This window comes from Anolis carolinensis, chromosome 3 (genome assembly GCF_035594765.1).
Source record: "Anolis carolinensis isolate JA03-04 chromosome 3, rAnoCar3.1.pri, whole genome shotgun sequence".
In the NCBI taxonomy this organism is placed as follows: Eukaryota; Metazoa; Chordata; class Lepidosauria; order Squamata; family Dactyloidae; genus Anolis; species Anolis carolinensis.
The window spans coordinates 233,201,927-233,452,600 of NC_085843.1; the positions used below are offsets into that span (position 1 = coordinate 233,201,927).

Consider the following 250,674-nt stretch of genomic DNA (forward strand, 5'->3'; position numbering starts at 1 on the left):
TTCAGGTGCTGGGGCTATGCTCCAGATTAGAATTGGAGGTGGGGATAAGAGAAGCTTGTTGTACTTGGTTCCCTTCACCATAGTCTCAATCTAGTTTGGGGATCTCCATGACAACAATTCTCAGAAGAAGAAAAATCCTTCCCAGTACAGCAAATATGTTTTTTGGTTTTTTTTGTTAATACAAACTGCAACAGCTATGGTTCCAATCTTGGCTGGAACCCTGGTGTGGGGAACAGAAGGGCTTTTAACTTCTCTCCCTCTAAATCTCTAGCACCCAAAGCACCCGCAATGTGCATTATGGGAGGAAAACAATTTTGCCCCAATTGAACTGTTTTTCCTAATGCAAATTTCTTTGTTTACAGCTTTTATAACCTCACCTAGAGCCAAAGAGGCTCCCAGAGGCTTCCAATTTGTTAATTTGAAAGATCCTTGCTTCCTTTTGCAAACTGGGTCAGGGATAGAGGTGGGCGGGAAGAGAGTTAGCCCATCCCTGCTGTCTTTCCAGTGTAGACCAAGACATTCCCCTTCTTTGCCACAAGCATTATTTAACTGGAAAACACAATGAAACACATTCTTATACTGAACACAGCAGCTGCCACAGGAAGAGTAATAATAATTTATTACCCCTCCCAAAGAGAACACAAAAAAGTACACTGCACACAAAAGAGTGATTAGAGGCACACTCCTCCTCCCCTTTTGATTGATCTCTACAGGAACTCTATATACATCCGCTTACAGGTGTTTCGGCAGCAGGGAGCACACAGTGTTCCTTCTAGGAAACAAAAGTTCTTCCACAATCTCCTGGTGCTAGAATTCATTACTAGGCATCAAAGATACTGATGCATAAACTAGCAGTTATTTTTGAAACCAAATCTGTCTGCATATTAATCTGCTAAACTAGTATAAGCAGTAAGGTGCATGTATGCCTGCTTTCCCAACACCTGCTTGTATCCAGTGGAAGGGATTCTGGATAAAAAATTACATGGTATTCCCTTTCCCCTCATCTCAAATGGGCAGAGCATCAAATTCTATTAACATCCTTTACTAAAATCTGTTGGTGGGCTGAGATAGTCATTCCAAGCACAATTCCAGATGAAGAATCAACTTGGCTTTCCCAGCAAAGCGCTGTATTTATTTTATATGTATAAAGAAAAATACTGTTATGTAGTGTGTTTACCATTTTTGTTTTTAAGAAGCTGGGAAAATAGAAAGTTTGAGACAACACAAGCAACATGTCCTGTAATCAGCAGTTCCACTACTTGGTGGACAGAAGTGTTCAGCTGAGTATTACAGATGTAAAGCACTTGATCCCCTCTACCAAGCTCTCCTTTACTTAAAATGCTGTAACAACTGTTACATCCAGCAAATTAATTTCCTAAAGCTACGTATCTAATAAAACACTCCATTGGAACGAAGAGAAAATGCTGTGTTATAATGTTCCTTCTTCTGTTCGGTCATGGAGCTTGGTTTGGGCAGTTTGAAAGAGAAGATATTGACAATGTGGCCCAGAGCAGTTGATCACACCATCATCACTAGGGTAGGAGTCCATGCACATTAAGCCAGTTGAAAATACCAAGGAATCTAATGCAGAAGACCTACCAGAATTCTGGAAACAAGATGAAATGGCTCATATTGACACACTCAAGTTGTATGAGCAGTAGAAGCATAGGAACCCTTCCCTTATTGCTCCTTTGAAAATAAATGACTAGTACATAATATTCAACTCTGGAGTCTTCAAACAGGGCAGTAGAAAGAGTAAGAAGGGATTGGTAGAGGTAGCCTCTTACTTAAGGAATTCCAGAGACCAAGTATTTTAGACTGGGCACTGGGAAAATCCTCCAGAAGCACCATTCAAAACAAGAGGCACTAACACAGAGGGAAGGGTAGAGCCCTCAGCTGTTCAATTTCAACACCAGCTGGAGAAGGAGCTAATAATACACAAGGACAGCTAATTCAAAGCACCCAAGCCAAGCTAATGACTAGGGTCTTATTGTACATGTGTGCATATGGCAGGAATTCATTAATCTGCCCCATATTATTAAAAAGGCTTGGCTCCTGCACCACGAGCTCTCTTCAGGTAACTGCCCAGCAACAGACAACTTCAAAAGAATTGGAAGGATGAGCCCTTTGAGCAACATTGTTCTGTTCTGATTTTGCTCATCTGGGGAGCAAACTCTTATCACTGCCCAAGAGTTACCACAAACAAAAGTGAGGAAGAACAATAACTCTTTCTCACACCAACTCTCCAGTGCAGTCCACATTGTCGGTTCTCTAGTCCCAAGCATATGAGACAAGTTCAAATCTCTTCTTCCTTTTTCCTGGAAAAACACACACACACACACGCTAGGGTTAGGCCTTGCCACAACCAGGAGCTATCGTCAATGCTGGGGAAGGGGGTGCAATAACACCAGGGCTGGTCAGGAAGCAGGCAAGTGTTCCACTTCAGGAAATGGTTGAAAACTCTTTAAGCAAAGCCTCCTGGCTGATGGTGTTGAAAGCCAAATTGCGCCGTACATTGATGCTGATGGATCGAACCTGTGGGAAAAGAAAGAACATTCACTATAAGTCACATGGACTATAGATGACATGTCTAGCACTGAAGGAAAGTCTGCCTAGCATTGCTTTTTGGACTGGTCTCAGGAATAAAGCATACAAACAGCAGTTGTTTGCAGACTTAAAATCAAGTCGGGGGTGCTGTGGTTTTAGCTATGAATAGGCTTTCAATTGGTTATAAGGGTTTTAACTGTTTATTTTTAATACTGTTTTAATATTTAATGCGATTTCAATGTTTGTATTTTTTTTAGGTTTTACAGATATTCATTGTATTGGTTTTACGGTAAGCTTTTTTGAGCTACATTTAGAGAGAAAAATTGGGGCATAAATAATAACAATAATAATAAAAACAACAACAACAACCACCTAAGAGTCCTCCCAAATGTGTTATCTTTCTAGTTCTCTACTCTACCTTGCCACTGCTGTTGAGCTGCTACTCATTTTAACCCAAATGTTTGGGTCTGAATTTGCCACTCTAAATTTTCCTTTGCATGAATTTGATGAATACCAAAAGGTTTTGTCTTGTTACAAAGGTTTTGAGCAATCCAGAAAGTTCAAAGTTTTACTGTATAATAAACTAATGTAGAATACGGTTAGGGATTTACTATCTAAAGCAGATTAAGTAAGGAAATGTTTACATCCATGTACTGTCTTACATCACTCCAAAAACACCTGGCTAAGTTGGAAGCAGTGCCAGAGATAGCTATATAACTTCCCTTGATTTAGCTAAGTATTCTTTGTTGCACAGCATTGTATTTTGGTATGACGTGAAGAAGGGATATAACTTTCCTGAATTTAAAAGGGAAAATATTCTAATGGTAGAATAGGATTTTTTTTATCAAAGTACTTAAACAGATCAACTTGATTCTTGTCCCTGCTTTGTTAGTGAACTCAGGAGACACACTATACATTTATTGTAGCTCTCAATAGTGGAATGGTTTGATGCAGCCTCATTAAGTCTCTAGAAAAAGGGATTACAGTGGTTGCATTTATTTAATCATGGCATGAGGAATAATAAGGAAATTTTTCTGATCGCTAGTTGATTGGGAAGCGATGTACTTGGTTATATCTCATAAAAATGGGGCAAGGGAGAGCACTGGTATATATGTTAACCATACTCAATGACACTGAGCCTAAATTACCAGATCTAAGGAGGATGAATTCCAAAAAGGATGCTTAATGTCAGCAAATTAGAAAACACGAATCTTTAGTTTAATCAGGACAAATGAAAAGTTCTTCAAATAGTAATCACGAGAGCAAAGAAAGAACAGCATGAGAAGCTAAGGCAAAATACAAAAAGAACCTAACTGATGAACAAAACAAAACCATGGATATGGTAACAGGGAAGAACATGTTTCACCTGCACAGGCTATTTCTGCTTCTGTATTCAGCTATCACCCTCTTAAACACAAATTGATTTAAGAAGAAAGTTTTCACACTCCCCATGTTCGTGCTCAAACACTTGCAGTACAGAATGTGGAGATACCTGGCAATTACCGAAGGAAGTTATAGCTTCAGGCTGATAAGGAGAAAACTGAAGGCGGCTGCTTGGTACAGTTGGGACATGTGCCGTCTGTGTAGACATTTGCAGAAAGATTTGTCTTCTGTGAAAGTACAGGCAGCTCCCGAGTTATGAACAAGATAAGTTCTGTAGGCTTGTCAGAACAGGCATTTTGGATAGCATAGGAAAGAGTTTTGTTTTGCTGTCTGCACTCCTGATCAGAAGATTTCATTTCACTTTCTGTCCTTGTGAGAATTGGATTTTGAACAATGTGGCTTGTTGAGGAAACAAGGATTGGTGATAAAGCTTCAGTAGAGACACCTTTCCCCCCAGGAGTGAATTTCCCCTTATAGGGGTAGAATTCTCTCTCTTCTTGCTGTCTCATCCCCATTATTAACTAGGAGTCATTTGTAAGTCAGATGTTTGTAACTCGGTGACTGCCTGTATACTGATTCCCGTTCAATCAAAGGAACTAATGGAAACTTCCACCCAGTAAGATTCCAAAAGGCTTAATTATCATGAGATTTCCCTTATTCTCATCATGGGCATGTAAAAAAACCTTCAAAACATATAATTTTATAAACTTTGGGGAAATAATACAAAAAGTTAAAGAAACCTCAGATAAGCATAGACATTGCTCTAGAAGCCAAACACTAAAGCATGTGCTTTGATATTCCTAACAGACATGTGTTTGGCAGATAGGAGACTAGTTCAGAAGTCCTAAACTTTGTGGTGCCTATCTGAAAACTCACCAGTTCTTTAAAGAAGGCAGCTTCTTTGTGTTGCTCCGAGTAGCGTTCATATTGGTCCAGCCCATCCTGCAGCTTCAGGGTAAGTGTGTCATAGTTGGAGCGCACCACTTCCAAAACCTACATCACAAACACACAATGAAAAGAAGCATCACTATGTTGAACATAATATCATCTGGAGTCAATAAGGTTCCACTATCTCACTGGGAAGTCCAGGGCTACCTTTTCAAAGCTACTAGAGAGATCTGATATTCCTAAAACAACCCAGAGAATAAAAGAATCTTAATGGACTCAATACCACAGGTGTGTGCACACATGCATAAGTATAAAACAAGATTTGTGTATATTAAACATCAGAAAGTAAAAGAATCACTATCCCAGCCACCCTTATGGAAAATTCAGGATTTTGGAGCATTTCGGATTTTGGATTTGACTACATAAGCAATATTCAACCAATATCCCTACCCAAGAACTGCAGAAATAACCAGTAACTTTTGGTTGGAGTAGAAATCTTGTGGACCTCCAACTGTAGAACTCCAGCTTCCAGGATTACTCTACTCTGCTGGTTAGAACTACCAGGACTTGCAATTCTGCATCCTCTGGAAGCCTACAATCATCCCAACCCTTCCTAAGTGTGGCTGCAGGTACCTTAGCAAGGAACATGCCTCAATGAACACCAGTGCTAAGCTATCTTGAAATTACATCTCCTATATTTATTCAGATGCACGTTCAGGACTATATAAACAACTCACTGAATGCCATTCCCCATTCCAGAAAACAGGAAGTAACACCTTCTGTAAACTGTGGAACATGCTCACTTTGAGCATGAAAAATCTTCATTTGTTCTTACGGAAGTCTCACAAACCCCCAGTGCTTGACACCATAATTTAAAACATATGAGCTGAGCACCCAGGAAAGTCACATCTGTCTGAAAAGCAGAAAAACCTTCACAATTTGGACAGGCTCTTTTTTCTGCTGTATCATTCTCTGAATAATTAAACCATGTAACAAAATTTGAATTAAAATGTTCCTGGTTTGAAAGTCTTATTTCCTATTTAATTGCATGGTATTTATCTTGAGAAAGTAATTGTTATACTCTAGAAACTTTCATTTTTGTGGCTTCCACAAGCTATGTTGAATTGGTTGAGACTCTATCAGATATTTATTGAAAAAACAATAGCAAAATGTACTTCAGGATGTCCAGCAAAAACAACATTTTTTCCAGTTTAATAAACTTTTTCCATGTTTTTATTATAGAACCAATTACAAAATGATATTTATAAGCCAGGAACAAAAATTGTGTTACATATTCTTATTATCCAACAGCGGATATTAATGTGTTGGCTATGAAACTTGGAGTAGAAACACGCTTACAGACACATCAAGCTTTCCATCTTCTTGCTAGAAAACTCAAGAGGAGCTTTGCCAAGAAAGAATTTTAGAACATGCTGCCTAGCACCTAGCAGATGCTCTCCACAGGTGCAATCCATGCACCGCAGCAGAAAAATAGGAGGTACAGGGAAGGAAGGAATGTTGACACCTTGCAAGGTCACATCTGGATAGTTTGTCAGTTATCCTACCGCTGCTAAAGCATGCAGTCTGCAAACAAACTTCATCCTTAATTTTGTTTCTCAGATTTACTGGCAGCAAAGGGGAAAAAAATCCTCAGCAATAACAATGATCTACAAATTCAGTTGTTCATTTTCTCGCACATGTGCTAAAGCTGTGATGGGAATAATAAGTGTAGAAGTGCAGAGACTTCCGCTATAGAGCGCAGACCTTGAAGGAGGAATAATTCACTCCTGAATGCAACTAGCCACTTGGGAATGGGCATAATAGAATAATACACCCCCCCCCCACCAGACAGGGAACCAAAGGGCTACACCACAGCATCCATGAATCAGAATTCTGTCTTCTTGCCAGATCAAAATATTCAAGTCACCTGCAATTAGCCACAGATAGGAAGCCAAGTGTGCTCAAAAAAGGAGGAAGAGGCTATGAGTAAAATTGCCACCTGAACAGGTTCTTCAAAGTTGTCATGTGCAGTATTCTTACCACCTTGAAAAGTAGAAAAAGTGCATGTGATCCAATTTTTTAAGGTATTAAGCTGAATCCAAGAGACAGTGTTGATGTGCGAATTTACACATACACACAGTATCTCAACTTGCGTATATTATTGTGGATATCATAGTTACACGTTAGATATCCCCATTTTTAAATATTTCTCCACTGCTCATCTGAAGTCCCTGACCCCGTATATCTAGGCAGTTATACTTGCTCTTGAGAGGCACATGCTCCATGACAGTGCGCTCCTGCCACACAGGGAGCTCGTTCCCTCTCTTCCAACAGCAGAGTTAATGCCATCTTCACCAGCTAGAAGGTGAGGTGGGAAAGGTGAGTGGGTGGGACTGTGAGCAACATAACACCTTACTCAGAACATAAAGAAAGAGCACATAATGATCTCTTTTAGATCAGTGCAGATTTAATAACCACTCGCCTCTCACCTCTCTATCTGAAAATCCAAAAAGAAATAAAAAAACCTCCATTTGTGAGCACAGATGGCAGACAAAAAGACCTGCTGGAGGTTTGGCAATAGAGTCCCAGCAGGAAAGTGAATAGCTGCAAAGGTTTAGGCCAAGATCTTAGTAGGGAGCATATCTTCAAAAGATCTGGGTTCCTCATTTTTACCCTGAGTTAAAGACCATGATTTATATCTCTTTCACCTTCCATGACATTTGCTGTTGTTCCAACGAACCTCTCCCCTCTCCATAGTAATAAATGCAGTTCAGAATTTCTGAAGCTGTAAGCTGAAAAGTCCACTTGCAGCACGAATAGGGCAAACTTCTTTGCGAAATCCCACGATGTTATTCACACAGACACAGCTTGCTCTAGATTCCTTTTCAAGAACATTTTTCAAAATCATCAACTCCTCTCCTTCCCCTAATTCAGATCTCTAGCACATAAGTGGTGGTAAGGTGAACCTCAGCCTGCCCCTGTCACCATGCACCTTTGGGAAGGAGGTAAGGAAAGAAGAAAGGCAGAAAAGAAAAAGGAGGGAAGGGAAATAAGAAGAAAGGGCAGAAGGAAAAAAGAAGGCACAAGGGAGGGAGGGGAAAAAGAAGAAAGGAAGAAAGAAAGGGAGGGAGGGAGGGAGGGAGGGAGGGAGGGAGGGGAAAATAAATAAAGAGAGGTCGGAAAAGGGGGAAGGAAGGATGAAGGGAGAAAAGGAAGGATGGGAGGGAGGTAGGTAGAAAGAGAGAGGGAAAGAAGAAGAAGAAAGAGAGAGGGGAGGGGAGAGGGAGAGAGGGAGAGAAAGGCAAAATTGGAGAGAAAGTGCTATAAGACATCCATACCTGAACACCTTACTGAATTGTTGAGGGAAAAGGTCATCATTAATGGATTATTTCCAGGGTGAATTCCCCCCACAATATTTTCACAAGCCTGCAATGCAACAGTGCCTGGAATGCAACAGCATTGTGCAATAATGCTGAAGCCCAGGCAGGACTAATGCATTACTAGGATAATATAACAGAATAGTGTGATAATGTCCTAAGTAAAAGTAATCATTTAAAAAAATGAAACAGTTCTGTAGTGCATAACTCTACGATCTCCTTAGCATTCATGCCAGGTTTGTGGAGCCAAGTCTTCATAGTCTTAAAGGTATGACAGTGCCTGACACAGAAACACACACTTTTTCTTTTATTACTAAAAGTTATACAACTTATCACAGCAATCTCAACACAAGACTGTTAATATAACAAGTAATTTGTAGCCGCTAACAGGTGGATCAAGAATTTGCAAGGAAAGATGCTCACTGTCTTTCACCACGATACCACTAAACTAAGCTTTACTCTTTGAACTGTCTTATAGACCTAGTGACAGGTGAAAATAAATACCCCATAGCAAGGAAATAATTGTAGCTCTAGGGATTGCAGAACTACATATACAGAAAAAGAAGAAATGTGTTAAGACTTTAGAAGCTGTCTTGGGAACAAGTGAGGTTGTGCAATTAGTTTGTCCCAATTTGGTTTTCCTCACATCTTCCACTTTCAACACATACAGAAGGTCAAGCAAACCTACAGTTACCTTCCAGAATTTCTAAGGGACCTTGGTTTTCCTCTCATTGTATCTGCTGTGAGGTTATCTCTTAATGAGCTAAGAAGGAGATAGGCCAAAGCAGCAATTATTTGAGTTTCTTCTCAAAGGGCAACACACACCGACTCCTATAACAGCACGTTTCACAGCACAGGCTGGCTACCAAGGACCATTTTCTTGGGTAAGTATTAGTTTGAGGTCCTTAGTAGCTAAGGATCTTGGAACAGATTACCGATAGGAGGATGGGACAGTGTCAAAGGATGGACAGTGGTTCTCCTGAAGGCAGTATAAAATATTTGTGATAAAGAAAAATATTCTTAAATCTAATGAAAGAATTCGAAAAAGTTTGTTCCTTGAAAAACAAAGGCTGCCAATGGATGCTGAAATGTAAGACACAAATTAGACTTACCATGCATACCTTAAAGCATATAGTTAAAAATAAAAGGTCAGTCTTAAACTACATCTCTGCATAGTTATTTTAAATTTGTTCCTTCAAGTCAATAAAGCACAGCAAGTCGCAAAATGGAGAAGTAGCTAGACACTTAACATGACAATTTACTACCCAAAAGGATGTCTCTAAAAGCATTTTGCTGCTAATAGAATTTCTTCTTGTAATTGAAAGACTTATCACTTTTAACTGGGGAGCAATGACTGCATCTTTACATAAAGCAACAGATAATTGACAGATTTTACAAGAGCATGCTCTAATTAATGTAAAAAAGGGTAAAAAATGTATTGTATTCTGCAGGCAACATCATAAGGATTTGCTGATGCTGCTGGAATCTGTGCTGGAATGAATTCCCTGCATCAGCAAAGACAAATCAAAATAATTAAATTTACACAAAAACAAAACCCTCAGCATATTTTTATAACTATTTGTAGACTTCTGTGTGGAACAGAATCAGGACACCCAGAAAATTAATCTTAATAAATCCACCAGCTCAGCCCATTTGTACCAGAATCAGAATTTCACACACAGAATCAAAATAATTTTATTTGTGTGTTTCAAATTTTGTGTGGCTAACTGCAGAAACACTGCAGTTGCGTGTGCTAAAATTCTAGACAGAGTCTGGAAGGAAAAAAGAAAAGGTAAAGAAGAAATCTTTACGAATTTTAAGCTACAATTACAAATCTTAAATAAGAGTAGGGAACTATGCACATTCCCTAAATTTTACTCCTAACCACCAAAAACAGTGATCAAATCAAAACTGGTGATCAGGGCATCACATCACAAATAAATAAGCTTTTTGTAGATCTAGTTATCTCTTCCCTCCCACCCCCAAACCCAGCAAGATGCAGCAAATTTATCCAACCAACCATGTATTTTATGAGCTGTATTAATCTGAGAACCCCTATATTATTTTTGGTAAGCTGAGGCTAGCTAGATATTGCAAACTGAAGCAAGATTGTGATGCATCAAGGCACAGCGTCAAAGAAAATCTGCTGTTTCCTGGGGCCTAGAGAAGCAGCCATTTAAAAATACCTTTCCCGGTATTTTTGCGCTAATTTAAGGATGTGAATGCATCAATCTGAGGAAGGAAAGCCACAACAAAGGAACCTGGAACTGCATAGTGGCCTGTGCACCTAAGGCCCTTGGTTAAGCACCATGAAAATGGACTGAGATAATTGTATTCAAAGTCTGAAAAACCTTGGATATTGGGCTATAACTCTCACCATCCATCAACTTTGGCAGCATTGGTTAGACATGTTAGAAGAGTCAGTGTAGAGACATTTAGAACATCATACATTCCCTACCAAGATTTTGCCTCACTTTCTTAGACCATTCATCATGGGTATGATATACGTTGACTCTGACCTGGAGATCCTCAGTAAGTTATCTGCAGTGACTTTTTGTTGTCATTGTATGCCTTCATGTCTTTTCCAAATTGTGGCAACTCTATCACGGGGTTTACTTGGCAGGATTTGGGGGGCACTTGCCATGGTCTTCCTCTGAGATGAGAGTATGTGACTTCTTCAGGGTCACCTAGTAGGTTTATATGGCTAAACAGGGGTTTAAGCTCTGGTTTTCCAGAATTCTAGTCCAATGCTCAAACCCTGACCTCTCGCCCCTAGTCTACAGACATTCAAATTAAAGACTAACAGGTTGCAGCTGGAGCTGCTGTTAGGAGTACATTGAACACGAAAAAAGAGAAAGAAATGTTTGACTCCCCCTCTCCTCCAGCCTTTGAAAATATAAAATCTAGCTCTTACTCAGAGCTGTCACCTCCCTGAATGAGACATACGGGCTGTTTTATGAGCGAAGAACAAAAAGAAACTATTCAGTCTTTATAGTAACAAAGCTATGGATAATTTTAGATGCTGTACTAGGTTTTAAAAAACTCAACAAAAGCCAAATAGGATAGTTTTATAAAAGACACACATATGAATAGTTCTGCACACCTGAGGCTAGTGCACTAAATATGTTCATTCCCAAAATATCAGATCTGACCAGCTAAAATGACACACACCTTAGTTACATCTCACTTGGAGGACTGTAATGCATTATACCTGGGATTGTCTCTGAAACGTGTTCAGAAACTCCACCTGGCTCAGAATTGCTGGATTCAAGATGTTCACCAGACTACTGTTCTGTTTCCAGGCACAATTCAAAGTACTGTTGGTGGCATATAAAGCCCCAAACAGTTTAGATTCTTATCTCTTCCCCGGGAAATGTTTGCAAACAAGTAATTATCTTTTTATTCATACAAAATTTTGGCCTGCTATTACCAGTGATATTAGCAAAGTTAGTGATCTCATACACAATAAGAGAGTGGATGATGGATCTTTCGTTAACACTGATTTTGCATTCAACATCTTGGGAGATAGATTGTGGCTTTAATGTTGTGAGCCCAGGAAAGTACAAAATAACAGAGCAGGCAGAATAGGCTTAATCCCAGTGATCAACTGAATATTCTCTAATTTCCATTCTCTTTCTTCATGTACAATCACATGAAGTCCTTTACAAGTCAAATAAACACTTCTGTCCCCATTAACTCAAAAGAAACAACTGAACCCTAAACTTCAGGAATAGTTGTGGGGGGATATTTTGCAAAAGTGAACAATTTCCACAAAAATATTTTTCCACAATATTTTTTTTCTCATTTAAAAATGCACTGATTTATAACAGTACTTCCACAATAATGCATTAAAGCAACATAGTCAAATTTGGGAATTGGAATGAAAAGAACATGGTGAATAAATACAATTAGCATAAATGCATATTTTGTGTACACTGCTCTCCATTATTCTAAAATTATAATGTGGATGTTTGTAACTTAGGATGCCTGTAATCAAGTCTAGTGGTCACAGAATTCTGTAGGGAGCAGTCAGCATTTAAGATTCCAGAAACCTAATGGTTGTCAAGAGAAAATTGGTGAATTCCAATAATTAATGAGATTCAGGAGGATATGATTTGGGATCAGCCTTTCTCCTAGTTACCACGCTCTTCAAACATTTACCACCTGTGCCAATGAGAATGAATTGCTCCTCCCTTGCTTATCATCTTAAATCAGGGGTTTCAAATTCATTTTCACTGAGGACCAAATCAGCCTTATGATTTTCTTCAGAAAGCCATTTGTAATTGTTTTGCTGTTGTTTATTCGTTCCATTGCTTCCGACTGTTCGTGACCTCATGGACCAGCCCAAGCCAGAGCTCCTTGTTGGCTGTCGCCACCCACAATTCCTTCAAGATCAAACCAGTCACTTCAAGGATACCATCAATCCATCTTGTCCTCGGTTGGCCCCACTTCCTTTAGCCTTCCATTTTCCCCAGCATCATGATCTTCTCCAAGCTGTCCTGTCTTCTCATTATGTGGCCAAAGTACTTCACCTTTGCCTCTAATATCCTTCCTCCAGTGAGCAGTCGGGCATTATTTGCTGGAGTATAGACTGGCTTGATCTTCTTGCAGTCCAAGGCACTCTCAGAATTCTCCTCCAACACCACAGTTCACAAGCGTCTATCTTCCTTCGCTCAGCCTTCCTTATGGTCCAGCTCTTGCATCCATAGGTTACTATGGGGAATACCACTGCTTTAACTATGAGGACCTTCATTGCCAGTGTAATGTCTCTACTCTTCACTATTTTATTGAAATTGGTCATTGCTCTCCTACCAAGAAGCAAACATCTTCTGATTTCCTGACTGCAGTCTGCATCTGCAGTAATCCTTGTGCCTAGAAATACAAAGTCAGTCACTGCCACCATGTTTCCCCCCTCTAATTGCCAGATATCAATCAGTATGGTTGCCATAATCTTGTTTTTTTTTATGTTTAATTGCAACCCAGCTTTTGCACTTTCTTCTTTTACCCTGGTGATAAGGCTCCTTGCTTTCAGCCATCAAAGTGGTATCATCTGCATATCTAAAGTTGTTAATATTCCTTCCAGCAATTTTAACTCCAGCCTTGGATTCATCAAGCCTGCACGTCGCATAATGTATAATTGTAAGACTGTATAAATGTAACTATGTTGCCTTGGCATTGAACGTTTTGCGAGTCACATAAAATGATATGCCTGTTTGGATTCAGTCTTGCATTCTACACATGTGTCTTAAACCCTCTTTCAAATAAAAGTCCTATCACTCATTACCTACCTACACACATACAAGTAAAAGTCTTGAGCAAAACCTCCTTGCCAACATATTGATCCCCACTGAAAGGCATGTCCTTTAGTTTAGAAGGCTTTTTACTGTGTGCACCATTTTCAATGCTGACAATCTCCTTTTATAGAGTATTCAAGGATGTAAAAAGCTGTCCTATATGCTGTCCTAGTTCCTTACACCTACCCACCCACCTCACACCATCATAAGTGGCAAGGACACTGTTACTTCACTTAAAATTAAGATATTGCCTCCTGCAATATGAGCAGCTCTGCAATGGGATCAGGTCAGAGGAAACGCTGTGGCATATTCCACTACCCCAACAGGCTTTTTCTGTCAGGCCACTTGGCTTTAAAAAGAAACGAATTATTTTTAAAGCATGTACATTGTTTTGGGTTCTATGGTGGACAGAAACGCAATTTTGTACTGTATTTACTAAAAGTATAAGTGATGGTCTCAACTGCAGTTTGTACATACTTGGGCGAGGTTGTTCACATAGCAAGATAGTCAAAGTCCTTCAAAGAGGATACAAAACTCAGTGATAGCACTAGAGCTGGGCAGGATATTCTCTTCCTGGATACAATTCTCTCTCTTTCTCTCTTCTGGTCATGCACCCTATTGTTTACTATTCATATTCATTAGTTCAGCTGGACAGAATGCATATAAATTAAGAGTTTGTTCCTTTTAAAAACATCCCTCAGTAGCCAAAGTCAGTGATTTGCATTAACCAAGGGCACTCTCTCCAAAATAAACCCATCATCTGCCAACTTCCATTGCTCAAAACAGAACTGCACTGACACCTGGCCTTGGTTTGCATTTTTAGAACAGCAAAGGGGTTTTGAAGACTGATAAAAGTACATAAGGGGGATTTTCATGCCCTTTTCTAGCTTCCTCAAACCAAAACAAGGTGACATACAGCTGTCAAATGCTTCACAGGGATCTCTGAACTCTAAAGTAGCTAGATTTCCACTGATAAAAGAAGACAAAGCATTCACAAAGATTTGTATTTCTCCAGATAACGAGGTCTGAATACCACAGTGGGAATGCCTCCCATCTTACAAGTATTAATCAGCAATTAATTTTGGTTCTAAGAAATGATGGAGCTTCTTCACACCTTTTAGTGAAAACTAGAGCTGGAGAAAATGCAGCCCATCAGTTATGTGCAGCTACAACTCCTTTTACCACCTTGAGCCCCCCTTCCCCAGCTCTACCCTATTCATTCATTCTAATTAGGAACGACCTATAAAGTGCTTCAAAATGCTGGCAAGAGTGGTAAAAGGTAAAGGTAAAGGTTTTCCCTTAACATTAAGTCTAGTTGTGTCTGACTCTGGGGTTGGTGCTTATATCCATTTCTAAGCCGAAGAGCTGGTGTTCTTAGACACCTCCAAGGTCATGTGGCCAGCATGACTGTATTGAGTGCTGTTACCTTCCCGCTGGAGCTGTACCTATTGAACTACTAACAATTGCATGTTTTCAAACTGCTAGGTTGGTAGAAGCTGGGGCGAATAGCGGGAGCCCACTCCACTCACCGGATTCGAACCACCAAGCTTTCGGTCAGCAAGCTCAGCGGTTTAACCTACTGCACCACCAGCGGCTCCGGGCAAGAGTGGTATTTGCCTTTTGATACACACAGCACCGTGTCCACCACAGGAATGTATTTTAACTGCCCGAAATCCATGGAAAAGAACAGGAACAGGATCTAAGGTATTCACATCATACCGTATTTTTATATAAAATAAGGATTTCTGAAGCTTGCTGACTGGGCATGGAGTAACACCCAACCCCTGCCCCCATCATAGTTGCTCACTTCTGGTGTGAACTGAGAAAAACTTTTTCTTAGGTAGCTGTGTTTGACTGTGATTCCCTGACCTCTGTGGCATATGTAGATTTTTTCATACTCAGTGTATAAACAGAACCAAAGCCCTATTATACAAAAAAGGAGGAAGAGGAAGGGTGTTCCTTGGTATGCTATTCTGCTGTTTATGTTTGACTTTAAAACACATATATTTTAATTAGTTTTTATTTCATTGACAGTTTTATCCCATTTTGTGTATATTTTTACCTATATTTCTTTTAGTTTGTAAACTGACCTGAGAGAAGTGCAGAGTATAAATAAATGCATTACAGTACAGGACAATGCAAATGCTGTTTTATAGGTCAGAATTATTTGAAGCACGTGGTCCTCCCCAATCTTTAGCCAATTTGTCTTGAAATGCACCCTGTGTAAAAACCATTTAAAAACTAATTTCAGTGAGTAATATTAATTAACATAGTGTGAACTCAGCCAGTATCATCTAAAATCCAGGCTTTGACATGGAATCCTTGGGTAGCTTTGGATGACACACTTTGTCAAATTTCAATTCCTCCTTAGTCAAATTAGGATGGCATTACTCCTAAGTGTGATCTACTTTAAAAATACAGAGTGTAAAAAACCCTCTACAATCTTAGTTTCATTGTAGAAGGACATTACCACTGTCTAGCTATACTCACAGTTTGCAAAACAACAAGTGTATTAGTAAGAGCCTGTAATCCCCTTGCTAGGTCCTAGCCTAGCTATTACATTGACTACATTTTAAAGTGTTTTAGCAGCATGGCACCCATTCAAGTCAATGAGGCTCACATGGTTAAAATTTCGTAGGGAAAACACCTTTCAGATGCTATCAAATTCTTCACTCTCATTCCCATATCCAACTGCAGTAGCATTCACATCTCTGGCACAATTCTTAGTAGCCTTTTTGATATATAATGAAAAGAAAGACTGGGTCCCAAGAAGTCAAACCCTGTAGACAGCATTGTTACTGGATTATTTTCTAGCATTGATACTGAGCTGAAGACCACCAAAATTACTGAAAAGGCAAAGTCTATGTTTAGTAAGGTGGGCCTCTTGATGAAATATTTTTCCGCTATTATTCTAATACTTTTGTTTTTTCATTCATTCATTCAAAATATCTAGCTCTATAGCATCGAATCTCTGAAGTACTGAATAACCAAACAATTTTAAAACAATTTAAGGCAATGGAAATAATGGAAACAGACTAAAAGGACATTAAACACTCCATCAAGTTAAAATAATGTTCAAATGTGGATGGACTTAATTAGGCACCAAAGGCTTGAGTAAAAAAAAAACCATGTTTTTGCTTCAGACTGACACCAATGTTGGCACCAACTGGCTCTCTATGGAGAGGGTATAATTTCAATCAAAGATTATTCAAGAATGGCCAAGTTAAAATTAAAGTGTTCTCCAACTGGTTTTTAAATACCTGCACTGTATTTCTAAAGACAGATTTGTTTCAATGTACAGTAGAATCTTGCTTAACCAACATAAACGGGCTGGCAGAATGTTGGATAAGCAAAAATGCTGGATAATAAGGAGGGATTAAGGAAACGCTATTAAATGTTAAATTATGTTATGATTTTACAAATTAAGCACCAAAAGTCATGTTTTACCACAACTAACAGAAAAAGCAGTTCAATACACGGTAACGTTATGTAGTATTTACAAATTTAGCACGAAAACATCGCAATGTATTAAAAACATTGACTACAAAAACATTTACTAAAAAAATGACTACAAATAAAGATAGAATTGCATGAAATGAATTTACAGGAACAACATTACAGGAACTTAAATCTGTAAAAAGTTCAGTAGTGTGAAGATTTTAAAAAATCTGTGATCCTTGCCTGCCTAGAGAAATAGCTGTGGATCCAGGCAGGAGGCAGACTGTATTGGATAATACAGAATGTTGGATGAGCGAAGGTTGGATAAGCGAGACTCTACTGTATTATTTCCCAAGAAGTGATAGACCCATTTGGTAGAATGCAACAATGTATTGTCTGGTTACTGTGTCTGCTTCTTTATTTTCCATTTCTGTAGGCTGACTCGGGTATTAGTTATCACAATTTCAACTCATTAGAACTGGCAGGATTCCTATTCTAGTCAAGGTATTCTGTAAGAACATATTTTCACTAAACTAATGCTTAGCTCTTTTTTGTTGTCTTTGGTGAAAACAACATCAAAATAAAATGGAGGTATTTTGTATAAGGACCCACAATAGTTGCTACTTCTCTCTTTTCTGTTTGACGCAGAAAATATCTAACAGTTTGTTTTTTTGCTAATCATACCTGGCTTTTGGACAACTCCTAGCTCGAGTAATTTGACCTCAAATCCCTAAAGCATCCCTTGCAGATTCAATCAGGGGAGCAAATCTTTGCTATACCCATTATTATCCTGTTGCAAATACAGAACATCTGCCAATTTCTACTTTAAAAGCTGCCGCAGGCCCAGGCAGGACTACTGATCTTTTCTGTGTGCACACACACCAAGTCCAATGCATTCTTTCTTCAGGAAATATTCTTTATAGAACAAAGACCTATTATCAACCTTTGATTCTCCACAGTGCAATCAAAAGCACTGTTAAAGACCTGGAAGCTACAGATCTTCCTCTGCAGCTGGTAGCATTTACTGGGCTATTTTGCTTTGCCTGTCAGGACTAAAAAAGCACATGGCCACCTTGGATTAGACTATTTTAAAAAATTGTATGACTTGCAATTAAACTAAGAGCAGAACTTGACAAGCTTTCCCAACAGTGATTTGAACTTCCAGTTGTGCAGTTGAACACTTCAGTAAATCAATGGCACTGACAAATTGTCAGGCTAGAGAATACAGCAAACCCTATACTCACTGCAGATATTCAAGAAGAGATTAAAATATAATCTAGGTGCTTAGATCAAACATCTAGGAATTCAGACCAAGGATTGGATGAGGGTGGGGAAAAATAAGTTAGAATTAACATTGAAACAAATAATGGGTACAGGCCATGAATTAAGTAATAGTATGGCCAACATCATCATTACAGCCTTTAGTCTTGTTAGCCTAGGAGATATGAGGAGGAAAATGAAGCAAAGATTTCTGAACCACAAATGAAGTGAGATAAGTTATCATGCCATGGTTAAAAGAAAATTTAGTAGAACAAAATGCAAAATTAAAAGCTACTAAATAGGGCATTCACAGCTAACATTCCAAAAATGTATTTCTCCATTATTCCTCGGAAGACCAAGTACCCACTATGAATAAGACTATAGAAAATAGGTACATCCGTGGTCTAGACCCTTTCAGGTGCAAGAAAATTCTGTGCAGTCTTCCTTTCTTCACAAAGGCAGTCTCAAAGATATAATTAAAATCACAAAACAGAAGGAAGGACTTTTCCCTACTAAGTTACAGTACCCAAATATCTGCTTTCAAGATTTCAGCATTTTCTAAGCTGTGGATCACTGCAGAGAACATGGTGGTGTTACAGTATTTACATCCTCCTAAATCAGAGATGGGAGTTGTGTGGCAACTAACTGAAGAAAAGATCTATTTTAAGACTGCATGGTAACTGTGGAATTCAAATTTCCTAAAAACCACATATAAAGATTAAGCCTTTGAAGCCTCAGGAAGGCTTGCTGGCATGGGTTTGGGATAACAGGGATTAATTCCTTTTAAATAGTTGGATTTTGCTACTAGTCATATTTTGTTCTAATTTTAAATGATTATTTGATATGCTTTTGCTTCTATTTATCCAAGCCTACTGAACTTTGGCAAACTAAAATTTAAATACACAAAATGGTGCCAAAAAGAAACACCACAAGGAAAAGAAACACAGCAGGAGATTCTTGGTTTCAATTCCGTTCAATTCATCTCTTCCCATAAAAATGTTTACAGTAAGCACTTGGGAACCCAACTTCTACTATGTTCCAAGTGAGCTTGAAAATGCCCATAATTCGTTTTGTCAAAAGAGTGTCATGGAGGATTTAAAGCTCTAGAAAGACACTAGGAATCATAGAAGCCATTAGCATAGATCAACGGTTTTCAACCTATGGGGGTCCCCAGGTGTTTTGGCCTACAACTCCCAGAAATCCCAGCCAGTTTACCCACTGTTAGGATTTCTGGGAGTTGAAGGCCAAAACACCTGAAGACCCACAGGTTGAGAACCACTGGCTTAGATGGATTAAAAAAAAAAAAAAGCTTAGAGAAGTGTGTAAGCACTCAGAATTGATCATTAAAAGAAAATGTAATTTTTGGCCTGCCAGTGTGAAAACACTGCAATCTAAAAGTTGTTGGAAAGACAAAGAGGGAGGACAAAAGCCTACTCTCTATAACTCCTTTCCACCAAAAGCCAAGGGTGCCATTCTGGTCCTGAATCAATGTCTGTCAACAGTAATGGACAGGATGAGAGCGAATAGACTGAAATTAAATCCTGACAAGACAGAGGTGCTTCTGGTCAATTGGAAGGCAGATCAGGGTAAGGGGATACAACCTGTGCTATATAGGGTTACACTTCCCCTGAAAACACAGGTACGCAGCCTGGGGGTGATCCTGGATTCATCGCTGATCCTGGAGCCTCAGGTGTCAGCAGTAGCTTGTTTTTAACCTTGTTTTTATTAATACTGTGTAACTTGTCATTATTGTTTTTATGTGATTTTTTGTCAAATGTTCTGTACTATTTGAATTGTTTGGTTTATTGTTGTTTTTTTAAGACATTTAATATTTGCCTTTTATGTTGTGAGCCGCCCTGAGTCCTCATGGGGAGATAGGTGGGATAGAAATAAAGTTTTACTTACTTACTAATTATATAGTGGGAAATGAGAACTGATTCATTCCATCACTCTGTTCTGAATTTCTATTGCATAAATTCAACTTAGTTGCAAAAAGTCTCAAGCTAGAAGCTGTCCAGAGCAACTGAAGCTGATGCACACTGAAACCACTGAAACACTGAAGGGATTGGGTTTGACCATTTTTAACACTATGTTCTTTGTTGTATAGTATGCTGTAAACCACTTTGCGTCCCCTAGGGGAGGAAGGCAGTATATAAATGATGTAAATAAATAAATAAATTTCCAGTCATGTAGTCAGCACCCCAATATTTCAGAGGAAGTTATTCATTAATTTACAAAAATACAATTAGATGCAGTGCACACACTGCTCTTCACTATCCATGATTTATCTATTTAATTATGTTTCCTTCACATCATGTGGTTAATTTCCACTGATTACAGAGCACAAGGTCTGCGACAGGTCTGGATTCCCTAAGTTTCAGGATTAGATGGCATTACAAAATCAGTTGAAAAAACACAGAGGCTTCACAGAAGAGATTAATGTCAGTAGCATCTCCCAGTTTTAAATGACTAATTAGTACTGTGGCAAATAGCAGTCTTCATATAATTATTTTTGCCTTTATGGTCTTATAGCCTTGTTTTGCTTTCTTTCATGCCCTGCTCCATTACTTCATCTCATTACAATTAAGACTGCTTCTTAAATAACATTTTACTGTATGGCGATAGAGTTCATGAAGAAAAAGAGGAGCTCATCATGATCACTTATATTTAAACTATGACCCAATTATTTATTTTGGAGTGTGTATAATATTTGGGAAGTTATCATGCATAAAGGACAAAAGTATATATTATAATTGACTTGTAATTTAAAACCACTATCGGTGGAATATCCCATGGTACAATTTAACAAGAACCGGAACTCTAACAGCTGTGATGTTCTCAACAATTCGAAGTCAATTAAGAGGAGTTTGAGCTTTGTTGATCAACTGATACCACTATGTTTTTTTTTATAGTTATATAATGTTAGTTTAATTCTTGAGCTACCAAGCTTGAGTCCGCCCAGCAATGTATTGTTAAGTAAACTGCTGAGTTCAATCTACTATCACATTCCATTCATGAATCCTCCATATGCGCTGACAGATTTTAGTTAGATACAGAGTAGACTCTGCTTGGAGAAGTTCTACTGGTGTTATGCCACCAAATCCTGGTGATTTATTTATCTCAAGTACCCGCCTTGAGTCCCTTCGGGTGAGAAAGGCAGGCTGAAAATGTTGTAAATAAATAAATAAATACCCGAATACAGCCTCCATTTCATTTTCTAAAATTGGAAATTAATCTTAAAATTGGTCTTCCTTGAATTAATATGTCATCCTTTCATTTCTTGTATATATAGTTCTTCATTATGTTCTTTCCATCAACTTTTTATTTGTGTTTGGTCATGTAATCAATTCCTCTGTGGGTTGCATAAAGAGAATGGAGCTTTTTTATCTTATGCTTCCAATTATGTAGTCTATTTGATTTCTATATTGGGCATCAAGTGATGTCCATATATACAGTCACACCTTTGGTTGCTTACAGAATATGTTTCCAATTAACAATATATCAACCTTGCAAAACTGAACCAGAACAATCATGCTGTGTAACTCTTGCGTTTTCCTTTCCCTGCCCTGCTCTAAAATATGTTTCTAAAACATATGCACATAGAAAAATGTTCCAAAGCAAAAATCAGATAGATTAAATGTTACCCTTAAAGGTACAAAAGCTCTTCGCTTTCTCACAGAGATAAGTACATTTCCGTTCACCAGCATGAATTGGAAATGTAGAAAACCTGGCAGGATAAATGTTAATATAAAGCTATATCAACTACAACATGCCCTGATGCTTTTTGTGTCTCCAATTATTGAATGGTTAGTCAAAACGAAAACTTTGCTGAGAAATTAAACAGTTCCAAGAAGGCCTCTAGATCTGGAATCTTCTAACATAGAAGAATCTGTTACTAACAATTAGTAACAGATTCTGTTGTCCTACACCAGATTCCTGTTAAAAAGAAAATAAAAGCTCTGATTATCTTGGGAAAGGGCACTACTTGTCTGTGGGACCATCTGCCTTGTCAAGAAGATAAACTATCGTCTTGCTTATGGGAGGGATTTTTGTTTTATTTTGATTATTTGCTTGCCTCACTGGAGCAAAGCACTCACAAGCTGCTACTAGTGGCACCCAGTGAAGGAGGATGAGCACTGCCAAGCAACCATATGGTACTTTCAACATGGACCCTTTCCTGCCCAGTAGTCAGCAGAGGCACAAAACTGTTCTGATTATCATCTTTTAAGTTCCTGATACTAAATGTGTTGTGAGAAACAGATACATAGTTTTATAACCCTGCTTTTCTTATGTGTAAAGATATATTTTAAAACAGAAGCATAGGAAACATTGTCTTTTCAAGAAGACTTTAATCAGATGTACAAATGAGCTTGTCTTACGTACCAGCACTCCTGTGGTTTTTAATTTTTTAAAATTACTATCTCTCTTCAGTGATCCCTGTTTTTTAGCTGCATCACAAATTCACATATATCCAGAGCCATCCCGAGGTAATTTTCAGGAGTAGGTGACTGGAATGTTGGCGCCCCCCCCCCCCCCCAAACAAATTGCTGATAAATACCGGCGGAGGCAGAGGAAGGCCCAGCCACCCGTCCGTGCGGCCGCCCTCCTGCTCTCCCTTGCTATCGGAGGACTCCTCGCCCGCTGCCTGTCCACCTGATGGGCCTGCGCACACACACAAGCCCATCGACCAAAAAGCATGGTCAATGGGCATGTGCAAGTGCGCAGGTCTTCCAATTGACTGCATGGTCGATTGGAAGGCCTGCGCACACACACAGGCCCATTGACGGGTGGGCGGCGGGCGAGGAGTCCTCGGACAGTGAGGGAGAGCAGGAGGGCGGCCGTGCGGACAGGTGGCTGGGCCTTCTTCCACCACTGCCTTGACAGCGCCCCCGCATAGTCTGCGTCACAGGCAACCGCCTAATTCGCCTCATTCTTGGACCACCTGCCATGTTGTCCCAGGAGACAGGACTGCAAATAGCTGCCTGGTCTGAGAACTGTCTGAAGATGATTTGTTGAACACCTAGTCTGCCTTCTTAAATGAGAATTGTGGGTTCTTAAGCTTAGATTTTTCCTCTAGGTAGACAATCACAATCTTGAATTTTGCCTATAGAACACAGACCATATTCTGTAAGCTGTACTTTAATTTACACTTCTTTCCAACCAATAAACTATTAAGAAAAGAGGGACGATAAAATGTGGAGGCTAGGAGCCCTTGAGGACTGTATTGCATTTTCTAAGCAAGGAAACAAGAAAGCAGCTTATTTGAGTATCTCTCTCCAGCCTCCCTACCCAACAGCAAGGCAAGACACAGAGGTCCACAACTTGCTCTGGAAACCAAGCCCTATGATGAATGTTTGAGAGAGTTGCAGATCAGGCTAGTCCCTAGCTGATCTACGAAATTATTATGCAGCCTTGCACTTCATCTCATGTCCTTGTCTTCTGGTTATAGTTTTACACTTATTCCCATTCCCTTGCCCTATTGTTTACAGCCTGGCCATGTTTACATTAACCACAATTGATGGATGAAGCTGTTTAATCTGAGTTTTATACTTATACATTTTATTAAGTTGTATTTCATATTATGTCTATTTTATGTTCTGTTTTTTAGGTACCTTGTGCCTTGTGTAAGCTACCCCAAGTCTCTTCGGGGAGATGGTGGCATGATATAAGAATAAAGTTATTATTGTATTTTTAGTATTAATATCTAAAGTATTAATATATGTAGCAGATGAGGTGAACTTGTTTTCTGTACTCCAGAAAATCAAACGGATTTAAACTGAAAGAAGGAGCTGTAAAATTGAACCTTAGGAATAACCTCCTAACTGTAAAGGAGAACAGCTCCCTTGGAGATTAATGGGCTCATCACCGATAGAGGATTGTAAGCAGAGGTTGAATGGCCACATCTTGAGACAGTGTTTACTACAAATTCTTACTTTTGGTCCTTCAAACCCTATTATACTATCTATCTATCTATCTATCTATCTATCTATCTATCTATCTAAATGTAATGTGCATAATTAGGACCGAGTTAACAACAAAACCACTGGGCCAAATCAAACCAAATATAGCCACAGTACACCAACAGATCCAAAGTATGTCCTCGATTCAACTCCCTCCCCCGCAAAAAAACAAACAAACAAACAAAACAGATTGGCCCATATCTATTTGTCACTTTTCCTCCCTCTCCTTTTGGCCGGAATGGTATGCTCCCCTCTTTACTCTTCACTCCCTGCACTTGCTCTGAGGAGAGTGACTGTGTTTACAGCTGACAGGGGAGCCTGGCAGGTGGAGAAAAGCAGGTAGAGAGAGAGAGAGAGAGAACTAGCTGCCAGGGCTGTTCTTCTTGGAGGGGCTTCCCTCCCTCTTCGCATAGACAGGAAAACGGGGGGGGGGGGTAGGGGAGGATGAGGAAGAGCCGTTCTCCCCCTGGATGCCAGTCAGAGGGTAGGCCCTGACGCCTTTAGGGCCCACCCCCTTTGTGTCATAGCAACCCCCTCAGCCACAATGGCACCCAGGAGACAGGCAGGGTTCACTTAGGCCTCTTCCACACTGACTATAAAATACAGATAACCTGATTTGAACTGGATTATATGGCAGTGTAAATTCAAGGCCCTTCCACACAGCCATATAACCAAGAATGCCAAGGCACATAATCCACAGTATCTTGAGTCCACACTGCCATATAATCCAGTTCAGTGTGGATTTTATACAGCTGTGTAGAAGGGGGCTCATATAATCCAGTTATAAGATGATAATATAAGATTATAAATATAATATATAATAATTACTGTGGTAATTACAGGATAATATAATCTCTAAAATCGGGACAGTAAATAAAGAGCAACACTCTGAAAACAGGGAAATTCCAGAAAGGAAACAACCAGAACCAGCTAATACCTCCCAACAAAGGATTCCCCCAGGGAGGAAGCAGCCAGGCTCTGAAGCTGCAAGGCCATTAAATGCCAATCAAGGTGACTAATTGCAGCATTCATACTTGCCGCACCAAGACTATTCATTGCTACTCAACTTGGCCAACCAAGGATTCCACAAGGTAGAAAGCAGCCATGCTTATAAGCAGCAACCATGCTTATTCAACCTAGCGTTTGGATGACAGGTAAGATTTTCCCTACATAGAAAACCCCCAGGTCTTGAAGCCACGAGGCTACTCCATCCCATTCTTACTTAGGCGATCCCTTGTAGTTCGAAGATGATGGTCCTCCATTTCTTGGAAGACGCCTGTGCGTGATTTTTTTAAATGTGTGGAGGTTGGTGCACGGCCGGTCAACACACAATCTTCACAGATTGAGGTCCCAGCAGTGGTATGATTAACACAACGAGAGTGGCTTCTCAAGTCTGTTGCAGCCTTCTTCTGCCTTCACAGCCATTGTAACATGTACCATGTTATCCTCCGCTTGCTCCGCCGTTGAGGTCTTTGGGTCTTCGGATTGTTCTTGGTCTGGATCCTCCCCTGTGGCCACTCCTGGGAGTGTGTGACTCCCGTGGTTGTGCCCGCAGGTTCATTGGAACACACAAGCCCCCTCATCATATCAAGGTGACAATCCATCGAGGGGGATTCAACTTGGCCTAGCAAGGATGCCCTATGTAGAAAGCAGCCAGGCTTTTAAGCTGCAAGACTATTCAGTGCAATTCAAGTTGGCCAAACAACGATTCCCTTACAAAGGAAGTAGCCAGGCATCAAAGCAGCTCTTTGATTGAGGGTGCTACTCCAGCTCGCCAAACAGGGATTCCCCTAGGTATAATACAGCCAGGCATTGAAGTTGCAAGGCTATTCAGTGCAATTCAACCAAACCAACAAAGGATTAACCTTGATAGAAGGCGGCCGGGCTTTGAAGCAGCGATATTACTCTGTACTATTGAAGCCGACCAACCAAAGATTCCCCTAGGTAGCAAGCAGCCAGGCTTTGAAGTACTGAGGCTATTCATTGCAATTCTAGCAGCCCAAAAAACCATTCCCCTAGAACGCAAGTACCCAGCCTACCCAAGCAGTAAGCCTATTCCATTGCATTCTGGCTCACCAAACAAGGATTGCCATAAAAAAAAAAACGGTCAGGCTTTGAGAATGCAAGGAAATTCACTGCTATACCACTTCGCCAACAAAGGATTCCCATAAGCCACAGCAACGCGTGGCCAGGCACAGCTAGTGTTTTTCTAAAATTCCTAAGTGCTCTACTTGAAAGAAAGGGAATTGATAACTCTAAAGTTCAAAGAGAGGCGTTTGGATGACAGGTAAACAAAAAAGAATGGGACTGGGCCACTCCAACACTCCACAATGGGAGTGTTCTGGGACCTCGCTACCACCTAAATGGCAAATGTCAGTGTAACTTAGACCCATTATGTGTTAACCCTTTCCTACTCTTTTCTATGGTACACAGCAAACAAGAATTGCACCCAGCCAATGATAGATCTGGACCAAACTTGGCACAGAGACTCAATATGGCCAACTGCGAATGCTGGCAGCCATTAGGGGGTGATAGCCCTGGGAAACTGGGAGTTGGAGTTCACCCTTATCGAGAGAGCACAGAACCCAGCCAACATGGATTTGGACTAAACTTGGCAACAAAGACCCTACATGGCCAACTGTGCATATAGGCCTGATTTGGAGGCGATTGTCTTTGACATATGGGAGTTGTAGTTCACCCGCATCAAGAGAGCACTGAATGCAGCCGATGTCGGATCTGGACCAAACTTGGCACATAGACCCAACATAGCCAACAATAAATACTGGCAGGGTTTGGGGTGACTGGCCCATAATTATGGGAATTGCAGTTCATCCACATCCGTATGCATTTTCTAATGAGAGCATTTATAAAAAACAACAGGAAAGACTGGCATTTTTCTAAGAAATAGAGCTACAAATTACCAAACTGATATGACCTAACATCTAAAAACAAACAAGGCCCTTTGCAAATAACCAGGGCACCGCCAGGTCCCCAAGCTAGTAAAATATAAAGGAAGTTACTGCAATGTGAAAAGTTTTTCAGATTCAAGTGAACTTTCCAGTAATTTCTAATTCTTTACATAAAAACTGGTATAAAAACAGATGCTTTCAAAACGTTGTTCAGATCTAGACAATTTTCATAGTGTGACATCATAATTTTCAAAGCTGAGTTCATTTACAATTATTTTAGGCCACCTTTAAAGGTATATAAGAAACTACCCAAATGAATCAAAATAATTAATCCAACTCTATTATACTCCCTCATTTTGTAGATTTCTTGAAATTCAGGTATGAATGCTGTGCAGAAGTAAATTCTTAAAGAAAAAAGAAACTCAGGCACATAATTTCTGCTGAAAATTGGTGAATTAGAAGGTTCTGAATGTCAGCTTCACTGGTCAGAGAATAGTATTTGTTTCCTTACTGCATCTTGCTTTCTGATAACCAAAGCCATGAGACCCATTCCTCTGCTATTTGGGTTAAGTCAAAATACAACATTAAGATTCAATACTGAAGCATTAAACGTCTACTGAGCATGATACAGATCCTCCTGCAAAGTGGCATTTACCACAAAATTATATTCCTCTAGACTGTATTTCCCAAGTCACAGGATGGATAGTTCTGTTCATCATCTCGAGCACACAGCTCTTCTATTGCTAGAAGCAAATGTCCTCAACAGCAGGAGAAACATGATCAAAGCATTTGTTTCAACATGGTGTCTCACTTGAATGCCTGGTCTATGATTAGCCCATGTACTTGCAAATTGGCTCAGAAACAAGATAAAATGTTCCAAATGCACACCTGCAAAATTAGGAAAATGTTCCAAATCGACACATGTACACAGATTTTGGAACTGTCGCCCTAGTCTATGTTTGTGTGCATCTGTCAGTCAACTTCAAATATTCATGCCAAGGCAACAGGAAAAGCTCTTCAGTCTGACAGGATGGATACCTGGCCATAGTTCCTGGCATCTATACTGGCACAAAGGAAACTAAGCAGTTTTAATGGGATTTGTTCTATAGTTAAAAATTCACATAGACCTTATTACAATTACCATGTTTCCCCAAAAATAAGACAGTGTCTTATATTAATTTTTGCTCCCAAAGATGCGCTAGGTACTATTTTCAGGGAATGTCTTATTCTTCCATGAAGAAGAATTCACATTTATTGTTGAACCAAAAAATTGAACATTTATTATATACTGTACAGTAGTTGTTATCACAAACCAGCATAACCAAACTGTGACTCCTATCAAGAATTTCTTGTTACTACCATTATTTCCATGTACAACAATATATGGTACAGACATTTAACAATCCTGCATGCTTTGTTCTGTTCAGCGCCATGCTTCCAAACAAAAAGTTTGCTAGGTCTTACTTTTGGGGGAGGCCTTATATTTAGCAATTCAGCAAAACCTCTACTAGGTTTTATTTTCTGGGGATGTCTTATTTTCGGGGAAACAGGGTAGCTGATTTAAGTGAAAATTATATGGACAGTGAGATCCCTTGATCTCATGAACTGAAGATTGCTTTTCCATAGCATTCAACTGATTTTATCTAGTTTTCACCACTAAAAAGAGTGACTCCTTCCTACAGGCTGTTACGAAAATCCTGCTACAATAACTAGGGATCTAACTTTGGTCTTTACTTAAGATAAAATAAATTGGTAAGTGATAGAAATTCTCAATCAAGACTCTTTTAGATATTATCAGCTGTTCTGTTGGCCAAACAAATCAATGCTTATAAACCGGTGTGTGCAACAGATAGTTAATTCTCTTATTTGGACATCAAAGATGAAGTTTGCACATGAAGCCATCCTGGTTCTGGGAACTATAATCAATAAAGGCTCTTTATTTATTTACCAGCCAAATCTATCTGTGTTGTCTTATCAAGCAATCCTATGTAAAACACATGGAAGCTCAAGGTATGGGGTCTTTTTAGGAAACTCAGCAGCAGCCTCTTTGGCCTATGGAGAAGGATTAGCCTTGATCTCCTTCCTTTCCTGAACTCCTGGTGAGACTTCCAGGAAAATACAACATTGATTAATAAACCTAGAAGGAAACAAGTTTATCTTCCTGCTGAATTCATCTTCCCTTGCCTCATTTTCACAGTTAAAGGGATAGTGGAACCCTAAGAATAGTTGGAGGGCTTTCTCTCAGGGGATTAATTATCTTCCAGGGAATTGTTTATTGGGGTACTGACATTTTTGGGATGGGGCATAGGAAGTTATCTCATCTTCAGTTAAAACAGTAGTTCTCAACCTGTGGGTCCCCAGATGTTTTGGCCTACAACTCACAGAAATCCCAGCCAGTTTACCAGCTGTTAGGATTTCTGGGAGTTGAAGGCCAATACACCTGGGGACCCACAGGTTGAGAACCACTGAGTTAAAACTATTCCATCTAACACAATATTGGCAATCCTGACAACAGTTTTTCCAGGGTGTCATAGAATAATCTTTTCTAGTCCATCTTAAGAATCTCAGGTGTATTCAGGAGATCCACATATGAGGGGGAAAATGCTCCAGAAACTCTGAGAATGTCCTGAGTGAGAGACAGGGCTGTTCCTCCTCCTGGAGTTTAGAGTTCAACATTGTATTCGACTGGGGGAAGTAAAGACAATGAAGATAGTCTTTTGCCCAACTCAAGAAGGTTTCTAATGTCCTGATTCTTTGGCCCCCATCTTCTTTACAATTTAAGGGATTTCTATTTAAGAAATCTGATTTCTGTTATACACCTAGGTCTCCATGTGCTGGAACTGTTCTGTCCCTTAGGCCCCTAGGACAGGTACAGCACAGAATAGTGACACATCTCAGCACAGATAAGTACAGTTCCCTTCAGGTAGAATGAAAAACATCCTTTTGAGCATCTTGGGGCTTACAGTCTTTGCTGGCTATAACTTTGAACTTAATGCATACATAGCATTTGAAAGTCAGAGCCACACCAATCACAAAAAGCAGAGTTTGTGCTCCTGCTTTCATGGAGTTTTCCCTATAGATATCGCACCTTTTTGCTTCACAAGCATTTGTTCTGATGCTCTAAGAGACACTGTGGTTGATTTGATTCTCTCTTCTAACAGCAAAAAGATCAGATGACCTAGTTTGCCATTTTGGAGAATGGCTGTCACCCACGCAGGGGAGATAATCCTGTGAGAAGCAAAGGAGGACAAAGCAGCAGTTTCTACTCATTTAGTCCAAATGTGCTGCAGGCATTCGGACCACTGACCCAGTGCTGTGAGCCTTGATACTAAAGACAAATACCAAGTGCCATGAAGGCCAGCTTGCACAGTGCATTCCTTCGGTGTATGTTCCTGCCTCTGATGCCTGGAAACAGTGGGTGCCTGTTGTTCTTTTGGTTTCAAGAGAGATTTAAAATAGAAAAACTGCATAAAATGCCGATAATCAAATGTTCATGAAAGCTGACAAGTGACAACTCTTCCTTTAATCTCAGAGACAAAAAGTTGTAATTTAATCTTTCTAAATGCAGACTCTTTTGAGCGTCCTTCAGTGGTGTTTTAACCAGTAGGAACAGATGGTTAATGGCAGAACTAATCGACAGCATCACTTTGAACAATATTCTCCATCACAAAAACTTCAATCTGCTTCCCAAAATCCCAACACATTAAGACTCAAGTGTTAGCAAAAGAAGGAGTTTCTCTTATTCCATTTTAAGATATCAAGATATGGTCATTATTGGAGACTTTTCTATGAGTATGCACAGATATAAACAAAACTAACAAGCATGCTTTGACTCCCGGTCTGCTCTCTTGCATCTCACTGAATTTATATGATACCAAAAAAAAAAAAAAAAATTAAGACGAACAACCTATTCAGCTGTTCTTGAGTTAGAATTTTGCTGGCTGAAATTTTAGTGGAATAGAATCTGCTCTATCACAAAGGTTCACTGCAAGTGAAATATCAAGAGTATAACCAAAAATTAATAGCACCATGCAATGCTTTTGAAGGTCATCCAGGTTTTTGCATATGTCTATGGAATCATTAACAATAGCCCTGTAAAATCCTTCCGTTTATATCCTTGTGCAGCCTTGGACACATGGACAGTTTAAGATAGTACAGACTTATTCTACAGGACACTTTAGTCTAAAACTAAACTAAACTAATGTATTATTCTGACACAGGAAACAGGTGTGTGAAATGTCCTTTCAGCCCATTTTCTAGATCGAATCCATCTCTGTTCCAGATTTCAACTGCTAGAGTAAATGGCAATTGGCATGATCTAGTCTAGTGGTTCGCAACTTGTGGGTCCCCAGGTGTTTTGGCCTTCAACCCCCAGAACTCCTAACAGCTGGTAAACTGGATGGGATTTCTGGGAGCTGTAGGCCAAAAAACCTGGGGACCCACAGGTTGGGAACCACTGATCTAGTCAGAGGTACATTAGCAAGATTGTCTTACACATTAGCATCAGAAACACCCAATGAAATCCTTTCAGTAGCAAATGAGTACCCCTGTGTTGTTTCTCCCAGAGGCAGTTCAACCACCAGGCCAACTAGGCAGTTGCCTATGGCGCCATCTTGTTGGGGGCGCCATCGAGGCAACTCCTGTCTCCTGCGGCCTGCCTCCACAAGGTATTGAACTGCTTTTTCTGTTGATTTGTTGTAAAACATGATGTTTTAGTGCTTAATTTGTAAAATCTTAATGTAATTTGATGTTTAATAGGCTTTTCCTTAATCTCTCCTTATTATCAAACATTTTCGCTTATCCAATGCTTTTATTTTTCAGTGATTGGTTTGTGGAGGGGTGCCAAAATTCTGTTCAACTACACTTGAAAAATACCTAGGGCCGGCTTTGAAACTTTCTCCTTTCTGAGCCATGGGTATATGGCTGTTGGAGAAGATATCTATCACTCTGAGGAAATTAAACCATCATTTTTTCTTGTCCATATTTCCCTAAAGATCAAGGAGAGAAACAGCCACTGATATCATAAGGCAGATACGTATTATATGTTTAAAGAAAATTTCAAGTACAAAAAGTTGGGGTTGGGATAAGTTGAAGGCATGCAACCAAGGAAAAGTCCAAAGCTTGTGTGGGCAACTGTGGTGGTAGTGGCCATTTATCACTATGGAGCAGACTATGTATATTGACTGAAAAGCGACACTGGAAGCTACCTCCCTGCAGTTTCCAGTGATATCAAACCTCTATGGAGAGCAATTCTTGTGACTTTTCAAGGTTGTGATGCCTCATGGGCCTTGTAGTCCTGTGCCTAGTGTCACTGTGGTAGATGAGGATGAAAACATGGGGTTTTCTCCGGATCAACAGCCAGAGTCTTTCCAGATGCCTGATGTTCTTGTCCAAGAACCAATTAAAACTGACCTTGACCAACGCTCACCTCCCTTCGCTAGAAAGCAATCCTTCTCGGCAGATAGGGGAGTGAAAGAGAGAATTCGCAGGAGTGCCCGAATTGCTGCCAAGCAAGACACTGATTAGCCATGTTTCCCCTGGGAAAATCCAGAGAGTCTCACACCTGCAAGTTGGGTTTCGTTCCCTGTTCTCTAGGGAAAGAGAACGCTGGATGCCCATTTGGCGGGAAACGAGACCCAGATAAAAGTATCGGGCTCTGTTGATTCTTTGCGGAGACAACAGCTCAGCTTCGGCAGTGAATTCCATGTTTCTAGCCTAGTGTGGACTTCGCTAAGTCCGCAATCCAGTTTCCTTGCCTCGCCTGTTCAAGTATCCAAGAATTGCCTTGCTTTGTTCTCAGCCACGGATTTTGTTCTTAGAATCAAGTTTTTGGACTACCTTGCCTTGTTTTGAACCACGGACCTTGTTTCCTAGATCCAAGCCTTATTCCCAGTCTTCTTGTGGATTTACCTTGTGCCTTGAAAGACTTTGGACAATTCCCCACACTATTGCCTGACAATAATGTGTGTTTCGGTTATTGGATTTTACCTTTGAACTCTAATATCATTTATTGAACAAACTTTTCCTGGACTATTTTAGGCCTCATTTGAAAGGTCTGTTTCTGAACTATATTCTCTACTTGCTTTTATCCCTCTTATATATTTCCTTAATAAAGATATTAGATAGTTTTATTGGCCTCCGTGTTTGGTTCTTGGTGCTCCGCTGCCCTGGTGTGTGACAAAGGTGGACTGAATTTGAAGAATATGGATAAGGACACATCATTATTCTTAGAACAACAGTTCTAGGAATAATGATGTATTCTTCTTTTGAGGGAGAAGAATTATTCTTCTTCTGAGGTAGAATTCTTCTTCTGTGGGGAAAAATGTCCTGGGGGATGTGGGTATTAAAGGGATATTTGGAGGAAGCTAGGAGTCCCAAGGAAATCCAGTGGAGACACATACAGCCTACAAGCACTATTTCAGCAAGGTGAGTGGAAGTAAGATGTGTTTGTCCTAGAGTATCTTGCTTCACTTTCATCCAGCTCACAAGATGGCTTTAGCACCTTCTGGACAATTAAACCCCTCAACCCTTTGATTCATTTCAGGAATTTAGGGTGGATGAGGAAAGCAACCCTGTATCCCTAACCCATCAACCATTTTATTCCCCCTTCTAGTTACTGGAATGGGAAGATTCATGTAATAATAATAATACTAATAATACTAATACTAATAATAATAATAATAACTTTATTCTTATACCCTGCCTCATCTCCCCGAAGGGACTCGGGGCGGCTTACATGGGGCTATGCCCGGACACAACAGCACAAAATCAAAACAAAAAACAATAAACAAATCAGCCAACAATAAAACAACAACATGGATAAAAACAGTCATAAAAGGTCAATATACAACATAATGTTAAAATCATGAGTTGGATCAAAAGATCTGGGCCAAGGTGCAGAAAAAATGTCAAGTCATCAGGGAGGGGTAATTACACAGCAGGTGTAGTACTTAAAGTGCTAAGTGTAATCCTGAGAAAGCATACCTGAGGGTCTATTGCTTAGTAGGCAAGTAATTCAATCCTACAAGGATCAATCTTCAAAGGCCTTCTGGAAGAGCCAGGTTTTCAGGCTCTTTCGAAAAGAAAGAAGGGTGGGGGCCTGCCTAATCTCCCTGGGGAGCGAGTTCCAAATCCGGGGGGGCCACGACGGAGAAGGCCCTCTCTCTCGTCCCCACCAACCGCGACTGCGAGGGTGGTGGAAATGAGAGGAGGGCCTCCCCCGACGAGCGAAGAGATCGTGCAGGTTCATAGGGGGAAATGCGGTCTCGAAGGTAGATGGGTCCCAAGCCGTTTAGGGCTTTGTAGGTAATGACCTGCACCTTGAATTGAGCTCGGAAAATAAACGGCAGCCAGTGGAGCTCCTTAAACAGTGGCGTTGAACGCACCCTGTAATCTGCCCCAGTTAGAAACCTGGCTGCAGAGCGTTGTACTAATTGTAATTTCCGGGCCATCTTCAAAGGCAGCCCCACATAGAGTGCATTGCAATAATCCAGTCTAGAGGTAACTAAGGCATGGACCACCATGGTCAGATCTGACTTCTCGAGGTATGGTCGCAGCTGGCGCACAAGTTTTAGTTGTGCAAAGGCCCTCCCGGCCACAGCCGACACCTGGGCCTCAAGTGTCAGCCCCGAGTCCAGGAGGACCCTCAAGCTGCGGACCTGCGCCTTCAGGGGGAGTGCGACCCCATCAAGAACCGTATCCAAAATAGAATCTGGGAAGACAAAAGGATCGTAATCTAACCCACTGTCCATCTTGGAGGAGGAGGTGGCAAAATGTAGGAACATACCAGCTGAGTTTCATCCCATTTAAAAACTTTCTTCAGAACTGGAAAGCTCTGCCAGACTGCAGAAAAAGGCATTTTTCAAAAGCTGGAAGTGACCTCCATCCAAAGTAGATGTTGCAGCTTACCATTAGTCCAGGTGCCTGTGGGAAATAGATCCCAGACTCTTTGTGGCTGCCCACCCTGATCTAGAATGCTTTTTAACTATACCAAGAAATTGTATTATTTTGTCATTCTGCACAACAAATCACATTGTGTGAAACATCTTTCAATTGAACAGACAGCAGTAAAAGAACTCAATTTTGATCCAGATAATGTAAATATTAATATTAATTTGTGGAGAATATCTTTGTTCACTTCATTAACTATCAACAAAACTTGGTTTGTGCTGCTAACTTAAGAAGGTTGTTGTACTTTTAGGAATTTTCTGAACTGCATGCTTAAGTCCTGCAGTTCTGCTCTTGAAAGACAAAAGCCACTCCTATGAATTTAGAAAGCGCAAGAATGTTTGTTGTCCCAAACAACCACAATTTGTCCATGAATTAAAATGTAAGAGAAACTGCATGGGTTTATAAAACTGCTTGAAAATCCGGGGTCAAAAAAGAGGGACTGTTCCTGGAAAACAAAGAAGCTAAACTGCCCAAGTATAGAGCAAACTAATAGTCTCTGTGAGATGGTTGTTTTGCCCATTGCCTCCAGCACCAGTGACATTTGTTCTATTGCATTCAATACATTAAACTTAATGGAAACTACTAAAAAGCAATGAAGCAATTGCTCTGAGGCCTAACTGCGATTTCTCTCTCTCTCTCTCTCTTTTTGTGGTTTAAGCAGAAATATTTCTTGGACACAATTAATATTGTCATATGCATGTTCTAAAGCTGTCAAAAGATATTACACTCTTCTGTGCACTTTTCCAACTGTAAACTAGCACAGTATGTACTACCCTGGGTTTGTTAAAATATTTTCAAAACGGAAATGATGAAAATAAATTCAATAATTCTATACAAATCAGTGTTAATAAGCAAAACAAAAGTGTGATTACCTCATACTTTGTGACTAGAAAAAGACCATCATAGCAAAAAGAATAAAGTTTCAGGTAAGAGGGAATGGGCAGAAAATAAAATGTAGTGTGATATAAGAAGAAAACAGTGTATGTACATTTCATATCACAAATGTATTGCTTCAGCAGTGTAAAATAAAAGTGACCCAAAGACTATGCAGCATGAATCACAGCAATCGTTTGAAAGCTGTCACAGTATTGCTTGTTCTGGTTTTCTGTGGTTACATTATTTCACCAGTTGTTGACACACAAATATCTCAAAAAGGGGCCACTAAACTCACCCAAATTATCTTGGGGTCAAATTTAAATACTCTTACACCATTGCGCATAACACAAAACAAAAACTAAGCTTGAGGAAGCACACAATAAGCAATGTGAGGTAAACCATATATCATATAATTGGAAAATGACTACAATTTGGACGTGCCAAAGAGTATGCTAACTTAAACACAACAACCAGTTGCAAGTACTATATATACTCTACTGTATCTTAAATTTGGAAACTGGATATTTGAAACGTTCACCAGTTGTAGCTTTTTGCATATCTAACACTCTGTACTCCACTGGTACAGTAGAGTCTCACTTATCCAACATAAACGGGCCGGCAGAACGTTGGATAAGCAAATATGTTGGATAATAAGGAGGGATTAAGGAAAAGCCTATTAAACATGAAATTAGGTTATGATTTTACAAATTATGCACCAAAACATCATGTTATACAACAAATTTGACGGAAAAAGTAGTTCAATACGCCGTAATGCTATGTAGTAATTACTGTATTTACAAATTTAGCACCAAAACATCAGGATGTATTGAAAGCATTGACTACAAAAATGCATTGGATAATCCAGAACGTTGGATAAGCAAGACTCTACTGTACTTGTAAACTGAATAACAATACTTTAGCACCATGAAAGAGCAGTGGCATAACCCATGTGAAGGCTCAATCAATTATTTTCAGGTTACAAAATTGGATTTCTTATCAAATTTTAACTGGAACTGTCTCCACAAAAGGCTGTTCAGTGCTCAGAGAGCACTGTTGCCAAAGGACACCATGTCTTTCCCTATTGAATCCAACCCGAAGCAGTGGAGTAATACAACGACTACCAGCCTAGTTGCCTCAGCAACAGGGACCTGCTTCTCATTGTCCCTTCTCATCCAACACCAATTCACAGTGAGGGCAATGCACTTGACTTCAGTTGCCCCATAAAAAAAATCATTACTCTTGCTGGATAACTTGCCATTGGCTGGGTTTGCTCTTCCCAGAAGGATGATCTATTTTTTTAAAAATGGAAACAAAGCATAAAAGAGAACTGACTTTGGGAAGTGTAAACATTTGATGGTGTTCACTGAGGACCTCTCCACCCCAAAGCTTTAGCTTCGTATGTAAAACTGAACTGGGCAACAATCTGGCATTGCCTTAGCCTCTGTTCTGGGGCTATTCTAGAGGTTGCCTCTTCTTCCTTGGCTTCTCTCTCTCTTCTGACATTTCCACCACTTCAGGGTAATGCTTCTCTTTGAAAGAAGAAATCAAACCAGTTCCCTGCTTCCTAATAATCTCTCCTCAAAGTGCTTTGTGCATCAGAGCTGATTTCATTACCTGCCGCCTGCTGCTGCTGGTGGTTTTATTTAAAGCACAGGCATACAGTGAAGAAAGAATTCAGCATGACCTCCATGAACTGCTATGGGATGAATGCTCCCTGCACTAACAAGCAGAAACTGCTTCCCTTTCTTAAAACTATCAGACTAAGCAGAGCATTGCAAGAAAGTCTCCTACATCTAAGCCCCCGTTTTCAATTACTATACATACTGAAAGAGATTTCAAAAAGCACAGGCTGATACAATCAACATAGAAGAGATGACTGGAGATCTGTAAAATACAATAACATAGCATACAGTATTGGGTAGAACAACTCTTAGTGTGAAAACTGAGTTGATTAAGTTTTTGGAGCCGAGCAGTACTCTTTCTGCAGATCAAGTTCACTAAGGACAGCCAGTAAAACAAGGATGATCAGTGTGTTCTGTTGTAGTGCAGCTCAATCTGAAATTATACCTGAAGGAAAAGTGGAGTTGACCAAGTCTACAGCTACCTACTGCCATACTGTGAAACTGTTAAACCCAAATTCTCTTTATAATAAACTGAATCAGCTAGCCAAACCTTTTTTTTTACCTGAAGTTATTTTACCTTCCAAGAGACCGATTTACACAACTCTGACAGGGCAGGGAACAGAGAAATCAGGTTGAATTATGAGAAAATAAAATGCAAACCTAATTGCTCTCCTGAGGAAAGATTTTTTTCATATAGAGATGTACTTAAAATAGATATTCATGGCTTAGTGAATTCAATTATCCAGAAGACTTGGTATTAACTACCATGTATATTCAAATTTGCCCAGAAGTTCTCATAAAAAGAAGCAGTCCATGTGTTTTAATAACTGGAAAAGCCCTCTGTTGGCAAGCTGTCCACTGTCACCAGTCCACCGTCACATTCTTGCAGCATATTACTAGGGCCACCAAGTATACATAGTTGCCCATGAGGATACACCTTAATCCTGATGGGTGCTCTCTGACCATATCTGTTAGTCTCTGAGCAAATCTTTCTTCTGAAGCCATGCTTTTTGTTCCAGGACTCTAACAGCGCATGACAGCACAAGTCCTACTTCCAACATATCAGCAGCTAGTCTGACAGTTTGGTAAACATCATCTGGGGATACTGGAAAAAAATCTGAGCCAGACAGAAGATTAACTCTTCTGGGCAGCCGTTTGTCATAAAGAATCACCCACAAAACCCTCTGGGGAAAAGAAGTATGCAACTCACCTGCTCTTCTGAGAGCTGTGAGATGTGATTCACTGCAGCATAAGACTCTATCTTTGGATTGAAGTGGTTGATGATGGCTCTGAAACAAAAAGAGGAATTTTACATTACGGTACATGCAAAAATTATAGAAGCAATCTTCCCCATTCACCAATACTGAAGAGATGCTTTTTCTTCTACTGTACCATAAAGTTATAAAGCCATATTAACTAACAAAACTTATGAAAAGAGTCCAAAGGATTTAGTTATTAGTCAATTGACTTCTACATGGCATAATGCTGATCAAAACTGCACCATTGAATTGCTATCAAGTTGTAATCTCATCCTACATTTCTTTTTCTATGATACAGTAGATCTCCTGTCCATGGATCATTATGTCTTGAACCATGTGTATTCACATTGTCACTGTTTAATATAATCGGGTATAATCACCTGCATTTTCCTGCATCTATACCTCATGGATATGGCAGATCCACTATTCACTATAATAAAATCCTCTCTTGGGCCTGCCTGGAAATTATGCTTTGCTATGTCTGCTTAAAATACTTAAGTGCACATCAACTCAGTGATGCACACATACATACACAGTCTTTTTTCTCCTCATGGTCACCCAGAGTTGTAAATGGCCCCACAGGCTTTCAAGTCCAATCCCCCTGCTCAGTGCAGGATCTCCAGTTAAAGCGGCCCCAGCAGGTAAGTGTCCAGTCTCTTTTTGAAGACATCCAGAAAAAGGTGCTCCATCCTTTCTCTAAGCAATTGGTTCCAGAATTGAACTGCTCTTCCTGTCAAGACATTCTTTCGAATGTTCTGTAATTTAAAACTGTTAAACCTGGTCCTACCCTCTGCAACAGCAGATAACAAACTTGCCACCTCCTCTCTGTGACAGCCCTTCAGGTATTTAAAGATGGCGATCATGTCACACTTCAGTTTTCTCTTCACCAAACTGAACAACCCCAGTTCCTTCACACATTTCTCTTATACTGTGTTCACCATATCTTTTACCATCCATGTTGCCCTTCTCTACCTTTGTTACCCCCTTCAACTTGGAAGGCAAAGCAAATTAACTCTGAACATATATAGTCAAGATAGGGTCACCATTCATTAGAAACAACTTGAAGGCACACAACAACTATTACAATTACATTCTATAGAACTGAATGTAACAGCTACAATTAACTCAATAGGAACTATCAGCTAAGCCTATGGATTAAATGAAACAGGTCATGATTGACCACAACTGTTACCTAAAACATGCACTTTATCTGTTTATGATTTGAAGTTGTTGAAATATGCAGCCATTTGGCATATTGAACTCTCAAAATCTATTTCAATTTTCACCTAGTAAATAATGTTTCATAAATTAATTCTATTAAACTCTGTTTTAAGAAATGTTCATTAATATAGCAAATGTACAGCAGTAAAATAGACAGCCATGTTCACCCAATAAGAAATGGTCTCTCAGTTATTCTGATGTTGTCATTGTCTGCAATAAAGTAGGTTAGCAGGGTTTACTATAAAGGTTTGTAATAAAAGGGGAGAAGCTAGCATATTTTGGGATGAATTTTGGTCTAGTGGTTGGGCTGAAAGGCTGGGATCTGGTACAAGCAGAAACAGAGCACATGCACCTGTCTAAGAATGTCTATAACAAAGCTAAAATACTGGACATTTAACACAAAAACCGCAACCGACATTTAACATTATTATTTTGTCAACATCCAAATAGAGTAAGGAGAGAAAGATGACTCTGGTACTCTAACCTAGGTGATAATCTCTGTAATATTCCACAAACCTACCAGAACTGGGATGAAGGAATCTATTCTCACAAGACAGAACAAACACTTCAAGTCCATGTTTCTCTCTCTCAAATCATGAAATTGTATCCGTTTGAAGCCTCAAAATAACCTTTGTCATTGTTGTTTACTGCCATCGAGTTGATTTTGATCTATGGTGACCATAGGAATGAAAAATTTCATTGCCTGCTATAAAGCAGACATACTTCTGAGGAAGAAATAGGAATCATTCTTTTACTTGCACATATGCACATATACAGCAAATCCTATATCCCGTCTATAACAGTAGAAGGATCCTCATCTCAAAGTACATTTCTCTCCTCCTCTGTGAAAAGTGACTTTGATGGATTTTACTTGCCTGTGCCAGCATCATAATGCAGCACTAATGCATTGCTGGACCACAAAAATAATTAGTTTTGGTGGGGCTTAGCACTTATAGAAGTTATTGATTCTCTACAAACTACTTCAATCATGACCTTTCATTCTTGCCATGCTAGAGTAAGTAGAAGGAGTGTTGGTATTCATGAGATGCTGGTAAAGGCCTCCTTCATAAACACAGAACATATGACTATGCTCTGCCTGACAGAATATTTAAAGCAATCCTGCCCACATATTTTAATGCCACTTAATCTCTTTGCAAGAGAATGCTAAACATTATCATTTGCCAGTGTTCTCAAAACATTATTTTGAGGTGTGGGGAGTTCCTAAACAATACCACCTAATTGGCAGCCATCAGACACAGGACACGAGAGCTACCAGGTACTCTAAAATGCTTACGGTCAATAAGGCAAGGAGAAGCTGAAATACGAAAGAAAAAAGACTTTATATACAGCTACGTATGCAAAATAAAAAACTTAAAAGTGTCAAAACACTCAACAAAGTTCAAAAGTGATGCTTTCATAGACTGACAAGAAACAAAAGCAACACAACCCCAAACATATTTTAACTCTTAGGGGCTAGCAACAAAGGGATTTTTAACTGGAAAAACTGCTCTGATCAAGTTCACAATCTTCACAGCTGCCTATCATTTTGTAAAATAAAAACTTGGATAATAAATCACTTCATTTGAGTGAATATCTTATTAATCATTGCTAGTCTATTACTAAAGTTTCCCAAAGTTACTCATACATTACTTCAACGTCAGAAGCAAAAACAACAAAACAAGCAAAACCATAATTCACAGAAGTAACAACAAAGCATAACGATCACTCTTTTTTACCTGCAATGCTAAATCTGGTGGGTTTAGTAATAAGCTGAACTGATGCTCCCATAATGATATGCTTGACACGTCAACTGGTGCTTCCTCAAATCTTTATAATGAACAGCACATTGTAACAAAAACCCTGTGCTCTGGAAGTGCTGTATTTCAATAAAATACCTATGGCAACATTCTACCATCCTTTTTTTCAGATTGACCCAAGAATAATTTGGTTTACTTTTACAAAATTTGCTTATGGGCAAATTATGTTTTGAGTAAACTACTCGAGATTTAAGCTATCATAACCCAAGTCCCTGCAACAAATGGTTCAGATAGACCTCCTAATATACAAAAACGTGTATACTTTTATAATTCTGGGTATATTTTACATTTTTTTTAAAAAAATGTATATACCCTTAACAAAATTAACATTTCAATAGTAGGAAAGTGTCATGAAACTACAAGGGAAACTTTAATTGGGGTTTGAAACTCTGTCCTTCAACAAGGAAAGCAGTGCACTGGTGTACACAAGGATGACAATTTGAATACCCTACATTAACATTGTAATTTAAGATGAAATTTGTAGCTCAGATTAAATCATTATTACATAATTTAGTTTTCAAAATAAATGTATTTACTTAGCCTTTAAATAATCACCAAAGACACTAATAGCTATTAAAGCTATTAAAGGGTGTATACATTTTGGGGACATCCTATATAGATCAGTCACTTGAAAATGCGAGCTGAGCTGCTTTCGATAGACAACTATTTTCCTAAAAGGCTTTCATATAAGAAAGCCATATTGTGCCAAGTGTGGCTTTTCTCCCATTGTATGTGCAGGGAAAGGCATTAATTTGCTACATGCTGAAGAAGGTACATAATTTTTTTCACTAAATGAAGACAAAAATATTTTTAGTTGAAAGTGCTCCTGGGCCCTACTCATTGAATTGGTTTGAAGGATTCACTTAAGCCAATGGTGACAGATCTCAAATGTGTAAGAGTTTGCTTTAAGACAGAACTAGGAGACCCATGGCCCTCCAGATACTAATGAAACTGTTCCTATAATACAGTGCTTGGTTTGGGGCTGCTGAGATCTGAAGAGCCATACCACAGGCACAGACATAAAAACGATCAGTTGAGACAGCAGGCTGACTTCTCATGAAGCTTCCTGTTTGGCAGGAAGCTGCAACTAACTTTTTCTTGGCTTCAGCAATGTGTCTTTTTCTCTTGACTAATTACAAGAAGTAACTCCTTTGCAGAGTTTTCCTCTCTCATTTACCCTGAATAGTTTTAATCTCTGAAACTGTCACAGTAAATGGAAAAACCAAGATTTGTGCTATGAAAAGAACTCCCCTGGAGCCTCCGAATATTCCATGGCATCCTTAAAAAAGAGAAGGCTATTCAGTGTGGAGAGGAGACATGATCAGTTATTTGAAAGGATGTCACAAGGAAGCAGGCTTGTTTTCCGTTGCCCTGGGGACTAGGACTCAGAGCAATGGGTTCAAATTACAGGCAAGGAAATTCCACCTGAACATTAGGAACTTCCTGACTGTGAGAGCTGTTCAACAGTGGAACTCTCTGCAGCAGAGACTCTGCCTCTGTATAGTAGAAACTCCTTCCTTGGCCATCTGGTTGTACTTTTCCTGCATAGCAGGAGGTTGGACTAGATGACCCATGTGGTCTCTTCCAACTCTTGATTCTAGCCTGAACTCACAATTGCTAATTCTAGTCCAAATTTTTCATCTTGAATCCCAGGCTTCCTCCATACATCTATCCTGAGATATGAATTTGTGACTAGTACACTAAAAAATTAGCACCAAAATTACTCTATTCTGTCTTATTCAAAGTCTTGAATATACCTCTGCTTGGCTCAGATCACCACTTGGCAGAACCTTTCTGTCCTAGCATATGTTCTTAAAATAATCCATATTGGATTTACAGATATGTAATCATTCTCAGACCACAGCACATTTTCATTAATTTCTTCAAACCCTATTTTTCAAGAATGAAGCTTAATAGGGTTGTCAGTCAGGGAACATTGTATGAAAATCTTAATTTGTACAACTCTAAGCTATTTGCGCAATTAAATCTAATGACATCTACATTATGCAGCCACAGTAAAGATGACCTGAAAGGATTCTGATCAAAGCAAGGAACTGTAAGTCAGAAACAATCTTAACAAAAGCTAGATGGAAAGTGTGGCTCTCTAAATGCTGTTGTACTAAATTTTCATCAACCCTGAATAGCATCGCTAACGGTATGTGACAGACACCAAGCAGCACATGATGAAGACCTCAATAGTGCACTGTCAGAACAAAAGCTATGAAAATTTCCCTCAGACAATGCAAATCATTTTGTAGCTATGGTTAAAAAGAAAAAGAAAAAGCTAGGTGTATGCCTTTTTATCATCACTACATAGTAGATAAACCCTGCATATCTATGCACTTTGCATAATAGCATCCCCATCCAAAGCTTATTCTTTGTTGTACTGACTAATCAGAAAGAGAATTTTAATCTGCAAGAAAAGCTTTAGTTGATTTATACAAACCAATTAAAATTTGCAGACCTGAAAACTTAAACTGGAATGCGTCTTTCACTTTCTGCTCATGGACTGTAGATAATATCCATCCCCCAGTGATCAGAGTCACTTCCATCATACTGTCCTATTCATTTAAAATTGTTATTATTTTTAAATATATTATAGACACACATCACAAGACCCATACCCACACGTATGGGAAGGTGTATCTCTCAACAGAATCCAGGTCTCTCTGGACCGGTGGCATGTACAGTTCCACCTAGATAAAGTTCCCTAGTATGTTCTTTTTATTTTCTCCTTTATAAGGCCTTAATTCACACATGTTCACAAAACAGCTTAGTTTATGGACTCAACTACACAACATTTATAAATTCAGTCTTCACAGAAACAAATATCATAAGATACCAAAGATATCAGGAGTCTAGGACTCCTTCTTCCACACATCTGTATAAAATCGACATTGAACTGGATTATATGGCAATGTCGATTCAGATAACTCAGTTCAAAGCAGATATTGTGGATTATCTGCCTTGATATTCTGAGTTATATAGCTAGGGCCCTAGCTGTTACCAAGGGTTTGACTAAAGTGGGGATCAAACTGCACATTATATAAGGGCAGTTCCCTTTCCCTTTATATTTCCTAAAATGGGGATGCACAACTACTCAAAATGTGGGGGCCACATACACCCTTTACTGTACAATGAAGGTCTATCCTACAACACATTCTCCAATGATTTGTTAACTCAAAAGCCTCCTTGTGCCCTCAATCAAGGGTGAGAAACGATTTTGCAATGCTTTCATACACAAGAGAGGCTTCATCTTCCGAAATCATCAATCATTCCCATTGGGAAGAAGAAAAGAAAGTCCTCCTTGGGCATAATTCAGAAGGCATAGCTAAATTGCTCTGTACTCCCTAGAGGTGTAGGAAACATTAAATTAATATTTGCATGGAGGAGTATCTTGATGGATGTCAAAATGGACTTGGAGCTCAGTGCAGCCCACAGGCTGTGGCTTCTTCTCTCATGCTACAATGCAAGTATGCAACATGACTTACTAGAAGAGAATAAGGCTTAGAAAAGTTTAAGACAGCAAGGAAAGAGAAAGACCATACTATGGATGGACTGAGTCAAAAAAGAAAACCCTGAGACTGTAGGACCTGAGCAGGGCTGTTAATAACAATGATCTAAAGAGGGCTCTTCTTCATAAAGTTGCCATAGGCCAAGGCTGATTTAACTGCACCGAACAAGATGGGAGTGAAGGTAAGATGGTTGTTTTAAAGGCCACTAAAGCACAAGAATGTTTTAAAGGTGAATTGTGCTTCCTGAGGGATACTAGAAGTTCAATTCATCTTGGAGAGGGGGTAGTTGTGACTATCCCTGGTGGAAACCCCATATTTTAAATTATATAAATTGAATAAATAAATAAAAGACAACAGAAAGCTATGTGATTAATATAATGTGCAGCCTTATCCTGAGTGTCCTACACATAAAATTAACTCCAGACATTATTTGCACTGTGCATAATCTAGGCAAGACAGAATTATTTTAACATTATATTTATTTTACTGGGGAAAAGGTAAACATGTGCATATCTCTCCCTTAGGAGAATCTGTGACTCAATGACTTCTGTCCTTCCACATCTTGCCTGTTTGGTCAAGACACAGGAGGAAGCCAGGTGAGCACACACAGCCAACAGTCTAGGTGCCAGATGGAGAAATGCTAGTTTATGCATTGGTTAGGGATCCCATGACATCAAAAGCATTGCCATGATCCCTGACATCATTCTGCCCATCTCAGGCAGAAGAATGGTGATCTGGTCTCCTACCTTGAAAGCATCTACCAGCTGTTAAGAATTCTGGGACTTGAAGTCCAAAACATCTGGAGGACCAAAATTTACCTGTGCCCGATCTACACTGTAGAATCAATGCAGTTTTACACAATTTTAACAGCCAAGGCTCAGTGCTGTAGAATCCTTGGATTTGTAGTTTGTGGAAGCATAAGCATCTTTTGGCACAGAAGGCTAAAGACATTGTAAAACTACAGCTCCCCTTATTCCATCACATTGAGACACGACTGTCATAGTGATGTCAAATTGCATTATTTCTAAAGTGTAGATGCATCCCTAATCTACAAAAAACTGTTCCTACCAACTCCTATCTCTCATTTCATCTCTAAGGTGCTACAAAGTCCCTTTGAATATTCTAGACTAACACAGCTATGTCTTTGAGCCTAGTGGTGTTTTAACTGGCAATCTATGAAATTCATGGGGTTACCATAAGCCAACAGATGACTTGAAAGCATGTTCACTGAACCATGATGTTCCAAACCAGTCCCATGAGTGGGTTTCTGACACTGGATATGAATATTTATTTGTTCCAAATAAGCAAACCACAGGGGGGAAAGGCAGCCAGGACTTTTCCACTGGCCCAGATTCAATAATGACAGTTGTTCTCCTGAGTAAAGTGTCTAGATTCTCTCTCCTTCTTGCCACAAATAAGCATAAAAACAACTGGCAAGCTTGAACTTCAAGAAGAGGAATCCACTAGCCATAGATATAAACTGCATAAGAAAAGCAAAATAAGGGGAGAGTTTAATCAGACAGCAACAGCACATTCATTTTTCAGTTTGCAGGAAAACAATCTGAGTCAGTGGTGTTGTCAAGTTGTAAAAGCAACTACCGGTAGCCTGTTACACCTGTTCATTCCTATCAAATAAAGGTTTATTCTTTGTATAGTAGAAGGGTTCTGTGTTGAGGAAACCACATTTCATTCTGTAAGTGACAGGGTTGAGGGGGGGGGGGGGGAGTAAGCAGGCCTTCTTGTGCAGACTGGGCCTTGGGTAGCTTTCTATCTTCTATCCTTTCATCTGGCTCCTTTTGCTTACAAGGGGAAACATGTCAAATGTTTTTGATTCCTTCCCTGGCACACAATTTTCTGTAGCTCATTATTTCCTGGATATTAAGCAACCGAGTCTATCTCCTGGTTTGAAGAATGAGCTAATTTTCTGCTGCACATCATGCCTATAGATTTAAGATGAATGACCAGTCAAGAATTCACTTCCCCCATTCCTGCTAAATCACTGCTCTTTGACTTCTTTTACATGGTAAATTGCAGAAGTTCAAAGATGAACTGCTTCAATATGGTCATTTCCCAGTGACACCGCATACAAAGCAGGTATTGATGTCAACATTTCACACAGCACGACTGCCACATACTAGCAAGAATTTCCATAAAGTCAGTAGATGGAGAAGTATCAATGCCTTTAATAAACATCAAGAATAGCAGGAATTGATTATGGCACATAGCCTGAAGCATTAAAATGATAATCCAAAATTTATACAATTCTGTTTTTAATTATTTTTTCTTTCTTATGATTGATATATGTCCCATGTTTTCCCAGCATGGGATTCAAGATGCTGTACAGTTTACAAAACACCGTACAGTTAAAACTCTTAGTAAAGAAGTTAACACTGAACTAACTTTTTAAAAGCACAACTTGAAAAGAGCATTACAAAGATGTTAAAAAATAATAAAATGCTACCATTCTCATTAGAAGTTTTATCTGCTGCAACATAGTAAAAACACTTCTTTAAATTAAAAGGATGTTACCTGCTAGAATAAAGACATCAGAGAAAAAGACAAGGATACCTCCCAGGAAAGGGAGTTCTACAGTTTGGGAGTTGCCACCAAGAAGGCTCGCTTTCATGTGTCCAGGTAGGATTGAAAGAAAGCCTTTACCTGCAAATCTTCAAGTACAGGCAGGCTCATACAGGGAGATACGGATTTTCAAATTGTCTGGACTCAGTGTGGGATGTTAAAAGTCACAGACAGTACTTTGAATTTTGCTTGGAGATGGATCAGTCTCTTCAGAATAGAACAAAAAGTAGAACGTGCACCCCTAATAGAATGACTCAGCACAATAGCAGAATCCTGTCAAGAAAACCCCATGACAGGGGCAGCATAAGTCAAAATACACTTTGAAGACACAACTCATATCAGTTAGTAGAAACAATGTCCTGGCAATTGCAATACAGATGCCATGATCAAGCATGGAGAGAATGGATGTGGCTGCCCTGTGTGCAATTCCAGAAAATCACCTAGGAAAAATATTCATATATGAAATGCATACACTTCAATATTGGGTTATCAGAGTTGAAGTTGAATGAATGAAGAATGAATGTAGAGCTCCATAAAGAATCTAAAATAATTATTGATAGTAAGCAAGGCGAAACATGGGCCTAAGATAGAACCGTGGTTCAGTAGACCACCAGCTGGAGAACTTGGCATATGAAGCTCTTTTCCTATTACCTATATTTCATTGCTATTACACAGGTTCTCATTAGGTAATTTGCCTTCCATACTGATTACTGATTTCCAGTTGAATTTCTGAGATAGACTTCCCTGCAGTTTTTAATACCATCTGCTAGAACTCTCACCAAGTTGTCACTCTAACCCAGTCCTAACATGTTGGACATGTTGTGGTTTCACAGAAATAAGAACAGTGAGTTAGAAGAAAACATACCGATTTATCACATGTAGTCATTTATTGTGCAGAACAATTTGAAGAAAACATATATGTCAGTTTTAACACAAAAGATGAGAAACTGCTTGTTTATGTCTCTTTCAGCTTGTTACTTTTTAATGACAATATAATTGGAAAATTGAGGTTCTGACAACACTTTCACTTTAGAGAAGGAAACTGAGGGTCAAACTACATGATGCTCTAAGGACACAACTGTGTCTTTGAAGCCATGCTTAGTTTGACCCTCACATAAAGAAGGGCTATTAATTTAAGCCACACAGAATTGTTGAAGTATTCAGAAAGAATTTTAAGAATCATTTCTTTCCTAATTAGATACCAGAAGTGCCCTAGCCACTTCCTAATACAGACTGTTACTAAATGCTGATTTCCCCCTGAACAGTAATGACTATAAATTAGCTCATCATACCCCAAATGCTTCAAAATAACTCATAATGGATTTAGATTCCAGCCCTTTGAGATTTAAAATATTTCAGAGTCTGGCACTCGCAAAACAGAAAATATTTTAATTACTCTTTACGCTCATTAGCAGTCTAATTAGACATCTCATTACATGCCGCTATCCTTTCTAAAAGCATGACACATCTGGGGTTTCTTTTACTACAGCATATTAGGTGGATCACACAACAGTTTCCAAACATACTAAGAAAAAAAGAAAAATTCACAACAGTGATTTTGCATCCCAGAGGGACTTTTTGTTACAAAAAGGTTTTTTTTTAGTAGAGAGAGGCTGTGAAATCAACTAACATAAATGTCTACCACAACATTCATACAGTATAAAATGAAATATGGAAGGCATGTAACCAGAACCTAATGTCTCTACTCATCTAGTTGGTCTTCTACACTCGTCACATAAATGTAAAGAGTCAATATTAAAAACATGTAGCCCTTCAGATCGTCGATTACAACTTCAAGTGTTCTTCACTATGCCTTTTGTGAGCTAGGACTATGGGAACTGCAGTCCAACAAAAACAGAAGGGCTGTATGTTTTAATGGCTGATTAACCTTGTATAAAGTAAATTTTTGCTTAGCTGACTAATAAAGATTCAGGACCAACACCTGAAATTTATTTTTTCAGTAATGAGGGACAAACCCGGTGTTATGCTAAACAAGTCATTAGAAAACATGTCAGGGTTTGCTTTTATAACAAGAATAAGGTGAGATATTTTCATTAGAATTACAGGTATTCAAGGTATTCTTCATAAGCTTCAATACTTAGAAAATTCTCTCTCAACCTGCATGGCTATTAATCTCAAATAGGATACTGGGGCAGTGAGCTCCCATTGATACAAATAAGATTTCCCTCTACAACTATCATAGATGCTTTTGTAAGAGAACTTTAGCTAGTGAGGAAAAGGTTAAATCCTCTCCAAATGCTCTCACGAAAATCAGGTCCCACTCTGTCCCTGGGGTTATTGATTTTTAAAGCAAGACAAGGCTGAGAAAGAAAGTAACCTTGGAGTTGACTTGATGGACACACAAAACAAACAGCACCACAACTGATCAACTAGTTGATTGATCTCATCATCTGTTGTTACTGGCTGAATGAAAAATGAGCTGCTAGGGGTTGATACAGCATGGACCATCCCATTCTTGAGGCCTGGAGAGAAAAAGGATGCCAATATAGAAACTGGGGGGGGGGGGGGGGGGAATGAAAAGGCACTATTGCATGATTAATATCATTCAACCTCCTCCTGTTTCAGCCAAATCCTCCCTGGAGGGGAAGGACCATGATTCTCCCATCCAATAGCATAAGGCCCATAACAAAGTTTACTATGATGCTACCTTTGTTGCTACGTGCACCACAATGCTCAGAGAATATGTTCCTATCACAGCATTCAAAGAAGTCAGTTGTAACCACTACCTCCACACATGGCACATGTGCTTAAAGCAGAGTCCTGCTTTTCAATTATATGGGCAGGGAAACTACATACTGACTTCCACTCTTCTGATGCTCACAGAAAGAACAAGTTTGTTCTGAGACAGTGGATGAAGCTATGTGATTTCTGCAAAGCTGATTCTAATCCCTCTGAGCAAACACTGGGCATATCAGTGTCAGGATTATGTATACAATTCTTTCATGAGTGATTGTATCTTGCTTTATACCTTTGATTTACTTTTTTGAAACACAGCCCTTGTATACTTTCACATTATGATGAGAGCAATCGTTTTTCGAAAGCTGATTACCACTCTATATTAACAGCTCACAAATCTCTATGTTCACACTGACGTTATAATGAGCAAATTTAAAGGACAAACATAACAATCACGAGCTTCGCTCTTTTCAGAGTTAGATTATCTTAGTCATACCTAGACCACTATTGGTATGGTCTCTCCTGTCAGACAGCTTTTTGCTCAGGAGCTATATGTCAAGGTCAGACGCCAGCCAATGGATAGAAATGCAGTTTATTGTATAAACAACTCAAAAAAACTCATAAAACAAACACAGGAGCTTGCAACACTTAAATTTTAGTGTGAAAAAGACATTTAAACTGAAAAAACTCCAAAAGACCAAACTGGAAAATAATCCGTATTATCCAGAGATATAATCCGGATTAAAACAAAACTGCTTAGATTCAGCTCAAAATTGCAGGACAAAATGGAGAAGGCAAAAGAAACTATGGGCTGAATTCCCAAGGGACCAAAATAAACAGAATCCCAACTGGATTACAAAACAGAGTTTAAAGGTTCAAAACAAACAGCGTCCCAAACCGGGCCGAACTTTGCCACCGGAAGCAGCGCAAACAACCCGGTGCCAAAAACAAGCAACAAAGAGCAAAGAGTTACTGCAGGGTTAGAAGCCAAGCCAAGGACCCGTGACAGAGCGTAACTGCAGAACCAGGAGTCATGCCGGAATTGGGAACGGAGCGTTACTTCAGGATCAGGAACGAAGCCAGCGGTCGGTAACAGAGAGTAGTTACAGGATTGAGAACAAAGCCAAGACAGAATAGGGAGCGAAGAATAATGCCAAAACGATGTCCAGTCCAAGGTCCAAGATGAGAAGTCGTCACAGCAAAGTCCTCGACAATGGGTTGACACAAGTAGCCAAAATGACGGAGGCGAACTAATACAGACAGTAATCACAATGCAGTCTAAAGAAAACCCACACAGTTCCAACCCCCGTTGTAGAAGTAACCCTGAATAAACTTACGTCGGTTGCACAGTCTCAAGCCAGTCTTCAAGAACACGAACATGAAACCCAATGGTGCCCAACAACCACCTTGCCACATGCAAGGGCCCAATGGCCAAATGCCCACAATTTATTTACAATTCGTCTTCAGAACTTGAGCTGGGCACCGCCCTTCCCACAGGTTGTTCCCATTCCTCATCTGAGCTGAAACCACCCTGCCGACGCCCAGACCTACCCGCAGCTGTGGAACTATCCCCACTCCTCCAATTAGACCACCTTGGGTCCGATCCTGAAGGACCCCACGTTTCCTCAGCGTCCCCATCACCAGTGAGCTCAGTCTCCCCATCACCATCTTCTGGAGCGCGTGTCCACTCCATGCCATCCTCTTCAGCCTGTGCCACATCCCCAACATCCATTTCAAGCCCCTCATCCCCTTCAAAACCCTCAAATGAATCCTCATCTGTTGATTCCTCAAATATCTCTTTAAGCCTCTTTCTCTGTAACTCCTCAAATGAGTCTTGCTCCCGAGGAGTCTTTCTTCTCTTCCTGCTACTATCAGTAGTATCATTGACCCCAGAAGGCTCATTCACAACACTATACTACAGTAGAGTCTCACTTATCTAAGCTAAACGGGCCGGCAAAAGCTTGGATAAGCGAATTTATTTATTTATTTATTTACAGTATTTATATTCCGCCCTTCTCACCCCGAAGGGGACTCAGGGCGGATCACATTATAACACACATAGGGCAAACATTCAATGCCCATAAACACATCAAACAGAGACTGAGAGACACACGCAGAGGCAAGTTAACGTTCTTCTGAGGGGATGTTCGATTCTGGCCACAGGGGGGAGCAGCTGCTTCATCATCCACACTGACGGCACTTCCTCATTCCAGGTCGTAAATTCGTTAATCTTGCCTCCCCACTTTTTATAAGTGGTACCTTATCTCCTACTTGATAGATGCAACTATCTTTCGGGTTGCTAGGTTAGCAACGAGCAGGGGCTATTTTTTATTTTTAATTGACGGGTGCTCACCCCGCCACGGGCTGGCCTCGAACTCATGACCTCATGGTCAGAGTGATTTAAGGCAGCTGCTCAACAGCTGCGCCACAGCCCGGCCCCAATATCTTGGATATTCGGAGGGATTAAGGAAAAGCCTATTAAACATCAAGTTAAGTTATGATTTTACAAATTAAGCACCAAAACATCATGTTATACAACAAATTTGACAGAAAAAGTAGTTCAATATGCGGTAATGTTATGTTGTAAGTACTGTATTTACGAATTTAGCACCTATATATATATATATATATATATATATATATATATATATAAACATTGACTACAAAAATGGCTTGGATAACCCAGAAGCTTGGATAAGTGAGGCTTGGATAAGTGAGACTCTACTGTACTTGTGCCAAACAGATTTGGATAGCAGCAGTAGTGGAGAGTGGTATCCATGAAGGATCTTTCAGAGACAGAAGCACCACAGCTAACACTTGTTTGTACTGCATAGAAGAGGGTTGATAAACCACTATTTAATGTCTTTTACCATGAAAACCTGATGATCAGAAATAAAAGATAGTACCAGATGAAACTCCTAGATTGGGTGGTACTCAATGAGCAACTATGGAACAGCAGAAGACAACTATGAGTAGCTCTGTGGCTAATGACACAACTGGACTCAAAGAAAAAAGGGTGTTCAGCTGCTGATGTGTCCAGAGATTAAAGGAAAATCCAAAGTTACACACGGAATGTGAGAAACATGAATCTGGAAAAATTAAACACAGCAAAACAATGGAATATATACACATTGCAATACTTGGGGTGAATAAGCTAAAGCAGACAGGACCGGGACATTTTGAGACTGATAATTTCATAGTGCTTTACTCAGGAAATGAAAATCAAAGAATAAAAAGGGTGGCATTTATAGTGAGGAGAGAGGTATCAAAACAATGAAAGGATATCAGGCAAAGTCTGACAGAATAATTTAAGCAAAAACACATCAATGTCACCATAATCTAAGTTTATGCCCCAACTTTAGAGGCAGAAGAAAAGGAAATGGAAAGATTTAGAGTTGGAGTCCAAGAAAAAATAGGTCACACACCACAACAGAACTTGCTAATCACAGGCAACTGGAATGCAAAAGTAGAAAACAGCAGAATCGAAGACTGTAAAAAGATAACTTGTTCTAGGACCAAGAAATGGAGGATAGTAATTGACTGACAGATTGTTCATTGTAAATACTTTTTCAAGCAACCCAAGAGGTGACTGTATACATGGATATCACCCGATTACATTCCATGATGTAAAACTAATAAAAAGGCAATAGAAACAATATATTGAAGAACTATATAAAAGAAACGAAAGGAAGATAGATTAGTTCAAGGAAGAACCATCTGAAGATGAAACTCCGATTTTAGAAAATGGAAGCTGCACTCAGAGCACTTGGGAAAAATAAATTACCAGAAACAGATGGGATGTCAACAGAATTGCTTCACTTTTTAGATAATTTCCCCCTTTACTTATAAGCTACTAGACAAATCTACTAGACTTATACAAAATTATATATGGTATTTGTTTAAACATTTAAAAAAGCTATGGATTTCTGAAAGAAATAACTGGTGGTTAGCTAAAGATTTCCTCTAACTTCATTTTAGAGAGGCTTGTACTTTTTTCTAAAGCACAACATGATGGAAAATAGTTCTAGGATCTTTAAGGAACAGCCAAAAATCTAAAAACAAGACATGCTGTGCAAGAATTAATAATAAGTAAAGTAAAGTAAAGAAAAAGCCAATGTAATTAACATACAAAGGCAAAGAACAGTTAAACTAATCATGCCATAAAAATTGGATAAGAAAGTGTGTACTTTTTATGGAACAATTTAGCTTGGCAAGCAATTAATCCTGAAAGTATTAAGTTAAATGAATAGATTTCCATTCAAGAAGAATACATTTATCATTGCTAATGTATTCCATATTATCTGTTGGATCATCATGGGAGGATTGCTATTTGTTTGCACAGAAGACTGATTTTTGACCATTGTGATATGGATGGCGTATATCCTAATACAGAAAGTAATGCATAAAAAGAGACAAGAATATCAGCATTGCCATTACAGTGATGATCTTTCACATTATTTAATGAAGAGAAGCAGGGGAGAAATTCAGTGATAGATGTTATGTGGCAAATTTTTTACTTAGGATCTTTCAGATGTAATCTAAGGTGAACAATTATGTGCCACTCCAGAATTCTGGACTACAACTCCCATTGCCTTGTTTAGTACAACCAACATTGTCAAATGTCAAGAACGAGGAAAATATTTTCCAAAACACTAGAGGGCACAAGTTCTTACACCTTCTAAAGATAATATTTTCTGCTTAACTTGTGAGCATATTTTTGACATCACACTAAATGTGGAAGACAACTAGTACATTTGAGTCTATCTAATCTCATTGTTATGACTGAAATTATTTCTAATATCAATTATAACTAAATTATTTCTAAATATTTTAACTGATTCCATGGTGGTGTACAGGAAATGTGCAATTACTTAAATAAATTAAAATAAAATACCATATCTGAGAGAAATATCTTCTATAACTTCATGATTACAGAAAACTATTGATAATAGTGAACCCTACTGAAATGAATGAATTCCATCAGATGTTACTATAGTGTCATCCTGGAGGCACTAGAACATTCCTAGAATTAAATCCTCTCTAAGAATTTGTTGGGTCCTCCAACATGATTCTGGTAATTTCCAGCGGCACTATACCTAGAGAACCAAAAAAATTGCATAAAGAGGGGATATTTATCAACTGCAGATAGGAGAAACTGCAGATACTGGTCCCACGCAACACACCTTATATAAAATACAAGAAAGAGATTCACTGAAGTTTTTCTTTGTGGCAAAGATATTTCAAGACAATTCATAGAAAAAGGAGGAAGAATTGCAGTTTGAATCATTAGTCAACTATATTGGGAATACTGTGTTCCCTCGCTACTTCGCTGTTCACTTTTCACAGATTCGCTGTTTTGCAATTTTTTAATAAACACTAAAATAATAGTATAAATCATAAACTAATATTATAAATCCCTCTTTCTACTTCCTTCCTAAGGAGAAGCCTAAGTAAGGAAGGAAGGAAGGAGAAGTCGAAGGGAGAGAAAAAGAGGCTGAAGCAGCTTTGTTTTCACTTCACAAGGCAGCGGCAAACAGAGACACTACTTGCCAGTGAGATTGTAAACAACACAAATATAGCATCCCTACTTCATAGATTTTCACTTTTTGTGGGCGGTCCTGGAACGTAACCCCCGCGATAAGTGAGGGTACACTGTATTAAGCAATGCCACCACACACACATACAGACACAGATTTGACATAAGTTACTAACCTGAGTAGAACAACAGGAGAGCGACAAGCTATTCAAAGATGCAGATATCCAATTCATATTTATATACACTACCATCCCAGAGAAGGTATTTAGAAATATACCAGTAGTAGAGCTGAACTGTACTACATTTTAAATCCCTTTAAAGTTCCACTTTAGACAGCAACTCAGTTCTTCTCAATGTTTGAAATAAGTACTAATATCTAATACCACTTTATAATTGCTCAGGGCTCTCCTGCACATATCCTCTAACAATGCAGCTAAGCAACTAGCCATCCACCGCACAGACCACACTGGTGTATCAGCAGCACACCAGAAGTGAAGTCACGTTGCTGCTAATCACCAACTGTGGTCCTTTTTTGGCTGACAGTGACTTTGTGGTTTTTGGGTAAGTGGGGAAGCAAATTTCTGGAAGAAACATTAACAACCTAAGGTATGCAGATGATACGACTCTGATGGCTAAAAGTGAGGAGGACCTGAGGAGCCTTATCACCAAGGTGAAAGAAGAAAGTACAAAAGCCGGGCTGCAGTTAAACGTCAAGAAAACCAAGATCATGGCAACCAGACCGATTGACAACTGGCAAATAGAGGGAGAAAACGTGGAGGCAGTGACAGACTTTATATTTCTAGGTGCAAAGATCACTGCAGATACAGACTGCAACCAGGAAATCAGAAGATGTCTACTTCTTGGGAGGAGAGCAATGGCCAACCTCGATAAAATACTGAAAAGCAGAGACATCACACTGGCAACGAAGGTCCGCATAGTGAAAGCAATGGTATTCCCCATAGTAACCTATGGCTGCAAGAGCTGGACCATAAGGAAGGCTGAGCGGAGGAAGATAGACGCTTTTAAACTCTGGTGCTGGAGGAAAATCCTGAGAGTGCCTTGGACCGCAAGAAGATCCAACCAGTCCATCCTCCAGGAAATAATGCCCGACTGCTCACTGGAGGGAAGGATACTAGAGGTAAAGCTGAAGTATTTTGGCCACATCATGAGGAGACAGGAAAGTTTGGAGAAGATCATGATGCTGGGGAAAATGGAAGGAAAAAGGAAGAAAGGCCGACCAAGGGCGAGATGGATGGACGGTATCCTTGAAGTGACTGGCTTGACCTTGAAGGAACTGGGGGCGGCAATGGTCAACAGGGAGCTCTGGCGTGGACTGGTCCATGAGGTCACAAAGAGTCGAAAACGACTGAACGAGTAAAGAAGAAGGGGAAGCAACGCTGCTACATTTGGAAGCAGTTTTCATTTTATCTTGGGCTGTTTTCTGGTGAATAATCACCCAAAGATCAGCCTGGGAGGAGTGATTCTGGGACTCTGCGAATTGCTATAAGGATTTAGGGGCAGCAAATGGGGTGCCCAGGGTCTGCATGTGAACAACAAGTAAAACTTTCTCAACCCATGTCATATAGGATTGTTATCCTGCTGCAAACTTTTATTTGCAGTTTTTATGAATTGCTGATAAAATTGATTGGGGTTCTATTTAAAATCTCTTTTTATTTTATATTGTCTTGCTGCTCTGCTTTTTTGTTCTCCAATTCATTTTCTTATGACTGACCACACACCAAAGGGTGACAGAACAATTAGTCATATGCATAGCAGACCCAATTTTGGCAGCAAATGCCAGGATATGCAGTGCACACTGCCATACATCTTACTATAATGGATTAATCTGAACAAAGCTCACTAAATTCACCCGAGAGGAGCCAGATGTGAAAAAGACTGTAAGAGGCATGTAGCTTCTACCACTTTATCCTGCTGTCACTCTAAATCAGTTCAAATGACAGATCCCTGGAGTGTGGAAAGCTGTGTCACTGACCAAAAAATAATGAGGAGATCAAGAGTCTAACATTCAGCTGTGGGGTGCTTCTATCCAAAACTACTTCCTGAGTCTATTGGTCAACTCAAGAAGCACAAATGCTACAAAACAAAAGAAATGATATTAAAATATATATTCTTTGAGAGTGGAGAGGTGGTAATGATTCATGCTAAAGATGCAAATCTATTAAGGTCATACATAATTATAAAAGTCATTAGAGCATTCAGTATTAAGACCATGTGTAATTCAACAATGGAAGAATTCTTGGATCAAAGTTCACAATGACAAGCACTAATCATCACCAGAATTGAAAACCACAGCAAATCATCATCATCACCACCACCACCACCAGCATCATCGGAGGGGAAATAATTCATGAAAGTCAAGAAAGTATGCATGTCTAATAAGCTTTAATAACAGTATGAAATTTATTCTCCAAAATAACAAGAGGTTAATTTGCTTGACAGTTAACCCACACTAATTATATCTAGAACAAAGGGATAGCCTTAATGTGCTCAATTTCATACAGTTATGAGTGAGTCTTTCACAGACATACACATGGCGGAAATGCAATATTAAGGTTGCAAGTCAACAGGGAGCTTTCTGTCAGATTGTTAGGCACAGCATTAATCATACTCTGGCTCAGTTTGTCTCACAAATGACTACACTTCAAAAGCTGAAGCTCAGCCACAAGAAGCAGTGTGCTGACAAGTTCATCGATAACAGGCAGAAAGAGGGAGCTCCTGTTCCTCTTCTGGGCTTAGCTTCTTTAGTAACTTTTTAAAATTAAATAGAAAAGACATTTGCAAAGATGTGACAACAGACAACTTAAATTTGAGTTCACATGTCTGGGCTTAGCCTTCCAGTTGAAGCTATACTATCTTTTGTGTTATTTAAAGAGTCTAAAATATCATTCTGATTCCTGCTCAGGATTTAGGTTAAAAGCTGCCCCATGCTGGCCTTCTAAATCACAATCTTCCTTAATAACTATAGCTGACTTGTACTGACAATGCAGAAGTTAAAAGAGAAGACATATAATATGAAAGCACTGACTATTTTCTGCCAAATATAATCTCTAGAGGGATTCCAAAGTAATAAGAATTCTTCTAACACTCAACAACAAGAAAAATCAGAACTTGCATATGGCAGACACACTGGAACTCCCTGCCCAGGGAAGCCAGAATGAGTCTCTTTTTTAGAGAGAGAAAGTGGGATACAGATAATAACAACAACAATACCCCAAAGATAAAGAAGAGCACATCTTCATCAGATTGTCTTATTTCAGATGGTCATGGAAAATTAATGTAGAAAGTTTAGAATCCCAAAGAAAATATCAACTAAGATATAACATCACAATCCCTCACTTGAGGGAGGGTGTGTATAAATATATTTAACTTATACATAAAACTGCAAAGAGGTCATCCAGAGTTTTGTACTGCATGCCATCTATATGCAGATGACACCCAACTCTATTACTCCTTTCCACCTAAAGCCAAGGAAGCTATCCTGGAAACCAGTGTCTGGCATCAGTAATGGACTGGATCAGGGGTCCCCAAACTTTTTAAACAGAGGGCCAGTTCACGGCCACTCAGATTGTTGGAGGGCCGGACTATAATTTTTTTAAAAAAACTATGAACAAATTCCTATGCACACTGCACATATCTTATTTTGAAGTAAAAAAACAAACAAAACAAAATGGGAAAAACAGCCTTAATATTAATTATCATCATCATCATCATCATCATCAAAATAATATAGAGGGTTGGAAGAGACCCTTTGGGCCATTTAGTCCAACCCCCTTCTGCCTTTGTGCACCAAAAGCACTAGCAAAGCACCACTTAATAATTATTAATTAAATAATAATTAAAATACCGTTCTAAACAAGCAAAGCTTTGGAAGGCAAGGGAGTAGGCAGAAAAGGTGCACGCAGGGCGAGGGAGGAGGGAAAGGTGCACGCCTTTCCCTCTTCCTTCATGCTGCAAAACCTTCCTCGGCGATGGAGGTGGGAGCCGCCACTGTGGGGGCCGGATAAATGGCTTTGATGGGCTGCATGTGGCCCGCGGGCCGTAGTTTGGGGACCCCTGGACTGGATGATGGTAAACAAATTGAAACTTAATCCACACAAGACAGAGATGCTCCTGGTTAGTCAAAAGGCAGATCAGAGAACAAGGATCTAGCCTGTGCTGGATGGGGTTACACTCCCCCTGAAGACAAAGGTCTGCAGCTTGGGGGTACTCCTGGAAATTCACCAAGAATAGCAATGCACAAAATATGAGATGTATCATGACAACAACCCAATGCACATGAAACACACTTTGTATTACTCTATAAAGCATGCCTTCAAGAGGGGATAGTACTTGTTCGTCCAGATATGAAACCTGATTTCATATCATTAGTTCCCATTTGTATTGTCCTAGCTTTTTCAAAGCAACAATGGAAACCTAATGTCTGAACTAATGAAGAAAACATCAGCCTAATTAATCACTAATCATCAACAGTAAGCAACATGTTATTTGGATTTTCAGTCTCTCAGGAAGGCTATTCAACGGGGGTGTCACTCGTTCAGTTCAGATATTTTCTGATGGATTGGTAGCAATAGAAAGCATATGACAAAAGCCTTCATTTTCATATAATTTCCACATCTTAAAGAAACCTCAGCTAGTAATGCATTAAACCTATAGGGCATCCAGAACACATTATGGAAAGCAACAAGGCAGCGATCGCCCATTTGAATGCAGACTACTATATCTTTCAGGAAAACAGATCCTAAGAGAACAAAATATTGAAATACAAAATAAAAACATTGAGCAAGCTTTTAACCTTAAGTCCTAAGCGCTACAAAACCAGTCCAAACAAAATTCTTGCTACAGACCACATAGGTTGTAGCAAGAATTTGCAGACAGGCAGGTAGTTATATAAGGGGAACTTTTTAAAACTCAGAAAGAAAACTCATTTGGTGACTCATTGAGTTTTGTATTTCTTTTCCTTTCAGCCAGTGTTTTGGTGACAATTTATACCCTGTTGCGTCTGCTGGCAATCCCAGCAAGCAGTTTTAACCAGGAAGTCATCTTCTCTTGGCTCACCACACTGCCTTCCTGAGTTTACGAGACTATAATCTTTGCTTCTATCTCAGAACTATTTTCTTGTTTGTCTCTGTGACTGGAATATTGCCAGTCACCATAATCACTGTTTTTCGGTTGGCAATGAAGATAGGTACTTTGTTACCTTAATGAGCTGTCTTTAATGAGCTAGTGCTTTATCAATTTAGTCCAAAAGGTTGTTTTTCAAAAATGTAAAATTGTCTCTTCAGCAAATTCATCCCCCACCCTAATTATATCACCTATTAATTACAAAATTATTTGATATTGGAGTGTCTCTTATTCAATAAACACAAGTTTCACAGTATCAGGAGCTGAATGATTATGTTTGCTGCTCTTTCCCATATAGAGCAACAGGAAGTTGAAATTGCTACAGTATCCTACTGATATATACAGAGTTGCAATTAAAATTTCTCTAAAAATGTGAAGCAGATTTAAGGCATTCAAAGCCAGCTAGAAAGTGTTGGAAAGGCAAAATGTGTTCATTCAGTCTTAAATATAACCCAGATAGGAAACAACAGGGACAAGACTGATTCCACAGTCCTGCTACCCTCCATGTAAGCTGGTGGTACATGGGTAAGGCTAGGATGCAAAAAACATTTTTCCATCTGCCGCTTTCCTGGGTAGCACTGAGATCTCATAGTAAGAACAACAGTTTTTAAAAGTGGTGTTTTGAACTACAAAAAATAAAAACACTTTCCTATCTCCAGTAAGAATATAAGGTATCTGTCAATAAAGGAAATTCATATGTTTATGACGCAGATCAAATAACTTCCCCGGAAAATAGCTACAATTAACCAGATTCATATAGTCTATTTTTCTCTCTCTAAAATATGAGGTTGTGGGGAAATATTGGGTCTATCTCTATACCCTCACTTCTTGTATCTATCCTAGAGACTGAAGGTCAAAGGCTGCAATCTTGTGCACACTCACCTAGGAATAAGTTCCATGCAACATGTGGTGATTTTAGTTTTAGATTAGGATTCTGGGAGACCAGAGTTTGAATCTTCATTCAGCCATGGAAACCTATTAGATGGCCTTGGGTGAATCATAATCTCTGTCAGGACCCTGGCTGCAGAGCACCAATAACCTTACACAGAGGCCAGTCTCTATCTAATATCTTTATTAAAGAAATATATAAAATCAATAAAAACAAGTGAAGAATATAGTTCAGAAGCAGACCTTTCAGATGAGGTCAAATATAGTCCAGAAATGTATTGTCCAATATAAGATATTAGAGTTCAAAGTTTTAATCCACTTGACCGAAACACACACTTTGCCAAGCAATAGTGTGGGGAAATAACAGAGTCTTTAAAGTCCAATGAAGCTTGACAACAAGGCTGGAAATAAACTTGATTCTTGACTAGATCCGTGACTGGAGGCAAGACGAACATGAAGCATGAACAGAGTCCGTGGTAAAACCGTGAGACAAGGCAAGGCTTGAAGCTAGATCCGGAAAGCAAGGAACTGGGATTACGAAGTCCACACACGATCTCTCTCCTCAAGCTGATCAATTGACTCCGCAAAGAATCCCTCGCGCCAAACACCTATATTGGGTCTCGTTTTCCCGCCAACAGAACTCTTTCCCTAGAGAACGAGAAGCGAAACCCAACTCTGTCCAGATGCATGACTCCTTAGAATTTCCCAAGGGAAGCAGACCTAATCAGCCATTTGTTTGGCAGCGATTCTCAGGCTTCTCCGATTAGCCTCCCTGACTCCCCTATCTTTAGAATAATTTTCCCTCCTGGAAAACGGGGGGGAGTTCTGCCCAAGGCCTGTTTGGCTGAATTCTTGAGGGCAAACATCAACATCCTGCAGGTGAAGAGACTCCGGCTCTTGCTGAACCGGCAAAAACCCCATGTTTTCCTCTTCGTCTGCCACAATAGTACTAGGAACAGGACTACAAGGCCCATGAGTCATCACACTCTCTCAGCTTCAGAGGCAAAGAGAAACCCCCTCTGACAAATTATCCCTGTGCTAAATTTGCCTTAGGATCACCCCAAGTGGGTTAGAATTCCCACTTGGCCATGGAAACCAATTGGGTGAGTTTAGGCAGGTCGCATGCTCTCGGTCTCAAAGAGAGGAAAGGCACCCCCACTCCAAAAATTTTTTCCCAAGAAGCCCCATAATAGGTTTGGCTGGGATTGTCATAAGTCAGTCACATAACACAGGCACCAAACAACTTATTCACTAATAAACCTGCACATTACCAGGAAGTTTGTATATTCTTCCATATTCCTTTCAGATATCCCTTTTGGCCATAGCAGTAATCAAATGAGAGATGCAAGTAGAAAATCTAGTAAGGTAGCCCTAAAAAAAAGGAAACTATGTGTATGTGTGCACCTTCAAATTGCCTGTCAACTTCTGGTGACCCCAATGCATTTTATAGTGTTTCTTATGCAAGGAATAATTAGAGGTGGCTCTGCCAATTCCTTTCTCTGAACTAACAAGGTTAGCCCTGGTTAATAATTGGATAGGAGACTGCCAACAAATACAGATGCCATATGGTATTGCCCAAGATCAGTCAGAAACTCGTGTCTTTTGAGTATTGAGGTCCCAAATGGTTGTCTCTTGATTCCATTCCTTCAGAAACTCTGTCATGCTGTATGATGAATAAAAAGATTCATGAATATTTAACAAAGGATTTATTTGGCGATGAAAAGAAGTACTACTTTTGTTAATGACATTCAAAGTGGAGGGTCTCACATTGCTATGGTGACAAACACAACGAAGGCAAATCTAAGCCAGGCACAGCATTCAAGTCCAATAATTGTTTATCCTGAGAGACATGTTCAAAGAAACCTACATGCAGAAAGAACAGCATAATTCTAAGAGATTGGCTGATTCAACGGACAGCAGTAATTCTAGGTAAACCATCCTTTATTGGTTCCTGGAATCTGATTGTGTAATGCCAGTCAATTGTTCATTCTAGTAGAAATGGACTCTGCCATAATTATCTATCATTTTAACTGTTCTGATTAATACAGAAAAATAAAATTGGCCAATCTCTGGTCTAGATCTGGCAAGCATAGGTTAAAAACCTAAATTGGTTTCAGTTTCACTAATGACTGAAGCACTAAATATTATTTTAAAACTGCTTTGAATATTTCTGTCTATCTCTAACCGTAGCTATTGTTTGAATGCAACCCAGAGAAATTATGAGCATATGAATTAAGAATTTATATTTCAAATTCAATCCTATTTGACTGCAGATTTGGATTCCAGGAAATTCCTCTTAATTGACAAACATTTGCCTGAGTCATATACATCTGCTTCATAAATTATGACATGTCACTGCAGGCAAGGAGAAGAAAGAGATGAAATAATGTTGGCCCCTTGGGAATGGATTAAACAAACTATAAACTCAATTAACAATTAACCTGGGGAACTGTCACCTGTCTTCAACAATGGAAAACAGCCACACTTCTAGAGAGAGAATCCTGCCTGGACAGGTAGAAAAGGTTGCATGATCTTTTGTACTGTGGCATCTGTTTATTTTTTGTTGTGTTTAATGTGGCTCCATCTTCATCTCATCCCTAATAAACTCATATCAGTTATAATATATCCGTACTTGATCTTCTAATTGAAAGGTAATGCATGTTTCCCACTCTTTGAGTGTATGGAGAGGTCCTGGTCAACTTAGAGCCACCTTTTCTTGGTTAAAATAATGACACTGGCCAGAGAACAGAAAGAAAGATGCACGGTAGCAGTAACAAATAGGCATGGGGGGGATTCCAGGGCCTTTCCACTGTCCAAGGCACATAGTTGCACCTTAAAGACTGTTTTATTTGGAAAAGAAAGATTTGGTCATAGTGAATCCAAGGTACAAAGATGATGACTGCATGTCCATATATAGAAAAATGTATCTCAGTGTCTAGTGAGCAATTTAGCAAACCTGTGCCTATACCTGTACTCATAGTTCCATGCAAATATACAAAAAGTATGCTTGGAGATGCTATATACTTGGCCATTCAGTAATGGCAAACCTAATGCCTTACTTAGGATACAGTGAGAAGACAGGTGCTTTTCATGCTGGATACTTAAATTTTAATGTGCAGATGGAGAAACATGCATAAAGGAAATAGTTATATTAAGTACTGACCCCATAAAGGAGCTCTAGGGAAAACTATCTTTGTTCCAAAGAACCTAGAAATGCTGAAATATTTCCAGTAGATCCCTAAAGGCCTAGGTGTCAAACTGTAACTTTTGCCACATAAAATTTTTAAAAATTCAAGAAGACTGCTCAAGAGAGTTGAGAGAATTTCAAATACAAGAAGGGGCTGAGTTATGCTGATTTCAGAATGCAGAAGTCTTTATATTCCCATTTGCAGAATTATATATTAGCATACCAGACATATAATGCGATGTATAAAAACAGTCGAACATACCAAAAATAGTAGTATGCCCAGAATTTCACTCCCTGAGAAATTTAGCTTTAAAGAATCAATATGAAAAGGCAACTTTATGCTCTTAACAAATGTTAAAATGCTTCAAAATATGACATAGATTCAGAAGAGGCACCATGATAGGCACAGATCTCCAATTCTTATGAGCCAAGATAGTTGTTTACTGATTTTTGAGGCAAACCAAGACATTTTCATATACATGGTTTTATATGAAAGCAATGCTACAACTGCGTTAGTTGACCTCGTTCTCCTTCATATCTTTCACCTGATTCTTCACTTTTAACAATGAAACTGTTTGAGCAGGACTCTCTACTTCACTTGTATTAATCTAGAGCAAAACCATAAAAGCTGAAACAGTTACTGAAAAAGATTCTAATACAGTAGAGTCTCACTTATCCAACCTTCACTTATCCAACATTCTGGATTATCCAACACAGTTTGCCTCCCACCCGGATCCACAGCTGTTTCTCTAGGTAGCAAGGATTAAACTTTTTATGGACTTAACTTCCAACCATGTTCTTACTGTAAGTTCATTTTATGCAATTTTATCTTTATTAGTAGTTAATGTTTTAGTAGTCAATGTTTTTGTAGTCAATGTTTTCAATACATTGCGATGTTTGATGCTAAATTAATAAATACAGTAAATACTACATAACGTTACTGTGTATTGAATCGCTTTTTCTGTCAATTTCTTGTAAAACATGATGTTTTGGTGATTAATTTGTAAAATCATAATTTGATGTTTAATAGGCCTTTCCTTAATCCCTCCTTATTATCCAATATTTTCACTTATCCAACATTCTGTCAGCCTGTTTATGTTGGATAAGCGAGACTCTACAGTAGTGAGGATTCAGCACAATGGATCAATTCCCCAAAGCTAACAGGAGAATTATGTAATAAGACAAAAAAAAATGAAAATTCACGTATTTCTTTGATTCTACAACAAGCTTTTTCTCCATATAAACATCCTTAAAACTGGAGTGCATCATAGAATAGCAGATGCCTTTTTGTATATATAAGTAAAACATTTTTTCTGTTAGTAGTACTGAAATCAGTGTGCTTCTTACAATTGATGGCATCTTAAAATCGAAGAAATGCAGTAAGTTGTTCATTTCATGTCAGGTTATCATCTGACCAAAGGGAACTGTCTCTTATCTTTCAGAGTACAGATGAATAAGAAAAAGAGTGCACGTGTTTTTGCATATTGTTTCCCTATGAGCATAACCAATATTAGGGATACTGAGAACTAAGAGATCCCAACAATGTAGGTTTAGTCTATGAAAGCTAGTCTCCAAAATCCATTTGCATACTGATACAGTAGAGTCTCGCTTATCCAACATAAACAGGCCAGCAGAACATTGTATAAGTGAAAATGTTGGATAATAAGGAGGGATTAAGGGAAAGTCTATTTAACGTCAAATTACATTATGATTTTACAAATTAAGCACCAAAACATCATGTTTTACAACAAATCGACAGAAAAAAAGAAATTCAGTACATGGTAACGTTATGTAGTAATTACTGTATTTACGAATTTAGCACCAAAACATCACAATGTATTGAAAACATTGACTACAAAAACATTGATTACGAAAAGGCAGACTGCGTTGGATAATACAGAATATTGGATAAGTGAAGGTTGGATAAGTGAGACTCTACTGTATTTCAGACTAGCTTGGTGGAGTTTTATCTGCACTTGATTCTCAGACCCCAGAACATTATTTCACCCAAACAAAATGTGTCAGAGGAACTAGCACTCCCAAATTACACATTATTATAATTATTAAAATTATTATAATGTTTATTTAGACCCCACTTTATCTCCCCCAAAGGAGATTCAAAGAGGCTTACAGTTAAAAGTATGACCACATAATTTAAAATATACAAATATGCAAACATTAAAACAGAATTAAACATAACAGCATTTAAAAATCACAGTTAAAATCCATTAAAACATATTCAAAGCTAAAAACCACAGCACCCCCTGACTTGACCTTAAAAACCTTCTTCTTTAAAAAGCCTGTCTGAATAAGAAGGCTTTACCCTGCCGCCAGGAGGACAGAAGAAGAGGCTCATCCTGGCTTCCCTGGGCAGGGAGTTCCAGAATCAAGGGGCAGCCACCCTTCTTGAAAACACTTCTCTTTTGGTGCATTGATTTCTACAGCTCATTTTAGTTTCATAAATGTTAAATCAACATTAACATTAATCTCAGGTAAGGGCAACCTGCTTCTAATTAATCAACCAAAATTCAAAACAAGAGTTCCAGGTTTGATTTAGAGGTACCATGGGCTTTAAATATGATTCAAAACAACAATAAGAACGTATATCCCACTAGGAAAAGCAGTGACTCATTTGGACAGGGGAGAGCTCAGTTGCAAAAAATAGTTTTTGCACACACAGGTTTCCAGGTAGCTTAGGCCCCCATCTGCACTGTCACATAAAATCAAAATTATCTGCTTTGAACTGGATTATATGAGTCTCCACTGCCATAGAATCAAGTTCAAAGCAGATAATCTGGATTTCACAAGGCAGTGTAGATGGGGCCTTAAAATCTGCCCTTTCTCACACTTTGATATCAGTATGGTAAGTCCTACTATGTGTCCCTTTTTTCTACTTTAAAAATGGCATGGGGTGACAACTTAGAGAGCTGCAGCCATTCACAGTAGCGACATAAGCAAGATAGACCAATGTCACCTAAAGGAGCCTTCAAATGCTCATAGCCTGCTTCTTGCAGCACAGATAGGTAATCAGGAGGGTTATTTCTGCAGAGGGCTAAAGCAGCAGCAATAGAAAACAAAAATGTTATCTAAACACCAGTCACCATAGAACCCAAGCAGCTTCAGGAAAGCAAACACCCTAACAATAAAAATAATAGGTGGAAACAGCACACATACACCATTTATCTACAAAAAAACCCATCTCACCAGATAGTACTGAAGTAGTGATTTGTTGAAAAAGGTAGGCTTCTAAAGACAGATTTAATAAAGCCTAAATTGGTGGGAAAAAGAAGAAAAACTGGGAAGGCTAGTTTTCAAAGGTCTGCTCTTGCAAAGTAAAAAATAGAATCAAGGTTACTCTATGATACATTCCTTGAAAGAAACAGTTACTTATATTCGCTTCTATTACTAAAACGGTAACACAGGTTTGCAGCATAATATCACAAAAAATATAAACTAAGCTTAAAAGAACTACACTAAGCACGCACTTCACTTTAAAGAAATGTAGGGCCGCTAGATTGATAGACTAATTCATTGACTGGTTGATTGATTATTTGGCCTGTGAAATATATTCCCCACATTGAACAATGTATTCTGAGGCATCACTCCAAATCGCTACCTCTCACTTCCACTGATGGAGAAAGTTCCTCTTTCTCCTTCTGCTGAGTATAGCATCCACTACACTGAGATGACATTATCTCTCAGTATATTCTGGCATGTACAGACAAAATGACACTCACATACACCTTAAGAGGAAGCACATTCAGTGTTTTAGAATTTTTCACAGATGTAATCTTAGCAATAATTTTGGAGAAGATTTTAAATGTAAAACCATCAAGAACTAGGACTGCATTTTAGGTGCTTTGTTGCTCTTTGTTATTAAACAATGTGAGATCTGCTAGGCTTGATGAGCAGTGACAATATGCCAAAGGTCAGTACCATTAAAGCATGCCTCAATGACCAAGCTAAGCAATACTATCATAAGATGGAATTTGTGGCATAACAATCAATGTTGATGTGGACAAAAAGCAAAATTAGGGAAAGTTGAGATGGAAGGAGTGGAATTCTTCCTTTAGATGTGTAAATAAACTAGCAATGAGCTATGCAGTGCAACTATCTACAACACTGAATTGCCCGCAGAAACAAACATATTCTGAACATTTTCCCAAGACACTGGAGTCACCTGGGAATACAGAAATAATGCCCTGGTGGAGGGAAAACCGTTCACTGGACCAACAAGCTCAGACTCTGTGGTGGTTTAAGCTGTTTGCAGGGAGTCATTCTTATGATAAACAACAAAATCTTCACTACTATACCATCTTCTTACCCTATAAGCAAGGTTTCTCATCACAATTACATACAAGATACAGGTGGGATGATCTTGAGAATCATAAGGTACCCCAATGGTCTCCCTGAGTAAGTTCATCTTGCGAACCACCAGAAGTTTGAAACATCAAGAGGAGAATTCATTAATACGCTGAGAAACCCAGCTCCGCTATCAGATGGTCAAGTTCTAAGAGATAAATTAATTAAACATGAAATTACTTCAGCTTCAGAAAATTATAGCTCCACTGCCAACACAGCTTGACAGCTTCCTGTATCCATTATATACACATGCAGAATTGATGCTCTAGGAACAGCCACACCTCGCATGTCACTCTTGCAGCCAAGCAGAAAGCAGCAGGGCCAACTGTATCAAAAGAAAGCAACTAACCAGAGCAGCTAGAGCAGATAGAATCTGAAGTTGAAATAATGAAGCATGTGGGAGAACTGAAGCAGACACACCACAATAGGCAACACCAGAAAAAATACAATTACCGATGTACTACATCTAAAATGTATTACTGAAGGTTGCATGGCAAAAACTGTACTGGCCAATTTCAAAATGTTTTAGAGCAAAAAATTTTTTTCAAATGACATAAAATGATGTGACTGCATTACAGATAATGGAGCAATTGAATCTATTAATCATGGGGTTAATCTATTTATTCACCTTGGGAAAATTACTGATCAGAAGAAAGTCTATTAAAAGAATACAATGATTCAGTAGCCACCTCCATCACTTAGCAAGCAATCAGAGGATGCCCCTTTCAACCCTGCATTAATAAAAGTCTCATTAAATGCAAACCTGCAAGACATTAATGTAAAGGGGCTCATTAGGCTGGAAAAAATGCTTGCCTTGAAAGTTGCTTATTTTTTATGGAAGTGAAGGTCAGCTCTCTGATTATCAACTGTTGAGCTGGGTACCTTAACCAACAAAACCAGGAATTTTACATGAAAAAACACTATATAAGACTTGCAGAAAATGTGAGACTAACTATTCTACTTCAATCAAGAATAAAGACAATTCTGTCATTGACACACACAATTCACAGCCATGACACAGAGATATATAACATGTTTTCTTGGATAGATAAATCAGCTAGTCATTTCAGCCCTTTACCCTTCTGAAAAGTAAATTAGCACTACCTGATGAAATTTCAAAAATGGCAGTAGAAATAGAATAAGATTTCTAGAGTCAGGATGTTTGACTTAAAAACTCTTTTAAAAAACAGATCTGAATTATACAAATATAATCAGTATGTGATTTGCATTTTAAAGATGCAAAATACAAGCATTTTTGATAGGGAGTTTGGGATATTTTTATGCATTATATATTACTTTTTAAATACTTGTTTTGAGCTAGTCAGCGGGGTATAGGTTTGAGAGTTGGACTATGATACCACTCAGTCATGGAAATCACTGAATAGCTCCTGGGCAAATCATACTCTCAGACACAAAGGTAGGCAAAGGCAAAACTCACTCTGTACAAATCTTGCCAAGAACTCCATTAGATAGGTTTGGCTTGGGGTCACCATAAGTCAGAACTGACTTGAAGGTACATAATAATTTAATATGAGGTGGAACCAAGCAACATGAGAGATAGAAATGTTTTTAAGATCTTCTTCACCAGACCTACCCATTGGACACAATCTTGTTCTAGTTGATTCACCAACCTTGCTGCAGGACTGAAACATTAAAAGACAAAGAACTAGTGGTTCTCAACCTTTGGTCCTCCTGGTGTTTTGGACTTCAGCTCCCACAATTCCTAACAGCTGGCAACCATTGTCCTAAAACTTTAATTACTATGCAAAAGTCAATGAATTATAGTCTGTAGGAGTCAAGAGTCAGGAAAAGGAATTTTTCCAACATTTTTATGATCATTGTAAAGTGCACCCCATTCATATTTTCAGCAAAGGGAAAGCATTCAAGCAAAGCAGGAAAATATTTATTGTAGGGGAAGTACTGGTAATAAGTTTAGACTGCCTTACTGATTTGCCTCATATTTTTAGTAGTGCAGTGTAGAAAAATTATAAATTCGATGTCAATCTAAATGAGCATCAATTGTGGATAATGTTTAACTGCATGACATTGCTTTCAATGAGATACAATATTGAGTATCAATTTTGATTAGTTTTCACTTTCATATTCAAATAAGGAATTGGGTTTATTCCAGCTAGACTGGGCTTTCAAATTTTGTCCTCACTGACATCACCACACATCAAATCAAATGGTTTTAGGGCTCCTTGTTATATTCACTACAATAATCTTCAGTTGGGCTAGTTACAATGTTTTTATAACTTCAAAACATGAACATAGTAGAGTAAAATATATTGCAAACAAACTGTAAAAAAAATAGTACCAAGAGTTGAAAATATGACAAACATTTTTTGTCTCAAAATGATTTGAGGGCAAAAATCTGGTAAAGCTCTATTTAATGTCAATCATAATACAAAAGCATAAAAATTAAACACAATGATAAAAAAATAAAGTTATTAATGATGGATATTCATAAAAACAAACATAACAAATTGGAAAAGGTAATTTAGGAGACATCTGAGGAACAATCAAGAACACTATAGATTAAATGAAATTCTCTGAGCTATACCTACAGAGTTCCAGTTAAGTGGTAAACAGATATTCCCCTTTGAATATCCCAGATACAGCTTCTTTTGTTCTTCACTAATACAGAATATAAACATCTGAATATTGCTAAAAAGTATTCTGAAAAAAGTATCCTTTAAAAAAAGAAGAATAATTCAATTGATATACTACAAAAGCTTAGTGTTCTATGATCCCCATCAGCAAATTCCCTAGTTAAAACAGAATATTAAAGTATACAAAAATTGTATTTTTAGAATAAACTATATTCCAGCCTCTGCAACTGAAATCTATTGCCCAAAGCACTCTGAAGCACAGAAAACTTGACATTCTTGTAAGCTCATCAGGAAAGATCACAGGTCACAGAAAAACACTGCCTGAAATGATAGAAGATAGGAGTTCAGGGGCAAAATAAACAGATCAGCAGCACAGTGATGACATATTAATACCAAGAAAACACTACATAACCAACCTTGGTAAGATATCTAAGTAAAGTATCTCAGAAGATTGCTTATCATCTGCAGGACTCAAGTCACAATTGCTTTTGGCAAAGTGATCAGAAAAAAATTACAGCCTAGAAAACATTTATACAGTCCTGAAAGCCATCACCTTTCTCACTATGGAGGTGCCACTGCACTATGACTGCTGCTTTAAAATCAATCTCTGAAGTCAATGTGACAGAAGCAGAATCACATAATTGCCATGTTATTTCAAATGAAGGATCAAGTTCAAGAAAGTTTCTCCATAAAGCAACATATCTACATACATGCTCTAAAATCTATCTTATATACAGATAATAAAAGTGAAAATCTGTATGATGTATGTGGCATGGGTGTCTGCTCAACAAACAGGCTATAGTTCCCAGTATTATGGAGCCACCAAGTCACTTCCTCCGAGGACATTGCAGGTTACAGCAAGCACATCCCAGTGTTCCTTTCTCTCTCCATTTGCATGACCTCACTTACTGCCTCTCTTAACTCTTTCCTACCCTTTCCTATGGCACACAGCAAACAGAGGACTGAACATACTGAAGTGGTTTGGGGAGAATTCACCATGATTTATAGGAGCTGTAGGGAATGGGATTGCAAGTTCACTTGCAATCTAAGGGCACTCTGAAGCATACCAAAGATGGACCTGGAACTAACTTGCCACACAGACCCAACATGGCCAAATTTGCATACTGGCAGGGTTTGGGGGTGATTGACCTTGACATCCAGGAGCTATAGTTCACCCGTATTCAGAGAACACTGAACCCATCTGATGATGGATCTGGACCAAATTCAACATGGCCAACTGGGAATACTGGTAGACTTGGGAGGTGATTAACCTTTATCTCTGGGAGTCATAATTCACCTGTATTGCATGAGCCCTCTGAACCCCACCAATGACGGATCTGAACCAAACTTGGTACACAGACCCAACACTGCCAACCAGGGTGATTGACCTTGGAATCAAGAGAGTTGTAGTTCACCCGTATTCACTGAACCCAGAAAGTGGTAGATCTGGACAAAACTTGGCACTCGGATCCAACATGGCTAACTGGGGGAGTTTTAGGACTGACCCAAGATTTTTGGAAATTGTAGGTCACCCACATCCTTATGCATTTTATAATGTGAGCATTCATAAAAAACAACAGGAAAGACGGATTTTTTTCTAAGAAATAGCATAACATATGACCAAACTGATATTACTTATCATCCAAAAACAAACAAGGCCCTTTTCAAATAATCTGGGCATTGCTGGGTACCCAAGCTAGTTAGAAAATAAAGCACATCTAGGTAGAATTGAGGCAGGCTGTCTCCTTGAACAAAACTACTGATCAATATAAGAATTCGAAGTCAAGAAGGGGTAGCATGTGGCTTATCACAACCTCCTAACTTCCACTTCCAATTAACAATATATGTCATATAATGAAGGTATAAGCAAAACACAATTGCCCATTCAAGTCAATTTAGATTTCAGTACCATTTGGGCAGCCTAATACTGAAAGAGTTAGCAGAAGCATTCTAGTAACGGTACTATTCTGTCCTGTTACACTGCCAAAAATAAAACTTTGTCTATCTGGTGGATGTTTCCTTATCAGTCAAATGATAGATCACAGTAAATAATTGTCAAAGAGTCCATAGAGAAAACAAGCTGTTTTCCAACAAGCCACAAACCTTACATTTTAAAATGTACTTCATTTTCCTTCTGCTCCTTCTCATGTGAATTTTATTTCATGCTATTTGCCTCTCCCAAAGGATTCACAAAGCATGCTAAGGATAGGCTTTGTCCTTTAGATAACATCCTTCTACCCAAGACTGCTTCTTCAGTTGCTACATTTAGAGCGGTATTATTCCCCAAGAGTTTCACTTATCTCTGGTCTTGGAAAATAAAGACAGCAGCAAAGTAAGTCTTGCAGAATCTATATATAAGGACATGAAACTCACAGGCCTGCAGAGAGCACATTTAATATTGGCTGTACAAACACATGATGTTGATTGGAAAATGCCTGGCAGGGGTTTGTTTTCCTTAAGATGTCTTCTTGAGCAAGCAAGCTGGAGAGACCTCAACAAAGGTAGACTCTGAGTCACAGAGAAAGTATTGACTTCTGTTATGCTTTACGCCGACACAAACAACTGCCACTTAGGGAACAGACAACAAAAAGTGTGTTCCCGAATCCCATGCTTATGCATAACATATTTAAGCTTTTAATAATATGATCCACAAAGATACAGAATTAACTTATGTCCTTACTCTCCTAATTAGACTAATTTCCAACAACAATAGCCCATATTGAAGCAAAGGCTCACTTATAAAATGGCCTATATGGAAAATGCCAACTAGTTGCTGGCTTACTCCCGAGGAACAAATATACTATAGGCAATCATCTGTTTGCAAATACTGCTTTTTATTCCAATAAAATCCACCTTGGAAATAAGCTCCCAAACTTATCATCCAGGACTAACACAGCATGTCAAAAGCTAGCCTCTGTTGTCTCCACAGCCATTAAAAGAGGCAGAAGATTTAAGAGTCAAAATATGCAGGAAAGCCCATTAGACCATCTACTTCCCTGCCAGCAAAATACACGTAACATTCCACAGGGATATTATGAAGCTTAAGCTAACAGACTCTTGAAAACGCTACTCCTAGAAAAAGTATAAAGTTAATATTACCCCAAATACTCACATATTGCCTATGGCCAAAATCAATCTGCAGCTTAGTTTACAGAATACAGAATGACCCCTGTACCCATAGAGGATACATTCCTGAGGTTACAGTGGAAATGAGAAACCATGGAAAATAAGGAATGACGTCCAACAGAAAATACTATAGAGTTGCCCTGGAAGGCCTACAAAAGTCATAGAGAGGATATATTTTGTCAGATGTGGATAGATGAAACCATGAGGACTAGTTCCATGGGTAAAGGGGTTGTGCTATACCACTTTCTAAAAAGCAGCCCATGATTTCTTTCCCATTCCTCCTGGCTGCAGAAGTCCACATGTTCTATTGTGCTTCAAGTAAAAGGGAAAAAAAGGTCCCACAGTTGTTTTTCTTGCTGCAGGGTAAGAAGTATCACATAGCGCTTTGAAGACTGAACACATTTGTTAATTATAAATTTAAAGTGCTATTAGATTCCTTTGGAGGCCCCAGTGGCACAGAAGGTTAAACCTCTGAGCTGCTGAACTTGATGACCAAAAGTTCGGCGTTTCTAATCCGGGGAGCGGGGTAAACTCCTGCTATTCACCCCAGCTTCTGCCAACCTAGAAGTTCAAAAACATGCAAAATTTGAGTAGATCAATAGGTACCGCTTCTGTGGGAAGGTAATGGTGCTCCATGCAGCCATGCCAGCCACATGACCTTGGAGGTGTCTACGGACAATGCCGGCTCTTTGGCTTAGAAATGGAGATGAGCACCAACCCCCAGAGTTGGACATGACTAGATTTAATGTCAGGGGAAAACCTTTACCTTTACTTAGACTCCTTCCTTAGAACATTGTTCCACCTCACAACTTCACCCCAAAAAGACAAACAAAGTGGCTGATTATAAAAAAAAATGTGCCCTCAGAATGACTGTACAGGTGGGCTGCCCCAAGACTGTGGAATGACCCGCCAAAAGAGATTTGACAGCTATTATCAGCTATCAGAAGGAAGATGCAACTGAAGACCCATCTCTTCCAGCAGGCATACCAAATCAGTTTTAAATTGTACATTTAATCTGCATTTCATCGGTAGATTTTAACTTGTCTTTTAACTTTGTGTATCTTGTTGTATGTGTTTTAATAGTGTTCCATTTCTTATTTTAATGATGTTGTACCCCTCCAAGAAAGGCAGATAGTAGATTTATCATCATCATCAGCACCAGCATCAGCAGCAACAACAACAACAACAACAACAACTTTTACACTACAGTTTCTTACCGTACGTTGACCAATGCATGGGTCACCTTGCTGGCTGGCTCTTTCCACTGGCCAGCATTAGTAGACAATCTCAAAACTGAAAGAGAGGAAATAAAAAAGAAATTAAGTTCTAGTACAAAAATCAACAAAACAAAATCCAATTCAATATGCTTCAATATGTCACAAGTATATCAAAAGCATATTTCAAATTTGTTTTCAATATCATTCAAACACAAAACAATTACATATCTAGGAAACAATATCCCAAAGTCTTCAGGGAATATTTTTGCAATCGATTTCCCTCCTTGTATAAAGCACATAAACAGAAACTCCAGCATGGGGAAAACAAAGTCTTTCTTGGCTAGGAAAAATTAGGAGCATTCAAAATGACACTATTTTCAAAGTTGGGATCCCAATTACAAGTACTGCCCATAAAAATATCCTTAGAAGTACTTATAAAATGACAGAAACTTCTACTATTTTTTTACCAAAGGAAAAGATCAAGAATCTTAAATAACTCACATATAGGAAAACAGAAACAGGTACACTATGGATACCACATTTATTGTTATATTATGAAGCCTACCAAATTCAATGAGCAATTAGAATAAGACATAAACAAAATAGAAATACACAGTTTCCTTTAGATGTAAATTACATCAAGGAACATTGAAAAAGCAGATTAGCAACCTGAGATTTTGAACAACACAACCCTCCATTTATACCAGATTGAAAATGTAGTAGGGAAGTGTTCTTTATCTCTTTTTTTGTCACCCACCTTTATATATTGTAATGATAAATACATTGCTTACAATTAATGTGAACAAAAAGACCTTTATAAATGCCCCTAATTTCTTCCAAAATAAAAGGCAAAAATAGGTAGCCAATTAAAGGAGCAATTGGAAAATACAAGACACACCTAGATTCAAATACACCAAATCATTTATTTTTTCTCCAATCACATTGTAAAAATCAATAGACCATTAAGTCAGTGTGAATCACTTATAAGAGATGCTAAAAATAATGCTAAAGACTTAACATTCAAGATCTATTCTGTATTATTAGAAACCAAATTCCCTGACCCTACAGATGTCAGGAAGGTTTCAATAAATGACTTCTAAAGCAACAAAGACACATGGTCTTATTTATGGAAAACTCTACCATTTAAGACTATCTCTGCTAGTATTAAAGAACACAGATTAAATGTTAGTATTTAACACCAAACAGCAATATCTGTGTGATGCTCTGAATGGTAAATGCTAGGGAAATTGTAGTGAAAAAGGAACCTATTTACATATGCAGTGGGCGTGCCCAACAAATGAGGACACTGGACTAATGTTTTCCAAATAAAACACAAAATAACAAATCAAACAACTAATGCTGACTTTAAAATTTGACTGATCTATTTACTTATAATCACTAAGATCCCAAAACATAAAAATACCTTTTTGTTCCAAAGATTTTGCAGTATGGTTTCTTTTTTATTGATTTCATTAATTGTTCAATTAGCCTTGTTGCCTCTCCTATATATATTGCATGTGAACATGTCAAACAATGTTATCTGAAGTAGTTTTTTTATATATGATGATGATTCCAGGATTGTGCTCTGCTTTGTTTATCTTGACACTTGAAATAATTGCATTTCCATAATAAGGTTTCACAATCTTTTTCTTGCTCCTGTATTTTCAGAAGTGGAAATTTCTGCAAAACATTGCTTCACCTCTCCAAATATCATGAAAACAAGCTCAGGCCTTCTTGGAACTAACATACAGTTTCCTGCTTTGAAAGCAAGGAAATACAAAAGTGAAGTCAAATCATATCACAATCTAAAAAGCTTCCCTGGAATTTCATTGTGTTGTTGCCATTCTCAAACTACACATAAAAATATCTCTACAAAGACTATAAGACTATTACCTTGGCTCTTCAGAATAGAACAGAAATTAGAGAAGAACATAATTTTGTTGCACTACTTTGCCTGGCTTTGAATAAGCAGGTACATTCAGTACTTCATCTATGGTTTTAATGATCTCTGGCCTTTATTTTAAGAGCTTGCTGTTTTATCATTACCATGCTGCACAGAGTCATCAACTCTCTCCATTTATTTTAGAGCTTTCTATCCTTTTTATATCCTTGCACCCTTCATTTATTGCAGTGGCTGAGGTAGATTTATAACAGGAGAGAAAACCAGTGAGAGACAGGCTATCGTAGCAGCCCTGCTAAAGTATTTCCAGAAGCAGGCATACATATGAACTCCTAGTTCTTCTTCATCTTTTGCTATGTGTTTCACTGTTATGTATCTACTTTACAGCAAGGGTGAACAACTTATGATCCAAGAGTCACACTGAGCTCTGGACTATCAAATCCCCAATGCATGTCTCTTGGGATCTCCTGTATAGCAGCAGTGGACAACAGTGTACATTTCTCTCTTAAATGAGCTGGTGAAAAGGCAAGGTATCGCTAAACACAATGCATACAACAATGTGAACAGGGTTGAGGGAGAAGGAAAGGGAGAAGAGGATCATACTATGATGGAGATGGGGAAAATGAATGAATAGACAAGTGTGGTTCATGTTTATAAAAAAAGGAAAGGATGATAAATGGGAGGGATGGTGGGGGAAAGGAGGAGAGAGAAGGGAGATATGTACCCAAGACTGGCTTTGGCTCTGCCCATTAATGGTATGCAGACCACACACTGACACTGTCATAATTTGACATATTATGAGAAGACATGATTAATTAGAAAATACAAACATGATTGACAAAACAGAAGGCTGTAGGAAAATATGAATACCACATTCAGGGTGGATATTCAATTAAGAAAGGCATGGCCTTAAGTCAACAAGACTTGAGAGCGTGATTGTTGATGACGACTTGGAGAGTGACAGGGTCTCTCACGCTTAGAGTTACCATAAGTCAAAGTTGACTTGGCAGCAGAGAATAATGGCACAACCACAGTCAATTCCCACATCAGAAGGATTGCTTCTTCCTCACCCCAAAACATTTTCAGGCTGGAACATTTTCGTGGCCAAACCCCTATTCTATATATATACATATATATATAGAGAGAGAGAGAAAGAATCAGGAAACAACCCACACAACCCGCCATATATATATATGTGTGTGTGTGTGTGTGTGTAGATAGATAGATAGATAGATAGATAGATAGATAGATAGATAGATAGATAGATAGATAGATAGATAGATAGCGGGTTGTTTCCTGATTCTACCTAAGGCACTGACCTGGTTCTTTAGATATTTTCAGGTCCATGTGCTACCAGCTCTGTGTTTTAGGTTATTTGTGTAGCCATCAAATGCTTTTTCCACCTTTTGTTTACAATGCTTGTTCCTGCTGCTGATTGGCTCTGGGGGCTCTACTTGCTCTCTGACCTGAGACTAAGGCATATTTTCTCACATGGGAGCACTCTGCACACAGCAGGCTGGCACACTCTAAATGAGGGCACAGTGTGTTCTTGCTGCCATCTAAATATTATATGCCTGGCAACAGAAGCAAGAACACTTTCACATACGAAGCACACATCAGTGAATCAGGTGATCACTCCATATCCCAAGAACACTGTTTCTATAGGCTTGCTGCTGAAGTAAAGCCACTTTCAATGTGTCATTCGGAACAAGGGATGACACATTGAATGAAATATTATTTCATATTTGTGTGCTGACTGACAATCACTTGGTGAACGCACTTGCTGATCAGGAGTCATACACATGTTTTCTCTCACCTAGACAATTTTCCTCTCATGTATGTGTATTTTGTCAACCGCAAACCACATTGTTCAGCACTACTTACCCATAGAATATAGGTTATCAAAACTCTGGTGCATCCTAATTATTTCATAGTATAACTCATCATAGCTGCTAGGAGTTGGAAGAAATGTATCTCCATAAGTGATGAACATATTAAACAGGTTTACCACCTTTGAAAACAAAAGAGAACAAAAATTACTGCAAACTATACAGAAGATGCAGATATTGTAATCACTACAAATAATGAAACTATCATTTGATTTTTGTAGACAAAAGGTGTTTTACCAAAAATAATCTAACCTTGTATTTTTTTTAAACTGATTAGATTATTGCTTTATATAGCTCAGAGTGTACAAGTTGCTCCCAGCCATCCAAACACTGAAAGCAAATATCACACATTACCAAAAGTAATCTTGGGTGGTTGAGTGGATATCAATTTAAAAGCAAAAGAGATCCACTCAAAAACAGGCTAGCTTTTTCTAGATACTCATGTGATTCCCTAGCTGTGCAGAAATGGCTAAGTGCATATATTAAAAGACAAAATAAATGTTTTAAGAACTGCAAATGCTTGTGAGAAGTAACTCTGATCTTCTAGGCTGCACAGAATATTTAGATATCAAAAGAATAAGAAAAAAACTTGGTAAGGGGAGGGAAGAATCAGCTTACTCTAGCCATCAACAGCTCATATTAAATATAGGGCTGAAGATGTCTGTTGAGGGAATCGTTGGTCCTCCAGATATTCTGGATTACAGCTTCCATAATCTACCACTGACCATCCTAACTAGCACTTCTGGAAACAGAAGTCCAAAACACATGATAATTCAGAGGTCCCCTACTGTTTAAGGCATTAGCATTCTTCTCTTCCTGGATATAGGGATATTTCAAAACATGGGGGAAATAAAAATTTTCCTCCTTCCCACTTCCCAGAATGCCCTCCTTCTGAAACATGCTTCTATCAAATGTTCAGGTATCAAGCTGACAGTCAACTGAACTATAACAGTACAAAACACAAGAGAACTAAACAGACCTGAACAAGGTTTCTCCAGGTTGGCTGGAGCTTTGAGTAGGATTAGTCCTGTTAGCCAATGGTGGTACCATTGCACTATCTTTTCCAGATTCCTGTTCATCACAGTTCAATGTACAATATAATATGCCTGAAAAGGCATTTTTCCCTCATCTATATTTCCACTGGGCAACTTACACAAATGTGTTAGGGTTCCAAATAAATACCTATATACAGGAACAGTTTTTGGACTCACCACTGCAATTAAAATGTATTGTTCCTAACTAAATTACATGGTAACACAGAAATGTGATGACTGACTGGGAACAGTACTCCTCAAAATATCTACAATGTACTTTTAAATGAATGCTCTACTAATTAGATTCCTTTTAAAAAGAAATTATTCAGCCTTGTTTACACTAAATGGCACAAATGTCTCTCCTTGTTCTGCGCACACAGATAAGACACTCACCATGAGAGCCAAAGTAAAGATGTTGTGTTTCGCCAACAGAACAGTCTCGTTGGACATGAGGAACTTCAATAGATTAATCAGAGCTGTGAAAAGAAGGAAAAAGTCATCTTTGAATACAGCTGCATTTTCATAACCAGATACCTGCCTAAAATGGAAAAAGGCAGCATATGTTCATTAATTAGAATTCCGTCTCTCACAGATAAGTGGCAATGGGAACTGAAGGCTTGCAGTCCCCAATTTATCAGGCCTGCTCTGGTTCATGTTGAATTGCCTGCCACTCAAATCAATTGACACAGACAGTTTTCCCCTGCTTGTCAGCACATAAAGTAGCACCCAGGACCCAAGAAACCAGCTGTCTGTTCTCAGCTTCATATTCTGCCAACACAGGAGACCAACAGCCTACTTCAGCTGTCACCTGCGTTGACAACACACAAGGCACAATGAATACAATGCAGTTAAACAATAGTATGAGACACTGTGACAGATTATTTAGGGGAGCACACACCATGTCAGTCTCCTTTTAACAAACCTACTTGAAAACAAAAATACTTTAGTCACCGAATTCCATATCCCTGCCTAAAGTCAATATCCCACTGTAGAAAGCAAACAAGTTAATGACTTTAAACAATCTGGATCACAAACCAGATATGAGAAATTCCTGCACTCTGTATACTGACAAGAAATGTGTATATTTGACAGCATTATCAAAATCACTAAGACAACTACAGAACGTAAAATTCAAACAGGTACTTTTGCTTGGAGAATATGTAAAGGAATCTACTTCTGGTTCTGTTAAGTGATCAGACTGCAGGCTGTATTCTGCCAAGAGGGGGTCTTGTGTAGATGTGGCAGACAGTTGTGACCAAAATCCTAGGATGAATGCCACCTGAACATTAGGAAGAACTTCCTAACTGTGAGAGCTGTTCAGCAGTGGAACTCTCTGCCCTGGAGTGTGGTGGAGGCTCCTTCTTTGGAGGCTTTATGCAGAGGCTGGATGACCATCTGCAAGGGGTGCTTTGAATGCAATTTTCCTGCTTCTTGGCAAGGGGTTGGACTGGATGGCCTGTGAGGTCTCTTCCAACTCTATGATTCTATGAATTTTTACAGTCAGGAAGCCTGTTCATAGCTTGCCAGTTGGATCAGCTTAATGTCAACTTGCAAGCTTAATTTTAGATGTGTAATTTGAGCTTTACTTGGGGGAGCATTTCTACTTATGGAGAAATTGTCCACTAGGTGACAACACAAGAGCAATGGAAAGCCAGGTTGGGAGAATATCAGTGTAGCAGAAGAGACAGATTATCCACATTCCAAACAGCAAGCACTCATATATGTAAAGATTTTGGTCATGGAAAATGTAAAAAAGCAAGGGAGACAAATGGAAGCTCTAGTGCAAGAGGAAGATAACCTTGGTCTATCCAAGTACCAATTTTATGTCCCTGGGGCTCTCCGGAAGTCACGTGGCCTGGACAGACAGACAAACAAACAAACAAACAAAACTGGAAGTGTGGATGATATATTTAAATATGAGATGATATATTTAAATATGATTTGAAGCTCCTAGAAGCCAAAAGAAGCAATGAGCAAAAAGAGTGATTTAGTGCTCTGGGGACACAAAAGCTGTCCTAAAGACTAGAGAGCCAGATCTACTACACTTTGCCCATCTCCACTGCAATAAGTTACACAAGAAGGAATGACAAGAAGAAAAGGAAGGCTCTCTAAAGGTATTTAATGGATATTTTTAGTGGTCATGCATGCATATAAGGAACAAATGAAACCTCTTAGTCTTTCAGGTGCTTACAAGATGTGTTGCTGCTTTTTCTGCAAAGAGTAACATGGCCAATTCTCCATTCTATAAAATTTTTAACAATTCTTCTGAATCCTGAAATAGAACTAAACAAATAAACAGAAAAGCAATACTCGACTCAGTCTTGGAAATATGCAGAAAGCTATGACGTTTCCATTGTGTGCCTTCAAGCCATTTCTGACTTAATGGGGACACTATCATTGGGTTTTCTTGGTAGAATTTGCTTGGAGGGGGTTTGCCCTTGCCTTCCTCTGAGGCTGAGAAAGTGCAACTTGCCAAAATTCACCCAGTGGGTGTCAACCCCCAAGCAAGGATACAAACCCTGGTCTCACAAAAGTCGTAGTCCAACATTCAAACCACCACACCAGGCTGGCTCTAAGCTACAGATACTTTCCATTTTCCCCCTGAAGGCCCGTATCCTGGGTCCTCTCGTTTAGAAGTCACCTGAAGATTTCGAGCACAATGTGCTTGAGATGGCAATAATAGGCATTCTCTTTCCTTGGGCAATTCATGCAGCTCTCAGGGAGCTGTGTACATTGATAGAAATTTCATTTGAGAGTGCTATGACAAATTATGTTTTTAGAATTGTGGCCAGACCCTTAATGCCACACTGCTTCAGCTCAGAAGATACTTTTGCCCGCATTGTGCTTCCAGGCATCAGCCTCCAGAGCGAAGCAGCAGCTTCAAATGGGCTCTTCACAGAGCAAAGATTCCGTTAAAGCATGTTTCCAAGGTAACTAAGCCTCCATGGCAAATGTCACCATCCAAGGCAATCACTGCTTGGGACTCAGACAGCTGCCCTGAGTGTCTGTAATGGCAGTTTACTGGGCACTTCTCTCATCAGCAACTATAATGTGTTTTTACTCATTGCCTTGGCTTTAAGAAATTCCACAGCCATATCATTGGTTCTAGTGCTTGGAAGGCGCCATACAATACTCTGTGAAAATGGTTATCTGCCTGTGACTTGGCAACACATTCCGGGCACCTGGGGGGGGGGGGGGGGGGGGGGGAGAGAGAGAGAGAGAGAGAGAGAGAGAGAGAGAGAGAGAGAGAGAGAGAGAGAGAGAGAGAGAGAGAGAGAGAGACTGTCATATTTGGCCATAAATTAGCACCGTGAATTACTCTATTTTGTGGGGATATATTTCTCCCCTACTGATCTGAAATATCATTTTAAAGTAGTCTCACTTCTATTAATCTTCAGGAAGAACCTTTCATAGAAGCAGACAGGTAGCTCCTGCTAGTGGTTCTAAGCCTACCTTTGGGTTAAAAGTATCTGAATATACATTCTTCCTGGATCAGGCTAACAATACATACATTAGCTTGACTACAACAGGACACAGGAAGATTCCCTTGGGAAGTTCAGCCTTCGAGGAAAATATAGGCCCTACTGTTTCAAAGTATACGGTAGCAATGCTCCTCTATGAACAGTAAGGTAGGCTTCCACCATTCCAGATTCTTGCTTTAGCCTCCAGCTTCAGATTCTACAGAATTATTTTAATTGCCCAGCCTGCTTCTAAAGTAGACAATTGTACAGGAAGCTATAACAAAAATCCACAACCAAATAAGGATTTTCTCCAACATACAACAGCTTAAGGTTTTACAGAAAAATTATGGGAAATCTTGATAACCTCATAAACCTGAATCTTTTCGGTTTATATCTGCAAGGCATTTTCAAAGCCCCAAACAGGTATTACACCTTCTTCTATCATCTGGCTAAACTTCACCACTTAATCACAATGAAATTATCCTCCAAACCCAAGCATTCATATCACGGCATCTCCAAAAAAGCTACCAAGGACACAAATGGTACTGATGGTTTTCTCATCTGCTTCAGTGATGCAGTTCTACTCACCCTCAATCTAACCATTAACACAAAATACAAAATTACCAGTGCAATACAAACCACTTTAATGTGTGTATGTATGTATATATGTATGTATACACACACACATAAACAGAACGTAAATACTAGAGGGGCGGTGTCACAGGATTCTAGTCATAATCTTCAGAACATACCATTGTCTACAATGGACTTTATTACTGCTGCTGACAGTAAAAATTCAGAGGGCTATATACTTTCTAGAAGAATTAGCATGGTTCACTGGCTCCCAGACCACACGAGGGTACAGTGCTTGACAGTACTCTAAAGGGAAGCAAACTGACACAACCTGAGAATCTTTCCTCTCCTTTAAAAATACTACCTTTTGTTCTCTCAGATTGCTCTGGATTTGCTCCAAGGCAAAAAAAAGTAATGGGTACATGTTGCAACAGAACACAAGATTCACAACTAACCACAAAACGTAGGATCTGAGTAAATTTTGCTCGGACCATTACTGTGAAAATTGCATTTGGAAGGCAAGCAGGTTTAAGATGCCCCCTTTCAGAAAAAGAATGAGGGATCACTATTCATTTACCATATGTCCAGTAATTATACTTTCAAGGTACTGTACCAATAAATATGCACTGACGAAGAGTGTCCTTAGCTAGGAGGGAATAAATACAAATAGTTCAGCCAATTTTAAATGTATATGTTTGTCAAACTATTAACTTCTGCAATGAACTTTAAATTGGGCTACCTTTGTACCAAGTTCGGAAACTCCAGCTGGTTAAAACTACAGGAGCCAGATTTGTTAAAAGAACATCCAGGAGTGAGCATATTACATCTATACTAAAGTTACTCCACTGGCTGCCAATTAGTTACTAGGCAAAGTAGAAGGTGTTTGTTTTAAACTTTTAAAGTCCTTCATGGTTTGGGTCCAGGTTACCTACAGGATTACCTTCTACTGTACAATCCACCCCACACACTTAGGTCCTCTGGAGAGCAGCTACTCCAACCAGCTAGAACCTGACGACCATCAACCAGTGCACCTTTTCATCGGCCAACCCAACACTGTGGAATGACCTGCCAGAAAAGCTCCAACAGCAAAATGAGTTCTCAGAGTTTAAAAAACCATCTAAAGACCTGTCTCTTCCAGCAGGCCTACCCAGCAAGTTTTAATCATGAATTTTAAACTCATGTCCTGTGCTTTAATCTTTGTTCTGTGTATTCTAATATGTATTTTATAAAAATACGTTTTAATGTATATATTTTATGGAAACACTTTTTAATATGCATATTTATATAATCTTTAAATGATTATATGTTTTAACTACCAGTATGTTGTAACCAACCTCGAGCCACGAGGAGAGACGGGTAAAAAATTAAAAAATGTATTATTATTATTATTAGTAGTAGTAGTAGTAGTAGTAGTAGTATTTTATTGACGCAAAGACATAGTATGACACAGCAAATGAGATCTATATGCTGGATTTCGTATCACAAAATCACAAATCGAACACTTCCCAAGTGTTTAGGATTGTGTGATGTATTTTCGGATGATCCGCGCAGATCCCAGTAAGGTGGCCTTTTGCAGCTGACAGATCATAATTTTGTCAATGTTTATTGTTTCCAAATGCCGGCTGAGATCCTTTAGCACAGCACCCAGTGTGCCAATTACCACCTGTACTGGTCTATGCCAGAGCCTTTGCAGTTTGATCTTGAGGTCCTGTTAACGGCTTAGTTTTTCCTGTTGTTTTTCATCAATTTGACTGTCACCTGATATGGCGACATCAATAATCCAAACTTTTTTCTTTTCCACAACCGTGAATAATAATAATAATAATAATAATAATAATAATAATAATAATTATTATTATTATTATTATTATTATTATTATTATTATTATTATTGTGTATTAATAAAGAAAAATCATTCCAAAGAAGAACATTTCACCAGTTTTTCTAGGCTATCTCAGATATTTATCAGGTTGACATAAATATTATCCAATTCCTATTTCAAATGGTCCAGGGTAATTTCAGCTCACCTTCTGAATTCCCAAATATTCAAGTAACGAAGGAGGCAACATGACACTAAGGCCACCACACTTAAAGTTCAAACATTTTGTTCTATAGTTCACTCATGCTTGAATGGATGTTCTCTTCTTTTAACTGCTGTTACCACAGTTCTTACTATGAAAGGGCTTAAACCCATCCACCTCTACCCCAAACTCTTAAAGCAAGAGGAAACTACAGAGCTGAATAGAGAACTTAAAGAAGAGGTCCTGCTCCCAACTACCAGCACTGACATTTTATCTAACTGCCCCTCATTATAGCTTTCACTAAATTTCTTCTCTTTGAAATAACTGCAACTGGAGGTGGGGACGGGGGAGATGTAGGATGCCCTGCTTTTAAACTGTTGTCTCAGGATACTTTTTTAAAAATTTAGATTGCTGAAAATTGTATGGTTCTTCAGCTTCCAGAGTGTCAAAATGTCTGAAAATGGACACTTCCAAGCTCAGCAAGAGCTGTGAGAAAGGAAATTACCTGTTCACAGACATAAGCTAGCTGTCAGAAGCCCATTAGAGAAGAAAAAACCTATTTTCTATACTATGGGGGGGAAACCTGTATATTTGTGACCATTAACAACCCCTTTTGATTTTGCAGCTCCAGAATTCACCTTAAATTGAAAAGAATTCAGCATAACATTTCCTGTTTGCACAGTTTCCATTCTATTTAGTATTTTGATATTTCAGCAATACGTATATAAAGCTGTTGGGAGTGATAGGAAAATACAAGAAAGAAAAAGAAAATATAAGAAAGAAAGAAGCAGGGTTCACAAAAAATCCTCCATCAAAGGCAGGTTTGGTGGACTAATGTACGATGGAATTATGAAGGGCCTCCCTCACCCTCTAAACTTGCCAACGATCCCCTCTTTCTAATAGGGTAAAACTTCAGGATAGTTTGTCAAACACATGCCAGGTAGAAAGATACCTTTCTACAGTTGTATAAGATATAGTAAAATTGTAATAGCTATTCTGAGCTTTAAGAAGACATATAGCCAAAGTCTTTTAAGTATTACAGGGTTGTTGTGTATGGCAGTATGGCCATGTTCCAGAAGTATTCTCTCCTGACGTTTCGCCCACATCTATGGTAGGCATCCTCAGAGGTTGTGAGGCATATACCTCTCAACCAATGAGGATGCCTGCCATAGATGTGGGCGAAACGTAAGGAGAAAACACACAACAACCCTGTAATCCCAGCCATGAAAGCCTTCGACAACACATTTTAAGTATTAGACACTACACCCATTTCTAATGACCAGATTTAATTTACTCAACTCCTTCATGGTCCCCTGGAAAGGAAGAGATTTTTTTTACTTCCTAAAGAATCAGGGGCAACTCCAGCTTCAAGCAACTTATTCCTATGAATGCCCCACTTCTTGAGGCAGGGACAAAGGAAGACAACTGACCCAAGAGTGTTCTAGCAAATCTAGGCATTACCCAGGCAATAATCCAGCCACTGAATGAATGAAACTTCCCCAGATTTGTTCAGTCTCCTGCATAGGCATACAAGTTTCATCTGAGAAGAGGCAGAAAGGAGGAAAATCACCAGAGTTCACTTAATGTATGCTTTAAACAGGAAGTTGGTGGCCTTCTCAGATAATCAGAAAAGCCCTCCTGTGGGCATAACATTATTTCCTATCTTCTTTTTTTAAAATGTTATTTATGGTTTTAAATGAGTACATTAAAAGTGGGGAAACAATTTGATTGATAGAAAAGTAGGAAATAAGATTATTTAAAGAAGAAGAAGAAAGAAAAATATTAATAAAAATATATAAAATAAAATAGGAGAGGGGAGGGAAAGTTGTTGACTTCTGTCCATATCTATATTGTCCTCGATCCTATCTGACAGAAAAATCATCTGGTTGTCAGATGAAAGAAGTGTTTGGTAGATCTTTCCAGTAGCAGAAAGTAGCAGCTTTAGTTCATGTTAACTAGGGTTCCAATTTTAATCAAACTTTAAAAGTTATGAGTTTCAGTCTAGTTTTAAGGAAACTGGCCATAGTCTTTGATAACATAACTAGATTAAGATTAAGATAGGTGAGGAGAATATGTTATAGGGAAGAGAGGACTAGTGAAAACATACTCTTGTATTTCATGCTCAGTATCTTAAGCATAGATAAATAATCCCATTAATACTCATGGATCTTTAGAAGGAAATTGCAAAATCCCATGGAATAACAAATTCTATGTTGACTGGTGTAGCTATCTGATGGAATGCCTGTTCAAGAACGAAGTAATGAGCTGTAATCAAGATTTTCAGCTCTGTGAAATAGAAAGATTAATTATGCAATCAAATTCATTAATTATGAAGAATTAATTCATTAATGGCGATGAATGGTTTCTTTAGCACCTTCCACCTGTAATCTTATCATCACAATCTGCATCTGAGATAAAGTAATAAAGACTGCAGAAGAGAGCGGTAAAAATGCCAAAAAGGTTGAACAGAAAAGAAGATGTATGAGACAAGACTGAAGCAATTAGACAATCAGAAAAAAATGAAGCTTAGAAGGAGAGGCTAGGATACAATTTTAATACACAGGCTGGTGATATTTTTTTTTACAATATTGTAGTTGTCTGTAATTTGGGGAGTGCTGAGTTTAAAAGACAAAATAAAAATTATATACCAAACACAGTTCTTTCACAAATGTCATTGCCGAATTCAATGCTACATAATTTGGTTCATTCACATAGTATAACATCAAAGCAAGTTGTGAAAAGTTCTGGAACAAATCTAAGGTCATTTTGGACTCAAAATGACATATTCCTTGAAAACCAGCATATAGGTTTTTTTAAAAAAAGTTTTATAATCTTTTATAGATATATGCATGTTTATAATATAGCATACCTGCCATACCCGTGTGTTCACGATCTGCAGATTCCACCCACTGCAAATCTGAAAAGGAAATCTCTCTGTATAAGTCCCTCTTAATAAAATGGCACAGGGCAGGACACCAGCCAGTGCACTTCTACTTGTGACAAAAACACTAGAAAGTGTGTGAGTGTGGCCAGATTGGACTCGTACCTACACCTATCTAGCCAGGGTACTTTCCAGGCTGAAGCTGTACTAACTATTGGGGGCTAACCAATAGTGGTAACTGTGAATCATAGAATCATAGAATAGTAGAGTTGGAAGAGACCTCATGGGCTACCCAGTCCAATCCCCTGCCAAGAAGCAGCAAATCGCATTCAAAGCACCCCTGTCAGATGGCCATCCAGCCTCTGCTTAAAAGCCTCCAAAGAAGGAGCCTCCACCACTGTCCGGGGGAGAGAGTTCCACTGTCGAACAGCCCTCACAGTGAGGAAGTTCTTCCTGATGTTCAGGTGGAATCTCCTTTCCTGTAGTTTGAAGCCATTGTTCCGCGTCCTAGTCTACAGGGCAGCATAAAACAAGCTTGCTCCCTCCTCCCTATGACTTCCCCTCTTGCTCTTCACCAGCAAGGCACCAGTCTTCTTGCTCTTCACCAGCAAGGCATGGTGCCACTGAGTGTGGGAGAGGGTGACTCTTGGGGACGTAGCAGTGATGGCAGCTCTTTCTTCATGTTTCTCGTTGCCTCTTGCAGCAGCAACTCCAAGCTGCCTGGGTCAGTGGAGCATCCCCACAAATGAATCTTCTTAAAACTCCCCTTACAGTATTTATAAAATGGCACAAGGTAGCTTATAAGAAATTTCTACATACTATAAGGAGAATGGGAGATTTGAACAAATTCATTTGTGGAGAATTCTCATCGGACCAAGGCACTCAGGATTTACTGCTATAGGGGGTCATGAGAAGTGTGAAGAAAGGGTCCTTGCAGTCACCTTCTCCTACACTGAATGGTACTATGCCCTAGTCCTTCTTGTTCAAGGGCAATAATACTCACAGCTAACATAAGCCTCAAGTCACCTACAGCAAATTCTGCCTCAGCCTGAACAGCGCCCTGGCTCAGATTTGTGCTGATAAAGAGTCCAAAGCTTCCCACACTCACACAGCCCCACAGCGCTTTTCTCCTGCAGCAACTGATGACCAGAATGAGGCTCTGTGAAATGATGAGAAGTTTGGATCTGTGCCAAGCATTACACTTTGATTCCTGCTATCTCTTATGTCTCTTATTATGAACAGAAACACTGCAGCTGGCATGCTCCCTGTGTGGTCGAACCCAGGTGGCCATCTGCATTCAACTTAATCTGACCTGCAGCAAGGAGTTCCGCCGATCAGAAGGAGCCATGCTGGGATCAATCCGGCCATGCCTTCATGCCCCAGCAGCAACTTAAAATGCATATTTTGCTCCTTATCTGTGCCTTCCAAACTTTTAACTACAGTAGAGTCTCACTTATCCAACATAAACGGGCCGGCAGAACGTTGGATAAGTGAATATGTTGGATAATAAGGAGAGATTAAGGAGAAGCCTATTAAACACCAAATTAGGTTATGATTTTACAAATTAAGCACCAAAACATCATGTTATACAACAAATTTGACAGAAAAAGTAGTTCAATAAGCAGTAATGCTACGTATTAATTACTGTATTTATGAATTTAGCACCAAAATATCATGATGTATTGAAAACATTGACTACAAAAATGTGTTGGATAATCCAGAATGTTGGATAAGTGAATGTTGGATAAGTGAGACTCTACTGTATGTAACAAAACCTCTAATAAAGAATCTTCTTACTCTAACCGCTCCCCTTATGGCTGTTTAGTATCCTTCCTTGCACTGAAGCATGAATTCCCTCCCGATCTCAGCCGCTTTGCCTTCTCCCCCCTTTCTCTCGCTCTGGGCGAACCGTGGAGCCGTGGTTTCACCTCCCCCCAGTCCCTATTTCCGGTAATATCTCCTTCATTTCGACCCCAAGCATGACCATCTTCTATATCACTAACTCAAAATGCTTCCCCGTCACGAGGACACCACCAGTTCTTAATTTGATAAAGTTTTCAGAAGCAAATCAGCTGATTGTCAAAATCTGTCAACTGTCAAAAACGGAGTTTCCTCGCGCTGCGGCGCGATTTTCTCTGCAAGGATGGACTCGCAAAGGTTCGGACTACGTGCTGGGTGCGGAGGGGGCCACCCAGGGCTCCCTGCCTTCCATTCATGAACTTCCCTCATCTTCGGAGTGCCCCCCCCGCTGACCTTTGACCTAGTGGGGCTGCTTCGCCCTGATTGTCACAGATTCAACTCCTTTTCTGAACTTTTATTTCTTTATGAATTCCCTACATTAAAACTTGGGCTTTGGGATTGGTGAAATAAGATGAAATATGTTCCTACATTTGACCTTTGTATCCTGCATGCCCCCTTTTCCCTTTATCACCATGAAATATATTTTATATTAAAGAATGACCGAAATCTGACCTAGGAATCCTATGGACAAATAGTTGCAACACTCTCAGAAGGGGATAATCCCTCGCACCAGGAGACTGTCAGACACCCATCTTGCATGGACAATAGATCTGGTCTTCCCCCCCATTAAACATCGGAGCTGGCCCATTTAATGGAAAGGTGACCATCTGAATCTCGGACCACTTACAATGGGGGCAATCAAAGCCTATGATTGTCCCAGCTGTCAAAATGAACTGGACACATTCAGAAATAAATCTGATCAGCCTTGACTCACCGGAATCTGGCAAAGCCTGCCAGACAAATATGTATATTTGCACCCCAAGAAGCAGTCTAGAAACTACCTTGAGGGCTTGGAAAGGCTCTCGGTACTTCCTTCTGGACATTTACTCAATGACTCAATCATAATCCCTAGCTAATCCCTAGTAAATCCATTGTTCTTGGCTTAGCCCGTCTCCTCGCCCCTGAAACACCGAGGCGCCAGAAACTCCCTGATTGGACAGGGATTCGGCCGATCCCTCAGGGGCCAATCAGCGAGCAGGAGGGCGGGCGAATGAAAAGCGCGAAATTCAAATCGCGCCTCCCATTTTCTGTATTATAAAAGTTGTTGATCTGTAATGCAGGATATGGCTCCTTGACGAACGATCGCAGACTGTCATCCATTTCAGCTGAACTGAATAAACAACTCGGACTTCTTTCTTCACGTCTGAGGGTGAGATTTTGTAGCAAAACCGTGATCTATAGCAGCTTCCCCCCTTGCCAGGATTCTCGAACCTGCGGCCAGGGCAGTAGCGGGGATTCCCTTTAGAAGGGGATTCCCTACCAAATCGTAGCTCAATATCACCTGGAGGTGAGCCTCTGCTACTATTTCATGCCATTTCATTAATAGGTAATTGAGCATTCTCATTTTTTGTTATCCATTCAGGGACCTGGAATCCCTATAGATATAGTGTTCACCATAATTCTTTTGATATACTGTAAATACTGTATAAATAAAGCACACACCAAGTGTTGTAAAATAAACTACTTCCCATAACTGATAACAGAGCAGAAAGAAATGAACTGAACTAGGCTGCACAATTTAGAGGGTTCTAGAAGGCAATCTACCTCTGGGACCTGTCATAGCCATCACTATCCCAACAAAAATGACAAGAAGTCCATTCAAGTTTTGCAAACATCTTGCAGAGAGGGGCAAAACAAAGTGCAGAGGATTTTTCGAAGAATTGCTGAGATGCCTGGGGGCTGAAGAAAGTGCTGCAAGAACAGTCATAGAAGCCACATGTGATTATAGATCACATTACTTATTTGCGAACTAAGCGGAACTTCCCCATTTAAGAATACTTGACCAGAGAATGAACTAACTCATCATTCCAAAAAAAATCTAAAATTATACTGACATCTATTGGGATATCCCAGCTCAGCAATTAGATAAAACAAGGCAACCGTTATTCCTGCAATGCCTGGAATGTTGAGGCAAATGTCAAACACAGAGTTGAAGACACTTAAATGTATTTCCACATCACAAGCAATGTCATGAATCATATCTAGCTAAATGACCAAACTATGCTGGAATCTTTTGCTTGTATCTCAATAATATCAGTCAGCTAAACTAAGAACATGCTATCAGCTCACAAGGTAATTCCCATTAGGGACAGCCATATTTTCCACACAAGAGAACTAAAACACGTTTAAGGCAATGATAGCGACAGTTTCTTCATTTTTGCAAAGCTAGTATTCTATGGGCAGGACATCAGACTTGTTAAACGGGTCTATGATATCTTAACAGTCACTCTTCAAAGACAGGCAGTAGAAGACTCCATGAAGTAAACATTCTCTTAATGGAACAGCAAATGTTTGTTTGCTGATCAGCCAAACTCAGCACCAGCTGAACTGTTACACAAGAACAATCAAAACCCATTTGCTGAGAGAAGATTATTTACAAATACAGTCTGACAAAAAAGAATTAGCAGTGCCCTCCTGAGACTCATGGATTTAGAGCATGCCCTAGAAATAGCTGTTCTTTCCTTACAAACTAAAGCATCAAACCTCCTGGAGGCACAGTCTACCCCAGAATCCATGGACATAGCAGGCAATTAGCAAGGGACACTCCTTGTAGTCGCCAGCTCACTGTCAATCAATCAAAAAAGCAAAAAGATTTTGCCAAATGGGAGTTGGGGAATGTATATTTAAGGAAGGGAAAAACAGAACCAAGCAAAAGCATAGGTGTACCAAGTTAGACAATGCCGCAAGCAGAAAAATGCCTGCTGTGAACTGGCATGTAGCTGAAAGCAATGGATACACTGATCTGCCACTTGAAGTATGCAAAAAAATTATCTCACAAAGAGATCTCCATGTAAAGTTATTATAAAAGAAAACTGTAGCAGTACAATGAAAATGAGGCTTAAAACCAATAGTAAGGCCACCACCTCCTGCTGAGTTACTGAAAATAAAACTGAGGATAATGCAAGGCACAGTTGCAAACAAAAGACATGATATATATTGAGGCAGGTCAGAATCAAATGAGAGAACCATTGAAATGTTAGAAGCAAATCTGGAAAACCACAGGGGGAAATTACTGTCAACATCAATACAGAAAATACACTTACATTTGATAGAGGCATTTCTCTTTTCTTCCAGTATTTCATATCATAATCATAATCCAGAAATAGAAATCAAGTGCTAAGAAATTATTCTACTCTTGCTGAATCCTTCATGTCTCCCAATTTACATAATAATTTATGCATGATTGCTAACTTCTCTGTTCTTGAATTTTAAGACCTAGAGTTTTAAACATTAATGCCTAAATTCCAAAACACACCAGCAGTTACTGCAGACATTTCATAGTTATATGTTCAAACTATTGTTCCAGTTATGAGCCAGTCTACCAAATTTTACACCAACTAGTTTCCAAGATGTCTTTAAAGCAGCCCTCATTTAAAAATTATAGTGTAAACCCAATATGCAAGTCCGGGACCTCTTTGTCCCCATGGCACTCAATATTACTTCTGAAAGATTTAAATAAGATATATATCACCTCATTTCAGTATCACAATCTCAGTCCAACATAAATGAGCTGTGTACCATCATAATCCCTTCTTTCCACTCCCTTTTGCTATTTTTCCTCTCTTACACCTGAATTCACTGAAGTAATCACAGTTTCTTAAACCACACGTTCCAACCAGGATCAGAAACTGACTTTAAAATTCCAAAATAGCATTTTCAACTGATATTACCTAGGATCTAGGCTAACTAAAAGCACAGGTTCTGTCATGTATAGGGGAAATGACATTCTTTCAATACCACTACCTTCACAAGATGTATAGCATGGACCTGAGAAAGGGTTTTCTCAGTGGCTGCTCATAAGCTCTAAAACTCCCAAAAAAGGAAAATTAAGCTGGCTCACTTCCCATTGCCTTTATTCAAACACCCACTTATTAATGGACTTTAATAGGTGTGGAGTGGCATTATCGAAATGGGTGTTTGTTTTTTTTCTTTTACTCAAAAACATAGTCATGTTAATCTGGATTAGTAATCAAAGGAATCTTGTAACACCTCTGAGACTAAAAGAAAGAAGTTGGTAGCTTAAGTAGATGTGAAGTAGACTTTATACTACAAGATACCTTTGCATCCTTTTTTCTTTTATTGATTGTGTTTTTAAAATCATATGTTAATTATGTTTCATGCATGTTATATTTAATTGTATTTGTCCTATTTTATAGAAAGTGTAACACCCCTAGGCAGCGCGAACACTGGGAACCAACACGGGGGCCAATAAACAATCTAATATCTTTATGAAAGCAATAAAAGTTTCAAACAAAAATAAGATGTTGGAGAAATAAGATCTGGGAAATAATGAATAATGAATATGGACAAACTTACATACTTATTACATAACAATCAAGGTAGACCAAAGAAACAGACAAACCGGGAAATGGTGAAAAGTTATTTGAAGGAAGAAGAATATAAGGTGATTATTTAAATGGAATTAAAGAATATATATATATATATATATATATATATATATATATATATATATATATATAAAAAGACATTTGTAGATAAGATCTACAGGACATCGGAATAGGGAAATTAAAGGAAATATACTTTATAAAGACACTAGATAGAAACGACTGAAAAGAAAAACAAATTTATGTGATACTGCAGATATATAAGACACTGTGCTAAGATGGAAGTCAATTTTAAGTTTCTTTTTTTTTCTTTTTTGGTCCTGTTGTGTCTTTTTTGGCTTCTCTTTCTCTTGGTCTCTTTCTTATTGTTTTTAATTTTACTATAATTGTGTGTTAAAAGCATTAATAAAAAAAAATAAGCAGAATAGATAGTCAAACAGTTGACCTTTTAGAAAAGATCAGAATTAGTCCAAAGAATGAAAGTTTTATGTCCAATATTAGAGTCCAAAGTCCAAAATCCAATAACCGAAACACACTCAAACTTATTGGAAGTTTGAGTGGGGAAAGGAGCAAAGTTCCTCAGGAAAGTACAAGGTTTCAAGGCAAGGCAAGGCTGTTCGTGGTGGATCTGAAACGCAGTCCAAATTTGGCAAGGGACGAGCCGCTACGCCCGGTCTACTCGAGAGTAAGCGCGCCAACGGACCGCTTAGAAGCTCAGGAACAAGAAATGATGTATTCTTCCGTTAGAAGTCCAGTTGACACCGCAACAGAGATTCTCTGCGCAGAACTTTTATTGAAGTCCAAAAGCTTCCCCCAAGCAGGTGCATGACTCCCCAAATGTTCCCAAGAGAACAAGCTGCTAACAACGAGGTGCCAGATGCCTGCCTCCTCAATTCTTCCCAGGGGAACTGGTTTAGCCACAATCTCCTCGCTCCGCTAATCTCACACTTCTCCTTAAACTTTGTCTTCGAGAGCAATCTGTTTGGAAAGTAGCCCTTCTATCAAATTCTAAACTCTCCGGAGATCTGGGAAGAGCCGGCAACATTTCAAGGGCATTCCTAATTGGCTCTGGCTCTGCAATGTCAACAGGAGACATCTGGAAAGGGATTGAATCTTGCTTAGGTGGGAAAAAACCCAAATTCTCTTCATTTTGATCCGCAATGCTGCTGGATCAGGGGCCAAAGGTACCTGAGACATCACAGAAAGGCACTTTATGATCCATTTATGGAGAAAAATCAGCATATACATTGATTTCAAAAAACCTGGCTAAGTATTATTTAAGAGCCAGTGTAAATTAGTGGCTAGAGTCATACCTCTGGAAATCAGTGTTTGAAACTCACTCAGCCACATAGGAAAGCAAAGGCAAACCCCTTCTGAACAAATCTTGCCAAGAAAATCCCTGATAGGCTTAGAGTTACAATAAATTGAATATGGCTTGAAGACACCAAACAGATGTACTTAATAAATCTACTAGCTTAATCAATTTTCTCCTACAGAAGAAAACACAAGCTCAGTTTCTGACTATTAAGTGCTGCTATGGCTAACCTAAGTTTACATCATCCAAAACAGAATTAGACAATCATGCTGCTTATCACCAAGGTGAAAGAAGAAAGTGCAAAAGCTGGGTTGCAGTTAAACATCAAGAAAACCAAGATCATGGCAACCAGACCGATTGACAACTGGCAAATAGAAGGAGAAAGCGTGGAGGCAGTGACAGAATTTATATTTCTAGGTGCAAAGATCATTGCAGATGCAGACTGCAACCAGGAAATCAGAAGATGTTTACTTCTTGGGAGGAGAGCAATGGCCAACCTCGATAAAATACTGAAAAGCAGAGACATCACACTGGCAACAAAGATCCACATAGTGAAAGCAATGGTATTCCCCATAGTAAGCTATGGCTGCAAGAGCTGGACCATGAGGAAGGCTGAGCGAAGGAAGATAGACGCTTTTGAACTTTGGTGCTGGAGGAAAATCCTGAGAGTGCCTTGGACCGCAAGAAGATCCAACCAGTCCATACTCCAGGAAATAATGCCCGACTGCTCACTGGAGGGAAGGATACTTAGAGGCAAAGCTGAAGTATTTTGGCCACATCATGAGAAGACAAGAAAGCTTGGAAAAGATCATGATGCTGGGGAAAATGGAAGGAAAAAGGAAGAGAGGCCGACCAAGGGCAAGATGGATGGACGGTATCCTTCAAGTGACTGGCTTGACCTTGAAGGAACTGGGGGCAGCGACGGCCGACAGGGAGCTCTGGTATGGACTGGTCCATGAGGTCACGAAGAGTCGAAAATGACTGAACGAGTAAAGAAGAAGAAGCTGCTTGATACAGCTATAATGAAAATATCCACTTCATGCTGAGTTTTCTCTAAGTCCTTTGACGTTTAGGAAGAACTTCTCCATGCTTTCTATCATCCCCACCACCAACAATAAGAGGCATGGGAAAGAGGAATGAACAAATATGAAAAGGGCAGAAAAGAGATTAAAAGTATCTTACAACAGAAAAAAGAGAATACTAATACAGAACTAGAAGTTCTGTGTTGAAGTGTACATCTAATTCCACATATTTAAAGGTCATGAAAGTAAGATGTTTCTCCTCTTCCATGGAATAAGTTCAATCCAAACAAAGCCCTTCATAGTTCTGAGCTTTAAAAACTATTATTTTTCTTTATCCTTGCTTCCATTCATTATGCTCCCTGGTGAATTGATCTTTTTTAACAACAGAAGGGCACTATTAATGTACTTCAGTTATTTTAGGGCACAATCCCAAAGAGCCCAGCAGACAGTGTTCCCATCTTAAAGGCTTTATTCCATCCAAAACAAAGCACTCTGGTTTATTTATTTTGTGTCAAAAGCATTGCATAAACAAACAAGTATAAAACTGACAAAATAAGAGGGAACACAAGCAGCTAAATAATTTTAGACCAAAAACGAGCAACAGCAACTGCTTTGTCTGTAGCTTTAAACTGTTCTTCCTCTGTTCATGAGGCAGGGCATTGTGGGCAAACATAAAGATGCATTTGTTCTGCTCCACAGTCGCATAAGGTGGAGGATTCTTCTAGGTACTGCCATTTAGCAGATTGTCTTTTGATCTCCCAACAACACTTCTGAGTCTGTTCAGGGACTTCCAAGTTGCCCATTCTTGGCTCGCCCCTGGAGGAAGACCCTTGTGGAGGGGCATCCATTTGGCATTCTCTGGTTTAGCTACCTAAAGGGATACTCTTGCTGTTGTTGGGGAAACATTAAGAGAAGTGGTGGTTCTCATGAAGCTTTTCCATGATTTGAGTCTACTGGGAGGAGGCTGATAGCCATGCAGTGGATGGCTTTCACAGTGTACAACCTTCTTTTTCTCACAGTTGGCAGTAACTTCCCATTGCACATAAGGGGGAGGTGGGCAATGCCAGCTAGCTTATAGAGTCTATCAACAGGTGTAGGTTTGAGAAATCCTGTGATTATTCATATGTTTTGTTCAATGCTATATTCACCTGCTTTGTGTGGGCAGACTTGTGCCAAACAGGGCAGGCATACTCATGGAGCACTGGTAAAGCTACTACTTTTAAGGTTTTTGCATGACTTATGTCTATTCTTCAAATCTAAAATGCTGCAAGCAATGAGAGAGAAAGAGTTAAGGCATGAATTTCTCTCATCTTTGTGATATAGTAGGATACTACAAAGATTGTAGGTCCTTTGTTTTCCGTGCCAAATGCCATATCGCAAAGTAGTACCAAGCACACGAAGCCTTCATGCAACCCACTACAGTGTCTGGACTCGGCTTGGAAGAGGAGCCCTCAAAGATGAATTTTCAGTTCATATTGTGCCCCCTGGAACAAGTTTCCAAGACCACGGGATTACATTTTTAATAAACTTGAGTTCAGAAATACTAGTACCAAGTTAGTAAAGGAATGAGAGGGGTAAACATGAGAAAGAAGTTAATAATTTACCTGACCAGAGCTCCCTCCACGTATAATGAAGCCTCACTCTGCATTTCTTCTGGTAGCAAAGTAGCTTATGTACTATTTGAATGCAGCGCCTGGAGAAAAAAGAAAAAAAAGGCCTAACATAATCAGCAGCATATATTATCTTTTATCAGTAAGGCAATTATTTCTAATGAAAATTGGAAATCTATGACCTTTCAAGTAATGATAAACTGCAACGTCCCTCATGCCTGATCACTAGTTATATTAACTAGAATTAATGCGAGGATAAGCTCAATCACAGCTTGAATAATAAAATTGTGAGTTAAATTAACAGTTGAAATTTCAGCTCATCTGTGGGCCTACAGATATGTGCCAAACCATATGTATGGAACTGCAGAAAATAAAGAATGATATGGAAGTAATATTCCATTTGTGGCAAATAGAAAGATTAAGCTAACAATTTTAACTGGTTATTTTTCAGAAAGCTAGTACAAATTGAGATTCCAGCCAGTTGTTTTTTAGAATCAATAACCTTGGGCTGTTACATGAAGTAAAATTAACAATTTGTGGGAGCCTTCACTTCATGTTATGGTTGAGCCTTATGGCTCCAATACTGGGAGACGTGGTCGTAAGACTCCTCGAGAGTCAGACTCTCTTGAGGAGCGAGAGAGGAAACGGCTGCGGGACATATTTGCAGAATCAACTGACGAAGACTCCTTTGAGGGTTTTACCGAGAGAATGGAGGAAGAGGTGGTTAGCTCAGAGGAGGATGACATGGAATGGACTCGTGTGAGAGAGGATTTGGGTGTTCCTGGTAATGATAGCATGGGAAGCGACTGGCGGGTTGCAGGATCGGACCCGTGGACGAGCTGGAGGGATGGAACGGGATCCACAGCTGGGGATGCTGTGGGGCGTAGTCAAAGATGTTTTAGCTCTGATGAGGATGATGATGATGAGGCACCTGGAATTAGGGTAACAGCTGATAGCGATGAGGAGTTGTAACTGGCATAAAATGTGGTCTTGAATCCAGGGCTAATTGCGTTGGGCAAGGTAATCTGGACAAACGCTTGGGCTCTTGTTGGGAATTTCCTGAAGACGGGTGTGTTTCGTTTGCTGAATACGTAAGTTACCAAGGACACTGGGCATAGACGGCGGGAGGAACTGTGTGGGCTTTTGTTGTGCAACCTGTGTTTAATCTTATTAGCTTGGACCTCCGTCGTCTTCTTGACGGACATTATTTACCTACTCGGAATTGACGCTGGACTGGCTGACTGACTGACTGACTGACTGACTACGACCTTGGACTACCCTTTCTTTGGCTATCGGTGGAATTCGTGGAACCTAAGACGCCTGCACCTGGCTATCGACCTCGGACCGGACTGGGACCCCGCTGACCGCTGCAACCCTGATTGATGTATTTGGACCCGGAGTTCGCCCGCTACACGGAGGAGTAACAACTTAGTTACTCAACCACAGCTGTTGAGTAGCAGAGAGGAATCTGCTGCCAGTATTTATGTTTTGTTGAATCTTTGTTTACCAGCTTTTGTTTGTTTAAAGTGCCAGGCTGAAGTAAGCATTTTTGGTTTAACCCGGATTAAACTCCTGTTTAATCCGGTTTATCTTTTGAACCGTTTTGAGTGACTTTTCATATTGAAGGCGAGTGTTTGCCTAGCTCTTTGTTTTTTATGAGCATTTTTTGGTTCTGTATCTTTAATAAACTGTGTTGAATCTTATCTGGTGGCGTTCTGTCTCTGACACTTCATTTCTTTTAATTTCATATGTAATTCAGGCTATTCATACTCTAAGTTTGTTGCTTCCATCTGTGCTGAATATATTCAGTATTAAGGTTGTATAAGCTTTCATGGATCTGAGCTCATTCACGAGGACTCTGGCTAGAGCACCTTAACACTGGACAATGTCTCATCTCCACAATTGTTACAGGCATGGCAGCCCATGAAGAATTTGTAAGACTGGCACACATAACTTTTTTCTGCACAAGAGAAAGCTACAAGATAGAAAAATCACACTGTAACTGATCTGCAGAATATCTGAGACATCATACTACTGCAAAGCAGAACAAAGGTTGATTCTACACTGTAGAATGAATGCATTTTGACACTAGTTCAACTGCCATGACTCTATGCCACGTTATCACGAGGGCTGTAATTTTACAAGGTCTTTAGCCTTATTTTCCAAGAAATGCTGGGATCTCAACAAACTACAACTCTCACAAGGCCATAGCCAGGGTAGTTAAGAGTGCTGTCAAGTTGTATTAAAATTTCCCAGTGTAGATGCACCCCAATACAATTTTACTATATAAGTTTTTGCAGGCCCAGCAAGCAGAACAGCAATTAATAAATACTTCTAATAAAAATCAACATAATAAATAACTGGCTGCTCTGGACAATAAATGAAACAGAATCTGTTTACTAAAGGTCAGATTTAAGTTCCATACTCACTACAAAGCATACTATTTCCTTGATTACTGCAGTTGCTTGCCCTGGATGATTTGGCTCTCAAAAGTCAATAGCTTTTGTTCAAATTAAATCAACTTGATTCCATAAAGAATCAAGCAATGGGATCTGAGAAAATATCCTAAATTAACTTATATTTATGGTATCCTTACTTAGAGAAGAATAGTAACTCTTGAACATAAAACATAATTTTTGATCTTCCAGTGAATTGTATAAGATCAACCCTAAGATTTTAACAGGAAAAATGTTGTTTCTGTTTATTGTTATTAAGATTACCAATCTTGAAATTATACAGAAGTTAGAGAGGGCTAGCAAACAGACTGTGTGTCTTGAGAACAAAGGCTTCATAAAAGTAATTCTCATAAACAGCATCCCAAGATTTTCTATTTGGCCTTATGGTTCCCATAAGCCATACAATGGGTTATTTTAATTATCAGTCTATCAATGCACTAGCACCTCAAATTCTATTTTGGCTTTTTGCAGGTCATTATCACTCTATTTCACCATTTCTGATTAGGAATGCTTCTCTCACATTCGCCACTCTCTTCTCTCTTTCAAGCATGTGTGCATGAACTCATAGATATTTGTTTTGTGTATTCATACTATTTTATTTTGTTTCCTTAGTGCTCTGAACTCCTTTCTGGCTCCAGGCTTTCCCCCTCTCTGTGTTGATTAAATAACTTAGGAAAGCTCTCAGAAAGAATGGCATTCATTTTATTTTCAATTTCTTGGCACATTGAACAAAATCATGAGGCTTACAAATTTCTTGAAAGCCCTGGAATTGGCCAGGCCTTTTCCTGGCTCCAGAAAATATAACAAAAAAACCTGATTTGACTAGTGATGAATATTTCAAAATGATTCAGTTTCCCAATCAGCCAATAGTTACTTACACATAAAGGTCCATTGGAAACTCTTTCATCATGTGTGTTATAATGAACTCTACCATCAAATCTGGAAGCAAAAGATACAGAAATCATCAAATGACTGTAAAGATCTAGGAACTAAAATCTATTATACTGTAATGAAGAGCAATCTATATCATCTCAATTTGGGGAGTAAGAGAGGAGAAATATTTGATGGAGAAAATACACAGTCATGTGCCATATGCTTTATCCTTCACCTGAGTTAAGGGATGTGAACTGTCAGTATTGATTCATAATCAGACTTGCAATATTTAATCCAATAAGATAAACTTCAGATTTTCAAATTTTCTGTTCTTTTCCAAGAACCTAGAAATACACTAGTGGAAAAAGGATGCCTTGATAGGAATTTCTGATTAGTTCCAAGTGTCACATCTGCCAAATGTTCCCTACCTCCTCCACTGCCCCCCATATCAAAAATACTTTTAATGCCTAGAACTGTATCAAATCTTGCAACCACTGAAAAAAATCCTGATTAAAACAAAGTTTGAGAAAATTATTATGACGGGACAAAATTTATTGTAAATGAGAAAAAAAGCAAAGAGATCAGTTACAACTATTAACATGATTCCAATACAATGAATTTGACAAACGTAGCTAAAAATGGCCATGTATTGCTGAGCCAATACAGTAATTTTCAGACACAGATTTGAGGTAGCTAAAATATTTGCCTGTATTTGCCCTTTTCCCAGTATTTGAAAGGTGGCAGAGAATAGGAACCTTAAAGCAGTGCTACTCAAAGTAGTGGTCTAAGGACTAGTGCCATTTTGCAATCTACTGGCCTGTACCCCACAGTGCATTTTCAGAAAAGACACAATTGTAGTCAATCGCATGGGTTGAACTGAGTGCCTGCCCCTTGTGGGCTCTTCAAACTCTATGATCCTATAAAATATTGCGTCATTCTCTGATATGCTGAGGAAAAAACCCTGCCAGCACCATTTTAGATATATTGAGAAGTACAGCCTTAAAGAACACCTTTATTCAGTACTTCACATAGGTTCATCCAGTTTCTTACGGAAAGCCTTAAGTACTTAATATTATTTATGTGCACAACTTGCCTGAATTGTTAAATTTTAGTGCATCATCCAGCTAACAGACTCTAGCAGAACAGACACTATATTCACCTCTGAAATACCTTTGGGATATATGTACTCCAACTCATTGCATCTAGTTTTAGATAGATTATTCTATCAAGATCATTTTTTCAATCTGCCAGAAGAAAAGGATAGGGAGAAAAGGCAAGGGAATATTCTATCAGTATATCAAATGCATTTCAGAATTAATACATAGTAGGTATGTATTCCTCAGTTTGTGTCAATTGCTCACCCCCATGTTTACAGAAGCCGCTGACAAAATCTGGCCAAGTATACTTACCTAGTACTGCACAAACAAGAGGCCGACAGGGAAGGTTCTTGTCAGCAGCTTTCTTTCTGTGTCTCATAGGCTTCAAACATATAAAATATAAAATAGTCAGATCTTGCTGAACATCAACACCAAGATACAGCATCTCAACTGTTTTCAAAGAACTCTAACCAGAAGGAACCATTCTCCCAAACTTATGTCACAGATGGAGCTGTGTACAAAAAACAGTCAGCCCTCCACATTCATGGATTTGATTATTCACAAGTCTGTAGCTATTGGTTAATTAGCTCCACTTCCCAGCCCCAAGCTTTCTGCTTCCCTACTTCTCCACCGCTGTCAATCCAATAGTGCCAGTCCTTCAATCCCTTCCCTGTAGTCCTTCCAATAGCCGGCTAAAACCAGAAACCTTTATATTCCAGCAGATTTTTAAAAAGGATTTTGAGAATGAGCCAGGAGGGTGCTGTATAGTATTTTAATTATTTTAACTGTTTTGAAGTGTTTTAATCTGAACTAGCTATGCCCGGCCATGCGTTGCTGTGGCAAAGTATGATGGTATGGGAAATAAAGTATTGAGGAATTGGTGGTAGTTAAGGTAAAGGGTAAAGGTTTTTCCCTGATATTAAGTTCAGTCGTGTCTGACTCTGGGGATTGGTGGTCATGTCCATTTCTAAGCCGAAGAGCTGGCATTGTCCGTAGACTCCTCCAAGGTCATGTGGCATGACTGCATGGAGTGCCGTTACCTTCCTGCCAGAGCAGTACCTATTCATCTACTCTCATTTGCATGTTTTTGAATTTTAGGGTTGGCAGAAGCTGGGTCTAACAGTGGGGGCTCTATCCGCTCCCCCAATTCAAACCTGCGACCTTTCGGTCCAGAAGTTCAGCAGCTTAGCGCTTTAACACGGTGCGCCATCAGGGGATATTATTTCCTAAAGGTTGTGAATATACAATATTTTTGATTTTTTTTGTCTGTGTTAGCTGGCCCTGATTGTTTCCTTTGTGGAATTTCCAATTTCCCTGCTTTCAGAGTGTTGCTCTTTATTTACTGTCCTGGTTTTAGAGATTATAATGTTCTGTATTATTCTATCACAGTAATTATTTCATATTAAAGTAGAATCTCACTTATCCAACATTCGCTTATCCAATGTTCTGGATTATCCAACGCAGTCTGCCTTTTAGTAATCAATGTTTTTGTAGTCAGTGTTTTAAATTCATTGTGATATTTTGGTGGTAAATTTGTAAATACAGTAATTACTACATAGGATTACTGCACATGGAACTACTTTTTCTGTCAAATTTGTTGTATAACATGATGTTTTGGTGCTTAATTTGTATAATGATTACCTAATTTGATGTTTAATCGGCTTTTCCTGAATCCCTTCTTATTATCCAACATATTCACTTATCCAATGTTCTGCTGACCTGTTTATGATGGATAAGTGAGACTCTACTGTATATTGATCATCTTATATTATCTTCTTAGAACTGGATTATATGAGGCCCCTTCTTCACAGCTGTATAAAATGCACTAAAGTGGATTATATGGCAGCGTGGAGTCAAGATAATCCAGTGCAAAGCAGATAATATAAGATTATAAATGGGTTATATAGCTGTGTGGAAGGGCCTTGAGTCTACACTGTCATATAATCCAGTGCAAATTAGATAATCTGTGGAAGAGGCCTAAGTGAGGCCTAACTCTGCCTGCCCCCTGGGCTGAGTGGGTTGCTAGGAGACCAAGCGGGCAGAGTTTAGCCTTTTAACTGGCAGCAATTGGATAAAAACAATTATTCCTCTCCTTCTAATTAGGACTTTATTTTTCTTTTCTTTTTGTTGTATCAACCTAGAGGCGTGGATGATGGGTTGTGTTGTCAAATTTCGAGGTTGGGGGCCTGTAGTTTTGTTGTTTTGTCGGTCGCCGGGATTCCATCACTCTTTTATATATATAGATGTTTAAATCTGAATGTTTAAATTCTATTTTAATATTTGTATGCTGGAGATTTTAAATTGCTTTTTTAATGTTTTGAGTCATTTTGCATCTCAATCAAGAGATTAAAGAAGAATATAAATATAAATCACCTGCCAATTTCCCAGCCAGTTTTTAAACCCTTTTCTGTTGTTCCCTCCTCACTTTCCCATGAAGGCAACATCCAGCTTACAGACACATCCCTTTGTTGCTCCTTCCTCACCTTCCCATGAAGAAAACACCCAGCTTTTAAATCCTTTCTGCCATTACATTTTTCCCATCTTCCAATCAAAATAGCATCCAGCTTTTAAACCCTTTCCTTCTTCTCTCCCTCCTTTAAATTGCACTGCCTATAATCCCACCACAAGCCTCCATCTGACTTTAAAGTCCTTATCACTGATCCACACCTTCCCCTGCTCACTAGTACAGTTTCCCACCACCACCTTATATTCAGGCTGAGGTGTCCTGGTGAGCAGAAGAGACAGAAGAGATAGGAAAAGTAGTGAGTGTAAAAAAAAACAAAAAAAAAAAACAGATGAGTAAAGAAGGCCTTTAAATTCAGGCTGATACAGCTCAGACTAACTAGCCAGTTGGGATCTGTAGTGTAGTGCAGTGTGTGTGTGTGTGTGTGTGTGTGTGTGGTGGGGTGTGTGTGTATGTGTGCTGGAATTACATGCAGTTTTTGCACTTTCACGGTACGGTTTTCCTAACCCTGACAAATGTAGGGAGCCAACTATATTAATCCAGAATATGACACACTCAAGATGTTATTAATTCCAATTAATGATAATGGCAATATGTGCAGATGATGGGGACATCACTGGGAGGTGGCTTCCAGGTCCAATGAATTCAAGTTTCGCAGGTGCTTAGATCTTTCTTGTTTTCAGGGGAAATAACAGTGGTGGGCAAAGACAGCAGTAAATTCCCAACTAGAACTGTGAAAACTTCCTTATGAAATGTTATACCCAGAGTGAAAAATTCATCTTAGTTTTTAACTGTTTTACTTGCCATAATTTAATCCTTCTATAACCATGACATCCCACTGCATGACATGAATGAACAGATTACACACACACATGGCATTTTTCTCACATGTGTGACTACCACACAAAGTAGTTACTATCTGGGATTCTAGGAGCTGCAATGCACGTCATTTTACGCTCACCATGGAGCTGTGATGTCCCATGGACCCTTGGGCCGTGAACCTGACTCCATTGTGGACAACAGTGATGAGGAAACTGGTTTTGTGCCAATTCAGCAAGACTCTGCCCCGTTCCAGATGTTCCCTATTGACAATTCTAGTTCAACGCTCATTAAAAAGGCCCTTAAAACGGAGTCTTCTCTTCCCAGTTCCCCTCCCTTTGATAGAAGGATGTTTGTGGAAACTAACAGGCAGGAGAAAGCTGGCAGGAGACGAAGCGCGAGATTAGCAGCAAGGGAATCTGCTGATTAACCTATTTTCCCCTGAGAATTCTAAGGGAGGATTGCATCTGGTCAAGACACTTTGAGACACCTGTTCTGAGGGAAGATTCAAAGTTCTGTGCTCTGGCTAGCCAGCGCCGAGTCAACGTGTCAGTTGGAGGTTCAACTTCACTTCCAGCCAAGTGTGGACCGGGTTTGGATCCACTACCTTCCAGCCTAGCCGTGCCTTGCCTAACCGTGTTTCCGAGCCTTGCCTAGCCGTGTTCCTTGCCTTGCCTTGCCGTGATTCCAGCCTTGCCTTGTCGTGCCGTGTATCCAGCCTTGTCTTCAATTCCTTGTCTTGGACTTGCTATTGAACTCTAGAAAAAGACTTGGACATTTCCCCACTCAAACTGCTTGGAAGTTTGAGTGCATTTCGGTTTTTGGATTACAAACTTTAAACTCTAATATTATACATTGGACAATATATTACTGGACTATATTTGACCTTTCCTGAAAGGTCTATTGATGAACTATACCTTCTGCTTGTTTTCGTTTTAATTTCTTAATTCCTTAATAAAGATATTAGATTGTTTATTGGCCTCGGTGTATTGGTTTCCAGTGCTCTCGCAGCCAGGGGCATCACAGGAGCCCCCGATGGTGCAGCGGATTAAACCGCTGAGCTGCTGAACTTGCTGACCGAAAGGTCGCCAGTTCAAATCCAGAGAGTGGGGTGAGCTCCCACTGTTAGCCCCAGCTTCTGCCAACCTAGCATTTTGAAAACATGCAAATGTGAGTACATCAATAGGAACTGTTCTGGCGGGAAGGTAACGGCACTCTATGCAGTCATGCTGGCCACATCTACGGACAACGCCGGCTCTTCAGCTTAGAAAGGGAGATGAGCACCAACCCCCAGAGTCAGACACGACTTGACTTAATGTCATGGGGAAACCTTTACCTAATGCTAGAGAATTAGTTTATATTTTACCTTTCCCCAATACATAACCTAATAATGACAATACTTAAGAATGTTCTATGTTCTCTATTTCTAATTTAATCTGCCTTTACACTAATCCAGTACAAAGCCCATTTGTCTCCTGGCTAATGCATGTTTTTAAGGAATGCTAAATTGATTTGCATTTCACATGTCTAATTGTGAAACTTGGCCTCAATGAAATATAACCTTAAAGGAAAGAAGACAATGTCTTCTCACTGGCCATACAGGTTATTACACCAAACCACATTTTGGCATTGTGTCTGAACAACATCCCCCAAAAGAAGTACAGAAGAGTCTCACTTATCTACCATAAACGGGCTGGCAGAACGTTGGATAAGCGAAAATGTTGGATAATAAGGAAGGATTAAGGAAAAGTCTATTGAACGTCAAATTACATTATGATTTTACAAATGAACACCAAAACATCATGTTTTACAACAATTCTGCTACTCGTTTGGGAGTGTGGCTGCACTTGTGTTATTGTTGGGTGTGTTGGCCCACTGTGTGTTGCTATCTAGAGAAACAGCTGTGGATCTGGGCAGGAGACAGACTGTGCTGGATAATACAGATAAGCGAAGGTTGGATAAACAGGACTCTACTGTATGTAGATTCTGCAAATCATTACAACTTGGAGCCAATTATGCAGGTTTACTTTAAGGCGGGGGTTAATGTTTTCCAACAAGACTTGAGTGAATGCTGTAGCCCCTTATAAGAACAGGCTTCTTCCACTTTGGGACAGAGAATCAGTCCAGGCAGGGCTAGTTACAGTTATCTACCTCTGAGTCATAGTCCTAAGAAGCCATGTTCATGAGACACTGTATAAAAAGGGAGTGAGGCTGGGTTCCCTCAGCTAAGCCCATGTCTGTGACAATGAAGAACATCCCTGAATGTACCTTCCACCTTCATCCCAGTCCTCTTGTCCGCCCTAAGCATTCCATAAAAAAGACCCAGCTGCCAAATATGGACACTCTTTTCAGGACATTTCAAGAGTCCCTACATTTTCCTTCAAGTTAGAAGGTCAAGGTATTGATTGATTTTAAGATTATATTATATGCCATGGGACTTCACCTCAAAAACAGACAAAAAGGTTCTTCAAATATGTCTCCACCTTTGTCTTGCCTATCTGCTACCTCCAAGAAATCCTCCTCTAAAACAGGATTCTCAAACAGTTTGGGTCTATGACTATGTTTGGGAATCTGAAAAACTCCTGGGAGCACCACCCAAGAAGGCCACGATGGAGGTGGGTTGTAGTAATCACAAAACATATGTGATGGCTATAATTGAATATCAGAAAGTTGTTTCTGCAAACCATATATTTGATCACCAGAAGCACAAGATAATGATCTCACAGTGGTAATGCCAATATATTCAACAGTTTGCCCCTAAATCCTTTTTATAAAACGAATTCACTCCCTAACCTTAATTTTTTGAAAAAGCTACAGTCCTCGACAAATCAATGTTCTCCAAATTCAATACCTTGACCTATTATTCTCTGTCCAGTCATCTCCATTCTGCAAGTCAACTCATCCTGCCCCTTTAGTTCTCTTTTTTCTTCTGGGTAATCAGACATCCTCACACACTTTCACCTACCTCAAGTTCTCGATCATCCGTGTGTGTATATGTACTATTTTCTGCCTAGGATCACTAGTCACCTATATACAGTATACCCTTTCTTCCCCCCCAATCAGCTACCTATATGCATGCATGTTCTCTATCATTCATATACACACATATTTACACCAAAATGGTAACTCATTGCTCCCCACAGCATCCCACCACAGTCCTAGATGTCACCTCCAGCCTCTCCTACATTTGTCTCCACACTGTTCTACAAATCCCTTTCTGCCTCTACAAAACTACCCCATCACTATCTCAGGCACCCATGTAAACAATTTTGGATTTTGTGACTATTTTGGATTTCATTATTCCAGATAGGGGATACTCAACCTATATACAGAAGAGTCTCACTTATCTAACGTTCTGGATTATCCAACGCATTTTTGTAGTCAATGTTTGCAATAAATCGTGCTAAATTTGTAAATACAGTAATTAATACATAGCACTATTTCGTATTGAACTACTTTTTCTGTCAAATTTGTTGTATAACATGATGTTTGGGTGCTTAATTTGTAAAATCATAACCTAATTTGATGTTTAATAAGCTTTTCCTTAATCCCTCCTTATTATCCAACATATTTGCTTATCCAACGTTCTGCCGGCCCGTTTATGTTGGATAAGTGAGACTCTACTGTATATAGTATTTACTTACTACCTTTGTAAGTAAAGGACCCCACACCAAGATTCAAGGATATACACATCAAAGGGCCCTGGGTATGCACTGAGGGATCTGGGTTATGCTGGGGACCAGAACACTGGGATTGGTTAAGGTACCCACAGCTCAAATAATTAAACATGGGCTAAAGAAGGCTACTCTTCATAATCAAGGTAAAAATCTTATTGTATGGATGACCTAGAGAGCATGCAAATTATGAGAGAAAGAAAATTATTCAGTGTGCTATCGCTGTTGCTTTTAAAGGAGCAAAAGTGTAAACACCTGGCCTGAGAAGGAGGGGGCCCTTTGATGGTGTGACCTTGTGCTCCTGAATTGGAGCTCACCACTCCAACAGTGCCTCAGGGAAAAAGCAGCTCTTCTCTGGATGATGGGAACTGCCTCACAGATAGACCTGCTCTGAGTGAGAATGTTTCCCAGGAAATGTTGCCAGAAGCTCTTCCTGATCCTGAGAAAGAGGTGAGGGAGGTGGAAGATGCTGGATTGTTACCTGTAACTCAGCGCCTCCAGTTACGGAGAGATAGTGCCAAGGAAAGGCAATTAAGGTTTTCCCAGCATTTGAAAGATAAACAAAGGGATGCCAGGTCTTAGACTAATAGCATCTCCATGGGAACAGGTTCGGTTTCTTAAGTTAGCCCCTTGAGTTATTTGGTGTGACAGCAACTTTGAATTTTCAAGAGAAAGTCACCTTTTTCATGTGCTCTAGAATAGGAGCTGCTGGCCTTGTTTTCATGTCATGTTTTCTTGCTTGGTATTTGGGAATCATGTTTTGGATACAATTCTTGGTCTAAGTTCTATGGATTTTTGGCTTTACTTTCAGTATTGGACTCTGCTGTTTGTTGCATCAAGAATGTTATTTTGGAATGTTTTTTGAAGCCAGTATTTGCGATGTACTTCTACTATTGCCTTTTATATATACATTGGAAATACTTTTCTATTTTGTACTCTGAAATGTACTATTGAATAAGGTTTTTACAGAATCCTTTTTTTCTTTAATAAACTTTAAATCAGTTGATTGATTCCTGTTGGCTGAGCTATATTTGGATAATGAGCTCTTCGTTTTGGGTGAAAAGGTGTCACATAGGTGGCTAGAACAAAAAGATGTTTTTACTTACCGTATTTTTCGCTTTATAAGACGCACTTTTTTCCCCCCCAGAATAGAGGGGAAAAGTCAGTGCGTCTTATAAACGCAATATCTACATTCACCATACAATGCAGTTTGAAACTGCATTAGAGAGCAGTGTAGAGTGTGTCCTCCCCCCTCCCCGAAACATTCCGAACAACTGCCACTTGTGGCGCGCAGGGAGAGCCAGTTCCTCCCTCATATCTCGCTGTCAAGCGGTCTCGAGCCTCCTCCCTCTTCCTCCTCCCCCTCCCCCTCCTGCTTTCCCTTATCGCTCACTCTGAATGGGCTCCGTCACGCGTGCGACGTGAGGCGTGGGCTGCTGCTCTTCCTCCTCCCCCCGCAGACAGTGTCCCTACGTAACCCTTGTCTCAGAGAGAGAAGGAGAAAGCATCCTACTAACGCACTGCCTCTTCCCTTATAGAGTCAAAAGGCACTTCCGTGTGTGCGTGTGCATGTGCGTGTGCGTGTGGAGACAGACTGGCCCCCTCGAAGGCTGGAGGAGGAGGCTGGGCCCTTCCTGGAGGCCTTTCCGTGCCTGAGGCGCCTGTGGGGAAGGAAAGAGGGAGGGAAAGAGAGAGGGAAGGAAGGAGTGGGGAGGCATGCCCGGCACGTCCCCAGCGCTGGCAGCAGGCGAAGCGGCTCGCCCTTGCGCCTCCTTGTAACACAACAAGCGACACCATGGCCGCAGACCCCCGAAAGCGGCGCCCCTGTGGAGGCTCCTTCTGCAGGAGGAGGCAAGATGGCTACCTTCTTGTGGCTCTGCCCGCCCAGGATGGAGCCCGGCCTCGCTAGGCGCCTTCTCCGTGCGGGACGGGCGGGCAGCAGGACCACTGGTGGGTGCCCTTCTCCCCCCTCAGATGTTATTTTATTAAAATGTTCTAGGTCATCTTTTAGTTCAAATTATTTTTCCCTATTTTCCTCCTCTGAAAACTAGGTGCGTCTTATCATCAGGTGCGTCTTATAAAGCGAAAAATACGGTAATTATTTTGTAATTTAGTCTTCTCTAAATGCTCATTTCCCCCAATACACACTTTTAAAAAAGAGCCAGCCTGCGTAGCTGTACTGCTATATGCTCCCTGCAATGTGACTACACCTAATTATAAAGAAAAAAGAAGTCTGAGTGAAAGCATATTATTTTATGTGTTAACAACTTCTGATCAGATTGTGTCTCGGGAATTGTACCCTTTTGACTCTACTTAGTTGGAGAAGACATTCCAAAGACATTACCTAATCAGGGAACTGGAAAGGTGTATATACAAAAGTATTTAACTGCAAATTGTCGATCATTTTAGATTATGTTGGTGGCAATTAAATTACCACATTTTACCAATAGAGAACTAGGGCAGGTAAACAAGGAAAACATTGACTATTTTAGCTACATTAGTATCAACCAGTCTAGTATTTGTGTCCCTGAGAGAAACTAGTCACATATAACTGATATTTATCACCTGTTTTACTGCAGTTCTTTTTGCAGTTTTGTAATATAATTTGTTGGCAAATTGCATATTTCTTATGGTTTTTTAAATCTTTCCAAAAGCCATGAGAACCCCAGACATTTCATCAAGAGCAAATTTCTAGCTCTATCATATTACGCCAGATGGGCAAGTCCTTATACAAATCCTTAAATTGGAAATCAAGGAGCACCCTGGAAGCCTGAATATCTGTGCCACTGCATACATAAAACCACTTTTACTATAGTTTGTACAGCATACTCCAGACTAATCATTTATTAATGTAGCTTAAAAGTGCCACTCCGCAGTTTAGCCTGGATTCCCAGAAACCCAAATGTGGGCCAATTCAATATTTTATTCACTATGTTTGTTCAAGTTTAGTAGTTGAGTGACAGATTTTTGTTACAGGGGAATGGGGTTACATCTGCAGCTCTATGTTAATCTGGGTCTTTTAAGGATTAATTTATAATGTTCTACTGCATTAGAATTACCTTCAAAAAAAGCTCTTTAGCTACCTCAGTTATTTAACATACTTATATGGTATTTAATTCACATTAAGAGAACTTTCAAATGTTTCCTAACACCACCATGCATCCCTGAAGCCAAAGCACTTGTTTGTCCAAAACGACAAAAGACCAAAGCAGCCAATGAATCTAAGACTCTATTTCCAGACTGTTAAACCAGAACTCTTAATGGGGAAACTCACCATTCTGTGTAAATTGACTCGGAAATTCATGTTATCATCATGCAAGAATGCATTTGCATATTGGTCCTATTGAAGAAAGAAAGAAGCTTAAGTACCGTTACTTTAAAGCTGTGCTGGGATGCATGAAAACATAAGTAACTCTAGTTATGACTGGGCCCTTGTTATCTCTTGGGTTTTTGGTTCCAGAATACACACACTTTAGATACAAAAATCTATGAATTCTCACCTCCCAATATATACAATGGCATAGTAAAATGATGCCCCATGCATAAAATGGCGAAGAGTGCAAAAAATGTGCAAGCATTGATATTATTATTATTATTTTATTATGACACAGCAAACAAGACAGATATGCTGGATTTCATTTCACAACATCACAAGTCGAACACTTCCCAAGCGTCTAGGACTGTGTGATGTATTTTCGGATGATGCGTGCAGATCCCAGTAGGGTGGCCTTTTGCAGTTGGCAGATGGTAATTTTGTCAATGTCTATTGTTTCCAAATGCTGGCTGAGATCTTTTGGCATGGCACCCAATGTGCTGATCACCACCGGGATCACCTGTACTGGTTTCTGTCAGAGTCTTTGAAGTTCAATCTTGAGGTCCTGATAGCGGCTGAGTTTTTCCTGTTGTTTTTCGTCAATGCGACTGTCACCTGAGATGGCAACATCAATGATCCAAACCTTTTTCCTTTCCACAACTATGATGTCTGGTGTGTTGTGTCCCAGAACTTTGTCAGTCTGGATTCGGAAGTCCCACAGTATCTTTGCATGCTCATTTTCCAATATTTTTGCAGGTTTGTGATCCCACCAGTTTTTTACTGCTGGGAGGTGGTACTTGAGGCATAAGTTCCAATGAATCATTTGGGCCACATAGTTGTGTCTCTGTTTGTAGTCTGTCTGTGCGATTTTCTTACAGCAACTGAGGATATGATCAATGGTTTCGTCAGCTTCTTTGCACAGTCTGCATTTTGGTTCATCAACTGATTTTTCAATCTTGGCCTTAATTGCATTTGTTCTGATGGCTTGCTCCTGGGCTGCAAGGATCAGGCCTTCTGTCTCCTTCTTCAGGGTCCCATTTGTGAGCCATAGCCAGATCTTCTCCTTATCAGCTTTTCCTCCAATTTTGTTGTTGTTGTTGTTGTTGTTGTTGTTGTTATTAGAATGGTCAATGTGCCAAAATGCAATCATTGATATTATTATTATTATTATTAATATTATTATTATTAATAATAATAATAGAGGCGGTACTAGGCTGCTCTGTCCTTGCTCCTGAACAAGTGACAGAGAAAGCCCGAAAACCTGTGAAGTAGCAGGAGGTTACAACAGGGTATAGAGACACATCATCATAGTACTTGGCGCAAAGCAAAATCCAGTTTTGGGCTTTTCCCCCAAATATTGTGTAACCATGAATGGCTGAATCCATGAATTCAGAACCCAGAGATACAGAGCGCCAACTGTCAGTAACTCCAAGACAACTCACAGGAGCCAAACAATTTCAGTTTTCAAATGGAGCAAAGAATTACTCCTTGACCATGAAGTGTAACTTCAAAAATCCAAGATACCAAATAATACAGTAGAGTCTCCTTTATCCAAGCTTTGCTTATCCAAGGTTCTGTATTATCCAAGGCAGTCTGCCTTTTAGTAGTCATTGTTTTTGTAGTAAATGTTGCAATGGTTTGGTGCTAAATTTGTAAATACAGTAATTATTACATAACATTACTGTGTATTGAACTGCTTTTTCTGTCAATTTCTTGTAAAACATAATGTTTTGGTGCTTAATTTGTAAAATCATAATGTAATTTTATGTTTAATAGGCTTTTTCTTAATCCCTCCTTATTATCCAAGATTTTCGCTTATCCAATGTTCTGCCAGCCCGTTTATCTTGGATAAGTGAGACTCTACTGCATTATTAGGTAACCTTCCCCTAACAGGAGCCTTTCAAATATTCTAGTCTGTGACTCTCATCATCCCCAGGCAACATGACCAACAGAGGGGATAACAACTCTTTATCAGAATTCAGTTGTGCAAAGTGCAGCTGATCCCTGGAACATACTTTGGAGCCCCCTGAAGCTGTCTACCAGTCCCAAGCCTCCCAATTGTTTTAGCTGGTGCAATCTTTAGCCAGGCTTTGTGCAAATCCACATAGAAAGCTTCCTAGATGCTTGAAAATACACAAAAGTACACCCCAGAACCCTATATTATCCCAAAATAGATATTTTTCTCTGTACTACCTCTAAAATGGTCACAGGAAGTAACACAATGTCACTTTCTATCACCATTGTGAGAAGGACTGCAGATGAAAACAGAGCTATCTGGACTTACAAATGGGCCATGCAGGCTGGATCTGGGGAGAAATTGGCCCCTGGTGCCCAATGCAGTTGTCCATCCCTGTAATTGGGCATGTGTTTGATCCATCAGAATAACAGAACTTTTTTGGAGATAGGAAAGCACCAGAGCATAATATCAAAAGCCATGCCTGTCCTGTCCCCTTCCCAGATTTGCCTTTCTCTCAATTAAATAAAATGCCTCTTTCTGCCTTTAAAACAAAAATATCCAAACTGTGTCTATCAGATCTGTATCTATAACCTTTGATCTTTCCAACTCCCCAAACTGCCCTTTCTCTGAAAAAAGATGACCGAATTATCTCTCCAAGAGGCCCCCGGGAGCAGTGCTTCACCTTTTAAAGAGGTCACAGGGGCACCCTACACTGTTCAGTATCTTAGAAAAACAAACATTCGTTTCTGGTTTGATTTGTTTGGCATTTTTGACAGCATGTGTTTCCTGAGGGTCCTGGAGCCTGCCCCCAACAAAATGGGATCAGAAATCTGTCAAAGATGCCCATCCTCACATCTTGGAAAGCACAGATGGACCTAATTAGTCTCTCATACTCTCACTAGATCATTCCGCACTGCAACATAAGTAATAGAAAAGATGAGAGATTATCACTGTGTTGGGTGACAGTAACTGGTAAACTCTAAAACAGTGATTTTCAACCTGTGGGTCCCCAGATGTTTTGGCCTTCCACTCCCAGAAATCCTAACGGCTGGCAAACTGTCTGGGATTTCTGTGAGTTGTAAGCCAAAACACCTAGGGACCCATAGGTTGAGAACCACTGCTCTAGAACGACATAGGTCATAACTCAGCTTCCAGAAGAGGTAAAGAAATGGCAATATAGCATAAACTAGAAACTAATACATGTATTAATAAGATGGAATATATAGGCAAAAGGACGTACCTCAGCTATACACGTCAGAATAATCAGACAAAGCTTGCCACTGTGGAGTCTATGTTCGTCTGCAAATGAACAAAAATGGGTTTCACGTGAACTACTAAGCTTTGATGTGCCAAAGGGCCAGTATATAAATTAGGAAACACACTGTTCCATCAGAAGAAGAAATTGAACTACTGGCAGCATGTCATTGACTAAGGCCAAGCTATTACCATAGCAGAGAAACAAGAAAAAACCCAAAGACTATAAGAAGGCATTTGCTTTCAACCAAAAGATTTGCTACCAAATTCTCCTTTTCCATCTTCAGTATGAATCTTTTCCGTTATTTTTCAATATAGAATTAGGCCACTGATCTGTTCTACTGCAAAGATGTTGTTTCCATTTGAATTTCTCTTCAGGTAGCAGGGAGAGCAGAGGATGGCATAACAAGCTCTTGGTGGTTCAGTTCAGATGTTCAGATCTTGGCTTAATAAGCCTAGATAGATACACGTGACCTTCATATACTGCCCTTCTTCTTCTTCAGGTTCTTCATTTTGTGTAAGCAAGGAAATAAGTTTGGAAACCACAGTTTACCGCACCACCCCATTACATCTAAATAAACAAACTATGATTAATGTTTTCCCAATGAAGTATACAGTCGATCCTTGGCATCAGCTGGGGTTTGGGTCCAGGACTGCAATACCACACTACATGGATACCAAAACCCCTGGATACTTAAGGCACATTATACACAATGATGTAATGAAATTATTTCCCTTATAAAAAAAATAGCAAAATTAAAATTTGCTTTTTGGATTAAAAAAAATATTTTCAAGCTGTGGGTGTTTGAATTCATAAATACACAGACCTAGCTGTATGAAAATGTGGTTTTAGGTTAGCGTTCAGATGCTAGCAAGTCTAGAAGACATAGCTATAGCTCCAAGTACAGGAAAAAAAACAGACACTGACAAATGTCTATCTGGGGCCACAAGCTGGAGGCTTTTGATGGCTCCTTCCAGTAATGATAAGCCATGATTTATTGGGACGTTCAAACCATTTCTGTTGGTAATTAGTGACAGATACACATGGGCATATTTAAAGGCAGGTGACATTCCTAGTCCTAAGCATGATAGTTTGGAAACAAGCTAAAAACCTTTTCAAGCACAAAAGAGGAAGTAGCCCTGGAGAGTGCTATTACTCTGGAGCCTTGTTATCTTTTCACTGCAAAACCTTGAGGCTTACTGATCAGGTGCTTCCACAGTAAAGCTGCCTCCTCGGTAATTACATGGCAAGCATTACTACTCAATGCTAAATATTTGGGCTTTAGATAATTCACATTAAAGATGATGTACTATGTTCAATCACAGGCTGCTGGCTATGAATCTGCTGCTACACTGAGCCAACTTTATGCCACAACACTGGAACAGCTTACTACTCTTTACAAGTGTTAGTGTGTTAAAAATGGCACAGCTCCCTTGAGATGGCATCCATATTTGTCCTTTGTAACAGATGCCAAGAAAGAGATGTACTGAAGTTCTGCTAGTAAAGAGTTCTGCGCAGTTAGGAAACTGACAAAGAGGCACACAAGAGAACATTTAAAAAATGGGAGATACTAACATGAAAATGGTGCTCGTTGGGATTGATTTATAAAATGCTAGCCACGCTGAGAATTGGAGAGTGGGCATATAACTCAGTAACAAAATAATAAAACCCGTGTGGTTGATGCACAAGATGATACAATACCACTCTAGCTGCAACAGTAATCATTCAACCTTTCCAATGATTAACAAGATTACTCAGCCATGACCAGTTACATCCCGGACTAAAAACAAATGCACAGAATCTAGAAACAATCCTCAATAAAATGTGTTTTACAGAGAGGAAAAACATAAGCTCCTTCTCAAAAGGCATACCTTCTTGTTAGCAAATTCAGCTTGACTTACAGCGCTTGCTGTCCCAGGCACAAGGGAGATGGAGTGATTGTGTTGCACCATTTAATGTTACCATGCATTACATGAACTGCAATGCAAATTTCAAAGGACTAAATGATGCCACAAAGGCAAGGCTTGGTAGAAAGTATCTAAAACGCTGTCTTTAGATAATTTTTGATGCTTTCAGAGATGGGATACCAAGCAAAATGTTGTACAATTGCTTACCTTTGGTGTCTTGCATGACAATGGAGCTGTACTTTAAGAAAGTTATCAGCAGGTTGCTGGTCTGCACATCTGCATCTAGCGGCAGCTCCACAGTGCTTATAACTAGGAAAGGTCAAATAAAATTTACTCATAACCAGCAGTTTGCAAAACCCTCATGACTTCAGCTATGGCAGCTTCAAAACTCACAGGCATTTTTCCTTGTCTTCGCAACTGTTTACAATGCTACCAAATATCAATCAAGCTCTGGGCCAACATGAATAAAGATAAATTGATTCAGTAATGGAACACCTTTCACGGCAAACGTTTACAGAATTGTCCATGGAAATTATTGTTTTTACAATATTTTTCCACCTGCCCATTATTCTGTTCTGTAGATGTAGTCTTACAAAACAGAAAATCAAAAGTTTCCATTGGATTATTGTTTCTAAACTGGCCAATTCCAAAACAACCACATTACTGAAGAAAGGAGTAGGAATAAAATCTATTCTTCCAGATCTGCATATTTCTTCACTGGTTCCACTTTCTTGTAAAATCTTTTCAAATACTGCAATCATTCATCAAAGCCTTTATCTAAATATGGGATAAGAGAAGAAGCCCGGATCCTAATTTCATCAGAAACCCAAGCAAATATATCATTCCTCTCCTTCTAGAAAGACTCTTGGGTCAGTAATATTGTCTACCACTAAGAAGCCTGTTCCTCAAATGATGAAACCAAATGTTGTATAATGTAAGACCTAAATATCTGTTCCTGGCTTTGCTTTTGTAGAACAAAAGAGAAATTATGAGAAAAACAAGGTAGCTTGAGACTGGTCAGTTGGGTGACAAACATTCTGTGTGCATAATTCCTCAGTTCATTTCCTAACAAGACTCACAGCTTAACAGCATAAGCTACAAGTACACAACCTTTCCATACAACCCATAATTCACATAGTGATTTAGCTAATATGTATTCAGTAGCTATAACGGGTCCTTCTGGAGCTGTTATGATGCACGCCATGAATGAATATTTAACAGCAGCAAGTGAAATCAGTACTTAAGATACCATGGTGACAAGCATCTTAGACACAGTTCATGAAACTGAAAAAGGTGAGTCTTTTTTTAAAAAAAAATGTCTATAGAAAGTTATTGTTTAGCATAGCTTGCTTCCTGCAGCTTTGATTCTTTCACAAAGGTATTATTTTGAAACTGGAAAAGAGAATTTATCACTACTACAAGCAAGATGCTGAGCAACTGGTTTCAAACCATAATTCTGTCTGCAAATTTAAGGAGCTGAAAAAGCAACCAGAACCACATGCACAGGGACTCACATAAATGCTCAAAAATACTAACCCAGGGATATCAAACTCATTTCCATTGAGGGCCACATCAGTCTTATGGCTGCCTTCAAAGGGCCATTGAATCCATCCATTGAGAATCCGTGGATACAGAAGGCCAATTATAATTTTTAGATAGATGTTGGTGCTTTTAAGTTTCTGCCCAATCTGGGTCCACATATATTAAACAACTCTCATCGATTTTGATTATCCATCATGCAGATTGGTTATAAAGGGAATTGCAACCTAACAGCATTTGTAACTCTGAGGTTGGGGAAAGGTTAAAGGACATTTTGAAATCAGACATCACATTCACAAGACTTGTAGCCAAATTTAAAGCCCACTATACTGATGAAACAAGACAATCTGCAGTCTACCAGGTTACTGTATCATAATTTCTATCAGTCTAGTCATGATATCTAATGATGAGAAATACAGAACTTGTATTCCAGCATCTGAAGGGCTACATAAAATGACATGGCAGGCTGGATTCGGCCCATGGACCTTGAGTCTGACACATGTGCACTAACCCAAAGAAAAAGTGTCCTTTTACTTTAAATTGGATGTATGTAGTAAGCCCAAGGGGAAATGAAATAACCCAGCATGACTTTTGAAAACAGAAAGCTAAAAATCTATGAAACCAAAAAGTAGTTGAGGCATGCTTTGGATGACTGGGAAGACAAGATCTGTGTGTGAAAATTATAGGGAGAGAACAAAGACCTTTCCTGATGCAGGTCAAACTGAACATTCCCCTATTATTGTTAATCAACCTCCCGGCAGAAGAAAGGCAGTACTCACTATGCTTGTCTGCAACAGTCTGCATTTATCTATGTAGATTAGAGTTGGGGAGGGAGGAGATTTTTGAAGGTAAGCACAATTTTGCTTGCTGCATAAAAAAAAATGTGTGGGCAGATACATTTGCAGTGACAATCTGAAAGAAGCCTAAGCAGCTCCCAACCTTCAGCATCATATGGAATACATATGCAGAGAGGTAGAAGACATAATTTTTTTTAACTGAAGCTTTTAATATCCATGGCAACCAAGAAGAATCTATTTTCCCAGAAAAGAATACTCCTCTGCTAGGATATCAGAGTGACCTGAATAGCAGCTGTAAGAGGGCAAAACATACAGCTCTCACCCTCAGACGTTGTATTCAAACCCATCACTTTCTTCTACTGAGCAACCAGTGATGCATAAAGCAGTCAACATACACCAAAAAACAATGCAGTAAGGTTTAGATAATTGAATTTGTTTTCTCCAGGGTGACCAACTGCAATGTTGCACACCTAATGGAAAAACTGGCTTCTGCTTAAGGACAACTGCCTTCCTGAATAACAAAAATAGAAACAGGGAAATCCTCATCTAGGGGCAATTCACAACCATCCTCATGCTGCGGATTTATTCTACTGGTTCCAGGTACAGGTGAAAAACTTGCTATTGACAAAAGTGGCAGGTGCTACTTCATTTAGAACAGTAGTTCTCAACCTAGGGTCCCCAGATGTTTTGGCCTTCAACTCCCAGAAATCCTAACAGCTGGTAAACTGGCTGGGATTTCTGGGAGTTGTAGGCCAAAAACATCTGGGGACCCCAGGTTGAGAACCACTGGTTTAGAGCACAAGCACATCATATACAACCAGAGAACAAATAAAAGAGCTCACCATCAGAAGAAGGTGGTGTGGTCCCAAGTGGAGTAACTGGAGTTGTTGGAACTGGGCTTTCTGGCATTGTCACCAAACCAATTTCAGGGTGACTCTGGGGATCAAACAAATACATAGAGTTAAGCTGCATTATCCTTGTATTTCTCCTCCCCTAGCTGACATGACTTGTACTCCATACTGAAGTTTGTGAATTGCTACCATACATATGGAAAGACCAAAAAGTGCACTCAATCCAGAATCCTGTTGATACACTGTCGATGTAATGGTCTTTTGGGCTATTAACTGTACTTTTAACCAAGGTGTTGCAGTAGCTACAGAAGGAGGAGGAGAAGGAGGGAGAGGGGGAGTGGGAACGGGAACAGGAGTGGGAGAGGGATGTAGTTTATTTTACCTCCGCCCCAACCATCTCCTTGAAGAGACTCGGGGCAGATTACAAGCGGGACTAGGCCCAGAATATACAAAAAAAATATATCAACTAAAACGTAGTTAAAAACATAATAATATATAGCAGTCCAATTAAGGTAAAGAAGATAAAGTTGTCATTCTCATCATCAGAAAAAGAAGACTGCTGGCTCCAAGGAGCCTCTTCGCCAATACCAGGCATCCAAAGTGGTCCATAGAGGCAAGGTGCTTGGAAGAGGCTGGACTAATCCAGCCTGTGCAAACATCTTGCTTCAGCAAGCTTAGTTTTAAACCTCACCTTGGAGAAATAAGATACTCAGAACTGGTTGCTCTCTCTCAACGATTAGAATGACTTGGCCTTACTACTACTACTACTACTAATAATAATAATAATAATAATAATAATAATAATAATAATAATAATATCCCACTTTTCTCCCTCAAGGGAACCAAAGCAGCTTATAACATATTAAAATCATATAAACAACAATAAAAGTACATCAATAATAAATATAAGCATCATAAAATAAACAAATCTGAAAAACAACTACAATGCTACTTCTTTCTCAACTGCTGTGGCCATTTATGTCCTGCCCCATCATCGCTAACACCTACATCAATACAGTCACACCAGCACAGCCCCCTCGCCATAGGATTCCGGGTGGCAAGAAGCTGGCTTTTACAGAGTCAGATGACTGAGTAATCTAGTCTAGCATTATCAATTCTGACTAGGTAAGGATCCCTGGGCTTCTTCGGGAATGATTTTTTTTCTTATTTCTACCTGGAGATCCTTGTTGGTATCTCATTAAGAACCAACACAAAACCTGTTTAAATTCCATAATCAGATGAGATTGGTTGATATGGTGGGAACAGTCGCTGAGGAAGCAAGATTTTCCTCCCTATCCTTATATTGCCTCTCTCAATATAGTCATGTTTAAAGAGCAAGTCAATGCATCATATTGCCACCTCACTACTTAACCAAAGTGCTGCAGGCAATAACTAGCTTACATAAATAACATTACTGTTATTGATTCTCCCTGCTTTCTTTCACTAGTTCCTGTCTACATTTCATCTCCACCAGCAGTTCCCATCAAATTTCTAATATAACTTTACACTTGTTAGGAATTCCATTTTTGTCAGTCATCTATGTGTTCAGGCAACATTTCAGATCAGCATATGATTTTATTTTATATCCAACAGTGAAGTCTGTTTCACAGAGTGCCTTTCATATCAATGCATTTCCACTGTTCACTCCACAGCAAGAGAGTGGAGTGATGATTTAAAATATGTTCTGAAACTACCAATCTGCTTTTAACTGCACACATCTGGAAGCTTGCCATGGCAGAGCTCTAGATTCTCTGTTTTACTAATGAACTCTTTCTCAATCCATCTTGAAAGAGAATATACAGCCAACTGTTGTAGTCTTAGTTTTTGAAATCAACCTCTAAAACAAGCTTTGAAATAAACTGTTGCTGAATATACTGCAGGCAAACAACTCGGTTTCCATGGAATAAAAGCTTAGATTTTCCCATTAGTGGGTTTTACATTTCCTTTGCCAGCTAAGGGATAACAGCACCACCTAGCAGCAAGATATGGGCACAACATTTCTGAAACATAGCTTCCAATATACAGTAACATTGTGGAAGCTATACCAAGTTCCACCTCTCAGCCAAAAATCTGCAGTTCAGTATGTGCAAAGCAGATACAAACCAAGCAAAGTAACTCAAATGCACATGGAATTACACATGTTTTAGCTGTATTCCAACCTCAAGCCCACAAGCAAATAAAGTACTCTTATGCTGGACATAGGAGTCCCTGATAGCGCAGTGGGTTAAACCCTTGTGCTGGCAGGACTAATGACTTGAAAGTTGGGTTGCTGACCTGAAGGTTGCTGGTTGGAATCCAACCTGGGGAGAGCGTGGATGAGCTCCCCCTATCAGCTCCAGCTCCATGCAAGGACATGAGAGAAGCTTCCCACAAGGATGGTAAAAACATCAAAACATCCGGATGTCTCCTGGGCAACGTCCTTGCAGACGGCCAATTCTGTCACACCAGAAGCGACTTGCAGTTTCTCAAGTCATTCCTGACACGAAAAAAAAGCTGGACATCAGGGGTATTTTAATTAGAATGAATGCAGAACACTGAGACTTGGAAAATTATCTTAAAATTTATTTACAACAATACGTACCACAACATTTACTGCAGTAGAATTGGAGAGTACTCAGAAATGGGGTTCTATCTTGGATGAATTGTACTTTTTGAAGAACTGAACAACTGAAGCCAATCTGGCATATATCGCAGAGAGCTAGCTGGATGAGGTTGGAATTGTTTAATTTATCTTTTTTGTCCACTGGAGTTCTCTATGTAACTCTGTGCAAGAACAGGAGGCAAAATGAAAGAGCCACCGTGGTTTAGGTGTTTTCTGTATGTTTATATCAAAAATGAATATACAGGAGACATTAGGAATTCTCTTGGTGTATTGACCATTCCTCTTACTCAAAGTCTCCCTTCCTGAACTAACCAGGGTTAGAATTAGAGTTCCCTCAGTGTGTTGTGCTGGACAAGTTCTCCATTCATGCAGAGATTACCCTGTTAGGAATGGGTCGGAACATCATAGATGCCATGAAAAGTATGGGCCCATTCCAAGTGAGATCTGTTTTCACTCATACTACTGGGCATACTCTGTAATGGTGATATGGGGGCAGATGAATTGCCCATAGTTCTATTAGCATCATTGCCTGGTGAGGTTTAAACCTGCTGTGACTCAGCACTTTTATGCAGTTGAAGAAACTAGTTGAGATGACCACCCAAGAAGGTTTAGGGACCCAGAGGCTTGGGAAAGATTTCTTAATGGCTTGGGGAAGATTTCCTGCTGCTCTGACAGACAATTTTGTTGAAGATCAATCAACATCTGAAATGAGGGTACAATTATTCTTGATTATCCCCTCTTTTGGAGCAGAGCAAAATCAGTTCCCTGTTGCTGGCAGCAATCAAATGAGATGGTAACTACAGCAATAGTGGCAGAAAACTCAAAGTAGGCCTGATTGAGCAGGGCAATAGAAGTGGAAAAAAATTATTCTCTACCACCATTGCATTTGCAAAGAGCCAACCAGTGGAGCCATTTCATCTGGAGAGATGTCTACTACATACTGAGAGACTGGTGTGAGGAAATAACTACTAGTTGTAGACAGCATGTTCAGCCAGCCTGAGTATCCAGATCACTCAACAGCTTTTATGAACAACTTGCCTAGGTTTTCTGCAGATAAAAAGACTTACATCTACCTTGTCTTGGTTACTACAATTGATATAAATCCAGTGGAAGTAACATTGGCTCCTGGTAATAACACTATGTAACAATATTTGGGGGTCAAAAATATTCCTGGTTTGAAAGTTATTTCCTGTTTAATTGTGCAGTACATACTTTGAAAGCAGTTATCGTATTCTAGAACAGTGGTTCTCAACCTGTGGGCCCCCAGATGTTTTGGCCTTCAACTCCCAGAAATCCTAACAGCTGGTTAACTGGCTGGGATTTCTGGGAGTTGTAGGCCAAAACACCTGGGACTCACAGGTTGAGAACCACTGCTCTAGAAACTTCATTTTTGTGGGTGAGGGTAGTACTATTATTTCCTTCAGCCTAGGCACTTCATTTGTAATTTTCCTTAATGAAAATATGCCATTTTTAATGTGCAGAACACAACAAAGTTTTTGCAGTTTAATAAACTCTTTTTCCATGTTTTTATGATAGAACCAATTAGGAAATAGCATTTATAACCCAGGAACAAAAATTGTGTTACATAATGTAATTGATGCCTTTTAGTTTGCACAGTCTGAAACTGTAGGCTATATGATTTTTAGAGAGATGAGAGCTACCACATTGCTGTTAGAATTTGCTTTTCCTGGCTTATTAAAATAAAGTCAGAGAAGAACTTGCCAAGTAGCCGATACCATGCTAAATAAGAGTTCTATCTTTCCTGAATGTGATAATTGTTAGGCCATTATTGATCCCCTGGATCCTTTTATTGAACAATTACTTGTCATGTCCAGCGATCAATATATAGGTAAAGTACTGGAGTTTGTGATGAGAACTCAGCTATAGGAATTTCTGAAAGAGATGGATTAAATTGATCACAATTTGAATCTCATTGGAAGTCTAGTAACAGGTCACCTTGGTGAGTGATCAATTCCAGGAACAAGATGGAGCATTTCCAATGTTCTGCTAGATCTACTGAGAGCTTTTAGTATAACTGACCATGGTATCTTTCCATGACTCCTTACTGGAATGGGACTTTGCAGTGGCTCCAGTCTCTTCTGGAGGGATGAGCCCAGAAGATGGAGCTAGGGGATTTATATTTGTCCTCTTGCCATTTGTTTGTGGAGTTCCTAAAGGCTCAATTTTGTCTCCCATGTTTTTAAGTGGATCAGGGCAAACAAACTGAAATTTAATTCAGAAAGTGCTCCTTGGTCTGTCATAAGATAGATCAGGGAATAGAAATTCAACTTCTGCTGAAGGGGGCTATGCAACAGTCACACCAGTAACCTTTAACTCAGGTGAGAAGTAACACGATTTGTTACTGACAGTAAATTAAATAAAGCAGAAAGCTCAAAGATTAAAAGCAACATTGAAAAGATCTTAGAGGGAAATTTTGTGAAGCAGATTTAGACATAAATCAACAGTCAAAACTGCTGCTCTTGATTCTAGACAAAAAGCAGGAAATCTGTGGCTTTCCATCTGCAGTATTCTAAACTCTTAACTCCTGTCTACCCCAGCCCGACTGGTCAATTGTTTTGGATAATGGCAGAGGCAATCCAATGCCATATGGAAGAGTGTACATCCCTATGCCTGCTCTAGGTGATAACGGTAATCTCTACTGTTCCTAGCACAAATAAGAAAGATAGATTTTTGTTTGTTTTAGAATTATCATAGATGTATTTCTACCACATAGACTGACTTAAGAGTGCTAAAGGAGGAAATATCTATTTTACACAGTACCAGCCTAACTCATAGCATGCACATACTAAACAAACAATTCCATAGTTTTTGTCCTCTTTCTTGATATTTGATAAGAACATATATATTTTCTTTCAGAATCATTTCAGCATAGGCTAGTCTGCAAACCTCTCAGAGCCCAGAGAATATAGAGCCTCCTGTTTCTTACTTTCTTTGTGGATAAGGGAGAGACAGGCAGGCAGGCGGGGGGGGGGGGGGGGGGGGGGAGGTGGAAAGAGAGAATGTGACAAAAAATATGAGCATGAGGGGTTTCATATTGAGAGGAAGGCCTACTTCATATGCTAAGCCACATGAATATGCACATGTATATTACTAATGACTATGCTTGGTTGTAAAAAAAAAAAAACAGGATGGAAGCCAATATCTGTTAGAACAGCTTTTTCATAGTTTAATTTCCACTCTTGTTGTCACATAATAGGAACAAAGAATCATTCCCCACCTGGGCCAACACAGTGATGAAGTTTCGGTTCAAATGCACAGCTTCATACAAGGCCAACAGGATGGCCTCGTTGGTTCTGCAAAAAAAGCACACATAACAGGACACATTCATTGCATCACTTAGTAATTTTGGGCACTCCAGCTAATGAAAAAAGGTATGCTTATATTTGAAAGCTACATCTTTGAGGCTTCCAAATCTACTAGGCAGGGGATTAGACTAGATGGCCTCTATGCTGCCCTCTAAGTTTAAGATTCTATAACATTCAATAGATAGAGGACTGAACAATTTGGGAGACATTACTGAGAAAATAACATACAGTAGAGTCTCACTTATCCAAGCCTCGCTTATCCAAGCCTCTGGATAATCCAAGCCATTTCTGTCGTCAATGTTTTCAATATATCGTGATATTTTGGTGCTAAATTCGTAAATACAGTAATTACTACATAGCATTACTGCGTATTGAACTACTTTTTCTGTCGAATTTGTTGTATAACATGATGTTTTGGTGCTTAATTTGTAAAATCATAATTTGATATTTAATAGGCATTTCCTTAATCCCTCCTTATTATCCAAGATATTCACTTATCCAAGCTTCTGCCAGCCCGTTTAGCTTGGATAAGTGAGACTCTACTGTATACAGTACCTGCCGAATAAACAGACTTCACCAGCAGATATGCAACGATGTACCCTCTGAGGCCGACTTTAATACACAGGCATGTTTAAACTGTGTATACTGAAATCATCAAGGTCAACTGGACTCAGAAACATACTGGCAATCCGATTCCATTTGCTCAGCCTCCACCACCACCACATGGCTGGTCACATTTGGTATCACCTGGTTTCCAGATCATTTTAGAGGCAATGAATTCACAGATCCTAAACATTTAACCATTATTTGGCTAAAGCATGGCTAACCATAGAATTACAGAATTGGAAGAGACCACCAGGGCCATATAGTTTAACCTCATCAATGAAAGAATACACAATCAAAGCACTTCCAACCAATAGTCATCCAATCTCTGTTTAAAACGTAAAGGAGACTTCATCACACTTGGGCAATGTATTCCACAGTAAAACGGCTCTTATCATTGGGACATTCTTCCTAATATTCAGGAGAAATCTCTTTTCCTGGCAAGATCCAATCTCCGTGGATAGCATAGAAGCACAGCAGTCTAATCTGGAATAAACACTCCTAAACACTGTAGGTTCTTCTAAACACAACCTGTATTGTGTCCAGTGGAACCCAGAGACAACAAATTTAGTCTTTTAGGGTCATGCAACCTTACCTGACGCCAAGTGAAATCCCTTCCTTCAGAATACTCAGATTCTTAAATTCCCTGTTACGTTTTAGCGACACACAAAAATCTGTGTGCTACCAAAACTTGCCATCAAAAGCACTATTTCAGGATTCATAGCCTCCTTGATAATCGATGGAAATAAAAGGTACATCATGAGTGCCATCCACATATGGTAATACTGCAGCCAAACTGTGCTGAAAACAATTGCCACCCGGTTTTTTTTAATAGGTATTACATATTATGAGGGGCATCATATACATTTCCTGTATCCCATAGCCACAAGGTGGGGCTGACATTTTATAGCACCATCTTTGGAGACTGATCCACTAGAAAGGGCAGGATGTCATGTGTTACAATGCCTATTCAGCGAAACATTCTAGAAGGACATCACTGTCAATGGTACTGAAAAATCACTGTGAGATTTGACTTGTACTTTCTCCATCCAGTTCCAACACAAACGGAACCAAAACTGCTTCCATTCTAAATCCTGATAGAATCTGAATGGATTAAAATAATCTTAACACCCCAAAATATCTGGTATTGAAAGACCACCACTTTTTCAAATAGCAAACAGAAATTTACCACTTGTGAAGTCCAATCCCTTAGCTCAAAATGCTCTTATTAACCCAAGAAGTGTACAGATTCAAAGAACAAGGTATGTTTCAGTCCTCCATGTACCTTGTCAATAGGCTGAACAAACAGAAAGGTATTCATGATAAGATGATAAGTCAGTGTCCTAACCTCACTAATCTCTATGTGCAAACCATGGTACACACATTTGCATGAACAGAAGCAAATTTATCCCCAAAATGTAAGAAAAAATTTGTCACAGTGGATTTCTGAACACTTTATGCTGTAGTCTCCCAGGTCTCTACCAAGGAAACTGTTAATTACTTTAAGTAGCTCCAGACACTGACTCTGAGCAAATGCAACATCAAAAGCAACATCAAAATAAGGGTTCTTTGCCATCACTACTGCTATGGCCTGTCTGTAAAAGGGCTCTTTTGTAGGTTTGGACACGGCTGCAGTGAATTTATTGCCATTGTTCTCGTCACCAACTGCTTCATGCTTTCAGTCCTCAGGATTACAGTGGGTGGGTAAGGTATGACCTAACTGCTCTGTAAACAGCCAAGAATATTGTTTGTTCACTTTAAGTTAAGTTTTAACATTGTGACGTCTATGATGTAGTCATTTAGCTAAACAAACTGTCTGCCCTTGAACAAACAAATGATATCCAAATGCTGTGTGGGGACACATCTCCTAGCCTGCTTCATTTTTGCTCACATTCCCTTAAAAATTTTAATAATATATTTGTTCTGCTGTCCAGAGTCAGAATGCAAGTGCAGCATCTGCTAATTCACTCATGTACCAGACTAAGTGGTATCACCTGCAGTCCTGGCTGCTGAGCTGTTACTTATTGTCCCTTCATTTACATTTTTAAAATTAAAAGCTAATTCCAAGATCAGTTAGCATGGAACAACATTTTCAACTTCTAAATCAGAGTGGAAGATGACCATGTAATGAATGTACTTACTGAACTGAGATTTTTTCATCAGCATCAGCTATGAACATGCTGCCCACCTATGGAAAAAAGTAGCATTGCATATGTTAAATTCTACTGAGACCTTTCCCCAAGAGAAAATGACTCACAACTCTCAAAATAAACACTGAGCATTTCTAAAGAACCTTTCATATCACTATTCACAACATTTGGACTGAGTCCTTAACGTGGCAAACATTATCCAACAAAACACAATAAGTTCTTACCATGTTGGTCAAGGCTGAGAAAAACCCACTCTGATGCTCTTCCTCCTTGTCTTTGTACTGTCTGAACAAAAAGTACAATAACAGAAAAGGTCACCATGTTACAGAACTATATAAGCAAGTAAGTTGGTCATTATGTATTTGACCAAAATTCTTATGGGAAAAAAGGAGAAAACTTTAAAGCCATTCACTTTTATCTTCAAAGCAGAACCCTAAAAGATATCAGGAAATATATTTTTAAGGAACATGACAAATTCACAGGATGAGAAATACCTAGATGTTGGTTTTTGTTCTTTTGCTTCAGCTTTTCTCCTCCAAAGATATCATTTTATCAACTCTTTATCACTTTTGTTTAGAACAGTGCAACTGCCCCAAAATATATTCTTACAAGGACACATATATATCCCCATATAATGAGAAAATATAAAGTGCTACATTTCTCCTTTTAAAATCAACTTTAATTTCTCATGATTCAAGGCCTCAAGTCTTTCTCAAGTCTTACAACTATGAGGAAAATCCCATGAGCAATTTCTGCAAAAATATGTGTACTCTCAAAGTTACAACACACTCAGCAGTGGTGTATTTATCAGCAGCTTGATATCAGAAGGTCCCTGTTCAAGTGGTCCCTGGACAAAATGGTTCCTGCTCAAAAAAAGGTTGGGAACCACTGCTGTAGAACAACACTCACTTAGACAACAGACTGTACCCTAAACACCATTCTAAGAAGAATGTGTTTAAATATAAAGGATCATTAGCCAAATACTGGTAGTCCACATTGAGCAAACAGTCCACTCAAGACAGCAACCCCAAACAGAACAAGCCACATTATGCTGGCTGGCAGAAGCTGTACACTGAAAACAACTGTGCTTCTGTGAAGAATCACACATACTTTGATTTTGATTTTCTATATTTTAATTCTGATTTAAGAAGCACAACTGAAGATTTGAGCACAACTGAAGATTTATTTCTACTGCACTACTGAATTCAACATACACATTTAAAAATGTACATGCAACTGCAGATATGCATACATAACAGAAGTGAGATTAATTGGGTGAGGTATGGGGAGGAATTAAACTCTGTTTTGCATGTGAAGAATAGTTTCCACTCCAATCCATGGGAGATTTTCCACAAATGTGAGACAACATCTTAAGGGGGAGCAATTTTCACTGTGGCTACAGTAAAAGAAGGAAGATTAAACACCTACACTAATGCAGTTCTGCTATTCATTACCCCTTCCTAGAGTGGCTATTTATACTTCTTAAAAATAACAATTAAATGCACATTGACATATTTTATTAGGCCATTTATGCAGGAAGGAAAGAAAATATAGTGACGTGGTTTTGCCCAACCTGCTTCTGATTAGTGTCTGCAACATAAACTTGTCCAGTCAAAAACTTCTATTGAAGAATAAATACAGGGGAATAATTAGGGATCTTCTCTGTGTAAACTATTTGCCTCCGCTGCTATCCAGCACCCAATAAATGTTGACAAATCTCTCTTCCTTCATTTTGCTCATACTGAAAACATCTATCTTCTTCCCTCCCAAGACACCATGTGCAGTCTCAGTCTAGTAAAGATGCGGTTAGTAAAAGGTAAAGGTTTTCCCCTGACATGAAGTCTAGCCGTGTCCGACTCTGGGGGTTGGTGCTCATCTCCATTTCTAAGCTGAAGAGCTGGCATTGTCTCCAAGGTCGTGTGGCTGGCGTAACTGCATGGAGTGTTGTTACCTTCCCGCCAGAGCGGTACCTATTGATCTACTCACATTTACATGTTTTCGAACTGCTAGGTTGGCACAAGCTGGGGCTAATAGCGGGAGCTCACCCCGCTCCTGTTTATCTCACTGTTAATACTACACCATCTTGGATCACAGATAGAAAAAAGATGTGATATAATTTAAATTTAAATTAAATTAATAAATGCAAATACGAGAATCAAAAAGAACCAGCAGGAGAAACCAGTGAATGTTCCACTATTACAAACTATAGAAATCTGTAGAATAGTGTTTCATATACATCCCTCTCTGCATAAAGCTCTGTGGTTTCCCTTCAAATAACTGATTCCCAGAACAGAGCTGTTAGGTGGAATTAGATGAAGTTGAACACTGGGCTGATCTACTTCATTAGTTTCTACATGGCTTGATTATTTCTTTTCAATTGATTTTACGTACTTCTACCACTGAGGAATATCAGAGTAATGGTAATCAAGTCAGAAGAAAACTAATACAATATGGCATGTATTCACAACTTGGTTTCCTATGTGAAACCAAACTTCTAACATTTCTGTTCTTTTGAAGCGCAAAATATGAGCAAGAATACAGCAAGATCAAAATATTTCATTTGCTATTAGGCTGTCTAAGTAATTGGTGGACTGATATATCAGGAGGTTTTCTCAAAAAGAGAAAGGTAACAACTATATAATTGTAAAAGCAGATATTAACCTACCGGTTGTATTCTGATAATGCCTGTCCAACTACAAGTCCCATTCCCTGCAAGAAAAGAGCAAATGTTTAAGTTTCAAGTTCTAACTACATATTGCATAAATTAGAGCGAACACACAGTAGAGATCTCAAAAGCTTCTTCTCTAAATAAATCACAATAATGCTCACAGAACTCAGTTTATAGCCTACAGGTCTGGCTTCATGCAGAATTTCCATGTGCTTAATTCCATATAAACCATATGGACCGGGAAATCCAGATTCAAATTACCATTTATATATAAAGCTCATAGGTTAACCTTGTGCCAGTCACACACTCACACAATCTAACCTATATGGCTGTTGAGAGGATAAAACTGGGGTGGGAATGGGGTAAAACACCTTGAATTCTCTGGAAGAAATGGTAAAATACAAATTCAGTACTAGTTATTCTACTGGAGGAAGTAAGAACTACCATTCCAGATTTGGAATAGTTCCTCTGTTAATAGAAAGAGAAAGAGAAATACGGTAACCATTCCCACAGACATCCAGTCCATCCCAAATCAGTTTTGCTGCTTTCTCATTTACTGTCATTAATAGAGAAACCGAAGTGCTTGAAATTCCTTTTATTAACAGTGTTCAGCTCAATGTACTGTCAAGGGCTTTCATTGCAGAATCACTGGGTTGCTGTGAGTTTTTTTAGGCTGTATGGCCATGTTCAAGCAGCAATCTCTTCTAATGTTTCACCTGCATCTTTCACCTGCATCTTTTGCTAGTATCTTTAGAGATTCTGTTCCTTTAGTCTTCCTGCCAAGTAATTTGCCACATGCACACAGCACTCACAATCTTTCATACTCACATTGAGTGTGGCCTCATCATCTATTATCGAAAGTTTCACTATGTACGGATTCACAGACTGCAGAAGGAAGAAGGAAAGTCATGAGTTAATTTAGTTCCTCAGCAAATCTAAGAGAGCTTATAGACAGCCTTGCCTTACTTGTCCTGCCAGGATATACACATGCCCCTTAATTAAAAACATGGGACTCCTTCATGGTACTACAAGTCACTGTTATCCTGGTCACATTATACATCTTAGTGATCGTGATCATTTCAGTAAAAAAAGTAAATAAACAAATATATACTGGCTTTAAAGACATATAGTTTTCTGTGCCATTAACTGAGCAGCAATGCAATCAGATTCATGTACCAAGCATATGAATGCCACATAATGAGACACTCTGTGCAGATTGTCCAGCCTACAGCAGACCCATATTAGTTCATGTGTGAGACATGGACTAGTGTAAACTGAATTATCTAAAAGAAGAAATGCAGCCCTATTCCCTAAACATGTAACTCAGCCAGGGTTTGACTTTACATTTAAGGACAACAGTCCTGCCTCCACATCTGCAGTTTTGACTTCTGCAGATGAATTTATCCACAGATTTGATTAAAGATATTCTCTCTAGGAATTTTTCGATCTTCCAGTGTGACTGATCAAGGCTGAAGGATTTGGAAATTTCTAGAGAGAACATATCTCTGATAATCTCTAGGTCCTCTAATGCAATTCTACATTCAGTTCCCAGCAGAAGTTGACCACAGAGTTGTGCTGGAAAACTTAGAAATTCCTACAGAGATGTTCTCTCAAGTTTAAAAAAAAACATTTTTTCACTTGTGGGTTTTCACTTTCACTGAGGCCCTGTGTCTCTTAACCTCAGCAAATCTGATGATTGTATTACCAAGGCTTAGTCAAAGACAAACATGCTCTAACATTGCCAAAATTTTACTATTACTACTAAATGGATACAAAAAAGAATTGACAAGCCATTGACAGAATCAATATCTAAAATAAAAGGAATTACAATAAGATTCTAAATGGGGTCAAATTTTAAGAAAAAAAGAGCTAATGAATGAAGAAAGGCAGAAAGGTTGGAACACTACTGAGATTGCTGTGTCATCTTAAAGACAGACAAATGTGTTATGTTGTAAGTTTCCACAAAGTACCTATCCTATTGAACAGAAGGACAGGGATAGCTAAATGTGAGGAAAGCAGAATGCCAAGACTAGGATACCAGGAACAGGGAATCTCACAGAGCAATTCTATGCACACCTACTCAGACATAAGCAAAGAGATATTGTATGTGAGGCTGAGAGAAAGCAACCTGAAGCATAAGCTCTACTTATGATCTACTTAATCAGATACATAACCCAGCAATATATTTAAATACTGCAACTCAGACATAAGTGAATTTGAGGGCACACTGTGGGAGGAGCTGGATCAGTGGTTCTCAACCTGGGGCCCCCAGATGCTTTTGGCCTTCAATTCCAAGAAATCCTAACAGCTGGTAAACTGGCTGGGATGTCTGGAAGTTGTAGGCTAAGCAGAACAGAAGGTTGCAAAGTAAGATCCTTTCCTGTATCAGGGATCTTTGTCATTTCCTTATTTCACTTCCTGTTTTTAACAGTCTCCCTCACTGATCAAGCATGAAAGGTAGCTGCCCATACCAACCATAAACAGAAACTCCATAGCTAGCAGAGCACGCAAAAATCTGAAAGATTTTGATTCCACCAAAACATTTTTAAAATATTTTCCCCGACATCTTCGACATTTCTAGAAATGTCCCATCTTTAATCATTATTATAATTACCCTTGTCATTTAGTAGTTTTATTTATATCTTGCCTTTTCCTACAGGCCTGGACCAAGAAAATTAAAATAATAATGTTAAAACTCTACCATCCAACACCACACAAAAAGCAGAACAGATTCTTCTTCATACTGCTAAAGTAAACCTTCTATCTTTACAATTCCTCTGTATACTCAAGAAATCTAACCTTTCTACAGAATGACCTTTAGGAGATGAACAGATAGCTTTGAAGCCATTTACCAATATCAAAAGAGCTTTGTTTCACACAAAGGCACTATTTTGTCTCACAAAAGAATTACTCATTTGGGAGCAAGAGCTTGCCTCCAATAAGATCTCATCAGTGAGCTGGCTCAAGACCCTTCCATAGAAGCACCCACTCTTTGTTTGGCACCGAGTTCTACTAATCACCAATTGCACCCAACTGAATAAGGAGCAGACTCCAGCACCACAAAGTTTTGAGGGCAAGTATGGCAATATCCCAGTCAAAGTAGAATGAGGACACCACCTTGGAAACATGACTTTATTCTGGGAAATACCAGATGCACCTTTGGAAAAGACAGGGTTTAGAAGAGGTATGGACAAACTTTGGCCCTCCGGGTGTTTTGGACTTCAACTCTCACAATTCCTAACAGCTGGAGCTGAAGTTTGTCCATGCCTGGTTTAGAAAGATTTAGCTTCTTGAGGAAAAGTACAACTGAGTCAGCCTCAAACTGGGTGACAAAATAGAAAAAGTGCGCACATTTGGCCATGTATGTCATATACAGAGTGTTGGCAAAAACTATATTGTGAACAGTAGTCTGTAGGAAATCAGCAATTTGAAGACATCATAATGGAAAGAGAGGGGGAAATCCAGGTATCGGTATGCAACCCTTCATGAGGAACAGAGAAATAGAAGGCTCTGGAATTCTCCAGTAGAGGCACTGTGAAAGGAGAAGAGCCAGAAAGAAAGGTAGAGTCAGCCACCATAATGCTTGTGCTGTCCCTATCTATCTTCACAATAATCCTAGTAATAAGTGGAATGGGTGGCAAAAGCATGGAGAACATAATGCAAACATGGAAACGAACAGTTTCTGCATTCATCCTACAGTAGTCTTTGCTTTGGGACAGTGGTTCTCAACCTGGGATACCAAGATGTTTTTGGACTACAACTCCCAGAAATCCTAGCCAGTTTACCAGATGTTAGGATTTCTGGGAGATAAAGGCCAAAAACATCTGGGGACCTCAGATTGAGAACCACTGCTTTAGGCAATCTGTAACCTGCCATCCCCACAAATAAAACATAGCAGAGACCACTGAGTAGCTAGTTGCCTCTTTTGAGAAATGGAGTCCTATGAGCTGAGGCAGCCTGCACAATTGTTGACTTGACCTTTGACCAAGTGATGGCTATAGCTGGACCTCTATTTCTGAGACTGATAAAGGAATGGCAAATGTTTTACATAGGTAAGTGTTACCTATGTGAAACATTTGTCACTCCATCATCAGTCTCAGAAATAAAGGTCCAGCTGTAGTCATAACCTTGACTGTCACAAAGACATGGATCACTACAATATTGTCCACAGCAATCTGTACAGTATGCTCCATGAACATATGCTTAAATATATGAATGGCTTTGCTCATTAGTAGAAGACCTAGTAGACGAATATAGAGATGACACTTCCTTCCCATGATAAGTTGCTCAATTTTGTGAGGGTTGCAATGCATTCCTCTTCGCAAGAAAAATATAATTACAACTGCTGACAAAATACAGAGAAACCAGAACCAAACTCCATGAGGGAGATAGTAGTAATGTGTCAGATTAACTGCGGGGACAAACTGAGGTGAAGATGCTTTGGACAGCAATTAAAACCTGCCAGTGGGTGGCTCTTATCAAATGCAAATATTTCAGATTGAAACAGTGACAATGAACTTGGTCAAATTTGTAGCTAAGTCATAGGTAATGGGAGTGCTGAATCTGTCAAACATCTGCACAGGTATAGAACCTGTATATAATGTGCAGAGACCACAAATAAGGGTCCTATTAATGGGACATGTGATATTGAATTTCATCACAAGCAAACATGAAGGTAACTCTGAAGCCAGCATCCACCTCTGGTGCTTAAGATCACTAAACCTCATGGTTTAATGAAAAAGGGCTGAAAACCTATAGGATCAAATAATAATAATAATAATAATAATAATAATAATAATAATAATAATAACAACAACAACAACTTTATTTTTATACCCCGCCTCATCTCCCCAAGGGGGCTCGGGGCGGCTTACATGGGGCCAAGCCCATGCAACAAACAATATAAAACTCAGCAATAAAAAACAAATCATAAACAAATAAAATCACATATACCAATAAACAATAAACACACTTTGATAAATACCTGGGTTGGCTCCTAAAAAGGGTAGTGGGCCAGAAAAGTGCAAATAGTTTTATACAGTACAGAATAGGAAAGAGGTAGGTACCAGGGACTATTATCCCATTAAGGTGCTGGAGGAGGGATACACCCAAAGACTATATACGGCAAGGAGTAAAAATGCTATAAAAATAGAAGAAGTCTTAATTACTTGCATATGGAGAAAGCAGTGTCGCTTTAAGTCATGTCAATATTTGCAAATGTATTCTTATTTTAGCAATTTGTATGAATCAGAATCATTTTGCAATAAACAGTATATGAAGCAACTAGATTGGTGGCAAATAGGAGAGGAGACATTCTACATTTGGAACATTCTTTTTCAAGCATACTAGTGTTTTCTTTACAGACTCACACTGAAATTGTAAGCAAAAAATACAATCCCAATGCAATTAGATTTCCTTAAACTAATGGGAGCATTAAACAGCTCATGAGGCTCTGGAGGAAACAAAGGTGTGATCAGCCATAATGTAAATCGAAAAGACTCTCATACTCACTTTTGCAGCAATGAAGCAAATACATGCTATTCAAATTACTTCTAATGTTTGAGAAGGAAAAAAGCACTACTCTTTCTTAGTGTCTGTTTTATTACAATACTTTATATATAAACATTAAAGGGGAGACAATACAAATACAGGGACATTACTAAATTTGATACAAAACTTCTATGTCTTTTTACAAAAGGACCATACATTTTTACACTTTCTTGATATCATTCTATTGAAGAACAAATTACCTGAATTATTAAGGGACAGAAAGCACATGCCACAGTTCCATCATTTTCCTTGATATTGCATTCCAACTCTATAAAATGAGTACAATAATCCTCAGCTTTTATCCCATCTTTAGAGTTGAGAGCCACCAGATATACTCACAGTTCTATAGTACATTTGGATTGAATCACAAAAGCATCTTGATTGCAAAACCAGTTTCCTATAAAGAGTTCCCTATCCAATGGTATACTTCAAAGGCACAGAGCTACATCACAGACACCTCACTTCCCATGGGGGGAGACACAAGATTGTTATGACTAACCACATACTATAAACCACTGCTTCTTAAAATGTGGGTCCCAACCCAAATGGGATCCCCATAGCCCAAGGTTGGGGATTTGGCAACAGGAAATGGTTTCTGAATGCCACCGTTCACACCAATCTGCAACAACGTGCAGTGTTTACAGTGAACTCTACAAAAAGAAAATTCAGTGTTTAGCAGGCCTTGCAAATGCTGATTTCTTATAAGTAAATTATTGATTTTTATTCCTATTTTATTTATTTATTTATTTATTTATTTATTTATATCTACCTGGGGACCCATAAAATTGGTTGTGGTTGTGAATAGAAAAGGTTTAAGAAGCCTTGCTATAGCCTAACTAAAGTCAGACAGGATTCCTAAATCATTGTAGCAAGTTAAAACATAGACACTCACCTCATACTTTCTATAGTTCACTAATAAGGCGAGCAGGACTACTGCCTCATAACCATGTTCCCTACGACTGGGACAACTGGAGAGGATCTAAAATCAAGAGAAGGGGTAGTACAAATTAACTGAAACTCTTAAGTACCAAAGCACTATAGCCAGCCAGTGTAAACAATACACAGGGTCATTAATTATGAAAAATTAATCTTTATATTTCAGAAAAGCATGAGATTAGACCTACTATATCTATACATCACAAATTCATTCTTTTTTGCTTTGAGAAGAATTACTACATTTAAGAAGAAAAGCTTTTCTCTGCACTCAAAGTGCCTTGTGAATTTTTTTCCATATGAAGTTCACTAATGGTATTTCACATTTAAATTCAAACTAAATAAAATAAAACAAGAAGACATTAAGAGAGATGTTAACATTCTGCTGATCATTTGTCTTAGTCTGACATTTCACTAAAATCAAGTAAACTTGCATGATTTATAACACAATTCTAGGGGAAATTAGTTGCCCAGCTAGACATGAAATGGGAGAAAGCTTGCCTGTAAGATGGCTTCAAAAATACTATTAATCATCACATATTCCAGGATTGTGTTCTGACTGATGTTATCTGTCACCTAAATAAGAAAAAAATTAAATAGCCTTCTAAATAAGATAATATTGTCATTCACAAGTGTCCATGCAGTAACAGATGCACATTTTTACTCTAAAGCCCTCTAATATAAGACACAGTAATTAAAGAAACCTAATTTCCTTTTATTGTGTCATTTATTTCAACTCTTTCATAGTTTGTGAAGACTCAATTTTGGGGATGTTTCTACATTTGTCTCAGATTCACCTTAAGGTTATTGATTTCTGGCACAACATGACACAATTTTAAAATTTAATTTAGTATAACATACATATTATTTGCTCATCTGTATTATCTCCCTTTAATAATTTAGTTCAGATTATATTCTGTCCTTAGGGTTTGTTCCTAAAGATGTTTCATGCATATTTAGATATTCCATGAAGCAAGCATCTTCAATAAAAATTAGATCAATATTTCAAAATGAGAAGCAGTATGAAAATACCAGCCCCTGACTACTGGGCATTTTGGTACAAAAACTATTTTAAAAGTATGCCTGTACATAAGAGCACATCCATGTCTAGAAAAAGACATGATATTACGTACATAATAAAATGATTATATACCGGAAATTACATCAAAAAGTCATAATCTTAACAACAGAAACAATGATTGCTTAGATGTGAATGTGTCCTTTCAAATTAATGATGTAATATTTATTTTAAAGATATCAATTTTAAAATCTGGTTAATAAATTAAGAGGTTATTTCATTATTATTTATTACTTACAGTCACCAAACAGAGCAATAGCTTCAGGCACAAACTTTTGAGGCTTTCAGAGCCTTCTGAACAAAGCAGTGTGTCCAAACTCTCCATCAGATTCTAAGGAAGAGAAGAGTTACAGTAATGCATACATTGCTTACAGTCTGAACCTGCAATTTTGTTTCTCTGTGTCTTTCAACATGACTCATATAAGACAGGATCTAATTATCTAGCTAACATAGTACACATTTAATTATTTCAGTCCACTAATATACTTTTTCCCACTCTTCTAAACATAATTATCACTTTGATGAAGAAAGTTCAGAAAAAAATTATCCTCAGAAGTGTAATTCATAACAATACGGATTGGGACGCATAATTTTGCTTCTTCAGAATCCCAGCTGAGTCAACAAAAACATATATGCTCAATAGAAATGTAGGATTATAAAGACAGTATCTGAAATATGATGCTGTCTTTGTATTTCCACCTCATTTTTTGGTTATGTTTTAATTGTCAAATGAGGTGCTGTTATACCATACAGTCCCATTACTTCCACTAGTTGGTAATATTCATCAAAACAAGCAAGGCACATTTAATTCTGAAACATTTTAAGTGACCATCTCTTCAAATGAGGGCCAGCCAACCTTACTCTTGGCAGGTTCACTCTGCTATCAACCTAAAATATTTTTGGTCTTGCACTTAGTATAGAAACATATACATGATGCAAGAAGTTAACAAAGCAGTTGTACAAAAGGTACCATCCCGTTGCTTCCTTTGTGTGACCTTGAGATCCAGTGGCCGATCCCAACTAGAATATCTCCTTTGAATGGTAAGTCAACATTATATAAATTGTATTTATATAAATCCCACTGATTCAGGTGGACTACTCTAGTTACAACCAGCACTTAATAATAATAATAATAATAATAATAATAATAATAATAATAATAATAATAATGTTTTATTTATATTCCACCCTATCTCCCAAGGGGGACTCAGAGTGGATTCCAACATACAAAAAGACAAACATTCAATGCCTTAATAAAAACAAACATGTAGCGACAAAATAATCCAGAATAACACCACATATAAACATAAAATTAGGACCTAATACCAATAAATTAAGCAAAATGTAGGCAAACAAAATTATACAACGACATAAAACCTAAGCATGAGGCATCCATATTGATTTACAGGAGCCAACCAAAGTTCACTTGGATTAAGCTTAAAAATGCATGCTGACATCACCTGCATTTAACCGTGATTCTATCCCTATTTTCAACTTTTCTTTTAATACATTCAATGTATTTAGCAATTGATTGCCATGTCTTTTCCATAAAAATTCTAGCAAGCCCTCACCTTCATGCACAATTCTGCTTTGTCAAAGCCCATCAGCATGTTGATGATGTCAAAACCAGATGTGGATTTATTCTTCTGATGAACACCACGGATCAGTGCACACAGTGTCTGGATCAGAAGAAAGAACAGATAGAAAATGTGAGAAAAAGCCTCCAAGACATAAAGAATGGCCAGAAGCTTAACGCTACAATGCTACAGCAAAGGTTTTGATTATCGTATTCCACCAAATGGATTTCACATAATCTTCAGATTATGTGAAAACCTGGCTCATTTTAATAGATCATGGTCTACCAAGAACCCCACCCTCATGCACACACACCCCCTCCAAACTTAAGAGGAAATTGCATTTTCCCATTCCTGGAAGCCTCCAGAAGCTGAGAATTTGTGTTTAAAAAATAAAACACGCCTCCCAATGCTTCAACAAGCACAGTGAAAAGAAAAAACCTGAAAGTGAAGTTCTGTCCATTTGTGGTTTTAATTTTTATTTTTGCATCTGGTGTGGCTTGCAGTGGATTTTCAGGGCTAGAGGTTCACCTCTTCTTCAGATAATTTTGTTTACTATGCTTACTTTTTGCATTTGAGGTGAATTATTCCCAAACATACAAGGTTGGTGTCTAACGCAGGAATGGGCATAAGAGTGCAGCAACCATGTACTGTTCTAACATGCAGGATTTATACAGTTCTTCATGATCCACTAACTGTTTCCTTCACATGTCCTACTAACATTAGCGTTTAGGTCAATGGAAACCAAGATCTGTTCTGTGAAAAATGAATATTACAACACCTGCAATGCATTGACCACTCTAATGGGATGCTCTTCTGCCAAAGCCCGGATGCAGCGCTGGAACAAACAGTTAATGTTATCTTTTATCTTCATTAATTCTTCACCATCTAGAGATTCGAGCTTCCCTTCCAGGTATTCCAAATTCACCTACCAGACAAAGGGAAGAAGTGAAGTTAAGTGATGAAACCATTGAGGATATGAATAAAGGCTAGAAATTGCAATTGGGAAAGTAAACAAAGAGACATTCATTGGAAAATGGACTGCTTTAATATTTGGCAAATTACCTTCATGAGGAAAAGCTCCTCCCAAAAGCGAGGGTTACATTTACTTGGATCTTCTGTCTGAAAGAGAACAATTGTTACAATAGTAACAAATTACAATTGCAATAAATATGGATTTACAGATATACAATGTGACTCCTCTTACAGACTTATTTTCATAGAATCATAGAATAGGAAGAGACCTTGTGGGTCATTCAGTCCAACTCCCTGGCAAGAAGAAGGAAAATCGCATTCAAAGCACCCCAGACAGATGGCTATCCAGCCTCTGCTTAAAAGCCTCCAAAGAAGGAGTCTCCACCACACTCCAGGACAGAGTGTTCCACTGTTGAACAGCTCTCACATTGAGGAAGTCCGTCCAAAAGTTCAGGTGAAATCTCATTCCTATAGTTTGAAGCTGTTGTTCTGTGTCCTAATCTCCAGAGCAGCAGAAAACAATTTTGTTTCCTCCTCCCTTTGACTTCCCCTTACATATTTATACATGACCATCATCTCTTCTCTCAGCCTTCTCTTCTGTAGGCTAAACATGCCCAGCTCATCATTCCAGATAGAGCTAACAATAGGTACAGAGAGCCTCTGGGTATGTTTCACTTTTTTCCTGCTGATTATCAATGGTAGCACTCACACAAACAGTTCTAAAATGACAAGTCTGCTCCACTACAGAGATACTATCTTCAAAGCAGTGCAGCAAAAGTATACCCAGAGGCGCTTCACAAGCAGGATTCCATGGTCTCATGTTCTCTTTCTTAAAACCTAGAAATTAATATTACAATCCTCCCTCCATATTTACAGGTTTCACAGGAACACAGGGATGAGAGAAAGGAGAGTGCATGCTTGAATGTGTTCACTAACTCATTCAGGCAAGAGGGGTGTGATGGGAGCCATGAGGAGCAGAGCATATGTTTCTGGGTTAGCCCACTCATGTAGGTGAGAGCGCATGGATGGGATGGGGGTGTGAGGAGGAAAAGTGTGATCATATGTTTGCTCACTCATACAGATAGAAAGGGGGGGATATCATGAGGAGGAAGAGAGTGTGCCTGTTTTCACTCACTCATCCAGGTGGGAGGGCAGTGATCTGAGGAGAGTTCAAGTTTTCACTCACTTGTGGAGGAGGGGGGGGTCGCGATAAGATGGGGGAGTAGATGGTGTGTGCATGCGTGTGAACTCAATCATGTAAGCAGGTGGGCAGAGATTGTGAAGAAGGAAGAAGAGAGTCTGGGTGGGTTGGTGCATTTTTATTTTTTATTCAGGAATTAGTATTTGGGGGGGCCTATAAATAATCATAGTTCTTTCACTTTCATGATGGCCCTACACCCCGAATCCCCATGAATATGTAGGGACAACTGTATTGACTGATGCCATAGATGTATGATAAGATAAAAGACATCGATAAGACAGAGGGCATAGAAAGATATGAATAGCTGTATAACAGTCTGGCTTAACTGTAGAACCCCTCAGCAAAACAGAACCCTACACTGCAAACTAAACAAGATGGCAAATTGAAAGGAACATAAATTAATATCTTACCGTAAATATTTCATCATACATCAACACAACCTTCTCTTTCAAGGGTTTTTTACTGGCTGAAGATCTTCGAAGCAATCCACCTTTCTTCTCAGCTTGTGCCATGATTTGCCAACTATAGATTAAAATATACATTACATTTGAGAACAGCTCTCAGGTTTCCACAGGTCTTCCAATATTTCTAAATATACTTGTTTTAGCAAATTTAATTGTTCACAAAGTACTTTAGCAGTTGCTACATATAGTAACACAGAACAGAGACGTTATGCCATCAAATGCTAGCTACCTTAAACTTAGCGAGCTGGCTAGTGTCTCAAAAGAAAGAATGAATGAAAGAAAAAAAGAGAAAAGAGAAAAATTAGGAAAAAGAAATAAGATGCATGTAGTTACTTCTATGAACTATACATTACAATCTTTGTAACGGGTTCTGGGCTGCTTTAGAGATATTTTCCTTCAACTGTGACATAAGGAATATGGGAAAAGGGGAAATCAAAGCATGCATTTGCTATATGTACACACTGTGAAATAAGCACCCACATTATTTTTCCACAGCATTAGATTCAGAATCTGACTTCCATGGACTAAAGAGGTCTCCTTACAGATGGCCCATTCATTTTCTAGAATATATGTTTTTTCCCAGAGAAAAAGTAATTCTATTTCTCAGGTGCAAAATACTGCCTATGCTCAAGTAAAAATACAAAGCACACAAGCTACAAATCCATATTAACTACCTCATCATGGTGAGAGGTGAAAGCGTAGGTGACCATCCCTTTAAGAATAAAAAATCACCTCTTTTATATCATCAGCAGTCCTGTTTTCAGTTCTGCCTTGCCATCATACTCATACTCACACATGAAAACTTAAGAGCTGGCAATACATTCATCTTTTACATTCATTACAAGATCAAAATTACTTTTTTAAAAATCAGGAGAAAAATATCAGAAAACAAAGGGATCCCTTGCCCTGCCCAAAATTCCTTGCATTAAAGGAGACTGACACCAGTTTAAAACCACTTATTTCCATGGGATCCCATGGTTCTGCCCCAAACCTCATAGAATACAAGAGACAGAGCTCCAGGTTAAAACCATGGTTTTCCATGGGATCCTATTGTTCTGCACCAAACCCCATAGGATACAAGAGACAGTGCTCCAGGTTAAAACCATTGCTTTCCATGGGATCCTATTGTTCTGCACCAAACCCCATAGGAGACAAGAGGCTGCTGACTGTTAGGCAATAAAACAGGATGCGAAACCTTTGATGGTTCCCATCCCACCTGTTTTTCAGTTGTAAACATGAGAGTAAAGTATAATAAGAGGTAGCAGCTCTGAACACAATTGCTGGCCTGTGTTCAGAGTTTCCTCCTTTCAGGACATTTCTGCCTCTTCAAACCTGGAACATGTGATGAGCTCTGTGCCTCTCCATGCTTAAAAACAGACTGAAGTGTCCTACAAGGGTAAAATTTATCAATGTGATAAGGTCAGATTACCAGAGTTCCCTTCTTTCAGGACACTTCTGCCCCTTTTCAACCAGGGAGGGCTATGCATGACAGAAGTAGTTTAACTCATGTGATTAGCTCAGTGGCTCTCAATGCTTGAAAAGAGGCTGAAGTGTCCTGGGAAATTTCTTAATGTGATAAGGTGGTTAGAGTGTATGTATCACAGACAATGCTCCAGGAGGTGAGACAGAATGTACCTAAATTCACCTTGGCATAATGTAACATATGAAGTGACTGTAATGAACGCATTAATGAAGAGCTGTCTTTCCAGGTATGGGAGAAGTAAATTCCTCATCTCAGCCATACAGCCTGCAGACAAGGTGCAAAAGCTTCTCTTTCTCAAGACTCACTGCCAGCTCTACTCAGCCCGATAATAGTATTGTTTAAAGCCAGAAACATTTACGTTCATAAAGCCTAAAGCTGGAATACAAGGCAACTTCCAGGTTCTTTCAGCAACAAAACAATGAAGACCTTAAAGCAGTGGTTCTCAAAGTGTACTCCGCAGAGCCCTTGGGGCTCCACAAAGCATACTGAGGGGCTCCACGGTTTCCTCCTCCCACTTCAAATTTTTCCTCCTCTTTCCTGCTCCTTCCCCTCCTCTGCCTCCCTTGCCCCTAAAGTCTTTTTCCTCCCCTCCCTTACCCACAAAAGTCTTTTTTCCCTCATGTTCCTCGCTGCCCACAACCGTTCCCCCTTGCCTTGCTTGCTTCAAAAACCTATTTCCCTACCACCACTCGGGGGGGGGGGGGGGGCTTTGATTATGCTTTTCCTACATGGCAGAAGGGGGCTATTATTATTTTTACAAAGGCTGAGTGGCCATCCATTGGGGGTGCTTTGACTGTGCTTTTTCTGCATGGCAGAAGGGAGTTGGACTGGATGACCCCTGGGTCTTCCATCGATATGCTGCTAAGTTTATGTTAGTCAAAAAGTTTGCCCATGCCATCCATAGGAAACTTTTGCTTTAAAAAGTGCTCAGTGGCTGAAAAGGTTTGAGAACCCCTGCCCTAGAGGTATACAGCCTGCAGCAAACTGATAGCAGCTGTTTATAAAAAGGAGACTACCACAGCAATTTTGCTCTTTTGAGCTTTTTCTCCAGAAATAGGTATCGATTTCAACATTCACTTCGAAAGTCATATTCTGAGTACTGTCCTACGGCAGATCCATCTGGTCCATGAGAGATCTTGTAGAAACCATATACATTACTACCTTTTGAAAATAATGTCCACTTTAGGCCAGTGTTAAGTAGATCTCCATTAGCAATTAATGTATTGTCATTATCACATTCCTACAACTTTCTATTCATCAGACTGACAGCCATAAAGCTTTCTAGCCCCTGAGGGACATCTAGTGATTACAAAAGAATGTAAATGTGTGCTATAAAAATTGCTACATCAATGACTTCATCTCATTCCTAGATTCTTTCCTATTCTCCTTCTCTGTATCCTAGGAAATGAGATTTCACTAATCAGTTGAAAGAGGAAAGAAAAAAGAGGTGGACGATCAAAAGAGCTTCTTTCCATCTCTTACATGATTGGGGCAAGAGTTAGCGACACAAGCTTGCTCACACCCAATTCCCTGTGCTCTAACTGGACTAAATGAATTGAAGTCAGAGGCAAAAAAATAACCAATGCCATGGCTCCAATGTTCTTAAGGCTCTAGAAAAACTAACATTTTCCTTCAATACTCGCAGCCAAGATTTGAGAAGCAGATGTCAGCACTTTCACTGGATGCTCAATAAGGAAAAGCAAATACAGTCAGACTACCACATTTGCTAGGGTAAGAAGCACAGGGCTCCCGTGAAAGGCCATGAATGAAAAATTGCTACTTCTTTTACCCGAGAAGACATCTCTCTAGGAATCCCCATGCCCCCCATCATGACTCTAATCACCTTTTGGTGGACCATAGAGTCACACCTGAAGGCCTCAAGATTTCTAGAAAAAGATGGGACAACATAAGAAGAAAGAAGATAAACAAGAAAGACAAATGGAATAAAAAAAGAAAGAAAACAATTATTTTTGTTTTTCCTAAGCAAAAAACATTGTGAATGGAAATGCTTTAAAAAAATAGGACTTTGTATAAATAACTTTATTTATATCCCACCACCATCTCCTGAAAAAGACTCAGGGCAGCTTACAAACTACATAGTAGTGCAATGGAGTATACAAACTACAGTAAAATAACAAACATTTATAAACAACAATAATGTCAAATTAAGATAAAACAATATACATAAAAACAACATATAAAACCCCTACTAAATTAGATAAGGTAAAGGTAAAGGTTTCCCCTGACGTTAAGTCCAGTCATGTCTGACTCTGGGGGCTGGTGCTCATCTCCATTTCTAAGCCGAAGAGCTGGCGTTGTCCGTAGACACCTCCAAGGTCATGTGGCCGGCATGACTGCATGGAGCGCCGTTACCTTCCCACCGGAGTGGTACCTATTGATCTACTCACATTTGCATGATTTCGAACTGCTAGGTTGGCAGGAGCTGGGGCTAACAGCAGGCGCTCATTCCGCTCCCAGGATTTGAACCTGGGACCTTTTGGTCCGCAAGTTCAGCAGCTCAGTGCTTTAACACACTTTGCCACCGGGGCTCCCAAATTAGTAAAACACAACACTATCTGCAGATTAAAATGGGTGCATCACTTTCATTCACATTGAAGTGCCGGAGTCAAACAATTCTCTTTGTCCTCAGTTACAGTAATAATACCTTTCCTCATTCTTGGATGTATATTAGACCTATGGATAGATCTAACTTACTAACAAAACTCCATAATCAACTTATTATACTTTCCTTGGCCTTTCCCCCCCACTCTTATGGTATAAAAATGTGAAAACGAAATAAAAATATATGACCTCAAAAATCAAAACAAACAATAAACAAAAACATATTTAAAAAATTCTAGAGAACAGTTAAATCAAATATGTGAACAATCAAATCTGCAAAAATCAAACCTACAAATGTGGAACACAGAAAGTAATACTATGCTGTAGACAGGAAGGATGATCACACAGAATAAGACAAATTCAGATTATCACCAAAACTGGAATAGGGACACAACCTCACTAAAACTAGACAGAGCACACTTGAGTAAAGAAAATTGCTGGAGGCAACAATTAAAACGATAGTTTTGTTCTTATAGCTCTCTACATCAGACATCCCAAGCAAAATATGAAAAGCCAACAGCACAAATATCCCCTTTTGGAACTTGTTTATTTGGTCTCATGACCTAGAGAGCTCAATCTCTCTCACTCTTTCTCCTTCCCCCACTAATTTTACAAAAGTCAGTTCTTCCAAGAAAAACTGTTGGGATATTTTTCTGCTAAAGAACCATTCTGGGATTTCCGTGCAAGACCAGAACACAACTCCACCAGGCTCAAGTGCAACCCAAGAGTTCTCAGCACCTGGGGATGCATCAGGAGACTTGATCAGGAGATCTAGAGACTGGTAGGTCAGAAGGATGACTGTTCTCCCTGCAGTCATACTCTGAATTATTTCCCAAACACAGCTGTCTAATTCAGCAGGGCACTCAACAACAAGAAGGCACTTATTCTTCATTTTCAAACAGTTCATGAAACCAATTCATGTCATGAATTATTAGAGAACAGGATACCAATTACATCAAGCCTTGCTTGTCATTATAGATATGTTTGTGAACTTTGCTAAGTATTTGCTCTTGTCAGCAGACTTTCTGGTCTGTATGTCTACATGCTGTCAACAAAAAAGTCATGCCTGTCGAAACAAAAGTGCAGAGCAATAACACCAAACCCAAACAGATACCAAAAATATTATTTAATTATTGAAGCAATTGAAATATTATTGAAAGGGGGAATTACACAGAGCATCGTAAAATCTCATATTTCACAAGCATAACTTGCAACTGCATCTCATGATTATAATTTCTTTATACTATGGGTGATAATTGGAAGGAAATTAAGTTCACAATGATCTTTGCCATCAGAATGGTTCCAATGCTTCTAAATTAAATGCCTTGTGACCCTACTGATATAAACATGTTTGCGCAAGAGTAACTAATTGGGAATAAGACATGACCAATAGGTTCCAAATGCCTCAGTGAGAACTGCAAAAAGACTTCATAGACATAATCATTGCATAGAGATGTAATTCATAGTGAACTCTACAGTTGTAGCAATTGCAATTATTTGAACCCAAACTATCAATTCCTAAGAAAACCAAGCTTCTAACGTAAATTATCAAATCTCCCAACAAAACCTGTGCAATTCAGCTTTAAGAAAATGAATTACAAGTGTATCCAAGTACTTTGCCATAGACAGCTAAGGCAATCTTTCATCATCCAAGATATGGTACTATTTGAAACAAATAGTATGTTTGTCTATAGAGGAAAGCAGAGAATACGAACAGATCAATTTCGTAATTGACAAACTCCTGCTTATCTGCTATTTTCTGACTGTCATATCAAAACCTGTCAGGCAGTAACTTAACACATAGTCCATCAACTCCAACCGTGTTCTTATTACTTCAGAACGGACATACTGGTGTTAAAATTACAATGAATAAGAGTGAATTGAAATAAGAAATGTTGGTATAACAAAGAATAATTATTTCTGGAAAATGGCAGACATACTAACAATAACCCGATACTGATTTCCTTTAGATACAAATATACAAACAAATCCTTGTTTATGACATTTATAAGTGTAATATAAGGAGCACTTCTTCCTGATCAATCAATGTGGGGCTCATATATAGTCACGTTCTAGGACACCTTCTTCATTTCAGCACCCTAACTTTGGAACATTCTCTGAGTCAATATGTATTTTACTAAAATAGTTATCAAAACAGGGGTTCAAATCTTTAGCCATGTTTTGTCTCAGCAGAGTACTCCCATGAGCAATTTTTAATATGTGAAAGATCTAAAACCTTATTAACACTCTATGATTAGTGATCCAGTTAACAACACACTTGAAAATAAAGGTACTGTCCATCTTTGAAATGGAACTGTTCACAACTCTACAGGATTGCCACTAGAAAGTGTATACAGAAACACATTAAGGTAATTAAGAACAGATCTGCCCAGTCCTGTCAGAGCTTAAACAGCATGCAAGCCAAGAAATCTGTTCTTGTTAGATAAAGGATGGGCAACACGTGTTTCACCAACAACAAGTGATCCGCAACCCTCGTCAACCTTCATCGCTGTTACGCTTATTAGAAATGGTGGGAATTGAAATCTAACCATCTTTAGAGGGTCACATTTACTCTGCTTTTGATAAATACCAAGATACTTTGAAGTACATCAAACATGCTTGTTTCCAAACACAAAAGTGTTCACTGTGAAGCAATTTGGAAACTTGCACCCATTAAAGAGGAGAAAGAAAATGACTTAGTTAGTGAGTGACAAAAGAAATAGAATCAACTGGTTAATGGGAAAAGGGGATGAGATTAACATGTACAAGGAAGCACAAGATTTGAAGAACAATTTTAAAAATACTAAGTGAACAATCCACCCAGAAGATAGCTCAATGGAAAAGAGGCAAAGGAGGATGTTAAACATTAATTGAACAAGAAAAATGAAAAAGGGTATAACACCACCTTGAAATCTGAACAGCATTTATATTATGTGATGATGATATGTTTCAACATTTCTTATAAATCTCATTTATATGTCTACATCACTTGACAGTAATTCCATGCATAATAATTTTGGTTGAAAATATCACACTGGTTTTAGCCCAGAAGATCAAAAGGATCTTCTGGACTATAACAGGACATTATATATGAGATCTATTTTATTGGTCGTTTTTCAAACGTTTATCTTCACCTGCAATTTTAAGCAAGTGTTAGGTGACTGAACTGGGCATCAGGTAGTGAAATTCAAAAGCACATATACAGTAGGGTCTCACTTATCCAACATTCGCTTATCCAACCTTCTGGATTATCCAACGCATTTTTGTAGTCAATGTTTTCAATACATCGTGATATTTTGGTGCTAAATCCGTAAATACAGTAATTACTACATAGCATTACTGCATATTGAACTACTTTTTCTGCCAAATTTGTTGTATAACATGTTTTGGTGCTTAATTTGTAACATCATAACCTAATTTGATGTTTAATAGGCTTCTTCTTGATCTCTCCTTATTATCCAACATATTCCCTTATCCAACGTTCTGCCGGCCCGTTTATGTTGGATAAGTGAGACTCTACTCTACTTTAAAATCAGTATGGCTGCTGTAATGAGATTATACTATTTTGAGAGGTCACTTGATTTTATTAAAATGTGTAAGCAAACTCTGGCCTATACAAGTCTCATTTAGAATAACTTCTGGTCAGAAATTCAAATGCAGAGATCATATGCCATTACAGCCTCATATGTGAGCTGGTATAGTGCATTGCTTTAGGTGTTGGGCTAGGATAATGGGAGACTAGGGTTCAAATCCCCATTTAGCGACAGGAACGCACTAGGTCACTTTGATGAGCCGCATGCTCTCAGCCTCAAAGAAAGGCAAATCCTTTCCAGAAATATCTTGCAAATAAAAACTTGGGACAGAGTTGTCATGAGTTGGAAATTACCTGAAGGTACACAACAACAATTGAGAATTTACACATCTGTCTCCCATGTATTACCAGGTTGCTTGTGAAGATACACCAAGGTATATATAGTGTTCCCTCACTACTTCGCGGTTCACTTTTCACGGAATCGCTGTTTCGTGGTTTTTCAATCAACTCTAAAAGACTATTATAAATAATAAAAAATTACAATTTACAGCCTAAGGAAGGGAGGAAAGAGAAGCCAAAGGGAAAGAAAAGGAGCCCAAGAGGAGAAGGAGGCAATTTATCAACACACAATTGGTTGGTAAAGACTTAAATTTGTGCATAACTACTAAAATAATGTATACATATTAAAATAAATATAGTGTCCCTACTTCGCAGATTTTCACTTATTGAGGGTGGCCCTGGAACATAACCCCTGCGATAAGTGAGGGAACACTGATGTCATTTTGGCATAATCTATATGCCTACTGATTTTTTTCACACAAGAGCTTCCATATTTATTTAGCTTATTGTGTTTAATGTGATGCATTCCCATTCACTTGTTCCAGAACTATTTTTGATTACACAGTCAAGTTGACCAACACAGGCTTCCCACAGAAGAATGCCAAGGGATAGAGTCAACTCTTGGAAATCCTAATCCCTTTGTTCAGAGACCAATTCCAGTTTTCTTGTGCTCATGTGTATATATTCAGAATCATATAATATACACATCACCATGCATAGGGCAGCCCTAAAATTTGAAGGAAGAGAAAAATCTGGCAGAAGCAGACTTGAGGAGAACAATTTCTCTTCCTCCTGAAAAAACAACCAGACTTTAATTGACCCAGAGGACTGACAGACTGCAAGAAAATATTAACAAAGGAATAAGAGAGATAATAGAAAAAAGGAAGCATTTAAAAAGGGAAAAATGAGAAGGCAAATGAGATGAAGCAGCTATTGGAAGAGGCAGAAGGCACTGAAACAAAAAACTGTCAATTTCTGGGTTGTCAGGACTGCCATTTAAGAAATCAAAGTTTTCAATAACCCAGATTTTTAAAAGCTAAGACAAAGAAATGATGTGAAGCAGCTGAAATCCTGGACAGAGGCATTCCATACTACATTTTATTGCAGAACCATTCTAACAGACAAGAGTAGGGGACTTTGTATCTAAATCAAGTGATTCGCACTCCTCCAAAATGTGCTAATAAAGAGTAAGATGAAGGTAATCAGAAGTGTTTGGATTAGTTTTAGAAAGTGAATATATCATAGGTATCTATAACTGACGAAAATCAAAACAAAGGTCGTTTTTATCTTTGTCTACACTTCTTTCTACGGCCTACTTCTCTTTCTCCACTTTCTTTTGAGAGATCTGTCATTTTGCTTTTTTTAAAACCTTCAATTAGAAAAACCCAGCATGTGCTAAGAAATATCGCATTTTGTTGAAAGCAGGTTGGAACAAAGAGATGTGTAGATAGGAGTTGAAGTCCAAAACTCCTGGAGGGCTGAGGTCTGCCCATGCCTGATCTACACTGTATAGTGAATGCAGTTTGATACTGCTTTGACTCCTATGGCTCAATGCTATGGAATCCCCGGGCTTATAGTCTGATGAGTCACCTGCTGCACTCTTGCAGAGAAGGCTTAAGGCATGGCAAAACTCCAAATCCCAGGATCCCATAGCATGGAGCCATAGGAGTCAAAGCAGTATCAAACTGCATTCACTATACAGTCTCACTGCTGACTATATATACACACATACAGAGAGAGTTTCTGACAGGAACAGGCCCCCTGTGGTGGTGGCACAATGGCCCTCAGAAACCCCCGCAGAGACCTTCCTATGTCAAGCCCCACCTGGAGCCCTGCATGTCCCCTGCCTCCTCTCTCCCCGTCATGTTTTATTGCCTGGCCCCATCACTGCCCTAGCACATTCCTCTGATCCCAGCTCTCCCGTCACCACTTCAGTCCTGCGAGCAACCGAGGCCCAAGACAACATAACCCGCTGTTACCTGAGTGGGATGCCCGCCTCCTTATGCGCATGCGTCACCGAAAAACTACGCCCCGCCTCCTCTTCAGCACGCAGGCGCGTTCCTCCTACAGCAAAACGGCAAGCAAAGGGTCCCGCTGGGTCCTAGTGTGAGTCTGTTCTGTTTTTTAAAAACGCAAAGCAAAACCGAGCTTCACAGAGGGAAAGTGAATAGGGAGAGTCACACTACTTTTAACTGCGATGGCTCAGTGCTATGGAATTATCGGAGTTGTATTTAGTGTGGCACCAACACTCTTTGGCAGAGAAGGCTAAAGACCTTGCAAAATTCTGGCTGGATTGCTGTGAGTTTTCCGGGCTGTATAGCCATGTTCCAGAAGCATTCTCTCCTGACGTTTCGCCTGCATCTATGTCAGGCATCTTCAGAGGTTGTGAGGTCTATTGGAAACTAGGCAAGAGGGGTTTATATATCTGTGGAAAATCCAGGGTGGGAGAAAGAACTCTTTGTCTGTTTGAGGAAAGTGTTGATGTAGCAATTGGCCACCTTGATTAGAATCATAGAATAGTAGAGTTGGAAGAGACCTCATGGGCCATCCAGTCCAACCCCCTGCTAAGAAGCAGGAAATCGCATTCAAAGCACCCCCGACAGATGGCCATCCAGCCTCTGCTTAAAAGTCTCCAAAGAAGGAGCCTCCACCACGGCCCGGGGGAGAGAGTTCCACTGTCGAACAGCTCTCACAGTGGGGAAGTTCTTCCTGATGTTCAGGTGGAATCTCCTTTCCTGTAGTTTGAAGCCATTGTTCCGTGTCCTAGTCTGCAGGGCAGCAGAAAACAAGCTTGCTCCCTCCTCCCTATGACTTCCCTTCACGTATTTGTACATGGCTGTCATGTCTCCTCTCAGCCTTCTCTTCTGCAGGCTAAACATGCCCAGCTCTTTAAGCCGCTCCTCATAGGGCTTGTTCTCCAGACCCTTCATCATTTTAGTCGCCCTCCTCTGGACGCTTTCCAGCTTGTCAACATCTCCCTTCAACTGTGGTGCCCAAAATTGGACGCAGTATTCCAGGTGTGGTCTGACCAAGGCAGAATAGAGGGGGAGCATGACTTCCCTGGATCTAGACGCTATTCCCCTATTGATGCAGGCCAGAATCCCATTGGCTTTTTTAGCAGCCGCATCACATTGTTGGCTCATGTTTAACTTGTTGTCCACGAGGACTCCAAGGTCTTTTTCGCACACACTGCTGTCAAGCCAGGCGTCCCCCATTCTGTATCTTTGATTTCCATTTTTTCTGCTGAAGTGAAGTATCTTGCATTTGTCCCTGTTGAACTTCATTTTGTTAGTTTCGGCCCATCTCTCTAGTCTGTCAAGATCGTTTTGAATTCTGCTCCTGATTAGCACTTAAAGGCCTTGCAGCTTCAAGGACTGGCTGCTTGCTGCCTGGGGGAATCCTTTGTTAGGAGCTGTTAGCTGGCCCTGATTGTTCTCTTTCTGGAATTCTGTTTTCTAAGTTTTGTTCTTTATTTACTGTTCTGATTTTAGAGTTTTTTAAAAATACTAGTAGCCAGATTTTGTTCATTTTCATTGTTTCCTCCTTTTTGTTGAGATTGTCCACATGCTTGTGGATTTCAATGGCTTCTCTGTGTAGTCTGACATGATAGTTGTTAGAGTGGTCAATCATTTCTGTGTTCTCAAATAATATGCTGTGTCCAGGTTGGTTCATCAAGTGCTTTGCATCAAGACAGTAAGCAGCCAGTCCTTGAAGCTGCAAGGCCGTTAAATGCTAATCAAGGCAGCCAATTGCTACATTAACACTTCCCTCAAACTGACAAGAGTTCTTTCGTCTACCCTAGACATTCCACAGATATATAAACCCCACTTGCCTAGTTTCCATCAGACCTCACAACCTCTGCAAATGACTGCCATAGATGCAGGCAAAACGTCAGGAGCATAAACCCGGAAATCTCACAGCAACCCAGTGATTCAGGCCATGAAAGCCCTTCAACAACACATTAAAACTCTAACTCCAGGATTTCCTAGCACTGAGCCATGGCAGGTGAAGTGATGCCAAAGATGCATTCATTGTACAGCAGGCATGGGCAAACTTCATCCCTCCAGGTGTTTTGAAGTCCAAAAGACCTGGAGGGCCAAAGTTTGCCCATGCCTGTTCTACACTAGACGCACCCTAGGTATCTGTACGATCTATAGGTTATATCTCAGGAGACATCCTTGCAGAGGAGTGCAAAACCCTTCCAATACAGAAGGAAGTTCTTCATCACAATCAGACTGGGTTTTGGCCAAGAACTGTGCCCTTCGTCCATCTCCTCCCATTAGGTAGAGTTCCTTGCTTGCAGTCAGCCCATTTACAGGAATTCCTCCCTTAGAATGGCAACCTTCCAAGTCCCTGCTCATATTCTTGGCCAGCTTGTTGGTTCGTTAATTTATTCCTTGCCTCCACTTGTTATTTCTGAGAAGCAAATCCAGAGACAGGAAATTTCACAGCAATATTTGCATTTCTAGGTGTACCTTTGTCTCACTGTAACATGACTCACTTGGAGTCTGCACCCACACTGTAGGATTATTACAGTTTGACACCATTTTTAACAGCTATGGGATTATGGGAGTTGTAGTTTGAGAAGTTCCTCAATCTTCCCTGCCAAAGAATGTTAGTTCCCCCAAACTGTAACTCCCAGGATCCCAGTGCACAGAGATTACTGGTAGAATAAGTATTGTAAAGGGTGCAAAGGGGTAAAATGAGGTATAGGGCAGGTTGAATATCTGTGCAACTCCTTCCACTGCCCTCCGCCAGCAGTCCAAAACTATCTAAGAGGTCCCATTTACATTGCGATATAATCCAGTTTCTGAATCCAGACTATCTGCTTTGAACTGGATTATATGGCAGCGTAGACTCATATAACCCAAGACAGATCTACACTGCCATATAATCCAGGTGACACTATGTGGAAAGTCCAGGGTGGGAGAAAGAACTCTTCTCTGTTTGAGGCAAGTGTGAATGTTGCAAATGGCCAGCTTGATTTGCATTTGATGGCCTTGCAGATTCGGTGGTTCCCTTAATGTATGATAAGAACATAAACTGACTGCATAGGGAAGTTGATGAAGAAACACAACCTACAAACTATCTACAGACCCACTAAGAAAATCCAACAAATGCTACGTTCAGCAAAGGACAAGAGGGATCCTTTCACTTCTGCAGGAGTCTACCGTATACCATGCGGACAAGTCTACATAGGGACCACCAAACACAGTATTGCCCAGACACGAATCAAGGAACATGAAAGGCACTGCAGACTAGCTCAACCAGAGAAATCAGCCATAACAGAGCACCTGATGAACCAACCTGGACACAGCATATTATCTGAGAACACAGGAATGCTGGACCACTCTAACAACCATGTCAGACTACACAGAGAAGCAATCGACATCCACAAGCCTGTGGACAACTTTCACAGAAAGGAGGAAACCATGAAAATGAACACAATCTGGCTACCAGTATTTAAAAAACCTCCAAAATCAGGAGTGTAAATAAAGAACAACACTCTGAAAACAGGGGAATTCCAGACATGAAACAATCAGGGCCAGTGAACACCTCCCAACAAAGGATTCCCAAAGGCAGTGAGCAGCCAGACCTTGAAGCTGAAAGACTATTCAATGCTAATCAAGGTGGCCAATTGCAGCATTCACACCTGCCTTAAACAGAAAAGAGTTCTTTCTCCCGCCCTGGTCCCTGGACATTTCACAGATGTATAAACCCCACTTGCCTAGTTTCCCACAGACCTCACAACCTATAACAGGGGTCCCCAAACTAAGGCCCGGGGGCCGGATGCGGCCCTCCAAAGTCATTTACCTGGCCCCCGTCCTCAGTTTTAGACTTAGGCTCACCAAAGTCAGAAATGACTTGAAGGCACACAACAACAACAACAATCCTAATTGACTTGCCTATCTCATTGGCCAGAAGCAGGCCCACAATTCCCATTGAAATCCTGGTAGGATTATGTAGGTTAAAATTGTTTTTATTTTTAAATATTGTATTGTTTTTTCATTTACTAATATTGTGCTATGGTAATAATATCATATATTGTGTACCTATATACATATAATATTGATAATACAGTAGAGTCTCACTTATCCAACGTTCTGGATTATCCAACGCATTTTTGTAGTCAATTTTTCAATGCATTGTGATATTTTGGTGCTAAATTCGTAAATACAGTAATTACTACATAGCATTAATGTGTAATGAACTACTTTTTCTGTCAAATTTGTTGTATAACATGATGTTTTGGTGCTTAATTTGTAAAATCATAACCTATTTTGATGTGTAATAGGCTTTTTCTTAATCTCTCCTTATTATCCAACATATTTGCTTATCCAATGTTCTGCCGGCCCGTTTATGTTGGATAAGTGAGACTCTACTGTATTAATTATATATTAAATGTAATAGTCTTAATATTACAGTATAGTGGTATAGTACAATATAGTAATACATAATGCTAATATTGTGCTATGCTAATAATATAATATATTGTATGTACATACAACTTGTAAACTGCTCTGAGCTCCCTTCGGGATGAGAGTGGGTGGGGTATAAATGTAGTAAAGAAACAAACAAACAAATAATTGTTGTTGGGGTTTTTTTGCACTACAAATAAGACATGTGCAGTGTGCATAGGAATTTGTGCGTTTTTTTCCCAAATGCTAATTCGGCCCCTCAACAGTCTGAGGGACCATGAACCGGCCCTCCACTTAAAAAGTTTGAGGATCCCTGACCTATAAGGATGCCTGCCATAGATGTGGGCGAAATGTCAGGAGAGAATGCTTCTGGAACATGGTATACAGCGCGGGAAACTCATACCAACCCAGAAACTAAATTATATGGCAGTGTAGATGGTTCCTCTCAAGCTGGATCTACACTGCCAGTAGAGACAGATGTAGCCCCACTGTGGACCCAGCCTGAGCCTTGTGAGGTCCGGAGGTGGGGCAGCCAGGCAGGCCCGAAAGAGCGAGCACCGGGCGGAAGTGAAAAGGAGCCCGAGGCCGTTCGGGTTTGGCGCCGAAGTGGGGCAGGGAGGGGAGCGGCTCCGTCCGGAAACCAAAGACCTCGTGATTGCAGCCAAGCGGAGGAGGAGGAGGTGGAAGAGGAGAAGGGAAGCGCGGCTGCTTCTGTGGCCGGAGCAGGAGGGAGCCGAGAGAAGGGCGCTACTGCCCGCCCGCCTGCAGCCTATCTTCTGCGCCCGGCTCCTCAACCACAACTCACAACCAAGCGCCTCGTTTGGCCTCCAGGAAGAGCCTCCGCCGCCTCTCTCCCTCCTTGGGCCGCAGGAGGCGACGGGGAAGCGGGACTGAGAGGCGGGTGGGAGGAAGCCGTTTGACAGCACGAAATACGGCTTTGGAGAACTGCGAGGAAGGCGAAACGAAGAGAAGGAGCCTCCGGAGGCAAAGAAGGACGCCCAGCTGCGCCGTGTGTAGCACAGCAATGGTGGAGAAGGCTTAGATTGAAGTGCTAGACCGGGCTTCTTTCCAAGAGTAGCATATAGCACCAGGAGAGCCTTAAGAATGGACTGGTAGATCAGTTCCTTCGACAACACCTTCCTTCCAGTTGTAGCACAGCAAAGGTGGGGAAGACTTGGGAATCCACAGGTAGAGCTGGAGAGAGGGAACCTTCTTTCCAGGTACAGCATAGCAAAGGTGAGGAAGGCTTAAGAAAAGGTTGGTAGGGAAACTAATTTCCAGTGACAGCACAGTACTATTTGGGAAGGGCTAAAGAGAAAGTAAAAGGGCTGAGCAAAGTTTCTTTCCAAGTGTAGGATAGATTGGTAGATCAGGGCAGAGGGAAGCTTTTTTCTAGACAGAACAGTGGTTCCCAAGCTTTGGTCCTCCAGGGGTTTTGGACTTCAGCTCCCACAGTTCCTAACAGCAGGTAAGATGGCTGGGATTTCTGGGAGTTGAAGTCCATAACGATGGGAGGAACAAAGGTTGGGAACCACTGATAGAGCATAGCAATGGTGCGGGAGGCATAGAGAGGACAGGTAGACCAGGGCAGAGGGAGGCTCCTCTCCACCTAGAAGAGACCGCACATTGGCTTCTCCTGCCCGCCTCTCTCTCAATCTCATCCCATTCTGCCTTCTCCATGTGGCCACCAAGATGACCCAAGCCAGGACACTCCTGCTGCGGCAGATCTTGGACTGGGATGACTTCATCCACAGCCGTGCCTTGAGGGAGCTTCTGTTGGACCAGTTGCCCAACCGCGTCCTTGCCAGCCCGGATGGGCAGCACCTGCTTCTTCTGTGCCGCTCTCGGGTCGTGGCCTTCCAACGTCTGGGCACCGAAGGAGGGGGTGACCTAGAGAGGAGCTGGCATCCACCCCAGCCGCCTGTGGTGGGGCTGTTTTTCCTGGAAAGCCCTTCTGCCGCCATCCCTTGGGTGCTGGGCGTTGTCTGGGAGAGGGGCAAGGCTGAGCTGTGGCGCTTTGTGCCCTCCACCGGGTGGCACATGCTTCAGAGCCTGGAACTGTGCCACGGAGGCCGGGCCCGCATCATCTCCGTCTGTAGCTGGAGGGGTCAGCTGGTGTGGTGTGAGGAGAGGCCTGCCTTGGGTGCCCTGATGACCCCAGAAAGGAGAGCCTTCCAGTACTGCATTTGCACCCGTAGCCTCCAGATTGGGGAACAGGGAGCCCAGCTGAGCCCGCTGAGGGTCATCTTGCACAATAGCCCTCTTTATCAAGTGCTGGCCTCACCTTCCGGTGTCTTCTTGGTGCCCACTCCAGACACCTTCACAAACATCGCCAAATTTATCATCATCTGGCAGCCCGAGAATGCTACCATTTCTGTTGCTGCTCCATCCAGGGGGTGCATTTGCACAAAAGCCTCTCATCCTGGCAGTGAAGTGGACTTCAAGAAGCTGGTGTTGGGCTATGTGAGCTTCCTGGCCTCCATGGACGTCTTGATCATCCACGGCTGTGCCCTCTCCAGCTGCGGGGGGCTCCTCCTGGTTACCAAGGCAGGCATGGTGGAGCTGGTGCAACCCAATGGGACGTGGAGACCCGTCTTTGACTTTGGGGAGAGTGCTGTGGCCCCAGGGCAGCAGGTCCAGCTGAAAGCCTTTGGGAGCACCCTGGCCTGCTTGTTGGGAGGAGCGCTTCACCTTGTGGACTTGGACAGTAGGCAGCTGATAGAGAAGAAAGGCCTGAGCACCGACGGAGTGCTTTTCTTGGACTTCGGAACAGGAGTGGGAGAGGAGGAGGAGATGCAGCTCCTTGCTCCAAATGGCATTTACAACCTTGACTTGTCTAATGCTGCTACAGAGAGTCAGCCCGAACCCAACCTGGTTGAGATGGTGTTCGAGGAGGCCTGCAAGTACTATCAACGGCGGAGCCTCAGCAACTCCCAGCTCACTGTGGAGAAGCTCAAGAAAGGGGACATGTTTCAGGCCCCTATTGCACTTTCTGCCATCCTGTGCCATAGTCTTACTCCCAAGGACAAGAAGCCCAGGATCCTCACGGAGCCTTATGCCAAGCTGCTGAGCACAATGCAGTTGGAACTGCAAAGCTATCAGAACCTGGAACTGCTCAAGGCCCGTGTGGTCGGAGCCTCTGAAAGTGAGGTGGAGAGCTATGGGGATGCCCTGGTGGAGCAGGAGCTCAGCCGCCTTCTGCACTTGGACTCCAACAAGGAAAACTTAGAGTACCTGAACGCTATCTTCAGTTCCTTCCCAAAGGCATCCTGGAAAGCCATCCAGAATCACCTCCAACTACAGCAGAATGGCGATGGCATTCTGGCAGCGAGAGCTACTCCAGATATATGGAAGAAAATTCTGTGGGGACCGCTATCCAGCCTCAGTAAGCAAGAGGAGGGGACCCTCAATGGAGTGCTCCCCCTTTTTGAACTTATCTGCCTTGCACTCCACCAGTTCAAGCCTAAATGGCTGCCTCAGTTTGTGGAGCTGTCCCAAGAGTATATGGGGGCCACTTGGACTTACAGCAGCAAAGAGGGCCCTGAGGGCAGTGTTCCTCTCTACAAGAGAGCCTTAGCTGTGCTGCCACGGAGACACAAGTGCTCAGTAGCCGACAGGGACATGGAAATTGAACTTTTACTATCTAGCCAGAGACCCAAAGCCATCCTGCAGGCCATTGGTCAACTCATCCGGCACCAGAGGTGGCAGAGGGTGATGGAGGCTGCGGAAAAGTTCTCCAGGCTGAGCCCTTTGCTGAACAAAGAGATTTTTATTATACTCCTGGGGGAGTTTTCCAAGCATAGAGCCCTGGACCCTTACTCGGACATGTTGTGGGAACTCTGTCCTGCAGATCTGAGTGCTTCTGACCTCCTGAGTGTTATCCAGCAGCACTTAAGCCCAGCAGATTGTGATCCCTCTCCTTTTCCTCCAGAGGGGTCATCCCAGCTGACAGTCGGTCTGCTGAAACCCCTGTTGCACAAACTGACACCGAGCCCATCAGGCCGGGCTGAAATGTATGCTGATGCTTTACAGGGCCCCACTTTCCCTCCACCAACTCCCCCCAGGCAGCACCATGTTCTTCCAAAGGCAGCAGCTTCCCAGGAAGAGCTAACTCCCTTTCAAAGCCACACATAAGTGCACATAGTGGTGTCAGACATAAGAGTTGGAGGCAGGCAAGAGAGCATCCTGAGTCCTACAAGAAATAGGACTCAGTGCTTTTATGTCCCACTGAGATCCTGTATGTCCTGCATCAGGAAGCTGTCCCTGCCAAAAAGAGGGAGTAAGTGGTAGGTTTATTTGGAAGAGAGCAGAACTTGAAGCAAGGATCAGTGAGTTCTGGTTTTGGTGCCTTAAACAGGAGCACATGGCTTTCATACACAAATTATACAATTACTCATCCAATGGGACCAGCTGAAGTTGCTGATGCCAATGTATTCCCATCCTTTTATGAATAATTTTAGTGGGATGAGGTTGTCGGTTTTAATCTTTATGGTTTGGTAAAATGTTAGTCTGTATTCTTCAGTCATATTTATATGTGAGCTGAATATCCATTGGGTCATTGATTGCCTTGCTCTAACTGTCTTGATTGTATGCTGAAACACCCATCATTCTACTGTAGAACACTTAAATGTTGGCCTTTTTTTTCCTCCTGGCAGCATGCCAGCTTGTGGGTGCCAGGTCTCGCTGGCTGGCTTTAGTTCCTCCTGAAACTAAAGTTTTTCAAACTCCCTGATTTGTGAGCATGTCAGTTGTTTTCTTCTCTGACTAGAAACCCACTCCCAAGTTGTTAAGCATGCAATGTTTACCTGCAGCAGGGAAAGCCCCAGCTATTTCTTCCATACCTTCCATACACACACCTTTGCCCCTTTGTAGTGGCCTTATCTGTTGCTTCAAAAAATGGAGGCGGCTGTCAATAGAGGGGTGATCCATTGAAGAACTCAATTGCCTGTACATTTGCAGGGTTGTGCAACTCTGGCTTTGCTCTTTGTTTGCCACTCCATTAGCTTACCAGGTTAACGAGGTATGTGTCTGTTACAGAGGAAGATGTGAAACTGTGAAAAATGGAATTTGCTTTCTCCCACCCCATTTTACTTAATAATAACTACTATGAAGAAATCATCTTGCATGTATAGATATACCCAGCAAGAATTTCATCACAATGGTCTTACTCTTGTTTCGTCTATTGGTTTGAACTGTTCAGGAAGGAGGGAGAGACATGATGTTAAACCTCACAAAATAGCTGAAATTATTAATTTGTGTAAAGGTTCCCCAGTATTGCCCAAAGTGGGTAGATTTGTATAAAATCCTGTGTCTATGCACTTCTGTTTTCTCTGCTCAAAGGGTGAGTTTGGCTTGGCACCCAAGATGAAATGTATCATAGTTCTCTGCAATTGTTGTCTGTATACTTCTTAATTTTCTCACCACCCCAATAATGCAGGATTCACTAGGTAATTATTCTTGGCCAGATAGGATCGTACTCTAATTGCCTGAATTCCAAACAGAGAACATGTGTTTTGACTAGTCCCGGCCTTGGTGATAAAGATCACCTTTGCAGAGCAAATAATATTCTGAATTGATATTATTTCTCCCTTTTTGGCGTGGAGAGGTTTGGGACTTCTCTCCATTCTATTAATATTACATAGTGAGGAAGAAGGAATGGCAGTACTCAGCACTTAGGCTGTATCCATGTTACAAAATTATAGCATTTTCACATTGCATCGATTGTCATGGCTTCATGCTATGGAATTCTGGGGTTTGTAGTTTTGTAAGACACTTGACGGTTCTTTGCCAGAACTTTGGTGCTGCAACAAGCTACAAACCTCAGGATTCCATAGGATGGAACTATGGCAGATAAAGTGGTGCTAAACTGCTATAATTCTGCAGTGTGAATGGAAGCATTTTGCCTTCTGGGACAACCATCAACTAAAAAAGCATACTTGCAGAGTTCATAGTAAACCTAGCCAAGCCTACAATACTTCCTACTGTTTAAGAGTTCCTTAAACATTGCCTGAGCACCTTCAATTTTCTTTAGGTTGAAGGCTATGAATTGAATAAATGTTTGTGTTTCAGAGTTAAAAGTTCAGGGGGAGGGCATAGTTACTTGCCAGCACTTTCATTGTGAGTGATCTTTATTTGCCTCCCTTTGCAAAAGTAATTGGGGCTTTGACCATATGTATGTGTCTTCTTGAGGGTTGGAAATTTTTTTGAGGTTACCTTTGTAACAATAGAGCCTCCTGCGCAAGAGGAAAAGAGAAACAGCAACTCTCCGTAAGATATCTTTGGATAATTTGTTCCCTACTCATCTTGAGGAAATTGGCAAAGAAAAAGGAGGCTTTTAAGTGGTAATCTTGCTGAACAAGCTTATTCTGTTTTTAATGCATTTCTGGTGTTTTGAAGCCCTTTCTATCTCATGAATGCAGTATTAAAAAGCGGTGCCTATGAAGCACCTGGCATGTGCCTTGTGTTCACCCAGCTACGTGTGTCTTTTATCTCTGAGCTGTTGATTCAGGCTGGACTTGTTAATGGGGAACAATTCCAACCGAAAAATTGCAGCCTGACCCAGAAAAGTCCCTCCATTAAGAAAACAGATTGCTGTGGGAAGGAGAACTGCAGTGGGGCGAGCTGTTTGGCTAGTTCTCAATGCACCTTTGTCTGTTGAGTCATAGCACAAGAACCGTGCTGGCAGCTGCTCAGCTTCTTCTGTGAAAGCACCTATGGGGTCCCTGTATACCTTTTTGGTTCCTTCACTGCTGCCTCCAATAAAGAGATGATTAAAAGCACCCACTCAAGCAGAAAGAAACTGAGAGAGATTTGAGGAACTACAGGGCACATGGAGAAGGGAGAAACAAAAGCTATTCATTAGTATGTAATTGGGTCTTATTTCATAATGTAGGGAGACTTGGGTGGGGGCTTCAGTCCATATGTCAAGAAAACAAGGTGGATTTTTCTGTAAGCAGCACTATTTTATGGCCATGATGTTTCAAGGCTTTTTTTTTTCATCGTGTCAGAAGCGACTTGAGAACATATTGTGTGAGAGAATTGGCTCTCTATTGAGACTTTGAGCAGAGGACGCCTGGATGAGTTACCATCCTGCTGGGAGGCTTCTCTCATGTCCCCATAAGCTAGAGCTGACAGATGGGAGCTCGCCACTTGCAGATTTGAACTACCAGCTTTCAGGTCAGCAACCCAACCTGCAGTTTAGAAGATCAGCCAGCACAAGGGTTTAGCCTATTGGGCCACCGCAGCTCTTTCAAGGCTTTAAAACAGTGGTTCCCAATGTGGTCCGTTGACCACCAGCTGTCTGTCCCCAAGAACAAATGGTCTGCAACCTCACTGTTACTACACCGTTGCAACAAGAGCAACTGGTTTCATGAAACCCTTTATAGTGCCGAGGCAACAGGGATGTTGAGAGGGGAGAGGCTGACTACCCACAAAAGGCATGACATCAAACCTCCTGTCTGCTGCTTCAGAAGACCACATCAGCTCTAGATTATTAAATATGGTTTTCTGTGGGTGAGTAGATGGCGGCTACTGGATGGCATATGTTGTGTATCAGATACTAAATGCAGTTTTCTGAATCAGCACCCCAAATCTAAAGTTGACCAAAACCTGATTCGAAATCCTTTTGGTACTAATGTTGGAGAGTTGTCCTTGGTCAAAGCGGTCCCTGGTCAAAAAAAGGTTGGGAACCACTATTTTAAAAGCTCCCTTTTTGTACTAATATTCTACCTTTGTGTCTGCCCCTTAAAGTTGGAAACCAAAATATACTGGATTCAAGGAGGAAGTTGTCACACCAATACACACACAGTTCTTTTTTAAGAGCAATCTGCTTTTACAGAAAAATGAATTAGATGCTTGTCACTTATGCCTGCAAGGATTCAATGCAGACTTAGTTTTTTAATTGTGTAAATTTCTCCTCTAAATAAGATGCAACTGGATCCTCAGGTTTTCATTTTTCAGAAAGTAACAAGTATTCTCTTCCATAAGCTTTCCCCGTTAACATTTTTTCCAGCTTGACCTTAAAACCTACCAAACTAACAAAAACTATAATTGCACTGAGTTGAAAGCAAAATAAACATTGGTGCAAAGACACAAAATCCTAGATAAAAGTGTAAACAGCACACAGCATCTGCTTAGGTTGCAACCAGGATAGTTATCCTGTATTCTGGACTGATGTAAGGCTTGGGGGGGAGAAGGTTAGACATCTCATTTTAGACTACTAATCAGTTTCTATCCCTGATCCCATGGTTTGGAGCCTCTTGTGGCGCAATGGGTTAAACTATTGTGCCAGCAGAACTGCTGACTGAAAGGTTGGCAGTTTGAATCCAGGGAACGGGGTAAGCTCCCATATGTCAGCTCCAGCTTCCCATGCAGGGACATGAGAGAAGCCTCCCATAGGATGGTAAAACATCAAACATCCAGGCATCCCCTGGGCAATGTCCTTGCAGATAGCCAATTCTCTCACACCAGAAGTGATGTGTAGTTTCTCAAGTCGTTCCTGACATGAAAAAAAATCCTATGGTCCCAGTTACTTTCTATCCCAGTTACTATCTTTCATCCTACCATTAAGCAGCTTATCATTTTAGCTTTAAATCACAGCACATGGCAACTGGAATACTAGATTTCCATACTTAGGTTAGACTATATAATGTACTTGTATAGGAACTTCATGTAATACCACCTTCCTATGGTTGAGTTATCATTATCCTGGTGGTAGTAATCTAGCATTACTTTCCATATAATTGAAAGAACCTGGTCCTGAGTTTTCCAGGACTCATTCCCACCACATGCTGGTAGCCAGTTAGAAGTTTGTGAAGCGCCATTTGGAGTGGTCCCTATTGTGCTTGAAAATTACTATGTTATCAGTATATTCACCTTGCATAAGAATTCTTCTCCAGAACATATCCAAATGTAATTTTCAGTTCAAATGAGCTTTTTGACATTCACTTGAAACTTTTCTACCCATTTTGAGCTGGTTGTAAAATATCTTCAGAATTACCATGTTATTTTCCCTATAACATTGTAAGACTTTTCCAGGTGGTTAAACCTACCTGCTTTGGTATTTCATTTCTGTTCATGTTGCTCAATCTAGTACCAGTAGGATATGACCTTGTGCTTTAATAATGATTCAAGGTAGTCTTCCCCAGGTTGAGCCCCTCCAGAGGTTCTGGCGAACCCTCATTAATTGAACAAGAATACTCATGTGGTGGAGGAAAGATGCATGAAGATTAATCCACAGCGGTCTTTTAAATTAGGATATGAGATCAAATATGTAGGTGACATGTATTAATGGGTAAGATTGGAAATACAAGTTGAGCCAGTGCTGCAAGTGGTTAGAAAAACGGTGGTGAATAGAATGGTGCTAAGGTAAAGGTAAAGGTTTTCCCCTGACATTAAATCTAGTTGTGTCCGACTTTGGGGGTTGGTGCTCATCTCCATTTCTAAGCTGAAGAGCCGGCATTGTCTGTAGACACCTCCAAGATCATGTGGCTGGCATGACTGCATGGAGCGCAGTTACCTTCCCATCAGAGCGGTACCTATTAATCTACTCACATTTGCATGTTTTCGAACTGCTAGGTTGGCAAAAGCTAGGGCTAACAGCAGGAACTCACTCCACTCCCCAGATTCGAACTGCCGACCTTTCAGTCAGCAAGCTCAGCAGTTTAATCCACTGTGCCATCGGGGGCCCAAGCTTGTATAAAAATAACGTGACCAAAAAGGCAGCTGATAGGTATTAATTTTTATAGGACTGTGAATGTTTGAACACATCTTGAAGTTCACCATGAACCTTGGAGAAGAAAGCTTACTTTTCAACACCAGTAATTTCATTCTATTCAATATATGCCTTGAGGCATTCCCATAATCACATTCTTCTTACCATTGAGTATAGTAATTATGGAGAAGAAGGAATTATAATGGGGCGAATTGCCTACTTGTGTCGTCATTGTGATTGCTGAAAGGTTTAAAATAATGTGAAAGAGACTTGCTTAAAAGGGAAATCAGTCCAGTTTCACCTCTTGAGTTGAAAGATAATACCTAAATGCAGCAAAATTAATGTGCACAGTCACACAATTTTTCATGAGTGGAAACAGTGGAGAGAAAGGACTGCATCTACTGTGTTAGAAATCAGATTTGAAGTTTATTAGAAATAAGAAAAGGACATATAAGAGCATTTTTCTCACCCATGAAAATACATTACATCACTGTAATAGCAAAGGCAATTAAAAAAAATCATATTACCTCCTAATCTCCAATAATTTTTATATAAAAATAATTCTGAAAGTATCTTATATCATCATCTTTATGATGGTGTTCAATTTACTAGTTATTACAAAAGGCGCTGCAGCACAAAGGGGAGATCTAAACATCTCAGAACTTGGCACTTATTCTTTCTGATTCTTTCCAGCTTTTGCTAAAAGCTTGTAACTCATTGGAGGCATAATGTTTTCTACTATTCATCTAGAACTAATGGAAATCTCATGCTGCTCCTTTTCTGGGCTACTGTCATGCCCATCTCATTGGAGCCTCTTCTGTTTTGCATTATTAAACTACATACCCTGTTAATTTCCACCGCTAATTTCTTTTAAATTTCCATTTGTTTTCACTGACATCCATAAAGAGGAGTACATTTTTGGCACAAAGCATTTTTACAGAAATTCAACATTATTTTTAAAAACAAAACAAAGCCAAACTCTGAGGAAAAAAAGAGTTAAGACAGAGAAGCACACAAGGCTCCGGAACACTGGACAAGCGCAGAGGCACAAAATGAAATGTGAAAAGGTGCTTGAGAAATAGCTTAAGGCAACATATGCTTTCTGGACACAGACCCTTAGAACTGGACAGTAGTTTTAAGCTCTGGCTCATACATGCTTCTCTTTCCAGTTATTTCTGTAACAGAAACAGATAAAAGGCTGGGAGCCTAATATATGCTATCTTCTGGAATTATTTGCAAAAGATGCAGGGCTACATGAACCGTGATTGACTCTTGTAAGGCACTATGTACGTTTTATGAACAACTTTATGTAACATAGACTAATTGCATCTTATAAGGCATGGAGAGCATGAAATCTTGCTACTTGACCTAGTGACTAAGTCTTAGACTGGAGTCTAAGGCCACTTAAGACTGAAGTGTGTCTTTCCTGCATTTAAGGGGGAACTGTTGGGTTGCGTGGTATCCAATGCCCATAATTGACAGTAAGAAGTTACCCAGGCCTGTGTCATTCAGTCTGACACTGCTAAACTAAATCCTAGATTCATTACTATTATTTAAGCACTCCTCAACACAATACTCCTTTATGTGTAAAAGAAAAAAAGGAAGAAAATTATATCAATTCTCGTCAATACAGTGATTGTACCAAAACATGCTGTAACTAACGCTCATGTTCAGTATGCAACCAGAATCAGCCAGCCAACCTGGAACTGTAGAAGTACATAATTGTCCTGAGTCTAGGAACAGATAAAGGCTACAGTGTGCAAAGAGGAATCCCACAACAAGCCACAGTCACAAAAGAGTATGGCTTTTCAGAAAGGGCATAATGAAGAGACTGCAAAGTTTGTCTCTACATTAACTAAGACAAGAGGTGTGTGATAGTACAAGTGGGAATACGTCGACACCTTTCCGTGACAGGACTTGCGAGTCAATGCAGTTCTCCCTGCTTGTCTCTTGGACAGGACGAAGGCTCCTGCCACCATTTCATTCTGAGCCAGAGAGAATTTGCTGCTCTTGGAGAGAAATGCGAGGGAAGTCTGGGGATCCTGTAGACATTCGTATAGTCATACTCAGTGCTTTTCAGGCATGGATAAGTAGAAAAAGAGGTGCTACTTCTTTAGTTCTGCCCGAGGCATTTTGAACATCCTTTGCCTTGATCTGCAGAGCAGGAGAAAGGGGAGGCAGGGGAGAGAATCAGAAAAAAATTCCTGAATGGTTAAGTAGTAATGTTACAGTTTCAGGGATGTTGTGAGATGGGGAAAAAAAAGATTGAATGATATTTAGCAAAAATGTATTTCTAATTAGGGATGTGCGCGGTATTTGTTTCATCTGTTTCATTCGTCTTTCGTTTCGTGCCACCCATTTGGATTGCCATTTTCGTACAAACAAAAGGTGACACAAAAGAGAAAGTCACCATGCTTTGGTTTCATTTTCGGAGGCCAAGGAAACGGTGAAATGGGCTGCTAGGGAGGCTATTTAAGGGGCGGACTGCCCCTAATATGGCTATTGCAGTTGCATCGTATGGTGCTGCAGGTGGCTGGCTGGCTCCCTCTCTTGGCTTGGCTCGCTGCTGGTTTTTGCTTTGCATTTTGCTTCCTTGCCTTGCTGGGCATAGATTTGGGTTTACTTTTTTGCCAGGCTGCTTGGCTTATTTTAATAATTTTTTCTTTGAAGAGAAGGGGCTGGGATTTTTGAAGTGATGGGGGTGGGTTTGGCTGGGGAGCTCATGTGGGGCTTTTCTTCTTTATTCTTACTGTAAAACCCTTCTTCCTCCACCCCCGATTAGTTTTTTTAAAAAAATAGAAATATATTTCAAAGGAATGAAATTGTTGGGATTCCCTTCTCTGTTTTGAAATCAAACGTGTCTCTCTTGCTATAACTGGCCCTTGGAAAATCTACTCTTTTATTTCTCCCTATCTCTCTGTATTGCCTCTGGCTTGGTCCTCCCTCTCCTTTGTGCTGTATAGAAAACAAATACAATAGGATAGTCTTATTATTTGTTATAGATTACACATATTTTTGAAAGCAAAGACATTCGTATAGGGCACCACTTTTTCGGAAGCGGTGACAAATAAGAAAATGAGATGAAACGAATGAAACAAAACAAAACAAACGAACAGCAATTCCATACAAATGCACATGACTAATTTCTATAGCCATTCACTGGAAATGCCAGGGAATTTCTTCCCAGCCCTCCTATGTTTCTTGCAGCTCAGATCCTTCCTTTCAGTTCATGCCAGCATAGGGTTTCATGGTTCAGTGTACACTGCTAACCACAAAGCGACACTCCTAGCATCATCCATGCCCCTGCTCTCTACAGTGACAGCCAGCAAGCAACAGACAGTTCAGCTTAGCACAAGGAATAACACAAACTGAGCCTTGAATGTATTCAGATGCATCTACCAAGACTTGGGGCAGGTTTTATTTCAGGAACTCTCCACTCCTGAAATGTCTTTGATGCTTCTTTGATACCAGTCACCAGCAATGGCTATCATTTAATTTACACCCAGTGATATAGCCATTTCCATACCCTAAGTTCTGCTTGAATTTCAGTGCTACACAGCGATGTTAGACAGATGATGTGGAAAAATACTTACAGTTCCATAGCTTCATCCCTAGAAGGAGAAGGGGAAGGTATCAGAAAGGTCTCACAAAGAAGGACAACCCAACAAAGAAACTAAAATGCTTATTTTCACTGTCAAATTGCCTATCATGGCAAAACAATTTAATTTCTCAACAGTGGATTGTAATCAATTTTTTTTGCTTGCTTAGTTGCAGATGAGTGACCCTAACACCTGAATACTGGTTAATACAGTCTGTTTATATCAGGGATAGGGAACATGTGGTCCGTCAGATGTTGGAGTGCAACTTCCATTTCTCAGCTTTGGCTATACTGGTCAGTACTATAGTTCAAAAATATCTGGAGAACCATATTATCTCTGTCTTTCCATTATATGATGAGTACATTACTGTCACCACAAAAGCAAAGTGATTGCAAGGAAGTTTAGCTTTTTAGGTTAGGATAAAATAGGCCATCATAATGCTATCTTAACATCAAAAATCTTATCTGGACAGAAAAGTACGTGTTTCTTGAGATTGGCAGGGCACTGGTGCATTCCTAATGTCTTGGCTTGCTTTGACTTCTCAGTAGGAATCAAAATTACATGAATTGAAAAGCAGAGTGGGTTTGATTTGCACTGGAGCAAAATAACTAGCATCCAGTAAGAGTGAAAACAACATCCCTGCATTACCAGTAAGGATTTTGGAGACTTCCCACAAGAGATTCCATAGTACCCAACTTATTACAATTTTTTCAAACAAAATGATTTTCCAGATACATTATGGCAGTGTTTCCCAACTTGGGGGTCGGGACCCTGGGAGGGGGTGCAAGGTCACTAAAAACCATCAGAAAACCATTTCCAATGGTCTTAGAAACCCCCTTGGCAGAGAAGGCTGAAGATTTCTCCACCTGTCCTTCTCTTCGTTTTTGGAAATAGACAGCAAATCCTCTCACCAAGTGGCCTCCTCCTGCTATGTTTGGCCGGCATCTCAGCTGGCCTCTTCTGCCAAGGGGAAGGCTGTTCTGAGACTCCAAGCGGGGAGGGGAGAGAAGGCCATGTAGGTAGTGTGCCAAGTTTGGTGCAGATCCATTGTGTCTGGGTTCAGAGTGCTCTTTGTAGGTCAACTATAAATCCCAGCAACTACAATTTCCAAATGAAAAATTCAATCCCCCCCCCCCCCAAGCCAACCAGTATTCAAATTTCGGTGTATCAGGTATTTGTGCCAATTTCAGTCCAGATCCATCGTTGTTTGGGCTCACAGTGCTCTCTGGATGTAGGTGAACTACATCTCCCCTAAATCATTGTCAATGCCCACCAAACCCAGTTTTTTCTGTTGGTCATGGGAGTTCTGTGTGCCAAGTGTGGTTCTATTCCATCATTGGTGGAGTTCAGAATGCTCTTGATTGTAGGTGAACTATAAATCCCAGCAACTACAACTCCCAAAGGACAAAATCAATCCCTTTCCCAGCCCCACCAGTATTCAAATTTGGGCATATTGGGTATTTGTGCCAAATTTGGTCCAGTGAATGAAAATACATTCTGCATATCAGATATTCACATTACAATTAATAACAGTAGCAAAATTATGCAAAAATAGTTATGAAGTAGCAATGAAAACATATTTCAACCATGGTCATATATAAATTAACTAGTAGCAGTTACAAGCCATCCTTACACATAGATATCATCCATGCTCATCCTGCGGTAAAACCTGGCAAGCTTCACAGCCAAGATGATGCTTGGCAGGAGAAATATGGTGCACCAACCAAGACTGAACCAGAATCCATTCTGGAAACAGAAAAGAGAAATTAGTTGTCTTTCAATAGCTTCAGTGCTACCTCCACCCTCACTGGTTGTGGTTGGACATGTCCCAGAAAGAAGTACTATTATGGGGGGAAATGAGATGTTACCTCCAGTTCCTTTCCACTACATGCTTCCATTTTTGCTCTATAGATTCCCTTCCAATACATCCAAGACTCCCTACCCAGTGCCCATTTAAGTGATATGGCTCTCCAGCTTCCTTTCCACAAAGCTATAACAAGACAGCTACAATTTCCATAGATTTCCTTCCTATGGTTTTCTCGTACACTCTGAGATGTAGCAGCCATCTCTATACCCTTTTCATTGCCACTGCTATCCCTTCTCCATGCTGACATAAAACACCTATCTACCCCAGATCTTAATTGCAATGAATGGGGCACTCTGCTCAGTTCTCCTGTTGACGTACTTACCCATGAATCAACAATGTAGCCACAGAAAATAGTATCTATACTGTTGATTGCCCAGGCTACAGGGCCACAGCGACCTACTTCATCTTCTATCTGCCAGCAAAGAAGAGAGAGAAACATTGTGGCTATCAAAGGAGAAACTAAGCTTCATGCTCACCTCCTGAGCTAAAAGCTACCTAACCATATTATCTTTATGAGTATTACTAATCGAATTGAACAGATCCTCCCACATCTTGATAGATACTGCTTTAATTCTAAGAACCCCAAATTTACTTAAAGCCTTTCCACAAAGGAGACTCAGTTCAGTATATGTTCAATACCGATGACCAATTCATGTAGTTATAAATCCATCCCATAGCAAAAGGTGGCTTGTCTGTATAGATATAGAATTTAGTATTGGTACTAGCTTCAATAAACAGATGGTTAAGTATATATGGGCAAAGATAAAAACAAAAGTTCTCTTTGTACTGAGATATGATTGGATAAGTATGTAAATGAGGGCAGCCAGGATCCTATTAGTCTTAAGATTAAGTCCACTGTTTAGAAACAACAATTTGCAAGACCTACCTTGCTCTTGGCCCAATCCATGTATGACTGAAAGAAACCCAGTATAGAATTCACAAATGTCAAGGTTTCCTAAATGTAAGCAAAAAAGGAGAGGAGGTTAAAAGATCAGATAACTCATTCCAAATCCCCAAGAGCCTTCAGTAATGGAATTGCATTCCCCACATAAACTTAATGTACGCTTTCAGGAAAGGGAATGGACATGAGGCTATAGCAAAACCAGAAGGCTTGAGGGGGAAAGCAAGTTGTTCCATGCATGATTAGCCATATGACCCATCTTCGCAGTGCCTTTGATATATATCACCACTAACATCACAAGAACCACTCTGGAACAGGCTAAAATACTAAATTCTTTTCACACAGTGGCCAAAACTTGTCTGTGAGATTCTTAGCTGTACCCTCCATCTGTCATTCCCCAACATCTGATATGCAATGCATCTGATATGGGAGATGATGTATAGCTAATCTAATTAGTAACCATTATTATCAAAGACCTTGCTGCATGCCCATAATGTCAGCTCTGGAACCATGTAGGGGTGTTGAAAATTAGTCTTAATATGACATTATGGAATACAACCACATTCAGGAAGGCCATAGTGTACATCCACCTCCATACCAGTAACAGGGTTAATGATCATGACTTACATTCTTGATAATTTCTCCTGTCTTCTGCTTCATAAATTCTTGAGCCACTTCTACTTCTGACAATGTAGAATTCACCAAGCCCTGGCAAGATACAGTATTGTGAACCTTAACTGGCACAGTCAGTATCGGAGTCTATCTTCCACAACCATCAATTTCAAAGCAAAACTGGTGATCTCCCTCTGAAGAACCCTTCATATTTTTACACCACACATAAGAATACTGGAACAGCACTGATACATTAAGATAAAGTTCACTCAGTGTGATACTGGAACATTAAACATGAGAGAGCTTCAGAGGCTAGAATGTATACATACATTCTAATATAAACATATAAAATAATATATATAAATGAATAAATATTGTATATAAAAGATTGCAGTAAACTTGCAAGCATATTTGTGCCATGACATCAGATTTTAATACCTCCTTATACAGCTGTGAGGTACTATTAAGAGCCTGTCTATAGCTTGGGGAGGAAAACTATTTATAGTGCATTTTCCAGATCTGCATAGACTCTACATTTGCCCTGTTAGTGCCATACACATATCTCGTGGGCAAACCCACCTCAATGTGAACTTGCAAGAAACTCCCTTCATTTACTCTTTTTGGCCACACAATAGTGGCCGATTTGCTTTTCTAATTTTTTTTCATACATGTGAATATAACTCTGTCGATCTCCCTAGGTTTATTTAAGAACTATGGTACTTCACCCATCTTGGGGTTTCCTTTCAGGAAGCTGTTTGGTTCCCAGGAACCAACCTTCCAGGTTTCTCCTCAATCCAGCCCTGACTGCTTACCGGAATCTCAGACACAGATTTCTCCAAGATGCGGATACTGTTATTCAGGTTTTGCTGTGGGCAAAAAAAAAAAAAAAAAAAAAGAGTCAAGGACAGTCCTCAAAGAAGTCAAGATGAGTTGGGAAAAGGTGGGGCAGAGGGATACCATCCGTGATACAAATCTAACCCCATTTTGCCTATCAGGTGCTCTGAGATGGAAACCTTGGCGCCTGGATTCATGGAATATTGGATTGGGAGAAGGCAGCAGAGCCCCAAACCCAGCATGACCTGGTTCCCTGTAATGGAGGAAGTAGGGGGAAACTGTGAATAACTTATTGGGATATAAATCAAGAACTAAATGTAGGAATGTGGGAGAAATGAGGAAGAAAGTAAAACAATGTTTCTGAAAATAAATCTATAAGGAATCAAATGGAGGAAATGGAATCTGGGAATTACATGATCTTCAAATGTGGAGTTATTTCTTAAAACCTGTCTCTAACTGCAAATCAAGGATCAGAGGTCACTGTAGGCCATAGTTACTGAGGCTCTTTTTAAGCAGCTGCCAACTGGCAATCGGCAAGGAGAAGAATGGCAGAGGTGGTGCCCCCCCCCTTTCTGGTTTTCCTGGTTTCGGGGCTCTTGAGGACACTCGGAACTCCTCTAAACCTTTCTATGTAGTCTCCTTTTTTCTTCTCACAGTCTCTTCGAACCTCTCCCTTGCACTACCACAACAATTCCTTCTCAGATATAACCATTCTACCATAGGCTGCACTACACAAGTTACATATGTAGGGACAAGACTCAAACCCCCCAGAAGCTATCATTCAAGACATCATCAGGACTGGACAACTGAAATGAAAATGATGGAAAGAAGCAATACTCACAATCTCAGGAGGAAATTTGTCATTCACTGAAGTCTGGACATTTCTCACCTCAGCAGCATGATTTTGCAGCTTTGCACTAATGTTTGGATGCCTACTTCCCTGGAGAAGATTGGACAAAACAACTACTGTCAAAAGATATTGCTGTCTTGTCTTTTCCCCACAGTTTGTCACATACAAACACACGCAGAACCCTACATTCAGTTGACTTCTGTGCTATAGGTGATCATTTGTGACCAAGTCTTGGTGGTGGGTCCTTACGTGACAGTAGATACCTATTCTGGATTTACAAGGTCTTTTGCAGTGAGGATATATATTTCCAGATGGAAGGCAGTCACAACATGAGTTTGCTTGATGCACCTTCCTCTTGGCACATTTTTCCTTTTCACCTTCTATTCAATCTCTCCTCACACAAACATGTACACAATACAATTCTACTCTTCCCCGGCAATTATCTTCAGTTCAAAGACTGGCCTCTCTATGTCCATCTTACTGAAGAACAATACTTTCCTGTTTGGTGAGTGCATTTCTAGGAAGCAAGTCAGCGTGAAATTCTTTCTCATCATTAGCAGCCATATAAAGTGCATGCAAAATTCCAAATCCTTCAGATCTTACACCCAGTTGTAAGATTTCTCCTCTTCTAAGAGTCTCTCCTAGAAGTGGAGTTGCAGGAAAGGAGAACTGGAGGAGAATGAAGCCAGGGACTACTCACCAACTGTGTTGCTAGATTGTCTAGTTTAGCAGCCAATGCAGACAGGTCTTGATTTATCTTGCTCTGATTGATCTGAACAGAAGAAGAAACACAAGGATCAGCTCCTTGGAGAACACAAGAGACATGAAAATGGGTCACATCTGAAGTACAATGTATTTGTAATCTTTCCAACAATGTTTTTCCAAATTCAGTTCATTAATTTCTGCACGAAACCATATGCACAATATTCTTCCTCCTTTCAGCTTACTTCTCCCTTTTACTAAGTGATGTGATAGGAATCAGAAACCCATCTTTTGAAGCTCTCACAGGCAAAGCTTAGGCAGGTAACAACAAAAAGGGCCCTTGGCAGGTCAAAGACATTGACCTGCCCTGCTTGTTTTTACTCTTTAAGCCAGTCCCATTTACTTGGGGTTTTCGTAGATACATAGGCTTCTTGTGCTACGACTGGCTGCCTAATTGAAACTTTCATTGCAGTTATTTACACAGAATGCAAATGTATTTATCAAATTGAATGTTATTAGGATTGTTGAACTGTTCTGAATGTCAACCATATCAGTCAGATGACATACATGTTTTTGTAACATAAACTATTTGTACATATAAAGCAAACACACACCCAACAAATCAAAAGATGTACAAGTCAAGTACTCCCTCAGGCATTGTTGTAAAACTGTGTTCTCTTATTTGTTGCAATGCTAGTGATACTAATGAGGGAACCAGGCAAGAGGTCTTGCAGGCTTTATAAATATAAATCAATATAAATTAAACATTTTTCTCTCTAAAGGACCAGGTAACCAACCACGAATATACACCCAAAACAAGGTTAACCCAACAAGCCTTCCACTGTCAGCTAATCTCACCTAGATGGCAGATTCCTGGCTGCAGTTGCTGGGGAACAACAATTCATGTTGTGCATGAATAAGATACAATTTTCTGTGTGCATAAACTCTGTACTAATGTTATAGGCACATGAAATGGTGACCATTATATTACTGTGAGGCAAGTCATAATCCAAGCCATTTTGGAAGGCATGCCCATTTTTCAGAGGTTTATGCCACAATTCTGTTTAAGACAGGGCATATTTTACAAATAAGCAACATCTGGACTCAGTAAAGTTCTTGTTTTAAACTGAAAAACAATTGTCCTTCAACAAAAATATCCCTTAATTCCATCTCACTTGTTCCAAAGCATCGGAAAAGTTCATCTTCAGCGGCCCATCCTTTTTGCTTAGATCCTGCATGAGACGCTTCTGGTCATCATTCAAGAGATTAGTAGAGTCCACACTGACATTTATTTTGTTCAAAGTAGAATCAATATCATCTGTGTACTACCAGAGTAGCAGGAAGGAAAGAACATAAGGTGAGCAGGTTCAGAGTGCATAATTATGTAGACTTCCAATGCAGGTTTCTCTAGGAGATGTGAAGGTATATCCTATATGAGAATTCAAGCAATTCACAGGGGGAGCCCAGAACTTTGATCTTTCCTCATATACCTATATCTCATTGAGAACACCAGGCTGGCTGGTTATTCAGTCTCTCTTGTGGTAACCTAGACTCCATCACTGACCTTGCTGATGTTGAACATCTCATCCAGAGATATTGTTTTATTCAGGTGAAGAGTGCTCCACAAAGAGTCATTGTTTTTGCAGCTACTGCAACAAAAAAGTTAGGCAAGAAACATTGGTTAAGAAACAGCATCAACATCTAAAGAAGATCTCTACCTGAGGTTTGATTTCTCTTGAGATTAATATATACAATTATTCTTCAAGCATGCTGTGATATAATCCACTCAACAGTTTGGTGAAATGGTTTGTATGGAGGAAAGAGCATAACTAGAAGACACTGTTCATACTTGTAATTAAGGTTCTGAAGAAGTGGAGATACCGTGAGTCACAGATATTTACTTTCACTAAGTCTTTGGAATGACTGGCTTAAGTACTTTACACCACATATTGGCCAGCAGAGGATGTTATATCTGCCTCTTTTTACACACAGGACTCCCAATGTATGTCTTTCTCAGTTTATTTGAGATTAAGCTTCAAAGCTTTTAACTCATGTGTCTCTTACTCTTGAGGGAAAGAGAGGGTCAAAGCAACAGCAAACATCAAGGAGGAAACCAGCCAGCCAACATGGTACTCACTTGTACATGCTGGAGAGGGTCACATCTGAATTGTCCATAAGTTGTGACACATTGAAGTCAGGGATCAAGCCTGGTGTTTCAAGGAACTAAAAAAGAGAAATAGCTGTTGATGAGATTCTTTCTTGATCTACACAGAATCTAATAGTAACTTATAACAGTTTGAAGGCTGAGCGAAGGAAGATAGATGCTTTTGAACTGTGGTGTTGGGAGGAGGGGAATCTGAGAGTGCCTTGGACTGCAAGAAGATCTAACCAGTCCATACTCCAGGAAATAATGCCCAACTGCTCACTAGAGGGAAAGATATTAGAGGCAAAGATGAAGTACTTTGGCCACATCATGAGAAGGCAGGAAAGCTTGGAGATGATAATGATGCTGGGGAAAATGGAAGGAAAAAGGAAGAGAGGCCGACCAAGGGCAAGATGGATGGATGGTATCCTTGAAAAGACTGACTTGACCTTGAAGGAGCTGGGGGTGGGAGTAGAAGTCCAAAACACCTGGAGGGCCGATGTTTGCCCATGTCTGCCCTTGGGCATGGTCTGATTGCTCAGTGTTTTCTATGCTAGCCTAGCTAATCTCCTTTTAATTTCTTTCTCCCTTCGCCATTCCAGAAAGGTAGGGATTTCTGATATTTCTGCCACCTTTCCTCCTCCTCCTTCTTCCTCACCACCTAACCCCAAGTGCTGCTCCTTCAAACACCTGTCCTCCTCTTCCCTCAGAATCAGAAGAGCAATCCACAACAACAGTATCCAGCATCATCATAGTCAAAGTCTTTAGTATTCCTCTAACTCTAGAGGAATAGGCAAATGGAATATCCAGCTGCCTATTTTAGCACCAAAGTGATGCAATTGACAATAGTTGGAAAAAAGAAGTCACAGTGTGGGTTCTAGGCTGGAATGTAAGACAGAGATAACCTCCCTTGATCTGTGCTATTAGCCCTATTCCCTCATTCCAACCTCTGATAGGGTACAGCTGCAACTTAAAGAGTACAACAGTACACCCAGTAACTTACCTCAAGCAGACGACCACTGGCCCAGGGCCGGCATACCAGTTCATATGTATTTCCTCCTATTAAAAATGTCACTAGAACTAGCAGCATCAGCAGCCATGAAAATATGAAGCTGAACCCAGCACTCCTGCCAAGGAAAATGAGACACATTCAGAATTCTTAGATTCTCCTAGGACTCCAGATACAAAAAGTAACAATCAGAAATCCTTATGCACGTGACACAAATTTTATTGCTACTGTTTACATTTCAAATTTGTCATTCTCATAAATAAATCACCGCTGCAATGTATAGCTTTCCCAAGCTCAGAGAAATGGGAGAGCAAGGAGAATGAGAATAAAAAACAAAGAAAGTAAGATGGGAGACCAATGCTGTTTGTAGTTTTGAAACAGAGGTTTGAAGTGTAGGAAAAAGATGTCTGGTGTGGTTTTCTTTCACCTGCTTGGTTGAGGGAAGGGAAGAAAGTAACTGCAATCTTGGAGGAAGTGGTTTCCTTGGCTTTCTTACAAAAGGGAACATGAGATGAAGGAAGAAAGTGGCTTCACTTTGAAAGAAAGAGTGTGTGAGTAGAGAGCCAAAAGGCAGTTGGCAAATGCTTGTTAAAGAGGCCTAAATAAAGCATCCTCAAACTGCGGCCCTCCATCTGTATGGGCCTCCAACTCCCAGAAGCTCTGGCCAGTTTGTCTAATGGTCAGGAATTCTGGAAGTTGGAGGCTCAAACAGCTGGAGTTTGAGGATGCCTGCCCTAAAGCCACTGATCTTGGAAGCTAAGTAGGAACAGCCTTCATTAGTAATGGGTTAAACCCTTGAGCAGGCAGGACTCCTGACCAAAAGGTTGGAAGTTCCCCATGCGGGGACATGAGAGAAGCCTCCCACAGGATGGTAAAACACCAAACATCCAGGCATTCCCTGGGCAATGTCCTTGCAGATGGCCAATTCTCTCACACTAGAAGCCAAGTCACCCCTGACACGAGAAAAAAAGTAATTGGATAAGAGATCACCAACCAATACAAGGTGCTGTAGCCTATGGGCCCTTCCACACAGCTGCATAAAGTCCCACATTAAATGCTTTGAACTGGGTTATATGGCAGTGTCGACTCAGATAACCCAGTTCAAAGCAGATATTCCATGCCTTGATATTCTGGGTTATATGACTGTGTGGAAGGGCTCTATATTTCAGAGGGACTGGCAAAAGCACCTCTCTGTTTTCCTTGCCTAAAAAATCCTATGCAATTATTGGGGTTTTCATAAGGCAACAGGTGACTTGGTGGCACATATACACATTGGGATCATGCCCTGTTCTGGATGGTGTTGTCTTATTTCAGAAAAATCAAGTTTATAGCTTGGCAGATGCTCTTGGATGTAGCACTACTCCCAGAATACCTTTGCCTACTTTCTGCTGGTGCATCTGCTGGTTCGTGCATTAGTTAACTCATAAAGTAATGTATTCTATGCAGGACTGGCTTTGAAAAGTGTTCACAAGCCACAGCTAGTACAAAATGCAGCAGCCAGACTGACGTTAAATATGCATTTTAGAGACCATATAACACCAGTCCTGGAAGAACTGCACTGGCTTCCAATTTGCTTCCAAGCTGAAGTCAAGATACTGGTATTGACTTACAAAGCCTTAAACTAAGGCTTTGTCAAAGGACAAAGAAAATATAAAGAATTGAATCATTCTCTATTTACGATTGATCAATTAAAATAATATCTGTGTGAAAGAAAGTACTGTTCCCAGAGGGTGGAGAGGTGAAAAACCAGTAGACATAAGTGGGAGATAAAGGTGGAATTAGCAAATGTAATGTTACGGAGAATATATAATTGGATGTGTATATTGAAATGGTGATGGATTTTGTTATTATTCCACTGGTATTTACAATAAAAACATATTTTAAAAAAACATAACAGTTTAAATAATAAATGTAAGGCCTTCTCGTGGACCACTCTGAGAATTTGGGGGGGGGGGTGAAGCCTGATGACAGTAATAAATACAGTCTTTTATGGATTTTTTAAAAAGTAACTGGTTTTTATTTGTTCATCACCTTGGGAGGCAATATAGAAACATTTTAAATAAAATAAATAAATTCACAAATACACAAACTCCTGTTTCTTTGGCCATCATCAGGAAGATGACCAAGGGAGATGGGTAAATGCTATCACAGAAAAGGGGCTCTTACGCCATAAGAAGAAGTCCGCCAGAGTTGGAGGGGCAGCTCCGTTGAATAGGCATCTCCTGTGGGTCTAGTCCAAGAGCTCCAAACAACAAACCCAACACATTGAGTACAATTATCAGAAGCACCAAGCAACAGAGGATGACACAAACAATCCACCTGAAATGAGAGAAATGATGTGTAATCATGTAACAGAGGTCAACAATTAAGGAAAAGAAAGGGTCAGAATGAACATCATCCCCAAGTGGGTAATGGACCAGATCTCTATTAAGCTAGGAACAACAGAGCTGTGGTCCATTGCCATGTGGAAAAGGCATAATGAAAACACTGGCAGGAAGAAATTATCCCAAAACATGTGTCACTGTTCAAGCCTTGCATATATGAACAAAAGGTAATCCCAAGGCTGGGGAAAAGATGTCCCATGTGGGGATGAAACAAATTAGAAGAAATACAAGAATTAAATATTTGTAGAATGTACATGGTTTCTCATCAAGACATCGGTGTACCATGAAAATATCAATGGCCTTCAAATCTGATACACTTCCGCCCTCACATGCTCTATACCTGCCATCCTGAAAACATTATAGTTTATAGACAGTGGTGATAAATCCCAGACAACCCCAATTGTTATTTTATGGGTCTACGATGGCTTGGATTAAACCATGTGATATGGCAGCCTATAATACTCAAAGCAGATTTTTATTCCTACCTGTAGCGATCGTAGGTGGCAGCCTCAGGCTCATAGGTTCTCGCCAACCCAATGATCTCATTTATCGTGTCAGAAACATTCTCCACAAAGTTCAATATGGAAAAGTTAGCACGCATTTGATGAATCTGATCTTTAATGTTGCGCAACACATTTTCTGCATCTGCAAGGATCAGAGAAGACATAGCCCAATATACCAGTTTGTTGTACCACAACTTACTTACTTAGGCAATCCCTCGTTGTCGAAGTATGATGGCCCTCCAAGTGTAATGTCTTGAGGATGGGTACATAGGTGACTGGAGTCCTATTCTTGACCTGCATGTTCTTCTAGTGAGGACATCTGTTTCCAGGTGGAAGACGGTCCCAGTCAGGGTTGGTTTGTCGCGCCTTCCTCTTGACACATTTCTCCCTTTTGCCCCCCATTTGTGCCTCTTCAAATTCCACTGCACTGCTGGTCAAAGCTGACCTCTAGCTAGAAAGCTCAAGAGCCAGGGCTTCTCCGTTCTCAGCGTCTATGCCACAGTTTTTGAGGTTAGCTTTAGGTACCACAGCACAGTACACAGCACAAGGCACCCTTCACCTCTTCACGGTCCTTAAAGTCCAACAGCCTAAGACCAATCCAACCTTCTTACATCTTGACAGAGCTTGTGTCTATCAGTTCTTCTTTCATTAGAAGGGCACTCCTTCTATCACACAAGAGTTAATCTACAACTGGGACGGGAATCAAGCAGTCCTACATAGCCAATCGTTGGGAACACTGAAAGTTGTGGTCCACCAATATATCAAGCAAGAGTAGGCAAATGTGAAAGAAGTAGCTCCCGCTCCCCCAAACACACTCAGTAGACCCTAACCATGTGTTTTGATGCTCATGGAGTGCTGCAACACCATTTTCAATCACAATTTTTTGCCAATTTCAGCTGTTTGATTTTTTCACTGGAGGTTGGTGGATGTCTGAGGGGATCAGGGGAAGCAAACTGCCACATTGCCAAGCAATGTCCTTTGAATGCTTTGAAGCTGAAAGGCCATTCAATGCTACTCAAGGTGGTCAATTGCAACATTCACACTTGCCTCAGGCAGACAAGAGTTCTTTCTCCCATCCTGGACATTCTACAGATATATAAACCCCACTTTTGCCTAGTTTCCAACAGACCTCACAAACGTCTGAGGATGCCTGCCATAGAGATGGGCGAAACATCAGGAGAGAACGCTTCTGGAACATGGCCATACAGCCCGGAAAACTCACAGCAACCCAGTGATTCCGGCCATGAAAGCCTTCGATAATACAACATATGTTCTGTCTAACCATTTCTTGGTCCTCCAACTTGATTCTGAAGAATTGGGTTTGAGGATCTAGAATTTTTCAGTGAATTTTTTAAAAATTTATATTCATTTTTTCGACTTTCAAAGAAACCCTGTCCCCCTAACATTTATGAAAGAGGGATGCCTGTACATAACAAGTAATAATGGAAATAGGAGCAGAGGCCCCTTTAAACAGGCATATAATATGTAATAACCATGAGTAATGTATTAACATTGCTGAAGTCTGCCAGAAGTATCAACATGTGAGTGATAGACACTTTGACTTTTTTATGCATTCAGTGCTTGGGGCGACTCTTCTCAAAATGCTCGAGAAGACATGACCACAGGTCACAGGAAACTAGGGAATTCTGGTATATAGGCAAATCTGCGAATGCCATTTTATTTAAAACATATGTTAGTTTTGACACATATACCTATCATAGAATCATAGAATCATAGAATCATAGAATAGTAGAGTTGGAAGAGACCACATGGGCCATCTAGTCCAACCCCCTGCTAAGAAGCAGGAAATCGCATTCAAAGCACCCCCATCTTTGGAAGCTGCACATAATAATGCTTATAGGGACAGAAAAACTACAGATGTTAATGTAAAGTTCTTTCCCCTCTTAGTTATCTGTGTAAAAACTGTGAGATATGATGCAACCTCAAGTTCCCCCTTCTCTAGGGATTAATTAAAAAGCCTATCTTAGCAGTTGCATGAAATGTCATTGTTAGCTTTCAAAATACTTGTAGCTCAATGGCAAGACTTGTAGCTCACAATTTAAGCCCTTAAACTGGACTGAGCAATTGTCGGACGTGAGAGAAGCAAAGTAGCTCTGTCAGGGCATCTTGGAGAAATGTATCCCTGAAAAATGATATTTTGCCTGTAAAATGCCATTCAACACCCTCTTGGGAGTGGAGGGGACAATCTTACCACATATTATCACTCTTTGTGGCTTTTTAGTCCCAACAGGGACCTTTTCTCCAACAGGAACTATCTACTTGTTGGAGGAAAAGACTTCTTATGGGGTTCAAAGAGCGCAGAGTATGTCCAGAGTTTGTCAAAATATCCTCACCAATAGGTGATACCTTAGGAATACCTTAGGTGACAACCTTGGAATTATTTAGGGACAAAAATAAATTGTAAAGCTATGGAGACTATGTGCTCTGAAGCTGCATTTTCTCTACCCATGAGTTAAGGATAAAGTCTATAGCAGAACCACTACCACTCAGAATGGTATGGTATGGTAAAGGTAAAGGTTTCCCCGACATTAAGTCTAGTCGTGTCCGACTCTGGGGGTTGGTGCTCATCTCCATTTCTAAGCCAAAGAGCCAGCTTTGGCCATAAACACCTCCAAGGTCATGTGGCTGGCATGACTACATGGAGCGCTGTTACCTTCTCGCTGGAGTGGTACCTATTGATTTAGTCACATTTGCATGTTTTTGAACTACTAGGTTGGCAGAAGCTGTGACTAACAGCAGGAACCACCCCGCTTCCCGGATTCAAACCACCGACCTTTCAGTCAGCAAGTTCAGCAGCTCAGTGGTTTAATCCGCTGCGCAATCAGGGGCTCTACCACGCAGAATAGACAATACTATTCATTTGGCTCCACTTAGGCTGCAGCCACACATGTAATTATAGCAATTTGATACCACATAAACTTTTAAAGTGGAGGGCCGGTTCATGGTCCCTCAGACTATTGCGGGGCCGAATTATCATTAAAAAAAAATGAACAAATTCCTATGCACACTGCACATCTTATTTGTAGTGCAACCCCCCCCCCCCCCCAACAACAATTACTTATTTATTTATTTACTACATTTATACCCCACCCTCTCTCAGAGCGGCTTACAAGTTGTATGTAGATACAATATATTATATTATCAGCATAGCACAATATTAGCATTATATATTACTATATTGTACTATACCACTATACTGTAATATTTTTAGTAATAATATATAATTAATATTATTATATTGTATTATTATTATATTGTATTACATTATAATATTATTTATTTATTTATTTATTTATTTACAGCATTTATATTCCGCCCTTCTCACCCCGAAGGGGACTCAGGGTGGATCACATTACACATATAGGCAAACATTCAATGCCTTTTAACATAGAACAAAGACAAACAAACATAGGCTCCGAGCGGGCCTCGAACTCATGACCTCCTGGTCAGAATTATTCATTGCAGTTAATTGCAGCTGTCTTGCTCTCCCACCTGCGCCACATTATATGTATACACAATATATTATATTATTACCATCGCACAATATTAGTAAATGAACAATTACAATATTTAAAAATAAAAACAATTTTAACCAACATAAACCTATCAGGATTTCAATGGGGTGTGGGCCTGCTTTTGACCAATGAGATAGTCAAGTAGGATTGTTGTTGTTGTGTGCCTTCAAGTCATTTCAGACTTTGGGCAAGCCTAAGTCTAAAACTGAGGGCGGGGGCCGGGTAAATGACCTTGGAGGGCCGCATCTGGCCCCCGGGCCTTAGTTTGGGGACCCCTGACATAAACTGTCATGGCTCAGTGCTATGAGTTTTTGGGATTTGTGAGATATTTACCTTTCTCTGTGAGAACACTGTAGTGTCACAACAAACTACAAATCCCAGGATTCCACAGAATGAAGACATGTCAGTAAAAGTGGTGTCAACCTGATATAATTCTGCACTGTGGATGGTCTCTTAAAGGCAGTGTACACATGATGAACGTATGTCTATTTTATTCCAAGCAGGGTTCCTCTTTAAGCAGAGGCTGGATGGCCATCTGTCAGGGGTGCTTTGAATGAGATTTTCTGCTTCTTAGCAGCGGGCTGGACTGGATAGCCCACGAGTCTCTTCTAACTCTATGATACTATGATTCTAAGCACAACGGGTAGCTGACTACTGGAAATTGCACAATGCCAAGAAATTGCACAATGCATGAAGAAACCCTGGATGTGTGTACTGTGAGAAACTGGAGGATATGAAATCCAGTTTGTACATACTATTTATAGAAATTCAAATCATTAAGACAGAATTATAGCACTATTATAGTTATACTAAACAGTTAAAGAGTCTAGATACATTTCATGTATTAATCTGAACTACCATAAGTAAATTAATTCTGCAACTAACTGTGATGCAGCATACTACACCAATGGTTCCAAACCTGTGGTCTATGGCCCACCAGTGGTCCACAAGAACTAAAATGTAGTCCGCAACCTCACCATTACTACTACGGATAATAACACAGCCCAACCAAAAAACATTTTTTCTGAGTGTCTTTATTTTACGCCTGTTCCTGGGGTTATTTGGTGTGCTGATTCAGAAAATTGCACTGAATAGACCACATCAGCTCTAGATTATTACATATGGCTTTCTGTGGGTGAGCAGATGGCGACTACTGGATGGCATATGTTCTGTATCAGAAACAAGAGCTGATAGGGTCTATCCAATGCAATTTTTGAATCAGCACCCCAAATAACCAAACCAAATCTAAAATTGACCAAAAACTGATTTGTAACCCTTTTGAAACTAATATTGGAGAGTGGTCCCTGGTCAAAAAAAGATTGGGAATCACTGTACTAAACACATACAAAACACTATGATTCCACTTCAAGCATCATGGCTGTGTCCTATAGGATTTGTAGTTTGCTGCAATGCTAGAACTCACTGGCTGAGGAGTCTAAATGCTCCCCCCTAAACTGCAAATCCCAGGAATCCATAAGATATTGCTATTGCAGTTAATGTGGGATCATAGCACTATAACTGTAGTGTGAGGAGGTCCCATGTCACTAGTTTTTGAAGCCATTATAGAAATGAATATATGCCATTCCCTCTAGGAGCACTCTTTTTTCCACCACCTGAAATGAGGAATACATGATAGTGATTCTTACCAGACACTACTGATTTTGTTTCGTTAGAGACTTTTTCTGGAATATTCTCAAGAGTTTTTCGCGCCTGCCAATACAAACATCCGAGATAAAAACAGGCAGTGATCAAGGCACAGACAAACAAAGCAGAAGACTCAAAATCACATATGTTGTAATATGCAATCAATCTGGGTTGTTGTATGTCTTTCGGGCTGTGTGGCCATGTTCCAGAAGCATTCTCTCCTGACGTTTCGCCCACATCTATGGCAGGCATCCTCAGAGGTTGTGAGGTATGGATAAACTAAGTAAGGAAAGGAAAGAATATATATCTGTGTCCAAGGTGTGGCAAGAGTCCTTTGTCACTGGGAGCCAGCATTAATGTTTCTGTTAATCACCCTAATTAGCATTGGAGATGTTTTGTCCCTTGCCTGGGGGCATCCTTGGTTCAGTCAAGCCTTCATTGTGTTGGTTCCCATCTACTGTTTTGATTTTGGAGTTTTGTAATACTGGTAGCCAGATTTTGTTCATTTTCATGGTTTCTTCCTTTCTGTTAAAGTTGTCCACATGCTTGTGGATTTCAATGGCTTCTCTGTGTAGTCTGACATGATAGTTGTTGGAATGGTCCAGCATTTTTGTGTTCTCAAATAGTATCCTGTGTCCAGGCTGGTTCATCAAATGCTCTGCTATGGCTGATTTCTCTGGTTGAATTAGTCTGCAGTGCCTTTCATGTTCTTTGACTCTTGTTTGGGCGCTGCGTTTGGTGGTCCCTATGTAGACTTGTCCACAGCTGCATGGTATCCGGTAGACTCCTGCAGAAGAGAGAGGATCCCTCTTGTCCTTCGCTGACCGTAGCATTTGTTGGATTTTCTTCGTGGGTCTGTAGATAGTTTGTAGGTTGTGCTTCTTCATCAGCTTCCCTATGCGGTCAGTAGTTCCCTTGATGTATGGTAAGAACACCTTTCCTCTGGGTGGATCTTTGTCTTGACTCTCATGGCTTGTTCTTGCCCTTGCAGCTCTTCTGATGTCTGTGGTGGAGTATCCATTGGCCTGTAGAGCCCAGTTTAGGTGGTTGAGTTCACCTTGGAGGAGGTGAGGTTCGCAGATTCTTTGTGCACGGTCTGTCAGGGCTTTGATTGTGCTCCTTTTTTGACTTGGGTGATAGAAAAGGAAGGAAAACTGCCATTTCTAGATGTTCTGGTCATCCGCAAACCCAATCAACAATTGGGCCACACAGTTTACAGAAAACCTACACACACAGATAGATACCTTCATAAAAACTCCAACCATCACCCAAGTCAAAAAAGGAGCACAATCAAAGCCCTGACAGACCGTGCACAAAGAATCTGCGAACCTCACCTCCTCCAAGGTGAACTCAACCACCTAAACTGGGCTCTACAGGCCAATGGATACTCCACCACAGACATCAGAAGAGCTGTAAGGGCAAGAACAAGCCATGAGAGTCAAGACAAAGATCCACCCAGAGGAAAGGTGTTCTTACCATACATCAAGGGAACTACTGACCGCATAGGGAAGCTGATGAAGAAGCACAACCTACAAACTATCTACAGACCCACGAAGAAAATCCAACAAATGCTACGGTCAGCGAAGGACAAGAGGGATCCTCTCTCTTCTGCAGGAGTCTACCGGATACCATGCAGCTGTGGACAAGTCTACATAGGGACCACCAAACGCAGCGCCCAAACAAGAGTCAAAGAACATGAAAGGCACTGCAGACTAATTCAACCAGAGAAATCAGCCATAGCAGAGCATTTGATGAACCAGCCTGGACACAGGATACTATTTGAGAACACAAAAATGCTGGACCATTCCAACAACTATCATGTCAGACTACACAGAGAAGCCATTGAAATCCACAAGCATGTGGACAACTTTAACAGAAAGGAAGAAACCATGAAAATGAACAAAATCTGGCTACCAGTATTACAAAACTCCAAAATCAAAACAGTAGATGGGAACCAACACAATGAAGGCTTGACTGAACCAAGGATGCCCCCAGGCAAGGGACAAAACATCTCCAATGCTAATTAGGGTGATTAACAGAAACATTAATGCTGGCTCCCAGTGACAAAGGACTCTTGCCACACCTTGGACACAGATATATATTCTTTCCTTTCCTTACTTAGTTTATCCATACCTCACAACCTCTGAGGATGCCTGCCATAGATGTGGGCGAAACGTCAGGAGAGAATGCTTCTGGAACATGGCCACACAGCCCGAAAGACATACAACAACCCTGTGATCCCGGCCATGAAAGCCTTCGACAACACACTGCAATCAATCTGTTCAACAAAGAGAAAGCCCTAAGAAGAATCCTGCACTTTTTCCAAAGGGCAAACAGGTTACCCACGTCTTTAGATACAGGATGGGGCATATGCATTAAGAAAGGATGCAAAATCTCAAACACTATGGCTGAATCTGATCTTTCTGGGATCCCAGTCTTTCCCCATGGGCTTCCCAAACAGCCATATCCCTTTCCTCTTACACCCTCAAGTCATGGTTTCCAGCTTCTCTATAGCCTTTTCTCCCATTCTAAAAGGCTTAAATGTCTACTATAGGATCTAGCTATTGAAAATAAAAGCTTTCCAATGTATTGTACTAGTATTGTACCAGTCCAATCATTTGTTTTCATTCCTGCCTATCCATCCACCCCAAGCTAGCACATTTCTGAAACACAGTTCACTCCTCAAACTGAAAGAAATTCCCCCTCAAAAAACCCTAAAAGCTAAGGTCTTGATTAAGGCCCCTTGGCTTAGTCTGTGGTTCTCTGCTACTCTTGTCCTAGTCAGATTATCCTAACACATTGCCACGTGTAGAGGATCCTCAGAAAGTGTGGCTTTGCATGGAAAATTTGGAGACTAGGAGAGTAGGAATAAACAGTAGAGGAAACTTACCTCTGTAAGCGTGGCACCGGGATCTAAGCGTGTCAGATTGGTTATTAGTTCCATCGGGACACTGATGTCAGGAAACTGTGGGAACAATTACAGGACATCTAAAGGTAAAGGTAAAGGTTTCCCCTGACATTAAGTCTAGTCACGTCTGACTCTGGTAAAGGTTAAGGTTTCCCCTGACAATAAGTCTAGTCGTGTGTTGGTGCTCATCTCCATTTCTAAGCCAAAGAGCCGGCATTGTCCGTAGACACCTCCAAGGTCATGTGGCCGGCATGACTGCATGGAGCGCCGTTACCTTCCCACAGCAGCGGTACCTATTGATCTACTAACATTTGCATGTTTTCGGACTGCTACGTTGGCAGAAGCTGGGGCTAATAGCGGGAGCTCACTCTGCTCCCTGGATTAGAACTGTCAACCTTTCAGTCAGCAAGTTCAGCAGCTCAGCGGTTTAATCCGCTGCGCCACCGGGAACAGATAAAGACAGTGCAACTGTCTATATCAAATTAAGCCATGGAGAATGCAGTGTGTCTGTAGTTTGGAGATAGGGATGTCATTTGCCTGAATTTCAGCTAAGCATTTGATAAAATGTCCCATGATAGCTTGATTAGCAAATTAATCAAAAGGGGAATTGATGGATCCATAACACAGCCCAGCCAAGTAATAACCCCTTTATATCTTAGACTGATCAGTACTCATCTAAAGTATGTTGAGTTCTGGGTGCCTCATTTGAAGCAAGATATAGACAAGTTGGAGCAAGTCCAGAAAAGGGCAAGACAGATTATAAGAGTTTTGGAGAACAAGACATATCAGAAGAGGCTGAAGCAGCTGGGCTTGATCAGTTTGGTCAAGAGAAGAATGCGGGGTGACATGATTTCTTTGGACATCTTCAAAAAGGGGCTGGATTTTTACCTACTGATAATGCTCTAGCTGGATTTTCTGCATTGAGTAGGAGGCTCTAATTTGACAGCCCATTCTATGATTTCATGTTGGGGTAGAACTTTCTCCTCCATTGAGTTACAGCCTGACATTGTGGTTTCATATGTCTCAGCCGTCTCACCCAGCTACTGCAACCCCTTGTGTTCTTAAGTGTTGATTTATTAACCACACTTCTGTACTTCCCAATCATGTAGGCAGTTTTAGAAAATGACCCTTGTCCTCATGTTCTCTAATAATCCACCATGCCTTTCCAAACATCCTTCTGCCTTCCCAACCTCACATTACCCCGGTCAGATTTCCCCCAGGCCTTAGGTCTTTCACAGAGACATTCTGGCAAGGATGGCCACAACTATCCAAAGTTCTGTTGATATCATCCCTCAAAATGGTCAGGTTCTGGTCCAGCTCTTTCTGCAACATCTGCAAGCGACTGCTTGAGTCGTTGACCTTCTTGAGTTCCTGTTCCACTGTGGCAATCACTGCAAGAAACAGTACGAAATATTATGTGCTATTTTAAAGAGGAAAATATTCCTTTATGTCATAGTTATATGCACAAAGGTAGAAGATGTAATGATTAGTTAGGATTGCTTATACAGTAGAGTCTCACTTATCCAACATATCCGGCAGAATGTTGGATAAGCGAATATGTTGGATAATAAGGAGGCATTAAGGAAAAGCCTATTAAATATCAAATTAGGTTATGATTTTACAAATGAAGCACCAAAACATCATGTTAGACAACAAATTTGGCAGAAAAAGTAGTTCAATATGCAGTAATGCTATGTAGTAATTACTATATTTATAAATTTAGCACCAAAATATCACGATATATTGAAAACATTGACTACAAAAATGCATTGGATAATCCAGAACGTTGGTTAAGCAAGTGATGGATAAGTGAGACTCTACTGTACAAAGAAGAGTAGCCATTTAAGTGCTAGGGAGGGAAGTATAAATTGTGTGTGTATGTATATAACTACTGGGAAGAAGATCGGTAGTAAATTTTCCAATATTTTTGTTTCTTTTTTATTTTCTATAACCTTTATTGTATTTTTAAAAACTACACACTAAGCTACCCTTTGGAGCCCCTTGTGGTGCAGTGGGTTAAACTGCTGAGCTGCTGAACTTGCAGACCGAAAGGTCGGCGGTTCAAATCCGGGGAGCAGGATGAGCTCTTGCTGTTAGCTCCAGCTTCTGCCAACCTAGCAATTCAAAAACATGCAAATGTGAGTAGATCAATAGGTATCACTCCGGTGGGAACGTATCAGTGCTCCATGCAGTCATGCTGGCCACATGACCTGGGAGGTGTCTACGGACAACGCTGGCTCTTCGGCTTAGAAATGGAGATGAGCATGAACCCCCAGAGTCAGACACAACTATACTTAACGTCACGGGGAAACTTTTACTTTTACCTTTAAACTACCCCTTAAATATATGAAACACTGCTAAAGAGATCCAAATAAACAAGATGTTTGCAGCTACCCAATACTTTACTTGGGCTCTGAAAGAGAAATACAGTAGAGTCTCACTTATCCAACACTCGCTTATCCAACGTTCTGGATTATCCAACGCATTTTTGTAGTCAATGTTTTCAATATATCGTGATATTTTGGTGCTAAATTCGTAAATACAGTAATTACTACATAGCATTACTGTGTATTGAACTACTTTTTCTGCCAAATTTGTTGTATAACATGATGTTTTGGTGCTTCATTTGTAAAATCATAACCTATTTTGATGTTTAATAGGCTTTTCCTTAATGCCTCCTTATTATCCAACATATTTGCTTATCCAACATTCGGCCGGCCCGTTTATGTTGGATAAGTGAGACTCTACTGTATAGCATTTATTCTTTTTGAAGCACTCCTAAGGTGAAGCCAAAAATGTCATTAAACTTCTTCAAGGTTCAATCACAGAAAAAAAAATGGTAGGTTTCTCTCATGAGTACCTTTCTGTGGGTTTTTTTTTTGTCCTGATCCCAAAATACGTGCACAATTTCGATACTTCAATCTCATTACAATTTTTACAACCTGCTTTCCTTTTCAGTACCTCTGAGAAGATTGTCGGCTGTATCCAGTGCTTTATTTGCCTTTCCTCCAAGCTGAGTCTGAATCTTCTTCCCTAGAGTGATCCCAATGTCTGCAGAGAAAGAAGACCATCAGAACAAGGTAATCCATCAAAATATTTTCCACTTTTCAGAATCACCGAGCTAGGTTTTGTTGGTGTAAGACTTAAACCAAATCTACTTAATCCACGTAAAATATAAGAGTGGCCTAGAGCCTGCTAGAACTGAGGTGATGATAGGGTGATTTGGAAGTCTTTTATTCATAGGATCACCATAAGTCAAAGTCAACTTGATCACAGTTAATAACAACAAAATTAATAATATAGTGCTCTGAGTTCATACAAATTGCAACAGTAGGATCAGGACCAAGCAAAAAAGCCTCATAGATGAACCAGATGGCAAAGGTGTATGAAGTCCATTGTCCTGTCTATAAATCCATTTAAGATCTAGGGACTAGTATCTTTGTTCAAACACCACCACCACCCCGAATTTTTTCAGGTTTTTTAAAAAACCTGGTTTATTCATGAATTTTAATTGATTAACCAAATTCCCATGAGTGTCCACTGAAGTTTATTGATGGACTCTGATTTCTAAATTATTTTGCTTTATGGAACTACGCTTCATGATTCGCTAAAAAGAAATTCAATCCCCCTACCAAATTTTTTTTCTGGGTATGGTCCTGCCTACATCTACTCTCTTCCCAAATCACTCTGACCTGAATCAATTTTGTTCTTCTCTTACACATTTCCTTTAGGTCAGATATCTGTATTTGTAACCTATTGTAAGTAAAGATATTATATATCTTTTAGCAAAAATAAAAGTTTCATTCATTGTCTGTTAGGCTCTATTTGTAAAGCTGGAACTGCTTGCTTTTCAGTTTCTGCCTTGCCAGTGTAATTATTCTGCTAGAGATCTCCTATTACCTCTATCAATTCTCAAGATTTAATCAATTTCCACCACATATGCATACTCTAACATATGCACACACATACATATACACATACTTTCCCCAAGAATGTAACACAGACTCACTCAGCAAGCTGGCATTTGTTTGATTCAATGGCACTGAGCTAACATCAATAATTTCATCAACCTCCTGTGGAAAACAAAGAAAACAATGAAATATGTTCACGTCTTCATAGAGACAGGTAACAATCAGAACCAAGCATCTACATGTAGTTATGGTGATGGATATTAAATCATAAGAAGTATCAAATGTTTCCTACAGTACTGCAGTACAATTTAACCACAGAATAATAAAATCTATTTACTGGTCTTAAGCATAGATGCAGACCATACCTTTCACTGTCACACTGCTCATTTTTACATGAATACTATTGCAGTTAAACATCAAGAAAACCAAGATTATGGCAACCAGACTGATTGATAACTGGCAAATAGAGGGAGAAAACATGGAGGCAGTGACAGACTTTATATTTCTAGGCACGAAGATCACTGCAGATGCAGACTGCAGCCAGGAAATCAGAAGACATTTACCTCTTGGGAGGAGAGCAATGGCCAACCTCGATAAAATAGTGAAAAGCAGAGACATTACACTGGCAGCAAAGGTCCGCAAAATTAAAGCCATGACTCCCCGTAGTAACCTATGGTTGCGAGAGCTGGACCATAAGGAAGGCTGAGCAAAGGAAGATAGATGCTTTTAAACTTTGGTGTTGGAGGAAAATCCTGAGAGGACCTTGGACCGGAAGAAGATCCAACCAGTTCATACTCCAGGAAATAATGCCCGGCTGCTCACTGGAGGGAAGGATATTAGAGGTAGAGAGGAAGTATTTTGGCCACATCCTGAGAAGACAGGAAAACTTGGAAAAGATCATGATGCTGGGGAAAATGGAAGGAAAAAGGAAGAGAGGCTGACCAAGGGCAAGATAGATGGATGGTATCCTTGACATGACTGGCTTGACCTTAAAGAAACTGGGGGTGGCGACGGCCAACAGGATGCTCTGGTGTGGACTGGTCAATGAGGTCACGAAGAGTCGGAGACGACTGAGTGAATGAACACACACGATTGAGAAAGGAACCTCAGACTGACATGGCTGGACCACTTAATTCAACCAACTGAAATTCAGCACACACATAATAGAAATCAGTCCCATCATCCATAAGATTTAGTAAACATGCTTAATTTTGTCCTGATAAAAATGTGATTAGCATTTAATAGGCTTACAGCTTCAAAGCCTGGGATCCTTTGTTGGGAGGTGTTCGCTGGCCCTGATTGTTTCCTGTCTGTGGAATTTCCCTGGGGTTTTTTTTTAGTGTTGCTCTTTATTTACTGTTCTGATTTTAGAGGTTTTTTAAATACTGTTAGCCAGATTATGTTCATTTTCATGGTTTCCTCCTTTCTGCTGAAATTGTCCACATGCTTGTGGATTTCAATGGCTTATATGTGTAGTCTACCATAGTGGTTGTTAGAGTGGTTAAGCATTTCTGTGTTCTTAAGGTTTAAAAATCTTAATGAATGCAGTCTGTTTGGGAAGTTTGCCCATTTCATGGAGACGAGTGAAAGCTCACTGTCCACTTTCAGAAGATTAGTACGTCACAATGTGTTGGCTGAAGTTTTGGACTCCAGTTCAAAGTAGATATTGTGGGTTATTCTGCCTTGATATATTGGGTAATGTGGCTGTGTGGAAGGGATCTGCGTGTGAAAGACACCTACAAGGAGAAGGGCTACAGAAACAATATTGCTGGGAAAATAATCCAGCTCTGCTTCATTGTTGTGATTTTTTTAAACATAAGCAATGAAGCATTTTTTGTTCGTTCTAGAATTATAAAGACCACGTGATACTTTCTGCTGCTGTTAAAAATATGTACATAAGATTCATTAAGATAACATCAGGGGGTGCTCTTGTTTTAGCTATGAATAGGTTTTTAAATGGTTTTAAGGGTTTTAACTGTTTATTTTTAATACTATTCATGTTTAATTCCATTTTAATGTTTACATATTTTAGGTTTTAATTATATTATTTTATTGTGAGCTGCTTTTAGTCTCTTTTTGGAGAGAAAAAGCAGGATATAAATAAAATAATAATAATGTCACAACTTAGAAACAAATCAACATCAAATAAAGAAATAAACTTATAGAAATACAAGAAAGGGATAAATGAAAATACATCACAGCCTAGAACTATGAGTAATATTAATTTATTCCTCTCAAAACCAATGCTGATATGCTTTATAAGCTTGCTGGCATCCCCCCCCCCCCAATGTGACGGGAAGTTGCCGCCAATTGCAAGAATAATAAGGTTGAATACTGTTAAAGCCACATAATGTGTGGCTAACAGCCTCCTCCCAGTAGACTTAAATCAAGGAAAAGTTTCATGAGAACCACTACTACTCTAAATGTTTCCCCAACAACAGCAAGAATATCCCTGTGGGCAGAAAAATCAGGCAATTCCAACTGGATGACCCCCCCCCCCCCCCACGAGGATCTGCCTCCAGGGACAAACCGAGCATGGGCAACTTGGAAGTCCCTGAACAGACTCAAAAGTGGTGTTGGGAGATCAAAAGACAACCTTGCAAAATCTCACTACTTAGAAGAATCCTCCACCTTGTGCAATTGTGGAGCAGAACAACAATTCCGCATCTGTATGCTTGCCCACAGTGCCCAGCCTCATTGTGATGCTTCATGGGCCCTGTAGTCCTGTTCCTAGTACTATTGTGGTAGATGAAGATGAAAACATGGGGTTTCCGCCGGTGCAACAAGAGCTGGAGTCTCTTCACCTGCCGGATGTTGACGTTTGCCCTCAAGAATTCAGCAAAACAGGCCTTGGGCAGGACTCCCCTCCGTTTCCCAGGAAAGAATCTTATTCTAGAGACAGGGGAGTTAGAGAGGCCCAACGGAGGAGTTTACGGATTGCAGCCAAACAACAGACTGATTAGGCCTGCTTCCCTTGGGAAATTCTAAGGAGTCTTGCATCTGGACAGAGTTGGGTTTCGCTTCTTGTTCTCTAGGGAAAGAGATTTGTTGGCGGGAAAACGAGACCCAATATAGGTGTTTGGCGCGAGAGATTCTTTGCGGAGTCAATTGATCAGCTTCAGGAGAGAGATCGTGTGTGGACTTCGTAACCCCAGTTCCTTGCTTCCCGGATCAAGTTGTCGAGCCTTGCCTTGCCTTGCAGTTTAACCATGGACCCTGCTCCACGCTTCATGTTTTGCCTTGTTTCCAGTCACGGACCTAGCCAAGAACCAAGTTTATTTCCAGCCTTGTTGTCAAGCTTCATTGGACTCTAAGACTCTGTCATTTCCCCACACTATTGCTTGGCAAAAGTGTGTGTTTCGGTCAAGTGGATTAAAACTTTGAACTCTAATATCATTTATTGGACAATACATTTCTGGACTATATTTGACCTCTTTTGAAAGGTCTGTTTCTGAACTATATTCTTCACTTGTTTTTATTGCTTTTATATATTTCTTTAATAAAGATATTAGATAGAGACTGGCCTCCGTGTAAGGTTATTGGTGCCCAGCAGCCAGGGTTCTGACACTCATGCACAGAGGAAGAACTGTTTAAAGCTACAGACAATGTAGTTGTTGTTGCCTGTTTTTGGTCTAAAATTATTTAGCTGCTTGTGCTCCCTTTATTTTATCAGTTTTATACCTATTTATTTATTTATGCAATGCTTTTGACACAAAATAAATAAATTCCTATGAAAATTCCCCTTGTACTCATTCCCTTCCTCTGTATGATACAAAAGCCACTGGCCTCTATCCATGTTGTGAATTATTTTGATTAGCTTCTGGTCCATATTTTAATAGAACCCAGCTTTGACTTGCCAAATGGCAGTGGTTCAATAGTTTCTCACAGGAATACAGGAAGCCTTATGCCAAGTCAGACTTTAGATATTCATCTAGCCTAATATTTTAATTCAGCATTTCTCCAGGTTTCAGGTAGAACTATTTCCCAGCCTTATCTGGAGATGGTTGGTATTGGACCTCCCATCCAGGTATTAACCCAGCCTGAGCTTGCTTAGTTTCCAAAATGAGACAAGGCATCATCTTACCAGTGGGGATCAAACAATGCAAGAGTATTTGTCCATAAGATATTGAAAGAAATCAATTAGAGAATCGTGACAGAATGGAAAAATCCTGCACAGGAAAACAAAGCAAGGCAGATAGAGGCAGGAGCAGGAAACAAGAAGAGCCAGTGGGAAAAATACCTGAAAAGGTGGGCAGAGTGTAGGAGGTCTTGTATGCAATGTGGGATATGGCAAAAGACATCCTACTTGGGGAAAGGAAGCATGGCAGAGCCTAAATACCTGAGGAATAGAATTCAGGTAGCGATGCAGGTTGTCCACTGTACTGTTCAAATTGCCCACGCCTTTGCCTACAGTCTGGGACATACGTTGGTTGCTGATGTATGCACAGATGTCTCCAGCCCTGCAATGAAGGAAGGAAGGCAGCTTTTTGTAGTAAAACTGAATGTCCTTTCCCTTCAAGGTGCCATGCAATTGATCAAAATATAGAAATAACCAACATTTTAATGTTGTAATTTGTTATACAATATATACATTATATAGTTTTAACATTACTTCTGGTGATTTTACAATACAGTACTTTTTTTTAATCTATCATCTTGAGACTTTTTTTAATCTATCATCTTTGGGGAGAAATGCAACATGGGCTGTCCCTGAGTTACAAACTTACAAACAACTCATAATTAAGAATGGGGGTGAGAAAATAAGAAATGAGAGATAATCTACCCCTCAGAAGGGAAATTCACTTCTGGAAGAGTTATCATGGAGAAAAGGTGTCTGTACTGAAGCTCTAGAATCAATCCTTGTCTCCACAACAACCCAACATTTTCAGAATTCAATTGTCACAGGGACAGAAAGCGAGGTGAAATCGTCACATCAGGTCACATGCCTTTTAGTGCTCAGAGATAACAGCCATCTCATGTCCTTTTCCCCTCTTCTACTCAGCTTCTTGTTGGGACTTGGGTAGCACCCAGCTCCTGACAGCAGAGTATCCCCTCGGTTTCTCTGCACTGCTACAACAGAGTCCCACTGGCAACCACCAGAAGTGACCTTGCATCATGTGATGGCCTCCGTGGGACTCCATTTCAGCAGTGCAGAGAAATGGAGAGAAGACTGCATCTGATGAGATCCTTAGTGGGATGTTAACCATTCCCTTTGTCAGGGTCTGCAATACAGATGAATATGAAGGGCTGCCAGGCCCAGCATCTGGGTCAGTAACAAGCAGGGAACAACAACAGCTGCAGCCTGGCACTGAGGAAGCTACTCCTGCAATGCAGGACCATGTGTCTCAGGCAAGTGGGAGTCCTGAGTTAAGGATCAGGAGAGTAATGAGGCAGAGTTAAGTATCCCATAAAGACTGCAACTGAGGACTGATGCTATTGAGCCATGCAGATCCACCTGGCTGGCATAGAGGAGGGCCAACAGGCGAGAGCACTTGTGCTATGAGGCATAATGAGTGGCAGTTTGGATTTGGTTTTTCTTGGGAGCAATATTTGGAATTTGTTACAGCTTGGAGCTCTGCCTGATGATATTGTATTTTGGACCTTGACTTTGGAACTTTGGATTACACATGGACTTGGGTGAGGACCTTTGGACTGGACTATTGACTACAACTTCTGAAATACTCCTGCATTGTTGCTGTTTGAATCTGCATTGGCTTGGATCTTGGACTGGCTGATGATGAGAGTGGTGAGTGACTGCTTATATTGAGAGATGCTGTGCAGGGTTGCAACACCCTTTGCCTAAAGTTACACTTAAATTAATGTACCTGTTCTGACTTACATACAAATTCAAATTAAGAACAAACCTTCAGAATCTATGGTGTTCATAATGTGTGGACTGCCTATACATAGAAATAGGTACCTAATATGACACATGTTTCCTGCACATTAAGAAAAATCATCTAAAATCAGTTGTGTATAAATATAGGTCTTAAATAAGTCTGACATTTAGTTATCTACATCAAAACATCCCATTTTAAATGTCTTTAGATCATTCCAAGTTAGGTTTTCGTAGAGAAATCCAAAGTTGAAAATATTACAAGTGAAAGAATTAAAACTGCTTCCTCTATACGGTATTAGAAATATTAAAGCCTACTCATTGTCATTCAATCAAAGTACAGTGCTAAGATTATGTCTGCCCTAATATAAACTAAGATGACTAATTACTGGTGTAAAATAATTCAGTTGGGAGTTCCTCCTCTAAAAAAGAGGAGCATGTGGCACTAGCTTTGGGCAGTTTTTTAAAAAAATAGATCTACTGCTCCAGTTTCAGTTCTCAGTGGAGGCAATTCATTTGCTTGGAAATGTCAAATGTAAGCAGGTTTTTGAAAAGAATATTACATATATGATCACAACTTACATAAAGTACCTGGTTTTCTATGCTTATATAATAATCTTTTAATAAGAGTATTAAACATAAGAGCACAAATCACATGCAATGCCTGCTTCATTCCACTTTGAGTTTTCTGCATTGGTTAACAAGTGCAAAAACTAGTGATTTAAGTACAACACTAATTTTTCATTAAATTGGATTATCAGAAAGCTCTTTTACAACTCTAATCTGAACAGAGGGAATCAAAAGTTATGTTAGAGATATTTGGAGCCATAGAAAGGCAAGACAGATATGTGAGGCAACAGCATTGGTGGATTTGCCTCCCTCCTTGGTTAACACCAGCATCTATGCTTGTATTAGAGAATGCTATATAGACCTCTTCCTCCACAGAATTCTACTTTACCTCATCAGGATTTTTTTCATGTCAAGAGCAACTTGAGAAACTACAAGTTGCTTCTGGTGTGAGAGAATTGGCTGTCCGCAAGGACGTTGTCCAGGGGACGCTCGGATGTTTTACCATCCTGTGGGAGGTTTTTCTCATGTCCCTGCATGGGAAGCTAGAGCTGACAGATGGGAGCTCATCCTGCTCCTCGGATTCGAACTGCTGACCTTTTGGTCAGCAGTCCTGCCGGCACAAGGGTTTAACCCATTGCACCACCAGGCTGAGATGATACCAAAGACAATGCCATGAGAGCATAAGCTTCATCAGGTTTTGTTAGGCTGGCAAAAATTGTGCATGGCCTGGAGGTGAGAAGCTTGTTAGCTATCTGAGGACCCTCAGGTAATAAATTGGTCACAACAATTATGCATAGAAATGGAACATCAATTGCCAAACTGATGAAACCACAGAAAGGAATGAAAGAAAACATTACCTTTCTATCACAAGAAACTAATCTGTATTAGTCTAAGAGAGCAGTCTCCTTTATGATAAATATCCTTCCAGGAAAGGATATTTAGATTCCATCTCATCTCCATCTTTGAATTGCATTATATGGTCAATGTAGACTCATAAATGTAGTTTAATTGCATTGAATCATATTTTATGAGTCTACACTGACCATATGGTGCAGTTTGAACTGCATTATATGGCAATGTAGACGGGGCTTCAGTTAACTGTGAGAAAAATTCTACATTGTCAGGGTGTACTAACAGGTATTTCCTTACTGTCATAATAAAGACTAGCTATAATTATGTAGAGGTTTAAATATAGTCTGCTCTTTGTTTTCTGGAATGTGTCCAGAGGAGGGTGACTAAAATGATCAAGGGTCTGGAAAACAAGCCGTATGAGGAGTGGCTCAAAGAGCTGGACATGTTTAGTCTGCAGAAGAGAAAGCTGAGAGGAGACATGATGGCCATGTATATATATGTGAAGGGAGGTCATAGGGAGGAGAGAGCAAGCTTGTTTTCTGCTGCCCTGGAGACTAGGACATGGAACAATGGCTTCAAACTACAGGAAAGGTGATTCCAACATAAGGAAGAACTTCCTAACTGTGAGAGCTGTTCAGCAGTGGAACTCTCTGCCCCAGAGTATGGTGGAGGCTTTTAAACAGAGGCTGGATGGCCATCTGTCGAGGTGCTTTGAGTGTGACTTTTTTCTGCTTCTTGGCAGGGGGGAGGGACTGGATGGCCCACGGGGTCTATTCCAACTCTGTTCTATGCTATGGTGTGTGGACTAAATCAATTAAATGTTATGGATGTGTGCTGTGGACCTCTTGCTTTAAATTAAACCTGGGTGACTACAAGGAGAAAGTTTGGAGACAGTTGTTGGCTGAAACAAGTCACCCCATGCTGCCTCCCTCCTATATTCTGCATAATACTTACAGAATAATTATAGTGACAGCCAACACAGACACAAATAATGACCGCCTCTTGCAGTCAGTATGTTTGGTTTGCTTCTGGTACATATACCCCCCACAACGTCCACAACAGCGGCAGCAGCAGAAGAAGAGTCCCACTAAGGGAACAAGGATGATGTACAGAACCCCGATGGCAGCGCAAACCAGGAAGCCGGTCTCATACAGAAGCACCTATAAAATGGGAGAGAAGGAAAGCAGGCAGAGAAGTTAAATGCTCTAACAATCCACAGACACTGAAAATATCTTTTCTATGCAAAACACGAACTGCAGTCTTGACATATTACATTGACTGCATTTCAAAAACAATCTGCGTCTACAGTATTAGAATATTTTCTTGAATGCCTGCTAACACCAGGCTTTATCATTTGGGAGTCCAGGGTAAAAGACCTCCAAAGCTGCATTCATGGTATGGACCAGGCTATCAAATTATTAGGATGGGTTGTGTAATTTATGCCATGTGAAGTGAAGCTTGTATTAGGATTTCACACAAAAAAACAGCTTTCGTTTGTGCATGATAAATCCAGTTGACTCATACATCATTAGAAGACCTGTGCTTCCTATACGTCAGTGATTCTCAACTTGTGGGTCCCCAGGTGTTTTGGCCTTCAACTCCCAGAAATCCCAGCCAGTTTACCAGCTGTTAGGATTTCTGGGAGTTGAAGGCCAAAACATCTGAGACCCACAAGTTGAGAACCACTGATATAAGTGATATCATCCTTATAATTAAATGTAATTTAATGGTATTTTATTATATTTTAACTTTTACACACACAACACTAATATTTACTTTGTTATATATTCATATGTATAAGTATTTGCCTCAATTGGTCAATCTCAGGTATCTCCTCCCATTTCCAATATTTTGCAAAAGTTATCCTTGTGGCAGTTGTCATGAACGTGAAAATTTTATCTTTATTGAGATCCAGGGCCAGCTCTGAGTCTGTTATACCTAATAAGTAATATTCCAGTTTTCTATGGAATTTCATTTTGAAGATTTTTTGGCACTCTTCGTGTATGGCTTTCCAGTATTTGGTGGCTTCTTTACAAGTCCACCATATGTGGAAAAAACTCCCATCCTGATCATGGCACTTCCAACAGTTTTTTCTTTTTTTTCACCTTATAATGATCAATTTAAAATTTATTTAAGTACGACATATATTAAGTAATTACCCCCTTTTGATTCTGGAGGCAGTATCACCCCCACCCAGAAGTCCTGCACACTGGCACCTGGAGTAGCTATTTCACTAGCACTTCCACATCCAAAAATCCCTTGTCCTATGCTTCTGTCCTAATCCCTTTATTCTGTCATTGCCCCACCATTAACCCCAGAATCCCATCATCTGCTTCTGGAAAATTCACCTCTTTTAGAAATTCTGGAGTGAACTCATGCGGTGGTTTGATCAGACGAGTCAGGAGACCTGGAGAAAAGTACAGGGAAAAGATACTAACTGAAAGAAGAAACCATCAACAAATCAACTGCAGTATGTATGTAGCCCTCCAAATTAAATATATCCAGCCCCCTTAATCATTCATTACAGACCTTGGTTGCCAGACCTTTCACCATTTTGGGCCACCCTCCTCCAGACACATTCCAGCTTCTCAATATCCTTCTTGAATTATGGTGCTCAGAACTGGGAACTGTATTCAAATTGAAATCTCTCTAAGACATTTGCTTCCTTCAGTCTGAACACTAATCAAAGCAACGTGTGTTTCATTCCATTTTTACCTTCATTGTGTATAAAATCAATTGATCGATCAAGTGGGCTCCAGTTCTCAAACATATAGTAACTTCCATATAGACAATGTAACAAAGCACCCTGTCTTCTGGTAAGCCACACATCTCCTTTTACAGGATTGAATGTGTCATACCTCCTGCTCTCAATTCTAGTTTTTCTTCTTCCTTGTTCCTCACCAATGGCACCTACCATTTCCCTAAGCACTCTCAGTCCTCACTGGTCCATTTGGAGGTTTTGTTGTGTGTGTGTGTGTTAAGAGCAACTTGAGAAACAGCAAGTGGCTTCTGGTGTGAGATAATTGGCCATCTGCAAGGATGTTGCCCAGAGGATGGCCAGATGTCTGATATTTTAACCATCCTTGCAGGAGGCTTCTCTCATTTCCCCGAATGGAGCTGGAGCTGATAGAGGGAGCTCATTCGCGCTCTCCCTGGGTTGGATTCGAACTGGCAACCTTCAGGTCAGCAATCCAACCTTCAAGTAATCAGTCCTGCTGGTACAAGGGTTTAACCCACCGGGCCACCGGGGGCTCCTATTTGGAGGTTAACTCATAGGATTTTGTAATTCCGCATATTTCACAGAGAAGCAAGATCTGTGTCCCAGTGGGTACCAAGCACCACTTTCCTGTTCCAACATATATAAATGGCTATAGAAATGTGTGATCTCTCTCTTTATTTTCTAAGGCATTAAGGACACTGCATTTGATCCCAATGCCAAGAAATATCAACGCCACCTTTGTAGCTCCAGTAATATCCCACTTGACCACTACGGGGTGCCACACTGCATAGTTTGCAGGACAACAACCTCAGAGTTTTAAAGAGTTTCAATGAATGGGTGCTGTGCCCAGAATTGGTAGAAAATGAGTCTTTTAAAAGGTACAACATTGAGCAATGTACTGCATCATGCCATGGGGACTAGGAAGAACCTCTGATGGTAGTTATCCTGGAAGATAATATGCTTGGCCCCAAAGACTGAAATGAACGATGCTGTTGCTTTTTACTGGATCATTGTTTAGTACGAGTTAGAAATTGGTTGCAGAAGTATTCTCAGTGTCATCTATATATATAAAAGAGTGATGGCATCAGGGCAGCGGACAAAACAACAAAACTACAGGCCCCCCAACCTCGAAATTTGACAACACAACCCATCATCCACGGCTCTAGGTTGATACAACAAAAAGAAAAGAAAAATAAAGTCCTAATTAGAGAGAGAGGAATAATTGTTTTTATCCAATTGCTGCCAGTTTAAAGGCTAAGTTCCGCCCTAAGGTTAGCAGATACCCCTAAGGATCATCCAGTTCAACTTCCTTATATCATGCAGGAGGACACAATCCAATCACTCCTGACAGATGGCCATCCAATATCTGCACAATAATAATACACATCGAATCATAGCATCAGACAGTTAGGAGACACCCCTAAAGGCCATCCAGCCCAACCCAATTCTGCCATGCAGGACACAAACCAAGCACTCCCAACAGACGGCCACCCAGCCTCTCAATACTACTACTACTACTACTACTACTACTACTACTACTAATAATAATAATAATAACATCATCATACAATCCTAAGGTTTGGAGTGACCCCTAAGGATCATCCAGATCAACTTCCTTCTACCATGCAGGAGGACACAATCCAAGCACTCCTGACAGATGGCCATTCAGCCTCTACATAATAATAATAATGAAGATGATAATGATGATCATGATGATGATAAAAGCATAGAATCCAAGAGTTTGGAGAGACCCCTAAGGGCCATCCAGCCCAACCCTTTCTACTATGCAGCAGGACACAATCCAAGCATTCACAACACATGCACAACGTATAAATACTATACAATACTACACAGGGAGATAGACCCCCTCTACCCTCACCACTTTCACAGTACACAAACAACCAAATGCATACTAAACATAAAGACAACCATACAACAGACATTCAATACCACCGCTACCTCAACAATTTCTCACCAACACCACCAGACAATGCCACAGCAACGCGTGGCCGGGCACAGCTAGTAAGTTATATATGAGCAAATTCAGAATGTTTCCCTCTTGCCCATATATATATCTAGGCCTGAGAATCACAGTGTCAACACCCTTAATTTCAAAATTATGTACTATAAGGGAATCAATGTTGTTGCTACTACTAACATCTTGCATTCCATCTTGCATCTTTAGCACTCATGCATTGATATACAGTAGAGTCTTGCTTATCCAACCTTCACTAATCCAACATTCTGTATTATCCAACGCAGTCTGCCTCCCGCCTGGATCCACAGCTGTTTTTCTAGACAGCAACGCGCAGCGGGTATACACACCCAACAATAAGACAAGTGCAGCCATGCTCCCAAACAAGTGGAAGACTTGTAAAACATGATGTTTTGTTGTTTAATTTGTAAAATCATAATGTAATTTGATGTTTAATAGGCTTTTCCTTAATCCCACCTTATTATCCAACATCTTCGCTTATCCAACATTCTGCTAGTCTGTTTATGTTGGATAAGCGAAACTCTACTGTATATGGGATAGGTGGCTGACAGGCGGAGATGCTGCAACCTGAAAAGCACAGTTCTTATCACAGTTATTTACATTTGGGTTCATAGGGTCTCAATCTTCTTCTTCAATGCTCAGGGCAAAGGTGAAGAACTTTGGGGGGAGAGAAATGCCTTGTAAACTTAGTAAGTGCACATACACACATGCCTGGACTTTGAAATCTGAGAGCTTGGGTTGCTCCTTCCCTGGCAACTCTAATTTGCATAGTACTGGTCTGGTTCAGCTCTATTTGCATGAATATGTTTCCTGATTATTCAGAGCTGCTTCTCCTCTTAATCCTGTTGGGTTTATAATGGCCTTGAGAGCCAATACTAGATAAAAGATAGGGTATAAATCATAAATGAGGCAGTGCTATCCTATGCTTAGAGATAGTTTGCAAATAGCTACTTGCTTCCTCTTCTGTGATCAATAGAGACTGCATCCAAATAAGCAAGTGGGGAATTTTAAAATAAATTAGTAAGATTTATTTCTTTAAAAAGAAAACATAGCCTTTTGGTGTATCTTCTGATATGTAATAAATGATTGGTCTACACTTACTGAATATAGGGTGAGGTTATTTTTCTCCTAATAGACTTTACAGCAAGGAAGCACTGTGGAACTGGCCCAAAAGACACAAAGGTCCTACTGGTAGGATATTTCACACCAAAGCCAAAATGCCAGCTTGGAAGGGAACCACTTCAATGGAAATGAAAAAAAGGTGGAAATACCAATCCAAGAAACAGGAAGAGGGAACTTTGGTGGGACCCTTTTTTGAAGCTAATCTACTGGGAGAATGGTCTAGCAAACTTGCAAGGTGCAATTCCATTGACATCATGAAATCCTCAGATTCTTCATGTTCGTTTTTAGAAATACATGTTTCTTTTAACAGTATGGAAGAGCAAAGCTTGAAAAATGCATGCATGCTTTCAGTCAATGCCAGGAACCACAAAGCTCAAACTGAAAGTCCTGGAGATGATGGTGCCATTCTCATGCTTTCTTTATTCCCACAGTTACTTGAAGGAAGGGGTTTCAGGCTGGAATGCCCCCCCCCCCCAAATTATCATCCTCTCCACCTAGGAAACACAGTGAAACCAGGTGGCCAGCAAGTCACTGTGATGTAAAGCTCCAAGATTAACTAGCTTCCTCAGTCAGAGAAAAAGAGGACCAGTTAGTCCTCTCCCCTACTGATAAGCAATGCTCAGTTTACATGGGGTCTCTTCATCATTGGGGTGTTTTTTGGTTTGGTGGGCATTGGAGAGCTCTGGCTGAAAACTGTAAATGCACCTTCCTAAATGTCTAATCCCAAAATTCCCTAGGAAACAGGTAGAAAATTGAATCATAGTACTATAATTGTATAGTGCGAACAAGTCCCTGCTCATCTGGAAGTAGCTATGTACCTAAAATGCTGAACATCTTAAATTTTTTTCCATAATATTTCAAGGCTGAGTTCAGAGATAAGAAGAGGCTTTACACTTCTTCACAATACTTCCATCTGTGGACTAACCCAGATGAATCAACATCCTCCTGACTTTGTTCTTTGAGTTGTGAAGGGAGGCTGCCAGTTTGAGCAGAGGAAACATCCCACCCCAGCATTTGTCTCCTCAAAATCCCATCCCATCCCAGTTTGCTCTTTGTCTATGTATGGGGAAGGGAAGGGAAGGGAAGCGAGGAAACCCATAATTTTATACATTATATTGCTTTGGCTAAAATTTGTTACATAAAGATATATAGTTGTAGCTTTAGAATGTCTTTAGCTATCTCTGCCAAAAAGTGCTGGTTCCTTGCCAAACTCCAAATCCCAGGATTCCATAGGATCGAGCAATAGGAGTTTAAAGTGGTTTCAAACTTTATCAACTCTACAGTGTATATCAGTGGTTCCCAACCTGTGGTCTGTGGACCACCAGTGGTCCCCAAGAACTAAAATATGGTCCACTGCCTCACTACACATTTGCAATGAGAGTGACTAGTCTCACGAAACCCTTATAGTGCCAAGGCAACAGTAATGTCAAGAGGGGAGAGGCTGACTACCCACAAAAAGCACGACAACAAACCTCCTGACTGCTGCTTCTCTTCCTCCTCCTGAGTGGAGCCATTCCACTCAGGAGGAGGCGCTTTGGTGTCTTCATTTTTAGGCCTGTTCCTGGGGTTATTTGGGATGCTGATTCAGAAAATTGCATTGGATAGACCACATCAGCTCTAGATTATTAAATATGGTTTTTGTGGACAAGCAGATGGTGATGACTGGATAACATACGTTCTGTATCAGAAACCTGAGCTGATATGGTCTATCCAATGCAATCTTCTGAATCAGCACCCCAAATAATCAAACTGAATCTAATGTTGACCAAAAACTGATTCGTAACCATTTTGGTACTAATCTTGAAGAGTGGTCCCTGGTCAAAATAGGCCCTAGAGTCAAGTGGGCCCTGGTCAAAAAAAGGTTGGGAACCACTGGTGTAGATGCACCCTTGGTTGAAGTAGAGTTGATTTACTATTGTGCAGTGAGTAAGCTCAAGGCTGTCGCACCCTGTTTGTGTAGTTATGTGATCCAGTATAAGAATACTGATGTATATACAAAACCAAGATTAGAGTCTGGAAGGGAACCATCTTTGTGCTACGCTGAATTAATGTAGGATCTTGGTGGTTAGAAATATCACCATCAACCCAAATCTTTTAAAACCCAGTGTGCCTTTGGTTGTTTGTTTTAAGGTGTTGTCTTCTTCCCACAATGAGACACAAGGCAGCTCACAATTTGGGGTTTAAAAAAATATTTAGAACAATGGGTAGTACAAAAATTGAAAAAGAATTAAGCAATTAATTTGAAAACATTAATTTAATACAGTTTTAAAACTAGTTCAAACACAGTGAGGTAAAGGTAAAGGTTTTCTCTTGACATTAAGTCTACTCATGTCCAACATTAAGTCTAGTCATGTCCGACTCTGGGGTTGGTGCTCATCTTCATGTCTAAGCCGAAGAGCCAGCGTTGTCCATAGATACCTCCAAGGTCATGGGGCTGGCATGACTACATGGAGTGCCATTACCTTCCCGCCGAAGCAGTATCTATTGATCTATTCCCATCTGCATGTTTTTGAACTGCTAGGTTGGTAGAAGCTGGGGCTAACAGTGAGAGCTCACCCCACTCCCTGGATTTGAACCATCAACTTTTCCTTAGCAAGTTCAGCAGCTCAGCAGTTTAACCCACTGCGCCACTAGGGATAAACACAGTAGTAATGATAAAAGTATAAATACAACATATTCCAAATAAAAGAACTTCTGCACCAGATCCCTCCAAGGCCTGCCCACAGTAGGGAGCAAAGAGAGGGTCAAGATAGTTTTCTATGAGAAAGAATGCACTGGTCTGGGAACAACCACTCGGAAGGCTCCCTCCTGTGCCCTCATCAAATGTGCTTGTGATTTTGAAGGGATAAAGAAAAGCTGGCCCTGAAATATCTTAAAACTTGGGCAGGCTGATACTGGGAGATACAGTCTTTCCAATAGTCTGGACCTAAGCCATTTATAGATCATCCTGAGCATGGAGCTCTAAGGGAAGATAAAATCAGCCTCCCACCATTCTCCATCTGTGTCTGGAAAAGATTTAGTATCACCCTTCCTAACCTTCAAGTAAGCTTCCTTTTGTGGTTCTTATCTAGCTGTGAGAAAACTCCAAACTGAGTAAACTGTGACAAATTGCGAATTAGACAATCTGCAAGATTCAGTGGTGATATGTATATACCCTTTGGTCTGTCATCACAGAAGCACGTTCAGCATGGCTGGGGGGAAATATTAACTTGAAATGTTCAACATGTAAAAAAGTTAAAAATCTGATTATAAAATTAATACACTGTATGGTTCCAGCTGTAAGACTATTGTATGCTCAGAAATGGAAGAGCGTGGACTTGCCTACAAGAGAAAATTGGATCTTAAAGAGGTTTCAAATGGTAGAAATGAACAAATTACTATCTTGTATAATTAAAGAGAAGCCCTTAGAAAACTTCTCAAAAGACTGAGAACCCTTTATAACCTTTACTTATAAAGAGAAGGAAAACTGAAGATGCTTGTGGGATTTAAATACTAAATTCTGTAATATTTTTGGACTTATAAGGCAGACATTGAGGCTATATATTAGACATGAGCTCGGTTACTGTTTCACCTGTTTCATTTGTGTTTTCGTACTGTTTTGTTTATTTGGAATGCACGAAATGGTACACCCCCCTCTGGTTCAGAAATACCAGTGAAACAAATGAAAAGCATCTGGCGAGCAGACCCAGAATGAAGCGGAGCTCTGAACGCCACATCTTGGCATTTGGCAGTCTGCTTCAGGGTGTGGCTCACGTGGCCATTTTGTGCCTGCTCGCCACATGCACTCTCCTTGGAAAAAGACTGCGTCTGGCAAGCAAACCTTCCAGCAGGCCCTGAAACGGAGCTCCGAAATAACGCAACTTACTCGGCGCTCCACTTACTTGAGCGCCAGACCCTGAAGCGGAGCATGGAGCACCAGCGATGCACAGTGTCCACACACATCGATGGAGTTACAGTAAGGTTTTTTTCCTTTGCTTTACACAGTTAAGGCGGGGGGGGGGGGGGGGGGGGAGAGAGAAGCACCTGTGCTTCCCAGAGTCTGCAGCCCTAGCAGACATGAAAATATTTGGGGGTTTTTTCAGACCTTTTCGAAAACGCCATTTGTATAGGTGCAGTACCCGAAAACGAAAGTGGGGCCATACGAATGGAGCATACAGAAACGCATAGCAATTCCATACAAATGCACAATCCTGCTATATATATTACACTCAACAGTGAAAAGATGGTGACTTTTTCAGAGAGATGTCTTTGGGTTGGAAGGTGGAAAGAAAATTTTAATTTTTTTTTAGTGGAGAGAAATTAATTTTAGGAATGGGGTTACATAAGTAATATAAAGTGTTTATAATTTATTGGGGTTGTTTCTACTTTTTCTGTACCATCATGTATTTATACTGCAAGCATAAAAAGAATGGGAATTTTTTCAAATGTAAGAAGAGGAAACTGACTGGACTCATGCCAACATTGTTGGAGAAAATGTACACGCCTTACTGGAATAGGATCTAAATAGGATTCAGCAGAGTAGTATTACCCTTCTACCAAAAAAAGATATGGAAGATTACGAGTAAATTGAAAAACTGGATTGCAATAATCTTTAGCAAAGACAAAGGAAGTATCTTGAAGTGAAAGAACTGATAGTCTAAATGCTCAGAATTTAAGAAGGGAATACAGTGTTTACACTCTGCATGCTATCATGAAATATGATCTAAATATGAGTCATAAAAGCCATTTACAGAAAGGACAAATTCTTGTTCTAACAAAAGATGTGGGAAATATTTAACACTGGCCTTCTGTTCAGCACTGATTAAGCCATAGCTGGAATACAGGAACCAGCCTGAGTAACTGCATTGCACATACAGTGTTCAGAGCCCAATTCTGGGATATATGAATTAATAATAAAGCAGCAAGTCTACACACAACCTATTAATCACAGAACTAACTTAGCCTGAACCTCTAATGCGGCAACTGATCGGTCATGGCTTTCAGGCTGGGGAGTGGTCATGCTTGAACACAGGGTCTTCTGCTTTCTGAATTAAGACCTGCAGCCAAATGAGACTCTTTGACCACTTTAAATCAACAACAGGTGAACTTTTAGTTGCAAAAAATAGCAATTTTAGGGAAACTGGGAAGTTCAATCTCAGAAACAAAGAAAGCATATCATGAAAGATCAAGAAAATCCAAAACCCAGTCCAACTGAGTAGAATAATCCCATGGATCACTAAGGGCGCTTCTAGACAGCACCAAATCATGGGTTTTAGTCAGGGGCAAAAAAATCCCAAGACCTGAGATGGGGTCCACACATAGACCCGGATTTTCTCCCTCTGTCGTCCACACTTGCTGCTTGGTCCTGAGATTTTGCAGCCTCCAAGATGGCTGCCGTGGGACATCCACCATGGATGTTGGTTTTTTAAAAGAAACTTAAGATGTTAATATGCTAATCATCGTATAAGTTCTATTCCTGGATAGGCTGTGTGGCTATCTGTGTAGACAAGTTTGGCCGTGTACTTGTGTCTGGGAACTACGGGGTGCTGTACATGTCTGTTCCTGATTGCTTTTGCATAAAAACATGGGGAAAGTTGATTATATGGCAAAACCTTTGTTTGTGTGTCCCAAACTTCATTAAATGTGTGGAGGACGAAGTTTTTCTTGCCAGGATAAAGTTTTCACCCTCTAGTCAACTGTTGCCATAATTTTAAAATACAACCAATCAGGAACTGACATGTATAACCTGGGAACAAACCAATATTAAAAATCCAATATATTTGGAGTGTAGGGACATTCAGAGATTTGAATATCCGCATATTCTAGCCAAAACCGGAATATTATTGCACCTGAAAATATCTCGGTTTTTGCCATTTGTAGCGATTCCTCCTGTGTTTTCAGGGGATAGCATTTGGCCACCCTCCATTTTGATGTGGGAGCTCCTGGAATAAAGGTACTGTCTGGACAAGCCCTGAGCAAACTTCGAAAACCTTATAATGTGAAGCAGAAATACAGAGAACTTTGTTGGTAGCACCTCTGTCCTTCTGTTCAATTGTGTCTTCACATCATTTCTGTGCCCACTGCAACATTTTCTTACTATCGGTCCTACCCTTCCCCCTGCCACACATTCTATGTTTTGTCTTTGGAAACCTGCTACATGGAAATTTTTATGTTAATCATTGACAGAAGCTGGAGCAGTTCCCTTAGTGTAACCAGAAATATTGGTACCCAAGAGTGCATTTCCTATGAAAATGAAAAAAACAATCCGCAAACCAACATTATGACCTGTTCTAGCTCCCAGTGAGAACCTATTAACTCTTACTGCCTTACCAAGGGCAGTCCCATTTTCCTAACTGTATGTGCCCCATCCCCAGAGCTTGAAAATGTTACTTTTCTGTACAGGAGACCCTAGGAATACTTGCCCACTTTGGCAAAAAGGCATGTCTAACATCTCACCAGGCCTGTAGCGAGGGGGGGGGGGGTTAGGGGTCCAACCCCCCCCCCCCCCGAAATTTTTCAGGTTATAAAAAAAAACCTGGTTTACTCATGAATTTTAACTGGTTAACCAAATCCCCATGCTAAGTCTATGAGACACAAAACATTAAGAGTCCCTCCAGGCACTATTTCAAGCAGATATTGACAGGTTTGTAGTGGGGAGGGGTGTGTGCTAGGGGTTAACCCCCCCCCCCCCGAAATTTTTTTCTGGCTACGGCCCTGCATCTCACCCAGTACATCATCTCTTGGGATATTTAACGTGTTGTTGAAGGCTTTCATGGCTGGAACCACTGTGTTGCTATGAGTTTTCTGGAAGCTAGGCAAGTGAGGTTCAAATGTCTGGAATGTCCACAGTTTTTTTAATACTGGTAGTCAGATTTTGTTCATTTTCATTATTTCCTCCTTTCTGTTAAAATTGTCCACATGCTTATAGATTTCAATGGCTTCTCTGTGTAGTCTGACATGGTGGTTGTTAGAGTGGTCCAGCATTTCTGTGGAAACCATGAAAATGAACAAAATTTGGCTACCATTATTTTTTAAAAACTCTAAAATCAGGACAGTAAATAAAGAACTACACTCAGAAAACAGGAGAATTCCAGACATGAAACTATTAGGGACAACTAACACCTCCCAACAAAAGATTCCCCAGGCAGGAAGCAGCCAGGATTTTGTAGCTGAAAGACCATTCAATGCTAATCAAGGTGGCTAATAGCAATATTCACATCTGCCTCAAATAGACAAGAGTACTTTCTCCCACCCTGAGCATTCCACAGATATATAAGCCTTACTTTCCTAGTTTCCAACAGACCTCACAACCTCTGAGGATGCCTGCCATAGATGTGGGCGAAATGTCAGGAAAGAATGCTTCTGGAATATGGCCATACAGCCCGGAAAACCCACAGCAACTTAATAATATTTAACTTGCAAATAACTGATCTGAAGGTGGGAATAAAGGTTGCAAATGTGACCAGAATGAAGAAATGAATAAAGATTGTAAATGGGATCAAAACAATAACAGTGATGGCTAATAATCCCAAGACATAGTGTCATCAGGTGTTGGACTGAAAATAAACTGGTAAGCATTACCAAGTGCTAGACTGGGACTTAGGAAATCTAGGTTCAAGGCCTCAATGAGCCATGAATTCTCTTGGTGACTTTGCGTCAGTCACTTCCTCAACCTGGAATACATTATACTGGTTTCTTACAAGGAAAAAGTGGAAAGAAGGGATACATGTATGTATATATGATACCTTGAAATTATTGCAAGAAAGGTAATATACATCTAAAATAATAATAAAATGAATCAGCCAATGTAATATAGTGATTTGAACATGGGACTACAATTCTGGAAACTAAGGTTCAAATCTCTGCTGGGGCACATAACCCTCTTTAGGCTAGTCATACTATCTCAGACTCAGAGGAAAGCAATGGTACCCTCTTCAAACAAATCTTGCCATACATTGGAAATGACTTATAGCACACAACAATATATAAATCAGAGTGGGAGGATATATTTTAAAATATTCAATCAAAGTTTAATTCCAACGTGAGTGCTCTGAACATCAAAAGCAACACCAGTAAACTAATGCTGGGTAGTTCACAGTAAAAGGTAAAGGTTTTCCCCTGACGTAACCGACTCTGGGGGTTGGTGCTCATCTCCATTTCTAAGCCGAAGAGTCGGCGTTGTCCGTAGACACCTCCAAGGTCATGTGGCCGGCATGACTGTATGGAGCGCCGTTACCTTCCTGCCGGAGCAGTACTTATTGATCTACTCACATTGGCATGTTTTCGAACTGCTAGGTTGACAGGAGCTGAAGCTAACAGCGGCCACTCACGCCGCTCCTGGAGCTTGAACCTGGGACCTTTTGGTCTCCAGCTCAGTGCTTTAACGCACTTTGCCACCGGGGCTCAGTTCACAGTAGTATTACTTAATCTCTAAGTAACCAAAACGTGGATGTTAGGAGCCTACCTGTTTAAACCTGAAAGGAAGAACAGAAAATAGCAGGAAGGTCACAAAGGTTAGGTTGTGGAATTCACCACAAACTGAACAAGTGTCAACATGCAATCACTGTTCCTACAATGATTCAACATCTTGAGTTGTATCACAAGAATTGTATCCAAGATCAGAACCTAGGCACCATTCCCACTATTGCACAGGATGAAACAAGCATGTACACACACACACACACACACACACACACGGCTGGAGAAAGCAAGTTTTGGTTGGGTGTTTGGTTCGTTGGTCTGAGGTAGCCTGAGGCCCCTTCTACACTGCCATATAATCCAGATTATCAAAGCAGTTTTTGAGAACATACTGCAAATCACTTCTTGTGTGAGAGAATTGGCTGTCTACGGAGAGGTTGCCCAGGGAATGCCCGGATGTGTTACCATCCTGCTGGGAGGCTTCTCTCATGTTCCTACAAGTTAGAGCGGACAGATGGGAGCTCACCCCATCTTGCAGATTCGAACCACCAGCCTTCATGTCAGCAACTCAACCTTCAAGTCAGCAGTTCAGCCAGCACAAGGGTTTAAATCATTGCGCCATCATGGCTCCTTCTACACTGCCATATAAGTTCTTTTTCTGAGGCCTCTTCTACACTACCATATAAAATCCACATGATCTGCTTTGAACTGGATAATATGAGTCTACACTGCCATATAATCCAGTTCAAAGCAGATCATCTGGATTTTATATGGTAGTGTAGAAGGGCCTCAGAAAGAGAACTTATATCAGAGGTCTCTGGTGAGCTGTAGTTACTCTTGCATGTAACTTCAATGCTTCAATTCCAGCCTAGAAAAGCTAACAGAATGATCTTTATACATCAGTCTGGCCCAGTATATTACAGACTTGGCTTCCTTTTTTCTTCCGTAAGTAACCTTTAACCACTTGTGATCATTGCTTTCTCTTAATATTTGTTGCCTATTGCACTCCAAAACTTTCGAAAGCTTTGACTTTTTTTTTAAGGCCTTGAATTTTGACTACTTCTGCATGTCCACTGCCTAGCTTTACTAGGCTCTAAGATCCCTGTTAGCCTTGTTCTCAGACTGCTACTTACGAATTTTGACCATCTCCAAGTCCTCACTTTCCACTTCAGAAAATAGGAACATTATGTTTAAGAATGAAATTAGTTGCAGCCTTTCAACTGTGTGGAACAGCACACTTTGAATTCATGTTGACAATACGTAAAGTACTGATGTAGAGCCATTAGCCTTACAGAAATTCAACCTGCAAGACAATTAGAATCACCCAGTGTGGTAATGTCCTCTTCTAACTTATTTCCAGTATTTTTCAGTCAACCTGGCTCATTTTTTATTGGAGACATGGTAGGTTTGGGCAATCAGGCATGAGAAAATAGGTGAAGCTAGTTCAACCCATGTGAAATCTTTTTTTTTTTTACTTCATACATATTGTGCACTTTAAAAAAAGCATTACCCCTGCCACCACAGCAACCATGAGAGGTTTATAAACTGTATCACCATCAATTTTTTTGTACTACAGGCAGTGCCCAAATTATGAAATCTGTATATATACAGACAGTACCCAAGTTATGAACAAGATGGGTTTTGTAGGTTTGTTCTTCAGCTGAATTTGTTACGAACAAGATTGATTCTGTTGGTTTATTCTTAAATTGGAACAGATACGTTTTTAAGTGTAGCTCCAGCCAAAAAGATATATTTTAGCTTTGAATAGCATATGAAAGGGTTAATATCCTTGTCATGTTTGTTTTGCTGTCTGTGTCCCTGTTCAAAAGATTTCACCTCACTTTCTGTCCCTGTGATAATTGGATTTTGAAAAATTTAGCTTGCTGCAGAAACAAGGATTGGTGAAAAAGCTTTCAATAGAGGTAACTCTTTCAGGAGTGAATTTTGTTACAAATTGATGATGATAAATGGAAGCTCTTATGTGTGCCCGCGATCCAGAGTCACCTGCAGAACAATAACATGTTACTAAGGTTTGTAGAACAAAAATACAGGAACTTTACTGATTGCAAGAGATAAAAAACAGTAGTATTTATAATGGTCCCTCTGATCACTTACAGAAGTCCACAGTCATAAACAGTCCTTTTTCAGTCCACGAATCTGCTTCAGAGAAGAATACAGTCCTAGTTCTTCACCCTCTTTTCTCAGCAGCAAACAGGCCTCAAAATAGCAAGGCCTCTCTGAGTACACTGCTCTTTTCACTGGCAGTACTCAGTCAGCACTGAAAAACTTCTCAAACTGGTTCTGCAGCAGCAGAACAGAAACAGTATCAAATCAATCCCCAGGTCTTTGCAGGCTCAGCCAATCAGCTTGATGCACTTCATTTTCCAGTTAACACACACTGCACATGACAAACCATGACAAATTTCCCTTCATAGGGGTAGATTTCTCTCACTTCCTGTTATCTCACCCCCGTTCTTAAATATGAGTCATTTCTAAGTCTGATGTTTGTAGTTGAGGGACAGTCTGTCTTTTTGTTGCAGGACAAGGACATATTTTTTTTATTTTACTATGCCAAAACATTGGAGGTTTGTAACTTGGGGAATGCCTCGTAAAATCCACAACCACTAACCTGAGCTTGGTGTCCCTGTTAACTGCCCATGTCTTCCACACTTAAGGCCATTCTTGTGCTTATTAATGAAGTTTTGTGTTGGGTTCAATGTCACAGAACACATAAGGCATGGGGAGTGGACAGTAAGGAATCAGTGGGTTTCTAGTACTTTGCTGTGGTGCCATGAAAGAGTTTAGCTATCAATTGCCTGCCCTAATAAGACATCGTTGAAGACAAAGGTGGGATTTAGCCTGCTGAGACTGTGTTTCTGTGTTTTTTTAATCTTTAATCCAAATTATGAACAGAATGGCAAAAAGTTCATACAGTTTCCGTGAGTCTGGCAGATAAAAAGCTTTCTACCCTTTATCTTCCGGGTACATTCATTCTGTAATGTTTCCTTCCTCAAATGTTGAAAGACCTGAGCCAGTTTTGAAAAGCTTTGCTTAGTTTATAAGCAAAACCTGCAATTCAACTCTCTCCATGTTTACTCAGAAGTATACTCCAGTGAATTCTGTTTGGATTTACTCTTGAGTAAGGATGCAATCGGATTTCAGCTTTATCTTCCCCACTCCCATTGCTTGCCACTTTGCTGTAAGATCTTTAATATGTTTCCATTAAATGTTCCAGACATTCCTCTTTAACTACAATGGCTAGCGTTTTTTAAAAAATCCGTTAAAAATCAAAATGTTTGCATCGCTATGCCTCGCGACTTTAGTGTGTCATTGCATAAGGATCTTCTTCCCTCCCCATGGGTGTATGCCAAAGTATGTAGTGTAGTTTTAGCCGTGAATCAAATGTGAAAGTGCGCTTATTGTGTTCTGGCATATTCTTTTTCTTCCTTTGATTGTAACGGGGGCAACCTGTTTTTTTTGGCTTGCAGCAGATGCCAGATTTGTATTGTTCTGTGTCCATCTCAGAGGAGGGTCTTGTTCCAAACAAGCATTTGAACAGAAAGTCAGGCATGCAGCCACTTGAAAAGGAAAGCAAAGAAAAACATTTTAGCTAAACCATGGCAGTAGCAGCAACAATCGTCATTCAGTTCTCAGCTTTTGCATGTATGAGGAGGAAACAGAGTGGGAATCAGAACTCACTGCAAAATAAGCGAGCACACTCTTTTCCATGAATATCTATATGCAGGCTAAGAGAAGCTGCGGGAGGAACATCATGTTTTGCATTACGAACCCATTATGATTTATGGAATTTTGTGATAGTCTCCAGCCTTTTAGTAGAAGACTTCAAAAATGCTAGAGGAAAGTGGGATCCAGAGATGAATGAAACATTTTGGCACAGAGTAAAACAAAACAAAAAAATGGCCCTGCCATACAAAAAAAAAAATACAGGCAGTCAAGTTACAAACATCTGATTTATAAATGACTCATAGTTAAGAACAGGGTTGAGACAACAGGAAACAAGAGGTATCTACCCCTCAGAAAGGAAATCGACTTCTGGAAGAGTTATCGTGCAGAGAAGGTTTCTCCGCTGACACTTTCTCACCAATCAGTTTCCACAACAAGCCAAATTTTTCAAAATCCGATTGTCACAGCGACAGAAAGAAAGGTGGAATCTTTTGAACAGGGGCAGAGACAGCAAAACAAACACCATAGGAGCATTAACCTTTCCTTACACTCCAGAAATATAAAATATATGTATATTTGGCTGAAGTTACACTTAGAAAATATACCTGTTCCAACTAATCAAGGTGGCCAATTGCAACATTCACACTTGCCTCAAGCAGACAACAGTTCTTTCTCCCTGGACATTCCACAGATATATAAACCCCGCTTGCCCAATTTCCAACAGACCTCACAGCCTCTGAGGATGTCTGCCATAGATGCAGGTGAAATGTCAGGAGAGAATGCTTCTGGAACACGGCCATACAGCCCGGAAAACTCACAGCAACCCAGTGATTCTGACCATGAAAACCTTTGAAAACACAGAGCTTTCACTCTTTTCAATATTAATAAAAACTGGATTATCTACACTTATTTTCTATTGCTTTCCCCTCCAATATGACAGCCAATGCATAACACAGATTAAAAACACACAGCTAACCCAATCATAGGAAAAGATTCAAAGTAATAAATTATCCAATTAAAACAGTACTAATTCAAAGCAATTTAAAATCATTTAAAGCATAACTATGGGAATAAAGGAACAAAAGCTCTCAATCCATTAAAAGATCATCCCGCAACAACCAGTTAATAGCCAAAGCGCTGTTTAAATAAAAAGGTCTTCGCTGACAAAGGTGAACAAAAAGATGACCTTCCTAGTGGCTTATGAAAAGCAGTTCACAGCTTTAGAGCAGCCACAAAGAAGGACTTCTCAATATTACAGACTATCTTATTTTGTAAGGTCGCCTCATCAAATCACTCTGAGGCACTTTCTTGTGGTAAGTGATGCAGAAAACTACTTTTTAGTGGCACCTTGCTTGGACATCTCATGCGGTATGCACTCCTGAACCTTTTCCCCAAGAGATCTGTTTATCTTTCTTTGGCAAGAACAGGCTCTTGATACAGTTGCAGAGTCCCTCCTTAGATCCCTCCTGTTTCTTCTTTTCTTACAGCAAACTCTGTAACCAACACTATGTGAGGTTGGCCACATAAGAAAGAAGTTCAGCCACATGGATTTTAGAATTTGGATGAGGAACTTATGAGAACTATGAGGGTTGAATGAAAAGTAATGCCTCCATCTGCGTAACTCCTCAACAGATGGCAGTACAGGTATGTGGCAGGTACTGGCTTGTTCAGTAGACTCTCCTCTACAGTTCCACTTGGCGGGAAGCCTTAGCATTGAATGGTTGTATTGTTGAAGTGCGAAGTATGGACCCCTGCGCAGACGGTCAGTCAATGCGACTTAAGAAATGTGCATTCATTGAATTCTTAACAGCAGAAGGTGTCATCCCAAAGGAGATTCATCAGAGAATGCAAGCTGTTTATGGTGATTGTGTTGATGTGAGTACTGTGCGTCGTTGGGCGAGTAAGTTTAAAGATGTTGAGGTGGGAACATCTGACTTGCGTGACAAGCAAAGACTTGGACATCCTGTGACAGCAACCACCGATTTTCACAAGCAAAAGGTTGACAGATTGATTCAGGATGATCGTTGTATCACTCAGAGAGAAATTTCAAGCATAATCAGCATTTCACAAGAATGTGTAGGTTACATTATTGCTTTGCTTGGCTATCGAAAGATCTGTGCACAATGGGTACTGTGAGACACTGGTTGCGGAAACAGACTGTTGACTTCTTCCATGACAGCTTCAGAAAACTTGTTCATCATTAGCAGAAATGTATCCAATTGTCTGGTGATTATGTGAACAGTGAACAGTGGTAGTTAAAGAGCATATTCTAAGGATTATTTCTGCATTTGATTTATTAAAATATTCCCATCCAAACACAAGTAACAAAGGTGGAGGCATTACTTTTCATTCAACCCTCGTACAACCTGATCCTTATTCCTAAGGGGGGGGGATATATCTATCATTCTTCTATATAATGAGAAGAGGAAAGCTTGGAGAAGACAATAATGCTGGGGAAAATGGAAGGAAAAAGGAAGAGGGGCCGACCAAGGGCAAGATGGATGGATGGTATCCTTGAAGTGACTGGCTTGACCTTGAAGGAGCTGGAGTGGCGAGGGACGACAGGGAGCTCTGGCGTGGGCTGGTCAATGAGGTCACGAAAAGTCGGAAGCAACTGAATGAGTAAATGATATCATTCTTCTGAATTAACAGAGCAAGTGGGAATTGCAAGTAAGAAGTGTCACATGTAGTGTTGACAGGCAATAATTCCCACATATAGCCTTCAGCAATGTATGTACACAGGTGTGGGTTCTTGTTGGGGCAGCAACAAGGCCCCCAATATCACACCTGTCCCAGTTGCCATAAATGCTTTAGGTGTCCCTACAGAGTTATAGTAAGGGGCTCCAAAGGGATTGCCTGCCCATTCTGCTATTTATCCTAGTTCTGTCCATGAATAAAAATGCAATAGAGAAAATAAGTTAATAATTACACACTACAAAGAAAACAAATCTACACTCCACTATTATCTATCCCATTTTTTCTGTTACACAGCAGTCTTTGCTGATAAAGCATTACCAAGAGTCCCTCACTATTAATAACATTCACACTTTTCTCCAGCAGACAAGAGTTCTTTCTCCCACCCCAGACCTTCCACAGATATATAAAACCTCCCTTGCTTAGTTTTCCAATATACCTCACAAACTCTGAGGATGCCTGCCATAGATGTGGGCAAAACATCAGGAGTGAATGCTTCTGGAACATGGCCATACAGCCCGGAAAATGCACAACAACCCACTCCCTCACTATATGTCTTACCTTCTGGGAATGAGTTGGGTTGCACCAACCCCAGGAAAGAGTGCACCATATTGAACAAGCCCTGAAGGCCGCCACTTGAATTGCTGAGTTGTGGTACATATTGAGGCTGTGTGAAGTTCGACAGAGACATCTTTGCAGGGTAACTGAACAGCACAGTCACAGGTCCTGGACAAGTTTAGCAAGACATCAAAGATTTTCAGGAGTCTTCTGCCATAGAGATTCCTGCTTCTCACTGCTCTAGATGGGGAACTGGCCTCTTCAGTGGTATCTCTTCATCTTCTGCTGATATGTAAAGTACTTGAAAGACTTCTCCCCACTGATCCCAGAGAGATGTTTATCCTGCCTGTAGTCAAATAGAGATATTAATATGTTAGTAAAACCCAGCAACCAACCAGGAAAAAACCAAGTTGAAAAATATCAGTGCATCTACTTCCTTGTCAGCAATGGGATGTGGTGGAAAATGTGGTTAATCCAGGTGGTCTGGAGTGTGGATATGAGACATCATATACCAGGGTATGATATTCAAATTATGATAAGGAAAATGCACACAAATACCATGTCAACCATCAGCTATTGAAAAATAGTGGTTACAAAGGTTTGCACTAGTGCTCACCAATAGCTCTACTTCATCCTGGAGATAAATAACTAGTGAGGTGTCGCAGGGCTCTGTCTTGAGCTCAGTGCTATTCAACATTTTAAAAATGAATAGGATGATGAAATAGAGGATGAGCGTGTCGAGTTTTCAGACAACACTAATGAGCTGCTGAACTTGCTGACCGAAAGGTCGGCGGTTTGAATCCGGGGAGGGGGTGAGCTCCCTCTGTTAGCCCCAGCTTCTGCCAACCTAGAAGTTCAATAGCATGCAAATGTGAGTAGATCAATAGGTACCACTCTGGCGGGAAGGTAACAGCACTCCATGCAGTCATGCCAGCCACATGACCTTGAAGGTGTCTACAAACAACGCCGGCTCTTCGGCTTAGAAATGGAGATGAGCACCAACCCCTAGAGTCAGACACAACTAAATTTAATGTCAGGGGAAAACCTTTACCTTTAGGAGAACAGGAAATATAACAATGGACAGAATAAAAATTCCACATGACCTTAACAGATGAGAGAGCTGACCCAAAAGTAGCAAAATGAATTTCAAGAGGAAAAAAAATGAAAGACGCTACACTTAGGAAATAAAAATAAAATATAGGATGGGTGACATTAGAATGGACAACATGCGGTACATGTGTGGAAGGTACCTAGGAGTCAAAATCATGATCATGAGTCACATATGATTCAGCGGCTAAAAATGCCAATACCATTCTAGGATGCATTACTAAGAGTATAGTGTCAGACCTCACCTGGAATATTATGTCCAGTTCTGGGCACCACAACTTAACAAGGATATTGACAAGTTGAAACATGTCCAGAGAAGAATGATCAAAATGATCAAAGGTTTGGAAACTATTTCCTATGAAAAATAGTTTAGGGAGCTGGGTGAGAAGATAAGGTTAAGAGGTGACATGACATTAAAAGGATGTCATATTGAGGACAGAGCAAGCTTGTTTTGTGCTCACAAGTGTAATGTAAATTTCAGTGTGTAAATATATGTAAACTTGTTGTATGCTGACACTTTCTGTTGAATTGTTTTATACTTATTTTGCTTTCCAAAGCAAAAGCTTTTCAATCCATGGAGCGATGAACTGAAACTGCAGGAAAAACCATTCTACCTAAACATTAGTGGAATATGGTGCCACAGAATGTGGTGAAGTGTCCTTTGGAAGTTTCTAAAAAGAGACTGGATGGTTATCTTTTATAATTGTACATTCTTGTATAGCAAGCGGTTAGACTGGATGGTCTTTTTAGTCTCCTCCATTTCTATGATTCTATGAAATATGAAGGAAATTTACTTTTCTTCACAGCATACCAACATGACTGTTGCAGTCATGTCAGTGGGCATACTTGTAATTCCAGCCCAGCAAAGCCATTTTTGCACCCGTCTGATGTTAAAACAGAGCCTCTTTTCGCATGCTGGGTTGTATTCCTCTGTAACATGAACTCATTATTGAGTCATCAGACCTCTCCTTATGATCTCTCTTTTAATAGTTGTTTGATAATACAAAAATATTCAGAGAGAGCATCTTGACCTCCACATTTTTGTTGGAGATAATTTGAGTTATTCCAGGATCATCGACCAGAACTAGTGCTATTGCCAGAACAGGACATGGAAAATGAGCAACTTCCTGAATTGTCCTACTACCATGTTCTATGTCAATCCTCCCCACAGATTACGATAAAGACGGACACAGGAGCCCAAATCCAGGGTCCCGTAAACAGAAGCAGTTCAAGACATTTTGTTCCTGCGGGTGGAATAAGAGACAACATACAACATTTATCCAAACCATGATAGGTAAACACCTAAAAGCTTTTTTTTCTATGTCAGGAGCGACTTGAGAAACTGCAAGTCACTTCTGGTGTGAGAGAATTGACCTTCTGCAAGGACGTTGGCCAGGGTACGCCTAAATGTTTACCATCCTGTGGGAGGCTTTTCTCAATCTGTGGGAGGCTTCTCTGCATGAGAAGCTGGAGCTGACAGAAAGAAGCTCATCCCGCTCCTTGGACTGAAACTGCCAACCTGCCGGCACAAGGTTTAACCCATTGTGCCACCAGGGGCTCCTACCTAAAAGCTGACATGGCTTTGTTTTGGGCACATGAAAAAGAAACTCCCCCACCTAGTTGGTTACACTTATATCCCACCTTCCTCCCAAGAGCTCAAGGGGGCATACAAGGCTTTCTTCCCCTCCATATAGATATCCTCACAAAATCACAGGTCAGAGAATAATAATAATAATAATAATAATAATAATAATAATAATAATAACTTTATTTTTATACCCCGCCCCATCTCCCCGAAGGGACTCGGGGCGGCTTACATGGGGCCTAGCCCGATAAAACAATCAAATATCAATGATACAACAATAAAACAATTATACCAATAAAATCTCAATTATCAGTAAAACAATCGATAACATCGACATAAAGCATACAATATTAAAACAGGAGAAGGAGTGAATCTGGTCCAAAATCACCCACTAAGTTTCCTGGCTCTGTGGGGACTTTAACCTGGACCCACCCATCTAACAAAGTAACTACTACCCCACAGTGAGCATCCCTACTCCGGAAAATAAAATCCCTGTTTCTTTCCAGTACATTACCCTCCTAGGCCACAAAACTGGTTTTGAAGTGCAATTCCTCTTTCCTGATAGTAAAAATGGTGCAACAATTAATTAAACAGCGAACAATTTGCTCCCTTTTCACGATGTCTTAAAAAGCTGATGCCAGAAGCCAGCTCTGTCTGATTCCTCAACAGAATGAGTCAAAGGAACCCCAAGAACAGGTCATCTTCCTCACTGCATGCCAAAGTAAATGAGGTAATACAAAGGATACCATTTAAGGCAAGGCTTCTCAACAGGGCTCCCACAGACCCCTAAAGTTCCTCAAAAAAGTTGTGATAAATCGGGGGGGGGGGGGTCTTGAGCTGCAGATAAAATATAGGTAGAGCATCATTAATCCCAAACTCTGAAATCCAAAAATGCTCTAAAATTGTCCACATGGGTGGCTGAAATAGTGGCACCTTTGCTTTCTGATGGTTCAATGTAGACAAGTGCATTGCTTCCTCCAAAAATTATTAAATATGCAGTAGACTCTATGTTTACTGGAATTCAAACAACTGGAGAAAAAATTAAGAAATAATAATACAAAATAAAATCAATGTTTGTGAAAATGTTACATTCTGTTTGTCTTTATCTTAGCTTTTAATTACCGTACTTCAACGTGGATATCAAGTCAAAACAGAGTTTATAGTATGCTACAGTATAGGCTATAGTACTAGGCCTATCATTAAGAGTAATTCTAAGGAGCCACAGTGGCGCAATGGGTTAAACCCTTGTGAACTGCTGACCTGAAGGTTGCTGGTCTGAATCCGCGAGACAAAGTGAGCTTCTGTCTGTCAGCTCTAGCTTGTGGGGACATGAGAGAAGCCTCCAAGTAACACATCCAGGCATCCCCTGGGTAACGTCTTTGTAGATGGCCAATTCTCTCACATCAGAAGCAACATGCAGTATGTTCTCAAGTCGCTTCTGACATGATAAAAAAAGTAACTTTCAAGTAACCAGAAACTACATTTGCCTGGCATCTACCTATCCCCAGAGATGCTGGTTAACTGACAGTCTACTGTATTGTATAAAACTACAGTAGAGTCTCACTTATCCAACACTCGCTTATCCAACGTTCTGGATTATCCAACACATTTTTGTAGTCAATGTTTTCAATATATCATGATATTTTGGGGCTAAATTCGTAAATACAGTAATTACTACATAGCATTACTGTGTATTGAACTACTTTTTCTGTCAAATTTGTTGTATAACATGATGTTTTGGTGCTTAATTTGTAAAATCATAACCTGTTTTGATGCTTAATAGGCTTTTTCTTAATCTCTCCTTATTATCCAACATATTCGCTTATCCAACATTCTGCCGGCCCGTTTATGTTGGATAAGTGAGACTCTACTGTACTTTCCAAGTTTGCCCATGCCTGGTCTAGACACTAGACTCCTATTTATGCAGGCCAAAATCCCATTGGCTTTTTTAGCCGTGGCATCACATTGTTGGCTCAACTTTAGGCATGGGTCCCCTAAGACCTGAACAGTATTTCAATATCAATAATATCAAGACAAACTTTCTTTCCAGGCTTCCTCGAAGGTGAAAAGTTTGACAAAGCTGCCTGGCCCCATACAAAGCCCATATGAGGGTGCCCTCCAAGTGCTCTCACCTGCGGCTCGGAGCAGCACAAAGCAGGAAGGAAGCGAGATGCGGGGCCAGAGAGAAAAAGCGAGAGGGAAGAGAAAGCGAGAGGGAAGGAGGGAGGGAGGGAAGGATTGGGGAGAAAGCAGCCCTCCCTCCCCTCCCCCCCCCTCCCTCCCCTGGGCCCGCCTCGCCCGCCTCCCAGCCTTTCCATCTCCCGACTCCCGCAAACTTCCACGGCAGCTCTTGAGCCTCGAGGAGCCCATCCGCGGAAAGTTCAGAAGGAAGAAGAGGACCTTCCCTCTCCCGATCTTTTCACGAGTGGGTTTGTAGAAGCTCGGGGTAAAAGCAAGCGGGGCTGAACTCACCTGGCGCTGCGGATGGCGCGTCCAGGCTCCCCATCGCGGCTTCGAGGAGGCTGGACCCGTGAGAACAGCCTCCCCTCCTCCTCGTCCGCTCCGAGCCAATCCACTCCGTCCGGGGGCTGCCCACTCGCCTTCCCCTCCTCGGGTCGCCTGGCCACGCCTTGGCCCTCCAAATGGATGCCCACCGGCTCCGCCCCGCCCGGGGAGCAACTGAGGACGGCCAGGCTGGCTCTCTCTGGTCCCTGTCCAGAAGGAAACGCTGAGCCGCTCCAGGAGCCCCCGCCTTCTTCTCTCTCCTTTTATGAGTTGGGGACACTTAAGGTTTCCCTTCCTTTCATGGGCTCAAGGTGGCATTGCTGCCTCCCTCCTTATTTAAGAATCTACCCAACAAAGACCTCATACTTTTTCTTGTATTTATTTATTTATAGTGTCAAAAGTGAACCAAGGGTACAAGTGATGTATTTGAAAACACAAAGTTTAAAAAAACAACTTGGCACTATACTAAATGTCCTTTGACCCGTAGCCGGCCACTTGGAGTGCCTCTGGTGTTGCTGTAAGAAGGTCCTCCATTGTGCATGTGGTCTGTGGTCTGCTCTTCTCCACACTCGCATGTCCTGGACTCCACTTTGTGGCCCCCACTTCTTAAGTTAGGCTCTGCATCTCGTGGTACCAGAGTGCAGTCTGTTCAGTGCCTTCCAAGTCGCCCAGTCTTCTATGTGCCCATCCAGCATCAGCCACTGATTGAGGTTCCGGGTTTTAGCCTGCCACTTTTGGACTCTCGCTTGTTGAGGTGTTTCTGTGAGTATCTCTGTAGATCTTAGAAAACTTAGAAAGCAACCATAAGGCTGATGTGACTCTGGGCTATGGTAAGATATGCCGATTATTAAGAAAATTAGATACTAGAGTAGAGAATAATTGCTAGTTAGAGGACTCACCGGGAAGGAGTTTGTAAATGTCTGTGACCTAAGGAGGGGCAGGAAGGTGGACAGGATGGGATAACGCAGAACTGTGAATACTAAATAGTTATTTGTTACTGTATTCTGATATTCTATATAACGTGCAAGTGTAATTATGTTTTTAAAAAGTGGAATGCATGGCTTTCTTGCCCTCCTCATATCCTCATAAGATTGCATGTCAAAGTAAAAGAGGTAATCTGGTCCAAAATAACCCTTCTACACTGACCATTTAATGCAGTTTGAAGTTAGCTTCAAACTGTGTCAGCTAGACAATGAACATCCACAAAGTGCACAAAAGAAAGCCCTTAATCTGCATCTGTGCTCTGCGGCTTCCAGGATGTCCTGTGTATGTGCAGAGCAAAATCACTTTCTTCAATGCCAGTCTCAAACTGCATTCCTGTGGTCAGTGTAGCTGTACCCTGCGTTTCATGTCTCTTTTTATTAATTGGCAGCATATCTCCATCTCTCTTCAATCTGGTTTTTGATTTAGGAGCCCTTCTCTTGACAAGTGGAGTTGTAGAAGAGAGGGAATATGGCTCCTGGTTTTTGGAGGAAATGGGTGACAGCTTTGAGGGGCTTGGAAAGTCAACAGTCCCTTCTTATGGACAAGCAGCGGTGGATTAACCATTAAGCAAAATAAACGTGCACTTAGGGCATCAAGGAGAGTGGGACACCATAGACATTTTCAATGCCTAAATTTACCATGGGCTCTATGGTGCAAAAGTACCCATGGTGCAATTGAACCAAGTTCCGCATTGCAAGACTTCGCCATTAGAAAAAATAAGAGAAATATAAATACTGCGGACGCATAGAAAAATAAACATTATTTTTCATCTTACTGTAAATTTGGTTTTGTTTAAAAAATTACATTTTATTTTAGTTTATTATTGTTTACATTTGGAATTATGGGATAGATAGAGATAGAGAAATAGAGAGATGATAGATAGATAGACAGAGGGAGACCAAAATCTTAAGTGGCTGAGGAGGAAAAGGAAGGGGCCTGGGGCTGTGAGGAATGGTGGGAGTTGAAGTCCAAAACACCTGGAGGCCCCAAGTTTGCCCAGGCCTGCTCTAAAGGTTTTAATCCAACTCTGTTGAAAAGCATGCACCAACTATGTTCAGTTCAGCCTAGTTCAGTATCTGCCTTTGAAATCTGAGAAAGGTCACTTTTTAACTTTGAGGGTGGAATATATTCCGTGCAAGTGCACATAGTGTTATCCCTTTTGACAGAGTTCGCACTTTTCATCAAAGACCAGAATCCGGATTCCTTCCAATTTCTCCCCGTTAGCTCTATTAATGGCTACATTCCATTTTTTATCCCCAGCTAGAGTAGACCCATCGAATCAAAGGGGTTTTATTTGTCTATGTATCATTCAGCAATTGATTCAACGGGTCTGCTCCAGTTGGAGCCTGCAATGGCATTTAGGTTGCAGTTTGTTTTCCGGTTTCAGTTATTTTGTTTCTAGGCTGCATTTTAGAAATGCCAGAGGTGGGATGCCAAAAAAAGAGCTCTTCCATTTGCACTGATTCAATTTATTGCCCTTGTTTGGGGAAGGGGGATGCTCCTTGTCCACACACATTCTTTCCTCTTCTTTTTGTGCTGCTCTTTGTTCTTCTTCCTCTTCTCTCCTTCATAGAAGTTAGCCTTTCGGGAGTCCTGACGTAAACTAGTGCCTTCCTAGTTTCAATTCATGAGAGCTGCATATTGGCCATATTGGAAATAACTGCACTTAGTCTTTCAGCAGAACTCCCTTTGGAAATCAATGGCAATCATAACCTTATTGAAAAGGAAAAATGATGTCACATCTGTCTGGCAAATGTGAATCTCCATGAACAATGTGGAGATCACCTTTTGAAAACCACTAGTCAACAAAAGCATGACCTTTTTAGAAGTCAACCCTTTGAACAAGTGATATTCATAAGCATTCATATAATAGCACACAGGTAACTCAGCTGTTAAACTGAAGAACCATGTCTTTGAACTGCCAAGGACAAAGACATGCCACTACAAATATATATATTTGGTTAGCAGAGGATGGTTGTTTCTTTGAAGCTGAAATTGTAGTTGCAATTGTAATTGTAATTGCCCAAAAGATATACACTCCCTTGAAACCTCTTAGCTTAAAATATGTACTCAGATAAAAAAACAAAACAAAACAAAGTCTTCCTTGAAAAATAACTTATCTTGGTTACTCACAAACATCTTGTATTAATTCACCATACAGGCACATTTCTTATTAAAGTTCAGTTATAGATATGATGTAGTTTCTTTCTGTGTTGAGTACGCAGGGTATCATTCTTAATCAATAGTCCATAGTCTTTAGGTATAGTTGTACTCACTGAAGTCATACTTCTGTAGTGAAGTCCAAACAGCAATATGCATCCACCTCCACTGAGGTGTAGAACAGACCAACTATAAAATGAAGTCCTGAGTCTGAACATGCTCAGTACAATCACATGTCTATAACTCCTCCCACACCAAAGAGGTGCAGTCAAACTGGCAAATAAACATACACATATAATACTGGTTAGTAAATATATACATTAACAAATAAATAGTGTAAGGCTTGAGAGGTTGCTATTATCATCAGGTCAGGGTGCACCAGACTGCCCAGTCTGCTTTCTACTCCTAAATAGTCTCCCATTGGAACTATTTAATAAGAGTTGAAGGGTGGGCAGCCATCTAAATTATTCTTCACTTGCTAAAGTGAAAGATGGTTCTTCAGTAGCCAGGAACTCAGCCCACTTCATGTGCCATCCTTTATGAGCAGGTGACTGGTGATCCTTAAATCTTTTTTTTTTTTAATCCAAAAAGTTTTCATTTTTTAACATGAACTCATAAGAGATTCACATTACCTGCTCCTCAATTTCAAAATGAAAAGCAAACCACACATTTGAAAACACGAATAACATCTGAGTGACAATTATAATAATTGACAGCAGAAACAATATCTGAGAGATAATTGACAACAGAAATAACGTCTGAGACAAAATGTAGATTAATAACTCCAACACTGTCACTTTTCTTCTCCAGTGTGATTTGTAAAATCTTTGCTTGATGAAAAAAACAGTGAAGCTATCAAAGGTTGCATGAATAAAATCTGGCTACCAATATTTTTAAAAACTCTAAAATCAGAATAGTAAATAAAGAACAACACTTAAAAAACAGGAGAATTCCAGACATGAAACCATCAGCTAACACCTCCTCCCAACAAAGGATTCCCCCAGGCAGGAAGCAGCCAGGCTTTGAAGCTGAAAGACCATTCAATGCTAAACAAGGTGGCCAGTTGCTACATTCACACTTGCCTCTGTCTCCCATCATGAACATTCCACGGATATATAAACCCCACTTGCCTAGTTTCCAACAGACCTCACATCCTCTGAGGATGCCTCCCATAGATGTGGGTGAAATGTCGGGAGAGAATGCTTCTGGAACATGGCCATACAGCCCAGAAAACTCACAGAAACCCTTGCATTATGTTTCTTCAGCATTTTACTTGGCCAATGAAGGAACAATATCAGGAACAGTCTTCTGTGGGTTTTGGATTGTATGATAATGTTTGTAATCCATTTGAATTTGATTTCTAGGAGAGGACCCAGACAGAAAACTTGGAATAGGAGAGTTGTACGAAACAGACAATCTGAAGGTCTTTTGAAGGGAAATGTGAGAATGAGCTCGCTGCACAGGGAACATTCAAATATTTACCTCCCTTGAAATGTCAGCACCAGTAGCGAAATATTTATTTAACTAAGGCATCTATCCATCACTTTTCAGGCTAATGTTGCTAAGCAGTTCACATGAAATTATTTTAATAAGCATCAATACAAACTAATACATTCTACAAGCCAGACAAATGGGAATGATGAACCCTTTTGTACGACCTTTTGTTTTCATGGACCGGTCTAAATTTAGATTGTGTCTCTTTCCTGTAGCTGTATTTGGGGCAGGAAGAGTCACTTTAGCTGGAATATAAAAAATGCAGTTTCTGTGTTTTTTTCTTCTCAGAGCTTGGGAACATGGTTTGGTTCTCCAAGTTCTCCCATAGCCTTCCACAATTGTCCATCCCCACTATAAAGTACCAAGATATGTTTGTTTTAGGGCTATCATAAGTCAGAACTCACTTGAAGGTACAAAACAACAAATATGCAATCTATGGTCTACTCAAATTTAAATACCAGTAAACACAGTGCTGGAATGGATGGGTAGATGACCAGCTCCACCCTGAGCCACAATTTTCTATCTAATCTTATCCTTTCCATCTAGGGCCCTTTCGTACAGACATTTAACCCAGAATATCAAGGCAGAAAATCCCACAATATCTGCTTTGAAGTGGGTTGTCTGAGTCCACACTGCCATATAATCCAGTTCAAAGCAGATAATGTGGCATTTTATTCAGCTGTGTGGAAGGGGCCCTAGTCTTATCCATACTATTTTGACAACCTTTTTATTACATTTCAGTATGCTAGTAGAAAACAAAAAAGGTGCCAGGCAGAGCTTGAGAGTAAAACATTACATCATTTTCTTGAGCAACGTTGTTCCTTTTTCTTTGTATTAACACTAATGATTAAGCATTTCATTTTTAGCATGAGAAGTTACATTCCCTGGCATTTCTACCAAGATTACTCTCAGATCCCAACATGGGCTAAAGCTAGCCTCCAGCCCCTACCCCTCAAGGCTAGCCTTTTCTTTTTTATCCCCAAATATAAGCTGCATAAGACATGAATGAATGAATGAATGAAACTTTATTTATAGTCCACCCTACCTCCCCGAAGGGACTCAGGGCAGCTCACAACAAAAATATACAATGGCAAACATTCAATGCCGACAAGTAATACATAAACGAATCAATAAACAAATCAGGAACAACTCGGTAAATTGTAAATCAACATAAATGAACAAGACGTCAAATAAGTCCACATAGTTAAAGGTAAAATTTTTCCCCTAACATTAAGTCTAGTTGTGTCTGACTCTGGGGGTTGGTGCTCATCTCCATTTCTAAGTCAAAGAGCTGGCCTTGTCCGTAGACACCTCCAAGGTCATGTGGCCAGCATGTTTGCATGGAGCGCCATTACCTTCCTGCTAGAGTGGTACCTATCAATCTACTCACATTTGCATGTTTTCGAACTGCTAGGTTGGCAGAAGCTGGAGCTAACACCAGATTCGAAACCACTTGCTTTCGGTCAGCAAGTTCAGCAGCTTAGCGGTTTGACCCGCTGTTCCACCAATGGCTCCAAGTCCATAATTACTAACATATTAAATCCTTAAAATATCATTTAAAATCTCTAAAATTGGATTAAAATTGTTGGGGGAAGAGATGGAAAATAACAAGTTAACAGGGTGGATGAAAGCAGCTATTAAGGTGCAAATAGATGTACTTAATCCTCCTCCTCTTTTAATAGCTTTTTGAAGGACAGGAAGAATGAGGCCATTTTAAGTCTTTAGAGGGGAATTCCAGAGGTGGAGAGTGATCACGGAGAAGGCCCTCTCCCTCGTTCCCACCAACCGCACTTGAGACAGGGGTGGGACTGAGAGGAGGGCCCCCTCCGCTGACCTCAGTGCTCATGTTGATTTATATGTGGAGATAAGGTCTTTCAAATAGTCTGGGCCCGAGCTGTTTAGGGCTTTATAGGTAACCAGCACTACATACCAGACATTCACAGTATTTCTGCTACACTAACTACCTTCAAGAAGTGCCCCAGAAATATTGTTAGGGTTGTAAACAAGGCATAGGAATTGTCCACGTACCTTATTTTTGGTGGAATTCCCAAGAGTCCTGAAAGGAGTCCCATGTGTCCCATGTTAAGTAATTCATTTTGCCTCTGCTGCAGGAGAATTCATAGTAGTGGGGATTCTTCAAAGATGGTGAGGCATATGAAGTAATTAAAAAAAACCCTAAATGTGTTAAAACCTCACTATTTTAGATTTTCAAGAAAAATGAAAGATGTATAACTTGTAGCATTCAATGAGCAACGCACAACACATTCCAAATTTAACATTTTCAGTCTTTTGTCTGCGAATCTGATTGGGTATCCATAACCCTGCTATAAGTGATAAGGTTTAGTACCTTATATGACTTAGTGATACAACTTCAGCTGCCAACTTCATTCTTGGTAAGAATAAAGCTTTCTTGAAATACATTTGAAGATTCCATGACAGTTGACAAATCAAAGAGGATATGAGAAGAAAAGAACCAAGGAGAAACAACACAGATGGTGAAAGGACTATTTCAAAACATTGTGGATGAAATAATGGCTAGTATAGTTTCAGAAAAATAGATGATGAATTTCAGATCTCAGTTCTAACCAGAATAGCTAACCAAAAGATTAAGCCTGTAGGCACTGAAGGACATCATCTGGTGAAACAGCAGAAGACAGAACATCTTAAGAACAGAGAAAGTGATTGAAGCTCCTAAGTATTGATTTCCATTATCAGCTTTAAGATTACACTGCTGGATTACTGACTGACACAATTCTCTGATGTTTACTAAGTATCTATTAAATATGCATTGACGTGTTGTATAAAATATTAGGTAATACATCTGATATTTGTTACCGATTAGAACTTCTGTTAAAAACAATGTCTTACTGCCATGCATTGCAGGTTTTTAAAATAATATTTTGATCTTATCTAAATAATGCTGTCTGTTTACTGAGCAAAAAGCCACAGTTCTGAACACAATTATTTGAATAAAGCCTATGATCTCGCCACAGGTTAGCTAACTAAACCTTTCTCTAATCTTGACAGAGCTTTCAAGCATTTTATTAAGTGGGTTGGAGCCAATGAAAGCTTGCGCTACACTATGTTTATTAGTTTTAAAAATGACATAGGACTAATTTTTACAAGAGCATAGAGTTCATTTTCATGGAATTTTTTTCTGATGCAGCTTCCAAGAATCTCAGTTTACTAATGTAATGACCAAGCGTTTGTGCAATCAGGGAAACTAACTTAAGGGGAAGGGTGAGGTGCTTTATAGTCATAGGAGAAAGGAAGGTTGTTCAAGTTTCCATATAGACATGTGAGTCAGAAGTTCAAAAGAAAAGGAGCTCTTGCAAAGGCTGCTTCTGCCATTGTTTTGGGCAAAAAGTAGTACGGTGATAAGTTCAATGAAACTGCATTGTTGTGAAATCAAAATATAGACATTAAGTCTAATCGTGTCCGACTCTGGGAGTTAGTGCTCATCTCCATTTCTAAGCTGAACAGCCGGAATTGTCCATAGATGCCTTGAAAGTCATGTGGCCACCATGACTGCATGAAGCACTGTTACCTTCCCACCGGAGTTGTACCTATTGACCTACTCACATTTGGATGTTTTCGAACTGCTAGGTTGGCAGAAGCTGGGGCTAACAGTGGAAGCTCACCCCACACCGCTCAGTGGTTTAATCCACTGCACCACTAGAGGCTCCAAAATATACGTGTATAAGTATAAATATACTTATACTAATCAAAATATACTTGTTCCCTTTGTGACTTTGTTATTGCCTTGTACCTTCAAAACATTTCTGTCTTACAGAAACCCTAAAGTGAAGCTATCACAGGATTTCCCTAGCGAGATATGTTTCAAAGGAGGAAGGGTTTGCCTTGTCGTCCGCTGAAGCAGAGAAAGTGTGATTTGTCCAAGGTACCTAGTGCGTTTCCACAGGTGAATAGATGTCAGCCTTGGTCTCCAGAGTCATAGTCCAAGGCTCAAACACTACACCACACTGGTGCTCCCGTTTGTGACTAGGAGTGAAAACCATTCATATTTAGTGAATATAGAACACCTTCAGATACGTACTTCTTTTCCCTTCATGTCTGAACTCAAGGAGGGAGAACCTCCTGAATTTTAGTGTTTGCTTTGTCTGTCATAGTGGATCTCAACCTGTGGGTCCCTAGGTGTTTTGGCCTACAACTCTCAGAAAATCCAGCCACTTCACCAGCTGTTAGGATTTCTGGGAGTTGAAGGCCAAAACATCTGGGGACCCACAGGTTAACCACTGGTCTGTCAGGTTCTCCTGTCCTGTGAAAAGAAACCATACCCAGCCAGCTGCCATACGGGTAGTTGTGCCACCTCATCTCCGCTTGCTAAAACCATCACTTGGTGAAGCATGAGGAATGAGCGTTTCTGAAAGGCACTTCCTTGTTCAAACTTGCTAAGAGTGCTTTGGGGTAAACGGAATGAGTTGTCTGAGAGTCTGGACTTCTGTTTCATCCTTTGGACATTCCATCGCAAACAACTCATGCCTCGGGAAAGGGATTGTTTTGCATACAGAGGAAGAGAGAACAAATAGCCAACAGAAGTCAACAATGTTTGCTAAAGTGAAGGTTCAGCTTTGCTTGCAAGTAATTTGTTCTTTGCCCTAGAAAGAGACAACATTGAAACTGGCCAATTTTTGTATGATAAATCACCAGTTAACAAGAAAAGACTCTATTTCTGAAATTATCAACATTTGATGTTGCAGTGGTTGAATAGAAATTACAAGGATAGCAAAACCATAGGAGATATCAAGTTTTCTTTAATATTTGCCAAACGATTGTGCCTTATCTTTTGTAAGAGGGAATGACAAGAAAGTAGGGTGGTAGGTCTCAAAGGTTTTGTTTTTTTCCATGTCAGGAATGACTTGAGAAACTGCAAGTCGCTTCTGGTGTGAGAGAATTGGCCGCCTGTAAGGACGTTGTCCAGGAGAGGAACGAATATTTGATGTTTTACCATCCTGTGGGAGGCTTCTCTCATGTCCCCGCATGGGGAGCTAGAGCTGACAGACGGGAGCTCACCCCGCTCCCTGGATTCAAACCACCAACCTTTCTGTCAGCAGTCCTGCTGGCACAAGGGTTTAATCCATTGTGCCACTGGGGGCTCCTAGGTCTCTGAGTGAATGTGTAATACATCGCAGTACACAAGATTCATGATACCCAACTGCTTTAGCTGATGTCCTTGTCCTAATGTTTAATGTAAATATGAAGAAAACTGGCCAGGATAGAGGAGAGAATGACCAGGAGGCAATGTCTATGAGAAAGGACTGACTTCAGTTTTAGAACTTAGACTGACGCCTTGGACTCAGAATACTGTAATTTGAAGCTAGTTTTTAAAAATGCCAGTGATGTGGTTGGGTCTTGGGGTTCTTGTAAAGAACAAAACACTGATATATGTTCTCTACTGCCCTGGAGAAAGAGAAAAAATTGTTCCTACAATATGTGGAAAATAGGATAATCACCAAGAGCTCTGAGTTTTGCACCTCTTCCTGCCTTCCCCCCCATCCTCACTCCACTCTGACTTGCTGTCTAATATCTTGGTTAACAGATGCTGTTTCTGACTCAGCAGACAACTTCAAATGGCAGAGAAGTAGGAAGAAAGTAGGAACTGGAGAAATGTTATGTGCAAAAGCCAGGTGGTTGCGAGAAAGAGGAATCTAACTGACAAGATGATTGTATTACAAGTGTCTGTATCCTGTTATTTTACTTTAAAAAGGTACTCATGGCACCTTGCATGAGGGGAAGGGAACCCCATGCTGCACGGTTAATGTAGTCTAAGGGTTTTACCTCTCCAACTAGATATTTTAGTATAACAGTATAACGAGGATAGACAGATGGAGCTTTTTGGGGAGCGATAGCACAAATCACCCTCCAGGTCAGAAGGGAGAGATGGCTCTAGTTATTATAGATCGGTGGTTCCCAACCTTTTTTTGACCAGGGACCACTTTGACCAGGGACCACTCTCCAATGTTAGTACCAAAAGAGTTATGAATCAGTTTTTGGTCAACTTTTAGATTCCATTTGGTTATTTGGGGTTCTGATTCAGAAAATTGCATTGGATAGACCACATCAACTCTAGTTTCAGATACAAAACATATGCCATCCAGTAGTCGCAATCTGCTTGCCCACAGAAAACCATATTTAATCATCTATTGCTGATGTGGTCTATCCAATGCAATTTTCTGAATCAGCACCCCAAATAACCCCAGGAACAGGCCTAAAAACGAAGACACCAAAGTGCACCCGCTTCCAGGCACCACATAGAAATGGCTCTGCTCAGGTGGAGGGAGAGGAGGAGAAGCATCAGTCAGGAGACTTGTTGTCGCACCTTCCTTTCTCCTATGACTATAAGAGGCTTTCGCGAGACCAGTCATTCTTGCTGCAACGGTGTAGTAACAGCAAGGCCATGGACCATATTTTAGTTCTTGGGGACCACTGGTGGTCCACTGACCACAGGTTGGGAACCATTGTTATAGATGGATTTTATCAAACTACATACATAGTTCCATAAGATTGTAGTTACTGGCTATCACATATCTAAGGAGTTACACAAACTGGAGAGAGAAACATCAAAACTCTTCTTTTGTCAGAAACTTCCCATGTCCAATTTAAAAAAGTGAAAAAAGCATATTTTTGTAAAAAAAAAGAAAAAAAAAGAAGAAGTACCAATTGAAAATTCTCTTTAAAAAAAAAACAGTTCTCCACATTGTTGACAAAAGGGGTGGAGAGGGCTGATGTGAGAAAATGTTTATTTGCCCAGGATCTGAAGCCATTGAATGCATACACAAAATAAACAGTGCTCAGCAGCCATGAGTATAACTGGACCTTGCCCCAGTTGTTGTCCTTCACTCTGGAATCCTCCTTTTGTCAGCTGTGAGAAAGCAATCATAGGGATGTGGACAAAGAAAGCCCGGGTTTCTAATTGCAGCTTTCAAAAATAATTTTTTGGATTATTGCTTCCCTAAAACCTGAAGCCCTGGTGGTGAAGTGTGTTAAAGCACTGAGCTGCTGAACTTGCACAGTGTTCAAATCCCGGGAATGGAGTGAGCGCCCGCTGTTAGCTCCAGCTTCTGCCAACCTAGCAGTTCGAAAACATGCCAGTGTGAGTAGATCAATAGGTACTGCTCTGGCAAGAAGGTAACGGCGCTCCATGCAGTCATGCGGCCACATGACCTTGGAGGTGTCTACGGACAACGCTGGCTCTTCGGCTTAGAAATGGAGATGAGCACCAACCCCCAGAGTCAGACATGACTAGACTTAACGTCAGGGGAAAACCTTTACCTTTACCTAAAACCTGAAACCCTTGTACAGACTGCCATGCTCATTTTGTAACACAAATACTAAACATTAAAAATAGAACCCTATGTATAGATGGCTAACAAATCATTCTTGTACTCTTTAAAGCAGCAGTATAGCACAGGCCTATTTCAATTTAAGGATTCAAAGTAGTCTGCTATTTCCCAAAGAATTCCACTTTAGCAGCTGACCACCAGTTTAAAAATCTGCTTGTGATTTTGGGTGGAAAGGAGTAAGACAAGAGACCTGGTGAGCACACCATTTTCTGAATATCAATTTTAAACATTTTGTTTCAATCCTCTGTGAGTGCACATATTTAAATTTGCATATTTCTTTCCTCTAAGGTAGGTATTACACACATAAATAGTGCTGAATAAATAATAAAAGTTTTGTGTGTGTGTGTGTCAGGAGCGACTTGAGAAACTGCAAGTCGCTTCTGGTGCAAGAGAACTGGCTGTCTGCAAGGACTTTGCCCAGGGAATGTCTGGATGTTTAGATGTTTTACCATCCTTGTGGGCGGCTTCTCTCATGTCACCACATGAGGAACTGGAGCTGACAGAGGGAGCTCATCTGCACTCTCCCCAGATCCAAACCGGCAACCTTCACGTCAGCAGCCCAACCTTCAAGTCATCAGTCGTGCCGACACAAGGGGTTTAACCCATTGCACCACCGGGAGCTCCATAATAATAAAATAATCATATCAAACACATTTTTGAAATGTGCTGGGAGACTTCTAGTGACTGTTTGATATAATAATAAAAGTAAATAATCATATCAAACAGTCACTAAAAGTTTCCCAGCACATTTCAAACACAAGTATATTTTCTCAAGGAAAATTTTATTTTGATTCAATGCAATCTTTTTTCAGGTGCACTTCAGATTAACTGCTCCTCCAACCCTGCGTGCTTGTTAACAGTGATGAAAATATCAATTATAAATATGTATCTTGACTTTTTACCATTCTGAATTAGAGCACCTCTTCCTTTGGCACTAGCACAGCATTACTGCTTGGTCTTAAATACATTTGTAATAGATCAAGTTCATTCCATCACAAACACACCTAGGTTTTGTACTTTTGTTTTCACAAATGGTCAAGATTGGTTACTATTTACATAACAATTGACTCAGAAATTAAAGGATCTTTACAGGAACATTCTGACCATTCAAACGATTGTTCAAATATTCCTCATAGCAACTCTAGAAGGCACATGCGTACTTATGATGAGAATGAGGAGAGTCAGGAAAGTGAAGGTTTGGATGTTGGATATGACAGTGGAAAAGGATTTAATTCTCCATTCACCCTTGGAAACCCACCAGATAACTTCAGGTGAGTTACATTCTCTCAGCCACAGAAAACTCTTTGACATGTTTGCCTTAGGGCCACTGTAAATTGGAAACTAATTGAAGGCACATAGCAACAAAAAAGAGAGTGAAAGAGGACTGTTGTATTTCTTTAGCCGTTTTCCCACTGTAGGGTGCCGTGTTTGTTTTTGCAATGGGTGCGGCTGACAGGAACACCCCTGAAGAGATTAACGGTGCATGAGAACACAAGCAGGAAGCAAGGAGTTTATGGCTGCAGGTGGAGGAGGGTAAGTCCATAGAGTTCTGTCAGCCTCACTGCCTGGCAACCGGATATAGAACATTAACCAGGTTCATTCGATCATAAATCCATCCTGAAATGGGCACAATTCACTTTGGTTTTCAGGAACAGTTGTTGTTGGTGACTGGCTCTGGAATCAAATATGCAGAAAAGCATAAAGATCAGCCTGTAGATTCCTAATGGCAGAGGTTCTCCTGGTCAGTCGTGGGACCAATTGGGATATTGGGTGGCAACCAGTGCTCAATGGGGTTATACTCCCCCTGAGGGCGGAGGTCCGCAGCTTGGGGGTCCTCCTGGATTCATCGCTGACGATGCCAGGAGGGCTTTTGCACAATTAAAACGTGTGTGACCATATCTCAATAAGTCTGACTTGGCCATGGTGGTCCATGCCCTGGTTACATTCAAATTAGATTACTGTAATGCTCTCTACATGGGGCTGCCCTTGAAGATGGCCTGGAAACTCCAGCTGGTTCAGAGATCAGAAGTCAGGCTCTGAACTGGAGCTAATTACAGGGAGCATAGAACACCTCTACTAAAGCAGCTCCACTGGCTGCCGATAAACTGTCGGTCCCAATTCAAGGTGCAGATGATGACCCATAAAGCCATATACGGCTCGGGCCCAGCCTATCTCCGTGATCGCATCTCTCCCTATGAACCAGTGCATGCTCTAAGATCTTCCAGGGATGCCCTCCTCTCGCTCCCACCACTGTCACAAGCATGGTTGGTGGGGACAAGAGAGAGGGCCTTCTTGGTGGTGGCTCCGCGGCTCTGGAATGCCCTTCCCAGAGAGATCAGATAAGCCCCCACTCTATCCTCATTTCGTGAGGATCTGAAAACCTGGTCTTTTCAGCAGATCTTTGAGTAGAGCTCCCTTAGGCCTGCTGGCTATGCTCTTGCTTAGCACTTTACCCACCTCCTTGCCCACTCTGTACTGTAGCATCTGACATGTCTAGCACTTTATAGTTGGCCACTTCAACACTAAATCCTGGTCACTGTATTTGGGATTTTTGATGGGAGTTTTGTCATTGGTTTTAAATCTTGGTTATATTACTAAATGTCTTATGTATTTATGGTTACATGGTATTATGTTCGAATTGTTGTATGGTTTTAACTTGTTGTTGTATGTTTCCTGTTGTATTGGAAATAGCTTTGAGTCCCTCAAGGAGATAAGGCGGTATATAAATAAAGTATTATTATTATTCTTATTTTATTATGACACAGCAAACAAGATAGATATGCTGGATTTCGTATCACAAAATCTCAAGTCGAACACTTCCCAAGTGTCTAGGACTGTGTGATGTATTTTCGGATGATGCGTGCAGATCCTAGCAGGGTGGCCTTTTGCAGTTGGCAGATCGTGATTTTGTCAATGTCTATTGTTTCCAAATGCCGGTTGAGATCTTTTGGTAGGGCACCCAATGTGCCGATCACCACCGGGACCACCTGCACTGGTTTCTGCCATAGTCTTTGAAATTCAATCTTGAGGTCCTGATAGCGGCTGAGTTTTTCCTGTTGTTTTTCGTCAATGCGACTGTCACCTGGGATGGCAACATCAATAATCCAAACCTTTTTCTTTTCCACAACTGTGATGTTTGGTGTGTTGTGTTCCAGAACTTTGTCAGTCTGGATTCGGAAGTCCCACAGTATCTTTGCGTGCTCATTTTCCAATACTTTTGCAGGTTTGTGATCCCACCAGTTCTTTGCTGCTGGCAGGTGGTACTTGAGGCATATTATTATTATTATTATTATTATTATTATTATTATTATTATTATTATTATTATTATTATTTGTTATAATATCTCCTTAAGCAAGGCAGGATTAAGATGATTTTGCCTTGGAGCAGTTCCTAAACTTGGCCTCCTTTGTGGACACCTCTAAGATATTTTAGAAGTAGCAGACAGACATTAGATTCATGAATGAATAGTAAATAACATGCAAAATAATATAGAAACCCGCACCACATGTTACACCCAAAATGTTGATCACAAAGGAAAATCGGCCATGGAAAAAATGGGGAAAAGCTATACAATGTTCATCCAACAAGGGTTCCGTAGCTATGGAGAAGCCAAAATCAGTTGCACCAACTGAACCCTTGACAATCCAGTTGCGCCTTGAAGGATCCCAAGTATGAGAAACGGGTTATCAACAAGTCCTGGTGAACAGAACACTTCCAATTGTTCCATAAAATGGCTTAGATAATGTATTGCAATTTAAAAACATAAGATGTGCTGCATTAATGTGAAGAATCATTGTGTGTTCAGAATCTTCTAAATGTGGGTTGCATTTCTTTATTCTTTGTGTGCACTTCTATTTTGCTTCAGAACACTTGAAATGTGTAATGTGCACATACACAACATAGCTGCATCTAATATACTAGTTCTTAATATGTCTATCCACAGAATCCAAAGGGATCAGATGCATCTGAGAAAAGCTTATGCCACTAACTTCATTATCTGTGAGCTTCTAAGGCAGTGGTTCTCAACCTTCTTAATGCTGTGACCTCTTAATACAGTTCCTCATGTTGTGGTGACCCCCAACATTAAAATTATTTTTGTTGCTACTTCATAACTGTAATTTTGCTACTGTTATGAATCGCGATGTAAATATCCAGTATGCAGGATGTATTTTCATTCACTGTACCAAATTTGGCACAAATACCCTAAAATAATAACAACAACAACAACAACAATAATAGTAATATATTTGTTTGACCAGTCATATGACCATTTCAAAGTGCAACACAAATAAAACAAGGCAAAAAGGATGGGAGGACAGCAGCTGACCTTCTGTTTGCCGTCAAAATCTTATTTTCCTGATTCTTCTTTCAGGAAATGTGCTCTTTTCTTGATAGCTTTCAGGATAAAAAGGCTTACTCTGATTATGGTGGATCTTTCTCGTCCTTGTAAAAGGAATGTCAAAAGATCATTTTTGTTGGGGGACCTAAAATTAGATAGTAATGGATGTAAGGCACAAATACCCAATACGCCCAAATTTGAAGACTGGTGGTGTTGGGGGAATTGATTTTGTCATTTGGAAGTTGTAATTGCTGGGATTTATAGTTCACCTACAATCAAAGAGCATTCTGAACTCCACCAACAATTGAATTGAACCAAACTTGGCACACAGAATTCCCATGACCAGCAGAAAATACGGGAAGGGTTTGGTGGGTATTGACCTTGAGCTTTTGAGTTGTAGTTCACCTACATCCAGAGAGCACTGTGGACTCAAACAATTATGGATCTGGACCAAACTTGGCACAAATACTCAATATGCCCAAATGTGAACACTGGTGGAGTTTGGGGGAAATAGACCTTGACATTTGGGAGTTGTGGTTGCTGGGATTTATAGTTCACCTGCAACCAAAGAGCATTCTGAACCCTACCAAGGATAGAATTTGGCCAAACTTCCCACACCGAATCCCAACAGAAAGTACTGGAGGGATTTGGGAGGAACTGATGGTGATTTCGGGAAGATGTAGTTCACCTACATCCGGAGAGCACTATGAATCCAAACAACTATGGATCTGAACCAAATTTGGCACAAATGTCTGATATGCCAAAATTTGAATACTGTTGGGTTTGGGTGGGGGGCTGACTTTGTCATTTGGGAGTTGTAGTTGCTAGGATTTATAGTTAATCTACAATTAGTTAAGACCATCAGAAATATATGTTTTAACAAAATTCTGCCAAGAGTTACCAAACTCTTTTTAGTGAAAATATACATTGTACAAGACGCATCTGTAGAAAAAAAAATTGCAATCAGTTTCATTTGTTTATCTGACTACAGGTGTTGTAGATTACCAACCAATGGAGCTAGACTGATGGTGAGGCCAAGGTCACAAAAAAGCAAGTAGAGAGACATTAGACCTCTAGTATGTCATCCTGTCCACATGGCTCCATATTTATTGCTGGTCTGTAATTTCCAGCAGTCCTAGTCAACGAAGTAAATGGTGAGAGATTATGAAAGCACCATCCCAAGTGCTCTACCACTATTCTACAGAACAGGAATTGGAACAACCCTAGCCAAAATGTCACTTCTTGGCTATTTGTAGTAATGTGGAAATAAGGAAGAAACAGGCCTCCTCCAAGTTCACCTATGGCTCCTTCTACACAGCCGAATAAAATTCACATTATCCCCCTTGAACTGGATTATATGGCAGTGTAAACTAAGATAATCCAGTTCAAATCAGATATAATGTGGATTTTCTGCTTTGATAGCCTGGATTATATGGCAATGTAGAAGGGGCCTAAGTCCTCCTGACATTGCCAGGTAATCCATTGCCTGACATTTTACTCGTTTGATGAGACAGGGCAATAGAATTTGTTATTTCTTTCCCTCTTACCTCTACCCACAACAGCACGAGCCCAAATGCATGCTAAAGTGGAGATTGACTGGACTTTATCTCCGCCTGTAGTTTCCTGCCAATGGGACAAGAGCCAAACTACCAGGAGGACAGGAACATAACCAATACCAGAACAATGGCACAAAGGCTAGTTTTCCCTCTGAGTTCCGGACTCGTAAAGAACTACAAAGAATTATCCTGAAAGGGAAACTTTTGGAGCTTCCCAGGAGGGTCTGTCACATAAAGATTAAAGCTTCCAAGAGATGATTTTCTTCTGTGCCAAGAAACATTTTCTGACTGTGTTGCTACTGAACATGCCTCACGGTGGCAACTAGCAGGAATTGATCTAGGTATATGTATGCAGTGCTTTAGTGTCTCAAGGGTCCATTCTGACATCTTGAATCCCTTTTCACCTTTCAAGACCTGTATGGAGCAAGATAGCAACTTTAGTCTCTGCAATACTGGATCTGTCTTATCCAAGCATGTGGTACTAACCAATTATAACAGCTTTGGGAAAAATAGGTCTCAGAAGCGGAGACTCAACTTCCCAATATCACAAAGAGGCAAATCGGGACTATTTTCTGGTTGCTTTCTTTCATCAAGTTTAAAAGCACAACACAAGCAAATATAATGTATTCTATGTTTCTTCTTCCATACATGTACTTGTGTCCTTCTGATTTTTTCTATTAATTTTAAATGTATCTATTGTTTTATCATTTTTTGGTATGTAAACTGGAGCCCCCGCTGGTGAAGTGAGTTAAACCGCTGAGCTGCTGGACTTACTGACCAAAAA

General features: G+C 40.1%; 3 protein-coding genes and 2 long non-coding RNA genes across 6 annotated transcripts; 3 read left to right on the plus strand and 2 right to left on the minus strand.

Moving 5' to 3' along the window:
* Window positions 1–602: 602 nt before the first annotated feature.
* Window positions 603–156,914, minus strand: armh3 (armadillo like helical domain containing 3). The gene is made up of 26 exons (XM_003224228.3): window positions 156,813–156,914; window positions 146,804–146,915; window positions 145,283–145,339; window positions 144,999–145,145; window positions 144,215–144,322; window positions 142,882–142,974; window positions 142,067–142,141; window positions 141,525–141,611; window positions 135,911–135,967; window positions 135,080–135,123; window positions 132,639–132,699; window positions 132,406–132,452; window positions 129,574–129,649; window positions 123,725–123,818; window positions 120,754–120,855; window positions 118,625–118,683; window positions 115,389–115,454; window positions 105,470–105,539; window positions 104,066–104,126; window positions 100,726–100,814; window positions 81,877–81,959; window positions 80,445–80,571; window positions 76,661–76,736; window positions 38,715–38,793; window positions 4,807–4,923; window positions 603–2,535 (listed from the first exon to the last, which is right to left on the minus strand). Exons 2-26 carry the CDS (start codon window positions 146,903–146,905, stop codon window positions 2,443–2,445), a joined length of 2,070 nt encoding a protein of 689 aa, XP_003224276.1. The 5' UTR covers window positions 146,906–146,915; window positions 156,813–156,914; the 3' UTR covers window positions 603–2,442.
* On the plus strand, window positions 101,291–102,434 carry LOC134297797 (uncharacterized). The gene is made up of 2 exons (XR_010004669.1): window positions 101,291–101,822; window positions 101,906–102,434. It is a non-coding gene; the product is annotated as an uncharacterized LOC134297797 (long non-coding RNA).
* A 5,002-nt stretch (window positions 156,915–161,916) lies between the features above and the next one.
* On the plus strand, window positions 161,917–167,723 carry hps6 (HPS6 biogenesis of lysosomal organelles complex 2 subunit 3). The gene has a single exon (XM_008116063.3). The coding sequence runs from the start codon at window positions 162,945–162,947 to the stop codon at window positions 165,384–165,386; it is 2,442 nt and encodes an 813-aa protein (XP_008114270.2). The 5' UTR covers window positions 161,917–162,944; the 3' UTR covers window positions 165,387–167,723.
* A 3,647-nt stretch (window positions 167,724–171,370) lies between these two features.
* On the minus strand, window positions 171,371–232,135 carry LOC103279682 (prominin-1-A). 2 transcript variants are annotated; one of them, XM_008116064.3, is made up of 25 exons: window positions 231,960–232,135; window positions 226,799–227,141; window positions 207,974–208,032; window positions 206,580–206,785; window positions 202,707–202,827; window positions 198,466–198,529; window positions 197,418–197,507; window positions 195,657–195,847; window positions 194,439–194,513; window positions 191,551–191,614; window positions 186,351–186,510; window positions 185,648–185,800; window positions 183,476–183,599; window positions 182,467–182,552; window positions 181,894–181,978; window positions 181,505–181,654; window positions 180,328–180,399; window positions 179,619–179,717; window positions 178,756–178,809; window positions 177,959–178,039; window positions 177,317–177,385; window positions 176,753–176,842; window positions 176,197–176,309; window positions 174,558–174,575; window positions 171,371–173,118 (listed from the first exon to the last, which is right to left on the minus strand). In XM_008116064.3, exons 2-25 carry the CDS (start codon window positions 226,926–226,928, stop codon window positions 173,070–173,072), a joined length of 2,403 nt encoding a protein of 800 aa, XP_008114271.2. In that variant the 5' UTR covers window positions 226,929–227,141; window positions 231,960–232,135; the 3' UTR covers window positions 171,371–173,069. The 2 variants fall into 2 exon arrangements, with proteins under 2 accessions (XP_008114271.2, XP_008114272.2); XM_008116065.3 differs by lacking the exon at window positions 231,960–232,135 and adding an exon at window positions 231,620–231,686.
* On the plus strand, window positions 215,160–227,945 carry LOC134297798 (uncharacterized). The gene is made up of 2 exons (XR_010004670.1): window positions 215,160–215,417; window positions 225,031–227,945. It is a non-coding gene; the product is annotated as an uncharacterized LOC134297798 (long non-coding RNA).
* Window positions 232,136–250,674: the final 18,539 nt, after the last annotated feature.

What these genes read in the sequence shown, in the direction of transcription:
- hps6 (XM_008116063.3), top strand. Translation starts at nt 162,945, where the DNA reads ATGACCCAAGCCAGGACACTCCTGCTGCGGCAGATCTTGGACTGGGAT.
- LOC103279682 (XM_008116064.3), bottom strand. Translation starts at nt 226,928, where the DNA reads ATGTCTCTGTCGAACTTCACACAGCCTCAATATGTACCACAACTCAGC. An exon ending in CAGGAGAAATTATCAAGAAT is followed by an intron (nt 177,386 to 177,958) that starts GTAAGTCATGAT and finishes GCTTACATTTAG; the next exon opens with GAAACCTTGACATTTGTGAA. An exon ending in TGGATTGGGCCAAGAGCAAG is followed by an intron (nt 176,843 to 177,316) that starts GTAGGTCTTGCA and finishes CTTTGCTGGCAG; the next exon opens with ATAGAAGATGAAGTAGGTCG.
- armh3 (XM_003224228.3), bottom strand. Translation starts at nt 146,905, where the DNA reads ATGGCACAAGCTGAGAAGAAAGGTGGATTGCTTCGAAGATCTTCAGCC. An exon ending in CACACCACCTTCTTCTGATG is followed by an intron (nt 120,856 to 123,724) that starts GTGAGCTCTTTT and finishes GACCTTTCCTAG; the next exon opens with TTATAAGCACTGTGGAGCTG. An exon ending in TCTTGTTTGTGCAGTACTAG is followed by an intron (nt 104,127 to 105,469) that starts GTAAGTATACTT and finishes TTTTGCTTCCAG; the next exon opens with ATTTGATGGTAGAGTTCATT.